The sequence below is a fragment of the Rhinoderma darwinii genome, chromosome 1 (genome assembly GCF_050947455.1).
Source record: "Rhinoderma darwinii isolate aRhiDar2 chromosome 1, aRhiDar2.hap1, whole genome shotgun sequence".
Taxonomy (NCBI): Eukaryota; Metazoa; Chordata; class Amphibia; order Anura; family Rhinodermatidae; genus Rhinoderma; species Rhinoderma darwinii.
The window spans coordinates 635,379,338-635,667,695 of record NC_134687.1 but is presented as its reverse complement, the minus strand read 5'-3'; the positions used below and the strand labels follow the sequence as shown (position 1 = coordinate 635,667,695).

The following is a 288,358-nucleotide window of genomic DNA, read 5'->3' as shown; positions in this document are numbered from 1 at the left end:
TTACAAGACTAGTGCATACAGAAAGGAGGGTCCAAACATTATGCCATGGTGGTGCAATGCACCTATCTGGGGAATACTCTGTTTACTGATATAAAAAGAATACCCAATATCAACAATGAGGGTACACTGTGTAGAGATTAAATAGGAAGCTGTGTGAAGGCATGTGATATCGCAGGGCCAATCATAGCATGGGTCAACGGTGCATGCGCGTGATTTAACGACATGTCGTGAGAACCCGTCCCAGACCATCAAGAGTCTCCGCGCATGCGCCGCTCCCAGGACGCGTCACCAGGGAAACGGCGCAGGTGTAGAGCATCAAAGAGACAGCCCAGAGCGGGGACTCCGCAAATCGATTAATCGCGCATGCGCACCCCCAGGGAAAGAGATGGATATAATGGAAGACACAAGAGGTAAGTGATGTATGTCATTTGAATAGTATGTTATTACTCTGCACTCAGTGAATGCCCCCCAAAAATAGTTCCCACGAAAAAGACTCATCCCTTCTTCCGTGAACAAGTTATTTCAACAAAGAATGTGATTACAGGGATAGAAATACAAATGCTTGTCATTAACAATATCATGTTTCTCATAGATTGTAAGCTCTTGCGAGCAGGGTTCTCAACCCTCCTGTCTGAATTGTAAATTAGCTTTGTCACTATGTAATTTCTGATATTGTCTGTTTATGTTCCCTCTAAATGGTAAAGTGCTGTGTAATATGTTGGTGCTATATAAATAAAGATTATTATTATTATAATCTCGAGAACGGGGGTCCCCCGACCTCATCGCCACTTGGTGAGACTGAATGGAGAGGTGGTGGGACTTACGGAAATAAAGTAGAGCGCTGTTTGACGGGCGTTCCAGAAATAGCGTAGCTACTGTTGCAGTAAGCGCGGGCGCCTCTCCACAGTCTCCATCTAGAAGCAGCTGCCATCTCACCAAGTGTAGACGGGAGACCCCCGTCTTGATAGGTTTGTTTCCCAGAGCTGGGACCTGCATTCAGATGTGGAGATGCAAAAAAGTGTCATATTTGTGGATATGCTATTAATTTAAGAAGGGAATACACCTTTAAAAGCTATTGTGATAGGCTGATCACTTTTATGCATCTATTTAAAAAACGGTAGACGGAGGAAACAGAGCGGCAGTCTTTAACACTGCTCTGCTCAGTGATCTCTCCTGCATGATGTCTATGACATCCACGCAGGAGGAAGAGAGGACACGGCGGATGTCAAATTTGTCTCATGTTCTTTGGGGAATCCCGTAGTCTACCGGCATCGTCTGATCTACCTGTAGCCCCACACAAGCCTAAGATCAGCATGCACAATGCCAAGTGGTGGCTGGAGCAGTGTAAAGTGCGCCACCACTGGACCCTGGAGCGCCATATTCTCTGGAGTGATGAATCCTGGCTTAATATCTGGCAATGATAGAGAAATCTGGGGTGGGTGGACAATGGTGCCTACAGTAGTCACTATGAATTCTGGTAATATGTGGTGGAGGAGGGGTAATGGTCTGGGGCTGTTTTCAGGTTTGGGACAAGGCCACTTTAGCTCCAGTGAAGGCTAATGCTTTTGCTATAGAAGATAATGACCTTATTTTTAGTTATAGATAATAAATTGATTTGCTTTTTCACCCTTTGGATCAAGCTTTCGCATACATAGGTGCTCTTATTTTAGTATAAAGGTTCCCAAATAACTACACTGATCCCTAGTATAGCTGCATAGGGAGACAAAAGCATGCAGGTCTTAAAGGGGTCTGCCCATCATGGACATTTATGGCATATCCACAGGATATGCCATAAATGTCAGATAGAGGCGGGTCCCAGCTATCTCTAGAAAGGGGCCTCCTAAAACCTGTTCTACCTTTCTCGGCTCCCGCTGCCTCCCGACCACTTCCTGATTTAGATGGTTGGGAGGGAATAGCAGTTACGGAAACAGTGGAGCTCGCGTGCTATGCTTCTTCCGTAACTGCCTTTGACTTCTATGTTATCATAACTCCCGATCATATATTCAGGAAGTGACTGGGGGGCAGCAGGAGCCGAGAAAGCTAGAACAGGGTTTAAGGGGGCCACGTTCTAGAGATAAAAGCGTGTCTGGCTATGCTGCACTCATTTCACTGTTAACCTCAATGCAACACGTCAGTGTTAAGTTACAATGGGGTTGTTAGTCCATTGGGAAGGTTATTTGGCATTGCTGACCGTTGTTAAGTTGGCCATACATGCGCCAGACTGTTGGCCAAATGGGTCGAGCCCGTGTATGGCCAGTGCCAACATCCGGCGGCGGCAGAGTGCCAAAACATACGTGATCGCCAAAGTTAAATTTTTCCTAGCCAAACATATTTGCATAAGCGGTGCCAGAGGTTTCTGCCACCGCACCTTCAGCCAAGTGTAACAAACTCACGCATTGAGCTAAGAAACAACTTATCACCTCCCATGGAAACCCACTTCCATTTAGGATGCCCACGTTAAATTAAAAAAAATAGTCAGTTGATGGTCAATTCCATTTTTACACAGATACTTGATTTCTTAGGTAGTGACCGTTTCTTCTTTTCTCCATGGTCTTCACTTCCATGATCTATTGCAGATGTTGCGTGGTCACTTTGTATTATCTTGGTATCGGTGCCCATCACTAAATGTATAGTAAATAGAGGGATATAAAGGAGGATCGGATACAGACATCACAGTAGTATATACAGTAGTGTCAGAACTTCATCATATTGGACTCTCCTCAGGTAGTTGGTCCCTCATTTGTACAATTAGGCTAAAAAACCACAGTGACTTTTCTTCACCAGAGCCCTCCGTACAGGAACGCATGGTAACGTGATCTTGTGTGAGGAGACGTACCCCCGGCGTAGTTTAGGGTGGAGCTTCTTACTGTGAGGAGAGATACCCCCGGCGTAGTTTAGGGTGGACCTTCTTACTGCGAGGAGAGATACCCCCGGCGTAGTTTAGGGTGGACATTCTTACTGCGAGGAGAGGTATTCTTGCCGTTGTTTAGGGTGGACCGTCTTACTGTGAGGAGAGGTATCCCCGGCGTTATTTAGGGTGGACTTTCTTACTGCGAGAAGAGGTAGCCCTGGTGATCTTTAGGCTGGACCTTCGTGTGAGGAGAGGTATTCCCGCCGTTTAGGGTGGACCTTCTTGGGTGAGGACAGGTACTCCCGCTGTTTTTTATACCAACAAGCACACCATAGCCCTCACTAGTCCAGGGCCCTGCACAGAACTACAACAAGCACTGCAGAGGACCGTGCAGAGCACTACAAGTACCACTACAGAACCCTCTCTCGTCCAGGACCCTGCAGAGCACTACAACAAGCACTGCAGAACCCTCATTCGTCCAGGACCCTGCAAATCACTACAAAGAGCACTGCAGAACACTCACTGGTCGATAACCCTACAGAGCAAAACAACAAGCACAGCAGAACCCTTACTAGTCCAAGACCCTGCAGAGCACTAGAACGAGCACTGCAGAGGACTATGCAAAGCACTACAAGGACAACTGCAGAACCCTCACTCGTCCAGGACCCTGCAGCGCATTACGACAAGCACTGCAGAACCCTCACTAGTCCAGGACTCTGCAAAGCACTACAACAAGCACTGCAGAACCCTCACTAGTTGATAACCCTACAGAGCACTACAATAAGCATGGCAGAGGACAATGCAGAGCACTACAAGGTCTACTGCAGAACCCTCGCACGTCCAGGACCCTGCAGAGCACTACAACAAGCACTGCAAAACCCCCACTCATCCAGGACCGTGCAGAAAACAACTATAAGCACTGCAGAACCCCCACTCATCAATAACCCTACAGAGCACTACAACAAGCACTGCAGACACCTAGCTAGTCCAGGACCTAGCAGAGCAGTACAAGAACAGCAAAATCCCCACTCATTCAGAACCCTGCAGAACAATTCAAGGACCACTGCAGAACGCTCACTAGTCCATAACCCTACCAAGCACTACAATTAGGGATGTCACGATACCAGAATTTGGACTTCGATACCGATACTTTGTTTAGTATTGCGATTTCAAATCCAACAGTAATAAAAAAAAAAAGTTCTTCCGTTTTCTGATGTGAGGCGCGCGGTGTGATGATTAATTTAACCTCCATGTGTATGTGTATGTGTATTTATTTTATTTTGTATTACTTTGTTTTTACTTTATTTTTAATCTTTAATGTACTGGCATATATCTATATTACAGTACATTATCTATATTACAGTACATTATCTATATGCCAGTTTTTAGCCTGTGTACTGATAGTACACAGTACACAGGCAGTTGTTAGGACATACCTAAGTATGCCCTAACAGGAAATATGGTCAGACAGCCCTGGGGTCCTTCAATGGACCCTGGGCTGTTTGCCCATATATGGTATGTCCCTCAACTGCATCACAGGAATTCCCTGTGACGCGATCCAGGGGCATCCCCCCTTCTCATTTTCCCCTGAATGCTGCAGTCAGATTTGATCGCAGCATTCAGGGGAGTAACGGCGGAGATGAGCGGTTTCTCTAATCTCCGCCATTATAGAGCGGGGCTGCGGCTGTGTAATACAGCCATTGCCCCGCTCCTGACATTAAGTGCATGCACGGTCAGCATGAGGTAATGTGGCCGGCACTGCACTAATGAGCAACGGTTCAGGCACTAAGGACAGAACATGTGGATGTTTTGCAGCGCGCCCGCCATGTTCTGTCTTCAGTGCCACCGCTCATTAGTGCAGCGCCGGCCGCATCACATCATCCTGACAGCACGCACTTGTCAGGACTCAGGAACAGGGCAGTGACTATCACACAGCCGCAGCCTCGCTCATACATTCATGTGTTAGGGTTTGTTCACACGATTAATTAAATACATCTGAAAATACGGAGCTGTTTTCAAGGGAAAACATCTCCTGATTTTCAGACGTATTTTGAACAACTCGCGTTTTTCGCTGTGTTTTTTTACGGACGTTTTTGGAGCTGTTTTCAATAGTCTATGAGAAAACGGCTCCAAAAACGTCCCAAGAAGTGTCCTGCACTTCTTTTGACAAGCCGTCATTTACGCGCCGTATTTTGACAGCGACGCGTAAAATGACAGCTCGATTGCACAGAACATTGTAAGACACATTGCAAGCAATGGGCAGATTTTTGCCGACGTATTGGAGCCGTCTTTTCAGGCGTAATTCGAGGCGTAAAATGCCTCCATTACATCTGAAAAGAGGTCATGTGAACCACCCAGTCTCAGTATACTGAGCTGTGCGGCCGCCCAGCTTAGTATCGAAATACATGAAATAACGGTATCAAACCGTTTGGGGATGCACGGTATCGAAGTTACGATGCATCGTGCATCCCTAACTACAATAAGCACTGCAGAATTGTCACTCGTCCAGGACCCTGCAGAGCACTATAAGGACCACTGCAGAACCCTCACTCATCCAGGACTCGGCAGAAAACTAAAACCAGCACTGCAGAACCCTCACTCTACAACCAGCACTGCAGAACCCTCACTCTACAACCAGCACTGCAGAACCCTCAGGCTGGGTTCACACGACCTATTTTCAGACGTAAACGAGGCGTATTATGCCTCGTTTTACGTCTGAAAATAGGGCTACAATACGTCGGCAAAGATCTGCCCATTCATTTGAATGGGTTTGCCGACGTACTGTGCAGACAACCTGTAATTTACGCGTCGTCGTTTTTACCGCTGTCAAACGACGACGCGTAAATGGACTGCCTCGGCAAAGAAGTGCAGGACACTTCTTTGCCACGTAATTTGAGCTGTTCTTCATTGAACTCAGATGCCTCGCAAAATGCGAGGAGGAGCATTTACGTCTGAAACGAGGCAGCTGTTTTCTCTTGAAAAGTCTGTCTTTTCACACGTAAATAACAGCTAGCGTGTGAACATACCCTCACTCTACAACCAGCACTGCAGAACCCTCACTCATCCAGGACCCAGCAGAGAACTACAACGAGCACTGCAGAACCCTTACTCTACAACCAGCACTGCAGAACCCTCACTCTACAACCAGCACTGCAGAATCCTCACTCTACAACCAGCACTGCAGAACCCTCACTCTACAACCAACACTGCAGAACCCTCACTCTACAACCAGCACTGCAGAACCCTCACTCTACAACCAACACTGCAGGACCCTCACTCTACAACCAGCACTGCAGAACCCTCACTCGTCCAGGACTCGGCAGAAAACTACAACCAGCACTGCAGAACCCTCACTCGTCCAGAACTCGGCAGAAAACTACAACCAGCACTGCAGAACCTCACTCTACAACCAGCACTGCAGAACCTCACTCTACAACCAGCACTGCAGAACCCTCACTCATCCAGGACCCGGCAGAGAACTACAACCAGCACTGCAGAACCCTCACTCTACAACCAGCACTGCAGAGCCCTCGCTCATCCAGGACCCGGCAGAGAACTACAACCAACACTGCAGAACCCTCACTCGTTGACAACCCTTCAGAGCACTACAACAAGCACTGAAGACAACTCACTAGTCCAGGACCTAGCAGAGCAGTACAACAAGGACAGCAGAGGAACCTGCAGAGCACTACAAGGACCATTGCGGAACCCTCACTAGTCCATAGCCCTACCAAGCACTACACTAAGCACTGCAGAACCCTCACTCGTCCATAACCTTACAGAGCACTTCAAAAAGCACAGCAGAGCACCACAAGGACCACTGCAGAACCCTCACTCGCCTAGGACCCTGCATGGCGCTACAAGCACTGCAGAACCCTCACTAGTCCTGGACACTGCACAATTTTACCCTCACTGCTCAGAACATTGCATCCTTGTGCACCCAGAGTCCCAAGAGTAGAGTGCAGCCAAAGTCCCCAGTCCTGACAGAGCAGTTCATGCCCAGAAAGACAGTGCAGCCAGAGTCCCCAGTCCAGGCAGAGCATTGTCTCCCAATTCACCAGTCCCTACAATACATTGCCTCTCTAGGGAGACAGGGCACGCAGTCAGTCCCTGCAGAGCATCGCAGCTGTGACTTCCCTTCCTCTGGTGGTATTTCATGTATAAAATCCAGTGTACAGGGCGGAAGTGCAGCAGCCCCCCACACAAGAGTCTGGTCACATGAGCATGACGTCATCAAAGGTCCTTTATCTCTCTAGGAAATAGCAGCTACCAAGAGAGCAGCGCTGGTCGGGTATTCTCTCTGTTATCAGCCATGATGCAGTGGTAAGGTAAGCATGTTATAGAGCAGGAGCAATCGGGTGTTCTCTCTGTGATGAACCATGATGCAGTTGTAAGTTAAGCATATTATAGGGCAGGAGCAGGCAGGTGTTCTCTCTATTATCAGCCATGATGCAGTGGTAAGGTAAGCATATTATAGGGCAAGAGCAGGCGGGTGTTCTCTCTGTTGTCAGCCATGATGCAGTGGTAAAGTAAGCATATTATAGGGCAGGCGGGTGTTCTCTCTGTTATCAGCCATGATGCAGTGGTAAGGTAAGCATACTATAGGGCAGGCGGGTGTTCTCTCTGTTATCAGCCATGATGCAGTCGTAAGGTAAGCATATTATAGGGCAAGAGCAGGTGGGTGTTCTCTCCGTTATCAGCCACAATGGCGGTGGTGATACGGTAATACAAGCCGCTGATCTCCCCTGAAGACTCCACTATAGGTGGCGGTTGATTTATACATTTATTGTTATATTATTCCATGTAGACAATCAGAAGGTATTTAGTAGGGTACAGAGGGTGCAGGCGTGGAGCTCCGCTCGGGGTGTGAATGCCTCCAGTCATTAGTCCACAGTTTCTTCACCCTTCAGTATGGCCAAGCTCTGCATTTATAGTGGAATATTTATCCCTCTGCTCCAGCTACCAACACTGTAATATTATTATTAATAATAGTGGCTGTCCGTGGGCACTTCTTAACTCACATTTCTATGTCCTATGTGTGGTTAATACAGTAACCAAATATTCTGCACTATTTATGTCATTGTAATTTAGTTTAATTTTAGTTTTAATAAATATAATCACACAGTTGGGGAAATCCTTGACGTTACACAATCCTGTTGTTTGAGAAAATTATGATATAGTGTACTCCCCTGTGTGTTATAAGAGACCGAACCAAACGAACGTCATAGTACCTTATATACACACTGCACTGCCAGGATCTTATATACACACACTGCACTGCCAGGACCTTCCATACACACTGCACTGCCAGAACCTTATATACACACACACTGCACTGCCAGGACCTTATATACACACACTGCACTGCCAGGACCTTATGTACACACACTGCACTGCCAGGACCTTATATACACACACTGCACTGCCAGGACCTTATGTACACACACTGCACTGCCAGGACCTTATGTACACACACTGCACTGCCAGGGCCTTATGTACACACACTGCACTGCCAGGACCTTATATACACACACTGCCCTGCCAGAACCTTCCATACACACTGCACTGCCAGGACCTTAAATACACACACTGCACTGCCAGAACCTTCCATACACACTGCACTGCCAGGACCTTATATACACACACTGCACTGCCAGGACCTTCCATACACACTGCACTGCCAGAACCTTCCATACACACTGCACTGCCAGGACCTTATATACACACACTGCACTGCCAGGACCTTATGTACACACACTGCACTGCCAGGACCTTATGTACACACACTGCACTGCCAGGACCTTATGTACACACACTGCACTGCCAGGACCTTATGTACACACACTGCACTGCCAGGACCTTATGTACACACACTGCACTGCCAGGACCTTATGTACACACACACTGCACTGCCAGGACCTTATGTACACACACTGCACTGCCAGGACCTTATATACACACTGCACTGCCAGGACCTTACATATACACACTGCACTGCCAGGACCTTATATACACACTGCACTGCCAGGACCTTATGTACACACACTGCACTGCCAGGACCTTATGTACACACACTGCACTGCCAGGACCTTATGTACACACACTGCACTGCCAGGACCTTATATACACACACTGCACTGCCAGGACCTTATATACACACACTGCACTGCCAGGACCTTATATACACACACTGCACTGCCAGGACCTTACATATACACACTGCACTGCCAGGACCTTACATATACACACTGCACTGCCAAGACCTTACAGTGAAGGAAATAAGTATTTGATCCCTTGCTGATTTTGTAAGTTTGCCCACTGTCAAAGACATGAACAGTCTAGAATTTTTAGGCTAGGTCAATTTTACCAGTGAGAGATAGATTATATAAAAAAAAAAACCTGAAAATAACATTGTCAAAATTATATATATTTATTTGCATTGTGCACAGAGAAATAAGTATTTGATCCCCTACCAACCATTAAGAGTTCAGCCTCCTCCAGACCAGTTACACGCTCCAAATCAACTTGGTGCCTGCATTAAAGACAGCTGTCTTACATGGTCACCTGTATAAAAGACTCCTGTCCACAGACTCAATTCATCAGTCTGACTCTAACTTCTACAACATGGGCAAGACCAAAGAGCTTTCTAAGGATGTCAGGGACAAGATCATAGACCTGCACAAGGCTGGAATGGGCTACAAAACCATAAGTAAGATGCTGGGTGAGAAGGAGACAACTGTTGGTGCAATAGTAAGAAAATGGAAGACATACAAAATGACTGTCAATCGACATCGATCTGGGGCTGCATGCAAAATCTCACCTCATGGGGTAACCTTGATCCTGAGAAAGGTGAGAGCTCAGCCGAAAACTACACAGGGGGAACTTGTTAATGATCTCAAGGCAGCTGGGACCACAGTCACCAAGAAAACCATTGGTAACACATTACGCCGTAATGGATTAAAATCCTGCAGTGCCCGCAAGGTCCCCCTGCTCAAGAAGGCACATGTACAGGCCCATCTGAAGTTTGCAAATGAACATCAGGATGATTCTGAGAGTGATTGGGAGAAGGTGCTGTGGTCAGATGAGACTAAAATTGAGCTCTTTGGCATTAACTCAACTCGCTGTGTTTGGAGGAAGAGAAATGCTGCCTATGACCCAAAGAACACCGTCCTCACTGTCAAGCATGGAGGTGGAAACATTATGTTTTGGGGGTGTTTCTCTGCTAAGGGCACAGGACTACTTCACCGCATCAATGGGAGAATGGATGGAGCCATGTACCGTCAAATCCTGAGTGACAACCTCCTTCCCTCCACCAGGACATTAAAATTGGCTCGTGGCTGGGTCTTCCAGCACGACAATGACCCGAAACATACAGCCAAGGCAACAAATGAGTGGCTCAAAAAGAAGCACATTAAGGTCATGGAGTGGCCTAGCCAGTCTCCAGACCCTAATCCCATCGAAAACTTATGGAGGGAGCTGAAGATCCAAGTTGCCAAGCGACAGCCTCGAAATCTTAATGATTTACAGATGATCTGCAAAGAGGAGTGGGCCAAAATTCGATCTAACATGTGTGCAAACCTCACCATCAACTACAAAAAACGTCTGACTGCTGTGCTTGCCAACAAGGGTTTTGCCACCAAGTATTAAGTCTTGTTTGCCAAAGGGATCAAATACTTATTTCTCTGTGCACAATGCAAATAAATATATATAATTTTGACAAAGTGATTTTATGTTGTTTTTTTTTCATATAATCTATCTCTCACTGGTAAAATTAACCTACCCTAAAAATTCTAGACTGTTCATGTCTTTGACAGTGGGCAAACTTACAAAATCAGCAAGGGATCAAATACTTATTTCCATCACTGTATATACACGCACTGCCAAGGCCTTACATATACACACACTGCACAGCCAGGACCTTATATACACACTGCACTGGCAAGACCTTATATGCGCACACACACACTGCACTGTCAGAACCTTGTATACACACTAGATTGCCAGGGCCTTGTATATACACTGCACTGCCAGGACTTTGTATATACACACACTGCACTGCCAGGACCTTATACACACTGCACTGCCAAGACCTTATATGCACACACACACTGCACTGCCAGGACCTTATATACACACACTGCACTGCCAAGACCTTATATGCACACACACACTGCACTGCCAGGACCTTATATACACACACACACTGCTCTGCCAGGACCTTATATACACACACACACTGCTCTGCCAGGACCTTATATATATACACACACACACACACACACACACACACACACACACACACACACACACACACACACACACACACACACTGCACTGCCAGGACCTTGTATGCACACTGCACTGCCAGGATCTTGTATGCACACTGCACTGCCAGGACCTTATTTATATATATATATATATATATATATATACACACACACACACACACACACTGCACTGCCAGGACCTTGTATGCACACTGCACTGCCAGGACCTTATATACACACACACACACACACACACACACACACACACACACACACACACACACACACACTGCACTGCCAGGACTTTGTATATACACACACTGCACTGCCAGGACCTTGTATACACACACACACACTGCACTGCCAGGACCTGGTGTATACACTGCACTGCCAGAACCGTATATACAGACAGTGCACTGCCAGGACCTTATATATACACACACAGTGCACTGCCAGGACCTTATATATACACACAGTGCACTGCCAGGACCTTATATATACACACAGTGCACTGCCAGGACCTTATATACACACAGTGCACTGCCAGGATCTTATATACACACAGTGCACTGCCAGGACATTCCATACACACACTGCACTGCCACGAACTTCCATACACACACCGCACTGCCAGGACCTTATATATACACTGCACTGCCAGGACCTTCTATACACACTGCACTGCCGGGACCTTATATATACTGCCCTGCCAGGACCTTACATACACCCACTGCACAGCCAGAACCTTATATACACACACTGCACTGCCAGGACCTTACATGCACATGCTGCACTGCCAGGACCTTACATTTACTCGCTGCTCTGCTAGGCCCTGACATGCACACGCTGCCAGTAACTTGCATGCACTCCCTTCACAGCCAGGACCCTACATACATATGATGCACTGCCAGGACCTTACATACACAGGGAGATCAGAGTCTCCTACTTCCACACACTACACTGCTGGGATCTTACATACACACGAGTCTACTGCTTCTATGCATTGCATTGCCAGGACCTTACACATACATACACTGCACTGCTAGGACCATACATACACACACTGCGCTGCCAGGACCTTACATATACATACGCTGCGCAGCCAGGACCTTACATATACATACGCTGCGCTGCCAGGACCATACATCGACCTAAGGGTATGTTCACACGGCCTATTTACGGACGTAATTCGGGCGTTTTTGCCCCGAATTACGTCTGAAAATAGCGCCTCAATAGCGCTGACAAACATCTGCCCATTGAAAGCAATGGGCAGACGTTTGTCTGTTCACACGAGGCGTATATTTACGCGCCGCTGTCAAATGACGGCGCGTAAATAGACGCCCGCGTAGAAGAAGTGACCTGTCACTTCTTTGGCCGTATTTGTAGCCGCTATTCATTGACTCCAATGAATAGCAGCGCTAATTACGGCCGTAATTGACGCGGCGTTCAAGCGCCTGCACATGCCGGTACGGCTGAATTTACGGGGATGTTTTCAGGCTGAAACATCCCCGTAATTTCAGCCGTTACGGACCCCCGCCGTGTGAACATACCCTAAGAGTCTTCTGCATCCAAACACTACATTAATAGAATCTTACATGCACATGATGCTCAGTCTCCAGCTTCCACACACTGACAGGACCTTACACGCACTGCCCTGCCAGGACCTTATATACACACACACTGCACTGCCAGGACCTTATATACACAAACTGCACTGCCAGGACCTTACATACACACACACTGCACTGCCAGGACTTTATACACACACGCTGCACTGTCAGGACTTTACATACATACACTTCACTACCAGGACCTTACACGCACCGCCCTGCCAGGACCTTATATACACACGCTGCACTGCCAGGACTTTATACACACACACACACACACACACACACACACACACACACACACACGCTGCACTGCCAGGACTTTACATACACACACTGCACTGCCAGGACCACACATACACTTCACTACCAGGACCTTACATGCACACGCTGCACTGCTAGGATCTTGCAAATTCACGGAGCACAGTCTGTTAGTCAGTCTCAGTCTTCTGCATATAAACACTGCACTAAAATAATCTAAGGGTATGTTCACACGGCGGGGGTCCGTAACGGCTGAAATTACGGGGATGTTTCAGCCTGAAAACATCCCCGTAATTTCAGCCGTACCGGCATGTGCGGGCGCTTGAACGCCGCGTTAATTACGGCCGTAATTAGCGCTGCTATTCATTGGAGTCAATGAATAGCGGCTCCAATTACGGCCAAAGAAGTGACAGGTCACTTCTTTGACGCGGGCGTCTATTTGCGCGCCGTCATTTGACAGCGGCGCGTAAATATACGCCTCGTGTGAACAGACAAACGTCTGCCCATTGCTTTCAATGGGCAGATGTTTGTCAGCGCTATTGAGGCGCTATTTTCAGACGTAATTCGGGGCAAAAACGCCCGAATTACGTCCGTAAATAGGCCGTGTGAACATACCCTTACATACATGATGCTCAGTCTCTAGCTCCCACACACTGCATTGCCTATTGTGTACACACTGCACTGCCAGGACCTTACATACACAGGGAGCCCAGAGTCTTGTGCTTCTACACACACTTTGCTGCCGGGACCTTACATACATATTAAGCTCCGCTACTTTTACATGCACCACCTTTGCGCTTTTCATGTCGCTTTGCAGGACGTACATCCCACCAGCGCTGTAAAGATATGTGCAGGAAGGGGTTAAATGAGTAAATTACAAAATTATACTGAATCTTATCCCACAGAACAATAAATCAAACTGCTCCGCTCCTCATGTGATATAACATAATGCATACAGATCACACTGCATGTTCTACATGATAGTTTCCCTTCATAGATCATGTAATCTAAGCTGCTGCAGAACCTCACGGTTTATATCAAGCACTGACTGCATAGTGTGTCCAATGTCTTGTGAGATGTCGGCAATGTCTCCCCAGTATGCGCTATGAATGCACGATGCATCAAAACTTCGATACTGTTTCGATACCGTGCACTCTCAAACGGTTTAATACAGTTCTTTTATGTATTTCGATACTAAGCTGGGCGGCTGCACCGCTTAGCATTGTACACATGAATGTATGAGAGCGGGGCTGCAGCTGTGTAATATAGTCATTGCCCCGCTCCAGAGTCCTGACAAGTGCGCGGGGTCAGCATGAGGTGATGCGACCAGCGCTGCACTAATGATTGCTGACACTGAAAACAGAACATGGCGGGCGCACCGCAAAACACCCCCGTGTTCTGTCTTCAGTGCCTGCGCTCATTAGTGCAACGCCAGCCGCATCACCTGAACTCGTGCGCACTTGTTGTCAGGAGCGGGGCAATGACTGTATTACACAGCCGCAGCCCTGCTGGTGGAGATCAGGGAAACCTCTCATCTCCACCCCTTTTCCCCTGAATGCTGCGATCAAAGCTGACTGCAGCATTCAGGGTAAAATGAGAAGGGGATGCCCTTTGGATCGTGTCAAAGGGAATTCCTGTGGCTCTTCCCTGTGACACGATTGAGGGACATACCATATATGGGCAGACAGCCCAGGGTCCATTGAGGGACCCCAGGGTTGTCTGACCATATTTCCTGTTGTTAGGGCATACTGAGGTATATCCTAACAACTGCCTGTGTACTATCATTATATAGATATATGCCAGTACATTAAAAGTTAAAAATAAAAAAGTAAAAACATAAAGTAATGTTAAATAAAAAAAATAGACCTACATTTTTTATAATAAACATTAAAATAAGTCTCAATACATAAAATACACATATTTGATATTGGCGCGGCCGTAATAACCTGCACAACAATTTTTTTTGCGTCATTTATGATGTGTGCGCTGTAAAAAATAAAATTAAAACATGCTTTCTTTAACTTATTAATGTGAGGCACGAGGTGTGATGAATCTAATCTTCATGTGGCTTACATCAATAGTAATTAACCCCATCATGTACTTTACACATTAACCCAATATTGTCCATTATGACTGAGAAACATAATGGGGTTAATTACTATTAATGTGAGGCACATTCAAAATTCATCACACCTCGCGCCTCACATCAGAAAATGGAAGAACTTTTTTTTTTTTTGTTACTGTTGGCAAAGTATCGTTTTGGTATCGAAAATCGCAATACTACACGAAGTATCGGTATCGAAGTCCAAATTCTGGTATCGTGACAACCCTAGTATCCACCATGTGTCAGGTTGTTAGGAGTCAGGTCTTCATTGTCTGGGGGGAAATGTCTTCATTTTACTCTTCTCACCTGAGAGATATACCATAAATGTCTGATATGTGGGGATCCCACCTCTATGTGGAGAACGGAGGTCCCCGACACGCCTGGTGAGGTGATGACTACATCCAGGTGGAGAATGAATGGAGAGGTGACCACACATGTGCACGACTCTCTCCATTCACATGTATAGGAGTTCCAGAAACAGCCGAGCACGGCCAGAGGTGGAGCCGCATCTATCAGACATTTCTGGCGCATCCTGGGGAGAAATGTCCGTGTTGGGAATACCCCTTTATTCCATGTGGTGACGGCTCTGAGAAGATATTTCTCTCAATGATCAATAAGTGAGGTTCTGTATGTCACACATGATGTTGTCCCCTGTATGATTTGCATCTTCTCCTTCCTTCATAAAGACGTCTGCAGTACTAGATCCTCCAGTTCCTCCTGTTTTCTCATCTTCTCCTCCACAACGTTCCTTCTCCTGAATGACCCACCAAGGATGGACAAGGACAGGAATGAGATGAGCAGAAGAATATTAGACTTCACCTTGGAGATCATCTACCTATTGAGCGGAGAGGTAAACTTTTCTACATTATAGAACAAGTCACATATAGGGAAGGGACAATACATAATAGGAAGTAATAGGAAAAAACCAGTGTCCTGTATAACAGCGTCCAGACCTTCCAAGAAGGATTCAACATACAGTATGAGGAGTTCTTTACTGTAAGAGCAGTCACACTATGGGACTCTCTGCATGAGGAAGTTGTCACGGTGTATTCACTGAAATGGTCCTTAAGGTCCCTAGCTGTCTTTCTTGAGTGTAATAATATTACAGATATTTGTACTAGATTTCTGGGGATGGGTTGTTGATCCCGGGTTTTATTTTGATCGCCAGATTTGGAGTCAGGAAGGAATTCTTTCCGCTAAATGTCTTTCTCCATACACAGGAGTACACAACAGTGAAGAAGACATCGGGTGACTGTGCGACTCCCATCATCCATGAGTCAGGAGGCTGGAGCAGTAGTCAGAGCCCCATCACAGAGCCTCCCCCTCACTCCCGGATACATGAGAAGAACAATAATAAGATCTTAGAACTGATCTACAAGATGATGGAGCTGCTGACTGGAGAGGTGACACTGCTGGGAAATTCTACAGTAACAGCACTGGAAGTGTCTGGGTGATGACTGTATCATTGTGTGTATCCAAAGAAGTAGTAGGACAACAGCACACGTCTTCAAATCATCAAAGTGGTTTTATTGTCAAGACATCCACAAACGACAAGCAACGTTTCGACCCATAGTGAGTGAAGGGTCTTTGTCAAGCCTAACATTATGTCTAAAAACATCGTTATAAATGGGTGAATACAAATGATCACATGGCCCATTCCAACCAGTGAACATCGTGAATCTGGTCTCCCAGGTGAAGCATACATTAGTCTTAATGACATACATCAAATAGTTATATAATCTTCAAAAACGTGCAAAACTACAATGTGTAATACATCTTTAATACATCATCATCAATAATATATCAATCATTGTTATTACAATAGAAAAGTGAAGGAGGAAAGTTCACCACACTCCAGGTTCCAGCTACGATCACAGAGCTCTACTGTGCATGCTCAGCAATCAATCATCTCTGCTGTGCAAAAAATAAATAAAGACCAGCGTTCGATCAAAAATGGTAATCAAAGTATGTATAAATGTAAGACATCCTCAGTCATAACAGGAATCCATCATACTGCAGCTCCATATCTGTATATTTTGAGGCAAAATTAATTCAATAATTAAAAACGTCTTCACTCTGTATAAGTCACATGTGAACAGGGCAGACGGAGGGAGAAGGGATCAGGTTCATATTACTTCATGATATCAATCACTAGAAGTTAAATATAAGACATCCTCAGTCATAAACAAGAATCCATCATACTGCAGCTCCAAATCTGTATATTTTTGAGGCAAAATTAATTCGATAATTAAAAACGCCTTCACTCTGTTTAAGTCACATGTGAACAGGGCAGACGGAGGGAGAAGGGATCAGGTTCATATTGCTACATGATATCAATCCCTAGGAGTTAATGTCATCAAATACTGTTTAGTGTTAAACCGCCTACATAAATCGGATCACCGAAGTGATTCAAAAACTTTCTAGGGAATGCTTGTAACTTCTGTCCGACAAATCATGTTGGACAATTATATCGCACAAAACACGAGATTTATATAATGATGAAAAAACGCCTTCATTCCGTGATGTTAAGTCACATGTGAACAGGGCAGACGGAAGGAAAAGGGATCAGGTTCATATTACTACATGATATCAATCACTAAAAGTTAGTGTCATCAAATACTCTTTAGTGTTAATTAGCCTACATAAATCGAATCACTCAAAGTGATTAAAAGACTTTCTAGGAAATGCTCGTAATAACTGTCCAACAAATCATGTCGGACACCTATACCGCACAGAACACGGGATTTATATAATGATGATAGAGCATCAACCATAGCCCACCCAATCAAAAAATCACTATACTCAAAAACATTGCATAAAAAATACAGATGGATGCCAACATGAAAGGAACCGCTATAATCTTCGTTCTGATCATAAATCCGCTGGCGTGTGGTGAATAAACCTCCATCACGAACATGCTCAAATCTGTAAGAAATATTCCAAAAATATCAAGACCCTCAGGAATACAAGACGATGCAAAAAATAGATGCTACACAATGTGTCAGAAATCACCCATCAAGTGTACAATATTAAAATTAAAAAAATGTTAAAAACAGCAATGGGATTTCAGAGTCCAGGAATTATCTTGTATTCTAGATTCAAACCTTTGGGGTATAGGGAATCTAACTCAAAGATCCAACGTAATTCTTTCTTTTTCAATAGCTTCTGTCTATCCCCTCCCCTCCTGAGTATCGGGACACAATCTATTACCCTAAATCTCAATTGATTTAACTGATGATTCTTTTCAATAAAATGCCTTGGTAATGGAAGTTCCATCATTTTCTTTCTGATTGTACTTTTATGCTTATTAATTCTCAATTTAATAGGCATAGTTGTCTCTCCTATGTAAATCAATGAACAAGGACATGTAATCATATATACAACGAAATCTGAATTGCATGTAAATCTGTGTCTGATATTAAAGACCCTCCCCGTATGTGGATGCTGAAAACTATTCCCTTTCACAATATTATTGCAATTGCAGCAATTCAGACAGGGAAAATTACCATTTTTGGGGGGGCAAAGTAGTAATTGTGTATTTTTCTTTCTACTACCCACGTCTGACTTAACCAGAGTGTCTCTGATATTCTTAGTCCTCCGATATGACATAATGGGTGGTATTCTCAACGTGTCAATCTCATTATGTCCCTTGGACACTATAGGCCAATTCTTTCGCAGAATGTTACCTATGCGACCACTCAAATTGCCAAAAGTTGATATAAATGGTATACGTTCAACTTGTACACACTTAATATTGGATTCCAAACTATTGTCTAGTCTATCCTTATGTTTCTGTACAAGTTTCCTAGGATAACCTCTCTTCTTAAATTTATTACACATCTGAGTCAACCTAATTTGTTTCTGTGTAGTATCTGACACAATCCTATCTACCCTCAATAATTGACTCCATGGTAACGACTCAATCATGTGTCTAGGATGGTTACTACTATATAAAAGGAGATTATTTCTGTCTGTGGGTTTCACAAATAAATCTGTGGAAAATACTCCGTCTTTCCATTGTACCAAAGTGTCCAAAAATTGTAATTTCTGAAGGTGGAGGAACCAATTACTCCGATATTATATACACTACCTAAGATTCACAAAAATCTCCATGCCCCCCCAGGCAGACCAATTGTGTCGGGGAGGGGTTCAATTTTTAATAATATTGCAATCTTCCTTGACAAAATCCTGAGAGAACATGTTTTGAAGGCCTCGTCTTACATTAAAGATACAACAGATTTTTTACATAAATTACAACTGATTGAGGCCAGTGGTCCTGTATTACTTGTATCATTTGATATTGTATCTCTATATACTAGCATTGAACACAATAGAGGTTTAAGGGCAATAGAGAAATGTCTCGCCAGCACCGGATGTGACCCAGGGTGTAGACGCTTCATCCTCCAGCTGTTGGAGCTGGTACTAAGGAAGAATTATTTTCTCTTTGGTGACCAGTTCTATTTACAGCTAAGGGGGACGGCGATGGGGTCCAACGTGGCCCCAACGTACGCGAACATCTTCATGTCCACCTTTGAGGAGGAGTATGTCTACACCTCCCCCCATATGGGTCACATCCGCTGCTGGTGGAGATTTATTGATGACATTTTTGTCATATGGGAAGGTGATAGGTTGGGTCTTGATCAGTTTTTGTTAGAACTTAACACTCATATTCCAGCTCTTCAATTTACCATGGTTTGTTCTGATCGAGAATTACAATTTTTGGACACTTTGGTACAATGGAAAGACGGAGTATTTTCCACAGATTTATTTGTGAAACCCACAGACAGAAATAATCTCCTTTTATATAGTAGTAACCATCCTAGACACATGATTGAGTCGTTACCATGGAGTCAATTATTGAGGGTAGATAGGTTTGTGTCAGATACTACACAGAAACAAATTAGGTTGACTCAGATGTGTAATAAATTTAAGAAGAGAGGTTATCCTAGGAAACTTGTACAGAAACATAAGGATAGACTAGACAATAGTTTGGAATCCAATATTAAGGGTGTACAAGTTGAACGTATACCATTTATATCAACTTTTGGCAATTTGAGTGGTCGCATAGGTAACATTCTGCGAAAGAATTGGCCTATAGTGTCCAAGGGACATAATGAGATTGACACGTTGAGAATACCACCCATTATGTCATATCGGAGGACTAAGAATATCAGAGACACTCTGGTTAAGTCAGACGTGGGTAGTAGAAAGAAAAATACACAATTACTACTTTGCCCCCCCAAAAATGGTAATTTTCCCTGTCTGAATTGCTGCAATTGCAATAATATTGTGAAAGGGAATAGTTTTCAGCATCCACATACGGGGAGGGTCTTTAATATCAGACACAGATTTACATGCAATTCAGATTTCGTTGTATATATGATTACATGTCCTTGTTCATTGATTTACATAGGAGAGACAACTATGCCTATTAAATTGAGAATTAATAAGCATAAAAGTACAATCAGAAAGAAAATGATGGAACTTCCATTACCAAGGCATTTTATTGAAAAGAATCATCAGTTAAATCAATTGAGATTTAGGGTAATAGATTGTGTCCCGATACTCAGGAGGGGAGGGGATAGACAGAAGCTATTGAAAAAGAAAGAATTACGTTGGATCTTTGAGTTAGATTCCCTATACCCCAAAGGTTTGAATCTAGAATACAAGATAATTCCTGGACTCTGAAATCCCATTGCTGTTTTTAACATTTTTTTAATTTTAATATTGTACACTTGATGGGTGATTTCTGACACATTGTGTAGCATCTATTTTTTGCATCGTCTTGTATTCCTGAGGGTCTTGATATTTTTGGAATATTTCTTACAGATTTGAGCATGTTCGTGATGGAGGTTTATTCACCACACGCCAGCGGATTTATGATCAGAACGAAGATTATAGCGGTTCCTTTCATGTTGGCATCCATCTGTATTTTTTATGCAATGTTTTTGAGTATAGTGATTTTTTGATTGGGTGGGCTATGGTTGATGCTCTATCATCATTATATAAATCTCGTGTTCTGTGCGGTATAGGTGTCCGACATGATTTGTTGGACAGTTATTACGAGCATTTCCTAGAAAGTCTTTTAATCACTTTGAGTGATTCGATTTATGTAGGCTAATTAACACTAAAGAGTATTTGATGACACTAACTTTTAGTGATTGATATCATGTAGTAATATGAACCTGATCCCTTTTCCTTCCGTCTGCCCTGTTCACATGTGACTTAACATCACGGAATGAAGGCGTTTTTTCATCATTATATAAATCTCGTGTTTTGTGCGATATAATTGTCCAACATGATTTGTCGGACAGAAGTTACAAGCATTCCCTAGAAAGTTTTTGAATCACTTCGGTGATCCGATTTATGTAGGCGGTTTAACACTAAACAGTATTTGATGACATTAACTCCTAGGGATTGATATCATGTAGCAATATGAACCTGATCCCTTCTCCCTCCGTCTGCCCTGTTCACATGTGACTTAAACAGAGTGAAGGCGTTTTTAATTATCGAATTAATTTTGCCTCAAAAATATACAGATTTGGAGCTGCAGTATGATGGATTCTTGTTTATGACTGAGGATGTCTTATATTTAACTTCTAGTGATTGATATCATGAAGTAATATGAACCTGATCCCTTCTCCCTCCGTCTGCCCTGTTCACATGTGACTTATACAGAGTGAAGACGTTTTTAATTATTGAATTAATTTTGCCTCAAAATATACAGATATGGAGCTGCAGTATGATGGATTCCTGTTATGACTGAGGATGTCTTACATTTATACATACTTTGATTACCATTTTTGATCGAACGCTGGTCTTTATTTATTTTTTGCACAGCAGAGATGATTGATTGCTGAGCATGCACAGTAGAGCTCTGTGATCGTAGCTGGAACCTGGAGTGTGGTGAACTTTCCTCCTTCACTTTTCTATTGTAATAACAATGATTGATATATTATTGATGATGATGTATTAAAGATGTATTACACATTGTAGTTTTGCACGTTTTTGAAGATTATATAACTATTTGATGTATGTCATTAAGACTAATGTATGCTTCACCTGGGAGACCAGATTCACGATGTTCACTGGTTGGAATGGGCCATGTGATCATTTGTATTCACCCATTTATAACGATGTTTTTAGACATAATGTTAGGCTTGACAAAGACCCTTCACTCACTATGGGTCGAAACGTTGCTTGTCGTTTGTGGATGTCTTGACAATAAAACCACTTTGATGATTTGAAGACGTGTGCTGTTGTCCTACTACTTCTTTGGATATACATTGTGCTGGAGTGGGTTTGCTTGGCTTGACAGCGTGCACCGCACCATACTCGGGACTAGTGCTGCTTCAAAAATCTCCTTTTTTCTGATATCAAACCACAGAGGCGTGCACTTTTGGAGAATGAATCCGAATCCGCCCAGTGCTATGGGCTTGATTTCCCGAGATACTACCGCACTTTCTAGTGCATCAACTTTACAAGGTATGTCAAAGACATTCGCATACAGCAATGAGGATGCGTTAAGGATTGTACAGAGTGCAACTTATGATTCAGCGTTTTTAAGTACTCCATCAATGGATGCCTTGAAGAGGCAATATGAAAGTGAAGCTAAAAGAAAGATTTCACTGGAGTTACATCTATCCACATTATTGGAGTACTACAAGGCACAGAGAATCCCCAGAGGCTTAAGATCACATTTACGCCCGAATCTGTTTCCTAATAATGAGTACTTCTGTACGAAGTTTGAACACATATCTAATAAATATGCCTTCGATTTAATACTTCTCAATGTGGAATATCTACAATCAGAAATTGCATTGATTGAAAATAAATTGAAGGAAGTTGAAGTGTCAATTGTCCAATCTTCCAATGAGCTAATTTTTGGTTCTCTAAAGGAGAAAATCTCCATGAATTTGGATAGAGTGAAGACCGAGATAGAGAGAACGAAAAGAGATAAATGGCATCGGGATTTGGAGGACTATCGCAATGGTAAAATCTACAATTGGCAAAATATGAATTCATATGGTCCTTCCCAGAGGCGGAGAAAACCGAGGAAATTGGGGAGTGGCAACCTGTTATACACTACCGGTGATTCTGATTCAACCGATGACGCCAATCATGCACCTTTTTTAGACAAAGGTCCACTTGGAAGTATGGACGGTCTAGGAGGGGTGGACGGAAACACCAACGGCAACGCAAGAGGCCGATTTCGTTCGAGATCGAGACCCCCAATGAGGAGGAACCCTCCAAGAACGAAAATATAGTGGTAAATATCTCATCTATAGACCTCACGAATGACCAACTTCAGGTGTTACAGAAGGGTCTTTCATTTTGTCTTGATACTGATGTTGATTGGTTCCAATTGGATCTTGATCTTAAAAGTTTTTTTAGACGTCTGAACCTTAAAGTAATGTTTTCCAAAGATAATGTTACTGTCTGTGAGAAAAGTGATTCTGATTGTATGTTTCAGTCTAGCAAATTGGGTCTTAGACCAACTAGCTCATATATGCCTCCCTCTAGCCCGATTATTGATACGTTTTCAAAGATTGTGTTAGATGAGATTAAATCATTAAAAGAGAGTACTATACATGATACAAGGGGTAATTTGAATCTTACAAATAAGGAAAGGAAGGCTTTAAAGGAACTTATGAATAATAAGGAGATTACCATAAAGCAGGCCGATAAAGGTGGAGCCACGGTCATTTTGGACAGTAGTAAATATGAGTCAGAGATTTATAGTCAATTGGCAGATAGTGAGATATATCAATTGTTACCTAGAGACCCCAAGTTAGAGCTATTGAAAGAGATCAAAGGTATTATTGATGTTGCAGTGGAACAGGGTATTATTGACCAACAATTGGGGAAGTTTCTGAAGGTGGAGGAACCAATTACTCCGATATTATATACACTACCTAAGATTCACAAAAATCTCCATGCCCCCCCAGGCAGACCAATTGTGTCGGGGAGGGGTTCAATTTTTAATAATATTGCAATCTTCCTTGACAAAATCCTGAGAGAACATGTTTTGAAGGCCTCGTCTTACATTAAAGATACAACAGATTTTTTACATAAATTACAACTGATTGAGGCCAGTGGTCCTGTATTACTTGTATCATTTGATATTGTATCTCTATATACTAGCATTGAACACAATAGAGGTTTAAGGGCAATAGAGAAATGTCTCGCCAACACCGGATGTGACCCAGGGTGTAGACGCTTCATCCTCCAGCTGTTGGAGCTGGTACTAAGGAAGAATTATTTTCTCTTTGGTGACCAGTTCTATTTACAGCTAAGGGGGACGGCGATGGGGTCCAACGTGGCCCCAACGTACGCGAACATCTTCATGTCCACCTTTGAGGAGGAGTATGTCTACACCTCCCCCCATATGGGTCACATCCGCTGCTGGTGGAGATTTATTGATGACATTTTTGTCATATGGGAAGGTGATAGGTTGGGTCTTGATCAGTTTTTGTTAGAACTTAACACTCATATTCCAGCTCTTCAATTTACCATGGTTTGTTCTGATCGAGAATTACAATTTTTGGACACTTTGGTACAATGGAAAGACGGAGTATTTTCCACAGATTTATTTGTGAAACCCACAGACAGAAATAATCTCCTTTTATATAGTAGTAACCATCCTAGACACATGATTGAGTCGTTACCATGGAGTCAATTATTGAGGGTAGATAGGATTGTGTCAGATACTACACAGAAACAAATTAGGTTGACTCAGATGTGTAATAAATTTAAGAAGAGAGGTTATCCTAGGAAACTTGTACAGAAACATAAGGATAGACTAGACAATAGTTTGGAATCCAATATTAAGGGTGTACAAGTTGAACGTATACCATTTATATCAACTTTTGGCAATTTGAGTGGTCGCATAGGTAACATTCTGCGAAAGAATTGGCCTATAGTGTCCAAGGGACATAATGAGATTGACACGTTGAGAATACCACCCATTATGTCATATCGGAGGACTAAGAATATCAGAGACACTCTGGTTAAGTCAGACGTGGGTAGTAGAAAGAAAAATACACAATTACTACTTTGCCCCCCCAAAAATGGTAATTTTCCCTGTCTGAATTGCTGCAATTGCAATAATATTGTGAAAGGGAATAGTTTTCAGCATCCACATACGGGGAGGGTCTTTAATATCAGACACAGATTTACATGCAATTCAGATTTCGTTGTATATATGATTACATGTCCTTGTTCATTGATTTACATAGGAGAGACAACTATGCCTATTAAATTGAGAATTAATAAGCATAAAAGTACAATCAGAAAGAAAATGATGGAACTTCCATTACCAAGGCATTTTATTGAAAAGAATCATCAGTTAAATCAATTGAGATTTAGGGTAATAGATTGTGTCCCGATACTCAGGAGGGGAGGGGATAGACAGAAGCTATTGAAAAAGAAAGAATTACGTTGGATCTTTGAGTTAGATTCCCTATACCCCAAAGGTTTGAATCTAGAATACAAGATAATTCCTGGACTCTGAAATCCCATTGCTGTTTTTAACATTTTTTTAATTTTAATATTGTACACTTGATGGGTGATTTCTGACACATTGTGTAGCATCTATTTTTTGCATCGTCTTGTATTCCTGAGGGTCTTGATATTTTTGGAATATTTCTTACAGATTTGAGCATGTTCGTGATGGAGGTTTATTCACCACACGCCAGCGGATTTATGATCAGAACGAAGATTATAGCGGTTCCTTTCATGTTGGCATCCATCTGTATTTTTTATGCAATGTTTTTGAGTATAGTGATTTTTTGATTGGGTGGGCTATGGTTGATGCTCTATCATCATTATATAAATCTCGTGTTCTGTGCGGTATAGGTGTCCGACATGATTTGTTGGACAGTTATTACGAGCATTTCCTAGAAAGTCTTTTAATCACTTTGAGTGATTCGATTTATGTAGGCTAATTAACACTAAAGAGTATTTGATGACACTAACTTTTAGTGATTGATATCATGTAGTAATATGAACCTGATCCCTTTTCCTTCCGTCTGCCCTGTTCACATGTGACTTAACATCACGGAATGAAGGCGTTTTTTCATCATTATATAAATCTCGTGTTTTGTGCGATATAATTGTCCAACATGATTTGTCGGACAGAAGTTACAAGCATTCCCTAGAAAGTTTTTGAATCACTTCGGTGATCCGATTTATGTAGGCGGTTTAACACTAAACAGTATTTGATGACATTAACTCCTAGGGATTGATATCATGTAGCAATATGAACCTGATCCCTTCTCCCTCCGTCTGCCCTGTTCACATGTGACTTAAACAGAGTGAAGGCGTTTTTAATTATCGAATTAATTTTGCCTCAAAAATATACAGATTTGGAGCTGCAGTATGATGGATTCTTGTTTATGACTGAGGATGTCTTATATTTAACTTCTAGTGATTGATATCATGAAGTAATATGAACCTGATCCCTTCTCCCTCCGTCTGCCCTGTTCACATGTGACTTATACAGAGTGAAGACGTTTTTAATTATTGAATTAATTTTGCCTCAAAATATACAGATATGGAGCTGCAGTATGATGGATTCCTGTTATGACTGAGGATGTCTTACATTTATACATACTTTGATTACCATTTTTGATCGAACGCTGGTCTTTATTTATTTTTTGCACAGCAGAGATGATTGATTGCTGAGCATGCACAGTAGAGCTCTGTGATCGTAGCTGGAACCTGGAGTGTGGTGAACTTTCCTCCTTCACTTTTCTATTGTAATAACAATGATTGATATATTATTGATGATGATGTATTAAAGATGTATTACACATTGTAGTTTTGCACGTTTTTGAAGATTATATAACTATTTGATGTATGTCATTAAGACTAATGTATGCTTCACCTGGGAGACCAGATTCACGATGTTCACTGGTTGGAATGGGCCATGTGATCATTTGTATTCACCCATTTATAACGATGTTTTTAGACATAATGTTAGGCTTGACAAAGACCCTTCACTCACTATGGGTCGAAACGTTGCTTGTCGTTTGTGGATGTCTTGACAATAAAACCACTTTGATGATTTGAAGACGTGTGCTGTTGTCCTACTACTTCTTTGGATATACATTGTGCTGGAGTGGGTTTGCCTGGCTTGACAGCGTGCACCGCACCATACTCGGGACTAGTGCTGCTTCAAAAATCTCCTTTTTTCTGTATCATTGTGTGTGTCAGGTTCCTATAAGGTGTCAGGATGTCACTGTCTATTTCTCCATGGAGGAGTGGGAGTATCTAGAAGGACACAAGGATCTGTACGAGGAGGTCATGATGGAAAACTACCGGCCGTGCACATCACAAGGTAAAAAGAGTGTTGTTGGCCATTACTGTGGGCACTGGCGGCCATGTTGAAGTCTTAATACCGTCACGTGCAATGACATGTAATGTAGGAGTTTCACAATTTGGGATTTTTTTCACATATCGTTAGAGCCCTACATTTCCTGTATCTGTCCAACAAATACAAGGATCCATTCACAAGACGTATGCCAAAATGGGGAGGTCAGAGGGGAACTTTCCTAATAGTTTTAAGAATTGGTAACCAGGCCTTAATATTTGGGAATCTGGAATGTCATAGCCCATCTGCAGGAAGCGAGGGTGCCCATATTCTACCAGGACAACACTTTGCTAGGAAAGATTCCTAAACTACAAAGAAGGAAAGGTCCCAAAAAAGGTGCAGAGTGTTCTGAAAGGGGGATAAAAAAGGACATCATCCATCAGTGCGACGTTGGGCTGTGCATAAAGGATTCCTTAACAAACACCCATGGATAATTGTATTATTTACCCCATTACTATACCACCGTATTATGCCCTGATGTACTCTGCCCAGCTTACATATGCACACACATTATAAACTGGTAGACCAGTAATACCCCAAACAAAATTACAACCAAGCAAAATCTGTGTTCCAAATGGTGCTCCCTCCCTTCTATGCCCTACACTGTGCCCAAAAAGCAGTTTATGACCACATATCGGGAGAACCTGCTTAACAGTTTATGGGGTGTGTCTCCAGTGGCAATAATTGGGCACAGATTTGGGCACTAAAAATTAACCCCTTAACGCTCCATGACCTACTATTAGGTCATGCTAACTGTAGCGTTCGCGCTCAGTGACCTAATAGTAGGTCATGGAGTAAACACGGCGCCGTTCGCGCGGGGCGCGTTCATGAGCTGTGATAGCTGCTGTTTCCGACAGCAGACTATCACTGCTCAATGTGCCGGGACCGATCGCGGAGCTCCCCGCCGATTAACCCCTCAGAAGCCGCGTTCAATAGCGATCGCGGCTTCTTAGGGGTTAATCCGCCATCGCCGGCCTGCTACACGATAGCGGCCGGCGATGGTGACTATGGCAACCGGACACCAAATAATGGCGTCCGGCTATGCCATAGACGGAAGCCTAGTGGGTCCTGACAACGTCAGGACCCACTATGCTTGCTGTCAGTGAGTAGCTGACAGTTCTAATACACTGCACTACGCATGTAGTGCAGTGTATTAGAATAGCGATCAGGGCCTCCTGCCCTCAAGTCCCCTAGTGGGACAAAGTAAAAAAGTTAAAAAAAGATGTGTAAAAATAAGAAAATAAAAGTTTTAAAAGTAATAAAAGTAAAAGTCCCACTTTTTACCTTATCAGTCCTTTATTATTAATAAAAATATATAAACAAACAAATAAACTATACATAATTGGTATCGCCGCGTCCGTAACGGCCTGAACTACAAAATTATTTTGTTATTTATCCCGCCGTAAAAAAAAATATTAATAAACCGTACCACAATCACAATTGTTTGGTCACTTCACCTCCCAAAAAATGGAATAAAAAGAGATGAAAAAGTCGCATGTACCGAAAAATGGTCCTGATCGAAATTACAGTTCGTTACGCAAAAAATAAGTCCTCGCACGGCTTTATTGATTGAAAAATAAAAACGTTATGGCTCTTAGAATAAGGTAACACAAAAAGTAAATGATTGTTTACAAAACGTATTTTATTGTGCAAACGCCATAAGACATAAAAAAAAACTATAAACAGCTGGTATCGCCGTAATCGTATAGCCCTGCAGAATAAAGTGAATATGTCATTTATAGCGCATGGTGCACGCTGTAAAAAAAATAGAATAAAAAAGCAATAGTAGAATTGCTGTTTTTTAGTCACCACGCCACCTAAAAATAGAATAAAAACTGATCAAAAAGCCGCATGCACCCCAAGAAAACTACAATGCATTCCTCAAGGGGTCTAGTTTCCAAATTGGGGTCACTTTTGGGGGGTTTCCAATGTTTTGGCACCACAAGACCTCTTCAAACCGGACATGGTGCCTAATAAAAAAGAGGGCTCAAAATCCACTAGGTGCTCCTTTGCTTCGGAGGCCGGCGCTTCAGTCCATTACCGCACTAGGGCCACATGTGGGATATTTCTCTAAACTGCAGAATCTGGGCAATACGTATTAAGTTGCGTTTCACTGATAAATCCTTTTGTGTTATAAAAAAAATGGTATAAAGAGGATTTTCTGACAAAAAAAAAAAGTTAATTTCACCTCTACTTTGCTCTAAATTTCTGTGAAACACCTAAAGGGTTCATAAACTTTCTAAATGCTGTTGTGAATACTTTGAGGGGTCTAGTTTCTAAAATGGGGTGTTTGATAGGGGTTTCTAATATATGGGCCCCTCAAAGCAACTTCAGAACTGAACTGGAACCTAAAAAAATTAATAAATGAGGCAATACTTCGCTTCTTACATTATACTGATAATGAGTCGTGCCCACCCCGAGATTACCCCAGTTTTGACCGTTTGTATAAACGGAGACCCCTATTAGACCGTTCCAGTGCCCGGTTTTCCCAAGCATACACCCCCGAGAAGTGTATTTCTATTGATGAGTCCTTGGTACATTTTAAAGGGAGGGTTCAATTCCGCCAGTACCTGCCGGGTAAGAGGGCAAGGTATGGCGTGAAGATGTATAAGCTGTGCAAGACTGCATCAGGGTATACCTACAGATTTAGGATATATGAAGGAAATGCCACCCCCAAACCAGACTGCATCCTGGACTACAATAGGTACATGGGAGGGATGGACTTGTCAAATCAAGCCCTGAAGCCCTACAGCGCCATGCGGTGTGGTATAAGAAGCTGGCCGGGCACATCATACAGATGGCTTTGTACAATGCGTACGTGCTACGTCGATGTGCAGGCCAGAGGGGAACTTTCCTGGAATTTCAAGATCTAATCTTTAGGGACCAGGAAGGGGGGGGGGGCACCCAGTACTTCTGGAAGCGAGGCCACACGCATCGTACCAGGGCAACACTTTCCAGGACAAGTTCCCCAAACCGGTGGAAAGGGAAAGAGTCAAAAGAGGCGCAGAGTCTGCTATAAGAGGGGGATAAGGAAGAACACAATATACCAATGTGACACGTGTCCCGAAAAACCAGGGCTCTGTATAAAAGATTGTTTTAAAATGTATCATACATCCCTTGATTTTTAATTTACCCTGATGCACTCCGCACAGCTTACCCCCCTCATCTTTCCCTTCTGAGCCCTGCCGTATGCCCAGGCAGCTGATAACAGCCACATGTAGGGTATTGCCGTACCCAGGAGAACACACATTACAATTTAAGGGGTGTATAGCTCCAGTGGCGCATGCTGGGCACACTATATCGGACACTGACATGCCATATATATATATAAAATTGCAAATCTCACTCTGCACCATCTGCTGCGCATTATCTTTTACACAGTACCTGTGGGGTCAAAATGCTCACTACACCTCTAGATGAATGTCTTAAGGGGTGTAGTTTTTAAAATGGGGTCACTTCTCGGGGGTTTCAACTCTACTGGTACCTCAGGGGCTTCTGCATACATGACTTAGCACCAGAAAAGCTCCAGTAGGCCAAATGGTGGTCCTTTCCTTCTGAGCCCTCCCACGGGCCCAAACGGCAGTTTATCACCACAAATGGGGTATTGCCGCACTAAGGACAAATTGGGCAACAAAATGGGGTATGTTGTTCCTTGTGAAAATAAGTTTTGATAAAAAATGACATCTTATTGGAAAAAATATCATTTTTTTCATTTCACAGCCCAATTCAAATAGGTGCTGTGAAAAAACTGTGCAGTCAAAATGATAACAAAAACCATAAATGAATTCCTTGAGGGGTGTAATTTCCAAAATGGGGTCTTTTCTGGTGGGTTTCCATTGTTTTGATACCTCAACACCTCTTCAAACCTGGCATGCTGCCTAAATATATTCTAATAAAAAAAGAGGCCTCAAAATGCACTAGGTGCTTCTTTGCTTCTGGGGCTTGTGTTTTAGTCCACGAGCGCAGTAGAGCCACATGTGGGACATTTCTAAAAACTGCAGAATCTGGACAATACATATTTAGTAGTATTTCTCTGGTAAAACCTTCTCTGTTACAGAAAAAAATTGAATAAAATTGAAATTCAGCAGAAAAAATGAAATTTGCAAATTTCATTTCCACTTTGCTTTAATTCCTGTGAAATGCCTGAAGGGTTAAAAAACTTTCTATATGCTGTTTTGAATACTTTGAGGGGTCTAGTTTTTAAAATGGGGTGTTTTATGGGGGTTTCTAATACATAGGCCCCTCAAATCCACTTCAGAACTGAACTGGTACCTTCAAAAAAAGGCTTTTGAAATTGCTGTTTATGTTCTAAGCCTTGTAACGTCCAAGAAAAATAAAATAATGTTCAAAAAACGATGACAATCTAAAGTAGACATATGGGAAATGTGAACTAGTAACTATTTTGGGTGGTATAACCATCTGTTTTACAAGCAGATGCATTTAAATTCTAAAAAATGCTATTTTTTGTAAATTTTCTCTAAATTTTGCAATTTTTCACAAATAAAGACTGAATATATCGACAAAATTTTACCACGAACATGAAGCCCAAAGTGTCACGAGAAAACAATCTCAGAATCGCTTGGATAGGTTTAAGCATTCCGACGTTATTACCACATAAAGTGAAATATGTCAGATTTGAAAAATGGGCTCTGAGCCTTAAGGCCCAAACTAGGCTGCGTCCTTAAGGGGTTAATAATTGTGGATAACATGCAATTTTTACTCTGCACTAATATCTGGAAAATACCCATGGGGTCAAAATTCTCGCTACATCCTTGGATAAATTCCTTAAGAGTTTTAGTTTAAAAGATTAGGGAACTTCTCAAGCATTTCATTGTGCTGGTGCCCCAGGGGCTCTAAAAAAAATTCATGTGCCCGTAAAATCATTCCAGAAAAGTCTATACTCTAAAATCCAAATTCTCTTTAGTTCTGCCACCTGTGGGGTCAAAATGCTCACTTACACCCCTTGATTAATTTCTTTAGGGGTGTCATTTTTAAAATGTGGCCACTTCTGTGGGATTTATTTTATTATTTCACATCAGAACCTCTGCAATTGTGAACAATGCTGTGGAAATCACCAAATTAGGCCTCAAATGCGCATGATGCTATTCACTCCTGAGCCCTGTCATATGTCCAGGCAAAATTAGGGCCACATGTCGGGTTTCTAAAACCGGGAAACACGGTATAATATTTGGAGAGTTGTATTTTCATGGTGGCACAAGCTGGGCACAACATATTGAACACTGAACTTTCATATCTTTGGAAAATTTTACATTTTCTCTCTGCAACATCCACTGCACACTTATTTACACCCGTGGGGTCAACTTGCTCACTGCACCCCTGGATCAATGACTTGCGTTGTTTCGTTTCTAAAATGGGGTATTTTTGTGGGTGTTTCTTATGTTTTGGCATCTCAAGTCCTGTGTAAACCTATAAAGGTGACTAGAAAACATCCTAATAAATAGGAGGCCTCGAAATCCACGAGGTGCTCCTTCATTTCCCAGAAGCTCCTTTGTTTCGGTCACGTAGTACGCTAGAGCAACATGGGGGATTTTTCTAAAAACTTCAGAATCAGGAGGAATAACTATTGAGGTGTGTTTATCTGTTATCACCTGCTGTGTTACTGAAATAAATGGATTATAATAGATTATCTGCTAAAACCGGAAGTGTTTACATTTTACCATCACTTTCCTTTACTGTGAAACGCCTAAAGGATCAGCAAACTTCCTAAATGCTGTTTTGAATACTTTGAGGAGAGTGATTTTTAACCTCTTACCCCCGCTCCCAGCTATGGCCTTGTGAATACAACGCATTTTTTCATGTCACTTTTATGTGGTAATACCTTTTGGAATGCTTTTACTTATCCAAGTGATTCGGAGACTGTTTTCTTGTGACACATTCTACTTTACGTTAGCGGTAAAGTTTGGTCGATACATTCATTGTTTATTTGTGGAAAAACATGATTTTTATTTTTTTTCTTAATTAGCATTTTTCTAAATTTTAATATATCTGCTGGTAAGACTGAGAGTAATACCACACAAAATAGTTACTAGTTCACATTTCCCGTATGTCGACTTTTGTTTGCATCATTTTGTGAACACATTTTTATGTTTCTAGTGCAGTGGTTTCCAAACTTTCTGAGGTCGGTGTAACGTCCATGGCCGCGGGCCGTCGGGTTTACTCACCCCCTGACGCCCGCAGCCATGGATCCATGAGCGCTGGTCCCTGTCTCCTTCCTAGGAGACACCAGCGCTCACTTCCGCTCCGTCCTGCTGTGTCCCATAGGGTGCACGCGCTCGCGCGCGCACGCCCTTAAAGGGCCAGCGCGCGCACTAGAGGATCGTCATTATCATCAACTGCCCTGATTTCCTGGACTATAAGAAGGCCCCAGCCCTTCTGATCCTTGCCTGAGCATTGTTAGTCTATCCTAGTCTATCTCGCAAATGGTCCCTTAGTGTTTCCTCGTTCCAGCTGTTAGCCATGCCCTGTTACCCGTTCTTGTATTCCGTATTGTTCCAGTTCCTGTGCCTACCAGCGTTGGAGTCGTGTCTTCTGTCACGTCCAGTGTCGTCTGCCTCGTCCAGTGTCGTCTGCCTCGTCCAGTGTCGTCTGCCTCGTCCAGTGTCGTCTGCCTCGTCCAGTGTCTTCTGCCACGTCCAGCGTCTTCTGCCACGTCCAGCGTCTTCTGCCACGTCCAGCGTCTTCTGCCACGTCCAGCGTCTTCTGCCACGTCCAGCGTCTTCTGCTTCATCGGATACTGCCCGCCACGTCTGTCGCCACCTGCCGCACCAGCCTCCATCCGTGCTGAAGCCACAGCCACCGTCCGGACTATTTCAGGTACCCAAGCGTTACTGTCTGCCATTGACTTTCGCATAGACTGTGACCTGGTCAGCTGCCTCCCCGCTACGGCGGAGCGGCCTAGTGGGTCCACATACCCTGTGTCTGTGACAGTACGCTCAGGCCAGTACGCTGGCCAGCCCAAGACCGCAGTCCAGAAGATACAGACAGAAATGCATGACCTACGCACACGTCAGGATCAACTCCTTGAGGCGGTGAATTCTATCCTGGTCCGCCTGGATCTACTCGCTGTTCCACCTCCGGTTCTTCCTCCTGAAGCTGTTGCTGTGCCACTGCCCGTTGCTCCTCCTGTTTGTTCCGGATCCACAGTTCCTCTGCCTCTTCCTCCTCGCTACGAAGGTGACCCCAGAGCATGTAGAGGATTTCTCAATCAATGCACGATGCATTTTAGGCTACGGCCTCATCTCTTCCCTTCCAAGGAGGCCAAAGTGGCATTTATTATCTCCCTCCTCACTGGCAAGGCCCTCGCATGGGCGAACCCAATCTTGGAGCAACAAGGACCTGTATCCGCGGACCTAGCCTTGTTCCTGCAGTCCTTTCGTGCCGTGTTCGAGGAGCCGGGTCGAACATCCTCTGCCGCAGCCACTCTGTTGACCCTCAAGCAAGAAAGCTCCACAGTAGGGGAGTATGCTATCTCCTTCCGTACCCTAGCAGCCGAGCTGGCATGGAACAATGAGGCACTGGTGGCGACCTTCTGGCAGGAACTGTCCTCTCACATCAAGGACGAACTGGCAGCCCGCGACCTTCCTTCTACCTTGGATGCCCTGATCCTGTTAGCCACCCGGGTTGATATGAGAATCCGGGAGCGCTCTCAAGAGGTTCGACAGGAGAGCCGGGTCCACAGACCAGCACCATCAGTCCAGAGACCACTATTGTCCACTCCTAGTGCGCTACCTGAAGAACCCATGCAGGTAGACAGAGTCCAGTTATCTGAACAGGAGAACCAGCGCAGACGCTCCTCTGGACTTTGTATGTATTGTGGCCTCAAGGGTCATTTTGTGCGCCAATGCCCACAGAAACACGGAAACTCCAGTACCTAGGGTTGATTGGAGAGGCAACTCTAGGTGGAACGTCTCTAAACGTTAAAACCTCTTCCAGATTATCGATTCCTGTGGCCATCGTCACCGGAGAGACATCACATCCTTCCTCCGCCTATCTTGACTCTGCGGCTGCTAATTTCATCCAGCAGGATCTAGTGGATCGTTTTCGTCTACCCACAGTACGTCTGGAGAGACCCCTGGCTGTTGCCTCTGTGAATGGTCTACCATTGCCTGATCCGATCATGCTCATCACAGAGCCGTTGACACTACGGGTCGGAGCTCTTCACTCAGAACAGATCACCTTCCTGATACTACCCAAGGCTATCAATCCTATCCTGCTGGGTCTGCCATGGCTCCGTCTACACGCCCCGACACTTGACTGGAATTCTGGAGAGGTTCTTCAATGGGGTTCCAGATGCCATAGCCATTGCCTGTCACAAGTCCGTCCTGTTGTGCCCCCTCTTCCTCAGTCCCTTTCCGGTCTACCATCTCAGTATGCCAGTTTTGAGGATGTCTTTTGCAAACGAGAGGCTGAGACGTTGCCTCCACATTGGAATTATGACTGTCCCATTGAACTGGTTCACAATGCTTCTCTTCCCCGTGGACGAGTATATCCTCTCTCCTTGCCAGAGACTTTATTGATGTCAGCCTATATCAAGGAGATCCTGGACTGCAAGAGGGTAGAAGGAAGGACTTTCTATTTGGTGGACTGGAGAGGGTTTGGTCCTGAGGAGAGGTCCTGGGAGCCAGAAGAGAACCTCAGTGCTCCTGCTCTCATTAAAAAGTTCCTCTTTCGCTCTGGTCCCAAGAAGAGGGGGCGTAAGAGGGGGGATACTGTAACGTCCATGGCAGCGGGCCGTTTGGGTTTATTCACCCCCCGACGCCCGCAGCCATGGACCCGTGAGCGCTGGTCCCTGTCTCCTTCCTAGGAGACGCCAGCGCTCACTTCCGCTCCGTCCTGCTGTGTCCCGTAGGGTGCGCGCGCTCGCGCGCGCACGGCCTTAAAGGGCCAGCGCGCACACTAAAGGATCGTCATCATCATCATCAACTGCCCTGATTTCCTGGTCTATAAGAAGGCCCCAGGCCCTCTGATCCTTGCCTGAGCGTTGTTAGTCTATCCCAGTCTGTCTCGCAAATGGTCCCTTAGTGTTTCCCCGTTCCAGCTGTTACCCGTACCCTGTTACCCGTTCCTGTATTCCGTATTGTTCCTGTGCCTACCAGCGTTGGAGTCGTGTCTTCTGCCACGTCCAGTGTCTTCTGCCACGTCCAGTGTCGTCTGCCTCGTCCAGTGTCGTTTGCCTCGTCCAGTGTCGTTTGACACGTCCAGCGTCGTTTGCCACGTCCAGCGTCGTTTGCCACGTCCAGCGTCGTTTGCCACATCCAGCGTCGTTTGCCACGTCCAGCGTCTTCTGCCACGTCCAGTGTCTTCTGCCATGTCCAGCGTCTTCTGCTTCATCGGATACTGCCCGCCACGTCTGGCACCAACTGCAGCACGAGCCTCCATCCGTGCTCAAGCCACAGCCACCGTCCGAACTATTTCAGGTACCCAAGCGTTACTGTCTGCCATTGACTTTCACATAGACTGTGACCTGGTCAGCTGCCTCCCCGCTACGGCGGAGCAGCCTAGTGCGTCCACATACCCTGTGTCCGTGACAGTCGGGACCCACTTTTGGTCGAGACTTTTGTTTGGATCCCCCCACTACCGTACTTATCTCCATTTCATCTGACGTATGTCAACATCTTTCGTAGTTAGATGCCGATACTTCGCTCCATTTGAAAAATAAATCCCTGGAACATTAAACACAACCATAATTGTGAGGGCAGGGGATGGAGTGGGCTCAAGGTATCCTGCTGCTACAGTATATTTCCCCATTGCTGCCCCCACACAGTATATTGCCCCATTGCTGCCCCCACACAATATAATGCTCCTATATCTGCCCCATACAGCATATTGCCCCATTGCTGCCCCAGAGGTTTTCACACTACCCCCCCCCCAGGGGTCGCGACCCACAGTTTGAAACTTGTAATTTTAGCAGAAATTTCTCACATTTGTTGTATCTTATCCCTCTCAGCCAGCCAGAGAGGTATAAGATACAACTGGAAAAGTATATTTGCTAATAAACTTTTCTGTGTTCGATGTGACAGGCATGACCAGGGACCACATTGAGTGGTCTCTGGGAGAAGCTCTGTAATACAGCTGTCTCTAAACAGCTGTATCATGCAGCTCCTTACCATCGGCACGCAAACACCGCTGGCAGGAATAATGTGATCGCTGTGACATGGGATGAAACGTCATCCCAGGAGGCAGGACTGCAGAAAGGAGGATGGTTTTATGGGTAAGTATGATTTTTATTTTCCGTAGTTGCGATTTTTGTAGCGGCATAGCTGAGAATACGCCGTAAAAGTCGTAACACTTGGATTTCTGTTGCGAGATTTGCATCCCCATTGATTTCAATGGGGAAAGCCCGCAACGGAAAATCAACAAAAACTAAATTGACATGTTGCGGATTTAAATTCCGCACCGCAGGTCAATTTATTAATGTTTACGCTGTGTGTTTTTTTCCGCAGTGTGGGCATGAGATGTTCAAAATCTCATCCATTTTGCTCAAGAGTTGGTAAGAGAGGTAACTTCCTCTTCAATCTGAATCGATGCATTCAGATGTCAGCTGTGTGGGGGCAATGCTTAAACATTTGCCAACCAATGGTCTCTGATATCCCCATATCCTTGGATAAACATCGTCAAAGAAGGATACCAGACAGAGTTTGAGTCCTTTCTCCCCTCAAAGATTCTCCCTCACAGATCTCTCTTCTACACAACCACAACTACTGGAAGGCGTTCAAGGCCTGATTTAGTCTGGGTGCAGTTCAAGCTGTTCTCCCTAAATGAACAATTAATGGGTTACTATTCCAGATTGTTCCTGGTAAGTCAACCGAATGGGAAATAGAGGATGACACCCACTCGGACAGCTCATCGGCACCCCCACAATGCTATTGTGTGGCACTGATGCTTGTAATGGCAGTCCAGGGGCCTAATAAAGGCCCCCAGGACTGCCTTCACTCTGCCTCTGTTAACTGAAGCCTGTAAAAATGACTATACATTGCAATACATTAGTATTGCAGTGTATTGTACCAGCGATCGAATCGCTGGTTCAAGTCCCCTAGAGGGACTAAAAGACTGTGTACAAAAAGTTGAAAAGTTTTTAGTAGTGGAGAAAAAAACAAAAACTATATTAAAAGTTAAAAAAAAAAACCTTTTCCCATTTTTCCTCTAAAGTTATGTAAAAAGTTAACAAAATTTATGTTGCTGAGTCCGTAAAAGTCTGAACTATTACAATATACACTTAACGCGCACGGTGAATGCCGTGAGAAATGTCAAAATCGCTGTTTTTTTTGGGTCAACTTAGCTCTAAAAAAAAAAAAAAAGTTAAGCAAACAGCTGATCAAGAAGTTGTATGTACAAAAAATGGTACCAATAAAAACTACAGCTCGTCCCGCAAAAAATAACCCGTTACACTGCTCAATCCACTGAAAAATGAAGTTATGGCTCTAAGGGTATGTGCACACGACAGCGCAAAATACGTCTGAAATTACGGAGCTGTTTTCAGGCGAAAACAGCTCCTGAATTTTAGACGTAATTGCTTTTACTCGCGTTTTTCGTGGCGTCCATTACGGACGTAATTGGAGCTGTTTTTCAATGGAGATAATGAAAAAGGCTCCAATTACATCCCAAGAAGTGTCCTGCACTTCTTTTGACGAGCCGTCTTTTTTTACGCTCCGTCTTTTGACAGCAACGCGTAAAATGAAAGGTCGTTGGCACAGTACATCGTAAAACCCATTGAAAGTAATGGGCAGATGTTTGTCAGCGTAATGGAGACGTTTTTTCATATGTAATTCGGGCGTAAAACGTCCGAATTACGTCTGAAACTTGGTCGTGTAAACATACCCTAAGAATGTGGTGAAACAAAACTAAAAAAAAAGCTTTGTAAAAAAAATTAAATTAAGTAGTAAAATCTAAAAAAAAAACAATATAAATTTGGTATCCCCGTAATCGTATTGAATCTCATAATAAAGTTAAGTTGTCGTTTTTACCGCACAGTGAAGCCGTAAAAACGAAACCCAATAAACGGAGGAATCGCAGTTTTTTTTTTTCCCGATTTCAGCCTGCAAAGAATTGTTTTTCAGTTTATTTTATGTTACTTTTTAAATGATACCATTAGACACTGCAACTCATCCTGTAAAAAATAAACCCTCAAACCGCTCTATTGACGGAAAAATAAAAAAGTTATGACCCTTGGAAGGCGGGGAATGAGAAATCAAAAAATGGCAGTATCCTAAAGGGGTTAAGGTACCATCATAATAGAAACACCCCCTTCCCCAAAAGACTGTTTTGGAAACTAGGGTTATAGTGAACATTCTGACACTTCAGGTTTTTTGCAGAATTTATTGGAATTAGGCCATGAGAATGAAAATTTTTTTTTTTTTTTCCATTTAAATCTAGTTTTAACTTAAATGTTTTTATTTCCATAAGAGATTGGTGTAATTTAAGCCTCCCTTTTTAAGTATACAGAGGACTCCTCTACAGAAATGTTATTTTCAGGGGTGTAAGCTTAGTACAGTTATTAATCATTTGTGGGGTCATCACGGGGTGTGCACTCAGTATTCTCATTATAATTCAAAAACTTTATTTGCTTTAAAGAGTGTCCGGGTCATGGCCATGCGGTAAAGACCACCCCGATTGAAGAAAAAACTAAACAAACTTCAGGACTAAAGATTCGTAAACTAACGCTAAAACTTTAACACTATAAATTACAAAAAAATTGGAGTATAACATTTTTTTTACAGTAAATTTAGACTAAAACTGTAAATCTACAGTATCAAAAATTTACTACTTAAACTTAGTAAAAAAATTAACATGTCACTGACGCTAGCGCTATAAGAGAAAATAAAAGTAGTAAAGAAAAATGAATACAGTAAATTTAGACTAGCACAGTAGAAAGCTAAAACTTACAAAATGCTATATAATTTACATTTTTTTTTTACAAAAAGGAACGTCGGTTAACCCACATAGAATTGAAGGTGTTGAGAGAAGTGTCTGACATATATACGATAGTCATTTTATTCAGTCAGTGTGTGTTTCCTACAGATGTATCCAGTAGGAGAAATCCACCAGAGAGATGTCCCAGTCCTCTGTATTCCCAGGACTGTCCAGAGGAAAATCACAATGTCCCAGAGAATCATCAGGTAGATGGCGCTAAAGTCTCATTTAAAATATGTAATTGTACCCAAGTTAATTAAACTTTTGTTTTTCTTGTCGGTTTAGGGTGAAAATCTGATTGAGGTTAAGGATGTATCAGAAGAGGAGACAAACTTAAGGGATAATCAGCAGTGTAAGGAGACTTTCATTGCTTGTAACAGAAAAATCTATTTTAGATGATACTATTCCCATCATCTGCTCATCACCTGTAAACAATCTATCTAAGTGTCTGATATATAGGCAGATATACAGTAGTCATGTATTCAGTCACTGTGTGTTTCCTACAGATGGATCCAGTAGGAGAAATCCACCAGAGAGATGTCCCAGTCCTCTGTATTCCCAGGACTGTCCAGAGGAAAATCACAATGTCCCAGAGAATCATCAGGTAGATGAAGCTGAGCCCTATACCAGATCTATATACGGGGGTGTGGAGCTTTTTAGTCCTGCGGTCACAGATGTGGTCATAGATTTTGGTGTTTCTTATGTTGATCTGTTAGATTCTTCGCACTCTCTGCTGTACTGTACTGAATTGTTACATATGTGAAATTAGGGGGAAGATCTGACTAATATTAAAGTGGAGGATGAAGAAGAACAAGTGCGGGTGAGGGATGATCAACCGTGTAAGAGTGAAGTGGAGGAGGAAATTCCAGGAGGTGTTACCACAGGTAAGTAATAATGGATTTAGAAAGTGAACCACAGGATAGATAACATGATGATCGGGTGGGGGTTCAACCGCTGGACCCCCACCAATCATGAGAACGGGGGTACTGATCCTCCAAATGAATGGTGCAGCAAGTTCTCGCATGCTCACTGATGGAGATAGTCGAGCGCTGTACTCTGCAAACTCTTGCAGTCCCATAGACCGTGAATAGAGCAGGAGTGTGCATGCACAACATGCTGCTCCATTCGTTCGGAGGAACGGTACCCCTGTTCTTGTGAATACTGGGGTTTCCAGTGGTCGGACGTCCATCGATCAGCATGTTATCTATCCTGTGGTTAGGTGATAACGTTTCATCTCGGGACAACTCCTTTTTAAGGTGAGGTTCCTCCTTGGTTCTAATTACAGTAACACTTCAGGCAATGTGTTATACATAGTGCAGGACCTGAGGAAGCTGTGACCGCACATAGAACACTTTGTAGAGTACTTCTATCAATCCGGTTATGCACTAGGCTTAGCGTCAGTTTCTGGGGGGCACCAGCTGCGATTACCATCTGCACTAAGGACTGGGATCGGACAAAACTCAGTTAATCCACTCAATCACAATCAATGGTGATAGGGGGCTCGATTTGACACTTCCAGCCTTGACAATGCAAGGATGGTTTTACACTGCACATTTTTTGTAGCGTTTTTCCTGTTTTTTGTTTGTTTTGTTTTCTGCCTTTGAAAGCTGCGGCCACATGTTACATTAACGTCTATAGTAAAATCTAAAAATCATTACAAACGATGCTTTTTTTTGTGGGGGGGGGGGGGGGGGGCTATGGCATCTATCTTAAAATGCAGCATGCTCGGAGTATTGCGTGTTGTTTTTCTTTTTTTACACTGGTGTTTTGTGTCTAATAAAGGAGGCCTAAGGGGGAATTCACACGCGGCAGATATTTCTGTGATTGTCCCACTCATATGAATGAGGCTTTGAGAAATCCATGCACATAAACAACTGATTTCACATGTATGTAACTGATTTTTAGGGCTGATTCAGACGAACATGCCATTTTTGCGCACGCAAAAACCGCTGCGTTTTGCGTGCGCAAAAGGCACTTGACAGCTCCGTGTGCCCTGTTCATATGGATGCGCGGCTGCGCATCTTTATGACACTCCGTTTGGATGTTTGTAAACAGAAAAGCACGTGGTGCTTTTCTGTTTACATTCATTCTTTTACTGTTATTGCGCAAATAACGCTTGTCCCACGGAAGTGCTCCCGTGGGGCATGCGTGATTTTCACGCACCCATTGACTTCAATGGGTGCGTGATGCGCGAAAAACGCTACACATAGAACATGAAGCGAGTTTTACGCAGCGAACTAACGCTGCGCAAAACTCACGGAGTGTCTGCACTGCCCCATAGACTTCTCTAGGTCCACGCGAGCCGCGTGAAAACCACGCGGCCGGCACGGACGCCAAACACACTCGTCTGAATCCGCCCTTAGTCTCAGAAATTTCTTTAAAAAATTGGCCACATGTGAATTCATCCTAAATACCAGTACATGTGTCATTGTGCAGGAACTACATACCGCCAGTGATCTACATGTAAGTCATTGTGCAGGAAAGGGTTAAGCATTATTTTAGGATAGTCAATAGAAATAAAAAAATATATATAGGTGATTTCCATTTTTACTTTGCAGAGGTTATCCTTAGTAATCAGCTGGGTAAGTGCTCTCAGGGTTGGCTATTGTAGCGTCCATGGCCGCGGGCAGTCGGATTTACTCACCTCCCAACGACCGCAGCCATGGATCCGTGAGCGCTGGTCCCCATCTCCTTCCTAGGAGACGCCAGCGCTCACTTACGCTCCGTTCGGCTGTGTCCCGTAGGGTGCGCGCGCACGCTCGTGCCCGGCCTTAAAGGGCCAGTGCGCGCACAAAGGAACTCCTCATGATCAACTGCCATGATTTCCTGGTCTATAAGAAGGCCCAAGGCCTTCTAATCCTTGCCTGAGCATTGTTATTCTATCCCAGTCTGTCTTGCAAATGGTCCCTTAGTGTTTCCCCTTTCCAGTTGTTACCCGTGCCCTGCTACCCGTTCCTGTATCCCGTATTGTTCTTGTTCCTGTGCCTACCCATGTTGGTGTTACGTCTACTGCACCTGCTGTCGTTTGCCACGTCCAGTGTCGTTTGCCACGTCCAGTGTCGTTTGCCATGTCGGATACTGCCCGCCATGTCTGGCTCTACCTGCCGCACCGGCCTCCATCCATGCTGAAGCCACAGCCACCGTCTGGACTAGTTCAGGTACCCTAGCGTTGCTATCTGCTATTGACTTTCGTGTAGACTGTGACCTGTTCAGCTGCTTCCCTGCTACGGCGGAGCGGCCCAGTGGGTCCACATACCCTGTGACCGTGACAGCTATTCTGCATTTAAATAGTGGTCTGACCCAGTCGAACGCTACTCCTGGACGAAGCAAGGGCGAAACGCACGTTTGGGTGTGGTGTATCTTCTGGTCTATATATTCTAGTCACATTATTATGACCACCTTATACTTTCGGCGTTTGCAGTGCGTATCCCATGAAGGAAGTGATGTGTCGTGGGCTGGCTTGATGGGTAAGGTGTGCGATAGGCTCAACACATATCACTCATTCATAAATCACTCTTTTTACTCATGGCAACAGAGTTGCAAAAAGGGATGATTATTGGCTTTCAGGCAAAGGGTGGATGTATAACTCAACAGCGCAGTTTGTGAACTGTTCGCGTGCTGCTGTGGTAAATGTGTATCATGAATGGACAAATGGCACTATTGGGAATAACCGACTGTAACGGCTGCCATGCCGTTCCCCGCCGTCCCCACGGCCTCTGCTCCGGTTCCGGCGCCCTCCATTACCAGCTGCTCATCCCGAGCTCCACTTACCCCATCCGGACGCTTTGCTAGCCCTGGACGGCGTCAGGTAAGTGCATCCCTTACCTCCCTCCCCACCTGTCATCCTTGATGTGCGGCTGCAGTCACTAGAGGGCGTGCGCGCTGACTCGTCCGGTCTTAAAGGGCCAGACGTGGCGATACCAATTATGTTTATTTATTTCATTTTTTACTATGCTCTCGGGGGAAAATGGGAAAAGGGGTTGTTTTTTTAACTTTTAATTAAAAATAATTTTTTACACAAAAATAAAACTTGATTTAATTCATTTTTTTTATTAGTCCCCCTAGGGGACTTCAACCAGCGATCGTTAGATCGCTTGCACGATATACTGCAATACTAATGTATTGCAGTATATCGTGATTCTGACAGTCTCCTATGAAGCCCTGCCGGAGGTGTACCAAGATGACGGACCTGGGGGACTTCGTCAGGTCCACAGGTAGCCGTGCGAACCAACGACTCCCCCCGATCTCGCCGCGGGGGGGCCATTGAGACGTTACAGGGAGTCGCCCCCCTGTTTTTGTAATTTAAATGCCGCAATCTCTATTGAACGCAGCATTTAACGGGTTAAACAAGCGGGATCGCGCTAAAACGCAATCCCGCTCGTAACCCGGAAGTGTCGGCTGTAACACACAGCCAACACACTTGCTCTATAGAGCGGACTCAGCCCGTGAGCCCGCTCCATATTCCCCCACCCGGCGTGCGCCGTATATATATGGCAGATGTCGGGAATGGGTTAAGGTTCCTCCTTCCTTGCATCCATGCTTGTTCAACCACGTTCCCCGTGAGTTTCCCTGTGCCCTGGTTCTCCGTTTCCATCCCTTCTGCCTATTGTCTGGATTTCCTGTTACTGACCTCTGCCTGAACTTGACTGTCCTTGCTTGCCTTGACCTATTGCTGCCATACCCGTTACGACGTCTTCTGCCTGGCCTGACTTCTGCCTATCCTTCCGACCGCCTCTACCCGCTGTGCCAAGCGTTGCCTGGGTTCCAAGCACCATCTCCCAGACGACACCGAGGATCCATGAACAAACCGGTGAGAACCGTTATAGGGACGTGGCAACTGCTGAGCACCACGTGCGATAGATGTCGTCTAAGAAGGTGTGCGAGGGCCGAACGACACTCTACAGTAGAAAACGACCAGGGGGTTACCAGACATATCTAAAACAACAGTTCAGCAAATCCTACTGCGTATGGGGCTCCGAAGCAGATGGATGGTCACTGCTCCTATTATAACAAAGGTGCATAGGAAAAAAAGGCTTCAATTTGTACGGCAGTATCGGATTTGGATCACCGATGATTGGCAAAGGGTTGCCTTCTCCAATGAGTCACATTTTCTGCTTCATCGGATGGACGTTGGCGAGTCAGATAAGAAACATCGGAGAACACCCTGCAACCATTGCTGGAAGAACACAGGCTGGTCCATCGTTGCAGATCACGTCCACCCACGCATGCTTTTTGTCTTCCCTGGGGCAGATGGAATCTTCCATCAAGACAATGCGACATGTCACTTGGCTTGAAATATCAGACAGTGGTTGGAGGACTACGACCAAGACTTCCAAGTACTTTCTGGGCCCCCTAATTCGCCAGACTTGAACCCAATTGAGCACCTGTGGGACCTCCTCGATCTTCTTGTTTGCTCTATGGATCCTCCCCCACGCACCCTCCAGAAAATACGGGATGCACTGCAGTCAGCATGGCCCCAGATACCAGAGACAACCTACCAGCATACGGCGGTTACTCTGGATATTAGCTGGTAGTCATAATAATGTGACTCGACTGTGTACTTGTTACTTTATGTGCTATTTTCTGTATTGACTTCCATTTTATGTCATGTGATTTCTTATGGATACTTGGAAGGGTTTTTTCTGCACATTACTAGCCGTATGTTTATAGGTTTTTATCATTCTGTATACATCTCCTAAGCAGGTATGACTTCTAGTGTACAGGCCAGGGAACACCACTTTGTGTATCCCCACTCATATAGGGTTTTTCCAACCCCATTGATGAAGTTGTCGCTATTGACCGCCACATCTAAGCAGTTAACTGCGATCCTGTCCATTTATCTCCAATCCTAGTCATTTGAGCAGGGTGTCAGCAGTAATATACAGCTGACACCTGCTGCGTATCTCCTTAACCCGCTTTATACTTCCCCTTCCGACTTTCACTGTACATATATAATGGATGTTGGGAAGGGGCTGAGATGCTTTTAATTGGGTTTAAAGACTTTTTTTGTTTAACTTTCGGGGTAATCCAGGTTTTGTGTCCCATAATTATTAAGAAGCACGTATTTCACATGTAATTATAGTACATACAAAGACATTTAAATGATTACCTGCACTCAGAGGCCACTTCACTAGGTCCGCCTAATTAGTACTTGATAGGACCCTCTTTCCCCTTAGAATAGCCTGAATTCTTAGTGGAATGATTGATATAACAAGGTGCTGGAAACCTTCATTACAGATTCTGATTGATAACCTCACTATGTCTATTCCACTAAGTCCTTAAGGTCAACCAGAGGGTTACATTGAGATCTGGTGTCTGTTCAGCCATTGGGATATACAGACCTTATTGTCATGTCCGTGAATTCAGCCTGAGATGTGTGCTTTTGTTATATGGCATGTTATCTTGTTAAATGTCGACTCTGGCCAAGATTAGATTGTCATTAAAATTGTATTAAAGCGATGCCAAACTGGTATTGAGGGGCCAAATATGTTGACCGAGGACAGGCTTGATTGCCAAACAAGGGTACGTAGCTGATAAGATTGAAAAAAGACACAGCTCCACCAGTCCAACCTAAAATTCTACCGTGTTGATCCAAAGGAAGGCAAAATCCCCAATGAGGCAGATTCCACTTGCCTTTATTAAGAGAACAATTCCTCACCGACTTCAAATATGGCAATCAAAATAAATCGCTGGGTCAACGTCCCATTTCCAGAATCTAGTACTCATAACTTGTAATGTTATATTTTTCAAGAAAGACATCAAGGTCCTTCCTAAACTTGCTCAACGAACCAACCATCACTACCTCCTGTGGCAGAAAGTTATAGTCTCACTGCTCTCACAGTAAAGAATCCCCATGTGTGTTGATGTTGAAACCTTTACTCCTGTAGACGTATAGGATTGCCCTTGTCCTTGTTACAGGCCTAGGTGTAAAAAGATCATTAGAAAGATCTGTATTGTTCAGGTTTTTTATAAACTGAATAACCCCAAGTTTGTTAACCTTTTTTTTGTACTGGAATCTACTCGTTCCCTTAATTTATCTTGGTTGCATTCTTCTGCGCCCGTTTTAGTTCAGCCATGTCATTCTTATACACAGGTGCCCAAAAATGTACACAATAGTGATTTCTGCAGAGGAAAATGATGTTCTTGTCATGAGCATCTATGCCTCTTTTGCTGCATCCCATTGTTTTACTATTTAATGCATAATTAAAAAAATTGTTTCCTTGTGCCTTTCAATTTGTTTTATTAAGTCAAGGTTTATGTAATAAATGCGGTGACTGAGTGTAGATAAGAATCCGGAACTTTGGCAATAAAGCATTTTAAAGTGTTTTTATAAGGCTGGAATCAGACATAATATTTTTGTGGCAGTTCTTGGTGCTGTTTTTTAGCCAAAGCCAGGGATGGACTAAATGGAGATGGATTATAAGTCTCAATGTCTGATCCACTTCTGACTTTGGCTCAACAAAACTGAGCAAAAAACTACTTTAAAAACTACATGTGTGTATGATAAATTTATAACATATCTGTCTGCTTTGGTTTGAAAAAAAATAAAATTACAAAATACATTTTTAATCCTAACAGAAAATCCCAGTAAGAACTCTGAGGAAAACATCATGTTCTCACTAAATTGTAAAGTAGAAGATAAAAAATATCCTGCCGCAATCTTCAGGAGAAAAACTCATTGCCCTTAATGTACACCCAGGACTTCATCATACAGATCTATCATATAATACCCCTAATTATGAGGAACCTTCTCCTGACCAATCACAAATTACCATCAGTACCGGACAAAGAGTGGGTAAAAGGTTTCAATGTGGTGAACAGTATACAAATAGCTCAGGACATTTTACGCAACAAATAATTTACACAGGGAAGAAGTCTTACTCCTGTTCAGAATGTGGGAAGTGCTTTACAGATAAATCACATCTTGTTAAGCATCAGAGAATTCACACAGGAGAGACGCCCTATTCATGTTTAGATTGTGAGAAATGTTTTAAATATAAATCAAGTCTTGTCAAACATCAGAGGATTCACACAAGAAATGAACCATATTCATGTACAATATGTGGGAAATGTTTTAAAAATAAATCACATCTTCTTAAACATGAGAGATGTCATACAGGAGAGAAACCATATCCATGTTCAGAATGTGGGAAGTGCTTTAAAGATAAATCAAGTCTTTCTATACACGAGAGAAGTCACACAGGAGAGAAACCATATTCATGTTCACTATGTGGGAAATGTTTTACAGATAAATCAAGTCTTGTTAAACATGAGAGAATTCACGCAGTAGAGAAACCATATCCATGTTCTGAATGTGGGAAGTGCTTTAAAGATAAATCAAGTCTCATTAAACATCAGAAAATTCACACAGGAGAGAATCCATTTTCATGTTCAGAATGTGGTAAATGTTTTAAAGATAAATCAAGTCTTGATATACATAAGAGAGGTCACACAGGGGAGAAGCCATATTCATGTTCTTTTTGTGGGAAATGTTTTACACAAAAATCAAGTCTTGTTAAACATCAGAGAATTCACACAGGGGAGAAGCCATACTCCTGTTTAGAATGTGGGAAATGTTTTTCAGATAAATCAAACCTTGTTATACATGAGAGAATTCACACAGGAGAGAAACCATATTCATGTTCAGAATGTGGGAAATGTTTTAAAAATAAATCAAGTCTTGATATACATAAGAGAAGTCACACAGGAGAGAAGCCGTATTCATGTTTAGATTGTGGGAAATGTTTTACACAAAAATCAAATATGGTTATACATGGGAGAATTCACACGTTGAAGAAGCCATATTCATGTTCTCTGTGTGGGAAATATTTTACACAAAAATCAAATCTTGTTTTACATGAGAGAATTCACACTGGAGAGAAGCCGTATTCCTGTTCAGAATGTGGGAAATGTTTTACAGATAAATCAAATCTTCTTAAACATCAGAGAATTCACAAGGGAGAAGCCATAATTTATATTCAGAATGTGGGAAATGAAATTATCTCCTAGTCCCCCTAACCTCTCACAGTTCCTCTTGTTCACTTTCAGCATTTGACCTAATTTCAGTGAGATCCTCTCTTTTGGCCCTGCTACCTGCATTAGCGATCCTATTCTCTCGCACCCAGTCCTGTCTGTCTCCCCAGTTGTCACTCACTACTCACCTAGCTAAACTATTTAGACCCTCTTTTCTGGGATCTTCCCCTCCTATATTAACCCCTTAAGTACCAAACATTTTTTTGTTTTGTTTTTCCCTCTGCGCCTTCCAGGAGTTATAAAAAAAACTGCTTACTTTTTTTTTTGCCGTCAACCTAGACGTAATAAGGCTTGTTTTCTTTTTTTGTTTTTTTTTTAAGTTGGATTTTCTAATAGCACCATTTAAAGTGCCATATAACTATTTTAAATTGGGACAGTATCAGGTATTTGAGATGCAGAAGGAAATGGCATATTTTTGAATTTTTTATGTTTAACAAATAATTTTAAGCTCCATCTTGTTTTTTTTTATCAATTCTGTTCTCTTTTTATATAGTGCTCAAATAAAGATCAAATCTTGATACATATGTTAAAAATAAAAGTTTACATGGTTTGCTTCTATATATTTTTTTACCCTTTCACCTATGACAGCACCCCTGGAGAGACATCCCATTCGCTGGACAGGAAGCCTGATGATATAAAAAAGGACACTCTTCTCCACACACCCAGTCAGGTTTCCTGTCCTCCGGATGGGATTGTCCTGTGGATCAAGACACTCTCTCTAGGATTGCAGACCCTCCAGCAGACACCCACCTGTGTTCCTGGAGGTATTCTGAAGGTATAAGTCTCTGGGAGCAATCAGTCTGGAGCTGGTATCCCTGTCCTCTCCCAGTCAGTGCTTCATCTACGGAGGTGGTAAGCTCTTGCCGCAGGGAGGGTCTCCTTTGGTGGAAGAGGCTTCTCCTGGGTTCCGGCCTGGCTCCAGTTTACAGAGAGGGAGCCAGGACTCATGTCCCAGCGTTCGGCCGCTTACGGCTCACTACAGTGACCACTTCCGGTTGCAGTGCACGTCACTACCGGCGGAGGTGATGCGCGGACTTCCCAGGAAGTGGTATTCCAGTGGCACAGTTAGGGAGTAGGGGCTACAGCACGCCATGGCCTCTGAGCCTCCCCAGCCAATCCTAGGCCTATTTTAGGCCTGAACCAAGATAGCTCCTTCTCCAACCAAGCAACCAGTATGGAAGCTCAAGGAGAAGCAGCATATTACATCTTTCTTAGGCCAGAGAGTGTCCCAGGAAAAAGTTGGACAAGACTCGCAACTGCTATGTTTTGTAGGACGCTAGCAGCTTCTTATCAGAAATGTTTATGCCAGTTATGTTTAGATATGATCCTGGCAGAAGAATCCACCAGCCTTGCCACAAGCATAAAAGATATTTTGCAAACAGAGGTTAAGAATTCCCTTCGAAAGAAGTATGACCTTCCTAGCACCTCGTCTGGTAAGACAAGACAGGGCCTAGGGATTTTTAACTCTTCTAGTGAAGAGATATCTTAGGGGGAGCTAGGCTGCTCTGAATACTCTGACGAAGATGGAGGGGGAAAAAAACTATTTCCAGCTCAGGATGTGGACCAACTTCAAGCATTCTGGGGCACTATGAATATTGATGATGCCAAGGACATTATGCTTGAGGGCCTGGGTCCCAGGAAACAGTTGACTACCTATTCACAAAAATGTGGCCAGCCTCATTAGAAGGGAATGAAATAACCCTGATAAAAAGTTAGGCATCAAAAATTTTGAAAAGAAAGTATCCCTTTGAGGATAAATTAAGCAAGGACTGAGATAGTCTTCCCAGACTGGATGCCCCAGTAGCTAAGATATCCAGGAAAAATGCCTTACCTTTTGAAGATCTGGGTTCCCTCCCCAATCCTATGGATAGGAAGGCGGACTATTACTTAAAGAGTACCTGGGAAACCTCTGCAGGGGCCTTTAAACCCGGTATTGTGGCCACATGTGTAGCCAGGTAACTTAGAATCCGGATAGCTCAACTGGAGCTGCATCTCAGAGACAAAACTCCTAGGGATCAGATACTGTCTTCACTCCCGGTTTTGTCTAAAGCCCCAGACATTTTGGCTGATGCATCAGTGGACTCGATCCGTCTGTCAACTAGATCTGCAGCCCTATCCAACTCAGCCAGAAGAGCTATATGGCTGAAAACATGGAAGAGAGATGTGGGCTCAAAAGGGAAACTCTGATCTATCCCTTGTTCAGGAGACTTTGTTTGGACCTCCGCTGGATGATCTGGAAAAAGCATCTGATGGGAGGAAAGGGTTACCTACACGGAACAAACCAGATTCCTTTTGTCCCAGGAAGTTTAATAAAAAACCTAATCCCAAGGGACAGGAATTTAGATCCTCTAAATTCCCTAAGAAGAACAGGGGCTTCTTGTTTAGACCTCCGAACGATCCCAAGAATAAAGATCACCAACAATGATGCCAGAAGTAGTGGGGTAGGAGGTCGTTTATCCCCAAACTTCCAAGAATGCGAAAAGATCTCATCAAACCAGTGGGTTCTAGATATTATAAAGACAGGATGCAAACTAGAATTCATGACCCCTCCTCCAGACAGATACCTCCCCACAAAGAAGCAGAAAAATTCAGAGAAATCGCTATCTCTAGAGTCAGAGGTTATTTCCCTTATCAGCAAGGGGGTTCTAGTACCAGTACCGAAAGCAGAGATATGGAAGGGCTACTATTCCCCCTTTTTTGAGTAAAGAACCGGAAGGCAGATTCAGGGTTATAATAAACCTAAAACCACTAAACTCCTTCCTAATTTACAAAAGATTTCAGATGGTGAGTATCCCCTCTACTGTAAATCTTCTCTTCAGGAATTGTATGATGGAATCAATAGATCTGGAGGATGCATATTACCATGTCCCTGTCTGCATCACTCACCAGGAGTATCTGAGTGTGGCAGTAGTTTTGAACAACTCCCTAATCCACCTCCAATACAGGGCCCTCCCGTTTGCAACCTCTCATGCTCTGAGAGTCTTTACCAAACTTATAGCAGAAATGACCTCATACATAAGAGCGAAGGACATTCTTATCATTCCCTACCTAGACAACTTTTTAACAGTGGCAGACACATTCCAGACTTTGAGACTCCATCTACAGTCAGTACAAGCAATTTGTACTGATCTGGGATGGAATATAAATGTAAACAAGTCGAATTTAACACCGTCCAACAGATGCATTTTTTGTTAAATCCTCTTAGACTCATCCAAACAAATGTATTTTCTCCCTCAAGAAAAGATCCAGCCTTTGATAGCGAGGGTCTCGGGCCTCATTTTGGATCACTTGATTTCTTTCAGAAGGGCTATGTCCATCCTGGGTCTTCTAACCTCCTTTATCCCCGCCATAATGTTGGCACAGTTCAGGTCCAGACCTCTACAGAGGGACATATTGGAGAAGTGGGACAAGAGCAAGTTCTCCATACATCACTCCCTACACCTTTCCTCAGTAGCCAGACTCTCAGGTGGTGGATATAGGTAGAAACATCTCAGGAAGGGAGCTTCATGGGAAATGTCTCCAACCCTGAACATTACAACAGATGCCAGTCATTGAGGATAGGGAGCCTATGGCGAATCCTTCTGCCTTCAGGGTCAGTGGTATCCTCAAACCTCCATAAAATCTTCAAACTACAGGGAGCTGGAGGCAGTACTTCAGGCTATAAAAGGCACCATTCCTATGCTTTCAGGAAAGTGGGTAAAGATTCTTTCAGACAACACGACTACAGTGGTGTACATAAATCATCAGGGAGGTACAAGATCAGGACTTCTGATGAATTTAGCCACAGATTTTGTTCCCATAGCTGAGCTGCATCTATTGTCCCTTTCAGCTGTCCATCTAAGGGGAAGGGATAATCGGGTAGGTAGGAGACATTTTGAGCAGAAGACAGTTGCTACAATCAGAATGGTCCCTAAAGCAGGAAGTCTTCCAGATGATTGTGGCCAGGTGGGGGAATCCTTCCATAGATCTGTTCGCTACCAGGGAGAACAGGAAAGTGCCCAGATTGTTCTCATTGGACCCCAGGGAATATATCCGGTAGCTGTAAATGCTGTCTCCCAGTGTTGGAGTCAGGAACAGGATTATGCCTCCGCCCCCCCCCCCTTTGCCTATTAGTCCTCAATTAATTAGAATATCATCAAAAAGTTAATTTATTTCAGTAATTCAATTAAAAAAGTGAAACTCATATATTATATAGATTCATTACACACAGAGTGATCTATTTCCAGCTTTTTTCTCTTTTAATGTTGATGATTATGGCTAACAGTTAATGAAAACCCAAAAATTAGTCTCTCAGAAAATTTGAATATTGGGTAAAAGTTCCAGATTGTTGACTCATGGTGTCACACTATAATCAGCTAAGCAACACAAAACACCTGCAAAGGTTTCGTAAGCCTTCAAATGGTCCAACAGTCTGGTTCAGTAGGCTACACAATCATGGGAAAGACTGCTGACTTGACAGTTGTCCAGAAGACTGTCATTGACACCCTGCAAAAGGAGGGGACGCCACAAATGGACATTGCTAAAGAAGCCGGCTGTTCACAGAGTGCTGTATCCAAGCATATTAATGGGAAGTTGAAAGGAAGGAAAAAGTGTGGTAGAAAAAGGTGCTCAAGCAACAGGGATAACCGCAGCCTTGAAAGGATTGTCAAGAAAAGGCCATTCAAGAATCTGGGGGAAATTCACAAGGAGTGGACTGCGGCTGGAGTCAGTGCTTCAAGAGCCACCACACACAGACATATCCCGGACATGGGCTACAACTTTCACATTCCTTGAGAATGTCAGAAGCGTCTTACCTGGGCTAAGGAGAAAAAGGACTGGTCTGCTGCTCAGTGGTCCAAAGTCCTATTTTCAGATGAAAGTAAATTTTACATTTCATTTGGAAATCAAGGTCCCAGAGTATGGAGGAAGTGTGGAGAGGCACTCAATCCAAGTTGCTTGCGGTCCAGTGTGAAGTTTCCACAGTCAGCGATGGTTTGGCGGGCCATGTCATCTGCTGGTGTTGGTCCACTGTGTTATATCAAGTCCAGAGTCAACGCAGCCGTCTACCAAGAAGTTTTAGAGCACTTCATTCTTCCCCATGCTGACAAGCTTTATGGAGATGCTGATTTAATTTTCCAGCAGGACTTAGCACCTGCCCACACTGCCAAAAGCATTAATACCTGGGTACATAACCACACTATCAGTGTGCTTGATGGACCAGCAAACTCGCCTGACCTAAACCCCATAGGGAATCTATGGGGTATTGTCAAGAGGAAGATGAGAGACACCAGACCCAACAATGCAGATGAGCTGAAGGCTGCTATCAAAGCAATCTGGGTTTTCATAACACCTCAGCAGTGCCACAGTCTGAACACCTACATGCTACGCTGCTTTGATGTAGTAATTCATTCAAAAAGGAGCCCCAACTAAGTATTGAGTGCATATACTGTACAACATTTTGGTATTAAAAATAATTTTTGAAATTGGGCTTATATAATATTCTAATTTTCTGAGAGACTAAATTTGGGGTTTTCATTAACTGTTAGCCATAATCATCAACATTAAAAGAAAAAAATGCTGGAAATAGATCACTCTGTGTGTAATGAATCTATATTATGAGTTTCACTTTTTGAATTGAATTACTGAAATAAATAATTTTTTTGATGATATTCTAATTCATTGAGAAGGACTAGCACTTCTGAGAGTTTTAAAAAAAGATCAGGGAAGACAGGGCCTCGGTAATCTTGATCACTCGAGGAAGCTGTCCTTAGCCCAACCATGGATTCTTCCGGACAGACCAGATCTCCGGGCTTAGTTGTTCATCCCGACATCACCAGGCTGCATCTTACAGCATGGAAATTGAGAGGATGATCTTCAGAAAAAGAGGTATTTCAGAATCTGTCATCTCTACTTTATTGGCAAGTAGGAAACAGGTTACCTCCAAAATATATTTACGGGTCTGGAAAGCCTTTTTTACTGTTACAGGAATTGATATAGATACATTAACAGATCCAGATATACCCCTGATATTAGACTTTCTCCAGGCAGGGCTAGACAAGAACCTCAAGCCTAGTACATTTAAGGTACAGATTTCTGCTCTAAGCTCCTTCCATGATTCTTGGTTAGCAGAACACCCCTGGATTAGAAGATTCCCGATTGTGGCCTCCAGGACAAGATCTCAAATAAGATCTTCAGTCCCAGGCCACTCCTAAACTTAGTCCTTACTGCCATGATGGGTTCATCCTTTGAACCTTTAGACTCCCTGTCCAAAAAATTTCTCACTCTAAAGATGACATTTTTTACTAGCAGTTACTACTGCCTGGAGAGCAAGCAAAATTCACGCCCCCTCGGCCTTCCCCCCCCCCCTTACATTTTGGTGCTGGATGATAGGGTAATTATGAAGACCTTACCAGGTTTCTTGCCAAAGTTTATTTCCCCAATTCATCAAGACCAGGAAATTATTCTTCCCTCCTTCTGTGACTCCCCAAAAAATATAAAGGAGCTGGAATTTAATTGTTTAGATGTGAGGAGGTGTATATTAAGCTACCTAGAGGTCACAAAGGACTGGAGGTCTTCAGAGAATCTCTTTATTCAGTTCCAGGGGCCAAAAAAACAACAACTAATACCCCATGTTTTCTCATGGTTACTTACATTGTACATACTTTTTTTCAGGACGCGCCCGGGTCTTATGATGCTGGGATAGCCTGGTGTGCGGATGTTTGGCACTGCATGCAGGGCAGCCCGCTCTCTTACAATATGGGCGTTATAAATAGGCTGCTATTCGGCGATATATGCTGTGCCTCACTATCCAAACACTATGCCTCCATGTTTTACACACTACTCACGTTTTTGTTTCACTCACAGCCCTGATCTCTACACACTACACTTAGTCATGTCCCCTATACCTCACATGTGCACTATACACAGTACTTTATTATTTATTTATTATTATTACACATTTACTTTCATGCCCAACACACCACTCCCCTCAAGGTTAGTGGGAGTGGCTATCATTATTTAAACACACCTGGGCACTTCCCATCAACAGCATTCTCTGACCTGGTTGCGTCCTGTTTGGAACGGGTATTTTACCCACCACCTAATCTGTGAGTATGGCCTTTTCTGTGGTTTTAATTACATTCTATGTCCCATTTTTTTGTATATCTTAGATTTTGGAACGAAAAGTTCTAGGTAGGGACTCGCAAGTGTGGGGATCCGTGACGTGGATTGCGAGCTTGCGTTTTTTTTGGCCAAAAAAACAACAACTAATACCCCATGTTTTCTCATGGTTACTTACATTGTACATACTTTTTTTCAGGACGCGCCCGGGTCTTATGATGCTGGGATAGCCTGGTGTGCGGATGTTTGGCACTGCATGCAGGGCAGCCCGCTCTCTTACAATATGGGCGTTATAAATAGGCTGCTATTCGGCGATATATGCTGTGCCTCACTATCCAAACACTATGCCTCCATGTTTTACACACTACTCACGTTTTTGTTTCACTCACAGCCCTGATCTCTACACACTACACTTAGTCATGTCCCCTATACCTCACATGTGCACTATACACAGTACTTTATTATTTATTTATTATTATTACACATTTACTTTCATGCCCAACACACCACTCCCCTCAAGGTTAGTGGGAGTGGCTATCATTATTTAAACACACCTGGGCACTTCCCATCAACAGCATTCTCTGACCTGGTTGCGTCCTGTTTGGAACGGGTATTTTACCCACCACCTAATCTGTGAGTATGGCCTTTTCTGTGGTTTTAATTACATTCTATGTCCCATTTTTTTGTATATCTTAGATTTTGGAACGAAAAGTTCTAGGTAGGGACTCGCAAGTGTGGGGATCCGTGACGTGGATTGCGAGCTTGCGTTTTTTTTGGCCAAAAAAACAACAACTAATACCCCATGTTTTCTCATGGTTACTTACATTGTACATACTTTTTTTCAGGACGCGCCCGGGTCTTATGATGCTGGGATAGCCTGGTGTGCGGATGTTTGGCACTGCATGCAGGGCAGCCCCCTCTCTTACAATATGGGCGTTATAAATAGGCTGCTATTCGGCGATATATGCTGTGCCTCACTATCCAAACACTATGCCTCCATGTTTTACACACTACTCACGTTTTTGTTTCACTCACAGCCCTGATCTCTACACACTACACTTAGTCATGTCCCCTATACCTCACATGTGCACTATACACAGTACTTTATTATTTATTTATTATTATTACACATTTACTTTCATGCCCAACACACCACTCCCCTCAAGGTTAGTGGGAGTGGCTATCATTATTTAAACACACCTGGGCACTTCCCATCAACAGCATTCTCTGACCTGGTTGCGTCCTGTTTGGAACGGGTATTTTACCCACCACCTAATCTGTGAGTATGGCCTTTTCTGTGGTTTTAATTACATTCTATGTCCCATTTTTTTGTATATCTTAGATTTTGGAACGAAAAGTTCTAGGTAGGGACTCGCAAGTGTGGGGATCCGTGACGTGGATTGCGAGCTTGCGTTTTTTTTGGCCAAAAAAACAACAACTAATACCCCATGTTTTCTCATGGTTACTTACATTGTACATACTTTTTTTAGGACGCGCCCGGGTCTTATGATGCTGGGATAGCCTGGTGTGCGGATGTTTGGCACTGCATGCAGGGCAGCCCCCTCTCTTACAATATGGGCGTTATAAATAGGCTGCTATTCGGCGATATATGCTGTGCCTCACTATCCAAACACTATGCCTCCATGTTTTACACACTACTCACGTTTTTGTTTCACTCACAGCCCTGATCTCTACACACTACACTTAGTCATGTCCCCTATACCTCACATGTGCACTATACACAGTACTTTATTATTTATTTATTATTATTACACATTTACTTTCATGCCCAACACACCACTCCCCTCAAGGTTAGTGGGAGTGGCTATCATTATTTAAACACACCTGGGCACTTCCCATCAACAGCATTCTCTGACCTGGTTGCGTCCTGTTTGGAACGGGTATTTTACCCACCACCTAATCTGTGAGTATGGCCTTTTCTGTGGTTTTAATTACATTCTATGTCCCATTTTTTTGTATATCTTAGATTTTGGAACGAAAAGTTCTAGGTAGGGACTCGCAAGTGTGGGGATCCGTGACGTGGATTGCGAGCTTGCGTTTTTTTTGGCCAAAAAAAAAAAAAACAACAACTAATACCCCATGTTTTCTCATGGTTACTTACATTGTACATACTTTTTTTCAGGACGCGCCCGGGTCTTATGATGCTGGGATAGCCTGGTGTGCGGATGTTTGGCACTGCATGCAGGGCAGCCCGCTCTCTTACAATATGGGCGTTATAAATAGGCTGCTATTCGGCGATATATGCTGTGCCTCACTATCCAAACACTATGCCTCCATGTTTTACACACTACTCACGTTTTTGTTTCACTCACAGCCCTGATCTCTACACACTACACTTAGTCATGTCCCCTATACCTCACATGTGCACTATACACAGTACTTTATTATTTATTTATTATTATTACACATTTACTTTCATGCCCAACACACCACTCCCCTCAAGGTTAGTGGGAGTGGCTATCATTATTTAAACACACCTGGGCACTTCCCATGAACAGCATTCTCTGACCTGGTTGCGTCCTGTTTGGAACGGGTATTTTACCCACCACCTAATCTGTGAGTATGGCCTTTTCTGTGGTTTTAATTACATTCTATGTCCCATTTTTTTGTATATCTTAGATTTTGGAACGAAAAGTTCTAGGTAGGGACTCGCAAGTGTGGGGATCCGTGACGTGGATTGCGAGCTTGCGTTTTTTTTGGCCAAAAACACAACAACTAATACCCCATGTTTTCTCATGGTTACTTACATTGTACATACTTTTTTTCAGGACGCGCCCGGGTCTTATGATGCTGGGATAGCCTGGTGTGCGGATGTTTGGCACTGCATGCAGGGCAGCCCCCTCTCTTACAATATGGGCGTTATAAATAGGCTGCTATTCGGCGATATATGCTGTGCCTCACTATCCAAACACTATGCCTCCATGTTTTACACACTACTCACGTTTTTGTTTCACTCACAGCCCTGATCTCTACACACTACACTTAGTCATGTCCCCTATACCTCACATGTGCACTATACACAGTACTTTATTATTTATTTATTATTATTACACATTTACTTTCATGCCCAACACACCACTCCCCTCAAGGTTAGTGGGAGTGGCTATCATTATTTAAACACACCTGGGCACTTCCCATCAACAGCATTCTCTGACCTGGTTGCGTCCTGTTTGGAACGGGTATTTTACCCACCACCTAATCTGTGAGTATGGCCTTTTCTGTGGTTTTAATTACATTCTATGTCCCATTTTTTTGTATATCTTAGATTTTGGAACGAAAAGTTCTAGGTAGGGACTCGCAAGTGTGGGGATCCGTGACGTGGATTGCGAGCTTGCGTTTTTTTTGGCCAAAAAAACAACAACTAATACCCCATGTTTTCTCATGGTTACTTACATTGTACATACTTTTTTTCAGGACGCGCCCGGGTCTTATGATGCTGGGATAGCCTGGTGTGCGGATGTTTGGCACTGCATGCAGGGCAGCCCGCTCTCTTACAATATGGGCGTTATAAATAGGCTGCTATTCGGCGATATATGCTGTGCCTCACTATCCAAACACTATGCCTCCATGTTTTACACACTACTCACGTTTTTGTTTCACTCACAGCCCTGATCTCTACACACTACACTTAGTCATGTCCCCTATACCTCACATGTGCACTATACACAGTACTTTATTATTTATTTATTATTATTACACATTTACTTTCATGCCCAACACACCACTCCCCTCAAGGTTAGTGGGAGTGGCTATAATTATTTAAACACACCTGGGCACTTCCCATCAACAGCATTCTCTGACCTGGTTGCGTCCTGTTTGGAACGGGTATTTTACCCACCACCTAATCTGTGAGTATGGCCTTTTCTGTGGTTTTAATTACATTCTATGTCCCATTTTTTTGTATATTCCAAATAGAGGTTCGTTAGCTAGCAGACCGACAATAGCCTAGTGGATTAAACAGGCCATGCACTTAGCCTATGTCACGATCTCGGGATAAATGGACCTACTAGGCCGCTCCGCCGTAGCGGAGTGGCAGCTGGCCAAATCACAGTCTATGCAAAGTCCTTAGCACAAGGGCACCTGTAAGAGTCCAGACAGTAACAGAGGCTTTGGCACAATGGAGCTTGACGTGGCAGGTGGTGCCAGACGTGGCGGATGATACCAGGAGTGGCAGATGACACCAGACATGGTGTATGACAGCAGGCGGGGCAGATGGCACCAAACATGGTGTATGACAGCAGGCATGCCAGATGGCACAACACGACTCCAACACTAGATAAGACTCAGGAACAAACAGCACGGGATACAGGAAGCAGGGCAAGGGAAGACTAGGGTCAGGATACAACTAAAGGACCTTTTCCAATACGAACATGGGTAGACAACAACAACGCTCAGGAAAGAGTGAAAGGGTGGAGCCCTTTTTATAGTCCAGGGTGATCTGGTGATAGGTTAGGGAACTTTAACATGTGCGCGCGCTGGCCTTTTAAGGCCGGGACCGAGCGCATGCGCACCATGACGTTCAGAGCAGGGCCAGACGGCCGCAAGTGCTGGCGTCTCCTAGGAGGGAGACGCTGGCAGGATGCCAATGGTCTTTGGTCATGGTTCGTGACAGCCTATGTGGGCCAGAACATTAATCCCCCAGAATTCTTTGGAGCTCAATCCACTAGAGCTGTATCTACTTCTTAGGTAGAAAGAGCAAACGCATTTCTAGACCAGATTTGCAGGGCAGCTACATAGAGTTCACCCCACACCTTTTATTAGGCATTATAGGTTACAGTTGCATTCAACCACTGACCTGGCTTTTGGTAGGATAGTTCTATTTTACATCTCCAGGGGTGCTGTCGTAGGTGAAAGGGTAAAAGATTGATTACTTACCGGTAATCAGTTTTTCATGAACCTATGACAGCAATCCCCTAGTTCCCCCCCCCCTTCAGTAACTTCCTTAGAATCCCTTGTATATAGTATATATGTGACTATAAATATATATTTATGGTGTGTGGTAGCTTTTTTCTAAGATGTTGCAAAAATACATAAATCTATATATGTGTATATATACACATATGTGTATATATAAATAAAAGATAACGAATTCTCATCCTGAGTTCTTTCTGAAGACTGGGTGTGTGGAGAGGTGTGTCCCTTTTTATATCCTCAGGTTTCCTGTCCAGCGGATGGGACATCTCTCCAGGGGTGCTGTCATAGGTTCATGAAAAACCGATTACCTGTAAGTAATCAATCTTTTTTTTCTTTATGTGACTGGAGTTGGAGACTTAGACACTTGAAGCTCCATAAACATGTAATTTTGAATGAGTGATTGTAAGTAAACCTAAAACGACAGTGGTGTTCTTACTTTACGCATGAAAAAAACCGAAACATAGTTGTGTTACCATCCGCAGAACAGGTCTGTATTTTTTTTTTCAATTAGATAATTTTTATGAAAAATGACATTTTTTTAAAGACAAAGAATAAAAGACAACCCCAATATCCCCTCTCTTAATGCATAGTATTCTGGTAGTATATTCAGGAAAAATTCTTTTTTTTGCTTTGCCAAAAGTGTACACCACTTACAAATAAGTATCATTTATAAGAAAGCTTGTTTGTATTTATATTGTATAAGTTCACTGCACACACTGTATCCACTCTTTTACTCTGAATGCACTCTGCAGTGTTTGTGACCTCACACCATGCAGGGAACATACAGAGTGTTTCACAGGGGGCCCGTGATTTATTCTTTGGGCTTCCTCTTTTAGGTATCTAAATCTCTGCACGCGAACTAAACTTCAGAGATAACAGTGAACAAAATGTAAACAGTGTTTGGCTACATAGTAGCAGCCTGACTGTTCTTTCACAGCATGGATATTGTGCTTTCTGCCGTTCAGAAAGAAAACTGCCTGCTACAGTTAGGTCCAGAATTATTTGGACAGTGACACAAGTTTTGGCATTTTAGCTGTTTACCAAAACATATTGAATATACAGTTATATCATCAATATGGTCTTAAAGTGCAGACTCTCAGCTTTAATTTGAGGGTATTCACATCCTAATTTGAGGAAGGGTTTTAGAAATTACAGCTCTTTAATATGTAGCTGCCTCTTTTTCAAGGTAACCAAAGGTAATTGGGCAATTATCTCAAAAGCTACTTAATGGGCTGCCTGGGCTATTCCCTCGTTAATCCATCACCAATTAAGCAGGTAAAAGGTCTGGAGTTGATTCCAGGTGTGGCATTTGCAAGCTGTTGCTATGAACCCACAACATGAGGTCAAAAGAGCTCTCAATGCAAGTGAAACAGACAGTCTGAAACAAATGAAGAAATCCATCAGAGAGATAGCACAAATGTTAGGAGTGGCCAAATCAACAGTTTGGTACATTCTTGAAAAAAAAAAGAGCGCACTGGCGATCTCGTGAACTCCAAAAGGCCTGGACGTCCTTGGAAGACAACAGTGGTGAATGATCGCAGAATCCTTTCCATGGTAAAGAAAGACCCCTTCACAACATCTACCCAAGTGAAGAACACTCTCCTGTAAGTAGGTGTATCAGTATCTAAGTCTACCATAAAGAGAAGACTTCATGAGAGCAAATACAGAGGGTTCACCCAAGGTGCATCATTAATCAGCTTCAAAAATAGAAAGACCAGATTAGACTTTGCCAAACAACATCTAAAGAAGCCGCGCAGTTCTGGAACAGCATTAAACTAAGATCAACCTGTAGCAGAATGATGGGAGGAAGAAAGTATGGAGGGTTGGAACAGCTCATGATCCATAGCACACCACATCCTCTGTAACACATGGTGGAGGCAGTGTGATGCATGGCTGCCAAAGGCACTGGGTCACTAGTGTTTATTGATGATGTGACTGAAGACAGAAGCAGCCGGATGAATTCTAAAGTGTTCAGGGATTTACTTTCTGCTCAGATTCAACCAAATGCAGCAAGGCTGCTTGGACGTCACTTCACAGTACAGATGGACAATGACCCAAAACAAACTACGAAAGCAACCCAGGAGTTTATAAGGCATAGAAGTGGAATATTCTGCAATGGCCAAGTGTTACAATTGAATATTGTTCCCATCCAGACACTCTGTCTTATGACCACATAAAATATACCTGGTAAATAGATATAGTATATACTGATATTATTCAGTGGTGTTCACCCATTGAGGTGGCAGTACGCTCAGAAGCCATTTGGTCATAGATTCTTATCTACTGCCTTATTAGCATTACAATGGACCTCAGTACAGGAAGGAGCCATTGTAAACTGGATGTAGAGATGGCTGAGCATACTGGGATTAGATTTACCTATACTGTAGAGATGCACATTGGTAGGTATATGGGTGGTCTTAAGGCGGAGTCAATGGAATGGGTGGATTCAACTCAGGGATAGGAACATATAGGCCATGTGAAGCTCTTGGTCTCTCTCTCTCTTTCCCTGCCAGCCCTGGACGATCAGCACTTAACATCAGGAGCAAGCTAAGTTATATCATATGTGTGCTTTCTGTGTATGTATATAAGTATAATAACATTACAGCAGACTTTATATATGTACATAGAGATATTCTAAGCATGAGTCTCTATATGTACATGTACTAATGGTCAGGCGCTGTATGTGGCCTTGGTTATAGTTGTAGTACCAGGAGACCGTATAAGGTTGGTACCTGGATTTATATTATATATATATATATATATATATATACATACATGTGGTGTTCTAGGTAATATCATCAAAAGTAGGTTATTAAGAGGTCAGTTCATAACTCCTTCTGACACAGAAGATACATCTGATTTACCTAAGAAATGCATATCTTTGGCCATCAAAGGACGTCCACTGTCTGATAAATGTTTAATTGGCCCTTTCCTCACCAAGGTGCGAGATGTGTTGATTAAGAATTTGTCACCAGGGCCTGTATCTAGCCTTAGATAGCATTCTCACCCAGGGTTAGAGGTAATTGCCCACACATCCTGACCAAACATCTAAAGCTATGCAAATGGAGGCCTATGGTGTGTCTGCCATGTGGACAAGGTAAGCATAGGCCATTGTCACATGTTTCAAAGAAAATATGATACATCAAGGCAAACCCCATCATAATTGATATTTGTAGTGACCCACATAGCTTGTTATGATCAGGGGAAATAGCCCTTATATATATACAGTGAAGGAAATAAGTATTTGATCCCTTGCTGATTTTGTAAGTTTGCCCACTGTCAAAGACATGAACAGTCTAGAATTTTTAGGCTAGGTTAATTTTACCAGTGAGAGATAGATTATATAAAAAAAAAAAACAGAAAATCACATAGTCAAAATTATATATATTTATTTGCATTGTGCACAGAGAAATAAGTATTTGATCCCCTACCAACCATTAAGATTTCAGCCTCCTCCAGACCAGTTACACGCTCCAAATCAACTTGGTGCCTGCATTAAAGACAGCTGTCTTACATGGTCACCTGTATAAAAGACTCCTATCCACAGACTCAATTAATCAGTCTGACTCTAACCTCTACAACATGGGCAAGACCAAAGAGCTTGCTAAGGATGTCAGGGACAAGATCATAGACCTGCACAAGGCTGGAATGGGCTACAAAACCATAAGTAAGACGCTGGGAGAGAAGGAGACAACTGTTGGTGCAATAGTAAGAAAATGGAAGACATACAAAATGACTGTCAATCGACATCGATCTGGGGCTCCATGCAAAATCTCACCTCGTGGGGTATCCTTGATCCTGAGGAAGGTGAGAGCTCAGCCGAAAACTACACGGGGGGAACTTGTTAATGATCTCAAGGCAGCTGGGACCACAGTCACCAAGAAAACCATTGGTAACACATTACGCCGTAATGGATTAAAATCCTGCAGTGCCCGCAAGGTCCCCCTGCTCAAGAAGGCACATGTACAGGCCCGTCTGAAGTTTGCAAATGAACATCTGGATGATTCTGAGAGTGATTGGGAGAAGGTGCTGTGGTCAGATGAGACTAAAATTTAGCTCTTTGGCATTAACTCAACTCGCCGTGTTATGGAGGAAGAGAAATGCTGCCTTTGACCCAAAGAACACCGTCCCCACTGTCAAGCATGGAGGTGGAAACATTATGTTTTGGGGGTGTTTCTCTGCCAAGGGCACAGGACTACTTCACCGCATCAATGGGAGAATGGATGGAGCCATGTACCGTCAAATCCTGAGTGACAACCTCCTTCCCTCCACCAGGACATTAAAAATGGCTCGTGGCTGGGTCTTCCAGCACGACAATGACCCGAAACATACAGCCAAGGCAACAAAGGAGTGGCTCAAAAAGAAGCACATTAAGGTCATGGTGTGGCCTAGCCAGTCTCCAGACCTTAATCCCATCGAAAACTTATGGAGGGAGCTGAAGATCCGAGTTGCCAAGCGACAGCCTCGAAATCGTAATGATTTACAGATGATCTGCAAAGAGGAGTGGGCCAAAATTCCATTTAACATGTGTGCAAACCTCATCATCAACTACAAAAACGTCTGACTGCTGTGCTTGCCAACAAGGGTTTTGCCACCAAGTATTAAGTCTTGTTTGCCAAAGGGATCAAATACTTATTTCTCTGTGCACAATGCAAATAAATATATACAATTTTGACTATGTGATATTCTGTTTCTTTTATATATATATATATATATATATATATATATATATATAACCTATCTCTCACTGGTAAAATTAACCTTGCCTAAAAATTCTAGACTGTTCATGTCTTTGACAGTGGGCAAACTTACAAAATCAGCAAGGGATACTCATTTCCTTCACTGTATATATATATATATATATATATATATATATATATATATATACATACAGCACCAGAACAAAGCACAGTACATATGTACAGCACCAGAACAAATACAGTTCAATACAGAGATCATTTGCAAATTCAGTTTAACCCCTGCTGTATAAATTTGTACGACATAAAACGACAAATCCCAGTATAGCCTGAACAATGGTTAGAATATGCTGGGAATTGCTGTTTAACAAAAAAGAATGCTACCATCCGTCATCTCGCTGCAGATCATACAGTGCCTACAGTACTGATCAGTCACAGGGAGAATAAACATTTACATTGAGTGACTCACAGGTGATGTCTCAGATTCTTTTTCGTTCTTTTTCTCTTTTCTTCTCCATCCGGTCCAGACCTCTATGATGACTTCTCTCGGGCAAGGCCCATTTATGCAGTTCACAGCTCAGATGTCTTCGGCTCCTCACTTTTCCGCACCTGTAAACGAAGATAAAATTCTCATGATGCCACACTCTATGCTTCTAAATATAATAGTATCATACAATGAATATAATAGTACTATACAGTGTACTCCTGAATATAATAGTATTATACACTGCGCCCCTGAATATAACAGTACTATACACTATACTCCTGAATATAATACTATACACTGTGCTCCTGAATATAATAGCACTATACACTGTGCTCCTGAATTTAATAGTACTATACACTGTACTCCTGAATGTAATAGTACTATACACTGCGCTCCTGAAAATAATCGTACTATACACTGTACTCCTGAATATAATAGTACTATACACTACTCTCCTGAATATAATAGTACTATACACTGTACTCCTGAATATAATAGTACTATACACTGTGCTCCTGAATATAATAGTACTATACACTGTGCCCCTGAATATAATAGTACTATACACTGCGCCCCTGAATATATATATATATATATGTATATATATGTGTGTGCGTGTGTGTGTCTACGTATATGTGTGTATAGGAGACAGAATATCTATAGCACTACGACCCTATAAACTATGGATAGGATTAGATACAGTGGCTCAGCACAGTATCACACATGATAGGATTAGATACAGTAGCTCAACAGACAGTATCACACATGATAGGAGTAGATACAGTAGCTCAACAGACAGTATCACACATGATAGGATTAGATATAAGGACCAGCTCGCTGACATTGCGGTTCCAGCGCTGGACCCAGAAAAGGTAAGTATAAGAATTGTTTTGCTTTTTTATGTGTTACTAATTATTTTTGTGTGTTTGTGTTATTTTACAGTTTCCGTTGTTGGTCTACGTCGGATTCAAGGACTACTTCAATGACAGAGTTTTTTTTATTCTCAATAAAATGGTTAAATGTAATGTGTCGCTAGCAAATTTTTTTATTTTTTTTAGTTAAACGGTTAGTATATAAATGATTACACATGGTCTTAAATTTTCTTCACAAGTCAGGAAATATTATAAATTAGATTCTAATTTATAACATTTCCATGTGCTGGTCACTAGACGGAGCAATTCCCAAAATTGCAGCATTGGCATGTGGTAAAGCAACCTCATTGCTTTATGCTGCAAAATTTAGCACACTAGAGCGAGTGTGTCTTCTCCAAACAATGCCCCCTCCTTTATCCTGGCTAGTGCCAGGAGAAAGGAGGGGGGTCGAATGTTCAAACCTCCTACACTGTGTGCCGCCATTTTTTGAGCGAATGCACAGTGTAGGAGGATTAGATATAGTGGTTATAACACAAACATGACTTACCTGCTCCTGCCACCACCGCTGCCTCCACTCCCTTCGTTCCTAGTCCTTGCTTCGGAACATATGGATGGAAGCCGCGACCGGAAGTAGTCATCTTACTGTCCGGCCACGGCTTCCGGTCCACATGAAAATGGCGCCGGATGTCGCACTGCAGAAGACCTTCCATTTGGACTGTGTGGGAGCGGCGCATGCGCCGTTCCCACACAGATGGCGTACACTATAGTGAATTGAACGGCTCCCGTTCGCATTCACTATCGGGATGTATGTGCCGTATTCCATCTCTGTATGTGTCGTTAATCGACACAGAGATGAAAAAAAAAATGGCAGCCCCCATAGAGAAGTAAAAGTCAGAAAAAAGTAAAACAAAAACACAAATAAATAAAATTTATTTGAATAACATATTAAAATCAAAAACATATAAAAAACATTTTTTTCGTGACACCTTCCCTTTAATGAGGGTTGTGTTTGTTTTTTTATTTCAATGAAATATTTTTTCTATGTCCTTGTATTTTTTTAAACTTTATTATTACCGCCTTATTAATAGCTGCTGGCTGATTGACAACATCCATTACTAAGGCGAGGATTAATGTTAGCAGGCGCAGAGGCTAACACTAACCCCCATTACCCCGGTACCCACCGTCACCAGTGGTACTGGGAAGAGCCGTGTACGAACCAGTGCCCGACCATCTGTAGTGATGGTCAGGTACTGGGTCAGCCACAAGCTGGTAATATCAGGCCAAAAACAGTGACCCTTCCCCCCTGGAAATGCTAGGCTGCTGCTGTTGTATCTGGCGGGGTCATCCACATTTTTCATAACCAGCCAGATACAAGAAAGCAGCAGCAGGTTAACATTACCAGGGGGGAAGGGCCACAGTTCTTGGGCCTTTCGCAGCCTAATAATACCAGCCTGCGGCCGCCCCATTACCCGTCCATCACTACAGATGGTCAGGTACTGGATCGTACATGGCTTTTCCCGACACCCCTGGTGGCGGTGGGTACCGGGGTAATAATGGGGGTTAGTGATAGCCTCTGCACCGGCTAACACTAAGCCTTGCCTTAGTATGGACGCTGTCAATCAGCCAGCGGCCATTACTAAGGCGATAGTAATAAAGTTTAAAAAACAAACAAAGACATAGAAAAAATATTTTATTGAAATAAAAACCACCCAGACAACCCTCATTAACCATTTTATTGATAATAAAAACGCTGTCATCGAAGTAGTCCTCGAATCCGACGTAGTCCAACGACCGAACCTGTAAAAAAACACCGACACAACACAAAAACGATTTGTAACACATGTGGTAGGCTTAGGTACAGGGCCCATGTGTGATACTGTCTGTCAAGGCAGGCTTAGATACAGGGTCCAGCAGACAGTAATCTTATACAGTACATGTGGTAGGCTTATATACAGGGCCCATCAGACAGGATCACACATGGGCCATGTATCTAAGCCTACCATGTGCTTATGTAAGATGCTTAGATACAGGGCCCAGCAGACAGGATCACACAATCTGTGATCCGGTCTCATGGGCCCTCTAAGCCTGCAAAATCGGGATTGTCCAGTCCCTAAACATTGATGGCCTATGGGTCGTGGTCCATCTCCTGGGACCCGCCAATCATCTGTTTTGAAGTGGCCGCAGCGCTGGTACGACAGCTGCTGACCTTTCATTTCCCTTACTGGCTCACACTGTGAATCGCCGACACGGATTCACAATGTGAGCAAGTGACCGGAATGAAGGGGAAGCACCAGCTCTCGTACGAGCGCTGCGGCCCCTTCAAAACTGGGAGTCGGACCCCGCCAATCAGCTTCAAGCAGACAGGGATATTAAACTTACCCTCCTCTTCAGCCGAAGCGGATGTCCTGACTCAATCCAGGATCAGGATGCTGTGCGGAAACCGGAAGGTAAGTACTGTAGTTACTATAGTAACGTGCCCGCGGCTCCAGTTACTATAGTAACTTTTTATTGATGTAGTGCGGCCACTATAGGTACGCCACTGGTTGGGTGAGAGGTCTCGCTTCACCCCGGTTCGCTGAACCGGCTGTAAGCGGGGTGAACTGGGCCCCCTTCCAGCCTCAGGCCCCAGGCACTTGCCCAGATTGCCCTCATTATAATCCGCCCCTGGGTACCGGTACCCCTTGTGTGCAATGCCCACTTCACCAGGGATCTTGAGACTCGTCAGACAACAGCACAGGAATCCATATCCAAAGGAAAAGAGACAATCGTCTGGTGCAATCCTCCTCTGGAGGAAAACACTTGTAGAATTTAAAACTTTATAGGATCTTTAAAGAAAACGTCACATTTCGGGGTACTTTGCACCCCTTCTTCAGGTCGAACACATAAAACACAAACGTGTCCACATGGGCCAAAATATATTCCCACAGATTTTGTGGTAAATCCGCATTAAGCTGAACCTGTGTGACATGCGGATTCACTGCGGATTTCACGTCTTCTACATTGAAATCTGCATGAGCAATGAGCATGTTTCAGTTTTTTAAAACCTTCAGCATGCTTATATTTCCACATGGAAAAAGTCTGCAGCATGTGGAGAAGATTTGTAAAATCGGCTGAACAAATCTGCGGGTAAAATCTGCAACAATTCTGTCCCATATGGATTTATCTCTTAACCCTTTAAGGACGCAGCCTAGTTTGGGCCTTAAAGGGTTATTCCCAAGTTGATAAATGTAGCTATGAAGCTCCCCCATGTAAAAATAAGAAGTTTTTTAATTACCTGTACGTCGCCCAGCGTTTGTGAACTTATGTTTGTGTGTATATGTGTATATGTGTGTTTTTTTGGTGTGTTTATGTATAAATGGGTGTGTTTGTGTATATGTGTGTGTTTGTGTATATATGGGTGTGTTTGTATATATGTGTGTTTGTGTATATATGGGTGTGTTTGTGTATATGTTTGTGTGTATATGTGTGTGTTTGTGTATATGTGTGTTTATGTGTGTGTGTGTATATATATGGGTGTGTTTTTGCATATGTGTATATATGTTTGTGTGTTTTTGTATATGTATATGTGTGTGTTTGTGTATATGTGTTTGTTTGTGTATATATGGGTGTGTTTGTGCATATGTGTATGTTTGTGTGTTTTTGTATATGTATATGTGTGTGTTTGTGTATATGTGTGTGTGTATATATGGGTGTTTGTGTATATATGGGTGTGTTTGTGTGTATATGTTTGTGTGTGTGTTTTTGTATATATGTGTGTTTGTATATGTGTTTGTGTATATGTGTGTTTTTTGGTGTTTATGTGTGTGTGTTTGTGTATATATGGGTGTGTTTGTGCATGTGTATATGTTTATGTGTATATGTTTGTGTGTGTTTTTGTATATGTGTGTGTTTGTGTATATATGGGTGTGTTTGTGTATATGTGGGTGTGTATATGTTTGTGTGTGTGTGTGTGTGTGTGTTTGTGTATATATGGGTGTTTGTGTATATGTTTGTGTGTATATGTGTGTGTTTGTGTATATGTTTGTGTGTGGTTGTTTGTGTGTGTGTAGGTGAGTATAAGTATCGGTATTGTTCACATTGATAACTTTTTTTATGTTGTTGCAGATTTTGATGTACCGATTGGAGTACATCTTCGATTCGTTGGACTACTGCGTAGATCTATGTTTTTTGCAAATTTTAATAAAATGGTTAACGAGGGTTTTGTTGGGGAATTCTTATTTCAATAAAAAAAAATTGTATTTGTGTTCTTTTTTCAAACTTTATTAGTGCCTAGATAATGGCAGTTGGCTGATTGACAGCGTCCATTATTAAGGCGGTACTTAGTGTTAGTTGGTGCAGAGGCTAGCACTAACCACCCATTATCGGGCTGGTTATAAAAATGGGGGGGACCCCCACGTCGTTTTTTTTTTAAATTTAACAATAGACGTTGGGTCCCCAACATTTTTAATAACCAGCCATATACAAGGCCGCAGCAGCCTGGCATTACACGGGTGGGAGGGGCCACTGGTTTAGTACATTCCCAGGCTAATAACACTGTGTTGTTTGTGGCTGGTTATGATAAATTGGGTGGAACCCCATGTCTTTTTAATAAAAATAATAAATAAATAATAAGAAAAAAATGACGTGGGGTCCCCCCCACTTTTATAACCAGCCTTTTATAACACAGCAGCAGCAGCCTAGCATTACAAGGGTGGGAAGGTCCACTGTTTTTGGCCCTTCCCAGCCTCATGATACCAGCCTGCGGCCGCCCCAGAGCCCGACCATCACAACAGATGGTTGGGTACTGGATCGTACCTGGCTTTTCCCGGCACCCCTGGTGGTGGTGGGTACCGGGGTAATAATGGTGGTTAGTGTTAGCCTCTGCACCGGCTAACACTAAGCCTCCCCTTAGTAATGGACGTTGTCACTCAGACCGCGGCCATTACTAAAGTGGTAGTAATAAAACTTGAAAAGAAAAGACAAAGAAATAGATAAAATATTTTATTGAAATAAAGCACCCCCAACACAACCCTCATTAACCATTTTATTGTAGAAAAAAAAAACGTCATCTAAGTAGTCCTCGAAACCGACGTAGTCCAAACACCAAACCTGTAAAAAAATATATATATAAAAAAAATACAAAAAAACATGTGGAAGGCTTAGTTTCAGTTTCATGTGTGGTACTGACTGTTATACCATGTATAGAAGCCTGCCTCCAAGTTGACTTAGATACAGGGCGCCAGCAGACAGTATCATACATGGCCATACAGACATATATACAAACAAGCATACATACATATATACAAGCATGCACATATATACATGCAAACATACATACATGCAAACATACATACAAACATGCACATATATACATACATGACAATATACATACATGACAACATACATACATACATACAAACATACATGCAAACATACATAATAACATGCACATATATACATACATGACAACATACATACATACATGACAACATACATACATGCAAACATACATACATGCAAACATAAATACTAACATGCACATATATACAGTGAAGGAAATAAGTATCTGATCCCTTGCTGATTTTGTAAGTTTGCCCACTGTCAAAGACATGACCAGTCTAGAATTTTTAGGTTAGGTTAATTTTACCAGTGAGAGATAGATTATATTTTAAAAAAAACAGAAAATCACATTGTCAAAATTATATATATTTATTTGCATTGTGCACAGAGAAATAAGTATTTGATCCCTTTGGCAAACAAGACTTAATACTTGGTGGCAAAACCCTTGTTGGCAATCACAGCAGTCAGACGTTTTTGTAGTTGATGATTCGGTTTGCACACATGTTAGATGGAATTTTGGCCCACTCCTCTTTGCAGACCATCTGTAAATCATTACGATTTCGAGGCTGTCGCTTGGCAACTCAGATCTTCAGCTCCCTCCATACGTTTTCGATGGGATTAAGGTCTGGAGACTGGCTAGGCCACTCCATGACTTTAATGTGCTTCTTTTTGAGCCACTCATTTGTTGCCTTGGCTGTATGTTTCGGGTCATTGTCGTGCTGGAAGACCCAGCCACGAGCCATTTTTAATGTCCTGGTGGAGGGAAGGAGGTTGTCACTCAGGATTTGACGGTACATGGATCCAAAACACCCCCAAAACATAATGTTTACACCTCCATGCTTGACAGTGGGGACGGTGTTCTTTGGGTCATAGGCAGCATTTCTCTTCCTCCAAACACAGCGAGTTGAGTTAATGCCAAAGAGCTCAATTTTAGTCTCATCTAACCACAGCACCTTCTCCCAATCACTCTCAGAATCATCCAGATGTTCATTTGCAAACTTCAGACGGGCCTGTACATGTGCCTTCTTGAGCAGGAGGACCTTGCGGGCACTGCAGGATTTTAATCCATTACGGCGTAATGTGTTACCAATGGTTTTCTTGGTGACTGTGGTCCCAGCTGCCTTGAGATCATTAACAAGTTCCCCCCGTGTAGTTTTCGGCTGAGCTCTCACCTTCCTCAGGATCAAGGATACCCCACAAGGTGAGATTTTGCATGGAGCCCCAGATCGATGTCGATTGACAGTCATTTTGTATGTCTTCCATTTTCTTACTATTGCACCAACAGTTGTCTCCTTCTCACCCAGCGTCTTAGGCCTCATGCACACGACCGTAAAAACTCCCGTTATTACGGGTCGTAATCACGACCCGTAATAACGGGCTCATAGACTTCTATTGGCGACGGGTGCCTTCCCGTTTTCTCACGGGAAGGTGCCCGTTCCGTTAAAAAAGATAGAACATGTCCTATTTCTGGCCGTAATAACGGCACGGACAGTCCATAGAAGTCTATGGAGCTCTCGTAATAACGGGTGGCTACATGTGTGCACCCGTCATTACGGCAGCGTTGCTAAGCGACGTCAGTAAATAGTCACTGTCCAGGGAGCTGAAAGAGTTAACTGATCGGCAGTAACTCTTTCAGCACCCTGGACAGTGACTACCGATCAGTAACCTGTAAAAAATAAAAATAAAAGACGTTCATACTTACCGGCAACTTCCTGCTTCCTCCAGTCCGCTCTCCCGCCCGTTGCCTTGGTGACGCGTCCCTCTCGACATCCGGCCCGACGTCCTGGATGACGTTACAGGCAATGTGATCGCTGCAGCCAATCACAGGTCAATCACAGGCTGCAGCGGTCACATGGACTGCCGCGTCATCCAGGGATGTCGGGCTGGATGTGAAGAGAGGGACGCGTCACCAAGACAACGGCCGGGTAAGTATGAATTTCTTTAACTTTTATTACAGAAAGGGCTGTCCCTTCTCTCTATCCTGCACTGATAGAGAGAAGGGGCTGCCGATTAGTGCAATGCTATTTTGCCGCCAAAAACGTGCTCGTAAATACGGGTGGAATACGTGTGACACCGGACCCATATTTACGAGCACGGGTTCGTAAATACTGGTGCAAAACGGGTGGAATACGTGTGACACCGGACCCGTATTTACGCCAGTATTTACGGGTGGGAAAAAATACGGTCGTGTGCATGAGGCCTTACTTATGGTTTTGTAGCCCATTCCAGCCTTGTACAGGTCTATGATCTTGTCCCCGACATCCTTAGAAAGCTCTTTGGTCTTGCCCATGTTGTAGAGGTTAGAGTCAGACTGATTAATTGAGTCTGTGGACAGGCGTCTTTTATACAGGTGACCATGTAGGACAGCTGTCTATAATGCAGGCACCAAGTTGATTTGGAGCGTGTAACTGGTCTCGAGGAGGCTGAACTCTTAATGGTTGGTAGGGGATCAAATACTTATTTCTCTGTGCACAATGCAAATAAATATATATCATTTTGACTATGTGATTTTTTATTTTTTTTTATATATATAATCTATCTCTCACTGGTAAAATTAACCTAGCCTAAAAATTCTAGACTGTTCATGACTTTGACAGTGGGTAAACTTACAAAATCAGCAAGGGATCAAATACTTATTTCCTCCACTGTACATACATGACAACATACATACCTGACAACATACATACATACATGCATACATGACAACATACATACATACATGCAAACATACATACAAGCAACCATACATACAAACATACATGCCCACATATACATACATGCCAATATACATGCCAACATACATACATGCAAACATACATGCACATATACACATACATACATGACAACATACATACATGCACATATACACATACACATATACACATACATGACAACACACATACATACATGACAACATACATACCAACATACATGCACATATACACATACATACATGCAAACATACATACATGCAAACATACATGCATGCACATATACACATACATACATGACAACATACATACATGTAAACATACTTACTAACATGCACATATATACTAACATGCACATATATACATACATGCATGTCAACATACATACATACATACATAGATACATACATACACGACAACATACATACATGGCAACATGCATACATGACAACATACATACATACATGCCAATATACATACATGCAAACATACATACATGCAAACATACATACTAACATGCACATATATACTAACATGCCAACATACATACATGCACATATACACATACATACATACATACATGACAACATACATACATGGCAACATGCATACATACATGCACATATACACATACATGACAACATACATACATGACAACATACATACATACATACATGACAACATACAATCATGGCAACATGCATACATACATGCATACATGCACATATACACATACATGACAACATACATACATGCATGCAAACATACACACATGCACATATACACATACATACATGCCAACATACATACATGCAAACATACATACATGCACATATACACATACATACATAAATAAACTCACCTAAGACGTTCCCACGAAGATCTGAACGGTACCGTCACTTTTCTTCTAATGCTCCCATTCACAATAACAGAGCGGTGGGCGCAGATGACGTAATCACGTGTGCCTGATATGATTACGTCATCTGCGCCACAACGCATTGTTACTATGAATGCGAGCGGCGCCAAGAAGTAGAAAGATGGCAAGTGAAGGGACCGTTCAGAGCTCCGTAGGAACGTCTTAGGTGAGTTTATTTTTTTTATATATTTTTTGTTGTTCGCCGGATGCTGATGCAGCACCGGTGCGGCGGCTACAAACATTACATGTAGTGACAGGGTGGGGGAGGGAAAAGTTGGTTGCCGCAACGGGGTGAATGTAGTGTAGTGTAGTGAAGTGTAGTGTAGTTGACATTCACGGTAAGTTCGTCTCAATCGGGCTTACCATGCGAGACGAACATTCTCCCGATGTTGCTAGAACTACAGTATCTAGCAACGTCGGGAGCGCGCACACTGCAGAGCGGCTTGATTGACATCGAGCCGCTCACGCAACTTTTTTAGAAAAGATAACCAGCACTTGCTGAGTTATCAAGTGTAAAAAAAAGGTACTTCGGGAATGAATTTTTAAAACATTTTAACAGCAAATGTTTTAAAATTAATTTCCTGCTTAGAATGTCTAAAAAAAAAAATTGGAGTCAACTTGGGAATAACCCTTTAAGGCTCAGAGCCCATATTTCAAATCTGACATATTTTACTTTATGTGGTAATAAATTCGGAATGCTTTTACCTATCCAAGCGATTCTGAGATTGCTTTCTCATGACACATTGGGCTTTATGTTAGTGGTAAAATTTGGTCGATACATTGAGTGTTTATTTGTGAAAAATAGCAAAATCTAGGGAAATATTTTAAAACTTAGCATATTTTTTAAGTTAAATGTATCTGCTTATAAGGCAGATGGTTATACCGCACAAAATAGTTACTAATTAACATTTCCCATATGTCTACTTTACATTGGCATAATTTTGTGAACATTATTTTATTTTTCTCGGACATTACAAGGCTTAGAACATAACCAGCAATTTCTCATATTTTGATGCAAATTTCAAAAGCTTTTGTTTTAGGTACCAGTTCAGTTCTGAAGTGGCTTTGAGGGGCCTCTGTATTATAAATCCCCAAAAAACACCCCATTTTAAAAACTAGACCCCTCAAAGTATTCAAAATAGCATTTAGAAAGGTTCTTAACTCTTTAGGCGTTTCACAGGAGTTAAAGTAAAGTGCAGGTGAAATTTGCAAATTTCATTTTTCTTGCAGAAATTAAATTTTAATCCATTTGATTCTGTAACACAGAAGGTTTTACTAGAGAAACACTACTAAATATGTATTTGCCAGATTCTGCAGTTTTTATAAATGTCCCACATGTGGCCCTATTGTGGTAATGGACTGAAAGATTGGCCTCAGAAGCAAAGGAGCACCTAGTGCATTTTAGGGCCTCTTTTTTATTAGAATATATTTTAGGCAGAATGCCAGGTTTGAAGAGGTCTTGTGGCAAAATTGTAGAAATCTCCCAAAAGTGACCCCGTTTTGGAAACTACACTCCTCAAGAAATTAATTTATGTGTGTTCTAGCTATTTTGACCCGACAGTTTTTTCACAGCACTTATTTGTATTGGGCTGTGAATTTAAAAAAAATAAAAAATTTTTTCCCAATAATATGTAGTTTTGGCTCAAAATTTCTTATTTTCACAAGGAATAAAATACCCCATTTTGTTGCCCAATTTGTTCTGCCTGCGGCAATACCCCATTTGTGGTAATAAACTGCAGTTTGGGCCCATGGGAGGGCTCAGAAGGGAAGGAGTGCTATGCGTTCTTTGGAGTCCAGATTTTGGATTGGTTTTCGGGTGCCATGTCACATTTGCAAAGCCCCAGAGGTACCAGTACAGTTGAAACCCTCGAGAAGTGACCCCATTTTAAAAACTACACCCCTTAAGACATTCATCTAGAGGTGTAGTTAGCATTTTGACCCCAAAGGTACTGTGTAAATGATAATGCGCAGCAGATGGTGCAGAGTGAGATTTGCAATTTCCTATACATATATGCCATTTCAGTATCCGATATAGTGTGCCCAGCATGTGCTACCGGAGACATACACCCCATAAACTGTAATGTGGGTTCTCCCGGGTACACCAAAATCCTACATGTGGCTGTTATTAGCTGCCTGTGCACATGGCAGGGCTCAGAAGGAAAGGACCACCATTTGGCCTACTGGAGCTTTTCTGGTGCTAAGTCATGTATGCAGAAGCCCCTGAGGTACCAGTACAGTTGAAACCCCCAAGAAGTGACCTAGTTTTAAAAACTACACCCCTTAAAGAGGCTCTGTCACCAGATTTTGCAACCCCTATCTGCTATTGCAGCAGATAGGCGCTGCAATGTAGATTACAGTAACGTTTTTATTTTTAAAAAACGAGCATTTTTGGCCAAGTTATGACCATTTTTGTATTTATGCAAAAGAGGCTTGCAAAAGTACAACTGGGCGTGTTGAAAAGTAAAAGTCCAAGTGGGCGTGTATTATGTGCGTACATCGGGGCGTGTTTACTACTTTTACTAGCTGGGCGTTGTGTATAGAAGTATCATCCACTTCTCTTCAGAACGCCCAGCTTCTGGCAGTGCAGACACAGCCGTGTTCTCGAGAGATCACGCTGTGACGTCACTTCCCCAGGTCCTGCATCGTGTCAGACGAGCGAGGACACATCGGCACCAGAGGCTACAGATGATTCTGCAGCAGCATCGGCGTTTGCAGGTAAATCGATGTAGCTACTTACCTGCAAACGCTGATGCTGCTGCAGAATCAACTGTAGCCTCTGGTGCCGACACGATGCAGGACCTGTGAGTGACGTCACAGATCTGCACTGCCAGAAGCTGGGCGTTCTGAAGAGAAGTGGATGATACTTCTCATCAGAACGCCCAGCTAGTAAAAGTAGTAAACACGCCCCGATGTACGCACATAATACACGCCCACTTGGACTTTTACTTTTCAACACGCCCAGTTGTACTTTTGCAAGCCTCATTTGCATAAATACAAAAATGGCCATAACTTGGCCAAAAATGCTCGTTTTTTAAAAATAAAAATGTTACTGTAATCTACATTGCAGCGCCTATCTGCTGCAATAGCAGATAGGGGTTGCAAAATCTGGTGACAGAGCCTCTTTAACCCCTTCCCGCCGGATCACGTATATATACGTCATTAAAATCGGTGGCTTACCGCCTTTTCACGTAAATATACGTCATGGAGATGAAGCTGGCTCAGGAGCTGAGCCAGCGACATCACCACCGGGTGACAGCTGTATGTTACAGCTGGCACCCTAAGGTATCGGCCAGGACCGGAGCTAGCCTCCGATCCGACCGATTAACCCCTCACATGCTGCGTTCAATAGAGATCGCAGCATGTGAGGAGTTTATAGCCACCGGCACCCCAGCAACGTGATCGCTGGGTTGCCGGTGGCTGCAAAGGCGATCGGAGGGCTAATGCTTACCTCCCGATCAGCCTGTAACGGAATCCTCCTATGCCCCGTCGTCGGCGGGGCCCAGGAGGCTTCCGGTAACATCGGCAAGATGGCGCCGGCTCAGCTTCCGGCTCAGAAGCTGAGCCGGCGTCATCAGCAGTGGGTGTCCGCTGTATGTTACAGCGGACACCCCGATCTATCGCCAGGAACCGGAGCTAGCTCCGATTCCTGGCATTAACCCCTTCGATGCAGCGATCCATTGTGATCGCTGCATCCTAGAGGTTTGTAGAAAATCGGCAGCCTTGCCATGCGATGGCAAGGCTGGCGACTGCTACCATGGCAACAGGAGCCCTAACAATGGACTCCTGTCTGCCATTACGTAAGCTGATTAGGCCCCGCCCAGAGGCGGAGCCTAATCGGCTTGCTGTCAGTGAACAACTGACAGTTCCAATACATTGCACTACATAGGTAGTGCAATGTATTAGAACATCAAACAAATAGTTGGACATTCAAGTCCCCTAGTGGGACTAAAGAAAAGTGTAAAAAAAAGTGTAAAAAAAGTAAAAATAAAAGTTGGAAAACATACAATAAAAGTTTCAAATAATAACACAAAACACAATCGCCCTTTTTCCCTTATAAGTCATTTATTATTGAAAAAAATAATAAAGCCATACATATTTGGTATCGCAGCGATCGTAACGACCTGAACTATAAAAATATTATGTTATTTATTCCGCACAGTGAACGCCGTAAAAAAAAACCTCAAAAACACTGCCATAATTACTGTTTTTTTGGTCACTGTCTTCCAAAAATTGAAATAAAAAGTGATCAAAAAGTCGCATGTATCCAAAAATGGTACCGATAAAATCTATACCTTGTCTCGCAAAAAAAACAAGCCCTCACACAGCTCCATCGACGAAAAAATGTAAAAGTTATGGCTCTCACAACTTGGCGACAGAAAAAATACATTCTCTTTCCAAAAGTAATTTTATTGTGCAAAAAGTTATAAAAAAGTTCTATAAATTTGGTATCGCCGGAATCGTACTGACCCGCAGAATAAAGGTAACATGTAGTTTATAACGTACGGTGAACGGTGTATATAAAAAAAAAAGTGGCACAAGCTGGGCATGACATTTGACACTGAATTGGCATATCTAGGGAAACTATTTAATTTGTACCTTCTGCAGCGCAATCATTTATGGAAAAGACACGTGGGGTGAAAATGCTCACTACACCTCTTAATAAATGCCTTGAGGGGTGCAGTTTCCAAAATGGGGTCACTTCTCAGGGGTTTCTTTTATTATTTCACATCAAAGCCTCTGCAATTGTGAACCAATACTTTATAAGTCGCCAAATTAGGCCTCAATTTTACATGGTACTCTTTCACTCCTGAGCCCTGTCGAATGTCCAGGCAAAAGATTAGGGCCACATGTAGGGTGATTCTAAAACAGGGAAACACCGCATAATAATTGAGAGCTGTCTTGTTATGGTGGCACAAGCCGGGCACCACATATTGGCGTATCTAAGGAAAAATTCCCATTTTCATTCTCCCACATCGTGTGCACACGAATTTCTGCAAAACACCTGTGGGGTTAACATGCTCACTACACCCCTAGGTGAATACCTTGAGGGTGTTGTTTCCAAAATGGCGTCACTTCTGGGGGGGATCCACTGTTTTGGTCCCACATGGACTTTGCAAATGCAACATAGCGACCAGAAACCAAATGCAGCAAAATCTGTACACCAAAAGCAAATGGCGCTCCTTCCCTTCTGAGCCCTGCCGTGTGCCCAAACAGCATTTTACGACCACGTGTGGGGTATTGCCGTACTCCAGAGAAGTTGCTTTACAAGCGTTGGGGTTCTTTTTTTCCTTTATTTGTTGAGAAAATTAAAAATTTGGAGCTAAAGCTACGTCTTATTGAAGAAAAAGGATTTTTTTTATTTTCACTGCCCAATTCTAATAAAATCTATGAAACACCTGTGGGGGCAAAATGCTCACTACACCCCTAGATGGATTCCTCAAGGGGTGTAGTTTTCTCAATGGAGTCACTTTTTTGGCGTTTTCACTGTTTTGGTACCTCAGGGGCTTTGCAAATGCGACATGGCCTCCGCAAACCATTCCTGCTAAATTTGAGCTCCAAAAGCCACATGGCGCTCTTTCCCTTCTAAGCTCCGCCGTGTGTCCAAACATCCGTTTATAACCACATGTGGGGTATTGTTTTACTCGGGAGAAATTGCTTTACAAATGTTGTGGTACTTTTTCTCCTTTAGTCCTCGTGGAAATGAGAAAAAATTAGCTAAACCTACATAATCTTTGAAAGAATGACGATTTTTATTTTCACGGCCTACTTCCAATAATTTCTGCAAAAAACCTGCGGGGTCAAAATGCTCACTATACCCCTAGATAATTTCCTCAAGGGGTGTAGTTTCCAAAATGGGGTCACTTTTGGTGGATTTCCACTGTTTTGGCACCGAAAGAGCCCTTGAAACCTGACATGTAGCCTAAAATATTTTCTAATAAAAAGGAGGCCCAAAATCCACAAGGTGCTCCTTTGCTTCCGAGGCCGGTGCTTCAGTCCATTACCACACTAGGGCCACATGTGGGATATTTCTAAAAACTGCAGAATCTGGGCAATAAATATTGAGTTGCATTTCTCTGGTAAAAACTTCTGTGTTACAAAAAAAATAGAATAAAAATGAATTTCTGCAAAAAAAAAATGAAATTTGAAAATTTCACCTCTACGTTGCTTTAATTCCTGTGAAACGTTTAAAGGGTTAAGAAACTTTCTAAATGCTGTTTTGAATACTTTGAGGGGTGAAGATTTTAAAATGGGGTGACTTTTTGGCGGTTTCTAATATATAAGGCCCTAAAAGCCGCTTCACAACTGAACTGGCCCCTGTAAAAATAGCCTTTTGAAATTTTCTTGAAAATGTGAGAAATTGCTGCTAAAGTTCTAAGCCTTGTAACGTCCTAGAAAAATAAAAGGATGTTCAAAAAACGATGCCAATCTAAAGTAGACATATGGGGGATGTTAATTAGCAACAATTTTGTGTGGTATAACTGCCTGTCTTACAAGCAGATACATTTACATTTAGAAAAATGCAAATTTTTGCAATTTTTCACCAAATTTTGGTGTTTTTCACTGGTAAATATTGAATTTATCGACCACATTTTTCCACTATCATAAAGTCCAATGTGTCACGAGAAAACAATCTCAGAATCACTTTGATAGGTAAAAGCGTTCCGGAGTTATTACCACATAAAGTGAAATATGTCAGATTTGAAAAAATGGGTCTGGTCCTGAAGGCCAAAATGAGCTTGGTCCTGAAGGGGTTAAGGAATACATCTAGAGGTGTAGTGAGCATTTTGACCCCACAGGTATTGTCTGAAAGGTAATGCGCAGCAGATGGTTCAGAGTGAGATTTGCAATTTTCTATACATATATGCCATTTCAATGTCCGATATATTGTGCCCAGCATGCGCCACCGGAGACATACACCCCATAAACTGTAATGTAATGTAAACTGTAATGTGGGTTCTCCTGGGTATGGCAATACCCTACATGTGGCTGTTATCTGCTGCCTGGGCACATGGCAGGGTTTAGAAGGGAAAAATGAGGGGGATAAGCAGTGCGGAGTGCATCAGAGTAGGTAAAACTGGGGTAGATTGAAAATCAAGGGATGTATGATAAATTTTAAAACACTTTCATACAGAGCCCTGTTTTTTCGGGACATGTGTCACATTGATATATTGTGTCCTGCCTTATCTCCCTCTTATAGCAGACTTTGAACTTCTTTTGACTTTTTCTGTTCTTGTCAGATTGGGGAACTTCTCCTGGAAAGTGTTGCCCTGGTATGATGCGTGTGGCCTCGCTTCCAGAAGTACTGGGTGCCCCCCCTTCCTGGTCCCCAAATATTAGTTTCTTGATAACCACCTCTTGAAATTCATGGAAAGTTCCCATCTGGCCTGTACATCGAGGTAGCACGTACACATTGCACAATGCCATCTGTATAATGTGAACGGCCAGCCTCTTATACCACACCGCATGGCGCTGTATGGCTTCAGGAGTTGATCTGACAAGTCCACCCCTCCCATATACCTATTGTAGTCCAGGATGCAGTCTGGTTTGGGGGTCTCTGTACTGGTACATGGGTACTGGTGTGGCCATGTATTGTTGTCAATACAAGGACATCTCTCTTGTCTTGTACTTGACACACAATATGTTGCTGCTAGAATGTGCCCTGCTCTCACCAATTCTTGTTTGCCCAAGCAGAGTCCTAGGGAGGCCTCTCAGACTTCTTCTAGCAGTGCCGCATGCCGCAGGACTTCTGGAAGCGAAGCATGTGAAGAGTGGGATGCTGGTATAGAAATGATCCAGGAAGAGGTGGTAACCCTGGTCCAGCAGTGGGTGCACCAAATCCCACAAATTTTTTGCGTTAACTCCCAGTAATGGGGGGGGGGGGGATTCTGGGGGCTGAATACTGATGTCCTTCCCTTCATATATCCTAAATTTGTACGTATACCCTGATGCACTCTCGCACAGCTTATACATCTTCACACCATACCTTGCCCTCTTACTCGGCAGGTACTGGCGGAATTGAAGCCTCCCTTTATAATGTACCAGGGACCCATCAATAGAAATACACTTCTCGTGGGTGCATGCTTGGGCAAACTGGGCACTGAAATGGTCTAATAGGGGTCTCAGTTTATACAAATGGTCAAAACTGGGGTCATCTCGGGGTGGGCACTGCTCATTATCAGCATAACGTAATAAGCGAAGTATTGCCTCATAACGCATCCTGGACATGACCATGCGGTACATCGGGGTGTGGTATAAGATGTCTGTACTCCAGTAGGTCCTAATGGATGGCTTTTTCAGAAGCCCCATGTTCAAGTGTAGTCCCCAGAACTTGCCCAACTCTGCTGCCTCTACAGGAGTCCACCTGTGGGATTGGGCATAAAATTATGTGGGGTTCTTTATTATATACTTTTGGGCATGTAAATTTGTCTGGGAGACCATAAGCTCTATAAATTCATCCGTGAAAAAGAACTTGAAAAAGTCCATCTCACTGAGCCCTGTGTTAAATTTCATCCCTGGGCTGCCCGTGTACTCAGGGGTTTAGGGCTCATAATTGTCTGGTGTGGTGGTCCAAATGGGGTCACTTCGCTCAGGGGTTTCAACTGTTGCGGGGTCACTTCTCTCAGGGGTTTCAACTGTGGTGGTGGTCCTGGGGCATCTCCTAGGGGGTCCCTCCTTTTCGTCACTGGATGAGGAGGTTGACAAATAAAACAGAGTCTCGCCATCCTACGAGTCTATGTCAGAGGCAAGAAACGCATAGGCCTCTTTGGCAGAAAATGACCTTTGGGACATCTTTATTATTTATGTGCTTAGACACGTGTATTGTGTATACAGCAAAAAAAACTTTCGAAAACTTCACAAGAACAAAATAAAAGTATACTTCCCTAATTAGAATCTGTACACTGCTACCTAAAACTTTTTTTTTGTTTTTATGGAACGAGTGGGCTTCCCTGACACTAAACCTAACTAGGGCGAGAGTTCCGAATACTAAACCTAACTAAATTTTATGCTGCATCTATTGTGCGTCCATGTGCTGTCCGTGACTTTCACGCACCCATTGCTTCAATAGGTGCGTGATGCGCAAAAAACGCACAAGTATAGGACATGCAGTGAGTTTCACACAGCGGACACACGCTGCGTGAAAAACACTGAATGTCTGAATGGCCCCATTGAATTGCATAGATCCGTGTGACGTGCGTTATTTTAACGCGCGTAACACGGACGTGAAATACGCTCGTGTGAATAAGGCCTAAAGCTAACTAGGGCGAGGGTTCCTAACACTAAACCTAACTAGATTTTATGTGAACTTCCATGACACTAAACCAAACTACTGCGACGATTCCCTGACACTAAACCTAACTAGATTATTCCGAGCATTCCTGACGCTAAACCTAACTACAGTGACGGATTCCTGACACTAAATTCCCTGACGCTATCCCTAACGATTCCCTGTCAACTGATTTTATGTGAACTCTACAGTTATGGATCCCTAACTCTAAACCTAACTACGGTGACGGATTCCTGACCCTAAATTTCCTGACGCTGTACCTAACTACGCTTTTTGACGGTTCCCTCACACTAACTAACCCTAATACTAAACTAACAAGCTGCTAACTTTCTAAACAAAACTTTTTAAAAAAAATTGTTTTTATTATATTGTACAAAGAAAATAAAATAAAATATAATAATCCCCAGGGACCAAGAAATGTGTCCCTGAAGACTCAAAAGTGGTCAGTGATGGAGATCACTGACCAAAAACGTGGGTGACAAGGGGAACACAAGGACAGAAGTGGGAAGTGGCTAGAAGAAACAACTAATATATCGTTTTTTTCTAACTACCCTGCGCTGACTCTCTCCACAACCGCTCTCTACGACTAACTCCAACAGAGAGCCGGTGCGGCAGGATCTGAGGTCAGAGCAGGAAATAATGAATGCGATCGCTGCTATTGGTCGGTCGTCACTGACTAACCAATAGCAGCGATCGCGGAGGCAGGACCACTACGATTGGTCCTGGCACACTAAGAAGTGATAGCCTGCTGTCGGAAACAGCAGGCATCACAGCTCGATGAAACGCCGGGGGAAAATGGCGATGCATTTTCCCCAGGATGTAGTATTCCGTGACTGAGCGCTAACGATGTGACGGAATAGTACGTCGTGGAGCGTGAAGGGGTTAATGGCAAGTGTTGAAAAGCTAAGTCATGGTTGGGTGCTAGTTCTCACAACGTGACATATTTTTTGTCATGCTGATCCTGACAGATTTTACCCCTCAGATGCCAAAGTCAATAGAGACCGCAACATTTATGGTGTTTGACAGATGGAATGGGCTTCTCTGTCACTCTTTTGGTGCCTCAGCAATTGCACTGGGGAGGGGAGGGGGCGCGATAGGCTACCATGACAGCCGTGAGAAATAACAAAGGCCACCATCTTGCCATCAACGTCTTCCTATTAGCCCATGTCAGAGTGTAACACTGACAGGCAGTAATGGTAAGGAATACTATGTACTCCAGAGCATGATGTAAGCAATCAAATGATCGCCGCTTCAAATCCCCTAGAGGGACAAAAAAAAAGTTTAATTAAGTTTAATAAAGTTTTACAAAAAAAAAAGGCCTTTTTTCCTAATTTATTTACATTTATTTTTCAGAAATAGTTTACCATAAAAAAACAAAATGCAAAACAAATCCATCGATGGAAAAGTAAAAAAGTTATGGCTCCTGGAATGTGAAGATGAAAAAACAAAAAATACTTGGTCCTTAAAGGGGGTTTCCCATAATTATTATTTCTTATCAATCCTGAGACAAGAGATAAATATCTGATCGGTGGGGGTCCGACCATTGAAACATCAAGCTTAGCCCGTTCTCATGATCGGTGGGTTCCCAGCAATTGCACCCCCACCGATCAGATATTTATTACCTATCCTGAGACAAGAGATAAATATCTGATCGGTGGGGGTCCGACCATTGAAACATTAAGCTTAGCCCGTTCTCATGATCGGTGGGGTTCCCAGCAATTGCACCCCCACCGATCAGATATTTATTACCTATCCTGAGACAAGAGATAAATATCTGATCGGTGGGGGTCCGACCATTGAAACATCAAGCTTAGCCCGTTCTCATGATCGGTGGGTTCCCAGCGACCGCACCCCCACCGATCAGATATTTATTACCTATCTTGTGGATAGGTAATAAAAAAAATGAACTGCATGTCAAATGCCAAAAAGATTTGAAAATCTACTTCCCAGGCTGTCTGTTCCCTAAATCAGCCTTGTATTTTTCTGCCAGAAAATAAGTAATGTGAACACGCCCAAAGAATGGTCGTGTCCAGCTGCTATGGCAATTGGGATATACGTATATATGTGTGCAGGCTGTAGAGCTACTGATTGGCCAGGTCTAGGTTACATGACCCATTATCTCTATTTATACCCAGGGAATTGACCACCTGGTCATCATCTATTGAACCGGCACCTTCCATCCACGTAACCCTCATACAACTACATGGATGGAAAAATAAAAAATATTAAGGCTCTAATAAGGTGGGGATAAAATAACATCCAGATGTGCCGGCCAGAGGAGAACAGTCCTTCAGCTTCAACAAATGGTTATCAAGGCCCTAATATTAGGGAACCGGGGATGGGAGGGCCTCTTCGCATCTGCTGGAAGCGAGGGCGCCCGTATTATACCAGGGAAACACTTTCCCAACAAAGTTTCCTAATCAGCAGCTTACGTCCACATATGGGGCGTTACTGTACTCCGGACACGTGGGGGGGTTTCTCTTATAGTCTTTGTAAAAATAAAAATATAGAGGTCATTACAGAAAGGAGTATAAGAGGAGAGGACTACAACTCCCAGCATGTCCAGGCTGTTATTATGAGATATCAGAAGACATTACAGGGAGGAAATATAAGAAGAGAGAACTACAACTCCCAGCATGTCCAGACTGTTATGTGATATCAGGGGACATTACAGTAAGGCCTTATTTACACGAGCGTGTCAACGTCCGTGGGACGGCCATTAAAACATTGGCCGTCCCACGGACCTTTGTAATTCAATGTGGCCGTTCACACAGACGTTGTTTCAATGGACCGTGTGAAGTGTCCGTGGGAAATAGGACATGTCCGCTCTTTTCACGCATCACGCATCCCCCCAGACTCTCCTCTATGGGGGATGCGTGACATCGCGTCCCGCAGCTCTGAGCACGGATGCACCTCGGCCGTGAAAAACTGCAGTTTTTCACATCCGAGGTGGGCAACGCTCGTGTAAATAAGGCCTAAGGATTATAGGAGGAGAGGACTACAACTCCCAGCAAGTCCAGACTGTTAGGGTATGTTCACACGGACTATTTTCGGGCCGAAAACGCCCCCAAAAATGGCAAAAAAATTGGAAGCAGAACGCCCCCAAACCTCTGCCCATTGATTGCAATGGAAAAACGGCGTTCCGTTCCGACGGACCGTTTTTTTATACGGCCGTTTTTAAAAAATACGGCCGTAAAAAGAAGAGCAGGTCACTTCTTGGGACGTTTTTGGAGACGTTTTTCATTGACTATATTGAAAACAGCTCCAAAAACGGCCATAAAAACCGCCGCGAAAAACGAAGTGAAATTCGCGAGGGGCTTAAAAAAAACGTCTGAACATCAGGAGCTGTTTTCCCATGAAAACAGCTCCGTATTTTCAGCCGTTTTTTGCTAAGCGTGTGAACATACCCTTAGGCTGTGTTCACACAGAGTTTTTTGCAGGAGGAAAATTCCTCCTGCAAAAACTGCTGCAGACGTTTTTTGCACAGTGGTTTGACAAAAACTTGTCACAACACTCGTCGAGGAGTTTTTCCCGTTTCTGACTGGGGTTTTTGAGGTGGAAACCGCCTCAAGATAGGTCATGTCGCTTCTTTTTTACCGCGACGCAGTTTTTCCGCTCGCGGTAAAAAAAACTCGTCCGCCTCCCATTGAAATCAATGGGAGGCATTTTCGGGCGGTTTTTCATGAGTTTTGCGGAGCGGTTTCCGCCCCAAAAAACTCTGTGTGAACAGGGCCTAGGGTGTGTTCACACACAAACTCAAAAACGTCTGAAAATACGGAGCTGTTTTCAAGGGAAAACAGCTCCTGATTTTCAGACTTTTTTTTAACAACTCGCGTTTTTCGCTGCGTTTTTTACGGCTGTTTTTGGAGCTGTTTTTCAATGGAGTCAAAGAAAAACGCCTCCAAAAACGTCCCAAGAAATGTCCTGCACTTCTTTTGACGCAGCGTCATTTTACACGCCGTATTTTGTCAGCGACACGTAAAATAAAGGCTCATGGGAACAGAACGTCGTAATTCCCATTGAAAGCAATGAGCAGATGTTTGTAGGCGTATTAGGGGCGTTTTTTCAGGAGTAATTCGAGGCGTAAAACGCCCGAATTACATGTGAAACCACTGCATGTGAACATACCCTGATTATGTGATATCAGAGGAGATTACAGGGAGCAGGTATAAGAGGAGAGGACTACAACTCCCAGCATGTCCAGACTGTTATTATGGGATATCAGAGGAGATTACAGGGAGAGGTATTAGAATAGAGGAGAGAACTACAACTCCCAGCATGTCCAGCCTGTTATTATGTGATATCAGAGGACATTACAGGGAGAAGGTATAAGAGGGGACGACTACAACTCCCAGCATGTCCAGGCTGTTATTATGGGATATCAGAGGACATTACAGGGCGGAGATATATGAGGAGAGAACTACAACTCCCAGCATGTCCAGCCTGTTATTATGTGATATCAGAGGAGATTACAGGGAGCAGGTATAAGAGGAGAGAACTACAACTCCCAGCATGTCCAGGCTGTTATTATGTGATATCAGAGGACATTACAGGGAGGAGGTATAAGAGGAGTGAACTACAACTCCCAGCATGTCCAGGCTGTTATTATGGGATATCAGAGGACATTACAGGGAGAGGTATAAGAGGAGAGGACTACAACTCCCAGCATGTCCAGACTGTTATTATGGAATATCAGAGGACATTACAGGGGGGGGGGAGAGTATAAGAGGAGAGGACTACAACTCCCAGCATGTCCAGACTGTTATTATGTGATATCAGAGGACATTACAGGGAGGAGGTATAAGAGGAGAGGACTACAACTCCCAGCATGTCCAGGCTGTTATTATGAGATATCAGAGGAGATTACAGGGAGCAGGTATAAGAGGAGAGAACTACAACTCCCAGCATGTCCAGGCTGTTATTATGTGATATCAGAGGAGATTACAGGGAGGAATATAAGAGGAGAGAACTACAACTCCCAGCATGTCCAGGCTGTTATTATGTGATATCAGAGGACATTACAGGGGGGGGGGAGTATAAGAGGAGAGAACTACAACTCCCAGCATGTCCAGACTGTTATTATGGGATATCAGAGATTACAGCGAGAAGGTATGAGGCGAGAACTACAACTCCCAGCATGTCCAGCCTGTTATTATGAGATATCAGAGGACAGTACAGGGAGGAGTATAAGAAAAGAGAACTACAACTCCCAGCATCTCTATGCTGTTATTATGGGATATCAGAGGACATTATAGGGAGGAGGTATTAGAGTAGAGGACTGCAACTCCCAGCATGTCCGGGCTGACATTACAGGGAGAGGTATAAGAGAGGACTACAACTCCCAGCATGTCCAGCCTGTTATTATGTGATATCAGAAGACATTACAGGGAGGAGGTATTAGAGTAGAGGACTACAACTCCCAGCATGTCCAGGCTGTTATTATGGGATATCAGAGGACATTACAGGGAGAGGTATAAGAGGACAGGACTACAACTCCCAGCATTCCCCTGGCTCCAGCTCTCACATAATTGCTGACAACCTATAGGAGAAGAAAACACTGAATCCAACACTCAACACACAGGACAGGAGCCCCGCCCTCTCACAAAGCTCCGCCCTCATGTCACGTGAGTATTACTTACCGGCACAGCACATGAGGCCCGCCCCTTCACAGAGCTCCTCCCCTCATCTCACGTAATCATCATCACAGGTCCTTCATCCGCCTCTTCTCTCCACTGATAAGCCCCGCGCCTCCCGCCTGGTAACACGGGGGTGACGTAGTCACTTTTCCCTCTCCATTGATAACTCCGCCTCTCCCACCCGTCACATGGTGGTGACGTCATCACAGAGTCTTCTGCCAACACTTCCCCTCTCCGCTGATAAGCTCCGCCCCTCGGCTCGGTCACATGGCAGTGACGTCATCACAGGGCCTTCCGCTGTTGCAGTGAATGAGGTGGGGAGCCCGTTCTTGTGTGTTCTCTCTGTTATCAGCTATGATGGCGGTGGTGACATGAGGAGATGATTACTGGTGAGATGACATGTTATATGAACACGTTTTCTGTTACAGGGTTTGTACCGGAAAGAAATTTATCACTGGGGGCCCCCGATCACTAGTACAGGGCCAGTCAAGGTGTGGGGGCGGGGCACTGTTGTCCAGTCACGGTGTGGGGGCGGGGTGGTGTTGTCCAGTCACGGTGTGGGGGCGGGGCTGTCCAGTCACGGTGTGGGGGCGGGGCGGTGTTGTCCAGTCAAGGTGTGGGGGCGGGGCGCTGTTGTCCAGTCACGGTGTGGGGGCGGGGTGGTGTTGTCCAGTCACGGTGTGGGGGCGGGGCTGTCCAGTCACGGTGTGGGGGCGGGGCTGTGTTGTGGTCCAGTCACGGTGTGGCGGAGGGCGGCGTCGTTGTCCAGTCACGGTGCGGGGGAGGGCGGCGTCGTTGTCCAGTCACGGTGCGGGGGAGGGCGGCGTCGTTGTCCAGTCACGGTGCGGGGCAGGGCGGCGTCGTTGTCCAGTAACGGTGCGGGGGAGGGCGGCGTTGTGGTCCGGTCACGGTGCGGAGGAGGGCGGAGTTGTCCGGTCACTGTGCGGGGGAGGGAGGCGTTGTCCGGTCACTGTGCGTGGGAGGGAGGCGTTGTCCGGTCACTGTGCGGGGGAGGGAGGCGTTGTCCGGTCACTGTGCGGGGGAGGGAGGCGTTGTCCGGTCACTGTGTGGGGGAGGGCGGCGTTGTCCGGTCACTGTGTGGGGGAGGGCGGCGTAGTCCGGTCATGGTGTGGGGGAGGGCGGTGTTGTTGTCCGATCACGGTTTGTGGGGGAGGGCGGTGTTGTTGTCCGGCCACGGTGTGTGGGGGAGGGCGTTGTTGTCCGGCCACGGTGTTTGGGGGAGGGCGTTGTTGTTGTCCGGTCACGGTGTGTGGGGGGAGGGCGGCGCTGTCGTCCGGTCACTGTGTGTGGGGGGAGGGCGGCGCTGTCGTCCGGTCACGGTGCGTGGGGGAGGGTGGCGTTGTCCGGTCACGGTGCGTGGGGGAGGGCGGAGTTGTCCGGTCACGGTGCGTGGGGGAGGGCGGAGTTGTCCGGTCACGGTGTGGGGGAGGGCGGCGGCGTCCGGTCACGGTGCGTGGGGGAGGGCGGAGTTGTCCGGTCACGGTGTGGGGGAGGGCGGCGGCGTCCGGTCACGGTGTGTGGGGGGAGGGCGGCGTTGTCCAGTCCCAATCCTGAGCGTTTCAGAAGTCCGATAATACAGGACGCCCTATCTTTTCTTATAGGGGTTCTGAATATAGGTCATTAAAGGGGTATTCCCATCTTATAAAGGGATGATGTATCGCGAGGATATTCACAGTAAGTGGCTGGGGCGTGTTAGTAATGTGCAAGGAAAAATCGTAAAGTGGCTGCAAAAAACAACCAATCCTTGGAAAAATAAAAAGTTATGGCTCTTGAAATGCGACCATGAAACAAATAACCTTTGCGTCCTGAAGGCCAAAATAGCCGGGTCTTTAAAGAGGCTCTGTCACCAGATTATCAAATCCCGATCTCCTATTGCAGCAGATCGGCGCTGCAATGTAGATAAGAGTAACGTTTTTGTTTTTTTATAAACGAGCATTTTTGGCCAAGTTATGACCATTTTTATATTTATGTAAATGAGGCTTTCTAAAGTCCAACTGGGCGTGTATTATGTGCGTACATCGGGGCGTTTTTACTACTTTTACTAGCTGGGCGTTCTGACGAGAAGTATCATCCACTTCTCTTCAGAACGCCCAGCTTCTGGCAGTGCAGACACAGAGCGTGTTCTCGAGAGATCACGCTGTGTCGTCACTCACAGGTCCTGCGTCGTGTCGGACGAGCGAGGACACATCGGCACCAGAGGCTACAGTTGATTCTGCAGCAGCATCGGCGTTTGCAGGTAAGTCGATGTAGCTTCTGTCGCCTGGTGCCGATGTGTCCTCGCTCGTCCGACAAGATGCAGGACCTGGGGCAGGAAGTGACGTCACAGCGTGATCTCTCGAGAACACGCTGTGTCTTTGCACTGCCAGAAGCTGGGTGGTAACGAAGAGAAGTGGATGATGCTGATTCGTCAGCATCATACACTTCTATTCACAACGCCCAGCTAGTAAAAGAAGTAAAAACGCCCAGATGTACTTTAGAAGGCGTCATTTACATAAATATAAAAATGGTCATAACTTGGCCAAAAATGCTCGTTTTTAAAAAAAAACACGTTACTGTTCTCTACATTGCAGCGCCGATCACATGCAATAGGAGATAAGGGTTGCAAAATCTGGTGACAGAGCCTCTTTAAGGAAGGGGGGGGGGGGGGGTTGTTAATAGTAACCTCTAGCAGCCAGTCCATAGAGGAAGAATGTATTTTATAAAGTAAGGATTCTGATGCTTAGAAACCTTGTCGCGGAGGGCCCTGTGTTAGTTGTGGGGGTCAGGGGGCCCCATCATAGATGATCTGCTCCGTACTGTAGGCGGCCACATCCGGCCCTGGTGAACATTCTCTTATATAACCAGTGACTGATCTGCGCTGCTCTTATAATCTTTATAACACGAGGAGTGTAAAGTTCTACCATGTGGGGGCAGCGGACATGACAATCGTGTGGAAAGATGTTCTGCAGGTTTATAATACTGGAGTCTTCTCTTCTGCACATGGAGAAGCCGTTCTGCTAGTAGACACTCCAACAATTCTGCACTTCTAAGTGTAAGGAAAAATAACTACTGTTCATATATCCTATAATTAAAGGGAATGTGTTGCCAGAAAAACATGTTTTTTTAAAAAAAATTAAACATTTAGTGTGTAGGTGATTAAACATTGTTCAAATTTTTTTTATTTTTTTCAGGAGTCAGGAAATATTATAAATTAATTCTAATTTATAATATTACCCATTTTTGGTCACTAGATGGAGCTATTCCCAAAATTGCAGCATTGCAAAATTGGGTAAAAAGCCCTCGCTCTAGTGAGCTCTCAGCATCCCCCCCTCCTTTATCCTGGCTAGTGCCGGGATAAACGAGGGGTTTGAACGGTGTAACCTCCTACACTGTGTGTCGCCATTTTTTGAGCTAACACACAGTGTAGTAGGTTTACATACAGTAGTAAACACACACAAACACGAACATACATTGAAATCTCTTACCTGCTCCTGCCGCCGCGGCTCCCTCCGGCCCGTCCGCTCCGTTTGCTGCCGCTGGTCCAAGTGCACAAATCCGGAAGCCGCGACCGGAAGTAGTAATATTACTGTCCGGCCGCGACTTCCGGTCCACAGGAAAATGGCGCCGGACGCCGCCAATTTCGAATTGGACTGTGTGGGGGCGGCGCATGCGCAGTTCCCACATAGACGCCGTACACTGAAGTCAATGGGACGGGAGCCGTTCGCAGTCCCTATGGGACTGTGGCTGCCGTATTCCATGTCTGTATGTGTCGTTAATCGACACATACAGAAATGGAACAAAAAATGGCAGCCCCCATAGGGAAGAAAAAGTGTAAAAATAAGAAAAAGTAAAACACAAACACACAAATGAATATAAACGTTTTTAATAAAGCACTAACATCTTTAACATATAAAAAAATAATTTGTGATGACACTGTTCCTTTAAATATTACTGACATACAGGGGGTCCCTGGCTTGAAACCCCTCCCTTAGTCAAAGCAGAGGCTTCTTCACCCCCTAAGGGTATGTGCACACACACTAATTACGTCCGTAATTGCCGGACGTATTTCGGCCGCAAGTAGTGGACCGAACACACTGCAGGGAGCCGGGCTCCTAGCATCATAGTTATGTACTACGCTAGGAGTCCCTGCCTCTCCGTGGAACTACTGTCCCGTACTGAAAACATGATTACAGTACGGGACAGTTGTCCTGCAGCGAGGCAGGGACTCCTAGCATCGTGCATAACTATGATGCTAGGAGCCCGGCTCCCTGCACTGTGTTCGGTCCGGGACTTGCGGCCGAAATACGTCCGTCAATTACGGACGTAATTAGTGTGTGTGCACATACCCTAACAGTCACATTAAAATTGGAAAAATCTGTCCTGGAAGTGTCACCTTTTTATTGTAGCCTTGTTTTGGCCTTAAAGGGGTTGTCCGAGATACCAAAATTTTTTCAAAAACGGTGTCATACATTACCCCTTATACAGACAACCTAAATAAAGCATTATTTAAAAAAAAAATTCTACTTACCACATTTCTTCTTTGAGTTTAGCACGGTTTGTTTACATGCAGTTCAGCTCTGGTTTGTTGATCTTTCCTTGTTATGAAACTTTTTTCCCGTGCACGCTCATTGCAGGCTGCAATGAGCGTGCACGTGCCTTCCAAGAGTTCATGTGAGCTGTCCCTGCTCCTCCCCGCTAACCTCCTTCACTGGACTTGTCTTCTTGCTGACATTCTTGAAGGATGGTGACCGTTCTCCCCCCATTATGTTTTTCACATTTATGTTTTCTTTCTCTTTTCAGGTCTATAAACCTCTTCGTGTCTCCCTCACCCTCGTCCACCCTCTTCTATCTCATGTCTCTCTCCACTAAGGCCATGTTCACACAGAGTTTTTTTGCAGGAGGAATATCTGCCTCAACATTCCGTCTTGAAGTTTGCGGCAGATTTACCTCTCCCTGCACGTTGATTTTTGCGTCGTTTTTCACGCGCGGTTTGCAGCTTTGTTTGCGTTTTTGTTTGCCGCTTTGTTCGGGCCGTTTTTAGCTTCGTTTATCTTGGCGTTTTTTGCTTGTTTGTTTGCGTCTTTTTTTGCGATGTTTTTCGCTGTGTTTTCCGGTGCGTTTATTGTAGCCTTTTTCGCGTCGTTTATCGTTTCTTTTTTTTTCGTCGTTGTTTGCGGCTATTTTTGCTGCGTTTTTAGTTGCGTCTTTCGTGGCGTTTTCCCTGTTGTTTTTCGCGGCGTTCTTTGCCTCTTTGTTTGCGGCTTTTTTCGCGATGTTTTTCGTAGCCTTTTTTAGCGACGTTTATCGTAGCCTTTTTTTCGTCGTTTTTCGCGTCTTTTTTTTGCATCGTTGTTTGCAGGTTTTTTTGCTGCGTTTTTCGTGGGGTTTTCCCTGTTGTTTTTTCGCGGCGTTCTTTGCCTCTTTGTTTGCGGCTTTTTTCGCGATGTTTTTCGTAGCTTTTTTCGCAACGTTTATCGTAGCCTTTTTTTCGTCGTTTTTCGCATCTTTTTTTTGCATCGTTGTTTGCAGGTTTTTTTGCTGCGTTTTTCGTTGCGTCTTTCGCGGCATTTTCCCTGTCGTTTCTCGTGGCGTTCTTTGCCTCTTTGCTTGCAGATTTTTTTGCAATGTTTTTTTCCGGCTTTTATCATAGCCTTTTTGGCGTTGTTTTTTTGCGTCTGTTTTGCACAACAGCTGTCAAAAAGATGAATGTAAACAGAAAAGCACCACGTGCTTTTCTGTTTACAAACATCCAAATGGCTTGTCATAATGATGGCGGCTGCGCAAAAACCACGCAGCGGCCCATCATATGATGCTGCCTCACGGAGCAGGTAAGTGGCTTTTGCGCAGGCAAAACGCCGCGTGTTTTGCCTGCGCAAAAATGCCACATTCGTCTGAATCAGGCCTTCTACACATTTTTAGGCAAGTTAGTTCAGACATTGATGGGAACTCCGCTGCGGACGATAGGCAGCGGTGCAGAAATTTCAGGCCGCAGCATGCACTGTCTGTTGCGGAGAAGTGGAATGGCACAAAGTATTTCAGCCTTTGTAATGCAAAAACTGAAATATGTGGCAAGTCCGCTGTGTTTTCTGCAACGTCTGAATTACTTGTCAAAACTGCAAATATTGGTGCAGATTCGTTGCGTACTTTCCCCTAAATCTGCAACAACATTTGAAGCATAAAAACTCTGCCACGTCTGAACGTGCCCTAATAATAACAGCCAGCGCTGTGGCCACCACAGTATTAGCGATGGTCCGCTACTGGATGTTACCCAGGTATGCTATTCCCAGTTTCCCTGGTGGCGGAGGGTACCAGGGTCATAGTGATGGTTAGTGTTCGTCCAGCCCCGTCTTATGCCTCATGCACACTTGCGTGTAAGATTGACGCCCGTGAGAAACGCGTATGAATCGGGTCAGTTTGTGTGCGTTCTGCATCAGTGTGCTTAGCAAGTGGCATGCGTTATTCACGCACTCAGGCCTCATGCACACGACCGTGCCCGCAATCACGGCCCGCGATTGCGGGCACGGCCGGCCGCTGCCTGACAGCCGCATTTTCGGGCCGTGCTCCCATACAAAGTATGGGAGCACGGCCCGCAAATTGCGAAAGAACTGACATGTTCCATAATTTCCGGAACATTTCCACGGCACTGACACCCTCCGTAGTGCTACGGAAAGGTGTCAGTGTTCAATGAAAGTGAATGGCTCCATTTTTGCGGACCGCAATTGCGGTCCGCAAAAACGGAGGTTTTTTGCTGTCGTGTGCATGGGGCCTTAGAAAGGCCATTTTTTTGTTGCAACAAATTGCAGCATAAATCACGCACCAAACACGCTTGTTTGGTTCATGGTTTTCACGCATGCATTGACTTCAATGTGAGTGTAGGTGCATGATGACGCACCAATAGAGGACATGCAGTATGTTTCACGCAGCGGACTCTCGCTGCGTGAAAACGGCCCCATTGAAACAAATGGGTCGTGTGTGCTGTGCGTGGTTTCGACAATCAGCACACGGACGAGATTCACCCTGGTGTGAATGGGGCCTTAGGCACGATTTACACAAGCGTGAATCAAGTCTGTGTGCTGTGCTTTGAAAAAACGCACAACACACGCGACCCATTTATTTCAATTGGGCCGTTGACACGTGTGACTTTTCATGCAGCGAGAGTCCGCTGCGTGAAACATACTGCATGTCCTCTATTGGTGCGTTATCATGCACCTACACTCACATTGAAGTCAATGCATGCGTGAAAACCACGCACCACACACGTGTTTGGTGCGTGATTTACACAGCAATTTGTTGGAAAAAAGAAGAAAAATATGGGCTGGCTTTGTGAGTGCGTGAATAACACATGACAATCGAAAAGCACACTGAATCAGAAGAAGAAGGGCGGATTTACACGAGCGTGTGCGTTTTGCGCACACAAATAGCTCTGTGTGTCATGTTCATACGGATGCGCGTAAATCAATGAAGAGCAGCACAAGATTTACTAGCGTCAGACGCCTCGCATAATACGAGGAGAAGCTTTTACGTCTGAAACGAGGCAGCTGTTTTCTCCTGAAAACAGTCTGTCTTTTCAGATGTAAAAGCCTGCTACCGTGTGCACATACCCTGATACTGTTAGACCATGTATCTAAGCCTACCACATGTTAGGCTTAGATACAGGGCCCCAAAACACTAATCTTAGGGTATGTTCACACGGCAGCGTCCATAACGGCCAAAATTACGGGGCTGTTTTCAGGAGAAAACGGCCCCGTCATTTCAGCCGTAACGGCATGTGCAGGCCCTTGAACGCCGCGTCCATTACGGACGTAACTGGAGCTGGTTCTCCATGGAGTCCATGGAAAACAGCTCCATTTATGCCTGAAGAAGTGACATGACACTTCTTTGGCGCGGGCGTCTATTTACGCGCCGTCTTTTGACAGCGACGCGTAAACATACGCCTCGTGTGAACAGACAAACGTCAGCCCATTGCTTTCAACGGATGTAATTCTGGGGTTAATACGCCCGAATTACGTCCGTAAATAGGCCGTGTGAACATACCCTTATACAGGAATAAAAAGAATGTCATCTGGGGTCCTGTATCTAAGCCTACATTGTGTTAGGCTTAGGTACAGGCTCCATGTGTGACACTGTTTGTTAGACCCTGTATCTAAGCCTAACAATGTAGGCTTAGATACAGGACCCCAGAAGATCTTATCCAGTTCAGGACCGGGCTATTTTGCGCCTTCAGGACCAGACACCGTTTAGCCCTTTTTAGCACGCGTTAGTTAAATGGCTATAACTTTTTTTTATTTGTTGGGCTAACGACGTGATTTTTGCGACGTTTTTTCCGTAGACAATGCAGGTTTCTTTTTTTAGCGTTTTTATACACATCCTTTTTTGCCATTTTAGAATTTTTATTCATAAAGTTTGAAAATAATAGTAAAAAAATAAGCTTTTTTACGTTTCAGCTATTTTTTTGGGGGTAATAACATAGTTTTACCCTGAAATAGACCTTTTATTTGTGATCGCCATTGTGTACCGTAAATTTTAATATATTACATGTCTATATTAGGGTAATTGGGTCAGCACTAGCGTTACAACAATGATTGGCGGGGGGGACGGTATTTTTTTGGGGTGGGTATTTTATGTGTATTTATTATTTAATTTTTTTTTGTACTTTATTATTTTTTTATTACTGTGGTCTGTCCCCCAAAGGTCAAAAAAGACCTTTGGGGAACATTATATATTTTTTCTCTCTTTTACACCATCTTTTCGACTGTAACTGGGGCTGCACAGCAGCCCCAGTTACAGGGGAAATCAGCCCTCTCATAGTGACGATTGTCACTAATAGGGCTGTGCTGGGTCTAGTAAGACCCAGCAGCAGCCTGCCACTAACGGCACCCGGTGATCATGTGACCAGTCACATGATCACCGGGAGGAATAGAGACAGCGGCGCGGCCGCTGCCTCTATTCCTATACACAGCGTTCATTGAGCGCTGTGTAAGAAGACATCGGAGAAGACAGAAGCAGCGAAAGCTGCTTCTATCTTCTCAGGGTCCCCGGCAGTCACTGACAGCCGGAGACCCGACATTCAGCTGCCCGATCGCGCGGGCAGCAAGTTAAAACCTGAGCCGTAGAAAGTCTATAGCTCGGGTTTTAAGGACCCGTCCCTGACCGCTGGCCGTAAAAATACAGCCAGCGGTCGGGAACCAGTTGTTAAACAGTGTACGGTGTCCCGCGGGCCGCAGATAACAGCCTCAAGGGCTGCATGCGACCCGTGTGCTGCATCGTGAAGTATGATCCCCTATCAAAGCCTACTATGTATAGGCTTTGATAGGGTAAGAACTAAACGTACAGATGCCACTGTACCTCTCTAGTCCGCAGGTGCCGTCCCTCTTCACTTTTTTCACTGTGAACACGCATAGGCGCGCTCACAGTGAAAAAAAGCTGCATAGGCTGGGCGGGCACCCGCAGAAACGACACGTCTCCAGTGACGTGTCGTGTCCCATCCGAGGTCTCGCTGGGGCGAGACCATGTGATCGGGATACGACACGACAGTGGAGGAGGAAGAAAACGTGACGTCAGAAGACAGGTGATCGGAAGAAAAGAGCTGCCAGAACGGAGAACAGAAGCAAGATTGCACAGGTAAGTATATTATTCAATAGTTAATGTGTGCATTGTGTGTTTACATTTTAAATAAAAATATATCTCGGACAACCCCTTTAAGGCTCAGAGCCCATTTTTCAAATCTGACATATTTCACTTTATGTGGTAATAACCTATCCAAGCGATTCTTAGATTGTTTTCTCGTGACACATTGGGCTTCATGTTCGTTGTAAAATTTGGTCGATAAATTCAGTGTTTATTGGTGAAAAATTGCAAAATTTAGAGAAAATTTTGAAAAAATAGTCTTTTTCAGAATTTAAATGCATATGCTTTTAAAACAGACGGTTATACCACCCAAAATAGTTACTAGTTCACATTTCCCTTATGTCTACTTTAGATTGGCATCGTTTTTTGACCATTCTTTTATTTTTCTTGGACGTTACAAGGCTTAGAACATAAAGAGCAATTTCTCATAATTTCAAAAGCCTTTTTTTTAAGGTACCTCTTCAGTTCTGAAGTGGTTTTTAGGGGCCTATGTATTAGAAACCCCAATAAAAAAAAACACATTTTAAAATTAGACCCCTCAAAGTATTCAAAACAGCATTTAGAAAGTTTTTTTTTAACCCTTCAGGCATTTCACAGGAATTAATGCAAAGTGGAGGTGAAATTTGCAAATTTCATTTTTCTTGCTGAATTTCAATTTTATTCAATTTTTTTCTGTAGCACAGAAGGTTTTATCAGAGAAATACTACTAAATATGTATTGTCCAGATTCTGCAGTTTTTAGAAATGTCCCACATGTGGCTCTATTGTTCTCGTGGACTAAAACACAAGCTCCAGAAGCAATGGAGCACCTAGTGCATTTTGAGGCCTCTTTTTTATTAGAATATATTTTAGGCAGCATGCCAGGTTTGAAGAGGTGTTGAGGTGCCAAAACAGTAGGAATCCCCCTATAGTGACCCCTTTTTGGAAACTACACCCCTCAAGGAATTAATTTATGGTTGTTGTTACCATTTTGACCGCACAGTTTTTTCACAGCACCTATTTGAATTGGGCTGTGGAATTAAAAAAAATTAATTTTTTCCAATAAGATGTCATTTTTTTATCAAAATTTCTTATTTTCGCAGGGAACAAAATACCCCATTTTGTTGCCCAATTTGTCCTTCGTGCGGCAATACCCCATTTGTGGTGGTAAACTGCCGTTTGGGCCCATGGGAGGGCTCAGAAGGAAAGGACCACCATTTGGCCTACTGGAGCTTTTCTGGTGCTAAGTCATGTATGCAGAAGCCCCTGAGGTACCAGTACAGTTGAAACCCCCTAGAAGTGACCCCATTTTAAAAATTACACCCCTTAAGACATTCATATAGAGGTGTAGTGAGCATTTTGACCCCAAAGGTATTGTGTAAAAGATAATGCGCCCGCAGATGGTGCAGAGTGAGATTTGCAATTTTCTATATATATATGCCATGTCAGTGTCCGATATATTGTGCCCAGCATGTGCCACCGTAGATATACACCCCATAAGGTGTAATGTGGGTTCTCCCGGGTACGGCAATACCCTACATGTGGCTGTTATCAGCTGCCTTGGCACACGGCAGGGCTCAGAAGGGAAAGATGAGGGGGATAAGCTGTGCGGAGTGTATCAGGGTAAATTAAAAATTAAGAGATGTATGATAAATTCTAAAACTGTAAAGGATCTGCCAGGCACTGCGGGGTTAACTCCCAGAACTAATCAGTCAGCACCTGAGAATACTTCCCTGAGACTGACTCCTGCTTCCACCATTCAGGCTGGCAGGCTTAGGAGTGGGAGAGCCTATCGTAACCTGGCCAGACTCAGCTAGCTCCCGCCCTCGGTCTATTTAAGCCTGCACTTCCTGTCCCTCGGTGCTTGTTATTGCTTTGGTTTCCTTCCTTGTGGTTCCTGGCCCAGCTACAGCTCCTGCTATTTTTGATCCTGCTCCATACCGACCCTGGCTTACCGACTACTCTTCTGCTTTTCGTTTTGTACCTCGCACACTCCTGGCTTGACTCGGCTCGTTCACCACTCTGGTTGCTCACGGTGTTGCCGTGGGCAACGGCCCCTTTTCCTTGCTTGTGTTCCTTGTATGTTTGTCGTGTTTGTCGTGCACTTACTGAGCGCAGGGACCGCCGCCCAGTTGTACCCCGTCGCCTAGGGCGGGTCGTTGCAAGTAGGCAGGGACAGAGTGGCGGGTAGATTAGGGCTCACTTGTCCGTCTCCCTACCCCCTGCCGTTACATAATAACAATCCCATACCTAGTCTACCCCTGGTCCCTGACACCACTATGGATCCCCGTGAGACCCTGGCTCAGCAAATGCAGGGTCTCTCCCTACAGGTCCAGGCCCTGGCTCAGAGGGTCAACCAGCCTGATGCTACCCTGGTAGTTCCCCGCACCGCACCTCTTGAACCCCACCTCAAGTTGCCCGACCGGTTCTCAGGGGACCGGAGGACTTTTCTCTCCTTTCGGGAGAGTTGTAGGCTTTACTTTCGTTTAAAGCCTCATTCCTCAGGTTCTGAGAGCCAGCGGGTGGGTATAATTATGTCCCGGCTCCAGGAAGGGCCCCAAGAGTGGGCCTTCTCCTTGGCTCCTGACGCCCCTGAACTTTCCTCCGTTGATTGTTTCTTTTCTGCTCTCGGACTTATTTATGACGAGACTGACAGGACTGCCTTTGCCGAGAGTCAGCTGGTGACCTTAAGTCAGGGTAAGAGACCTGTTGAGGAGTATTGCTCTGACTTTCGGAAGTGGTGCGTAGCTTCTCGGTGGAATGACCCTGCCTTAAGGTGCCAGTTTAGGTTGGGTCTGTCGAATGCCCTGAAAGACCTGCTAGTTAGCTATCCCTCTTGTGACTCCCTAGACCAGGTTATGGCTTTAGCGATACGACTTGACCGACGTCTCAGGGAACGACAACGTGAACGTTTATGTGTTTTCTCCTCCGACTCCCCCATGATGCCTCCCGAAGCTCCGTTGCTTCGTTCCTCCCCGAAAGATTCAGAGATACCTATGCAACTCGGGGCCTCCGTGTCCCCCCAACAACGTAGAGAATTCCGCAGGAAGAATGGTCTCTGCTTCTACTGTGGGGACGACAAGCATCAAGTGAACAACTGTCCTAAGCGTAAGGTTGCAGCCAGAGAACTTCCGCGTCTAAGTGATCATCGGGGAGGTCACTTGGGCGCACAGGTATTTCCCGTAAATATGAAACGTACTAAGATCTTGCTTCCCTTTCAGGTCTCTTTTGGTGGTAGGTCTGCTACCGGCAGTGCTTTCGTGGATTCAGGGTCCTCTACTAATATCATGTCTGTGGAATTTGCTATGTCCCTTGCTATGCCTCTTATTGATTTGCCTAAACCTGTCCCGGTAGTGGGTATCGACGCCACTCCTCTTGCTAATGGTTATTTTACACAGCATACCCCTGTTTTTGAACTCCTTGTTGGCTCCATGCATTTGGAGCAATGCTCTGTACTGTTGATGCAGGGATTATCGTACGATTTGGTGCTAGGTCTTCCCTGGTTGCAGTTGCATAATCCTACGTTTGACTGGAATACTGGGGAGCTAACCAAATGGGGTAATGAATGTTGTACGTCATGTTTTTCTGTTAATTCTATTTCTCCCCCTAAGGAGGCGAATACGCTACCCGAGTTTGTTCAGGACTTCGCTGATGTTTTCTCTAGGGAGGCCTCCGAAGTGTTACCTCCTCATAGAGAATACGATTGCGCTATCGAATTGGTACCAGGAGCTAAGCTTCCTAAGGGTAGGATATTTAATCTTTCTTGTCCCGAACGTGAAGCTATGAGAGTGTATATCCAGGAATCCCTGGCCAAGGGTTACATTCGTCCCTCTTCTTCTCCGGTAGGTGCTGGCTTCTTCTTCGTGGGGAAGAAGGATGGTGGTCTTAGGCCATGCATTGACTACCGTAGCCTGAATAAGGTCACGGTAAGGAACCAGTATCCCCTTCCTTTGATTCCTGATCTCTTTAATCAGGTTCAGGGGGCCCAATGGTTTTCTAAATTGGATCTACGGGGGGCGTATAACCTTATTCGCATCAAAGAGGGGGATGAGTGGAAGACTGCGTTTAACACGCCCGAAGGCCATTTCGAATACCTCGTCATGCCCTTTGGGTTGTGTAATGCCCCTGCGGTCTTCCAGAATTTCATAAATGAGATTTTGAGAAATTACCTGGGGATTTTTCTGGTAGTGTACCTTGATGACATACTGGTGTTTTCCAAGGACTGGTCCTCCCACGTGGAGCATGTCAGGAAGGTGCTCCAGGTCCTTCGGGAAAATAAACTGTTTGCCAAAACCGAAAAATGTGTGTTTGGGGTACAGGAGATTCCATTTTTGGGTCAAATCCTCACTCCTCATGAATTCCGCATGGACCCCGCCAAGGTTCAGGCTGTGGCGGAATGGGTCCAACCTGCCTCCCTGAAGGCGTTACAGTGTTTTTTGGGGTTTGCTAATTATTACAGGAGATTTATTGCTAACTTCTCGGTCATCGCTAAGCCCCTTACGGACCTCACTCGCAAAGGTGCTGATCTCCTCCACTGGCCTCCTGAGGCTGTCCAGGCTTTTGAGGTCCTTAAGAAGTGCTTTGTCTCGGCCCCGGTGCTGGTTCAGCCCAACCAAATGGAGCCATTTATTGTGGAAGTTGACGCATCTGAGGTGGGAGTGGGGGCTGTCTTGTCCCAGGGTACCAGGTCCCTCACCCATCTCCGCCCCTGTGCCTACTTCTCCAGGAAGTTTTCGCCAACTGAAAGTAACTATGTTATTGGCAACCGCGAACTCTTAGCCATTAAATTGGCATTTGAAGAGTGGCGCCACTTCCTGGAGGGGGCTAGGCACCAGGTAACGGTCCTTACCGACCACAAGAATCTGGTGTTCCTAGAATCTGCCCGGAGGCTAAACCCGAGACAAGCTCGATGGGCGTTATTTTTTACCAGATTCAATTTTTTGGTTACCTATAGGGCTGGGTCTAAAAATATTAAGGCTGATGCACTGTCGCGTAGCTTCATGGCCAGCCCTCCTTCGGAGGAAGATCCTGCTTGTATTTTGCCTCCAGGTATAATCATTTCCTCGATCGATTCTGATTTAGTCTCTGAAATTGCTGCTGATCAAGGTGCAGCTCCCGGGAACCTTCCTGAGAACAAGCTGTTTGTTCCCCTGCAATTCCGGCTAAGGGTACTTAGGGAAAATCATGACTCCGCACTATCTGGCCATCCAGGCATCCTGGGTACCAAACACCTCATTACCAGAAATTATTGGTGGCCTGGGTTGCCTAAAGACGTTAAGGCCTACGTCGCCGCTTGTGAGGTTTGTGCTAGGTCCAAGACTCCCAGGTCCCGACCAGCGGGCTTACTGCATTCGTTGCCCATTCCCCAGAGACCTTGGACACATATCTCCATGGATTTTATCACCGATTTGCCTCCATCCCAAGGCAAGTCGGTGGTGTGGGTGGTGGTGGACCGCTTCAGTAAGATGTGCCACTTTGTGCCCCTCAAGAAACTACCCAACGCCAAAACGTTGGCTACCTTGTTTGTCAAACACATCCTGCGTCTCCATGGGGTCCCTGTCAATATTGTTTCGGACAGAGGGGTACAATTTGTTTCATTGTTTTGGAGAGCCTTCTGTATGAAGTTGGGGATTGATCTGTCCTTCTCCTCTGCCTTCCATCCTGAAACCAATGGCCAAACGGAGAGGACTAATCAGTCTCTAGAACAATACTTAAGGTGTTTTGTCTCTGACTGTCAATTTGATTGGGTCTCTTTCATTCCCCTCGCCGAATTTTCCCTTAATAACCGGGTCAGTAACTCGTCTGGGGTCTCTCCTTTTTTTTGTAATTTTGGGTTTAATCCACGGTTCTCCTCCGTTTCACCTGGTAGTTCCAACAATCCTGAGGTAGAGGTCGTTCATCGGGAACTGTGCACAGTCTGGGCCCAGGTTCAGAAAAACCTAGAGGTGTCCCAGAGCGTACAAAAAACTCAGGCTGATAAAAAACGTTCTGCTAACCCCCTGTTTATGGTCGGGGATCTGGTGTGGTTGTCGTCTAGGAACTTGCGTCTCAAGGTTCCGTCCAAGAAGTTTGCTCCCCGGTTTATTGGGCCGTATAAGGTCATTGAGGTCCTCAATCCTGTCTCCTTCCGGCTGGAGTTACCCCCGTCTTTTCGGATACACGACGTGTTTCATGCCTCCCTCCTCAAACGCTGCTCCCCGTCCTTGGCTCCCTCGAGGAGACCTCCTGTTCCCATCCTCACCCCGGAGGGGGTGGAATTCGAGGTGGCCAGGATTGTGGACAGCAAGATGGTCCAAGGCTCCCTCCAGTACCTGGTCCATTGGAGAGGATACGGGCCCGAGGAGAGGACTTGGGTACCCGCCCGGGATGTTCACGCTGGGGTATTGGTCAGGAGGTTCCACCTGCGTTTCCCCAGTAAGCCAGGTCCACTTAGAAAGGGTCCGGTGGCCCCTCATAAAAGGGGGGGTACTGTAAAGGATCTGCCAGGCACTGCGGGGTTAACTCCCAGAACTAATCAGTCAGCACCTGAGAATACTTCCCTGAGACTGACTCCTGCTTCCACCATTCAGGCTGGCAGGCTTAGGAGTGGGAGAGCCTATCGTAACCTGGCCAGACTCAGCTAGCTCCCGCCCTCGGTCTATTTAAGCCTGCACTTCCTGTCCCTCGGTGCTTGTTATTGCTTTGGTTTCCTTCCTTGTGGTTCCTGGCCCAGCTACAGCTCCTGCTATTTTTGATCCTGCTCCATACCGACCCTGGCTTACCGACTACTCTTCTGCTTTTCGTTTTGTACCTCGCACACTCCTGGCTTGACTCGGCTCGTTCACCACTCTGGTTGCTCACGGTGTTGCCGTGGGCAACGGCCCCTTTTCCTTGCTTGTGTTCCTTGTATGTTTGTCGTGTTTGTCGTGCACTTACTGAGCGCAGGGACCGCCGCCCAGTTGTACCCCGTCGCCTAGGGCGGGTCGTTGCAAGTAGGCAGGGACAGAGTGGCGGGTAGATTAGGGCTCACTTGTCCGTCTCCCTACCCCCTGCCGTTACAAAAACACTCTTTCATACAGAGCCCTGGTTTTTCGGGACACGTGTCGCATTGGTATGTTGTGTCCTTCATTATCCCCCTCTTTGAGCAGACTCTGCACCTATTTTGACTTTTGGCCTTCTTGCCAGTTTGGGGAACTTCTCCTCGAAAGTGTTGCCCTGGTACGATGCATGTGGCCTCGCTTCCAGAAGTACTGGGTGCTCCCTCTTCTTGGTCCCTAAAGATTAGGTTCTTGATAATGATGTGCACGACCAGCTTCTTATGCCACACCGCATGGCGCTGTAGGGGTTCAGGACTTGATCTGACAAGTCAACCCCTCCCATATACCTATTGTAGTCCAGGATGCATTCTGGTTTGGGGGTCTCTGCACTGGTACCACGTACAGGTACATGTTTTCAATACAAGGACATCTCTTGTACTTGACACACAATATGTTTCTGCTAGACTGTGCCCTGCTCTCACAACTTCTGAGTGTTTGCCCAAGCAGAGTCTTAGGGAGGCCTCTCAGATTATTTCTAGCAGTGCCGCATGCCGCAGGACTTCTGCAAACGAGGCACTTGAAGAGTGGGACGCTGGTATAAAAATTATCCAGGTAGAGGCGGTAACCCTGGTCCAGCAGTGGGTGCATCAAATCCCACACAATTTTTGCATTAATTCCCAGTAAGGGGGCATTCTGGGGGCTGAATACTGCTGTCCTTCACTTCATATATCCTATATTTGTAAGTATATCCTGATGCACTCTCGCACAGCTTATACATTTTCACGCCATATCTGGCCCTCTTACTCGGCAGGTACTTGCGGAATTGAAGCCTCCCTTTAAAATGTACCAGGGACTCATCAATAGAAATACACTTCTCGGGGTGTATGCTTGGGCAAACCGGGCACTGAAATGGTCTAATAGGGGTCTCAGTTTATACAAATGGTCAAAACTGGGGTCATCTCGGGGTGGGCACGGCTAATTATCAGTATAATGTAAGAAGCGAAGTATTGCCTCATAACGCATCCTGGACGTGGCCATACGGTACATCGGGGTATGGTATAAGATGTCCATACTCCAGTAGGTCCTAATGGACGGCTTTTTCAGAAGCCCCATGTTCAAGTGAAGTCCCCAGAACTTGCCCAACTCTGCTGCATCTACAGGGGTCCACCTGTGGGATTGGGCATAAAATGATGTGGGGTTCTTAGTAATATACCGTTGGGCATATAAATTCGTCTGGGAGACCATAAGATCTATAAAGTCATCAGTGAAGAAGAACTTGAAAAAGTCGATTTCACTGAGCCCTGCCGTATTAAATTTTATCCCTGAGCTGCCCGTGTACTCTGGGATTTGGGGCTCATAAATGTCTGGTGTGGGGGTCCAAATGGGGTCACTTCGCTCGGGGGTTTGATCTGCGGCGGGGTTATTTCGCTCGGGGGCTTCAACTGCAGTGGTGGTCCTGGGGCGTCTCACCATCCAACGAGTCTGTGTCGGAGGCAAGAAATGAATATGCCTCTTCGGCACTAAATGTCCGTTGGGGCATGTTTGATTCCTTCCCTAACTAGGAGCAATAGGCTGCTACCTATACCAGCCAAAAAATTGGTGTTTTAATAGAACGAGTGGGCTTACCTGAGACTAAACTCCTAACACTAAACCTAACTAGATTTTATTTGAACTTCCCTGAGACTAAATCTAACTACGGCGAGTATTCCCTGACACTAAACCTATCTAGATTATGCCGAGCTTCCCTGACGCTAGATCTAACTACGGTGATTCCTGACGCTACATTTTGTGACGCTATACCTAACTACGCTTTTTGACGGTTCCCTGACACTAACTAACCCTAATGCTAAACTAACCAGTTAAATTGTCTAAATTAAGTTTTTTTTTTTGTTTTTTTTTACATTTTTATATATTTTTTTGTTCTATATGTTTTATAAAGAAAAAAATAATCCCCAGGGACCAAGAAATTGGTCCTGAAGACTAAGTGGTCAGTGATAGGAGATCACTGACCAAAAACGTGGGGGGAACAGAAGGAGGAAGGGTACAGGACTGGGTAGGGGATGGGAGAGGTGGGATGCCGAAAAAAGTTGTTTTTTAGACTTTTTTTAACTTTTTTTTTTTTTTTTACTTGCTCTTCTCTCTCTCTTTCTCACAACCGCTCTGAACGCCTCGCTATCTCCAACAGAGGCGTTCAGGGCGGGTGCGGCAGGATGTGATGTCAGGGAGAAGAAGTTTAGACGTCGATCGCTGCTATTGAACAGTTACTCACTGACTGACCAATAGTGGCGATCGTGGAGGCGGGACCATCGGGACAGGTCCCGGCATATTGAGCTGTGATAGCCTGCTGTCAGAAACAGCAGCTGTCACAGCTCGTGCACACGTCGGTGGAAAATGGCGATGCATCTTCCCTGTGACGTACTATTCCGTCGCTGAGCGTGAACGGGGCGGCCAGCACGACGGAATAGTACGACGCTGAGCGTTAAGGGGTTAATTTATGTCTGTTATAGTTGGTGTAGAATTCGATCTCTTTACTACATGTTAACCCCTTAATGATGTCACAGATTTTTGGCTTAAAACCAGTAAAATTATTTGCCCCCTCCATCGGTTGGACAGAAATGTTATTTTTCATGATTGTAGTCGTGTGAGGTCTTTTTTTATGCAGCACGAGCTGTAGATTTTTTTAAGAACCATCCTCAAGGAAATGTATGTAGCGTTCAATTTATTTTTCGGGCAAAATGCATAAAATCACAAAATAACCACCAGAGGTTTTTTTTTTCTGTCACCAATTAAAGGGAAGCTGTCACGAAAAAAATAATATTTATATAATATTGCTTTTAGTATGATATTAAAATAAATTTAATTTATTTGTGTTTTTGTGTTGTACTTTTTACTTCTCTATGGGGGCTGTTATTTATTTTTTCATCTCTGTATGTGTCGATTAATGACACATACAGAGATGGAATACAGCACATACATCCCCATAGAGAACGGGAACCATTCCATTCACTATAGCGTACGCCATCTGTGTGGGAGCGGCACATGCGCCGCTCCCACATAGACCAAAAGGAAGGTCTTTGGCAGAGTGAAATCCGGTGCCATTTTCATGTGGACCGGAAGCCACAACCGGACAGTAAGATGACGACTTCCGGTCTCGGCTTCCGGCCATATGTAGACGCGAGGAGTAGGGGCGGAGGCAGCAGCTGTGGCAGGAGCAGGTAAGTTATGTTTGTGTGTGGGGGGCGTGGCTTGCTGAGGACCCGAGCGCACGCATCCCTGTAGAGCTCCTGACTCCACCGAGTGCAGCCTGGGGCATCCGTCCTGCTGATCCACAACATCGACCTACCGGTAGGAGCATCTCTTCCCCCCGCACCGCCACGCACAGAGCCCTCTCTGGCCTCACTAGGCCTCCGGAAAGCTTGCGGCCTAGCGGTGCGTGTGAAGCCGCGACCCAGATTACAACAGGAGCGGCGGCCGCACATCAGAGTCCCGCTCCCAACGTACTCACCGGAGCTTCCCTCGGTCTTCCTTCAAGCCCTCCATCCTCACCCGGGGGTGGGAGCACAGAGAGGGCTGCTCTGCCACCTCTATCTTGGCCATTGACCTGTCTCTGACTTATGGCCTACCGAGAGAGGAGGAGCCGCGGCCTCAATTTTAGAACTCCCCACTCGTTGACGCGGCCTTCCCAGCTACCGGACACCACGCTGGAGTCCTCACAAGGGGGATCCTGCACATCTGATCCTGTGCTTCTGTGGCTGTGCTACCGCTCTAGCCTGGAGGTGGGAGGGAGAGGGGGCCAGAACCAGACAAGCCACCACCTTGCCTACCTACTAGTACCCTGCACCTGGTTGGTGGGGCCAGTTGCTGCAGCCCGTGTGCCCACATTGATTGGGTCCTTGACCCTTCGCCCTAGGCCTATCCTGGAATCACAAAGGGCCTCCTACGCACCTGTACCTCTCTCCACCTATATAGCATCGGAATACCCCTGCAGTTCCTCATCACATTGCCATCTTGAACCATACTGCTATTGTCACCCTACTACTATATGGGCGAGCCTGGCTCTAATTTTTGAGGAGAACCTATTTCCAACAGATTTGCATCTCTTGTGTTGGGGACAAACCTCCGCACCTATGTTGCATTAACTTTGTCACGCTTCTCGGATCGACATCCAAAAGTTTTGTCTTCAGCAATGAACTTTCCATAACCTTACACATGGTCTAACTACCTGATTCTACTTACCCGCAGACCTAGCTGCTTGTATGATGGTCAAAATTGGGCAACAAAAAGCAAGAGACGTCACTGTGCAGTCTAAAGCCACTAGCTTGGATAACTTAGTTAAAAAAATCTCAACCCTCGTGCGTCAGGGATCACCTTTCTACTACTACCGGACACGAGAAAGAAATGTCTGCTAAAGCCCAAGCTGCGCCTGTCGCGGATGCTGACAGTGACAAGGATGATACCACATCTACCAGAGACTTGCCCGTTTCCAGATCCTTTATTAGCAGGGTTCTAAATAAAGCACTAGAACCGGTCGTCCAAGAGCTAGGTGACATCAAACAAGAAGTCCGCCAGATTGGCAACAGAGTTGAGCAGCTGGAGTCTACCCAAAACCATATCATCACTTCTGCTGAGGCTTCTACGTCCTCTTTTCTTGCCTGTCAGGCCCACCTGAACTCGGTCATCGACTGGTTGGAGGACCAAGATAACAGAGGGCGCCGCAATAACTTGCGCTTGAAAGGCGTATCTGAATCGATTCCTGACGAATCCTTGTATACCTCGATCAAGCAAATTTTCACTCAAATACTTGGAGATAACTAGCGGGACAAAATCAGCATGGAGAGGGTCCACAGGGCTCTGCGAGCCAAACCTAAGCCCCAAGAACCTCCACGCGACGTTATTTGCCGCCTCTTCAGCTTCCTTTTCATTAAGGGGACTATTGCTGGCTCACCCATGTCCTTTGCTAATTTATATGCTCCAAATCAGGGACAGCCTCAATGGTTAATTAAAACTTTAAATTTATTTAGAGAATTTGCAGAGGGACTTTTAGTCGTGGGGGAGATTTTAATGTTTCACTAGATCCCCTGCTAAATACGTCCTCCACCAGGCCACCTATTGCGCATTCCTCCCTCAAAAGAATTAGGAGCTGCCTTCAACACCTAAACCTGATGTCTGGCGACTTCATTTCCCCACAACTAAAGATTACTCCTTTTATTCCCATGCCCAGGGGACCCACCATAGGATTGATTATCTTTTTATTTCCAGTAGACCTCTACCCATGGCGACTGTCCCTCGCATAGGCTCGATAACCCTATCCGACCACGCCCCCATTTCTCTTAACCTCAATATGGAAAACCTGCCCCCCAGGGCGTGGACTTGGTCCTTGAATGAAACCCTATTAGATGATCCCCGCAATGTAACTTCTCTATCTGCCCATCTTGTCGACTTCTTTCAGAGAAACGAAACTCCTGATATCTCAACGCCTATTGTGTGGGAAACACACAAAGTCTTCATCAGGGGTGAGCTTATTGCACTTGGTGCTTATTGCAAAAAACAAAGGGAGAAAGAGCTCAACTCCATACTCTCACAGATTTCTGCTCTTGAGAGATTTGGTAAACGCTCACGAACGCTTGAGATACAGGGGGATTTGAGTGACTTACGGAAGAAGTTGAAGGATTTGCTTAATATTAAGTCAGCTAAAATTTATCAACGTAGCTCTTTCAAATTTTATGCGCACGGGGATAGAGGTTCCAAAGTCATGACCAAACTTCTTAAAAAAACGTGCAGAACAATCCTTTTATCAAGGAGATAAAGACCACCTCAGGTTCTCTGTCTTCTGATATTGGAGATATAACAAGGGAGTTCTTGCAATACTATACATCACAATACAACTTACCCGAACCTTCGGACTCGCACACTCTTACTGATCAATTTCTGCAACATATAAATCTCCCCTCCCTCACGGACGCAGATAGAGACACTCTCACTCAGCCCTTTACACTAGACGAATTGTCCAAAGTCCTCTCATCGATACCTAATAGTAAAAGTCCTGGACCGGATGGCTTCCCCATTAGCTACTATAAAAAAATTTAAACAGGTATTGTTACCCAAATTCCTGACGGTATGCAATAGTATTTTGGAGGGCTCTACTCTACCTCCGCAGGCTTTGGAAGCACACATTACCCTGTTAGATAAAGAGGGTAAAGATAGTGCAGAATGTGGAAGCTACCGGCCCATCTCCCTTCTTAACACGGATCTTAAATGGTGGGCCAAACTTCTGGCCAACAGACTCAACCCTCTCCTCTCCCACTTGATCAATCCTGAACAAGTGGGGTTTGTGCCCGAGAGAGAAGGCAAGCATAACACCACCAGACTTCTTAACATTCATCATGCCACACAGAAGGGGATCCCTTTAGTCTTACTAGGGACCGACGCCAAGAAGGCTTTTGATAGGGTCAGGTGGTCCTTTATGCTTGCCACGCTACATAAATTTGGTTTCCCTGACAGGTTTATATCTGCAGTTTTCTCTCTCTACACTACGCCCAAGGCTAGCTTACGCTTGAACGGCACAATCTCACCCGCCTTTAGAATAAATAATGGTACATGACAGGGCTGCCCCCTCTCCCCAGCCTTATTCATCCTCACCTTAGAAACACTTATTCAGAAACTCATACAGACTACTGATATCTCAGGCATACAACTGGGGAACCACAACCACAAAACAGCTGTTTTTGCAGATTACCTCCTGCTGTTGATCACTAACCCTAAGCAAGCATTCCCCCTGATACTACAAGCTTTTAATTCCTTCGGTTATGTGTCAAACTTCAAAATTAATTATTTTAAATATAAATTATTTAGTCAGAAGTCCTTAATGTTTCTGCGCCGCTAGCGGATATACGCGACATACAACAACTGGCCCCGTTCCAATGGCCACAACATAACTTCAAATATCTGGGCGTCAAGCTTACTAAAAAATCCTCACAACTTTATGCTGCCAATTTCGTCCCCTTACTAAACAATATTAAAAAGCAGTTAAATTCCCTGCGGATCCCCTTCCTATCCTGGGTGGGGAGGAAAAACTACCTGAAGACTTACATTCTCCCTCAAATCTTATACGTGCTTCAAACCATACCCATTCATCTGCCTAATACATTCTTTAACTCCATCAAATCTCTATTCTCCAAATTTCTCTGGAACTCTAAAAAGCCACGACTAGCACATAGACACCTGATTCTCAAACCCAACTCCGGGGGTATGGGCCTCCCGGATATTTTAACCTATTATAAAGCCATACACCTTGGTAGATGGGTTTCCTTGAATAGAATCAGGGACACATCCCCGACCCTAGCTGCGGAGAGAGCGCTGCTTTCTCCAAGATTACAAGCTCGACTCTGGTGCCCTTCTTTAAAGATTGGTCTTGCAAACTCCATAAGCCCTATGATTAAAGGCACCATTTTAGTATCTCAGAAATTTTTCTGAGATTGCACCCCAGTGACAAAAACACTACCGTTTACACCTCTTCACCTCTTCCCGATACTCACAAACTGCACGACTGACCCTGATGCTTTCTGGCCTTCTTTAAAATACAATACTGTAGTTGATACTTTTAGAGATGGCCAAGTTCCCACATTTACAATCCCTTTTGCCTACAGATACACACCCGACCATCCCTTTCTTACACTCCTTGGGTTTCAAAGAAACAAGCAACCTCTTTCTGAAGATGTTCCCGGATATCTCAGAGCCCTGCTGGTTGGAGACATATTTGTTATTACCTACTATTCCTAAGGGCCTAGTCTCTAAAATATACTCTGGCCTGGTCTTAGATGGCTCTCCTGCCAAGCCTAGTTTTCTTCTGGCCTGGGAGAAGGAACTAGAAGTCACCTTCAGTAGGGAAGATACGTCTTTTATTCTAAAGCACGTATTTGGCTTCTCTAGATGTGTTAAAATTCAGGAGAACTCCTTTAAGACCACAACCAGGTGGTACAGAACTCCAGATTTCTTGTACAAAATTAATTTGATCCTATCCAACCAGTATTGGAGATGTAATGCTGACGTAGGTAACATATCCCATATCTGGTGGGACTGCCCCTTGATCAGGCCCTTTTGGGATAAACTGTCTGACACAATTCAGAGAGTTACGAAACAAACACTCCCCCTTGGGGCTCCTCTTGTTCTCCTCTGGGCTCCATTACAAAGCGTAATGATCTGATAACTCAAATGATTACAGTGGCTAAACTACTGATTCCACTCCACTGGAAATCGACCGCACCCCCGACTTTCCGTGAGTGGTTAGATAAGATGGACTCTATGGCAGGATGGAGGAGCTCCTGAGCTGGGAACTCAGAAAACATGATGGCTATCTGAAGGTATGGACTTTCCGTGCCTCTCATCCCTCCCCAACCTGAGTTTCCCCTTACCCCTCAGGATCTCTGGGGGGTGGCTAGAGCTGTTCCTCTTCAGATTGCACAGAACCCCAACGCATGTGGAGACCCTAACGCTACTCCTTTCCTCTCAAACCCTGCATGACATTGGACTTCTCTTTTGTATCTCCCTCTTATCTTAATTTTCTCACGATATGACATGGGTACCCAGTTTACCGTTACTAACGTTTCTACTTTATTGTTTATTATTTCTCATCCTGCATAATCATTATTGAACAGAACTTCGGCCTGCGTGCCGTAAGCTTTCTCTGCGGTTCCCCAGGATCTATGTATGGATGTTCGTTTGTCGTATATCTTGTTGTATATTTTCAATAAAACAAAGATTTGATCAAAAAAAGTTATGTTTGTGTATGTGATGTGTGTATTATGTTCGTGTTATACTGTCTGATTACCACTGTATCTAATCCTCCTACACTGTGCATTCGCTCAGAAAATGGCGGCACACAGTGTAGGAGGTTTGAATATTCAACCCCATCCTTCTCCTGGCTCTAGCCAGGATAAGGGAGGGGGGATTGTGTGAGGACACTAGAGCAAGTGTGTCTACCCCAAATTTGCAGCATAAAGCAATGAGGTTGCTTTACCACATTGCAATGCTGCAATTTTGGGAATTGCTCCCTCAAGTGACCAGCACATGGAAATGTTATAAATTAGAATCTAATTTATAATATTTCCTGACTTGTGAAAAAAATTTAAGACCATGTGTAATCATTTATATACTAACTGTTTAACTGAAAATGTTTTTTTAATAATTTCTAGCGACACATTCCCTTTTAATGGTTATGTTTTTTATGGAGGGGATATTTTGGATTTGGGGATAATACGAGTTATGGGAGACATGTCATGAAGAAACGTCATGAAAACTAAATGTATTTCCCTTACAGAAGAGGAGGCTGAGGGGGAGGCGATATCTTTATATAAATATGGAAATGTCCCTATAAAAACAAAGCAACTTTTTTTTTTTTTTTTACAGGCCCAGCAGAGAACACCGGGTCACTGCTAACAATAAAAGGAAGTGCAATTTCATCACAAAGTCCTAAAGCCGCACATCACTGTCCGAACCGTAACGTTATGGAACCTGCTCCCACCGGATTTGGTAATGGTAAATAAAGTGTGGAGAGATATATAAGGAAGGGTTAAATAATTTCCTTGTAAGACACAATATACAGGGTCACTGGTAGTAATGTAGAATGTGGATCCAGGGACCTGTCCGGTTGTCAGCCGCGGCAGGAAGGAATTTTCCACTTTATGTAGTTCTCTGACATTTAAAGATTGATTTACCTTCCTCTGGATCTACTGGGGTTTGTAAATATAAAAAGGTTGAACTTGATGAACTTAGGGCTTTTTTTTTCAACCCACTCATTCTATCTATGTGAAAGATGTACAGTACTGTGCAAAAGTTTTTGGCAGTTGTGGAAAAATGCTGCAAAGTATTAATAGTTTTTTTTTTTTTTTAATCAATTAACAAAATACAAAGTGAATGAACAGAAGGGAAATCTAAATCAAGTCAATATTTGGTGTGACCACCCTTTGCCTTCAAAACTGCATAAATTCTTCTAGGTGCTTGCACACGGTTTTGGAAGGAACTCAACACGGAGGTTGTTCCAAACATCTTGGAGAACTAAGCACAGATCTTCTGTGAATGTAGGCCTCCTCAAATCCTTCCGTCTCTTCATGTAATACCAGACAGACTCGATAATGTTGAGATCAGGGCTCTGTGGTGGCCTTATCATCACTTCCAGGGCTCCTTGTTCTTTTTTAAGCTGAAGATAGTTCTTAATGACATTGGCTGTATGTTTGGGTTCGTTGTCCTACTGCAGAATAAATTTGGAGCCAATCAGAAGTCTCCCTGATAGTATTTCATGATTAATAAGTATCTGCCTGTATTTCTCAGCATTGAGGACACCATTAAGCGTAACCAAATCCTCAGCTCCTTTTGCAGAAATGCAGCCGTAAACTTGCAAGGAACCTTCACCATGCTTCACTGTTGCCTGCAGACATTCATTATTGTACCGCTCTCCAGCCTTTCGGTGAACAAACTTCCTTCTATTACAGCCAAATATTTCACATTTTGACTCATCGGTCCCAAGCACCTGCTGGGATTTTTCTGCACCCCCAGTTCCTATGTTTTTGTGCATAATTGAGTCGCTTGGCCTTGTTACCACATCGAAGGTATGGCTTTTCGACCAAAATTCTTCTATGAAGACAACTTCTGGCCAGACTTCTCAGAACAGTACATGGGTGAACCTGGGTCTCACTGGTTTCTGCCAGTTCTGAGCTGATGGCACTGCGGAACAACTTCTTCCGATTTCAAAGGGAAGTAAACCTGATGTGTCCATAATCTGCTGAGCTAAGTTTTCTTGGACGACCACTGCATCTACTGTTCTTAATATTGCCTGTTTCTTTGTTCTTCTTCAAAAGAGCATGAACAACACATCTTGAAACCCCAGTCTGCTTTGAATTCTTTGCCTGTGAGAGACGTTGCTGATGCAGTATAGCTACCTTGTTGCTGTGCTCTGTCTTGCCATGGTGGACCTGTGACATGAAACAGTCTTCCACAACCTCACCTTTGTAGCAGAGTTTGTTCCTTACCCAGTTTCAAGCCTCCTATCCAGCTGTTTCTGTTAATGTCTGTGTTTCAACCTACATATGAAAATGATGATCATTATTACATGTTTGGTATAATTGGTTTATCATACACCTGACTAATCCTACAAAATCCATGACATTGTGCAAGTGTTCCTAGAAGAATTGATGCTGTACTGAAGGCAAAGGGTGGTCACACCAAATATTGATTAGATTTAGATTTCCAGTACATCCCTCATGACAGCACCACAGGAGGTTGCCCTATTGACCTCTGTAGGGACAGGAAGACAGAGAGGTTAAAAGGCCCCTCCCACCACCCACTTGCCAGTGTTCTTCCTGTCCCTACAGGGTCAGGAGCAGAAAGACGTCGCTACTGTGTTGCTGCAGGGGGAAATAAACTCGGGCAGGGGGCAAGATCGGGGGGTCCGTGCACTCCCCCTTCTCTTCCCCCCTAAAGCCTAGGCTAACACCCCTCTAACGAGAGGTCCCTTAGCTCCCAACCTAAGAAACCTACCGGAGGAATCCTAGGCAGGGTTCTGATGGGGTTCGGGATTCCTAAGCAGGCTTCGGCCGGGCCGCGTGACCAGGCGGGGACCGGCAGCTCCATAGGTCTGGACGCATCGGCAGGGTATCCTCGCTGCGCCACATAGCAAGCCTCAGTCGCCGGCTATAAGCGGCTGCACCTCAACGAATAGCCGCGACCGGAAATGACTTCTGGCTACTTCCGGCCCGTGGCCATCTTGGAAGGCAGGAAATTCAAAACGCCTGCATTTAAAGGGACACGCACCGGTATGTAGTTAGAGCTGATACCTCTAACTTGGATTGATTTTGTGGATTGCATATTTCATTGCCTGTTACCTGTCGCGGTATGGAACTTCCTCGTCCTGACGGAACTCCAGATATGTCCCAGGGTCACGTTAGTCTCACCCTTGGGGTAAGGGTTATGACTTCTTATGTATGCACACCATACTTTACCTACCTTCTGTTTTCTCTAGGATAAAGATTCCTCTCAGAGACAAACTGATAAAAAGGTTAAAAAATGTGCGACCTCTGCCAAAAAATTGCCAGAGTCACATAGGAAACAATTGTGTCAGGATTGTATTGCAAAAATACTAAGAGGAACAACCAACGTTTATGTCTGAACTTAGGGCTATGATTCGTGAAGAAGTAAGTCAGTCAGTAGCCTCCCTCGCCCCGCCTCAAGAAACTCCCTCACACTCCCGGGCAAAAAGACCACGGATTGAAGTGGATCAAAAATATTGTCCTCCTTCTCAGGGGTCTGACTTGGAGCAGGAGTGTTATTACCTATCGGAGGGTGAGTTAGAAGAAGGAGAGGAACTCTTGCCTTCAACTTCATCCACTCAAGCGAAAAAAAAATTCTTCTCTTCCGAGATGTCTGATACCTTAATCCAGGCAATACGTGAAACCATGGATATTCCCGAAGAAGACCAACCACATACCATCCAGGATGAGATGTTTGGAGGTCTAACGGAAAAGAAAACAAAGGTTTTTCCGGTAAACGAAAATCTCAAAAGAATGGTGACAACTGAATGGGAAGATTCAGAAAAAAGGCTCTTCATTTCAAGAGATTTTAAAAACGGACTTCTCTTTGATCTAGAAGACACTAAACCTTGGGATGAGATCCCAAAAGTAGATGTCCCAGTAGCCAGGGTTGCTAAAACAAAACGCAATCCCATTTGAAGATTCCTCTCAGTTGAAGGACGCCATGGACCGAAAGGCAGACGGGCTACTGAAAAGAGCATGGAAATCTTCCTCTGCTTTGATTTCGACTAATATCGCGGCCACATCAGTAGCAAGAGCAATGTTTATATGGTTAAACAAGCTGGAGTCCCATTTGATGATGAAGACATCACGACAAGACCTATTAGAATCTCTACCCTTACTAAAGATGGCAACCGGATTCTTGGTAGACGCTTCAGCAGAATCTATTAGATTTGCTGCCAGGAATGGGGGGCTCTCAAATGCTGCTAGAAGAGCATTATGGCTCAAAATGTGGTCAGGAGATACGAAGTCCAAGAACAAATTATGTTCTATCCCGTTTACAGGGTCTCTGATGTTCGGTCCTCTCCTGGATAACATGCTGGAGAATGCAGCAGATAGGAAAAAGGGGTTTCCTGAAGAGAAACCAAAAAAAAAAACCCTCAGTTTGGGAGGTTTCGCCAACAGAGGGAACCTACCTTACAGAACTACAGCGGGAAAGGGATGTCCGGTCGCTGGAGTTACCCCAACGGAAGAAGGGGTTGAGGATATCACCTTAACCCCAATAATTAATTTCAGCCCTCAAAGCAATGACGCCAAGAGCGTGGGGGGAAGACTCCTACAATTTTATCCCAAATGGATGGGAATAACCCAGAACCCCTGGGTTCTAAAGATCATAGAAGAAGGGTACAAAATAGAATTTTCCTCCATTCCTCCAGAGAAATTTCTAATAACCCAGTACCAAGCAAAAGACCTTCATCAGATCCTTATCCGGGACGTCCAGAAACTACTCAAATTGAGAGCCATTACTCCAGTTCCCCACAACGAAAAATTCAAAGGCCACTATTCAAAAATCTTCTTAGTCAAAAAACCAAACGGTTCCTACAGGACAATAATCAACCTGAAGGTCCTGAACAAGTGGGTGAAATATCGAAAATACAAGATGGAGTCTATCGGATCGACTATTCCTCTAATAAGGGAAGAGGCATCAATGTGTACGATCGATTTAAAGGATGCGTATTATCACGTTCCTATCCACTCCGTTTACCAGAGATTCCTCAGATTCGCGATTCAGAACGGTCCTTCCATTCTCCACTTCCAGTTTGTCTGCCTCCCTTTCGGCATTTCCTCCGCCCCCAGAATTTTTACAAAAATTATGGCAGAGTTCATGGCATTCGTAAGAAGTCAGGGCATAGTAATTATCCCATATCTAGACGACTTCTTGTTGACAGCAGATACTCCGTCTATCTTAGACAGTCATCGGTCACAGGTTCTTTCCCTACTACAGGAATTGGGATGGATAATCAACTTTCAGAAGTCGAGTCTTCCTCCCCAAAAACAGAAGGTCTTCTTAGGAGTACTACTAGACTCCTCCCTTCAACATTCCTTCCTCCCAAGAGAGAAACAAATACTCCTACTTACAGAAGTAAGGAAATTTTGTGGGAAAGACGCCTGTTCCATAAGGGAATGTATGCGGATGTTGGGAATGATGACATCTTGCATCCAATCTATTCCATGGAGCCAATTTCACTCCAGACCCTTACAGAATCTGATCTTGTCCCAGTGGGATCGAAAACGGAACTCCCTGAATTCAAGAATTCAAATTTCCGTGACCGTGAAATCATCCCTCCTGTGGTGGCTCTGCACAAACAACATAGACAAGGGAGTCCCCTGGAGAACTTCTCCTTATGTGGTGATTACCACAGATGCCAGCAAACACGGCTGGGGGTCGGTAATCCAAGACAAGCACTTTCAGGGCACATGGCCTGTTCAAATGAAGATGATGTCCTCAAACTTTAGAGAACTAAAAGCCGTATGGGAGACACTTATAAGAGCTTCACCCATTATAAAAGGGAAGCATATAAGAATTTTATTGGACAACACGACAGCGGTGTCCTTTCTTCGCCATCAAGGGGGAACAAGACCCACTCTTCTTCAGGCCCTCTCTACACAAATTTTCAGTTGGGCAGAAGAAAATGTCCTATCAGTCTCTGCAATCCACCTAAAAGGCTCAGAGAACCGATCAGCAGATTTCCTCAGTCGGGAAATAGTAGACCCTGGAGAATGGTCCCTAAACGGGGAAGTCTTTCTGTCCTTAACCCGAAGATGGGGTTATCCACAAATAGACCTGTTTGCCACAAGGAATAACTCCCAAGTAGAGACATTCTTCTCCATAAATCTCAGAGACAACCCATTGGGAGAAGATGCATTGTCCCAACCTTGGGACATGGATCTGGCCTATGCCTTTCCTCCGTTTCCTCTAATACCAATGGTACTAAGAAAAATCCAGGAAGATTTGACAAAGCTCATCATTATTCTTCTCTATTGGCCAAAAAGAAGTTGGTTTCCAATCGTAAAATACCTAGTGTTGGAAGACCCTATCATTCTCCCAGTCAAGGAGAATCTTCTCTCCCAGGGTCCCTTATTCTTTCAGGGAATAGAAACTCTGAAGTTGTCAGCCTGGATCCTGAAAGGCAGATCTTGAGAAACCACGGTCTGTCAGATGAGGTAATTTCGACTATCTTATCAAGTCATTAAGAAGTTTACCTCAAAAATCTATCAAAAAATTTGGAAGAAATTCTGTTCCTGGTATGGAGACCCAGGACCAGACCCCTTTTCTCCCAACATCGCGAAAATCCTAGATTTTTTTTACAATCGGAATTCAAAAAAGGGCTTAGCCCTAGTACCTTAAAAGTACAGATTTCAGCCTTAGGTAATTTTTTTAACACACCCCTGGCTGAACATCGGTGGATTAGAAGATTCACTCAGCAGTCTCTAAACTGAAAACTTCGCTAAAGAAATCCGTTCCTACCTGGGATTTGAATGTAGTGTTAACGACTCTTTGTGATCCCCCCTTTGAGCCGCTCGACACGATTAGTATGCATTTTTTAACTCTAAAAACTGCATTCTTAGTCGCTATTACTTCAGCAAGAAGTATTGGAGAAATCCAATCTCTGTCGGTCATAGAACCCTACCTAAAAGTACAAGAAAATAAGATCATTCTAAAGCTGGATCCTTCCTTTATTCCAAAGGTATCTACTGCTTTCCATCGAGAAAAATAAATAATTCTACCTTCCTTTTATCCATATCCAAAAAACCAACAAGAAGAAAAATTCCATTGCCTGGATGTCAGGCGAACAATTCTTCAGTATCTGGATAGAACCTCCTCCTGGAGACGAGATAAAAATCTATTAGTCCTGTTTGGGGGAAAGAATAGAGGAAAGAAAGCCTCAAAAGGCTCTCTAGCGAGATGGGTAAAAACTACCATACAAGAAGCCTATAAGTCCCAAGGACTATGTGCCCCACAAGGCATCAGAGCCCATTCAACTAGGGCAGTTTCGGCATCCTGGGCAGAAAGAAGAGAAGCCTCTATGGACCAAATCTGCAGAGCTGCCACTTGGTCAAGCTATCATACGTTTTGCAAACATTATAGGCTCGATGTTCTGTCCGATACGGATTTAAGTTTTGGACGAGAAGCCCTCCAATCCGTAGTCCCGCCCTGAGCATTATAATTTGGTATTGCTCCTGTGGTGCTGTCATGAGGGATGTACTGGAAAATAGGAATTAGACCTACCGGTAATTGTATTTCCAGGAATCCATCATGACAGCACCCTTACATTCCCTCCCTTATTGAAATTCTGATTTGTGCAATTAACATGTCCGTTATTATCCCTAAAAATAAAATAGGGTTGCATCCATCCTGGTGTAGTAATTGAAAAACACTGGCAAGTGGGTGGTGAGAGGGGCCTTTTAACCTCTCTGTCTTCCTGTCCCAACAGAGGTCAATAGGGCAACCTCCTGTGGTGCTGTCATGATGGATTCCTGGAAATACAATTACCGGTAGGTCTAATTCCTATTTTCTTTTCTGTTCATTCACTTTTTATATTTTTGTTAAATGATTAAAAAAAACTATTAACAGCATTCTTACTTTGCAGCATTTTTCCACAACTGCCTAAAACTTTTGCACAGTACTGTATGTATATTGTGTGCTAGATCATATATCTATAGAAAAATATGTAAAAACAAAAACTACTCTTACCGGATATTATTTCCCTGGGGCCCATGACCGCACCCATGCGAGGACCACCCATCTCAGGACAGGAAACCTGAGGAGATTAAATGCTTCACAACCCCTCCAATCCCTTTACGACTTCCCTTAACCCCTTAAAGAGGCTCTGTCACCAGATTTTGCAACCCCTATCTGCTAATGCAGCAGATAGGCGCTGCAATGTAGATTACAGTAACGTTTTTATTTTTTAAAAACGAGCATTTTTGGCCAAGTTATGACCATTTTCGTATTTATGCAAATGAGGCTTGCAAAAGTACAACTGGGCGTGTTGAAAAGTAAAAGTACAACTGGGCGTGTATTATGTGCGTACATCGGGGTGTGTTTACTACTTTTACTAGCTGGGCGTTGTGTATAGAAGTATCATCCACTTCTCTTCACAACGCCCAGCTTCTGGCAGTGCAGCACTGTGACGTCACTCACAGGTCCTGCATCGTGTCGGCACCAGAGGCTACAGATGATTCTGCAGCAGCATCGGCGTTTGCAGGTAAGTCGATGTAGCTACTTACCTGCAAATGCTGATGCTGCTGCAGAATCAAGTGTAGCCTCTGGTGCCGACACGATGCAGGACCTGTGAGTGACGTCACAGTGCTGCACTGCCAGAAGCTGGGCGTTGTGAAGAGAAGTGGATGACACTTCTATACACAACGCCCAGCTAGTAAAAGTAGTAAACACACCCCGATGTACGCACATAATACACGCCCAGTTGTACTTTTACTTTTCAACACGCCCAGTTGTACTTTTGCAAGCCTCATTTGCATAAATACGAAAATGGTCATAACTTGGCCAAAAATGCTCGTTTTTAAAAAATAAAAACGTTACTGTAATCTACATTGCAGCGCCTATCTGCTGCATTAGCAGATAAGGGCTGCAAAATCTGGTGACAGAGCCTCTTTAAGGACGCAGCCTAGTTTTGGCCTTAAGGCTCAGAGCCCATTTTTGAAATCTGACATATTTCACTTTATGTGGTAATAACGTCGGAATGCTTAAACCTATCCAAGCGATTCTGAGATTGTTTTCTCGTGACACTTTGGGCTTCATGTTCGTGGTAAAATTTGGTCGATATATTCAGTCTTTATTTGTGAAAAATTGCAAAATTTAGAAAAAATATCATTTTTCAGAATTTAAATTCATCTGCTTGAAAAACAGACGGTTATACCACCCAAAATAGTTACTAGTTCACATTTCCCATATGTCTACTTTAGATTGGCATCGTTTTTTGAACATTCTTTTATTTTTCTTGGACGTTACAAGGCTTAGAACATAAACAGCAATTTCTCATATTTTTAAGAAAATTTCAAATGCCTTTTTTTTAAGGTACCTCTTGAGTTCTGAAGTGGCTTTGTGGGGCCTATGTATTAGAAACCCCCATAAAACACCCCATTTTAAAAACTAGACCCCTCAAAGTATTCAAAACAGCATTTAGAAAGTTTTTTTTAACCCTTCAGGCATTTCACAGGAATTAAAGCAAAGTGGAGGTGAAATTTGCAAATTTCATTTTTCTTTCTGAATTTAAATTTTATTAATTTTTTTTTCTGTAACACAGAAGGTTTTACCAGAGAAACACTACTAAATATGTATTGTCCAGATTCTGCAGTTTTTAGAAATGTCCCACATGTGGCTCTAGTGCGCTCGTGGACTAAAACACAAGCCCTAGAAGCAAAGAAGCACCTAGTGCATTTTGAGGCCTCTTTTTTCTTAGAATATATTTTAGGCAGCATGCCAGGTTTGAAGAGGTGTTGAGGTGCCAAAACAGTAGGAATCCCCCAATAGTGACCCCATTTTGGAAACTACACCCCTCAAGGAATTCATTTATGGTTGTTGTTACCATTTTGACTGCACAGTTTTTTCACAGCACGTATTTGAATAGGGCTGTGAAATGAAAAAAAATTCATTTTTTCCAATAAAATGTCATTTGTGATCAAAATTTCTTATTTTCACAGGGAACAAAATACCCCATTTTGTTGCCCAATTTGTCCTTAGTGTGGCAATACCCCATTTGTGGTGATAAACTGCCGTTTGGGCCCATGGGAGGCCTCAGAAGGGAAGGAGCGCTGTGTGTTCTTTGGAGTGCAGATTTTGCTCGTTTGGTTTTCGGGTGCCATGTCGCATTTGCAGAGCCCCAGAGGTATCAAAGCAATGGAAACCCACCAGAAGTGACCCCATTTTGGAAACTACACCCCTCAAGGAATTCATTTATGGGTAATGTGACCATTTAGACCCCATAGTTTCTTCACAGAACTTATTTGAATTGGGCTGGGAATTAAAAAAATATATATTTTTTTCCAATAATATGTCATTTTAGCTCAAAAATTCTTATTTTCACAAGAAATAAAATACTCCATTTTCTTGACCAATTTGTCCTGAGTGCGGCAATACCCCATTTGTGGTGATAAACTGCTGTTTGGGCCCATGGGAGGGCTCAGAAGGAAAGGACCACCATTTGGCATACTTGGGATTTTCTAGTGCGAAGTCATGTATGCAGAAGCACCTGAGGTACCAGTACAGTTGAAACCCGCAAGAAGTGACCCCGTTTTAAAAACTACACCCTTAAGGCATTCCTCTAGAGGTGTAGTGAGCATTTTGACTGGAGACCTACACCCCATAAACTGTAATGTGGGTTCTCCTGGGTATGGCAATACCCTACATGTGGCTGTTATCAGCTGCCTGGGCACATGGCAGGGCTCAGAAGGGAAAGATGAGGGGGATAAGCTGTGCGGAGTGCATCAGGGTAAGTAAAATTGGGGTAAATTATAAACCAAGGGATGTATGATAAATTTTAAAACACTCTTTCATACAGAGCTCTGGTTATTCGGGACACGAGTCACATTGATATATTGTGTCATCCCTTATCGCCCTCTTATAACAGACTTTGCACCTCTTTTGACTTTTTCCCTTCTTGCCAGTTTGGGGAACTTCTCCTGGAAAGTGTTGCCGCCCTGGTACGATGCGTGTGGCCTCGCTTCCAGAAGTACTGGGTGCCCCCCTTCTTGGTCCCTAAAGATTAGGTTCTTGATAATCACCTCTTGAAATTCCAGGAAAGTTCCCGTCTGGCCTGCACATCGATGTAGCACGTACACATTGTACAATGCCATCTGTATGATGTGCCCGGCCAGCTTCTTATACCACACCGCATGGCGCTGTAGGGCTTCAGGATTTGATCTGACAAGTCCATCCCTCCCATGTACCTATTGTAGTCCAGGATGCAGTCTGGTTTGGGGGTGGCCTTTCCTTCATATATCCTAAATCTGTAGATATACCCTGATGCACTCTCGCACAGCTTAGACATCTTCACGCCATACCTTGCCCTCTTACCCGGCAGGTACTCACGGAATTGAACCCTCCCTTTAAAATGTACCAGGGACTCATCAATAGAAATACACTTCTCGGGGGTGTATGCTTGGGAAAACCGAGCTCTGAAACGGTCTAATAGGGGTCTCCGTTTATACAAACGGTCAAAACTGGGGTCATCTCGGGGTGGGCATGGCTCATTATAAGTATAATGTAAGAAGCAAAGTATTGCCTCATTTATTTATTTTTTTAGGTTACAGTTCAGTTCTGAAGTTGCTTTGAGGGGCCCATATATTAGAAACCCCTATCAAACACCCCATTTTAGAAACTAGACCTCTCAAAGTATTCACAACAGCATGTAGAAAGTTTATGAACCCTTTAGGTGTTTCACAGAAATTTAGAGCAAAGTAGAGGTGAAGTTTACATTTTTTTTTGTCAGAAAATCCTCTTTATTCCATTTTTTTTACAACACAATTGGATTTATCAGAGAAACGCAACTTAATACGTATTGCCCAGATTCTGCAGTTTTGAGAAATATCCCACATGTGGCCCTAGTGCGGTAATGGACTGAAGCGCCGGCCTCCGAAGCAAAGGAGCACCTAGGGGATTTTGAGGCCTCTTTTTTATTAGGCACCATGTCCGGTTTGAAGAGGTCTTGTGGTGCCAAAACATTGGAAACCCCCCAAAAGTGACCCCAATTTGGAAACTAGACCCCTTGAGGAATCCATTGTAGTTTTCTTTGATCCGTTTTTATTCTATTTTTAGGTGGTGTGGTGACTAAAAAACAGCAATTCTACTATTGTTTTTTAATTCAATTTTTTTTACAGCGTTCACCGTGCGCTATAAATGACATATTCACTTTATTCTGCGGGGCCATACGATTACGGCGATACCAGATGTTTAGAGGTTTTTTTTATGTCTTATGGCGTTTGCACAATAAAATACGTTTTGTAAACAATCATTCACTTTTTGTGTTACCTTATTCTAAGCGCCAGAACTTTTTATTTTTCAATCAATAAAGGCGTGCGAGGACTTATTTTTTGCGTAACGAACTGTAGTTTCGATCAGGACCATTTTTCGGTACATGCGACTTTTTGATCTCTTTTTATTCCATTTTTTGGGAGGGGAAGTGACCAAACAATTGTGATTGTGGTACGGTTTATTATTATTTTCTTTTACGGCGTTCACCGTGCGGGATAAATAACGAAATAGTTTTGTAGTTCAGGTCGTTACGGACGCGGCGATACCAATTATGTATAGTTTATTTGTTTGTTTATATATTTTTATTAGTAATAAATGACTGATAAGGTAAAAAGGGGGATTTTTACTTTTAATACTTTTTAAACTTTTATTTTCTTATTTTTACACATCTTTTTTTTTTACTGTATTACTTTGTCCCACTAGGGGACTTGAGGGCAGGAGGCCCTGATCGCTATTCTAATACACTGCACTACATGCGTAGTGCAGTGTATTAGAACTATCAGCTAGTCACTGACAGCAAGCATAGTGGGTCCTGACGTTGTCAGGACCCACTAGGCTTCCATCTATGGCATAGCCGGACGCCATTGTTTCGTGTCCGGTTGCCATAGTCACCATCGCCGGCCGCTATCGTGTAGCAGGCCGGCGATGGCAGCTTAACCCCTAAAAAGCCGCGATCTCTATAGAACGCGGCTTTTAAGGGGTTAATCAGCGGGGACACAGCGATCGGTCCCCGCTGTAGGAGCTGCGGCAGCTGTCACAGCTCCTGTATGTGTCGGGAAGACGGCCGAAACGGCCGTTACTCCCGAGACGTACTATTCCGTCATGGAGCGCGAACGATACAGCTGCCATGACGTAATAGTACGTCCAGGAGCGGGAAGGGGTTAAACTATAGTAAAAGGTTTTCTTCCAATCTGAATTAGCTCTTAGGTAGAAAATCAAACATCTAAACAGTGGAACTCCTTTCAGTATCATTTCTCTGTACGGAAGGAATGTAACACAATCTCCTGCTTCCTAAGGAAAGCTTACAGCAAAAGTTAAGGCTAACATAAACGTGATTTTTAGGGTCAACATACTGATGGAAATCTCCTCTGAAGGTTTTTCGGGAGCTTGTGACATAGCCGGAGGAGAGTTTTCAAGTGCCGAGGAGGAACTACTGATCTCACAGGGCAACGTCTCGTTGAGGCATTAATAAATAGTTATACCCAAGGATGGTCTGCCAACCTGTAGTCAAAGAAGTTACTGAGAGCTGCAATCTGGAATGTCAAATTAACAGGCCTAAGGTTCCTATCCAATCTAGCCTGGAGAGTATTTAAGATCAGGACGTTGGGGACCTCCCAGGGATCTGGATAATCTCCAACAAATCTAGTAAAAGTTTTCCAGACCTTTTAAAGTAGATATTAGACGTGACCTTTTCCTTGATTGCTACGAGAGTAGAAACTACACTGTCAGACAGGCCTCACCTAGATAAGATTGACCTTTCATACTGCAGGCCATTAGGTGTAACTGCTGCAGATGAGGTCGCCAAACAGCTCTGTCTCTGAACGAACGCCACAAGACCTCTGAAGCTTCCTGGGCTATCTGGCACCAAATCCTTTAAGTTCTGTAAGTTGGGAAGTGCGGCCTACATGGATCGGACTTTTGTTTTCACTATTTCCATGACAGCCCCCTGAGAGACCAGCTCCAATACACGACAGGAAACTGGAAACCTCCAGAAATGCTTTCAAAGGAGAAACACCCCTAACCAGCTTTAGTTTCTGTTTCCTTTCCTTTGGACATCAGGAAAGGCTTGACTTCTGAAATGCAACATTTTAGACTGCATGACGTCTGAACCCTGTAACGAATCTTGGGGTAATAGGAGGTACTCTGTAGAGTCTGAGCTTTTCTCACTTCCTTATCCCCTAATGGTCTGAGAAGAGAAAAAAGTACACTGCACCACATGGTGCAAGATAAACCTTGATAGGTAAAATAGTGGATAGCAATGGTAAGTTGTTACACTCACCGTAACAGCTTGTACTGGCAGGTACAGCTTGGAGATGTAGGCAATATTGTAACAAAGTTGCAGCGTCCAATATCCAGGTACCGGCAACAATTGTATTGTGCCGCGAGTAAATAACAATTAAAAGATGTATATGTTTTAAAAAAAAAACATATATGTTAAAAACTGGATGTTTAGAAAGCGCTACACAAATGGAATGATAACCAGGGTGATGATAATGGTGGATTTATTTGTACAAAGAGAAGGCAACGCGTTTCAATGCTGAACCTGCGTCTTCATCAGGCCAAGATCAAGTGAAAACAGAACTGAATACACAACTTAAATACACATGTGGATGAGGGGGAGGGGATCAAAGGAAACAAACACCAAATGCAATCAATCAGATACACAGGTAAAAACAGATGTGAATGACTTCATCAAGAGATCAGTCACAGAGCTTGCTAGTAAACATGAAGTACAGAAATAAACACTTGCACAGGGAAATACAAAGATATGTGAACGTAAAATAATTGTAGTTAAAACATAATAAAAGCTGTTTAGCGGAGTTCAGAAGAATTGTGGTAGACAGATGCAGTGGTAATGCTGCAGCAAGGAGCAGCAACGAAAGGAGGAACGGAAGTACAGCCAGCCGGAGTCAGCGTAGACAAGATAACCTGAAGGGCTGTGTTCAGAGGGTAAAGGTGGAGAAGGTTACAACGATGCAGTCAGCGGGGAGGCTGGAGCGGAACCAAGGAAGAAAACAGCCAGCCGGCGTCAGCGTAGTCAAGGTAACCTGGAGAGCTACGGTGGCCGTGGAGGGAAGAAAAGGTGGCAAAAGCAAAGTTGATGCCGCAGGAGAAAGAAATACGTGAGAGGGAGACATGGAAAGGTTAAAGTAAATAGTTAATTATGAAACATGTCGATTATAAGTATATTTGTTATGTAAGTAAAAAAGTAGGTAAAGGAAAACATTTTTATCCTTATTGGAGAGGGAGTGGGCTGAGTATGAAAAAAGTTAAATAAATTATTTTTTGAAGAGAATAAATCCTGTAAATAGAGCGGTATTTGGGGTAAGACTGTAGAAATATATTGGAGTCGTTTAATACGCAGGAAATATATGATTTTACAGACACAATTTGAATTCACAGAAATACATATGAACATAACACATAAGGGGGCCACATATTAATTAGATTGACACATATTTTTGGACCGGTTTCATCATGTCAGTCTAGTGCAGATTCAGAAATGTCATTAAGACCACCGGGTTGCAGGCAGGACAGTTTAAAAATCCAATAGTTTTCCCTCTGTTTAAGCTTATTAAACTTATCGTGATCAGTTGCTGCGATGGATTAGATGGGAGTAACCAGAATTTATAGTTTCTGATCTCCTATAGGTTATTTTAGGTTTTTCAGGTAGTATATCCTTGAGATAGGGATCACTCTTCAGTATGTGCCAATGTTTATTGATAATTTTTTTGCATGCATTACTGCCAGAGTTAAATGTGGTAATAAAATTATGGTTAAATTTTCTGTCAAGGTCAGGTTCAACCTTATTGTGGTTAGATGAGATGCAGGCATCTTGTGTCAATAGGGTGGCTTTTGTAATGGCTCCCTGGATGAGACTTGTAGGAAAATGTTTATCCTTAAAAACGTTTCTTTAAAACATTGCATTCAGACTTAAATTGCTCATTATTTGAACAATTTTTTCTGATGCGCCTGAACTGCCCAGAAGGTATGTTTTTGAGCCATGAGGGGTGGTGTGTGCTTTTAAAATCCAAGTAGCTGTTAACGTTTACAGTCTTAAAATGTGTGTGCGTACTAAAAATACCTTTGTTATCTTTTATTAATCGTAAGGTCCAAAAAATCTATTGATGTAGCAGAGAAATTGTGTGTGAAAGTGAGGCCAAAATCATTTTGATTTAAAAAGTTAATAAAAGAAGAAGAGGCATCGGTTACATTGCCCTTCCAAATAAAAAACAAGTCGTCAATATAACGGCGATAGAAGACAATATTCTCACTGAAAAAATGGTCACTAGATATGTAGGAGTCCTCAAATTGTCCCATGTAGAGTTTAGCATATGAGGGTGCAAATCTTGATCCCATTGCACATCCTCTGATTTGTCTAAAAAATTGGGAGTTGAATGAAAAAATGTTGTGTTGTAAGAGAAGTCAATGCAATCTAAAAGAAAAAGAGATTGGGCACGGGGTATGTGCATGTCTGACATTAATATGGTCTCTATGGACAGCAGGCCTTTGTCATGAGGGATGTTTGTGTAGAGTGCTGATACATCTGCCGTTAGGAAATTATAGTCAGTAGAGTGGTGTGTTTTGTTCAAGGCCATAAGATCCCTGATAAGTTGTGTTGAATCTTTGAGATATGATGGAAGTTTCAGAACTTTAGACTGGAGGTGTAGGTCTATGATATGTAATAAGTTGCTTGTGAGTGAGCCTATACCAGATATAATTGGACGGCCAGGTGGATTGGTAGGAGACTTGTGGATATTGGAGAGGTGATATAGGAAAGGTAAGTTGGGGTGAGAGATATTTAGAAAATGATATTCTTTTTAAGATAAAAGACCTTCACTGTGACCACGATTTTTCAGTGAGAATATTGTCTTCTATCGCTGTTATATTGTCGACTTGTTTTTTATTTGGAAGGGCAATGTAACAGATGCCTCTTCTTCTTTTATTAACTTTTTAAATCAAAATGATTTTGGCCTCACTTTCACACACAATTTCTCTGCTACATCAATAGATTTTTTTGGACCTTACGATTAATAAAGATAACAAAGGTATTTTTAGTACGCACACACATTTTAAGACTGTAAACGTTAACAGCTACTTGGATTTTAGAAGCGCACACCACCCCTCATGGCTCAAAAACATACCTTTTGGGCAGTTCAGGCGCATCAGAAAAAATTGTTCAAATAATGAGCAATTTAAGTCTGAATGCAATGTTTTAAAGAAACGTTTTTAACCCCTTCCCGACATGCGCCGTACATGTACGGCGCTGTCGGGAGGTGGTTCCCGCAAAGCGCCGTACATGTACGGCGCAGTGATTGTGCGGGCTCAGAAGCAGAGCCGGCACCATCACCGCGGGGTGACAGCTGTATTATACAGCTGGCACCCTCCTGTAACTGCCAGGACCGGAGCTACTCTCCGATCCGGCAGATTAACCCCTCAGATGCTGCTCTCAATCGGCAACCCAGTGATGCAATCGCTGGGTTGCTGTGGCAATCGGACGCCAGAAAATGGCGTCCGAGTCTGCCTTGTACAGGAGCCGATGAGGACCCGCCTGCGGCGTGTCCTCATAGGCTTGCTGTCAGTGAATAACTGACAGCGCTAATACACTGCACTACGTATGTAGTGCAGTGTATTAGAGTAGCGATCGGGGCATCAGGCCCTCATGTCCCCTAGTGGGACAAGTCAGAAAAGTAAAAAAAAGATAATAAAAATGTGGTAAAACAATAAAAACACACACATTTCAAATAAAAATAAAGCCAAACTGACTTTTTTCCCATAGTAAGTCTTTTATTATGGGAAAAACCGTAAAAACTAAAAAAAAATATACATAATTGGTATCGCCGCGTCCGTAACGACCCAAACTACAAAACTATTATGTAATTTATCCAGCACGGTGAACGCCGTAAAAAAAAACCATGAAAAACAACGCCAGAATCTTTGTTTTTAGGTCACATCTCCTTCCAAAAAATGCTATAAAAAGTGATCAAAAAGTCACATTTACTCCAAAATAGTACTAATAAAAACGACAATCCGTCCCGCAAAAAATAATCCCTGACACCGCTTTGTGCACGCAAAAATAAAAAAGTTATGGGTTTTAGAATATGGCAACACAGAAAACAAATGATTTTATAAAAAAAGTCATTTTATTGTGCAAAAGCTGCAATACATAAAAAAAAGTATATAAATTTGGTATCACCGTAATCGTATCGACCCGCAGAATAAAGCTAACATGTAATTTAGGGCGCACTGTGGATGCCGATAAAAAAAACAATAAAAAACGATTCCAGAATTGCTTGTTTTTGGTAATTTCCTTTACCAAAAAATTTAATAAAAAGTGATCAAAAAGTCGTAGGTGTTCTAAAATGGTACCAATAAAATCTACAGCCCGTCTCGCAAAAAACAAGCCCGCACACCGCTCAATCAACTGAAAAACAAAAAAGTTACGGCACTAGTAATGCGGTGATGAAAAACATCTCAATGCCCAGGCCGGAGGGGAACATTCCTTCAGTTTCAGGGCCCTAGTATTTAGGAACTAGGAAAGGGAAGGGACATCCGCTGGAAGCGAGGGCGCCCGTATTATACCAGCGCAAAACTTTCCCAGTAATATTTCCCAAACTATGAAGGAGAAAAAGTCCCCAAAAGGTGCAGAGCGTTACAGAAGGGGGATAAGAAAGAAACCGTTTATCAGTGTGACGGATCGCTTCACAGCGTAACACACATCTATGGATAATTGTATTATTTACCCCATTATTATACCCTCTTATTATGCCCTGATGTACTCCGCACAGATTACATATACCCTGATGGACTCCGCACAGATTACATATGCCACCACATTATAAACGGAAATACCAGCAAAACTCAAACAAAACTACCAAGCAAAATCCATGCTCAAAATGGCGGTCTATTCCTTCTTAGCCCTACAGCGTGCCCAAACAGCAATTTATGGCCACAAGTAAGGCATTACCATACCCGGGAGAACCCGCTTAACAATTTATGGGGTAAGATTCTCTAGGGGCACAACATATTGTGCGGTGAATGGGCATATCAGTGGAAGAATTGCAATTTTCACTTTGCACCATCCACTGCGTATTCATTTCTGAAAAACACCTGTGATGTCTAAATTCTCACTACACCCCTTGATAAATGCCTTTAGGGGTGTAGTTTCTAAAACGGGGTCACTTTTGTTTGGTACATCAGGGGTTTTGCAAATGCAACATGGCGTCCGCAAACCATTCCAGCAAAATCTACGCTCCAAAAGATAAATACCGCTCCTTTTCTTCTGAATGCTCCCATATACGTAAACAGCCTATTATAACCACATATGGGGTGTTACCGTACTCGGGAGAAATTACTTTATAAATGTTGGGGTGCTTTTTCTTCTCTATTCCTTGTAAAAATGAAAAATGTTGATCTAAAACTACATCTTGTTGGAAAAAAATAATTATTTTTCATTTTCATAGCTTAATTCTAATTAATTCAGCAAAAAACCTTTGGGATCAAAATTTTCACTATACCCCTAGATGATTCCTCAGGGGGTGCAGTTTCCCAAATGGAGTCAGTTTTGGGGTGTTTCCACTGTACTAGTACTACAGGGGTTCAGCAAATGTGACATGGCGCCCAGACACTATCCAAAATCCAAATGGTGCTAGTTCCATTCTGAGCCCTACCGTGTGTCCAAACAGCCGTTTATGACCACATGTGGGGTATTGTTTTACTCGGGAGAAGTTGCTTTACTAATTTTATGGTGCTTTTTCTCCTTCAGTCCTTGTGGAAATGAAAAAAAAAAAATACCTAAACCTACATTTTATTTGAAAAAATTTAGATTTTCATTTTTACGGCCTACTTCCAATAAGTTCTGTAAAACACCTGTGGGGTCAAACTGCTCACTGTACTCCTAGATAATTTCCTCATGGGGTGTAGTTTCCAAAATGGGGTCACTTGTTGGGGGTTTCCACTGTTTTGTCCCCTCAGGGGCTTTGCAAATGCGACATGGCCTCCGCAAACCATTCCTGCTAAATTTGAGCTCCAAGAGCCAAATGGCGCTCTTTCCATTCTAAGCCCTGCTGTGTGTCCAAATAACCGTTTATTACCACATGTGGGGTATTGTTTTACTCGGGAGAAATTGCTCTACAAATGTTGTGGTGCTTTTTCTACTTTAGTTCTTTTGGAAATGAAAAAAAATTAGCTAAACCTACATTTTATTTGAAAAAATGTAGATTTTCATTTTCATGGCCTAGTTCCAAAAATTTTTGCAAAAAAACTGGCCGGTCAAAATGCTTGCTACACCCCTAGATAAATTCCTCGAGGGGTGTAGTTTCCCAAATGGGGTCACTTTTGGGGGGTTTCCACTGTTTTAGTTCCACAAGACCTGTTCAAACCTGACATGGTGCCTAAAATATATTCTAATAAAAAGGAGACCCAAAATCCACCAGGTGCTCCTTTGCTTCTGAGCCCGGTGCTTCAGTCCAGTAGCACACTAGAGCCACATGTGGGATATTTCCTAAAACTGCAGAACCTGGGCAATAAATATTGAGTTGCATTTCTTGTGTAAAACATTCTGTGGTACAAAAAAAATGGATTAAAAATGAATTTCAGGAAAAAAATAATGAACTTTGTAAATTTCACCTCTACTTTGCCTTAATTCCTGCGCAATGTCTAAAGGGTTAAGAAACTTTCTAAATGCTGTTTTGAATACTTTGAGGGGTGCAGTTTTTAAAATGGGGTGACTTATTGGGGGTTTCTAATATCTAAGGACCTCAAAGCCACTTCACAACTGAACTGGCCCCTGTAAAAATAGCCTTTTGAAATTTTCTTGAAAATGTGAGAAATTGCTGCTAAAGTTCTAAGCCTTGTAACGTCCTAGAAAAATAAAATGATGTTCAAAAAACGATGCCAATCTAAAGTAGACATATGGGGGATGTTAGTTAGCAACATTTTTGTGTGGTATAACTGCCTGTCTTACAAGCAGATACATTTAAATTGAGAAAAATGTTTGCAATTTTTCGCTAAACTTTGGTGTTTTTCACAATTAAATACTGAATGTATCGGGCAAATTTTGCCAGTAACATAAAGTCCAATGTGTCACGAGAAAACAATCTCAGAATCACTTGGCTAGGTAAAAGCATTCCGGAGTTATTACCACATAAAGTGAAACATGTCAGATTTGAAAAATGAGGCTCTGTCAGGAAGGTCAAAAGCGGCCAAAGAGGGAAGGGGTTAAGGATAAACATTTTCCTACAAGTCTCATCCAGGGAGCCATTACAAAAGCCACCCTATTGACACAAGATGCCTGCATCTCATCTAACCACAATAAGGTTGAACCTGACCTTGACAGAAAATGTAACCATAATTTTATTACCACATTTAACTCTGGCAGTAATGCATGCATGAAAATTATCAATAAACATTGGCACATACTGAAGAGTGATCCCTATCTCACGGATATACTACCTGAAAAACCTAAAATAACCTATAGGAGGTCGGAAACTATAAATTCTGGTTACTCCCATCGAATCCATCGCAGCAACTGATAACGATAGGTTTAATAAGCTTAAACAGAGGGAAAACTATTGGATTTTTAAACTGTCCTGCCTGCAACCCGGTGGTCTTAATGACATTTCTGAATCTGCACTAGACTGACATGATGAAACCGGTCCAAAAATATATGTGTCAATCTAATTAATATGTGGCCCCCTTATGTGTTATGTTCATATGTATTTCTGTGAATTCACATTGTGTCTGTAAAATCATATATTTCCTGCGTATTAAACGACTCCAATATATTTCTACAGTCTTACCCCAAATACCGCTCTATTTACATGATTTATTCTCTTCAAAAAATAATTTATTTAACTTTTTTCATACTCAGCCCACTCCCTCTCCAATAAGGATAAAAATGTTTTCCTTTACCTCCTTTTTTACTTACATGACAAATATACTTATAATCGACTTGTTTCATAATTAACTATTTACTTTAACCTTTCCATGTCTCCCTCTCACGTATTTCTTTCTCCTGCGGCATCAACTTTGCTTTTGCCACCTTTTTTTCCCTCCACGGCCACCGTAGCTCTCCAGGTTACCTTGACTACGCTGACGCCGGCTGGCTGTTTTGTCTGTTTTCTTCCTTGGTTCCGCTCCAGCCTCCCCGCTGACTGCATCGTTGTAACCTTCTCCACCTTTACCCTCTGAACACAGCCCTTCAGGTTATCTTGTCTACGCTGACTCCGGCTGGCTGTACTTCCGTTCCTCCTTTCGTTGCTGCTCCTTGCTGCAGCATTACCACTGCATCTGTCTACCACAATTCTTCTGAACTCCGCTAAACAGCTTTTATTATGTTTTAACTACAATTACTTTACGTTCACATATCTTTGTATTTCCCTGTGCAAGTGTTTATTTCTGTACTTCATGTTTACTAGCAAGCTCTGTGACTGATCAATTGATGAAGTCATTCACATCTGTTTTTACCTGTGTATCTGATTGATTGCATTTGGCGTTTTTTCCCTTTGATCCCCTCCCCCTCATCCACATGTGTATTTAAGTTGTGTATTCAGTTCTGTTTTCACTTGATCTTGGCCTGATGAAGACGCAGGTTCTGCATTGAAACGCGTTGCCTTCTCTTTGTACAAATAAATCCACCATTATCATCACCCTGGTTATTATTCCATTTGTGTAGCGCTTTCTAAACCTCCAGTTTTTAACATATATGATTTTTTGAAAACCTATATATCTTTTAATTATTATCCCCTAATGGGAGTAGATCCCCCAAGTATTCCTCCTTACCATGCTGAGCAAGAATTACCTGTAATGCGGCATTCATGCCGGGAGCTTTCTGACATGCAATAGGTCCCAGGGCCTGGCATTGTCCTCCACATTGCTACCGCCTTTTTATTTCACCGCTTTCTGTTGTCTTAGGTAAATCCTGATGACCTGAGGGGGGTGGACTGGAAGTGGGACAGCTTTGGTGCTCGTTCTGGAAGTGGGGCCGGGCTCAGACACATCAGCATGGCAGTGTTAAATCTGAACCGGAAGTGGAACAAGGCGTGCCTAGAGCATGCACTGCATTCCAATCACATGGGGCAGTAGGAGGATACCCTAAAGGGATGATAATTTTAAAAACCATGGCGCTTGGAGGAAGCGGGTTTCTGACGGTCTTTGGTTCATGTCATGAGACTTGTCTTAGTTCCTTCTCCTCAACTATGCAAAATGAGAAGGAAGGCTAGCCATCCGGAATCCGGACAAGATGGAAGATTATTAGTCTCTAGAAGGGGGTAAAAGGGTAAATACCTTGTTTGGTTATGTCCTGTTCCTATTGATGTACAGTGATTTTTGAAGGGATTGAAGAAGCTCCCCAAAAAAAGCTGCCCACAAGCAGGAAAATAGGGGTTGTTCCATCTGTAAAAATAATCTGCTTTCATTAAACCAAAAAAAGAAAAATCTTGATATAATATTATTTTATCAAAATATTTTATTTATTATAATCAATAGTTTATTACACATAAATACAACAATAAAGATACAAAAAGTAACCCCCCTCCCAAGTATATACTATAGACAAAATATCATAAAATATATGCCAGGTGTAATCTATTAGTATTCAAAGAGATGGTAAGTATGATAGTATCAATAAGAGGTCCTCATACAGAAAAACATGTATCCTAAAGGTAAATAGGAAAATAGGAAAGCGATGGTGTGCTGCCAGAAAAACACTCCCACCATAGTCATCAACGTCGCGCCGTCAATACCTAATGACGGCGCGACGGTATTGACGGCGCGACGTTGATGACTATGGTGGGAGTGTTTTTCTGGCAGCACACCATTGGCCAGTCGCCTCCGTGTACATGGTATTTAAACTTAGGCTGTTAAAGTGGTAGCACACCTCCTGACGAAGGTTGCGAAACGCGCGTCGAGGTACTCGGTGTCCAGGTGTACATTTTCCTTCACTATGTCCTCTGCAGGTATAGTCTAATTTGAATACTTTTTGTAGTCGATTTTCTTCTACTGACTTAGTGCTCCATGCTTTATCCACATCATTGCACTTTTGGTGTTCTGATGCTACTATTGCATGTATATACATACATTGTTTTCCTATTTACCTTTAGGATACATGTTTTTCTGTATGAGGACCTCTTATTGATACTATCATACTTACCATCTTTTTGAATACTCCTAGATTGCACCTGGCATATATTTTATGATATTTTAATTGTCTATAGTATATACTTGGGAGGGGGGTTACTTTTTGTATCTTTATTGTTGTATTTATGTGTAATAAACTATTGATTATAATAAATAAAATATTTTGATAAAATAATATTATATCAAGATTTTTCTTTTTTTGGTTTAATGAATATGGATATATGATATCTTGAGTATGATATATTGGCGAAGTAAATATATATATATAGGTTATAATCTGCCTTCATCCCTGGTTAGGCCCCTATATAAGCTATACTTACAAATGGACACAGCCAGGTCAGAAACGCTGATGAAAGGGTGAGCACCTGCTCACCCTTTCATCAGCGTTTCTGACCTGGCTGTGTCCATTTGTAAGTATGGCCTTTTTCGGTGTTTTTGTATATGTCCCCTTGTTTTTATCGGTTCTGTTTGTGCATCAGGAACGTTCTGTTCCAGTTTAGGAGTTAGGGACTCGCAAGTCTGGGGATCCTTGTCGTGGATTGCGAGCTTGCGTCCTTTTGGCCAAAATGATTACCAATACCCAAGGTATTTTTCATTATTATGTATATTCGCTTCTCTTGGACACAGCCGGGTCTTTGATGCTGGGAGAGCATGGTGTGTTGTTGTTTGGCATAGCAAGCAGGGTAGCCCGCTCTATGAATTACCAAGGCGTCACAAATAGGCTTCTACCTGGCTATACACGTTGTGCCTCATGACGTACACACTATCCCTCCATGTTTCACTCACTTGCACCCCATTATCCATTTATTTCTATTGAGGCACTTCACTCATTACTGCCCCCTATATTTCACTTATAGTATTACACTTGCACACACACTATTCGTTTATTATTTCTTACTACACATCCCATGCACCACACACCACTCCCCTCAAGACTAGTGGGAGTGGCTATTATTATTTAAAGCACCTGCTCACCCTTTCATCAGCGTTTCTGACCTGGCTGTGTCCATTTGTAAGTATGGCCTTTTTCGGTGTTTTCCCTATATAAGCTATGTTTAGACAAGTTGTTGAAGGAGGAACCGTCCTATTTGATCCAAAATATTAAGGACATTATAAAATAGAAGGCTTTAATAGGAATCGTCCTAGTACATCTATGGGGAAGGGTATGGTTTCTGACTCTACTAGGGATATTGCATTTTGTGAGGAGGGTGAAGAGGTGTCGGTAGATTCTGACGCTATTAGGAAAACTTCTCTTCCCTCCTGAGGGCAGATCTCTTATTAAGGGCTATTAGATCCACTATGAACTTTTTATATTCAGGATCAGATGTTTGAGGATCTGCGTCCAAGAAAGTGTTTCCCATTCATAAGAACATTAGAATGATGTTTCAATCGGGAGGTGTTTTGGAAGATTTCTTATCAATGGGGGGGAACCACGGTTAGATCTGTTTGCCACCAGGAAAAACAAAGTGCAGGAGGGTCTACTCTGTTATTCCCAGAATCCTTAATTTTCCCCAAGAAAGTCTTAATAAAAACTTGAGGCCTAGCACAATGAAAGTGCACATCTCGTCTCTTACTTTTCCCTGTTTATTTATCTCTTTGTAAAAATCCCTGGATGAAACTATTTTGTAGAGCTGGAATTAGACCGAACCATCTTTAAAATGTAGTTCGCCCCCTTGGGATTTAACGTTTGTATTATCTAGATTTGCTGAATCTCCGTTTGAGTCTATTGACCATATTCCTGGCAATCTGTTGGCATATAAATCAGGCTTTGTGGGAACGATTTCCTCCAGGGGGGTGGGTTTCATTGCTGTCTTTCAGACTAGTCTTACATGAACGTCTTGGATGAAAGGATAAGTATCAGACCTGGCATAGTTGTTTTTTTTTCGCTCCCAAGAAATACTGTAGTTCTTCCCTCCTATCAAAACCCCAAAAATCCAGCAGGGAAGAATCCTCCTTCGGAGTTTGGGGTGCACTCGTGCGAGTTCTACTTCATGGGCAGAAAGGGCTAATTCCTCCATAGACCACATCTGAAGGGTACCTACTTAGTTCTCCTAATATACCTTTTTCAGGCACTTCAGATTGGACCTTCAATCTAACGATCAACTGGCTTTTGGCAGAAAAGTCCTCTGGGCTGTGGTCCCTCCTAATCTATCTGGTCTATCTTCTCAGGGTGCTGTCATGGGCGGAGGGGAAAGATAAGATTACATTTACTGGTAATTGGTTTTCCATTAGCTTATGACCATTCTGATGCTCACATATCTGTTCTAGGCCTTTTTGCCAGTAGACGGGGGTAAGCATAGGCATTCCAACCAGTCTTTAGCAACGCATCCCCATATATAGCAAGCTGGGGTGCGCTGCGTGTTTTGACACCTTTCTATCATAGCCAGCATTAACGTTTTCAGTAATTTGTGCTACAGTAGCTATTCTGTTAAATCGGACTACAACTTTCAATAGTATGTAAATCCTCAGGAAGCAAAAACAAGTTAAACCCATTGCAGAGCAGGGAGCCGTTGGCTCCCCGTCCTGCCATTCGTTCTTGTAGGCCCTTGGCTTAGGAAGCGCTGGACCCTTCGCCCAGGTTCTGAGGAGCACAAAATGTACATTTTTACTCTGCTAAATATTAGAATTAAAGGTCTTGAGAGAAGTGTCTGATATATAGACAAATATACAGTAGTCATGTATCCAGTCACTGTGTGTGTCTTACAGATGGATCCAGTAGGAGAAATCCACCAGAGAGAAGTCCCAGTCCTCTGAATTCCCAGGACTGTTCAGATGAAAATCACAATGTCCCAGAGAATCATCAGGTAGATGGCGCTGAAGTCTCATCAAAATATGACCATAAAGTAACTGAACCCAATTTAATTTTACGTTTTTTTTTCTTGTTTGTTTAGAGTGAAAATCTGATTGATATTAAGGTTGAGGTTAAAGATGAAGCAGAAGAGGAGACGGATTTAATGGCTGCTCAGCAGTGTAAGGAGGGGGAGACTTTCATTGGTTGTAAGAGGAAAAACTGTCTTGCGGGTCACGTAGATACTACTCCCATCATATCATCACATGTAAACAATCTATTCCGTCACTGTGTGTTTTCTACAGATGGATCCAGCAGGAGAAATCCACCAGAGAGATGTCCCAGTCCTCTGTATTCCCAGGACTTTCCAGAGGAAAATCACAATGTCCCCGAGAATCATCCGGTAGATGAAGCTGAGCCCTATATCAGATCTATATAGGGGGGGGGTGGGGTGGAGCTTTTTGGTCCTGCGGTCATAGATGGGGGTCATAGATTTTGTGGTTTCTTATGTTGATCTGTTAGATTCTTCGCACTCTGCTGCATTGTACTGAATGTTACATATGTGAAATCAGGGGGAAGATCTGACTAGTATTAAAGTGGAGGATGAAGCAGAAGAAGAGCGGGTGAGGGGCGATCAACCGTGTAAGAGTGAAGTGGAGGAGGAAATTCCAGGAGGTGTTACCACAGGTAAGTAATAATGGATTTAGAAAGTGAATTGGGAGGTTTGTTAAGGTGAGGTTCCTCCTTAGTTCTACATTACAGTAACACTTCAGACAATGTGTTATACATAGTGCAGGACCTGAGGGAGCTGTGACTGCACATAGAAGTTCTCTATGAATCTGGTCATGCACTAGGCTTAGTATCAGTTTTTTGGGGGGAACCAGCTACTATTAACAGCTGCACTAACAGCCGGGATCGGAGAAAAAAAAACCACACTGATTTCAGTGGTTAAGTGTTTTTTTTTTTTTTTAAAATACTATAATTCTTTATTGTTTTCATCATATATATATATATATAAATAAACTTATATAATATAGATATCATGCATATAGTATAAAGTACATGCTTAGATGGCGCCCCGTGCGAAATTATCTTTTCGTGCCCCACCCCCATCATTCCATAAGCATATAAAAAAATTATAATGCCCCTTTAGTGCCCCCATACAGTATAATAATAATATTTAATAATATATTACAACCCCCTTCAAGGAAACAGTATTTTTGTCCTCTAATTGTGCCCACAATATTATGCCCCCTTTAGTACCCCTACACAGTATAATGTCCGCTTTGTGGCCCCCACACAGTATAGTGCCCCTCAGTAGATTTTGCCATACAGCCTCCCTGTAGTCTGTGCCATAATCCCCCACCTCCTGCTTGTAGATAGTGCCATACAGCCCCCCATCTCCCTTTTGTAGACAGTGCCATACATCCCCCCCCACCTCCCCCTTGTAGACAGTGCCCCCAAACAAAAACAAAAATTGTACTCAGCCAGGCCCCGTTCCCACAGCGAACTGAGCTGCTCCACGACGGGATCCTTGCGTAGGCCGGCATGATCCTGTAGCCTAGTACAGAGTTTCCCAACCTTTTCGGACTCTGGGCACCACTGGAAAAATAAAATTTCCTTAGGGCGCCCCTACCAAAAATTGTTTTGAGAAAGACAGAAAATGGCTAAAAACAAGCACTGCACTCGTAGGGTATGTTCACACACGTTTTTTTGTAAGGCAAAAAAAATCTGCCTCAAAATTCCTTCAGGAATTTTGAAGCAGATTTTGTATTGACAGCTTTGTTTGACTTTTTTTTTTTGCGTTTTTTCTTAAGCCGTTGAAGCTAATGCAAAAGATGCAGGCAAAAAAGCTCAAAACGGGTGCCCCAGGTATAGTCTGCCTTCTATTAATTTTAATTGGAGGTCAGAGGCGGAAACCACTTGAAGACCGTCAGCCCCCCACTCACAGTAAAATGACCATTATCCCACCACACGATTCCCACTGTAGGTAGCGCCACACAGCCCCTTATAGGTAGCGCCACACAGTCCCCTTGTAGATAGCACCACACGGCCCCCTTGTAGAAAGCGCCACACAGGGATTCGGCTCCTTCAGTGGGCTACAATGGTGCTAGTAGATCGCAGAGCAGGGAGATACTTCCCTGCTCTCTGCTATAGTGCCGTCGCTAGCGGCGCCCCCGGGCATGAAGGTGCCCGTGCCGCCCATCGGAATGCCCCCCCCCCTGTTGCCGACTCTGACCTAGAATTTCACTCCAGGAGAAATTCTCTTATTATCCTATCTAAGGTTATAAACACTTTATTAGAAATCCAAACCGGTGAATTCTGCAAATAATACCGTATTTGTGGAAGCCAGATCATCTTTACCAATGAGATTTTAGCCGCCATTGAAATGGGCAATTTACTCCATATCTTGGCCTTATTTCTCATTCTTTTTAACAGAGGGATCACGTTTAATATCTCAAACTCCTCCACTCGTCCCGATATCTCTATACCCAGATATTCAAATGAGGTAGAGCAAGGCATGGGGAGATTTGCCAGTGTAGCAGATTTCCCCCAATTCACCCTTACTCCCCAAAATCTTTTATAATCTTAATCCCCTTATTCAGCGAGTCCTTTGCATCACCCAACGATAACAGAATATCATCAGCATATAACAATTTTTTTATCCTCTAGAGACCCATACGTTATACCTTTTTAATGTCCGATCTAGTTCTCATAACATGAGCCATTGGCACCATTATCAGGGAAAACAAAAAGGGTGAGATAGGACATCCTGTAGCGTCCATGGCCACGGGCCGTCGGGTTTACTCCCCTCCCGACGCCCGCAGCCATGGATCCATAAGCGCTGGTCCCCATCTCCTTCCTAGGAGATGCCAGCGCTCACTTCCGCTCCGGTCTGCTGTGTCCCGTAGGGTGCACGGGCACGCTCGTGCCCGCTCTTAAAGGGCCAGCGGGCGCACCTGTAAAACAATCATAATTATCAACCACATAATTTCCTGGTCTATAAGAAGGCCCCAGCCCTTCTGATCCTTGCCTAAGCGTTGTTAGTATGTCCCAAGTGTCTCTTACAAATGGTCCCTTAGTGTTTCCCATTCCAGTTGTTACCCGTTACCTGTTCCTGTATCCCATGCTGTGTTCTTGTTCCTGTGTCTACTAGTTGTAGTCGTGTCTACTGCACCTGCTGTTGCTTTGCCACGTCATGTGTAACCTGCCTCGTCCTGAGGGTTCGCCACGTCTGGCCCAACCTGCGGCACCTGCTGTCATCCGCCATGTCTGGCGTTACTTGCTGCACCCACCTCCATCCCTGCCAGAGCTGCGGCCACTGTCTGGACTATTCAGGTACCCTTGTGCAGGACTTTGTATTTCTGGCGTTCCTGTTTGGCCAGCTGCCTCCCTGCTACGGCGGTGTGGCCTAGTGTGTCCACACACCCACAAACCATGACAGTACGCTCAGGCCATGGAACCCGCTGGTCAACCTGAGACCTTGATGACACAAGCCATGCTGGCCGAGATGGAGGATCTCCAGTCACGGCAAGACCAACTGCTCCTGTCGGTGAACGCCATTTCCCATCGGCTGCTTGCTCCAACCACAGTCGTCACCGTACCCAGTCCTGCTACACTTCCTGTCTCTACCAGTACCAACCCCCTGTGCTTCTTGCCGCTACCCTCACGCTATGACAGAGACCCGAGGTCCTGCAGTAGATTTTTGAATCCGTGCCTGATCCACTTCAGACTTCATGTCAGGTCCGTCTCTTCGGATGACGTCAGGATCGCCTTCATCATCTCTCTCCTTACTGGCAAAGCACTGGCATGGGCTAATTCTCTGTAGGAACATCAGAGACCCGTGACTTGCAGTGCTTCTTACGGACCTTCCGCTCGATTTTTGAGGAACCTGGGAGAGTTTCTTCGGCTGCTGATCCTACACCAGGGAGACCTCTCTGTGGGCGAGTATGCCATTCAGTTCCGTATCCTGGCTGCTGAGTTAACCTGGAACAACGAGGCTTTGGTGGTCACATTCTGGCAGGGACTGTCTTCAGGGATTAAGGACGAGCTGGCTGCTCGCGATCTGCCATCTACCCTGGACGATCTTATCCTACTCGCCACCTGGGTTGACATGAGGATCCGGGAGCGTTCCCAAGAGGTTCTCCGGGAGAGAGAACTTCCTAGGCTGGATTCTACTTTCCAGCAATCCTCCTCAGTCGTCCCATCAGAGGATCCTGTGCAGAGTAACCAAGCCAAATTGTCTATCCGGGAGAAACCACGCAGACGCACTTCTGGACTTTGTCTGTATTGTGCGTCTGTGTCCCCAGAGGCCAGAGAGACCCCATTGCCTAGGGTTGGTTGGATAGACAACTCTAGGTGGAACGGTACCTAATAAAGCATTCTGTTCCAAGCTGACTATTCCTGTGACCCTAGTATCCGGCGAGAGGACGCATCAGGTTTCTGCCTATTTTGACTTCATTCAAAAGGAGCTGGTGGATCATCTTCAGTTCCCCTGGAGACATCTTTGGCTGTTGCCTCAGTGAATGGACTGCCTCTGCCTTCATTCTGAACTGATTTATTTTCTTGTTTTGCCCAAGGCCATCAATCCTGTTCTGCTGGGCCTGCCTTGGCTTCGACTACATGCCCCAGTCCTGGACTGGAATTCTGGAGACGTTCTCCAATGGGGCTCCAAGTGCCTTGGTCGTTGTCAATGCAGATCCATCCTGTCCAGCCTCCTCAGCCTCAGTCATTGGCGGGACTGCCCCCCGGTTTGCTCAGTTTGCAGATGTTTTCAGCAAAAGGGAGGCTGAGATGCTGCCTCCACATCGGACTTACAACTGCCCCATTGAACTGTTTCCTAATGCCTCTTTCCCTCGTGGCCGAGTATATCCTCTCTCCTTGCCAGAGTCTCTATCCATGTCGGCCTATATAAAGGAGAATTTGGAGAGGGGTTTCATACGAAAGTCTTCCTCCGTGGCCGGGGCTGGATTCTTCTTCGTTAAAAAGTACTGATCCCTTCGACCCTGCATTGACTACTGTGGTCTCAACCAGATCACGGTCAAGAACAAATACCCGTTGCCACTTATATCCGAGCTGTTTGATCGCATACGAGGAGCCAACATTTTTTCTAAGCTAGACCTGCGAGGGACTTATAACCTAATCCGGATTCGCCGGGGTGATGATTGGAAGACGGCATTTAACACCCGGGACGGGTAGTACGAATGCCTATTGATTCCCTTCGGACTGTGTAACGCTCCCGCAGTGTTTCAGGAGTTTCTTAATGATATCTTCCGAGATCTCTTCTATGTCTGCGTTGTTGTTTATCTCGATGATATTTTGATTTTCTCCCCAGATCCAACGACTCATCGGAGGCATGTCTGTCAAGTTCTACTACGATTAAGGGAGAATCGTTTAAATGCCAAGCTGGAGAAGTGCGTCTTTGAGAGTTCTCTGCCCTTCCTGGGCTACATCATCACAGACCTTCCCCCCCCCCCCTGAGCAGGATGCAACACTGTATGGGTGGTGGTGGACCGGTTGTCGAAGATGGCACATTTTATCCCGCTGACCGGCCTACCTTCTGCTCCCCGACTGGCGAGTCTCTTCATTCAACACATCTTTTGCTTGCATGGCTTGTTTCTTCACATTGTGTCCGACCGGGGTTTTCAGTTTACTTCAAAGTTCTGGAGAGCCCACTGTAAACTCCTGGATGTGAGATTGGACTTTTCCTCAGCCTATCACGCCCAGTCCAATGGGCAAGTTGTGAGGATCAACCAGATCATGGAGAATTATCTCCGCCACTTCATCTCTTTACAGCACGATAACTGGGTACAGCTTCTTCCATGGGCCGAGTTCTCGTACAACAACCACACAAGTGAGTCCACCACTTCCACTCCATTTCACATTGTGTACAGTCAACCTCCTAGAGTCCCTCTTCCAGTGTCGACTACATCTCAGGTACCCGTTGCTGACTCTGCATTTGGAGACTTTCTGCAGATCTGGCAACAGACCCGGTCCTCTATTTTGCTGGCAGTCGATCGCATAAAGCGAAAAGCATATACAAGGAGAAGAGAGCCTCCTCAGTATCTTCCGGGTACCAAAGTCTGGCTATCCTCTCGGAATATTCGTTTGAAGGTTCCTTCATACAAGTTTGCTCCCAGGTTCCTTGGGCCTTTCAAAATTCTGCAACAAATAAACCCTGTCTCCTATAAGCTGCGCCTGCCTCCTACCTTCAGAATCCCCATTCCTTTCATGCGTCCCTCCTAAAACCAGTGGTCCTGAACCGCTACAGCAAGACTTCTAGTTCCACAGTTGCTCCCAGCGGTTCTTCTGATGTGTTCGAGGTGAGGGAGATCCTGGATTGCAAAAGGGTAGAAGGAAGGACTTTCTATTTGGTGGACTGGAGAGGGTTTGGTCCTGAGGAGAGGTCCTGGGAGTCAGAAGACAACCTCAGTGCTCCTGCTCTCATTAAGAAATTCCTCTCTCGCTCTGGCCCCACGAAAATGGGATACTGTAGCGTCCATGGCCACGGGCCGTCGGGTTTACTCACCTCCCGATGCCCGCAGCCATGGATCCGTGAGCGCTGGGCCCCATCTCCTTCCTAGGAGATGCCAGCACTAACTTCCGCTCCTGTCTTCTGTGTCCCGAAGGGTGCGCGCGCACACACACACACACGCTCGTGCCCGGCCTTAAAGGGCCAGCGCACGCACCTGTAAAACAATCATCATTATTAACCACATGATTTCCTGGTCTATAAGAAGGGCCCCAGGCCTTCTGATCCTTGCCTGAGCGTTGTTAGTGTATCCCAAGTCTATTTTGCAAATGGTCCCTTAGTGTTTCCTGTTCCAGTTGTTACCCGTTACCTGTTCCTGTATCCCGTGCTGTGTTCTTGTTCCTGTGCCTACTAGTTGGAGTCATGTCTACTGCACCTGCTGTTGCTTTGCCACGTCCTGTGTCATCTGCCACGTCCTGAGGGATTTGCCACGTCTGGCGCAACCTGCGGCACCTACTGTCATCCACCACGTCAGGCGTTACTTGCTGCACCCACCTCCATCCGTGCCAGAGCTGTGGCCATTGCCTGGACTATCCAGGTACCCTTGTGCGGGACTTTGTATTTCTAGGGTTCCTGTTGTTTGGATGGCTGCCTCCCTGCTACGGCGGCAGCAAACCGTGACACATCCCTGTCTTGTCCCTCTATGTAGATTGAATCGCTCAGATGGCAACTCATTTATCCCTATCCTTGCTCCAGCCCCTCATACAACACCCTAATCCATGAATGAAAATTCCGACCAAAACCGACATATAGGTCCACTCGACACGGTTAAAGCTTTTGACTGGATCAAGCGAAACCACAGCCCGACCTCCCACCTCTTCCGCATGACACTGCAAATTCCAATATATCTATGCAAATTCCAAGATGTGGTCCTACCGGGCATAAAGCCCATCTGATCAGGGCGAATCAATGAACCATAAACCCCAGCCAATCTATCAGCCTATAGACTAGCAATTCACTTATAATTGGCATTGAGAAGTGACATGGGCCTATAAGAACTCATATCCAAAGGATCTTTATTTGTCTTAAGAATCAGGATCCTTCATACTATCTGGCAATTCACCCCAATCAAACATCGAGCATAAATATCCACCAGTATTGGAAACAAGACTTCTAAAAACTGGAGTAGTACCTCTATTGGTAGGCCATCTGGTCCAGGGATCTTCTTTCTCGCCATTCTCCCCGCAACTCTCTATCTCCTAAAATATCTATCGGGACCTCCAAACGTTCTACCTGCTCCGCACTCAACACAACTCTCCATAGTTTTCGTTGAGTCAACGGTATAAACTTCACTTAATAATTGACAAATTCTTTCATCATTTCCTCAGTATCACTCATAATTGAGCCATCTACCCTCCTAATTGCCTCCAACAATGAGTTACCCGAATTTCCAAGTGCCAACTTAGCCAACCATTTTGGAGATATATCCCCAACCTGAAAACGGGTTTGTTTTTGAAAATTTTATTGACTTTTTGCTTTTTCGCACATAAACAGATCAAGTTTTTCTTGTGCCTCAACCCACCTCCTTCTATTAACCTCCGTTGGTGACCCCAAAAACATTGACTCCACCTCCCCTACTTCCTTATTTTGCTTATTAATCTTTTCTCAATATATTTTTTTTTTTAAATAGCTATTTTTTTTCTACAACAAACCTCGTATCAAAGCTTTGACAGTACCCCATACCATATAAATATCAGAGGAAAACCAGAATGATCTAAAAAAAAAGGAGGCAATCTCCGGTAGAAAATCACTACTCTCTATCAACGGCTGCCAATAAGGATTAATTTACAAGAACCAAAGCCACACTTGCATCCCAGTCTCTATACATAAGGGCACATGATCTGATGAGCCCCTAGAGCCATACTTCACCCATCTAACCTGAGAAATAGATATTTGATTGCATAATGCAAGATCAATTCTAGACATTGCCCTATACGATCTCGAAAAATAAGAATACTTTCTCACCCCTGGATTCCTCAATTTAACTTTTCAATATTGCGCTTAAATTGAGTACTACCAACCCCCAAAGGGGATGCCGCCATAGACCATCTATCCAGGCCTTCCAATATTCAATTGAAATCTCGAAGTATGAATGCAGGGGTTGTAAGTAGGAAAGAGGGGGGTGGAGATCCTCCAGCTCACCATTAGTTGCGTCTGTAAACAGACAGCGCCCGTATTCCCACACGACCAGCGGCAAACAACAGGAGAAGAAGCAGAGCCAAGATCCAGCGCTGAGGGTAAGTAAAAGGGACTCCTGTTCCAATTTTATTATTGATATAACAAATTTAAAAGAAGTTGACAGAATAGTTCGGTAGCATAGCAGAGTACAGAGATCGGTGGAGGGTGAAGGATCAAAAATTGCCTTGGTTAATTGTGCCTACGCGTTTCTGACACGTCTCATGTCCTTATTCATGGCATGCATGGAGACTCTGTATCCACTCCTGGCTTTTATTTCCGGTTTGTATCTTCAGGAGGAAGATTACTCATCAGCTGTGTCCCAAAAGGTCAAAGCATCAGCCCGTCCGGTATGTATGCTCTCAATTACGTAAGAGTTTATTGTGTATAACGGTAAAAGTTTAAAGATAAATGACTTTGTTATATTAAAGAATATAAAAATGATATTTATAGGAACGAACGTACCTTCACACTTTATAATTTGTATATGTACAAGGATTATTGTCTTTGGAGCGGGATCGCAACTAGACAGGAAGATCATGGTGATTTAGGAAGTAATTAACCTGAGGGGAGAATTTTGACTCCCTTGACTTTTAGGTCAAAGAAGGTCTTTGTTAATTTGGGAACAAATGATTTAGGAATGTAAACCATAAAAAGCACTAGGATGTGGAATTAGAGTACATGCTAGATGGGCTAGAAAAATTAACACTCAGGAGAAGAATAACACATATTGTGAAATTAATACATATAAAAACATGAAGTTTGTTGCGGAGAACATAAAATAAATTAAATAAACTCCTTCAACAAACATTCTGAGGTAAAATGTTCATGCACAATTATGTCTAAATGACTTCGTAAAGAGCAATATTGCTCATGTTACATACGGAAATATGGTATAGAGTGGCGTATTGACATTAGTAATGAATGCAGGGCATAGCGGTTTACCTAAAACATAATCTTGGAGGTTAAAGGGGTTGACCGGGATTTAATGACTGTGTTAATGCTTGCAATTTATAAATGTAAATACATTTGTTATATACTTATGTTTTCCAAAGTGGCCCCGTTTCCAGATCCTGCCGTGGGGAACTTGACAGGTGAGGTCACTCTCTGCTCTGGCCAGTTCCCCACGGCAGGATCTGGAAACGGGGCCACTTTGGAAAACATAAGTATATTACAAATGTATTTACATTTATAAATTGCAAGCATTAACACAAAGTCATTAAATCTCGGACAACGCCTTTAACTAAGTGGCGGGAGATACACTGTCATTATAATACACCTCAGCCCTTCCAACAACCCATATAAGCAAATAGATCTACCTTGATCATCAATTCTCGTATCTATAATCTGAAATCTGGTTTTATCATGCACTAGAATCGAAACCCCCCTAACATAATTCGAATAACATGAGTGATATGCCTTACCCAGCCAACCTTTACAAATCAACTGGATGGAATCTACTGTCAAATGAGTTTCTTGTAATATTATTATCGCTGGAAGATACATTGTAATCACACTAAAAACTGTCAACCGTTTTACTGGATCTTTTCTACCCCTAATATTCCACCAAAAAATCATGTCATTAAAAAACAAACAAACAAAAAAAACAAACCTCCTCCAGGGAAAAATGTAAAGCCCAGTTGTATTTAAGTTCAGGACTTTAACTATAGAAAGGTCCCATGTTGAAAGTGGAGAATGAAACGCCGGGCTGAGATTTTTAGCCCCTTTAGACACTTAACGTACATGTATGTAATGGTTTGGGAAGGGGGCGGGATATGGAGTGGGCTCACAGACTCAACTCCTGATGCTGCGGTAGTCAGCTGTGTATTACAGCTGATGCCTCGTTTCAATGGCTAGGATCAGAGATAACTGATGCCGTTAAAAACAAAACTCATAATGCAAAAAATAAGCCCTCGTGTCGGCGGACAAATAAAAAAAGATATGTCTCCTGGAAAGCGGGGAGGAGGAAATAAGAAAATGAAAAGACTAATAATATATATATATATATATATATATATATATATATATATATATATATACCACTGATAGGTGAAGGGAATAACTGTTATCTCGTCACAATGGCGTCTGACCGGGGGGAGGGATAAATTAAAAAGCAAGTGACCAGTGAGTTCCTGAAGTAGATTTGTTGGAAGTAGTAAAACTGGAGAAGTGTAAGGATCTCCGCGAGTGACCAGGGACAAATGGACGACTGGTTCAGAGCATCGCCAAAATGGTATTGTGGGGTGTTCCCGGGATGCAGTGTCTAGTACCTACCAAAAGTGGGGATTGAAGGTATTGAGAGAAGTGTCTGATATATAGGCAGATATACAGTAGTCATGTATTCAGTCACTGTGTGTTTCCTACAGATGGATCCAGTAGGAAAAATCCACCAGAGAGATGTCCCAGTCCTCTGTATTCCCAGGACTGTCCAGAGGAATATTACAATGTCCCAGGGAATCATCAGGTAGATGAAGCTGAGCCCTATACCAGATCTATATAGGGGGGTGTGGCGGTTTTTGGTCCTGCGGTCATAGATTTTGGTTTCTTATGTTGATCTGTTAGATTCTTCGCACTCTCAGCTGCACTGTACTGAATTGTTACATTTGTGAAATCAGGGGGAAGATCTGACTAATATTAAAGTGGAGGATGAAGAAGAGCGGGTGAGGGGCGATCTACCGTGTAAGAGTGAAGTGGAGGATGATGTAGAAGAGCGGGTGAAGGATGATCAACCGTGTAAGAGTGAAGTGGAGGAGGAAATTCCAGGAGGTGTTACCACAGGTAAGTAATACTGAATTTAGAAAGTGAATTGGGAGGTTTGTTAAGGTGAGGTTCCATCTTAGTTCTACATTACAGTAACACTTCAGACAATATGTTATGCATAGTGCAGGACCTGAGGGAGCTGTGACTGCACATAGGTGTTCTATGAATCTGGTCATGCTCTAGGCTTAGGCCTGATTCACACGAACGTGTTAAACGTCCGTGGGGCGGCCGTTGAAACAGCGGGCGTCCCACGGACCTATGTAATTCAATGTGGCCGTTCACACATCCGTTGTTTCAATGGACCGTGTGAAGGGTCCGTGGGAAAATAGGACATGTCCTATCTTTTCACGCATCCCTTCATAGTCTCAACTATGGGGGATGCGTGACATCGCGTCCCGCAGTGCTGAGCACGGATGCATCTCGGACATGAAAAACTGCGCTCGTGTGAATCAGGCCTTCGTGTCCGTTTTTTGGGGGGTACCAGCTGCGATTAACAGCTGCACTAATGGCCGAGATCTATGAAAACTCAGTTTAACCACTTAACTACTAAAATTATCGCTGATAGGAGGCTCACCTTGACACTTGTCTTCCAGCCTTGGCACTAATAGGTTGCCTGTCTGTGTGACACTGACAGGCAATAATGCTTTGGAATACTATGTCTTCCAAAGCATCATGTAAGTGATCACTTGATCGCTGCTACGAGTCCCGTAGTCGGACAGAAAACTAAAATTAGGTTTATTAAAAATAAATTAAGATCCTTTTTTCATTAACAATGTACTGATGTAGCGGTCTTTATCTTGACTTCTTCAATGGCTTTTGTTATGTGATATCACGCTGCAGCAAGTTATCAGTCAAGATAAAGATGGCTACATCCGTATCTACTTTCTTTTTTTAAAAACGGTTTCACATAAAATAAAAATTCTTATTTGGTATCACCGTAATTAGAACAACCCGTAGAATAAATTTACTTATTTTACCTTCTAAAAAATAAATTATATGTACCAATAAAAACTACAGCTTATCCTGCAAAAAAAAGCCAGATTATTGTCACGCCGACAGAAAAATAAAGTTGTGGGTCTCGGAATGTGTTAAGTTATAAAATGTTTATAAAGGTTTTTTTGTGCAAAAGTATTAAAATATAAAAAAAATTACAGATTTAGTATCGACAATAGACCTACCCACTTATAAAATGAAATTAACGTTATTAATTTGCTGGGAATAAAATACCGAAAATGAAGTTTTGATGCATTTTTTTGGCTCAGTTTTTTTAGCCAAGGCCAGAAATGGATTAAATAAGAAGGAAAATATAGGGAAAAGCTTGTCGCATTAAATTCTTGTGTTTTGGCTTGAAATAATGTGACCAACTGTATCATAACTGCATGTATAATCGTGGCCTAAAGATGTTTTAAAAAAATTGAGATCTGGTGATGTGTGCCTGAGGTGTATGCTTTGCCTTATAGCACATTTATCTTGTTAAAGGCAGACTGTGGCCAAGATTAGATTGTCTTTAAAGCTGTGCTCACAAATAGAGGCCATGGTGTGACTGATGCGGACGAAAACTGTGCCGACAACTGCGGCTATTTCACCCCAAAAATTTTTTTTTATTTTGCTTGAAAAACAGCTGTGGAAAAAACCGCACAGCCAGTAACAATCAATTTGAAATCTGTTCCGTTTTGTGGTAAACCACTTTTCATAAGTCTGATGCCTAATTAGAATTAAAGGGCCCAATGTGTTGGCAGAGGACAGGCTTGATTGCCAGATGGGGTTGTGCTTTTCAGATTTATTATTTTTGATCAAGTCTAGGTTTATGTAATAAAAGAGGTCACTGAATATGGTCACCAGAATCCTGATAAAATATATCAAGGACAGAGATTTATAAGGCTGGAATCACTCATGCAGTTTTTGATGTGTTTTTTTTTAAGCTAAAACCATTCGCAAATTCAAAAGGGATGGGAAACATAAAGGTTCTACTTATTTCTTCTTATTGCTGGATCCACTTCTGGCTTTGGCTAAAAAAGAAAATAGTCTAAAAAATGGCTTGTGTGTTTCCTCATGTTATAAATTTATCAACATTGTAGTTTTAAATAAAAAAAAAAAAAGCACAAAATTCAATTTAATCCAACAGACAATCCCAGTAAGAACTCTGAGAGAAACTTGATGTTATCGGTGAATTATAAAGAAGAAGATGAAGATTTTATGCAGCAGTCCACAGGAGAAAACCTCAATACCAATACTGTACATCCGGAACTTCACAGTACAGATCTATCATATAATTCCCCAAATCAGGATCCTTCTCCTGACCAATCGCAAATTGTTACGACAAGTCCAAGTCAGAAAGAGGGAAAAAAGTTTCAATGTGGTGAACAGTTTACAAAAAGCCCAGGTTGTTTTACGCAAAGAAGCTTTCGCATAAGGGAGAAGCCGTACTCCTGTTCAGAATGTGGGAAGTGCTTTATAGGAAAATCAAGTCTTGTTAGACATCAGAAGATTCACACAGGAGAGAAGCCATATTCCTGTTCAGAATGTGGAAAATGTTTTATGGATAAGTCACGTCTTGTTACACATCATAGTATTCACACTGGGGAAAAGCCATACTCCTGTTCAAAATGTGGGAAAGGCTTTATAGATAAATCGCATCTTCTTACACATGAGAGAATTCACACAGGAGAGAAGCCATATTCATGTTCAGAATGTGGGAAATGTTATATAGATAAGTCAGGTCTTGATGCACATAAGAGAAGTCACACAGGAGAGAGGCCTTTTTCGTGTTCAATATGTGGCAAGTGTTTTATACATAAATCAAATCTTGTTACACATCAAAGACTTCACACAGGGGAGAAGTTGAGTTCATGTTCAGAATGTGGGAAGTATTTTATACATAAATCAGATCTAGTTGCACATGAGAGAATTCACACAGGAGAGAAACCGTATTCCTGTTCAGAATGTGGGAAATGTTTTACACATAAACCAAATCTTGTTCGACATGTGAGAAGTCACACAGGAGAGAAGCCATATTCATGTTCAGAATGTGGAAAATATTTTCAAAATAAATCCTATCTAGTTTTACATCAGAGAATTCACACAGGAGAGAAACCATATTCATGTTTAGAATGTGGGAAATGTTTTACACAAAAATCACATCTTGTCAAACATCATAGAAGTCACACAGGAGAGAAGCCATATTCATGTTCAGAAGGTGAGAAACGTTTTATTACTAAAGCTGTACTTCAGGATCATCAGAGAAGTCACATAGGAGAGAAGCCATATTCATGTTCAGAATGTGGAAAGTATTTTAAACATAAATGCTATCTAGTTTTGCATCAGAGATGTCACACAGGGGTGAAACCATATTCATGTTCAGAATGTGGGAAATGTTTTACAAATAAATCCTGTCTTGTTCGACATGAGAAAAGTCACACAGGAGTGAAGCCGTATTCATGTTCAGAATGTGGAAATTATTTTAAACATAAATCCAATCTAGTTTTGCATCAGAGATGTCACACAGGGGTGAAACCATATTCATGTTCAGAATGTGGGAAATGTTTTACAGTTAAATCCGGTCTTGTTCGACATGAGAGAAGTCACACAGGAGAGAAGCCGTATTCATGTTCAGAATGTGGAAAGTATTTTAAACAAAAATCCCATCTAGTTTTGCATCAGAGAAGTCACACAGGAGAGAAGCCATATTCCTGTTCAGAATGTGGGAAGTGCTTCATAGATAAAGCAAATCTTGTTACACATCATCGGATTCACACAGGAGAGAAGCCATATTCATGTTCAGAGTGTGGGAAGTGTTATATTACTAAAGCCAGGCTAAGGGTTCATCAGAGAAGTCACACAGTAAAGAAGCCATATTGATTTTATGTGTAACCTCTTTTACAAGCAGATACAATTTTGAATTTTAGCACAGAATTCACAGTGAAGAAACCATATTCTTGCTTGGAATGTGAGAGATGCCATAAGGGCAAAACAAGATTAATACATCAGGTTATTCACAGAAATTATACAGCCAATAAGAGTGTTCATTTTTTGGGTGGAATTAGTCTGGATCCGCCAAGCACCCAAATTATATTTACTTGAAGTCGTCTGTGACTGGGATTCATGGAGGAAAAGTATTGTGTGTATATATAACAAAAGAGAAGAGCCTTGTTTAATGTCAAACTAGAGAAGCTGAATTGTCACCATGGACCTTGCTTCCTATTACTGTATTCATAAAGTCATCCACTCTGCAGGAGAATCCGGAGTGACATAGTTCATGAGGAATTTGTCATTCAGAAAAAAGGTTTTCTTCTAGGACACACAATGTAGTTTTTATTTGTGCAGCAAATTTGCAATGGTAGACAGCAATAGTGGTGGAAGCTACCTGAAGGTTTTAGGAAGAATTTCTTGGGTTTTTGGAAACTTTTCTCTCAGCATCTTGCATTCTACTCTGACTAATCTTTCTGACACAGACTGGTTGGGGCCAGTTGGCGGTTGACTGAAATTTCCAATGGTAGATGGTTTTCTGGACTGTGGAAGGATTGACATCAAATAGTTTGGCCATTCTCCGTTTCCCTTATAGGCATCCACAACTTTTCTGAAGGCATCTGAAATTTGGGCACGGTGCTACTACACATTTCTCTTTAAACCTCTAAGGAAATATTCACATACACCAGATTTGCTGCAGAAATGTCTGCGACTGTCCCCTTCATCTGAATGGGACTTGCAGAATCTATGTGCATACTGCAGAAACAACCCCACTCAGATGTATGGAACAGATTTTCAGTTGCAGAAATTTCTGCTACAAATCTGCCACACGTAAATATATTCTAACAATGTTTTAACCGATAAGAAACATGGACCTTCTTCCTTGCTTCCTTTGCTGATGCAACAATTTCTAGTAGGCTGGGACAGGGATGGGATGTCCACTGGACTTTCTCATTGTCCTGGTCCTTCACTCCTTTATTTGACAATCCTCAATTCCTATCGGGGCTAGGGACAGACTCCTTTCTACTGTGGCATAAACAAGACCATGACAGACTATGTTCTACACTCACGGACACACAGGACTTACCTTCTCTTTCAACGTTACGAACATCATGTTCTGATAAGCATTTGTCTTGGTTGGAATATCTCCAACTTACAGCATTTGTGCCGCCATTTTCTGATCGTGCAGCTTTTGCTCTGGACAAAACTGAAATTGAGACCTTTCTCCTGTTGACTTCTACACCTTCTAAACTCCTGTCAACTTTCCACACTGACTCGCTCTTCCTCCAGTCTCTCGCAAGTTGGTTATCTACAGGCATGGGATCGAGAATTGGGGTTTCATATCCCAGAGGTTGATTGGCACAAAGCCCTTTTACGGACGCATAAGTTACCTACAGCTTGTTATGCTCAGGAAAAACAATCCTAAGATTTTTACTCGATGGTATCTTTATCCGGTACTTTTACACAGGGCATTTCCCTCTGTGTCTGATCGTTGTTGGAGATGTCTCACTGCTCCTGGAACTATCCTGCTCGTTTGGTGGGATTGTCCCATCGTACTTCCTTTTTGGCATAGTATCTTTTCTCTTTACAATGAGATTTAAAGTTCTCAACTTCCTATAGTACCAACTATAGGTCTCTTTTCAATCATTCCTGGTCATGTGGCAGCATTGAAAAAATGTTTTCCGAAATTTTCTATCAGCTGCAAGATGTGTCATACCTCGACATTGGAAATCTACACAGTGCCCCTCTCTTTTGGAATGGGTTTCGGAATTATTATGAGAATGGAGAGTCTGTTGGCGAACGATATGGGTTGTAATAATTCCTCCGCACGTGGACAGGCTGGATTACATTCAAAGACAGTGAGGCTCTTCCTCGCTGGTTGAATGATAATGCCTGCTGTCTTCGCCTCTTCACTTTTACACGTTTTTTCTCTGCAATGTCGCCCCCCCCCCATTTTTTTTTCTTTGCCTCCCTTCTTCTTTTCCTTCTTCCACTTCTCTCTCGGGTCTCTTGTTGCTCTCTTTCTCTCTCTCTCTCTCTCTCTCTCTCTCTCTCTCTCTTTCTCTCTCTCTCTCTCTCTATATATATATATATATATATATATATATTTATATACATGTATATATAAATTTGTATGTATCATTTTGCGTACTTATGTCATTGTTTCTGTAATTTGGGTATACATGATATTTTAGTTCTTATTAATTTTCTTCCTTTTTTTGTATATGCTTCTAGATCTTGTCAGTTGGTACATCATGCATATTACATGTTACTGTTGTCCTCTTACCACTTGCATACTGTTGTATGTGATTACATTTCTACTGTACTTTTGTTTATTGCAATACGAATAAAACTTGATAATGAAAAAAACAATGTATTCACCATTTGTACCAAATCTAAAGTAGCGGATTCTAATTTTAGGTCTTTAAGGTAGTGATAAATATACTTATAACATTTCTATCTGTGGAGAAAAGATCTGTGAATTTGTCTTTTAATAAATTATTGCAAAGTCAATTTGTTGGAGTTTTTTTTGTTGAATTCCATCATCGTTATCTTTTTATACTGTGTGAATAAAATCAAATATTGATATATCCCTATATGTTTAAAGAACAAAAAATGATACTAGGGACGAATTTACGAGACTATAGTCGGAGACTTAGACACTGCAGGCTCTATAAGGCTGGAAATACACGCGCAGTATTTGGTTTAACCCGTTAGTGACCGCCAATACGCTTTTTCACGGCGGCCACTAAAGGACATTAAATCTCCCTGCTCTCAGCTGCCAGAGGTAGCTGGGGGCATCCCTGCTCGAACGGGTGAGATCAGTATCGATCTCACCCGTTTAACCCCTCAGATGCGGCGCTCAATAGCAATCACCACATCTGAGTTGTTTTGGAGAGAGGGAGGGAGCTCCCTCTCCTACCGATACCCAGCGATAAGATCGCCGAGTGTCTGTGTCTCCGATAGCAGCCGGGGGCCTAATAAAAGCCCCCAGGTCTGCCTGTAGTAAATGCCTGACAGATGCTGTTTTAAACGGACAGGCACTAATACACTGCAATACAAAAGTATTGCAGTGTATTATAAAAGCGATCGGATGATCGCATATTAAAGTCCCCTAGTGGGACTAGTAAAAGAGTTAAAAAAAAGTTTAATAAAGTTAATAAACAAAATTTTTTTAAAATAAATGAAAAACCCACTTTTTCCCGTTTACAAAATGCTTTATTATTAAAAATACAAAATTAAAGCAAAAAAGTTACATATTTGGTATCGCCGCGTCCGTAACGACCCCAAATATAAAGTTATTATATCATTTAACCCGCACAGTGAACGCCGTAAAAAATAAAATAAAAACAATAGAAAGATTGCTGTTTTCTGTGAATCCTGCCTTAAATTTTTTTTATAAAAAGTGATTAAAAAGTTGAATCTACTCCAAAATGGTACCAATATAAACTACAAGTCATACCGCAAAAAAAAAAAAAAGCCCACATACAACTGCATCGCCGGAAAAATAAAAAAGTTAAGGCTCTTCAAATATGGAGACACAAAAACAAATATTTTCTAAAACAAAGTGTTTTTACTGTGTAAAAGTAGTAGAACATACAAAATCTATCTTTGGTATCATAGCAACCCGCTAAATAAAGTTATTGTGTTATTAATACCACATGGTAAACGGCGTAGATTTAGGACGCAAAGAAGAGTGTCAAAATTTCTGTTTTTTTCTGTCCCCCCCCCCCAAAAAAATTAATAAAAGTTCATCAACAAGTTCTATGTACCCAAAAATGGTGCTATTAAAAATGCAACTTGTCCCGTAAAAAAACAAGTCCTTATACAACTATGTCGACGCAAAAATAAAAAAGTTATAGCTCTTGGAATGCGACGATAGAAAAACGTAAAAAATAGCTTGGTCATTAAGGTTTAAAATAGGCTGGTGATTAAAGGGTTAAGGTTTTTTGAAGCCGTTGTTTGTTTTTTTTACCAAAGCCAGGAGTGGAAAAATATTAAGGAACAACTTCTACTTCTCATTCCTGCTGGATCCACTTCTGGCTTTGGCTCAAGAAATTGCATAAAATGCTGCACCTCAAACTAGTAAATGTAACTTCATTATGATCCCGACTGTTGCAGCAGGAGCCTTATAGTTAGTCACAGAAAAACTCCCACAGGGATCACGTGATCACCATCGTCTACATGCACGTCAAGATGCGGGAAGGGGACCTTTCCAATGCTCTGCAATTAGTTTAGCCGACTGCAGCAATACAATTAATCCGCATGTGGCTATTCTGTGTCCTGATATCGTACATTGCTGCTGGCCGAGGTTCCATCCCGCTGGAGCAAAAATCCCTGTCCCCCTGCGGCGACATACCAGTACTAGGAGGAGAAAAAAGCTGTTCACAATGAAATCCAGGCATCAAAAAGCAGACCGGTCCAATGTGAATGTATAGCAGGAGGATGTGTATATATATGCGTTAGTCAGTATATGTGCGGTGTGTATGTGTAAATCTGTGTGTGTGCACTGTGGCAGTAATTGATTTTTATTGCTGCACCTTCTCAAAGAAGATGGGCAGTATACATAGTATATGGCGGAACAGAAAATCTAGTCTGCAAAGAGGGATTCCACTATGTTTTTATGTTCCTTCGCTTTTTGTTTACTATTACGTTTGGACATGTCTGCCGTTGACTTTCATTAGGGAAAAAATAATTTCTTAACATTTGTTAGCATAAGCAATAGTGTAAAGACCTGTGATATTGCCTGGTGTGGTGTCTGCTATGTGCTTACTGATCTGAGGTCTGTTAAGAAGGTGAGTAAGTTCTGCTCTGCGGTCCTATCTTATGATGTCTCACCTACTCACCGATACGGTGGGGTCTCAGATGATCCTGAGGTCTCATGTCTGGCTTTTCCGTGTTCCATGAGTCCCCCTAGGAGGGTTGCAATTTGTAATTTTATTATGCGTGTGTTTTTACTAGACTGGGCTCTCTGTCTTTCTCTGTCTCTCATCCCCTTCCAAGAAGTGTGCAATCTGTTCTAAAAAGTTAACTGTGTCTTATAAAAAGAAAAACAACCCCCTCAACCTGCATTGCTAAAGTTTTTAAAGATGAACAACCTTCTTTTTTTGGAGGATTTACGCTCTATGATTAGAGAGAAGGTCCAATCTTCCTTATCGTTTATACAATCATTAAACCCTGCAGCTATGTCCTTGTAAGAAGCCAAAAATTCCGGACGGGCTTCTTAGGTGTCAAGGCACGGGGTGTGGACCCACTGGGCCATACCACGTAGCGGGATAGCAGCTGGCCAAACAGGTACAGTACAAAGTCTATAGTCCAGAAAGGGTACCTGAGGCAATGTAGACAGTAGCGGTGATTCAGGTTCAAGATAAGGCTCTGGTAGTAGGCGGACAAGTAGATGCAGCGGAAGACACAACTCGGCTTCGACTCTAGACGGCACAGAGGCACGGTAGCACGGGATACAGGGTGCAGGCAGCAGGAACGGGTAACACTGGGAACTGGAAAACACTAGGAGCCTATTTGCAAGACAAACTTTAGGTACACAACAACGCACAGGCATAGATCAAGAGGGCAGAGCCCTTTTTATAGTCCAGCAGCATTCTGGACTGATTGCAGACTTCCTGCAATTGTGCACGCACAGGGACTCCTCAATAGAAATACACTTCTCGGGGTGTATGCTTGGGCAAACCGGGCACTGAAACGGTCTAATAGGGGTCTCTGTTTATACAAACGGTCAAAACTGGGGTCATCTCGGGCTGGGCACTGCTCATTATCCGTATAATGTAAGAAGCAAAGTATTGCCTCATAACGCATCCTGGACATCGCCATACGGTACATCGGGGTGTGGTATAAGATGTCCGTACTCCAATAGGTCCTAATGGACGGCTTTTTCAGAAGCCCCATGTTCAAGTGAAGTCCCCAGAACTTGCCCAACTTCAACCTTGGCGTCGGATGAGAGAAGATACATGGGCTCCAGCCGTCACTTCCTCCCACAGGTCCTTCACCCCGTAGGACGAGAGAAGACACATCGGCTCCAGGCGTCAGAGGGTACAGTTGAATCTGCAGCAGCATGACCGTGTGCAGGTAAGCATAGTAAACTCCCTAGAGACGAGCATATTACCCACTCGGAGGTCTGGAGCCCATGTATCTTCTCTGTCCGATGCCAAGGTTGAAGGACCTGTGGGTGACGTCACGCTGTGTGTCTGCAGTGAAAGAAGCTGGGTGGGAACAATAAGAAGTGTATGATGCTGATTTGTCATCGTCATACACTTCTATTCACAATGTCCAGTTGGTAAAAATACAATTACACGCCCAGTTGGTAAAATGAGAAAACACGCCCAGATGTCGATTGAAAAGCTCATTTGCATAAATATAAAATTGCTCATAACTTGGGCAAAAATGATCATTTTTCAAAAAAAAAAACAACTTTGCTGTTATCTACATTGCAGCGCCGATCATATTCAATAGGATATAGGGATTTGATAATCTGGTGACAGAGCCTCTTTAAATTGTCTATATTAAATGTTTTTGTTTATGTTTTATAAAGAAAAAAATTATCCCCATTGACAAAGAAATTGATCCTGAAGACTAAGAATTGGTCAGTGATAGGTGATCACTGACCAAAAACGTTGGGGGAACACAAGGATGAAGGGTACAGGACTGGGTAGTGGATTGGAGAGGTGGGATGCCGAAAAAAGTTGTTTTTTAGACTTTTTTTTTTACTTGCTTTTCTCTCTCTCACAACCGCTCTGAACTCCTCGCTATCTCCAACAGAGGCGTTCACGGCGGGTGAGGCAGGATGTGATGTCAGGGAAAGGAAGTTTAGATGTCGATCGCCACTATTGGACAGTTACTCACTGACTGACCAATAGTGGCGATCGTGGAGGCGGGACCATCTCAGCGCGAACGGGGCGGTCAGCACGACGGAATAGTACGTCACTGAGCGTTAAGGGGTTAATTTATGTCTCAGTTATAGTTGGTGTAGATTTCTATCCCTTTACTACATGTTAACCCCTTAATGATCTCACAGATTTTTGGCTTAAAACCAGTAAAATTGTTTGCCCCCTCCATCGGTTGGACATAAATTTTATTTTTCATGATTGTAGTCGTGTGAGGTCTTATTTTATGCAGGACGAGCTGTAGATTTTTTAAGAACCATCCTCAAGGAAATGTATGTAGCGTTCAATTAATTTTTCGGGCAAAATGCATAAAATCACAAAATAACCACCAGAGGTTTTTTTTTTTCTGTCACCAATTAAAGGGGAGGTGTCATGGAAAAAATAATTTTTATATAATATTGCTTTTAGTATGATATTAAAATGTATTTTATTTATTTGTGTTTTTGTGTTGTACTTTTTTCTTACTTTTACTTCTCTACGGGGGCTGCCATTTTTTTTTTCATCTCTTTGTGTGTCGATTAACGACACATACAGAGATGGAATATGGCACATACATCCCCATAGAGAATGTGAACGGGAGCCGTTCCATTCACTATAGCGTACGCCGTCTGTGTGGGAACGGCGCATGCGCCGCTCCCGCACAGACCAAAAGGAAGGTCTTTGGCAGAGCGAAATCCGGTGCCATTTTCATGTGGACCGGAAGCCGCGGCCGGACAGTAAGATGAAGACTTCCGGTCGTAGCTTCCTTCCATATGTAGACGCGAGGAGTAGGAGCGGAGGCGGCAGCGGCGGCAGGAGCAGGTAAGTTATGTTTGTGTATGTGATGTTTGTGTATGTTCATGTTATACTGTCTGATTATCACTGTATCTAATCCTCTAGATTCAAAGCCATCCTTCTAGCTCTAGCCAGAATAAGGGAGGGGGGATTGTGTGAGGACACTAGAGAGAGTGTGTCTACCCCAAATTTCAGCATAAAGCAATGAGGTTGCTTTACCACATTGCAATGCTGCAATTTTGGGAATTGCTCCCTCTAGTGACCAGCACATGGAAATGTTATAAATTAGAATCTAATTTATAATATTTCCTGACTTGTGAAAAAATTAAAACAATGTTTAATCACTTATATACTAACTGTTTAACTGAAAAAAAATAACAAAATTTCTAGCGAAACATTCCCTTTAATGGTCATGTTATTTGTGGAAGGGGATATTTTGGATGTGGGGATAATACCAGTTATGGGAGACATGTTATGAAGAAAGGTCATCAAAACTAAATGTATTTCCCTTACAGAAGAGGAGGCTGAGGGGAGGGGATATCTTTTATATAAATATGGAAATGTCCCTATAAAAACAAAGCAACTTTTTTTTTTTTTACAGGCCCAGCAGAGAACACGGGGTCACTGCTAACAATAAAAGGAAGTGCAATTTCATCACAAAGTCCTAAAGCCGCACATCACTGTACGAACCGTAACGTTATGGAACCTGCTCCCACCGTATTTGGTAATGGTAAGTAAAGTGTGGAGAGATATATAAGGAAGGGTTAAATAATTTCCTTGTAAGACACAATATACAGGGTCACTGGTAGTAATGTAGAATGTGGATCCAGGGACCTGTCCAGTTGTCAGCCGCGGCAGGAAGGAATTTTCCACTTTATGTAGTTCTCTGACATTTAAAGATTGATTTACCTTCCTTTGGATCTACTGGGGTTTGTAAATATAAAAAGGTTGAACTTGATGAACTTAGGGCTTTTTTTTTCAACCCACTCATTCTATCTATGTGAAAGATGTACAGTACTGTGCAAAAGTTTTTGGCAGTTGTGGAAAAATGCTGCAAAGTATTAATAGTTTTTTTTTTAAAATCAATTAACAAAATACAAAGTGAATGAACAGAAGGGAAATCTAAATCAAGTCAATATTTGGTGTGACCACCTTTTGCCTTCAAAACTGCATAAATTCTTCTAGGTACTTGCACACGGTTTTGGAAGGAACTCGACACGGAGGTTGTTCCAAACATCTTGGAGAACTAAGCACAGATCTTCTGTGAATGTAGGCCTCCTCAAATCCTTCCGTCTCTTCATGTAATACCAGACAGACTCGATGATGTTGAGATCAGGGCTCTGTGGTGGCCATATCATCACTTCCAGGGCTCCTTGTTCTTCTTTACACTGAAGATAGTTCTTAATGACATTGGCTGTATGCTTGGGGTCGTTGTCCTACTGCAGAATAAATTTGGAGCCAATCAGAAGTCTCCCTGATAGTATTTCATGATTAATAAGTATCTGCCTGTATTTCTCAGCATTAAGGACACCATTAAGCGTAACCAAATCCTAAACTCCTTTTGCTGAAATGCAGTCCTAAACTTGCAAGGAACCTCAACCATTCTTCACTGTTGCCTGCAGACATTCATTATTGTACCGCTCTCCAGCCTTTCGGTGAACAAACTTCCTTCTATTACAGCCAAATATTTCACATTTTGACTCATCGGTCCCGAGCACCTGCTGGGATTTTTCTGCACCCCCAGTTCCTATGTTTTTGTGCATAATTGAGTCGCTTGGCCTTGTTACCACATCGAAGGTATGGCTTTTCGGCCAAAATTCTTCTATGAAGACAACTTCTGGCCAGACTTCTCAGAACAGTAGATGGGTGGACCTGGGTTTCACTGGTTTCTGCCACTTCTGAGCTGATGGCACTCCTGGACGACCTCTTCAGATTTCAAAGGGCAGTAAGCATGATTTGTCTATGATCTGCTGCGCTAAGTTTTCTTGGCCGACCACTGCATCTACTGTTCTCAATATTGCCCGTTTCTTTGTTCTTCTTCAAAAGAGCTTGAACAGCACATCTTGAAACCCCAGTCATTGTTTCCCTGGGAGAGACGATGCGGATGCAGTATAACTACCTTGTTGCTGTGTTCTGTCTTGCCACGGTGGACCTGTGACATGAAACCGTCTTCCACAACCTCTTCTTTGTAGCAGAGTTTGTTCCTTACCCAGTTTCAAGCCTCCTATCCAGCTGTTTCTGTTAATGTCTGTGTTTCAACCTACATATGAAAATGATGATCATTATTACATGTTTGGTATAATTGGTTAATCATACACCTGACTATAATCCTACAAAATCCATGACATTGTGCAAGTGTTCCTAGAAGAATTGATGCTGTACTGAAGGCAAAGGGTGGTCACACCAAATATTGATTTGATTTAGATTTCTCTTCTGTTCATTCACTTTTTATATTTTGTTAAATGATTAAAAAAAACTATTAACAGCATTCTTACTTTTGCAGCATTTTTCCACAACTGCCTAAAACTTTTGCACAGTACTGTATGTATATTGTGTGCTAGATCCATATATCTATAGAAAAATATGTAAAAACAAAAACTACTCTTACCGGATATTGTTTTCCTGGAGCCCATGACCGCAACCATGCGAGGACCACCCATCTCAGGACAGGAAACCCGGAGGAGATTAAATGCTTCACAACCCCTCCAATCCCTTACGACTTTCCTTAAACTATAGTAAAAGGTTTTCCTCCAATCTGAATAAGCTCTCAGGTAGAAAATCAAACATCTAAACAGTGGTACTCCTTTCAGTATCATTTCTCCGGTCAGTACGGAAGGAATGTAACACAATATCCTGCTTCCTAAGGAAAGCTTATAGCAAAAGTTATGGCTAACAAACGTGATTTTTAGTGTCAACATACTGATGGAAATCTCCCCTGAAGGTTTTTTGGGAGCTTGTGACATAGCCGGAGAAGAGTTTTCAAGTGCCGAGGAGGAACTACTGATCTTACAGGGCACCGTCTCATTGAGGCATTAATAAATAGTTATACCCAAGGATGGTCTGCCAACCTGTAGTCAAAGAAGTTACTGAGAGCTGCAATCTGGAATGTCAAATTAACAGGCCTAGGGTTCCTACCCAATCTAGCCTGAAGAGTATTTAAGATAAGGACATTGGGGACCTCCCAGGGATCTGAATAATCTCCAACAAATCTAGTAAAAGTTTTCCAGACCTTTTAAAGTAGATATTAGACGTGACCTTTTTCGTGATTTCTACGAGAGTAGAAACTACACTGTCAGACAGGCCTCACCTAGGTAAGATTGATCTTTCATACTCCAGGCCATTAGGTGTAACTGCTGCAGATGAGATCGCCAAACAGCTCTGTCTCTGAACGAACGCCACAAGACCTCTGAAGCTTCCTGGGGTATCTGGCACCAAATCCTTTAAGTCCTGTAAGTTGGAAAGTTCGGCCTCCATGGATCGGACTTTTGTTTTCACTATTTCCATGACATCCCCCTGAGAGACCAGCTCCAATCCACGACTGGAAAACTCCAGAAATGCTTTCAAAGGAGAAAAACCCCTAACCAGCTTAGTTTCTGTTTCTTTTCCTTTGGCCATCAGGAAAGGCTTGACCTCTGAAATGCAACATTCTAGACTGCATGACGTCTGAACCCTGTAACAAATGTTGGGGTAATAGGAGGTACTCTGTAGAGTCTGAGCCTTTCTCCCTTCCTTATCCCCTAATGGGAGTAGATCCCCCAAGTATTCCTCCTTACCATGCTGAGCAAGCATTACCTGTAATGCGGCAGGCATGCCGGGAGCTTTCTGACATGCAATAGGTCCCAGGGCCTGGCATTGTCCTCCACATTGCTACCGCCTTTTTATTTTACCGCCTTCTGTTGTCTTATTTAAATACTGATGACCTGAGGGAGGAGAGTGGGGTGGACTGGGAGTGGGACAACTTTGGTGCTCGTTCCGGAAGTGGGGCCGGGCTCGGACACATCAGCATGGCAGTGTTAAATCTGGACCAGGAAGTGGAACAAGGCGTGCCTAGAGCATGCACTGCGTTCCAATCACATGGGGCAGTAGGAGGATACCCTAAAGGGATGGTAGTTTTAAAAACCATGGCGCTTGGAGGAAGCGGTTTTCTGCCAGTCTTTGGCTCCTTCACCCAAGGCAGGTCATGAGACTTGTGTCCTCAGTTACTTCTCCTCAACTATGCAAAATGAGAAGGAAGGCTGGCCATCCGGAATCCGGACATGATGGGAAATTATTAGTCTCTGGAAGGGGGTAAAAGGGTAAATACCTTGTTTGGTTATGTTCTGTTCCTATTGATGTGCCGTGATTTTTGAAGGGATCGAAGAAGCTCCCCAAAAAAAGATGCCCATCTGTAAAAATAATCTGCCTTCATCTCTGGTTAAGCCCCTATATAAGCTATGTTTAGACAAGTTGTTGAAGGAGGAACCGTCTTATTTTATCCAATATATTAAGGACATTGTAAAATAAAAGGCTTTAATAGGAATCTTCCTAGTACATCTATAGGGAAGGGTGTGGTGTCTGACTCTTCTAGGGATATTGCGTTTTGTGAGGAGGGTGAAGAAGTGTCGGTAGATTCTGACGCTATTAGGAAAACTTCTCTTCCCTCCTGAGGGCAGATCTCTTATTAAGGGCCATTAGATCCACTATGAACTTTTTATATTCAGGATCAGATGTTTGAGGGTCTGCGTCCAAGAAAGTTCTTCCCATTCATAAGAACATTAGAATGATGTTTAAATCGGGAGGTGTTTTGGAATATTACTTCTCAATGGGGGGAAAACCACGGTTAGATCTTTTTGCCACCAGGAAAAACAAAGTGCAGGAGGGTCTACTCTGTTATTCCCAGAATCCTTAATTTTCCCCAAGAAAGTCTTAATAAAAACTTGAGGCCTAGCACCATGAAAGTGCACATCTCGTCTCTTACGTTTCCCTGTTTATTTATCTCTTTGTAAAAATCCCTGGATGAAACAATTTTTTAGAGCTGGAATTAGACCGAACCATCTTTAAAATGTAGATCGCCCCCTTGTGATTTAACGTTTGTATTATCTAGATTCGCTGAATCTCCATTTTAGTCTATTGACCATATTCCTGGCAATCTGTTGGCATATAAAACAGGCTTTGTGGGAGCGATTTCCTCCAGGGGGGTGGGTTACGTTGCTGTCTTTCAGACTGGTCTTACATGAACGTCTTGGATGAAAGGATAAGTATCAGACCTGGCATAGTTTTTTTTTGTTTTTTTTATTTTACCCGAGAGTAGATTTCACCGATCGCTCCCAAGAAATACTGTAGTTCTTCCCTCCTTCTATCAAAACCCCAAAAATCCTATGGAGGAGAAACTTTCACAGTTTTCAGTTTCAGGGCTCAGAAAAGGGATACGGTTCTCAGAAAAACCCCAGCTAGGTGGACTTTTACAGCTATTCATCTAGCCTACGCTTCAACAGGAAAGAATCCTCCTTCCGAGTTTGGGGTGCACTCTACTCGTGCGAGTTCTACTTCATGGGCAGAAAGGGCTAATCCCTCCATAGACCAGATCTGAAGGGTACCTACTTAGTTCTCCTAATACCTTTTTCAGGCACTTCAGATTGGACCTTCAATCTAACGATCAACTGTCTTTTGACAGAAAAGTCCTCTGGGCTGTGGTCCATCCTAATCTATCTGGTCTATCTTCTCAGGGTGCTGTCATGGGCGGAGGAGAAAGATAAGATTACATTTACTGGTAATTGGTTTTCCATTAGCTTATGACCATTCTGATGCTCACATATCTGTTCTAGGCCTTTTTGCCAGTAGACGGGGGTAAGCATGGGCATTCCAACCAGTCTTTAGCAACGCATCCCCATATATAGGAAGCTGGGGATTATCTGCGTGTTCTGACACCTTTCTATCACAGCCAGCATTAACTTTTTAAGTAATTTGTGCTACAGTAGCTATTCTGTTAAATCGAACTACGACTTTCAACAGTATGTAAATCCTCAGGAAGCAAAAACAAGTTAAACCCATGGCGGAGCAGGGAGCCGTTGACTCCCCGTCCTGCGATTCCCTCTTGTAGGCCCTTGGCTTAGGAAGCGCTGGACCCTTCGCCCAGGTTCTGAAGAGCACAAAATTTTAATTCTTACTCTGCTAAATATTAGAATTAAAGGTCTTGAGAGAAGTGTCTGATATATAGACAAATATACAGTAGTCATGTATTCAGTCACTGTGTGTGTCTTACAGATGGATCCAGTAGGAGAAATCGACCAGAGAGATGTCACAGTCCTCTGTATTCCCAGGACTGTCCAGAGGAAAATCACAATGTCCCAGAGAATCAACCGGTAGATGGCGCTGAAGTCTCACCAAAATATAACCATAAAGTAACTGAACCCAATTTCATTTTAAATTTTTTTTCTTGTTTGTTTAGAGTGAAAATCTGATTGATATTAAGGTTGAGGTTAAAGATGAAGCAGAAGAGGAGACGGATTTAATGGCTGCTCAGCAGTGTAAGGAGGGAGAGACTTTCATTGGTTGTAAGAGAAAAACCTATTTTGCGGGTCACCTAGATACTACTCCCATCATCTCCTCATCATCACATGTAAACAATCTATTCCGTCACTGTGTGTTTCCTACAGATGGATCCAGTAGGAGAAATCCACCAGAGAGATGTCCCAGTCCTCTGTATTCCCAGGACTGTCCAGAGGAAAATCACAATGTCCCAGGGAATTATCAGGTAGATGAAGCTGAGCCCTATACCAGGTCTATATATATATATATATATATATATATATATATATATATATATATATATGGGGGGGGGGGTGGAGCATTTTGGTCCTGCAGTTATAGATGTGCTCATAGATTTTGGTGGTTTCTTATGTTGATCTGTTAGATTCTTCGCACTATCTGCTGTATTGTACTGAATTGTTACATATGTGAAATCAGGGGGAAGATCTGACTAATATTAAAGTGGAGGATGAAGTAGAAGAAGAGCGGGTGAGGGGCGATAAACCATGTAAGAGTGAAGTGGAGGAGGAAATTCCAGGAGGTGTTACCACAGGTCAGTAATAATGGATTTAGAAAGTGAATTTGAAGGTTTCTTAAGGTGAGGTTCCACAGTAGTGCTACATTAACCCCTTCCTGCAATTGGGCGTACAGTTATGCCCATAAGATTAAGTGGGCACTGGAGATGTGCCCGCACAATTAGCACCGGATGCTAACTGTAAGGTACATCTGACATTCCGTCACAACGGCAGAGATTAGAGTTGCCTCTGATCCTGGCAGTTTAACCCCCTTACATGCCGCAGTCAATCGTGACCACAGCATTTAAGTAATTTACAGAGGGAAGGGGCTCTACCTGCGTCGCATCGGCCCCCTGTGAGCGATCATGGGGTGCTGGTGGTTGGTGCAGATGGTTGGTATGGCATCCAGGAAGCCTAACCATGAGCTGGTCTGCCATGTAGGCTGCCGGTCAGTGGAAAAATGAGTTACATTATACTGCCAAGTAGTGCAGTGTATTGTACCTGCGATATCAGCCATTCAAGGTCCCTAAGTAAAAGAAAAATGTTTTAGAAAAGTAAATTTTATGTAATAGAAACAAGAATCGCATATTTCCCAGATCAAATCCTTCATAATTTGAAAAAAACAAAACTACACATAATTGATATGGCCGCATTTCTAATGGCCTGACCTTTAAAACTTTCCTCTTATTTATCCCACATGGTTAAAACAAAAAAAGGCAGAATTGCTTATTTTTGGTCATCTTGGCTTAAAAAATGGATTCAAGTGATCGAAATATCACATTTACTCCAAAGTGGTACCAATAAAAACGACACCTCACCCTGCAGAAAACAGCCCCCACGCAGCTCCGTAGATGAAAAAACAACAAAGTTATGAGACTGGGAACACAATGATGCAAAATGATGGCCATGACTATTTACATGTCCAACAGTCTTTTGCCCAATATCCCACATCGTTTGCTAGACCCCACAGGTGGACCCCGTAGATGCAGCCGAGATGTTGATGATATTTGATGGCCTTTTGCTGCATATGGCGCTGCTGAAGAAGTCAAATATTATGGTTATACTGGAGCACAGATATTTTGTACGATACCCCGATTCACCATATAGACGTCCTATGGTACAAAAAGCTGGCTGTGCACATTGTATAGATGACATTGCATAACACTTACGTGCTCCCCCAGATGGGAACATTCCTTCGCTTTCAAGAGGTGGTTCCCAAGGCCCTAATATTTGGGAACCAGGAAGGAGATGGCCCAAGCACATCTGCCCCAAAACTTCATCCTCGCCACTGGAAGCGAGGCCGTCGTGTTATACCAGGGCAACACTTTCTACGTGAAGTTCTCCAAACTGCAAACAAGGGTAGTACTCAAAAAAGTTGCAAAGTGTGTTCCAAAAGAGAGATAAGGAAGGACACCATCTATCAGTGCGACACTGGTCTGGGCATAAAGGATTGCTTCACAGCGTAACACACATCTATGGATTATTGTATTATTTACCACATTATTACACCCTCTTATTATGCCCTGATGTTCTCCGCACAGGTTACATATGCCCCCACATTATAAACTGAAACACCAGTAATACCCCAAACAAAACAACTACCAAGCAAAACCCACAATCCAAGAATTTGGCAATGTGCCCAAACGGCAGTTTATGACCATAAATTGGGTATTGCAGTACTCGGGAGAGCCCGCTATTAACTATTTATGGGGTGTGTGTCTGTAGGGGCACACACTGGGCACAACATATTTGGCACTGAAATGGCATATCTGGGGAAAAAGTTCAACATCCAAATGGGGTGACTCTGGGGTTTCTCTAATTATTTCACCCGAGAGCCTCTACAATTGTAAGTTGTCAAATTAGGCCTCAAATATGCATGTGCTCTTTCACTCCTGAGCCCTGTCATGTGTCCAGGCAAAAGAACCAGAAAGCACTGTATGATAAGAGAGCTGACTCTTCACAGTGGCACAAGCTGGGCACAACATACTGGGTACAGAAATGGCATATCTATGGAAAAATTTGAATTTTCGCGGCAACGTCCACTGCACACTAATTTCTGCAGATCACCTGTGGGGTCAAAATGCTCACCAGGCCCCTAGATAAATTCCTTTAGGGGTGCAGATTCCAAAAGGGGTCGTTTTCATGGCGTTTCTAATATTTTGGCACCTCAAGGCCCCTGCCACATATTAAATGGTGCCTGGAAAACGTCCTAATGAAAAGGAGACCAAAACCCACAAGATGCTCCTTCAGTTCTGAGGCCGGTGCTTGTCGAGTAGCACACTGGGGTCACATATGTGATACTTTCTAAAAACTGCAGAACCAGGGGGATAAATAGTGAGTGGTGTTTCTCTGTTATCACCTGCTGTTATTAAAATAAATGTATTTAAAATTTAAATATCTGCAAAACAAAAATGAAATTTGTACATTTCCCCTTCACTTGGCTTTAATTCTTGCAAAACACCTAAAGGGTTAACACATTTCCTAAATGCTGTTTTTAAATGTTGATGGGTGCAGTTTTTTTTAAATGGAGTGATTTATGGGGGGTCTCTAATATATGAGCCCCTCAAAGCCGCTACAAAATTTAAGTGGTGCCTAAATAAATATATTTGTGTGGTATCATTATCCATTTTCGAATCAGATGATTAAAAATAAAAAAATAGCATTTTCCTACAAACTTTTTGGCCCAAATTTTTTACTAAGATAATAACACTTCAGAAAATGTGTTATACATAGTGCAGGGCCTGAGGGAGCTGTGAGTGCACACAGAAATGCTCTTTTTTTTTTTTCCTTGGTTGGCAGGACCCTCTTAACCCCTTCCCATTATCTGCCATATATATACGGCACTGTCGGGCAGGGCATACCGCAAAGCGCAGTACCATTACGTCGCGGCGATAGTGCGGGCTCAGGAGCTGAGCCCGCACCATCACCGCCGGGTGCCAGCTGTATGTTACAGCTGACACCCTGATGTAACGGCCAGGACCGGAGCTAGCCTCCGATCAGGCTGATTAACCCCTCAGATGCAGCGTTCAATACAGATCGCAGCATCTGAGGGGTTTATAGCCACCGGCACCCCAGCAACGTGATCGCTGGGTTGCCGGTTGCTGCAATGGCAACCGGAGGCCTAATACTGGCCTCCCGGTCTGCCAGAAACGGAAGCCTCCTATGCCACGCTTGGCTACGGGACCTAAAAGTCTTCCGGTACCAACGGCAAGGTGGAGCCAGCTTCCGGCTCAAACACCCCGCTGTAACACCGTGCAGACATCTCGCTGTAACGACAGGAACCGGAGCGATCCCTGCCATTAAATCCTTAGATGCAGCGATTGAAAGTGATCGCTGTATCTTAGTGGTTTGTAGCAAATCAGGAGTCCTGCCATGCTACTATGGCAACAGGAGGCCTAACAATGGCCTCCTGATCTGCCATTACTGAAGCTGATTAGGCCCCGCCCAGAGGTGGAGCCTGATCGGCTTGCTGTCAGTGAGCAACTGACCGTTCCAATACATTGCACTACATAGGTAGTGCAATGTATTAGAACATCAATCAAACAGTTGGACCTTCGAGTCCCCTAGTGGGACTAAAAAAAATGTGTAAAAAAAAAAGTTGTAAAAAATTAAATAAAAGTTTCAAGTAATAACATAAAACACAATAGACCCTTTTCCCATTATCAAGTCATTTATTATTGAAAAAAATAAATAAACCATACACATTTGGTATCGCCGCGTCCGTAACGACCTGAACTATAAAAATATTATGTTATTTGCCCCGCGCAGTGTACTCCGTAAAAAAAAAACAACAATAAATTCCTGCCAGATTTGCTGTATTTTTGGTCACTTTGTCTTCCAAAAATTGAAATAAAAAGTGATTCAAAAGTTGCATGCATCCAAAAATGGTACCTATATAAACTATAGCTCGTCTCATAAAAAACAAGCCCTCATACAGCTGCGTCGACGAAAAAATAAAAAAGTCACTGCTCTTACAACATGGCGACAAAAAAATACATTCTTTTTACAAAAGTAATGTTATTGTGCAAAAGGTTGTAAAACATAAAAAAGTGCTATAAAGTTGGTATCGCCGGAATCGTACTGACCCGCAGAATAAAGTTAACATGTAATTTATGACGCGTGGTTAACGCTATATAAAAAATAAAAACGAAAACATCTACAGTGAAGGAAATAAGTATTTGATCCCTTGCTGATTTTGTAAGTTTGCCCACTGTCAAAGACATGAACAGTCTAGAATTTTTAGGCTAGGTTAATTTTACCAGTGAGAGATAGATTATATAAAAAAATAAACAGAAAATCACATAGTCAAAATTATATATATTTATTTGCATTGTGCACAGAGAAATAAGTATTTGATCCCCTACCAACCATTAAGAGTTCAGCCTCCTCCAGACCAGTTACACGCTCCACATCAACTTGGTGCCTGCATTAAAGACAGCTGTCTTAAATGGTCACCTGTATAAAAGACTCCTGTCCACAGACTCAATTAATCAGTCTGACTCTAACCTCTACAACATGGGCAAGACCAAAGAGCTTTCTAAGGATGTCAGGGACAAGATCATAGACCTGCACAAGGCTGAAATGGGCTACAAAACCATAAGTAAGACGCTGGGTGAGAAGGAGACAACTGTTGGTGCAATAGTAAGAAAATGGAAGACATACAAAATGACTGTCAATCGACATCGACTTGGGGGCTCCATGCAAAATCTCACCTCGTGGGGTATCCTTGATCCTGAGGAAGGTGAGAGCAGCCGAAAACTACACGGGGGGAACTTGTTAATGATCTCAAGGTAGCTGGGACCACAGTCACCAAGAAAACCATTGGTAACACATTACGCCGTAATGGATTAAAATCCTGCAGTGCCCGCAAGGTCCCCCTGTTCAAGAAGGCACATGTACAGGCCCATCTGAAGCTTGCAAATTAACATCTGGATGATTCTGAAAGTGATTGGGAGAAGGTGCTGTGGTCAGATGAGACTAAAATTGAGCTCCTTGGCATTAACTCAACTCGCCGTGTTTGGAGGAAGAGAAATGCTGCCTATGACTCAAAGAACGCCGTTCCCACTGTCAAGCATGGAGGTAGAAACATTATGTTTTGGGGGTGTTTCTCTACTAAGGGCACAGGACTACTTCACCGCATCAATGGGAGAATGGATGGAGCCATGTACTGTCAAATGCTGAGTGACAACCTCCTTCCCTCCACCAGGACATTAAAAATGGCTCGTGGCTGGGTCTTCCAGCACGACAATGACCCGAAACATACAGCCAAGGCAACAAAGAAGCACATTAAGGCCATGGAGTGGCCTAGCCAGTCTCCAGACCTTAATCCCATCGAAAACTTATGGAGGGAGCTGAAGATCCGAGTTGCCAAGTGAAATCTTAATGATTTACAGATGATCTGCAAAGAGGAGTGGGCCAAAATTCCATCTAACGTGTGCAAACCTCATCATCAACTACAAAAACGTCTGACTGCTGTGCTTGCCAACAAGGGTTTTGCCACCAAGTATTAATTCTTGTTTGCCAAAGGGATCAAATACTTATTTCTCTGTGCACAATGCAAATAAATATATATAATTGTGACAATGTGATTTTCTTTTTTTTTTTTTTTTAATATAATCTATCTCTCACTAGTAAAATTAACCTAGCCTAAAAATTCTAGACTGTTCATGTCTTTGACAGTGGGCAAACTTACAACATCAGCAAGGGATCAAATACTTATTTCCTTCACTGTATATCAGGATTGCTGTTTTACACTTTTCACCTATGACAGCACCCCTGGAGAGGAGACATATCCGCTGGACTGGAAACCTGAGGATATAAAAAGGGACACACCTCTCCACACACCCAGTCAGGTTTCCTGTCCTCCGGATGGATTGTCCTGTAGGAAAAGCACTTCTCCCTGGGTTGCAAACCCCCCTAGCAAGGTTCCTACCTTATTTCCCTAGGGGTGCTCTGGAATTTATAAGTCTCCTTTAGAGGGAGCAACTTTAAGCCTGTTACAGGTACTCCCTCCTCTCCTGGTCCATCGCCTCCCCCCCCCTGGAGGTGGCTCAAGGTCCACAGGGTGAGTCCTTCCTCAGGCAGGGGAGCGGTCTCCCAGGGTCATACTCGGCTCCCTGGTGGGGCGGGACGATGCCCAGCGTTGGAAGCTTCTGGCGCACTCAGTGCAGAACTTCCGGTCGCTATGACGCATCACTTCGCATCACATCGCGTCCAACGCTCCAGGAGGCGCTGGTTCCGGCGACCCTAACCGGGAGGAGGTTCTCCAGGCGTCCGGAGCAGAGGGCCTCCCAGCCAATCCGAGGCCTATTTAGGCCTGAACAACACGGAGCCTCAGTCTCCAGCTTCTTCCTCCATTATGGAAACGCCAGCAGAAGCATCAGGACGCACTGACCGCTCAGATGCCACCAAATCCTCCAGTCCGGGACTTGAGGAAAAGTCAGGACTATGGGGTAAGATAAAAAAAAAAACCTCTTCCTTACTAAATGCTGTCCCCCTTTTCTTGCATATGTTTAGGCCAGGGATTGTCCTAGGAAAATACCCACAACAAGGAATGTGCTGTTTGTAAAAAGAAACTAGCATCCTCCTATATTAAGAGACTTTGTCAAAAATGTTTAGACAACATTATCTCAGAAGAATCTTCAAACTTGGCCTGAAGTATTAAAGATATTGTGAGGGCAGAAATTAGGAACTCCCATTAAAAGAAAGAGTAGGATTTACCCACCTACCTCTTTTAGCCGGATAGATCTCTCCGAATCCTCAGCTGAAGAGGACTTTCAGCTAGAGGAAGAAGGAGCTCCTTAGACAATTCCTCGGACGAAGACGAGGGAGGGAGAAATTTATTCCCAACGGAAGACATAGATCAGCTTCTCAAGACCATAAGGGCAACTATGAACATTGATGATCCCAAAGATCCTCGGTCCTTCCCGGACATAATGTTTCAAGGTCTAGGGCCTAGAAAAAACAGAACCTTTCCAATTCATAGGAATATAACCAGCCTCATTAAAAGGGCATGGAAAAATCTTGATAGGAAAGCGGGTATTCCCAAATTCCTCAAGAGGAAATATCCCTTTGAGGATGATATTGTAAAGGATCTGCCAGGCACAACTTCTGTGGATACGCCCATAGGTAATCAGTTTGCACCTGAGTCTATGTCTCTGAGACTGACTCCATCTTCCACCACTCAGGATGGCAGGCTTAGGAGTGGGAGAGCCTAGACGGAGCTAGCTCCCGCCCTCTGTCTATTTATACCTGCCTTTCCTGTTCCTCCTTTGCTTGTGATTCTTCTCGTGTGGTTTCCTGGCCCAGCTACAGCTTCTACTATTTGATCCTGCTCCATACTGACCCTGGCTTACTGACTACTCTCCTGCTCTGCGTTTGGTACCTCGTACACTCCTGGTTTGACTCGGCTCGTTTACCTCTCTTGTTGCTCACGGTGTTGCCGTGGGCAACTGCCCCATTTCCCTTAGCTTTGTGTACCCTTGTCTGTTTGTCTCGTGCACTTACTGAGTGTAGGGACCGCCGCCCAGTTGTACCCCGTCGCCTAGGGCGGGTCGTTGCAAGTAGGCAGGGACAGAGTGGCTGGTAGATTATGGTTCACTTGTCCGTTTCCCTACCCCCATCATTACATAATCACAAGCCCATATACCTAGGCTACCCTGGTCCCTCACTCTATTATGGACCCCCTTGAGACCCTGGCTCAGCAAATGCAGGGTCTCTCCCTACAGGTTCAGGCCCTGGCTCAGAGGGTCAACCAGCCTGACGCTACCATGGTAGTGCCCCTCACCTCACCTCTTGAACCCCACCTCAAGTTGCCTGACCGGTTTTCAGGGGACCGGAGGACTTTTCTCTCCTTTCGGGCGAGTTGTAGGCTTTACTTTCGCTTAAAGCCTCACTCCTCAGGTTCTGAGAGCCAGCGGGTGGGTATAATTATGTCCCGGCTCCAGGAAGGGCCTCAAGAGTGGACCTTCTCCTTGGTTCTTGACGCCCCTGAACTTTCCTCCGTTGATCGTTTATTTTCTGCTCCCGGACTCATTTATGACGAGACTGACAGGCCTGCCTTTGCCGAGAGTCAGCTGGTGACCTTACGTCAGGGTAAGAGACCTGTTGAGGAGTATTGTTCTGACTTTAGGAAGTGGTGCGTAGCTTCTCGGTGGAATGACCCTGCCTTAAGGTGCCAGTTTAGGTTGGGTCTGTCGAACGCCCTGAAAGACCTGCTAGTTAGCTATCCCTCTTCTGACTCCCTAGACCAGGTTATGGCTTTAGCGGTACGACTTGACCGACGTCTCAGGGAACGACAACTTGAACGTTTTTGTGTTTTCACCTCTGACTCCCCCATGATGCCTCCCGAGGTCCCGTTGCTTCGCTCTTCCACGGAAGACTCGGAGGTACCTATGCAACTCGGGGCCTCTGTGTCCCCCCGACAACGTAGAGAGTTCCGCAGGAAGAATGGTCTCTGCTTCTATTGTGGGGATGACAAGCATCAAGTGAACACCTGTCCTAGGCGTAGGAATAAGCAGCCGGAAAACTTCCGCGCCTAAGTGATCATCGGGGAGGTCACTTGGGCGCACAGGTATTTCCCGTAAATATCAAACGTAATAAAATCTTGCTTCCCTTTCAGGTCTCTTTTGGTGGTAGGTCTGCTACCGGCAGTGCCTTCATGGATTCAGGGTCTTCTGCTAATATCATGTCTGTGGAATTTGCTATGTCTCTAGCTATGCCTTTGATTGATTTGCCTAAACCTGTCCCGGTAGTGGGTATCGACTCCACTCCTCTTGCTAATGGTTATTTTACACAGCATACCCCTGTTTTTGAACTCCTTGTTGGCTCCATGCATTTGGAGCAGTGCTCTGTACTGTTAATGCAGGGACTATCGTCCGATTTGGTTTTAGGCCTTCCCTGGTTGCAGTTGCATAATCCCACGTTTGACTGGAATACTGGGGAGCTTACCAAATGGGGTAATGAATGCTTGACGTCATGTTTTTCTGTTAATTCTATTTCTCCCCCTGAGGAGGTGAACACGCTACCTGAGTTTGTTCAGGACTTCACTGATGTTTTCTCTAGGGAGGCCTCCGAACTGTTACCTCCTCATAGAGAATACGATTGCTCTATCGAATTGGTACCAGGAGCTAAGCTCCCTAAAGGTAGGATATTTAATCTTTCTTGTCCGGAACGTGAAGCCATGAGAGAGTATATCCAGGAATGCCTGGCCAAGGGTTACATTCACCCCTCTACTTTTCCGGTAGGTGCTGGCTTCTTCTTCGTAGGGAAGAAGGATGGTGGTCTTAGGCCATGCATTGACTACCGTAACTTGAATAAGGTCACTGTAAGAAACCAGTATCCCCTTCCTTTGATTCCAGATCTCTTTAATCAGGTTCAGGGGGCCCAATGGTTCTCTAAGTTTGATCTACGGGGGGCGTATAACCTTATCCGCATCAAAGAGGGGGATGAGTGGAAGACTGCGTTTAACACGCCCGAAGGTAATTTCGAATACCTCGTCATGCCCTTTGGGTTGTGTAATGCTCCTGCGGTCTTCCAGAATTTCATAAATGAGATTTTAAGAGATTACATGGGGGTATTTCTTGTAGTGTACCTTGATGACATACTGGCGTTTTCCAAGGACTTGTCCTCCCACATTGAGCATGTCAGGAAGGTGCTCCAGGTCCTTCGGGAAAACAAACTGTTTGCGAAAACCGAAAAATGTGTGTTTGGGGTACAGGAGATACCATTTTTGGGTCAAATTCTCACTCCTCATTAATTCCGCATGGACCCCGCCAAGGTCCAGGCTGTGGCGGAATGGGTCCAACCTGCCTCCCTGAAGGCGTTAGTGTTTCTTGGGGTTCGCTAATTATTACAGGAGATTTATTGCTAACTTCTCGGTCATCGCTAAGCCTCTTACAGACCTCACTCGCAAAGGTGCTGATCTCCTCCACTGACCTCCTGAGGCTGTCCAGGCTTTTGAGGTCTTTAAGAAGTGCTTTATCTCGGCCCCGGTGCTGGTTCAGCCTAACCAAATGGAGCCATTTATCGTGGAAGTTGACGCATCCGAGGTGGGATCTCACCCATCTCCGTCCCTGTGCCTACTTCTCCAGGAAGTTTTCGCCCACTGAGAGTAACTATGATATTGGCAACCGCGAACTATTAGCCATTAAATGGGCATTTGAAGAGTGGTGCCACTTCCTGGAGGGGGCTAGGCACCAGGTAACGGTCCTTACCGACCACAAGAATCTGGTTTTCCTAGAATCTGCCCGGAGGCTAAACCCGAGACAAGCTCGATGGGCGCTATTTTTTACCAGATTCAACTTTTTGGTTACCTATAGGGCTGGGTCTAAAAATATTAAGGCTGATGCACTGTCGCGTAGCTTCATGGCCAGCCCTCCTTCGGAGGAAGATCCTGCTTATATTTTGCCTCCTGGTATAATCATTTCTTCTATTGATTCTGATTTAGTCTCTGAAATTGCGGCTGATCAAGGTTCAGCTCCCGGGAACCTTCCTGAGGACAAGCTGTTAGTTCCCCAGCAATTCCGGCTAAGGGTACTTAGGGAAAATCATGACTCCGCACTATGTGGTCATCCAGGCGTCCTGGGTACCAAACACCTCATTGCCAGAAACTATTGGTGGCCTGGGTTGCCTAAAGACGTTAAGGCCTACGTCGCAGCTTGTGAGGTTTGTGCTAGGTCCAAGACTCCCAGGTCCCGACCAGCGGGCTTACTACGTTCTTTGCCCATTCCCCAGAGACCTTGGACCCATATCTCCATGGATTTTATCACCGATTTGCCTCCATCTCAAGGCAAGTCGGTGGTGTGGGTTGTAGTAGACCGCTTCAGTAAGATGTGCCACTTTGTGCCCCTCAAGAAACTACCCAATGCCAAGACGTTAGCTACCTTGTTTGTCAAACACATCCTGCGTCTCCATGGGGTCCCTGTCAATATTGTTTCGGACAGAGGGGTACAATTTGTTTCATTGTTTTGGAGAGCCTTCTGTAAAAAGTTGGAGATTGATCTGTCCTTCTCCTCTGCCTTCCATCCTGAAACTAATGGCCAAACTGAGAGGACTAATCAATCTTTAGAACAATATTTAAGGTGTTTTATCTCTGACTATCAATATGATTGGGTCTCATTCATTCCCCTCGCCGAATTTTCCCTTAATAACCGGGTCAGTAACTCGTCAGGGGTCTCCCCCTTTTTCTGTAATTTTGGGTTTAATCCACGGTTCTCCTCCGTTTCACCTGGTAGTTCCAACAATCCCGAGGTAGAGGTCGTTCATCGGGAACTGTGCACAGTCTGGGCCCAGGTTCAGAAGTACCTAGAGGCGTCCCAGAGCGTACAAAAAACTCAGGCAGATAGAAGACGTTCTGCTAACCCCTTGTTTATGGTCGGGGATCAGGTGTGGTTATCGTCTAGGAACTTGCGCCTTAAGGTCCCGTCCAAGAACTTTGCTCCCCGGTTTATTGGGCCGTATAAGGTCATTGAAGTCCTCAATCCTGTCTCCTTCCGACTGGAGTTGCCCCTATCTTTTCGAATACACGACGTGTTTCATGCCTCCCTCCTTAAACACTGCTCCCCGTCCTTGGCTCCCTCGAGGAAACCTCCTGTTCCCGTTCTCACCCCTGAGGGGGTGGAATTCGAGGTGGCCAAGATTGTGGACAGCAAGATGGTCCAAGGCTCCCTCCAGTACCTGGTTCATTGGAGAGGATATGGGCCTGAGGAGAGGACTTGGGTACCCGCCCGGGATGTTCACGCTGGGGTATTGGTCAGGAAGTTCCACCTTCGTTTCCCCAATAAACCAGGTCCACTTAGAAAGGGTCCGGTGGCCCCTTATAAAAGGGGGGGTACTGTAAAGGATCTGCCAGGCACAACTTCTGTGGATACGCCCATAGGTAATAAGTCTGCACCTGAGTCTATGTCTCTGAGACTGACTCCATCTTCCACCACTCAGGATGGCAGGCTTAGGAGTGGGAGAGCCTATCGCAGCCTGGCCAGACGGAGCTAGCTCCCGCCCTCTGTCTATTTATACCTGCCTTTCCTGTTCCTCCTTTGCTTGTGATTCTTCTCGTGTGGTTTCCTGGCCCAGCTACAGCTTCTACTATTTGATCCTGCTCTATACTGACCCTGGCTTACTGACTACTCTCCTGCTCTGCGTTTGGTACCTCGTACACTCCTGGTTTGACTCGGCTCGTTTACCTCTCTTGTTGCTCACGGTGTTGCCGTGGGCAACTGCCCCATTTTCCTTAGCTTTGTGTACCCTTGTCTGTTTGTCTCATGCACTTACTGAGCGTAGGGACCGCCGCCCAGTTGTACCCCGTCGCCTAGGGCGGGTCGTTTCAAGTAGGCAGGGACAGAGTGGCGGGTAGATTAGGGCTCACTTGTCCGTTTCCCTACCCCCATCATTACAGATATATGTAAAGACTGGGATAACCCACCTAGACTTGACGCCCCAGTGGTAAAAGTTTCAAGGAAACATTCCCTTCGAGGATCTAGGCTCCTTGCCTGATCCCATGGATAGAAAGGCCGAATTCTATCTAAAAAAGGCCTGGGAAGCTTCTACAGGGGCCTTTAATCCGGGCATTGCAGCCACCTGTGTGGACAGGTCTCTAAAAATATGGCTCCCACTATTAGAGCTTCATCTCAAAGACGACCTCTAGGGATCAAATCCTATCCTCCCTTAGAATGCTTTCCAAGGAGGCAGACTTTTTGGCGAATGCCTCAGTAAATTATGTACGCCTTTCCGCCAGATCAGCAGCCCTGTCAAATTCCGCTAGACGAGCTATCTGGCTAAAAACCTGGAAGGGAAACACTGGGTCAAACGGGAAGCTGTGCGCTATTCCCTGCTCCGTAGATGATCTATTTGGGTCCCCGCTAGACGACCTACTAGAAAAAGCGTCCGATATCAAAAAAAGGGTTCCCTACACAGGCAAGACCAACGAAATATTCCTTTAGTCCCAAAAGGCCTAATAACAAAGGACCTAACCCTAGGGGAAAGGATTTTAGAGCCTCAAAATTCACAGGGAAAAATAAGGGCTTCCTCTTCAGGCCTCAAAACGACCCTAAAAACAGAAACCAACAATGACGCCAAAAGTTCCATGGTGGGGGGTCATCTATCCCTGTTTTTCAAGGATTGGCCTGAAGGCTCTGCACCTAAGTAGGGAATGTGGCTTCCTGTGTAAGGGACACTGTCTGCTCGGGTCTTTGGGTTTGTCTCCTTGACGGGAGCTGAACTCTTTATGGACTGAACCTGTGGAGGAAACGTTAATTTTGTAGACCTCCACCATTGCTCTACGAGGTTTACTAACAGGGGTGGCGGCACATGACAGCGTGAAATCAAAGCTAGGATCATTTCTAATTTTAGCTTGTTCAGAGACAAAATCTACAAACACATTCAATGGAGGAAATAGTACATTGTAAGTCTGTTTATATCTAGAACCATGCATAACCCATTTCTCTTGCAGGTTGTATGGGAGCCTCTGAACTATGGGGTTCACACCTCTTGCAGTGTCAAGGAATGTCAATCCTACCAGATCCCCTTCTGCCTTTGCGACACACAACTCCATTAACAGATCAGTTAACTCCCTAAGCTTTGTATAGCCTTTGTTTGCTATTTTAGGAAAGTCCTCAATTCTCTTGAATAAGGCACTTTCTATGACTTCGGCCGAGCCATAGCACTCTTCAAGTCTCTCCCAGACCCTTTTAAGACCAACATCTGGATAATTGACATTGATATCTCTGATTCTTTTAGCGTGTTCGGCGGACTCACTTCCTAGCCACTTTACCAGGAGATCCAGTTCCTCACTACATGATAGATCTAAGTCTCTGGTGGCATTTTGAAAGGAAGCTCGCCAAGCTCTGTAGTTTTCAGCGCGATCGCTGAACTTTACAAGTCCCTTGGTGACCAGCTCACGTCGAACAAGGAATCTGGCGAAGTCCATTGTGGCTTGATTAATGTTAGATCCGACTACTGGTGTGTGGTCAGAGTGCATGTGTGGTGTGCGACCATACTTGTTGGGAGTCTCTGGTTTAGTACAACCTGCATAGTACCGTTCTGAAGCGAAGGGCGTCAGCGGCTTTTTGATCTTCTGTTCTGAAGAGAAGTTGTTGTAGCCGGTTTCCCTTTGATGTGTATTGTCTTGTTTGCAACTTTCTGGCGGTCTGAATAATCAGGGTGGCTTGGCTTGTTAATAAAACCCTTTGTGTTGAGTTGGAAGTCGGTATCGTATTCTGACTTGGAATGTTGATAGACGTATTGTAAGGTACGCTGTTCTGGATCTTGGTGTTCAAGTTCCGGCTGGAGAACGCCGCGACGATTCTCGATTTCTGGAAGTTCTACCGCTTCTAGAAATTCTGCTTCTGCTATGGCAGCCGCTGTCTCTTTCTCAACAGTGAGTTTCTCTAGAGTTGCTTCAAGACGCTCTTTCTCTAGCTTTATCTGTATTTCCTGTTCTGCGAAGCTGGCTTTCGCTTTTGCCGCTTCAGCTTTTGCACGGGCAATGGCGGCAACTTCTCTGATCGATGTCATGTTAGAGCCACTTGTCAGGGACCTTGTCTTGACCGAAGATGCTCGACTTTGAGACATGATGCGACCGTTAGGAGGTTGCTGCGATATCCGTATGCAGGCTCTGCGTGGATAATGGCGGGCACCCTATGGTCTGATCTTCTGAGCTTGTTCTCAGTAGTCGTTTCACTATTCTGTCCTCATACACGTTCGCACGGTGTGTAATCTGACATGTAGCTAAACCCCCTGTCTTCTTAAGAAAAGGCTGTGAAACTGTGAAATCTTTCTCTTTATTGCTGGTAGACAGGAAAGGGTGAAACTATAGGATGAAATAACAGCAGTATTCAGAATATATCAACTGTTTCAGTGCATAGGATACAAATAATCTGCTATACATACACAATATAACATGAGGTAATACTGCAAGCTGACAATGTGATATCTGATACAGCAAAACATACAGTGAACCACAGGGTTATAACATATAGATATTGATCTTACCGACTATGCTTAGAACAGGCTGTTGGCACTGAACTTGAGGTAGAATTGGCATGATGAGGAAAATGGCTGCTACTCATACACAAACAGGAACAGGAAATAACCCACAATGCCTCAGGAGCGTTCCCATAATACATAGAGAACTACAATCTAGGAATACACAAAACCTCCAGTAGATGGTGCTATAACCATACAATACAATATAGATGGGGTACAAGAATAGGCAATTGCAATATCTGTACTGGTAATCATACACAAAAAAAGAGGTATTATTACGTAAATAACTGAACTAGCTGGCGAGGACAGAACACTCCTCATCCCATACCTGGACGATTCTTTAATAGTCGCAGAAACATCTCAGGACCTGATCGAACAAATAGAGATAATTCGCGCTATACTAACGAGGTTAGGATGGAACATAAATCGAAAAAAGTCAAACTTAAACCCATCAAACAGATGTGTATTCCTAGGAACTCTGCTAGACTCCTCCAAGCAGTTGTCCTTCCATCCAGAAGGGAAAATCAATCCCTTGATAGACAGAGTCTCAGAACTATACTTAGACCATACAACTTCTTTCAGGAAGGCCATGTCAGTCCTGGGCCTCATGACGTCATGCATCCCAGCTGTACTATGGGCTCACTTCAGATCCAGGGCTCTAGAGTGGGACATTCTAAATCAGTGGGACAGGAGCAGTCTCTCCCTAGACCAATCCCTACACATCTCATCCGCAGCCAGGCTGTCTCAGATGGTGTTTGAACAGGGAGAACCTCATGCTGTGCATGCCATGGAAATCAACCCTTACTCTCAATATTACCACAGACGTGAGTCCTTGGGGGTGGGGAGCTCATTATGTCTCCTCTTTTCTTCAGGGTCAGTGGGATCAACAGACCGTACAGAGATCCTCCAACTTCAGGGAACTGGCAGCTGTTCTTCAGGCCATGAAGAAATCCATACCAAAAATTTCAGGTCGGAACTTAAAAATCTATTCCGACAACACAATCACAGTGTCTTATATAAATCGTCCGGGGGTTACAAGATCGGCCTTGCTGATGGACTTATCTTCCCAGATATTTTCTCTGGCAGAGCACCACCTGTTGACCCTATCAGCTGTCCATCTGAAGGGAAGAGTCAACCAGGTGGCAGACTAAGCCGAGAAAGGCTACGCCAGTCAGAAGGGTCTCTGAATACGACAGGATTTCAGAAGATCGTCCTCAAATGGGGGACCCCCTCAATAGGTCTATTTGCATCCAGGGAAGACAGAAAGACCAAAAGATTAATCTCCCTAGACCCCTTGGAACACCCAACAGCTATAGATGCATTCTCCCAATGTTGGAGTCAAGAGAGAGGCTGTGCCTCTCCCCCCCCCCCCTAAACCTTCTAAGAGTAATCAGAAAGGTCCGTGAAGGCCAGGCCAGTGTGATAGTAATAGCCCCCTTCTGGCCAAAGAGTCCATGGTTCACGTGGTTAAGAAAAATGTCCTCAGACCAACCGTGGATCCTCCCGAACATACCAAATCTCCTTTTCCAGAGCCCAGTAATGCACCCCGAGATTCAGAAACTCCATCTGACAGCCTGGAAACTGAACGGATAATCCTTAGACAGAGAGGATTCTCAGAGTTTGTCATTTCCACCCTGCTAGCTAGTAGGAAACAGGTTACCTCAAAAATATATCTGAGAGCCTGAAAAGCATTTATGAATTTTGCAGGCAGGGATATTAATTCTCTAACCAAACCAGATATCCCTCTAATATTGGATTTTCTCCAGGCAGGATTAAATAAAAACCTTAGGCCTAGCAGGTTAAAGGTTCAGATATCCGCACTAAATTCCTTTTTAAATTACAGAACACCCCTGGATTAAGAGATTCCTAACCGCCTCCTGCAGACTTAAAGGCTCTGTCACCACATTATAGGTGCCCTATCTCTTAAATAAGGAGATCGGTGCTATAATGTAGGTGACAGCAGTGCTCTTTATTTAGAAATGGATGTGAATGAATGGAGAGAGAAGTGCATGACGCTGATTGGTCAGCGTCACACACTCCTCTGTACAACGCCCACTTGGTCTAAAGTAAAAACACGCCCACTTGGGCATTAGGAAACTAATTAGCATAAAGCTAAAATCGCTCCTAACGTGGTGAAAATAGATCGTTTTTCTAAATAAAAAGCACTGCTGTCACCTACATTACAGCGCCGATCTCCTTATGTAGGAGATAGGGCACTTATAATGTGGTGACAGTCTCTTTAAGCCCCAGATAAGATCCCCACTTCCTCCATGGGACTTAAACATTGTTCTCCAGGCTATGACAAATTCACCGTTCGAACCACTAGACTCTATATCCATAAAAATGCTGACACTCAAAATGACATTCTTGTTAGCCATTACATCAGCCCGTAGAGTGAGTGAGATTCAGGCCCTTTCTGCCTTTCTTCCACATACTCTACTATTAGAGGATAGAGTCATCCTAAATACCTAACCAGGATTTCTTCCTAAAGTGGACTCTCCCTTTTATTTAGACCAAGAGATTATTCTTCCCTCCTTTTGCGACTCCCCAAAAAATCCAAAGGAACAACCGTTTAACTGCCTAGACATAAGGTGATGCCTAGTCCAGTACCTAAAGATCACCAAGGATCTAAGATCCTCAGAAAGTTTGTTTGTCCAGTTTCAGGGTCCTAGCATAGGTTCGGCAGCCAGTAGAGCCACTATAGCGAGATGGATTAAACAGGCCATACAGCTAGCCTATGTAAATCAGAAACTCCAACCTCCAGAGTTCTTCGGAGCTCACTCCACCAGAGCTGTGTCCACTTCCTGGGCTGAGGGAGCAGAGGCATCCTTAGATCAGATATGAAAGGCTGCTACATGGAGTTCTCCTCACACCTTTCTCAAGCATTACCGATTACAACTGCATACCGCCCCTAATTTGGCCTTTGGTAGAAAGGTACTACAAGCTATGGTCCCACCATAAATACTGAATTCTATTGTACATTTCCAGGGGTGATGTCATAGGTGAAAGGGTAAAAGATAGATTACTTACCGGTAATCCATTTTTCAAGAACCTATGACAGCACCCCTCTGTTACCCTCCCTTGTTCTTGTAGCATATAGAGCCCTTATAAGGTAGATTGCCAACATGAATACAAAGGGATTTTTTGTAAATATTGTATATATGAAGGTGTGAGGTAATTAAACTAATTCTCATCCTGAGTTCTTCCTAAAGACTGGGTGTGTGGAGAGGTGTGTCCCTTTTGATTTCTTCAGGCTTCCTGTCCAGCGGATGGGATGTCTCTCCACAGATTAGCGGTAAGTAATCTATCTTTTTTGGTCATGTTGCCATTTTCCCCCCAAAAAAAGCATAAAAAGTCGCATGTAGCCCAAAATGGAACCAATAATAATTACAGCTCATCCAGCAATAAAACAGCCCTCATACCACTACATCTATGAAATAATAAAGTAAGTTAAGGCTCCAATATGTCAGGGAGGAAAAATATGCAGTTGTGCAGGCCCGAGGGGTACATTTCTTCTGTTTCAAGCGTCAGTTTATCAAGGCGCTAAAATTAGGGAACCAGGAAGGGTAGAGCCCAAACATATCTGCTGGAAGCTGTGGTGCCCATATTATACCAGGACAACACTTCACAGCAAAATTCCCCAAACTGCAAAGGTGCGGAGTGTGGACCAAAAGGGGGATAAGGAAGGCATTTATCAGTGCGACATCGGCCTGTGCATAAAGGATTGCTTCACAGCGTACCGCACATCTATGAATTATTTTATCCCATTTTTATACCACCTGAATATGCCCCTGATGTACTCTGCCCAGCTTACAAATGCTCCCACATCATAAACTAAAATACCAGTAAAACTCCAAACAAAACTACTACCAATGAAAATCCACGCTCCAAAAGCTAAATGGCGCTCCCTCGCTTCTGAACCCTACAGTGTGCCCAAACATATATGGCATCGCCAAACCAGGGAGAACCCTTTTAACAATTTTTTGGGGTGTGTGTGTCTCCAGTGGTTCAAGCTGGGCACAACATATTTGTCACTGAAATGGCATATTTGGGAAAAATTGCTATTTTTTACTTTGCACCATCCGCAGCGCATTCATTTATGGAAAAGATCTGTGGAGTGAAAATGCTCACTAAACCCCTTAATAAATGCCTTGAGGGGTGCAGTTTCCAAAATGGGGTCACTTCTCAGGGGGTTTCTTTTATTATTTCACATCAGAGCCTCTGCAATTGTGAACCAATACTTTCGCCAAATTAGGCCTCAATTTTGCATTGTACTCTTTCACTCCTGAGCCCTGTCGATCGTCCAGGGAAAAGATTAGGGCCACGTGTAGGGTGTTTCGAAACCCGGGAAAAACAGCATAATAATTAGAGAGCTGTCTTATGGTGGCACAAGCTGGGCACCACATATTGGCATATCTATGGAAAAATTCCCATTCTCACTCTGCAACATCTAGTGCACACTAATTTCTGCAAAACACCTGCGGGGTTAACATGCTCACTACACCCCTAGGTGTATACCTTGAGGGGTGTAGTTTCCAAAATAGAGTCAGTTCTGGGGGGTTTCCACTGTTTTGGTCCCACAGGGGCTCTGCAAATGGGACATAGCGCCCTGAAACCAATCCAGCAAAATCTTCACTCCAAATGGTGCTCCTTCCCTTCTCAGCTCTACTGTGTGTCCAAACAGCAGTTTATGACCACATATGGGGTATTGCCGTACTCGGGAGAAATTGCTTTACAAATATTGGAGTTATTTTTTTCCTTTTATTTTTGAGAAAATTAGAAATTTTTATCTAAAGCTACATTTTATTGAAAAAAAAAGTTTTCTATTTTCACTGCCCAATTCTAATAAAAACCATGAAACACCTGTGAGGTGAAAATGCTCACTACAACCTTAGATTAACTCCTCAGGGGTGTAGTTTCCCAAATTGAGTAATTTTGGGGTAGTTTCCACTGTACTGGTAACTCAGGGGCTTTGCAAATGCGACATGGTTCCCGAGAAATCAATCCAGCAAAATCTGCGCTCCAAAAGCTAAATGGCGCTCCTTCCCTTCTAAGCCCTGCCGTGTGCCCAAACAGCAGTTTATGACCATATATGGGGTATTTACATACTCTGGAGAAGTTACTTTACAAAGGTTGGGGGGCTTTTTTTTTATTCCTTGTGGAAATTATTTTTTTTGTTTAGCTAAAACGTCTTCTTGGAGAGAGAGAATTATTTTCACGTCCAAATTCTAATAAAATCTATGAAACATCTGTGGGTTTAAAATGCTGGTCTTTTTTGGGCACGTTCCCTTTCTTCAATCCTGACATGGTGCCATAATATAAAGAAGGCCCCAAAATCCACTAAGTGCTCCTTTGCTTCTGAGGCCTATGTTTCAGTCCATTAGGACACTAGGGCCACTTGTCGGATATTTCTAAAAACTGCAGAGTCTGGTCACTAAATATTGAGTTGCGTTTCTCTTGTAAAACCTTCTGTGTTACAGGAAAATTTAATTAAAAATTAATTTCTGCAAAAATAAATGAAAATAGTAAATTTCATCTCTACTTTGCTTTAATACTTGTGAAATGCCTAAAGGGTTCAGAAACGTTCTAAATGCTGTTTTGAATACTTTGAGGGGTGCAATTTTTAAAATGGGGTGATTTATGGGGGTTCTCTAATATATAGGGCCCTCAGTCACTTCAGAACTGAACTGGTTCATGAAAAAAAGCCTTTTGAAATTTTCTTGATGTGAGAAATTGCTGCTAAAGGTGTAAGCCATGTAACGTCCTAGAAAAATAAAATGTTAACTAGTAACTATTTTGTGTGGTATTACTATTAACTTTAGAAGCAGATACATTTAATTTTAGAAAAATGCTAGTTTTTGCACATTTTCTCACAAATAAATATTGAATTTATCAACTAACTTTTTTCACTAACATAAAGTCCAATATGTCACGAGAAAAGAATCGCTTGGATAATTAAAAGTATTCCAAAGCTATTACCACAGTGACATTTCCGATTTGAAAAATACGGCTCTGTCAGGAAGGTCAAAAGTGGCCACAGCGGGAAGGGGTGAAAGGGAATCGGTCACATTGGACATGTTCGTTGTAGGTAATGTATTCTGTCACTGTGTGTTTCCTACAGATGTATCTTGTAGGAGAAATTCACCAGAGAGATGTCACAGTCATCTGTATTCCCAGGACTTTCCAGAGGAAAATCACAATGTCCCCGAGAATTGTCAGGTAGATGGCGCCAAAGTCTCATCAAAATATGACCCTAAAGTAATTGACCCCAAGATCATTTCACTTTTTTTTTTTTCTTGTCTGTTTCGGGTGACAATCTGATTGATATTAAGGTTGAAGAAGTTAACCCCTTAAGGACGCAGCCTTGTTTTGGCCTTAAGGCTCAGAGCCCATTTTTTAAATCTGACATATTTCAGTTTATGTGGTAATAACGTCGGAATGCTTAAACCTATCCAAGCGATTCTGAGACTGTTTTCTCGTGACACATTGGGCTTTATGTTAGTGGTAAAATTTGGACGATATATTCAGTGTTTATTGGTGAAAAATTGCAAAATTTAGAGAAAATGTATAAAAAATTAAATGCATCTACTTGTAAAACAGATGATTATACCACCCAAAATAGTTACTAGTTCACATTTCCCATATGTCTACTTTAGATTGGTATCGTTTTTTGAACATTCTTTTATTTTTCTTGGACGTTACAAGGCTTAGAACATAAACAGCAATTTCTCATATTTTTAAGAAAATTTCAAAAGCCTTTTTTTTAAGGTACCTGTTCAGATCCGAAGTGGCTTTGAGGGGCCTATCTATTAGAAACCCCAATAAAACACCCAATTTTGAAAACTAGACCCCTCAAAGTATTCAAAACAGCATTTAGAAAGTTTATTTAACCCTTCAGGCTTTTCACAGAAATGAAAGCAAAGTAGAGGTGAAATTTGCAAATTTTAATTTTTCTTGCTGAATTTCAATTGTATTCCATTTTTTTCTGTAACACAGAAGGTTTTACCAGAGAAACACTACTAAATATGTATTGTCCAGATTCTGCAGTTTTTATAAATGTCCCATATGTGGCTCTAGTGCGATCGTGGACTAATACACAAGACCCAGAAGCACCTAGTACATTTTGAGGCCTCTTTTTTTATTAGAATATATTTTAGGCAGCATGCCAGGTTTGAAGAGGTGTTGAGGTGCCAAAGCAGTAGAAATTCTACAAAAGTGACCCCATTTCAGAAACTACACCCCTCAAGGAATTAATTTATGGTTGTTGTTACCATTTTGACCCCACAGTTTTTACACAGCACGTATTTGAATTGGGCTGTGAAATTAAAAAAATTTAATTTTTTTCCAATAAGATGTCATTTTTGAGCAAAATTTCTTATTTTCACAGGGAACAAAATACCCTATTTTGTTGCCCAATTTGTCCTGAGTGCAGCAATAACCCATTTGTGGCGATAAACTGCCGTTTGGGCCCATGGGTGGCCTCAGAAGGGAAGGAGCGCTGTGTGTTCTTTGGAGTGCAGATTTTGCTGGATTGGTTTTCGGGTGCCATGTCGCATTTGCAGAGCCCCAGATGTATCAAAGCAATGGAAACCCACCAGAAGTGACCCCATATTGGAAACTACACCCCTCAAGGAATTAATTGATGGGTAATGTGACCATTTAGACCCCATGGTTTCTTCACAGAACTTATTTGAATTGGGCTGGGAATTCAAACAAAATTAATTTTTTCCAATAATATGTAGTTTTGGCTGAAAATTTCTTATTTTCACAAGAAATAAAATACCCCATTTTGTTGCCCAATTTGTCCTGAGTGCAGCAATACCCCATTTGTGGTGATAAACGGCCGTTTGGGCCCATGGGAGGGCTCAGAAGGAAAGGAGCGCTATTTGTTCTTTGGAGTCCAGATTTTGCTGGATTGGTTTTCGGGTGAAGGACCACCATTTGGCCTACTGGGGATTTTCTGGTGCTAAGTCATGTATTTAGAAGCCCCTGAGGTACCAGTATAGTTGAAACCCCCAAGAAGTGACCCCGTTTTAAAAACTACACCCCTTAAGGCATTCATCTAGAGGTGTAGTGAGCATTTTTACCAGAGACATACACCCCATAAACTGTAATGTGGGTTCTCACGGGTATGGCAATACCCTCAATGTGGCTGTTATCAGCTGCCTGGGCACATGGTAGGGCTCGGAAGGCAAAGATGAGGGGGATAAGATGTGCGGAGTGCATCAGGGTAAGTAAAACTGGGGTAGATTACAAATCAAGGGATGTATGATACATTTTGAAACACTCCTTCATACGGAGCATTAGTTTTTCAGGATACGTGTCACATTGATATGTTGTGTCCTCCCTTATCCCCCTCTTATAGCAGACTTTGTACCTCTTTTGACTTTTTTCCTTACCAGTTTGGGGAACTTCTCCTGGAAAGTGTTGCCCTGGTACGATGCGTGTGGCCTCGCTTCCAGAAGTACTGGATGCCCCCTTTCTTGGTCCCTAAAAATTAGTTTCTGATAACTACCTCTTGAAATTCCAGGAAAGTTCCCGTCTGGCCTGCACATCGACGTAGCACGTACGCATTGTACAATGCCATCTGTATGATGTGCACGGCCAGTTTCTTATACCACACCGCATGGCGCTGTAGGGCTTCAGGGCTTGATCTGACAAGTCCACCCCTCCCATGTACCTATTGTAGTCCAGGATGCAGTCAGGTTTGGGGGTCTCTGTACTGGTACGTCGTACAGGTACGTGGGTACTGGTGTGGCCATGTATTGTTGTCAATACAAGGACATCTCTCGTCTTGTACTTGACACACAATATGTTGCTGCTAGATTGTGCCCTGCTCTCACCCCTTTTGAGCGTTTGCCCAAGCAGAGTCTTGGGGAGGTCTCTCAGATTTCTTCTAGCTGTGCCGCATGCCGCAGTACTTCTGGAATCGAGGCACTTGAAGATTGGGACGCTGGTATAAAAATTATCCAGGTAGAGTTGGTAACCCTGGTCCAGCAGTGGGTGCACCAAATCCCACACAATTTTTGCATTAAAGGAAGGGTGTCGTGAAAAAAAAAATAATTGAAATTCAATTTGCTTTTAGTGTTTTATTAAAAAAAATATATATTTATTTCTGTGTTTTTTACTTTTTTTTTTTTCTAACTTTTTCTTCACTATGGGGGCTGCCATTTTTTTTTTCATCTCTGTATGTGTAGATTAACGACACATACAGAGATGGAATACGGCACATACATCCCCATAGAGAATGCGAACGGGAGCCGTTCGCATTCACTATGGTGTACGCCGTCTGTGTGGGAACGGCGCATGCGCCGCTTCCACACAGTCCAAATGGAAGGTCTTCGGCCGAGCGACATCCGGCGCCATTTTCTTGTGGACCGGAAGCCGCGGCCGGACAGTAAGATGACTACTTCCGGTCGCGGCTTCCGGACATGTGTTCTGAAGCAAGCACTAGGAGCGGAGGGAGCGGACGGACCAGAGGGAGCGGCGGCGGCAGGAGCAGGTAAGTTATGTCTGTGTATGTTCGTATTTTAGTGTGTGATTACCACTGTATGTAAGCCTACTACACTGTGTATTCGCTCAAAAAATGGCGGCACACAGTGTAGGAGGCTTGAACATTCAATCCCCTCCTTTCTCCTGGCACTAGCCAGGATAAGGGAGGGGGGATTCTGTGAGCTCACTAGAGCGTGTGTGTTTACAGCAAATTTGCAGCATAAAGCAATGTGGTTGCTTTACCACATGCCAATGCTGCAATTTTGAGAATTGCTCCCTCTAGTGACCAGCACAGGGAAATGTTATAAATGATAATCTAATTTATAATATTTCCTGACTTGTGAAAAAATTATAACAATGTCTAATCATGTATACACTAACTGTTTAACTAAAAAATATAAAAAATTCTAGCAACACATTCCCTTTAACTCCCAGTAAGGGGGGGCATTCTGGGGGCTGAACACTGGTGTCCTTGCCTTCATATATCCTAAATTTGTAGGTATACCCTTATGCACTCTCGCACAGCTTATACATCTTCACGCCATACCTTGCCCTCCTACCCGGCAGGTACTGGCGGAATTGAAGCCTCCCTTTAAAATGTACCAAGGACTCATCAATAGAAATACACTTCTCGGGGGTGTATGCTTGGGAAAACGGGCACTGAAACGGTCTAATAGGGGTCTCCGTTTATACAAACGGTCAAAACTGGGGTCATCTTGGAGTAGGTGCTGCTCATTAGGAGAAGCGAAGTATTGCCTCCATTTTTATTTTTTTTTAGGTTCCAGTTCAGTTCTGAAGTTGCTTTGAGGGGCCTATATATTAGACACCCCCATCAAACACCCCATTTTAGAAACTAGACCCCTCAAAGTATTCACAACAGCATTTAGAATCTAGATGTGAAATTTACATATTTATTTTTGTCAGAAAATCCTTTTTATACCATGTTTTTCTAAAACACAAAAGGTTTTACCAGAGAAACGCAACTTAATACTTATTGCCCAGATTCTGCAGTTTAGAGAAATATCCCACATGTGGCCCTAGTGCGATAATGGACTGAAGCACCGGCCTCCGAAGCAAAGGACCACCTAGTGGATTTTGAGGCCTCTTTTTTATTAGGCACCATGTCCGGTTTGAAGAGGTCTTGTGGTGCCAAAACAGTGGAAACCCCGCAAAAGTGACCCCATTTTGGAAACTAGACCCCTTGAGGAATCCATTGTAGTTTTCTTGGGGTGCATGCGGCTTTTTGATCAGTTTTTATTCTATTATTAGGTGGTGTGGTGACTAAAAAACAGCAATTCTACTATTGTGTTTTTATTCTATTTTTTTTACAGCGTTCACCGTGCGCTATAAATGACATATTCACTTTATTCTGCGGGGCGATACGATTACGGCGATACCAGATGTTTATAGTATTTTTATGTCTTATGGCGTTTGCACAATAAAATACGTTTTGTAAAAAATCATTCACTTTTTGTGTTACCTTATTCTAAGAGCCAGAACTTTTTTATTTTTCCATCAATAAAGCCGTGCGAGGACTTCTTTTTTGCGTAAGGAACTGTAGTTTCAATCAGGACCATATTTAGATACATGCGACTTTTTGATCTCTTTTTATTCCATTTTTTGGGACGTGAAGTGACCAAACAATTGTGATTGTGGTACGGTTTATTATTTTCTTTTACGGCGTTCACCGCGCGGTATAAATAATGAAATAATTTTGTAGTTCAGGCCCTTACGGATGCAGCGATACCAATTATGTATAGTTTATTTGTTTATCTATTTTTATTAATAATAAAGGACTGATAGGGGAAAAAGGGGGATTTTTATTACTTTTAAAACTTTTATTTTCTTATTTTTACACATCTTTTGTTAACTTTTTTTTTACTTTATTACTTTGTCCCACCAGGGGACTTGAGGGCAGGAGGCCCTGATCGCTATTCTAATACACTGTACTACATGAGTAGTGCAGTGTATTAGAGCTGTCAGCTACTCACTGACAGCAAGCATAGTGGGTCCTGACGTTGTCAGAACCCACTAGGCTTCCGTAGATGGCATAGCCGGACGCCATTGTTTGGTGTCCGGTTGCCATAGTAACCATCGCCGGCCGCTATCGTGTAGCAGGCCGGCAATGGTAACTTAACCCCTAAAAAGCCGCGATCTCTATTGAACGCGGCTTTTAAGGGGTTAATCAGCGGGGACACAGCAATCGGTCCCTGCTGTAGAAGCTGCGGCAGCTGCTGTACGAGACAGCAGCTGCCACAGCTCCTATATGTATCGGGAGGACGGCCGAAACAGCTGTTACTCCCGAGACGTACTATTAGGTCATGGAGCGCGAACGATACAGCTACCATGACCTAATAGTATGTCCAGGAGCGGGAAGGGGTTAAAAATGAACTAGAAGAGGAGACAGAATTAATGACTGATCAGCAGTGTAAGGAGGGGGAGACTTTCATTAGTTGTAAAGAGATCCTGTTTTGCGGGTCACCAAGATACTACTCCCATCATTTCAACATCACATGTAAACAATTTATTCTGTCTCTGTGTTTCCTACAGATGGATCCAGTCGGAGAAATCCACCAGAGAGATGTCCCAGTCCTCTGTATTCCCAGGACTGTCCAGAGGAAAATCACAATGTCGCAGAGAATCATCAGGTAGATGTAGCTGAGCCCTATACCAGATCTATATAGGAGGGTGTGAAGCTTTTTGGTCCTGTGGTCATAGATTTTGGTGGTTTCTTATGTTGATCTGTTACATTCTTTGCACTCTCAGCTGTATTGTACTGAATTGTTACTTATGTGAAATCAGGGGGAAGATCTGACTAATATTAAAGTGGAGGATGAAGCAGAAGAGCGGGTCAGGGGCGATCAACCATGTAAGAGTGAAGTGGAGGAAGAAATTCCAGGAGGTGTTACCACAAGTAAGTAATTATGAATTCAGAAAGTGAATTCCGAGGTTTGTTAAGGGGAGGTTCCTCCTTAGTGCTATTTAAGTATAGAGTATGAGCACCACACGCAGGAAATACACGCACTTGCACGCCTTGGTATGCTATAAATTATTATTAATGGTTGTCTGAGGAATATTATGTCACGTTGAATGAATTTGGGCATGCAAATCATCAACATTGGCTGCTGGCAGTTCACTCTGCACAGTGGAATGGGCAACATGGGGCCTGGCGTTGTCCTATTAAAAAAACGGCTTCTGAGACGCTATGGAGAAATGGCAGTACCACTGGTTCCACAACCAAATGAATGTAACGCCGAGCTGTTAGTTTATTTATAATGAAGACAAGAGGGGTCCCGCTACTGTACATAATGCCTCCCCACCTCATAATCCCGGGAGTAGGAACTGTGTGACTTTCTTTTGTGAAGGCCTCTTCATGGCGTTGCCCACGTGGTCTCCAGACCAATTTCCGGCTATCATTGTGTCCGAGACAAAAGCGGGACTGTTTCCTGAAGAGGATCGACCTCCACTCCAGCCTCTATTGCTGTGCACCATCATAGCCTTTGAGTGGTGACGTGTAGTCAATGGAACGCCTTCTGATGGTTTGTGTCGAAACTAGGCTTGGGATGTGTCCAATTTAACTTGCAGTACAGAATGGATCACTACGAGCCATTCTTTCAATCAGATGGTCCGTCTGGGCAGAGATTCACCTCCGCGCACCTCTTGCCGTCAGTCCTGTTCGTTGTTCTCACAACCTCCGGGACTCGCAACGTTAAACAGTGCTGACACCTCGGCCTAGGCGCGTAGCGATCTGCCGGAGTGATAAACCAAGTTCTCTCCGTTCAAGAATTTAGTCCCTCTCCTTTTGCGACAAGTGGCGATAACTGGCACGTCAACGAACAGGAGGCATCGCACAATCATCCTACACCACTTGATTTTTGAGGTCTCATGAGGCTAAAACTCTTTGCTTTTAATCTGGCCCCCCCACACACACGCCTCAAAATGTGATAATTTGCAGATCTTAGCGACACCTGCTACTTCCTCGATTTGCAAAACCTTACGGCTTGTCCTTGTAATTTCATTGTTGAGGAATGTATTTACACTCTCTGATACTGACAGCCTATGTGATTTGCCCTCTCCTCTACTCTCTCAGATCTGCAGTGTACAACCTCCCCCCCCCCCTACCTGTGTGTCTCTAAGGCTGGGTAGACACTGAGTTTTTTTACAAGTTTTTTTGACGCGGAAACCGTGGCAAAAAACGGTCGAAAATTCCTCCCAATGATTTCAGGCGGAGCGAAATGACCTATCATGAGGCAGTTTCCGCCTCCAAAAACCCATTGGACTCAATGGGAGACGTAAAAACAGCATCTCGAGCTGGCGTGGCGTTATTTTACGCGTGATTTTGTCACATAAAGTTTTTCGGTATTTTCCCCCTGCAAAGCACAGCAGGCCCAGCGCAAAAAAGGGGCTGGCATTTCTGATCCTAGCTGGAGGCAGCCATTTTCCAGTTGCAGAAAACGAGGAAGAACTCCCATGAGGAAAAGAGCTGCCATTTTCTCCAGACCTCCATCAAAATGTTAAAAAAGTAAGTACATTACTGCTCACATCTGCCATACATGTAGACAGATATGCTTATTGTTTTTTTTGTTTTTTTTTTATTTAGAATTTTTTTTTTGTTGCTGCAGTTCATTTGACTACTTTTTTTTTGTAATTTACATTTCAGGAACAGAAATGTCAGAAGAGGCGTACCATCGCATGCACTTAATGGTTGGAAAACTGATTCAAGAAGTGAGTATTCAATGATTTTTTCATGTGGGCCTGTTCACATTAGCGTTGTGTTTCCGTCGACTACGCTATTGCTTCCGGCAAATGACTGATCCGATGCACAAAAGAGACAAACGGAAACCAGGGGCACTGGCTCCGTCACCATTGAAATCAATGGTGATGGAGACGGAAACCTCTGGTTTCCATCGGTGTCAGTTTTTGTGTCTGCTCGGGGTCCCATTCTGACGGAAACCTCAGACGGAACGTCAGAACGAGGCCCCAACGCAGATGGGAACAGAGCCTTACGCTGCAGTTTTCCTCACCATTTAACTGTATGGTTTTGGAATCCTAGCTGTAGGTTTTCGTCACCTAATCTGGCCCTTATCGGCAGCGTATTAGTCCTGTGTGAACATACGTTATTAGTGGATTTTATGCATCATGTGGATGAGATTTTAAATCTCATCCACTTTGTTTCTACTGTACGCTGCAGGTTTTCCACTATGAAATACCTTTCATCTGAACATACGCAGTGGCAGATGATAACTTGTGTGTGCAGGACAATGTTAATTTAGTTAATAAACTGACATTTCAATTGTATTTTATTACAGCTCAAGTCACATCCCTGCCTATGGGACAAAGGCGCGGCCGGGTACAGTGACCGTAATGTCCGTGAAGATGCATGGCTTGACATATGTAAGGCACTGTACCCGGCTTGGACTAGTCTCTCACCTGCTTAAAAAAAGGCGTAACGGTGAGTATGTCTTTGTTTTTTAAAATTGCACTTTTTTTCAAGTTTTTTTCTTTTTTTTTTTAAAGGATTTTAAAAACTAACTTCAATTTTGTCTTTGCAGGGGAAGATGTGAAAAAAAGGTGGAAGAGTGTGTGCGGGACCGCTTCATGAAGGTGGTGCGGAAGGCCAAGAGGAGTGGGGGCTCTCCATTGAAAAGACCAAAGGTCCCTCATCATGATGACATCTTGCCTAGCAGGGGACAACGGCCGTAAGTATTGATTCCTATGTTTTAATTTTCCAAAACAATTTTCCTAGGTACTTAATGTTTTTTTTATGTTTCACAGAACTGAAGGCAATTTTCAAGAGCCAGAGGCCCCTGCCACCCAAGATGAACAGCAGCAGATGGAGAGGGAACCCACTCCTTCAACATCGACCCAGCATGAAGCAGAGGGGGAAGAGCAACTGGCGGGAGACTTGGTGGCCACAGACATGCCACTGGGGGAGGAAACACCTGTCTGCTCACCCCTGCCGGTCTCCCATCTTGATGCCCCCCCTGTGGCCACCCAGGTCAGTGATCCCGCCCCCCATACCTGCAACTCTTCCAGGCGGGGGCGTAGAAGGACCCGCCAGGTAAGGAACATGGTACGCGTTGGCATCTTCCTGCCGCCAGATGCCAACGGAAAGGCAAGACCACTTTATTGCCTTTTGTCACGCCGTGGCGGCAGTCTTCCCTAATGCCCTCCTGGAACTGAGTGTACTTCTCATCCATTTCCGGCAGGCTGTACAGCTCCATCAGGCCCAACTTTCTGGCGCGGTCTCCACCACAACCCAGAGCCAACCCCTTACCGCTCCTGCCCCTTACCTCGCTCCTCCCCTGCCCACTGCTAGTGGCCAATTTTTCCATTCCTATTACCCATACCACCCTACCAGCGGTGGGCCACAGCCTTCTTGCTCAAACCCCCCCACCCACCCTCGTTACTACAATTTATAGTTTAGCTGTTGGAGGTGGTGGACATGTTTTTGGTTTGCTGACATATGTGAAATAGGGGTAAATTATGGTGGGTGGGTAATAAGGGATCCGTTGATTTCTGTTTTTTTTTTGGGGTTTTGTAATAAATTATATTTTAATTACTTCAGAACATTGTGTGTGTCTATTTCTTTTTTCGTTAATTTTGTTGGGGTTTTCACACGAGAGACATTTATGATACATCCACGGGATATCAGAAAAAAGGAGATTTTTGAAGCAGCACTAGTCCCGAGTATGGTGCGGTGCACGCTGTCAAGCCAGGCAAACCCACTCCAGCACGATGTATATCCAAAGAAGTAGTAGGACAACAGCACACGTCTTCAAATCATCAAAGTGGTTTTATTGTCAAGACAATAAATGTCTTGACAATAAAACCACTTTGATGATTTGAAGACGTGTGCTGTTGTCCTACTACTTCTTTGGATATACATCCACGGGATATGTCATAAATGTAAGCTGGCGTCCCAGAGCTGGGACTCGCATCTATCTGTCTCCACAACGGGACCCGCTAAACCCCGTTCAGCCGCTGTGTGTTGCTGCTGAATGAGGTTAATTTTCGTCCATGAAAAAGGTTATATGGTCGTGAGTTACGTAAGCAACGTAACTCCCTGAGCTATGCTGTTTACGTAAGTCTCATCAAAGGTAATGGTAGTTACGTAAACAGCGTAACTCACATGCTATGCTGCTTCTCCAACTGCCATTCACTACTATTGGAGTTAAGGAAACTGCGTAGCTCAGCGAGTTACGCTGTTTACATAACGCACGACCAGAAAACCTTTTGAAAGTTTGGAAAATACCTCATTCAGCGGCTGAACGGTATTTAAGGGCCCCGTTCTGGAGATAGATGCGGGTCCCAGAGGTGAGACCCGCATCTATCTAACATTCATGACATATCTAGCGGATAGGTCATAAATGTCCCTCATGGGAAAACACCTTTAAGGGATACATATCTCATTAGGGTTAATCCACTCTATTTAGGGTTCGTTCACATCTGCGTTGGGGTCCCGTTCTGTGGGAGGTTTCCGTCAGAACGGGACCCTAAGTAGACACAAACTGACACCGTCGTAAAACTGAGGTTTCCGTCTCCATCACCATTGATTTCAATGGTGACGGAGCCGGTGCCCGTGGTTTACGTTTGACTCTTTTGTGCACCGAACGTGTCGTTTGGCCGGAAGCAATAGCGTAGTTGACTACGCTTTTGCTTCCGCCCAAACGACTGATCCAGTGCAGAAAAGAGTCAAACGTAAACCACAGGCACCGGCTCCATCACGATTGAAATCAATTGTGATGGAGACGGAAACCTCTGTTTTCCGACGGTGTCAGTTTGTGTCTGCTCAGATGTGAACGAAGTATGAGGTATATTTCCGCAACCACATAACTATAGAGTGTCCTGGTCAGACATAAAAGAATTGGGTTGACCATGACACTATACCTTATAACCTTATATGGCTGCATTAATGGACCTGTTTTATCAAGGCCTAATCCCTAGTTTAATTTGTAATGAACAGTGTAGTGAACAGCTAGGTGACTATTTGTTCATAACATTTCAGATTACAAATTTAAACATAAAAGTGGAGCTAAACTTTTACAAGCTTCTGACATGTGGTAGTGTCATGTGTAAAGTTTTGATTGGTGGGGTCCGAGCACGGAGAACCCCTCCAATCGCTTAGACAAAGAATTTGAAGTACTCATGTGAGCACTCATCCGCTTCTTGTGTTTGGCTTTTCCTGGAAATACAATGTATTTGAGTACGGGCTCATAGACTGTTTATTGAGCCCGTCCTCCGATACATTGATTTACGTAAAAAGCCAAACACACACGAAGCGGCTGAGCGCTGAGTGCTCGGACCCCCACTAATCAAAACTTCACCGATGTCACTATGACATGTCAGAAGCTTGTTAAATGTCTAGCTACACTTAAATATGGATTATCCAACCACATGAAATTCACACATAGCCACAGGATCGGTTACAAGCACTTCATAGTTTGTCCGCACGTAGCGTAATTGCTGCGTATTTTCCTGCCAGAATTGTGGGTGGAAACTGCGCAGCTGAATACAGTAGCAACAAAGTGGATGAGATTTAACAAATCTCATCCACACACTGCACAAAAATTCAAAGCAGAACTTGACCTGCAGTGTCTATATTTTGGCCCGCAGCACATCAATTCCTGCTGTGGAAAGTGTATTGAATTTGAGCGTTCTTTGAGCAGAGGAAAGTCTGCTACAATTGCTGATTAAATTCCGTTACGTGTGGACAAGGCCTTCATTCAAACTTATAGGAAAAAAAAAACACAACACATTTTTTGCAACAGAAATTTTATTTTTTTAAAGTATACAAGGTCTTTAAATTAAAGGCAAAATAACAATCGACATGACACAAAGCCAGCAGATGAAAGTTGCTAGCAGGCTGTCTGATGAGAGGTTGGATGGGACCCATGAGGAGAACCATCAGTCCTGGACAGGCTGCTCTTCGCTGAGACTTTCAAATTGCCGGGGCACGGCACCTTCGGGTCTCATAAAGTAGTCCGCAAAGGCATCTCTCACCTGTACAGCACGGTTGGATGCACGGCCAAAAACACAATTGCCAGGTAGGTTGCTAAAAGCTTCCTGTTGCTCCACGGCCATGTCCAAACTGTCATAGTCCCGAGCATAGTTGTGGAGCACACAGGCATCTTTAATGACCATGTCAACTGTGTCTGGATCCAACAGCATTGCACATCAAATTGCCTCATCTTACTACTCATGATCCCGAAGGTGCACTCCACGAAGCGTCGTGCCCAACTCAGCCTCATGTTGAAGACTCTCTTCCGGGCATCCAGTCCCCTTCGTGGGTATGGGCGCAGCAGGTTGTTCATCAGCGGAAAAGCCTCATCCCCTACCATGACTAAAGGGAATGGATGCGTGGTTCCCGGAAGAGGTCTTGGAGGGGACAGAGTCCCCTGATCTACCAGCACTCGCTGGCCGAATGTCGATGTCAGTAGCGCCCGGGAGTCCCCAGTACTGCCATAGGCGCCGACTTCAATAGCAACAAACTTATACGAGGCATCAGCCACCGCCATCAGGACCACAGAAAAGTAGTACTTGTAATTTGGAGTAATGTGATCCTGAGTGCGGTGGCTGCTGCACACGTATGTGCTTACTGTCGACGGCGCCTATGCAGTTTGGTAAATGGGCTGTAAGTGCTGCCAGATCACGTGGCATGTACTCCTCACAATTTCGGAGATGGTAGATTTACCAACCCGGAATTGGAGGTGCAGAGATGCGTAACTCTCCCCAGTTGCCAAAAATCTGAAAAAGAGAGCGAGAAAGAGAATAAAATTAGTACAAGGAGCAATCACGTATATACAAGCCTATCTTCACCATACCCACTAATATCATACAAATTTAATCGATGGTCAAGAAGCAAACGTTTTTGATTTGTTTGTTTTTTAAAAACTCACCGCAATGTGATAAGCAGCCTATCCGTTGGAGAGATGGCCCTACTCATGGTGGTGTCCTGGCGCATCAGATGGCACTGCAGGGTCTCATCCAGTCGAGCAAATGCGCTCATAGGCGATCAAATGAAATCTAAAAACTTCTCAGGATAGCTGTAAAGAAAAAATCACAATGGATTAAGCATTTTTAAGTTTCAATTAAGTTTTTCCATTCACCACTATCAAACAGCCATAACAGTCCCCCCCTGTAGACAGTGTCACAACCCACTTGTGGATAGCGAACCCCACCTACCCCTTGTAAATAGCGCCATACAGACCCCACTGTAGATAGCGCCATACAGCCACACCACCCAAATAAAACAAAAAAAACATTATACTCACCTAGGCGATGAACGAAGCTGATCCACAACATCAACTACAACGGGATCCTTGCATAGACCGGCGTGATGCATTGATGGCATCACGCTGGCCGGCGCAGGGATTCTGTTTCTGCGCATGATAAAGAATACATTCCAAACATGGCCTCTAGCCTATGGCAGAGCAGGGAGATTCCTCCATGCTATACCATACTGTTCAATAGTATCTGCGTCCAAGGACGCAGATACTATTCAATGTAGTGTGGCCATATCCGATGCTAGCGGCGTCTCCGGGCATGGGGGGGCCTGTGCTGGAGGACGGCACTGGCACCCTCATGCCGTGTGCCCCGTAGCAGCTGATATGGTTGCTACAGTGCTAGTCACAACCCTGCTAACGGCCTGGATGCCGTGGATGCTATAAATCATGCCATCTAGTGGTTAAATGGACAGGATCAGATTCTCCCTGTTCACATTTTTGTACCGCTGCAACTGCAAAAAATAGAAAAACTCAGCATCGTAGTTCTGCGTATAGATGTCCAATGTGTCCCCTCTGTGGCCGCAGTTCATTAATGGGGTGTACCCAATAACGACGGTGCCGTTCTCTCCGTTGTTCTTCCTCCTGTGAAAAATAAAGTGTTGAACAGGAATGAATGCTTTGTCTAAATTTTGCTAATAGAGGTGTTGGTCAAAGCTTACCTGACGCAACCTACGCCGACGCACAACGTGGATCATCACCTACATGAGGAGGCGCATCTCACGCCTCCTCACCTTTATTCGTGGCTGTGGTAAGGCCACACTGCTGCGCTGTTCAGGATTTTGGTCCAAAGTAGCAGTTTTTCCTTTCTATAGCAGTACTATGTATAAAATGGCACCTAGGAGAAGACTGGGTGGAGTTTTAGCCCTCTTGGGAAGTTCAGCCTTCCTGAGTGATGTCTTAAAAACCGCGTCTCAAAACCCTGTCAAAATCCGCGTCCCCTGTAAAAAAAACGCTCAGGAAAAAACGGAACTGATTTTACAGGCGGAATCTCCCCCTGCAAAAAAACTCTGTGTGAACCCAGCCTAACACTGAAAGAAGGAAGGGGGAGAGTAGATTACATTAGCCTGTCAAGAAAAGATGACTGACTATTTTCAGTTAGGAGCAGCGGCACAGCCAGTTATCTACAGGAGCTGCACAGACTCTACAGCAGAAAAATGATAGGACATGTTTAATGCAGTCTATTTCTTTTCTTTTTTTTTCCCCCGAGGGAATCCGTGATGAAATATTTTTATTTTAATGCCATTTTTTTCAAAAGGGTGTGGTCACACGTAGCAGATTTTGTTGCAGAAATTTCTGCGACTGAAAATCTGAATGTGATTGTTTCTCCAGCAGGTGCATTAATTTCTGCAAGTTTCATTCAGATGAATGGAACCTGTTTTTTAAATGCAGAACATTTTTGCAACAAAATCTACCGCGTGTGACTGCATCCAAATGCAGCATGCTCTTGGTGGTGTTGTTTTTTCTGGCATTTTCCCACTTTGGGACATGTGAATGTAAAAAACACATTAAATGTATTGTTTTTTGTGTGTGAAGAAAACCTAAGGCTATAGGCTAAGGCTAGCACCACAGTGCCCACTGTAGCTAGCCCCCTGCACAATGCCCATGTAGCTAGCATCCTGCACAGTGCCCATGTAGCTAGCACCCCACACCCCTCACCTGCCATGGATTCCACTCTGTGAGGAGCCCCTTTCATCACTGTCAATATATCAGGTCAATATAAGATCCTCATTATAGTTCTATATTTAATATGAGGCTGGAGACAATAATTGAGAAACTTTTTTTAATGCACCATTTAATTTACCATATAATGTACTGAAAAAAAATCCTTTATGGCTTTTACAGCACTTGGGAGAGACCGCCTCCTTCCGGACAGGAAACCAGAAATTGCTTTAAAATGGGTAACACTCCCATTTACCTCAGTTTCTGTTTCTTGTCCATAGGACACATTGAGGCATATGGGGTTTCTTTGGAATTGCAAAACTTGCATGCCCCTTAGCTTCAACAGTGGTATTTCCCATGTGTATGGAGCTTACATTTCTGGCAAAAGACTCCACCAGCAACCACTGAGTGCATGGAGTCACTCTCCTTTTTCTCCCTACTGCCGATTGTAGCATCCCTTTCCAGGTGATTGGTTCCAGGCAATCCTGAATGGCATCTGAAGATCACTGGAGAGTGTTCCTAGCGTGCACTAGTCCCGTGGGCTGCATGTATTCCAGTAGGCCTGGTCTGAAGGAAGAGGCAGACATCTGGCCCTATTTTCAAGACCGGCAAGTACTAGAAATGCCGGATCACTATAAAGCATAAGACACATGTGCCAGAAGTGTCTGTGCACGCCACAATTGTCAAGGAGGAAGAAAGTATCCATTGGTTTTTGGGTTTTGATTTTAAGGTGTTCACATTGCGTTACAAAAGAAATGTTAACTTTTTATTCTGCGGGTCAACATTATGGCGATACCAAATATAGATATATTGTTTTGTTGTTGTTTTTTTCTTGACCACTTTTACAAAAGAAAAACACTATGTTAAAAGAAAATGGTATTGTCGCCGTATTCTGAGACCCAATAACTTATTTATTTTCTGTAGATGTAGCTATGTGAGGGAGTTTTTTTGTTGGTACCATTTTGGGGTCTATACGACTTTTGGTTCCCTCTTTTTCTATGTTTTTGGAGGCAGTGTGACCAAAAAATTGGGATTTTTTTTTTTTTTTTTTTACTGTGTTCACTGTGCAGCATGCATAATGTTCATTTACTTAGCCTGGATTATTATGGGCGCGGCGATACCAATTATGTTTATTTTTTTTTGTTTTGTATATTGTGATTAATGGGAGGTTTGTTTTTTTTTCTTCAATTTTAATGTCTTCTGTTATTAATATTTTTTTAAATGTTATTAACTTTTTATTTTTTTTAGTCTAATCCCACTAGGGCAGGGGTCTCAAACACACGGCCCCTGAGGCTTACATCAGCGGCCCGCGGGACACACAGCCGCTAGTATAGGCTCTTCTCCAGGACTCTGGGGAATCCCCTGACATCGCTGTCCATATATGGACAGAGATGTCATGGGCTTCCCCAGAGCCGGAGTCCAAAAGCAGAGTGAGTAGTGCTCTGCCCGGGACTCCCGGCTTTGGGGTTGCCCCTGACATCACTGTCCATATATTGACACTGGTGTCAGTGGCTTCCCCAGAGTTCCAGAGCAGAGCCTATACTAGTGCTCTGCTCTGGGACACCAGTTCTGGGGTTGCCCCTGACATTACAGTCCAGTCCAGGAGGATCCCCTGATGTCACTGTCTATGGACAGTGACATCAGAGGCTCCTCCAGCAGAGGAATCCCCGGCCAAAGTGTCGGCAACGCTCTGGCTGGGGATTCCACTCCTAGAGGGAGCCCCAATGGAGCTATCTGCTGGAGGGGGGGGGTGTGGCAGCATCTACAGAGGGCACTTTGAGCAGCATCGACAGAGGACACTGTGGTAGCATCTACAGAGGGCTCTGTGGCACTATCTAAAAAGGGGCTGTAGCAGGGTGACATGGCGGCAAAGGGGACATTATGTGTTCTTACCTGAGGGTGACGATGAGCCGTTCCTCCAGAGAGATGCACTGTTGCATGTTGGTGTCTTGGAAGGTGATTCTAGGACGGAGGTCCAGCAGCAGACGGTCAAAGCTGGAGATCGACATGCAGCAGAGGTTGTGAAACTTGTCCGGGTGCTGCCACAGGTCAGCGTAGAGGGCGTAGAAATGCCCCTTCCTCGGCTGTTGGGAGACAGTGGGGTGAACTCAGTACCACCTCCTCAGGTTCTTCTTCCAATAAAAATACCGCCAGAAACCAAAGCTAGATCAGCCGAGGAATCCAACAGAGCTCTTACAAAGCTCAAGCGCCAGTTGAGGTATGTTGGCTACATCATTTGCAGCCTCCCTCTTCTTTTTTTTTTTTTTTTTTGCGGATCCATAAATTCGGATACCACTATGGACCCTATTCTCGGACACCATGCTGTATATGCGAATAACTTGCGGGTGACTACGGATCCGTGTTTGCGGACAGCAAAAACCATTACAGTCGTGTTCATAAGGTCTTAGATAGGAAATAAATAATCTCTTCAGCAGCACTATATGCATGGGGTGACGTACAGGGGAACAAGGAGGGTGGTAGGGGTCTCAGAGATGCCAGGAGGGATTTGATTGGTGGTGATGTAACCCTGTAGGTCATAGGAAGTCAGTCTCACAGGGAAGAGTGACCCTCCATCGACACATGAGAGCATGGTCTATTTTGGTAGTCAGACTGAGATCACATGACACAGCTGCCCATAATGACAGGGTTCTAAATGTATGGATGCAACTGAGGTGGGAAAAAACAAATAACACTGCTAGAATATTGCTGGTGAGTTAGCATGATATGTGCAAAAACAAAATTGCCGAAGTGCTTCTTTAAGTGGCCAGAATAATAGTTATCTCGATCCCGGCTGTTAGAGAAGGGTGTCAGCTGTTTTATACAGCTGACGCCCACTGTATATAGAGAGGGCTCATCTCCTGAGCCCGATTCACACTTCCCCATCCGACTTCCGCCATGCAATTGTGGCAGATGTCGGAAAGGGGTTGAGAAGCTTTTAAAGTGGATTTATAGATATGCTTTTGTTTGTTTGTTTTTTTACTTTTTAAGTGTAATCCAATCTTCCAGATCCATAATTATTAGGAAGCATCTATTTTACATTTAATTGTTGTACATACAAAGACATTTCAGTGATGATCAACTGCACTCAGAGGTCACTTCATTAGGTCCAACTTTTCAGTTCTTGATAGGACCCTCTTTCCCTTTAGTGCAGCCTGAATTCCTAGTGGACTGGATACAACAAGGTGCTGGAAACCTTTATTACAGATTCTGATTGATAACCTCACTCTGTTTATTCCACTACATCCTGAAAGGTGTTCTATAAAATTGAGATTTGGTGACTGTTCAGACATTAGGATATACAGACCTCATTGTCATGTACGTGAATTCAGCCTAAGATGTGTTTTGGCTCATGACACAATATAATATTAAATGTAGACTGTGGCCATGATTGGGCTTCATTCACATCTGCGTCAGGGCTCCGTTCAGGCGTTCCGTCAGAGCTTTCTGTCATGGTTCTTCCTGTTCATGGGTTCCCCTGACGGAAAGCTCTGATGAAACGCCTGAATGGAGCTCTGACGCAGATGTGAACGAAGCCTAAGATTGTCAATAACAATTTTATGTTAAGTTGTTGTGTTAAAGTGATTCCCAATTGGTAGTGAAGGGCCAAATGTGTTGGCAGAGGACAGGCTCCATTGCCCAGATAAGGTTATGCTTTTAATATTTTTGAGTTTTATTAAGTCAAGTTTTGTTATAAAAGTGGTGACTGGATGTAGATCAAATCTGTGCTTAATTATGTTTTAAAGTATTCTACTGGGCTTCATGAGGCAGGAATCGCACATGCAATATTTGTGGCACTTTTCCTTGCAGTTTTTTTTAACCAAAGCCAGCGATGGATTCAATCAGAATGGCTTATACTTCTCTTTCCTGCTGCATCCACATCTAAAAAAAAAATGCACCGAAAACTGCATGTGTGTTTCCAGCCTGATAGGAATGCTATAGCGTTTGCTTATGGTTTGAAAAATAAAATTATGAAATCCATTTTTAATCCTAACAGAAAATTCCTGTAAGAACTGTGAGGAAAACTTCATGTCATTTCTAAAGTATAAGGTCAAAGATGAAGATGTCATGCAGCAGTCTTCAGGAGAAAACCTCACTACCTTTACCGTACATCCAGGACATCACAGTACAGATCTATCATATAATTCTCCTAATCATGAGGAACCTTCTCCTGACCAATCACAGATTGTTACCACAACTACAGCTCAGAAAGGAGGTAAAAGTTTTCAATGTGGTAAACCGTTCACAAAAAGCGCAGGTCATTTTACGTGCCGAGTAACTCACACAGGGGAAAAGCTATATTCATGTTCAGAATGTGGGAAATGTTTTAAATATAAATCAAGCCTTGTCAAACATCATAGAATTCACACAGGATTGAAACCATATTTATGTTTGAAATGTGGGAAATGTTTTAAAGATAAATCAAGTCTTCTTAGACATGAGAGAATTCACACAGGGGAGAAACCATATTCATGTTCAGAATGTGGGAAATGTTTTACAAATAAATCAGATCTTGTTAAACATGGGAGAAGTCACACAGGAGAGAAACCATATTCATGTTTAGAATGTGGGAAATGTTTTACTGATAAATCAAGCCTTATTAAACATCAGAGAATTCACACCGGAGAGAAACCATATTCATGTTCAGAATGTGGGAAATGTTTTACAGATAAATCAAGTCTTGTTAAACATCAGAAAACTCACACAGGAGGTAATCCATTTTCATGTTCAGAATGTGGGAAATATTTTAAAGATAAATTGAGTTTTGATATACATGAAAGAAGTCACACCGGGGAGAAGCCGTATTTATGTTCAGAATGTGGGAAATGTTTTATTAAAAAATCAAATCTTATTACACATCAGAGAATTCACACCGGAGAGAAACCATATACATGTTCAGAATGTGGGAAATGTTTTACAGAGAAGTCAAATCTGGTTATACATGAGAGAATTCACACAGGAGAGAAGCCGTATTCATGTTCAGAATGTGGGAAATGTTTTACGGATAAATCAAATCTTGTTAAACATGAAAGAAGTCACACAGAAAAGAAACCGTATTCATGTCCAGAATGTGAGAAATGTTTTAAAGATAAATCAAGTCTTGTTAGACATGTGAGAAGTCACACAGGAGAGAAGCCGTATTCATGTTCTGAATGTGGGAAATGCTTTACAGATAAAACAGGTCTTGTTAAACATCAGAGAAGTCACACTGGAGAGAAACCATATCCATGTTCAGAATGTGGGAAGTGCTTTAAAGATAAATCAAGTCTTGTTATACACGAGAGAAGTCACACAGGAGAGAAGCCATATTCATGTTCAAAATGTGGGAAAAGTTTTACACAAAAAACAAGTCTTATTAAACACGTGAGAAGTCACACAGAAGAGAAGCCATATTAATGTTCAGAATGTTGGACATTAATTCATCTCCAAGTAGCAACAACCCCCTTCCCTTCCACACTTCCTCTACTTCACTTTCAGCATTTGACCTAATAACAAGTGAAATCTTGGCTCCTCTCCTTCTCGACCTACTACCTGCATTAGTGACTCTATTCTCTTGCACCTTGTCCAGCCTATTTTCCCAGCCGTCCATGCTCACCTTGCTAACATTTTTAGCTCCTCTCTTCTAGGATCTTTCCCTCTTTTTTTAATCCCTTAAAAATCAATCATTTATTTTTTTTGTTGACATAGCTGTGTGAGGGCTTTTATATTGCGGGGCCAGCTGTTGTTTTTATTGGCACCAATTTGGGGTACATGCAACTTTTCAATCACTTTTTATTCTATGTTTTTTGGAGGTGAGGTGACCAAAAAACAGCAATTCTGACATTTATTAAGGTGTACACTGGGGGATAAAGAATGCTATAATAGTTCAGACTTTTACAGATGCGGCGATGGGCAGACAGAGTGGGTTTCCTCATCTAAAGGCTTAGATGACACGGTCGCTACAGATTGTGGCATCTAATTGGTTAAACTGAGATTGGAGTGTATGGAGCCGGTTCAGCCTGGAGGTCCTACTTTTGCGTAATCGGCTATTTCTCTGCTTACTTTCTTTTGGACTCCTTACAATCTTGTTTTCGCACTGTACAGAAGTTGTCCTTACCAAAGTCTGAAATTATTTCTTGATGGTTAAATCTAACTAACTACTTTCTATTGATTCCTCTGGATCTCTGTATGGTTTGACACTGTAGACCACCATCTCCTACTGAGTATAATCCACTCTTGCTTTAAATGAAGTTGTTACCACAGATATTCATGGCATATCCACAAGACCCACATCTTTTTCCTAAAACTGGGGGTTCCGTGGAACATAAACAGAAAAAAAGTATAATGGAAAGGTTTGCATGTCTTCCATGTTTTGGACCTTCTAGTTCTGTCTTACAAATACTGATGCAAAATACGATGCAAAATACTTACCAAACTACACAAGTGTGAATGAGGTTGTTTTTGCCAAAGGGGAAGTGTCAGGTATTTAAACCACAAAAGGAAATAGTAGATCTGTACATTTATTTATTTTTTAAACAAAATATTGCAATTACAATTTGTCTTTTTTTATTTTTTTATTTTCTTTTCACTTTTGTTGTTTTAATTCCATTATCTTTATATACTGTTAAAATTAAAATCAAATATTGATCCGTATGACCACAGATGTTAAAAAAAAAAAAAAGCTTACACCGGGTCCTATTTCTTTTAGACTGATCAGAGCCCTAGACACTACAGGCACCATAAATATGTAATTTTGATTTAATCTAAAATTACTTTGATGTTCTAGTTTACACATTATAAACAGTGTTACCATTTTAATGAGATAATTTTTGTTGACCTATGTACATGGTTGTTTCAGTTCATATGGTCCATCCAAGGTATATACATGAGATGTCTGAAGGTGCCTAGGAATCAAACTATTTTTTTTAAATGCCCCCTTTTCGAGCTGTATCAAGTGATTGACTTTCTGTTCACTGCTGTTTGTTATGTGAAATCCGTCAGAAAGCGGTTGGGCGGGTCTCAATGTGCTGTCATACAACAGTTGTAATAAAATGTAAGTGAACCATTTGGCATAACCTGGATTTTTGCATTGATTACTAATAAAATGTGACCTGATTGTTAGTGAGGTCACAATTATAGACAAACACAATCTAACTAATATAATAACACAAACAGTTGTAGTGTTTGTCTTTTAGTGTGGGGAGAAAAAGTAAGTGTACTTGTGAGTTTTATAACCTGTTGGTTCCCCATTATTAGCAATCACCTCCACTAAATGTTTCTTGTAGCTGTAAATTAGATTTCCACAACGTTGAAGAGGAATTTTGGACCACTGCGCCCTGCAAATATGTTTCAGTTCATTAATATTTCTGGGATGCCTTGCATGCACAGCCCTCTTCAGGTCATACCACAGCATCTCGACATGGTTAAGGTCAGGACAAAGGATTGCCCTTTGAACTTTAGCAATGCTTTTTTATCCTTTTCCAAAGTCATGCCTCTCTATAACGCATATTTTAAAAGTTGTTTTGCCTTGAGGCATGGTTCACACTAACAAATCTTTCTTGCGAAGAACAGATTAGTCAGTGATCAGGCTTTGTGTGCCTTTGAACAGAAAGTGGGGGCGGGTCTTAGGCTGTTCAGGCACACTCCAGTGCACAGCATTGCCAGAGAAGATTGTGAGTCTGTAAGCCTTTCTGTCCTCTAGTCAGAGTTTCCCTGTATGCAAATTTAATATATGATCCCACAGCAAAAAATCAAGTAAGCAAGTTTTCTTAGATGTTTCCGTATGAATCCACTTTAGAATGGCAAAATCAAACGATCTGAGCGAATTCGAACGAGGCATGGTTATCAATGCCAGACTAGATGGGACTAGTATTTTAAAAAATTTCCAACCTTGTGTTTTTTTCGTGCAATTTTTATACCAGCGTTCCACTCTTCAAGTGCCTCGCTTCCAGAAGTACTGCGGCATGCGGCACTGCTAGAAGAAATCTGAGAGGCCTCCCTAAGACTCTGCTTGGGAAAACACTCAGAAGGGGTGAGAGCAGGGCACATTCTAGCAGCAACATATTGTGTGTCACGTACAAGGACAAGAGAGATGTCCTTGTGTTGACAACAATACATGGCCACACCAGTACCCATGTACCTGTACGAGGTACCAGTACAGAGACCCCCAAACCAGACTGCATCCTGGGCTACAATAGGTACATGGGAGGGGTGGACTTGTCAGATCAAGCCCTGAAGCCCTACAGCGCCATGCGGTGTGGTATAAGAAGCTAGCCGTGCACATCATAACGATGGCATTGTACAATGTGTACGTGCTACGTTGATGTGCAGGCCAGATGGGAACTTTCCTGGAATTTCAAGAGGTGGTTATCAAGAAACTAATTTTTAGGGACCAGGAAGGGGGGGCTCCCAGTACTTCTGGAAGCGAGGCCACACGCATCACACCAGGGCAACACTTTCCAGGAGAAGTTCCCCAAACTGGCAAGAAGGGAAAAAGTCAAAAGAGGTGCAAAGTCTGTTATAAGAGGCTCTGTATGAAACCCTGTGAGAACCCACATTACAGTTTATGGGGTGTATGTCTCCGGTCAAAATGCTCACTACACCTCTAGATGAATGCCTTAAAGGGTGTAGTTTTAAAACGGGGTCACTTCTCGGGGGTTTCAACTGTACTGGTACCTCAGGGGCTTCTGCTAACATGACTTCACACCAGAAAATCTCCAGTAGGCCAAATGGTGGTCCTTTCCTTTGGAGCCCTCCCATGGGCTCAAATGGCAGTTTATCACCACAAATGGGGTATTGCCGCACTCAGGACAAATTGGCCAACAAAATGGGGTATTTTGTTCCCTGTGAAAATAAGAAATTTTGATTAAAAAAATGACATCTTATTGGAAAAAATGACTTTTTTCATTTCACAGCCCAATTCAAATAGGTGCTGTGAAAAAAACCTTGTGGTCAAAATGGTAAAAACAACCATAAATTAATTCCTTGAGGGGTGTAGTTTCCAAAATGGGGTCACTTCTGGTGGGTTTCCATTGCTTTGATACCTCTGGGGCTCTGCAAATGCGACATGGCACCCGAAAACCAATCCAGCAAAATCTGGACTCCAAAGAACAAATAGCGCTCCTTTCCTTCTGAGCCCTTCCATGGGCCCAAACGGCAGTTTATCGCCACAAATTGGGCAACAAAATGGAGTATCTTATTTCTTGTGAAAATAAGAAATTTTGAGGTAAAACTACATATTTTTGAAAAATTGTTTTTTTTCTTAATTCCCAGCCCAATTCAAATAAGTTCTGTGAAGAAACTATGGGGGTCTAAATGGTCACATTACCCATAAATGAATTCCTTGAGGGGTGTAGTTTCCAAAATGGGGCCACTTCTGGTGGGTTTCCCTTGCTTGGATACCTCTGGGGCTCTGCAAATGCGACATGGCACCCAACGTCAGTTTATCGCCTCAAATGGGGTATTGCTGCATTCAGGAGAAATTGGGCAACAAAATGGGTTCTTTTGTTCCCTGTGAAAATAAGAAATTTTGATGAAAAATGACATTTTATTGGAAAAAATTTCATTTTTTACATTTCACAGCCCAATTCAAATACGTGCCGTGTAAAAACTGTAGGGTCAAAATGGTAACAACAACCATAAATTAATTTCTTGAGGGGTGTAGTTTCCGAAATGGGGTCACTTTTGGGGGATTCCTACTGTTTTGGCACCTCAACACCTCTTCAAACCTGGCATGCTGCCTAAAATATATTCTAATAAAAAAGAGGCCTCAAAATCCACTAGGTGCTTCTTTTCTTCTGGGGCTTGTGTTTTAGTCCACGAGCACACTAGAGACATATGTGGGACATTTCTAAAAACTGAAGAATCTGGACAATACATATTTAGTAGTGTTTCTCTGGTTAAATCTTCTGTGTTACAGAAAAAAAATTAATACAATTGAAATTCAGCAAGAAAAATGAAATTTGCAAATTTCACCTCCACTTTGCTTTAATTCCTGTGAAATGCCTAAAGAGTTAAATAAACTTTCTAAATGCTGTTTTGAATACTTTGAGGGGTCTAGTTTTCAAAATGGGGTGCTTATGGGGGATCCAAATAAATAGGCCCCTCAAAGCCACTTCGAAACTGAACAGGTACCTTAAAAAAAAGACTTTTGACATTTTCTTAAAAATATGAGAAATTGCTGTTTATGTTCTAAGCCTTGTAACGTCCAAGAAAAATAAAAGAATGTTCAAAAAACAATGCCAATCTAAAGTAGACATATGGGAAATGTGAACTAGTAACTATTTTGGGTGGTATAACCATCTGTTTTACAAGCAGATGCATTTAAATTCTGAAAAATGCTATTTTTTATAAATGTTCTCTACATTTTGCAATTTTTCACCAATAAACACTGAATATATCGTCCAAATTTCACCACTATCATAAAGCCCAATGTCTCACGAGAAACCAATCTCAGAATCGCTTGGATAGGTAAAAGCATTCCGACATTATTACCACAAAGGGAAATATGTCAGATTTCAAAAATGGGCTCTGAGCCTTAAGGCCCAAACTAGGCTGCGTCCTTAAGGGGTTAATATCAGAATTTCTCATTTTGTTTGTGCCAGAGGTAGTGTTGTGGTCAGATATCGTCTGACAGAAAGGGATAATAAAAGGCTCCTGCTTGACGATGTTGTACATATGGCATTGGCAATGATATTCTTCTGCCTAGTATGCATGATAGCATTGAGTGTATTCTTTTTTTCTGTGGGGGGGTGATGTTGCTTGCCAAGGTCAGGAATTGTTATGTTCTATTACCTGTTCACCACTAGGCGGTGGTTTGGCAGTGGTTTACATTTAAAGTGTATCGGTCAGATATTTATGCTGCCCTGTCTGAGGGCAGCATTAAGAATTCAGAGACATGCCAGTTTAAGCTTATTAGTTAATGTAAAGTTGTTTAGGAGTATTTAGATCTAATTGTGGAATGTGGACAATATGAGTCCAAGTATATTTATATAGTCACACTACCTCCAACACCTGGCCCCTGACTAACACTTTTCTCTCTACGCACAGTAATAGGGATTAATGTGGAAATCACTGGCTGGAGGGTGTGGGGAGGATGAATATATAAATACTTGGATTCATACCTGCAGAGCTGGCTTTGAGTTCTAAAAACTCCTAAACTACTTAACATTAACTAATGCCTTGTCTGTGGGAAGCATAGATATCTGAAACATGCGCTGTAATTGGGTTGTTATACTGCCCTCTTTATAGAAAGTTCATTTAACGACTTTGCAAGATTGGGGGCCATCAGGTCAGTTGTATTAGTTGTAAGGGGGCAGCCCACGGGATCTCTGTCTCCTGGGGTAGACGGGCACTTTTGGCACAGTAAGAACAGACTACAGTCCAGTCACAGTGTGGTACTACTGGCCTCAGCCAGTTTTATTAGGTAGAAAAGCCGTAGCAGGAAACAAATAAATACATAAAGTAAATCCTAAGCCATCTGGCCACTAGCTAAACATGCAGTTCCTAACTACAAAGAGCTGAGCCTGGAGCTCCAACTCCCAAACACAAAACCACTGTTGCTTTACTCACATCCAGCTTTCCCAGGAACAGAGAGACTGAACTCTATTTAAAGCACACCTCAGCTGTGCAGGTAATCAGCCGCAATGCAATACCTGAAGTGGCTAGTGGAATAGGGACAGGAACCTGGGTGAGATGTACACTCCGTCCACTACTTTCCCCCTGTTCCTGTCACATAGTATTATGTTAGAAACCACACCCAGGTCGCAGGAAGCCTTCTTCAGCTGGGTTGGCACCATGACATCCCTGATGACTTGTCTCTGCAGTTTGCTTCCCAGACATCTTTGGCTCCGAGCTTTTCTGGCACCCTCCCTAGCTATTCCCCACCTTCTACTCAAACTTTCTATCCTGCTGTGTAGTAAAATGAAATACTTTACTTAATAAATACTGGTCTCGTAACTATAGTTACCCCCCAAAATAATACTGACAAACAGATAGTGCCCCAGACGGTATTAGTTCACCACATAGTAATGTGTCTGTCTTTGTGCCCCAAACAGTAATAGTGCTCCCCTAGTAGCATCAACACCATAATAGTTCTCCTCTTTGTGTCCCAGCACAGTCAGGCTGGGTTCACACGACCTATTTTCAGACGTAAACGAGGCGTATTATGCCTCGTTTTACGTCTGAAAATAGGGCTGCAATACGTCGGCAAACATCTGCCCATTCATTTGAATGGGTTTGGCGACGTACTGTGCAGACAACCTGTAATTTACGCGTCGTCGTTTGACAGCTGTCAAACGACGACGCGTAAATGGACTGCCCCGGCAAAGAAGTGCAGGGCACTTCTTTGCCACGTAATTTGAGCTGTTCTTCATTGAACTCAATGAAGCACAGCTCAAGATATACGAGCGTCTCAGACGAGGAGGAGCATTTACGTGTGAAACGAGGCAGCTGTTAACAGTCTGTCTTTTCACACGTAAATGCCTCTCATCGTGTGAACATACCCTAATAGTTCTCCTCCTTGTGCCCCAGCACAGTAATGGTTTTCCTCTTTTTGCCCCAGCACAGTAATAGTGCTCGTCTTTGTGCCCCAGCACAGTAATGGTGTTCTTCTTTTTGCCCCAGCACAGTAATAGTGCTCCTCTTTGTGCCCCAGCACAGTAATAGTGTTCCTCTTTGTGCCCCAGCACAGTATTAGTGAATAGTGCCCCTTTACAGTAATCATACTCCCTAACTAAATCTATAACCTAATAGTACCCTTTTACTGACCTTCACAGTAATAGTGCCCATTAGGTTCCCACCACTTATTAAAAGAGCCCTTATAACTCCCTCCACAAAGTAATAGTGCTACCTATGTAACCCTCAACAAAGTAATAAAATGAATAGCTCACCCTTTTCCCACGATGAATGGATCAGCTCAGGCTTCATGCCTCCTCCAGCCTGTAGCCACACTGTCATCAACACAGCTTATCCAGGTTCGATGCCATCACTGCATCTCTCTAGCTTGCGCCAAGGTCCCAGAGTCTTGTAGGCCACAGGCCTGAACGGTCTATGGCATATGAGAGCAAATGGTGGGTGAGGCAGCCTAGGGGAGCTCTTTTAAAAATACCCTGCTGTGCTCTGGCAGCCAAAAAGATTGCACCCATGACACCGACACATAACGACTTCAGCCAATCACTGACCACAGTGGTCATGTCCGTATGTATGGCAAGTTACCACTATAGATAGTTATTAGCTAGAACAGTTACCAGTATAGCATGTCATCGCTACAGCAAGGTACACACTGGCGGTAGACCACTGGACTGGTGGCACTGGAGCGTAGGGGATTTAAAACATAAGCGTGGGTTTTTTATTGATGTTATATTAATTTGCCTGATTTTGTGTTTATAGCCCATAAACCCCTTTTGAGCAACATTCTTGAAGAATAAAAGGTGATTATGAAGGCGAGCACCCATGCAACTCATTAACAATTTCTATAACAAAGAAAGGCAATCCCACCAACAAAATTGATTACATTTGTTTTAGTATTCAAAAACTTCATTGATGTTTGGCAATGGCTTTCTTGACATCACAAGGTCACATGATACCACAACATTCCATGACGTCACAAGACCACATGATATCTGAACATTCATGTATACTGGATGATATGTATACTGGGTTATATATATGTATACTGGATGTTATGTACACTGAATAATATGGATGTTGGGTGATATGTATGCTGGGTAATATGTATACCGGGTAATATGTATACCGGATGATATGTATACCGTGTGGTGTGTGTATGCCGGGTGATATGTATGCTGGGTGATGCGTATGCTGGGTGATGCGTATGTTGGGTGATGCGTATGCTGAGTGATGCGTATGCTGGGTGATACGTATGCTGGGTGATACGTATGCTGGGTGATACGTATGCTGGGTGATACGTATGCTGGGTGTTATGTACACTGGGTGATATGTATACTGGATGATATAAATAATGGAGGATCTCCAAGTTGCTCCATTTATTGTCTGAACTGTGACAGAGCCAAGGTGCTCACTTCACAGTCAAGGGGACAGAGGGAGCAGGGCTAAGTCTCCCCATTCACTGTCTTTGGGACAGTTAATGGAGCAGTGGTCACTCCTGCGAACTCTCGCTGGGTTGCCGGTGGCTGCAAAGGCGATCGGAGGCCTAATACTTACCTCCCGGTCTGCCTGCAACGAAGGCCTCCTATGCCCCGCTCGTCGGCGGGGCCTAAAAGGCTTCCGACACCGTCGGTGTCATCAGCAGTGGGTGTCCGCTGTATGTTACAGAGGACACCCCAATGTATCAGCAGGAACCAGAGCTAGCTCCGATTCCTGCCAATAACCCCATCGATGCAGCGATCCAATGCGATTGCTGCATCTTAGCGGTATGTAGCATATCAGCAGGCTGCCATGCGATGGCAAGGATAGCGACTGCTACTATGGCAACAGGTGGCCTAACAATGGCTTCCTGTCTACCATTACGGAAGCTGATTAGGCCCCACCCGGAGGCAGAGCCTGATCGGCTTGCTGTCAGTGAACAACTGACCGTTCTAATACATTGCACTACCTAGGTAGTGCAATGTATTAGAACATCAAACAAACAGTTGGAGCTTCAAGTCCCCTAGTGGGACTAAAGAAAAGTGTAAAGAAAAGTAAAAATAAAAGTTGTAAAAAATACAATAAAAGTTTCAAGTAAAAACATAAAACACTATCGCCCCTTTTTCCCTCATCAAGTCATTTATTATTGAAAAAAATAATAAAGCCATACATATTTGGTATCGCTGCGACCTGAACTATAAAAATATTATGTTATTTATCCCGCACAGTGAACGCCGTAAAAAACAATACTGCCATAATTGCTGTTTTTTTGGTCACTTTGTCTTCCAAAAATTGAAATAAAAAGTGATCAAAAAGTCGCATTTATCCAAAAATGGTGCCTATAAAAACTATAGCTCGTCTCGCAAAAAACAAGCCCTCATACAGCTCCGTCGACTAAAAATGTTTAAACTTATGGCTCTTACAACTTGGCGACAGAAAAAAAGACATTCCCTTTACAAAAGTAATTTTATTGTGCAAAAAGTTGTAAAATATAAAAAAAGTGCTATAAATTAGGTGTCGCCAGAATCGGACTGAACCGCAGAATAAAGTTAACATGTAATTTATAATGTATGGTGAACGCTGTATAAAAAAAAACCCTAAAATAACTATGCCAGAATTGCTGTTTTTTTGTCACCTTGCCTCCCAAAAAAAAAGCTCGTCCCGCAAAAAAACAGCCCTCATACCACTACGTCTATGAAAAAATAAAATTTTTCATATGTACCTGAGGAAGGGACCTGTCTGGTCCTGAAACGCGTAGTATCTATTACTAATAAAGCCTACTATATCATACTCTGTTTTGAATATCTACCTGTCAGGCGCCGTGCTCCAAATACTGCATTTTTTCCCCCTTCACATCCTTTGTTCGTTTTCCCCGGGAACAGAACTTTTTCTCGTGGGATAGCAGCGGGTGGCAGCCGACTTCCACAACAATCTTCATGTTATTCTACTTTCCATGCTCAGCAATAGTGTTGTGTCTATCCTAGCACAACACTGCCAGGTGAGTACATCAGCTCGCCTTTTGCTCACATTGTCCCCCGTTCCTTACATTATTACCTTAAAGGAGCGCCGTGTCCTCCTCTCTTCGTTTTTCTTTATCCTGCTTCACAGCGTAACACACAGCTATGAATTATTTTATTCTTTTTTTTACCCTATTATTATACCACCTGAACTCTGCCCGGCTTACATGTACCCCCACATTATAAACGGAAACACCAGTAAAACTCCAAACAAAACTACTACCAAGCATAATCTGCACTCCAAAAGCCAAATGGCGCTACCTCCCTTCTGAAACCTACAGCGTGCCAAAATAGCAGTTTACTTCCACATATACGGCATCGCCATACCCGGCAGAACCCTTTTAACAATTTTTGGGGTGTGTGTCTCCAGTGGCATAAGCTGGGCACGACATATTTGCCACTGAAATGGAATATTTAGAGAAAAATTTAAATTTTTACTTTGCACCATCCTCAGCGCAATCATTCATGGAAAAGACCTGTGGGGTGAAAATGCTCGCTACACCTCTTAATAAATGCCTTGACGGGTGCAGTTTCCAAAATGGGGTCACTTTCATGGAGTTTCTTTCATTATTTCACATCAGAGCCCTGCAACTGTGAACCAATACTTTGTAAATTGCCAAATTAGGCCTCAATTTCGCATGGTACTCTTTCACCCCTGAGCCTGGTCGAATGTCCAGGAAAAAGATTAGGGCCACACGTAGGGAGTTTCTAAAACCAGGAAACACAGCATAATAATAAGAGAGCGGTCTTGTTATGGTGGCACAAGCTGGGCACCACATATTGGCATATGTATGGAAAAAATCCCATTTTCACTCTGCAACATCGAGTGCACACCAATTTCTGACAATCACCTGCGGGGTTAATATGCTCACTACACCCCTAGGTGAATACCTTGAGGGGTGTTGTTTCTAAAATGGGGTCTCTTCTGTGGGGTTTCCACTGTTTTGGTCCCACTGGGAATTTGCATATGCGACATAACGCCCAGAAACCAATCCAGCACAATCTGCACTCCAAAAGCAAATGGCGCTCCTTTTTTCCTTTATTTGTTGAGAAAATGAAATTTTTTTAGCTAAAGTTAAGTCTTATTGGAAAAAAATGTTGTTTTTTTTTTAATCTTCACTGCCCAATTCTAATAAAATCTGTGGGGTGAAAATGCGTTTTCACTGTTTTGGTCCCCATGGGCTTTGCAAATGCGACGTGGCCTCCTCAAACCATTCCTGCTAAATTTCAGCTCCAAAAGCCATATGGCGCTCTTTCCCTTCTGAGCCCTGCCGTGTGTCCAAACAGCCGTTTATGACCACATGTGGGGTATTGTTGTACTCGGGAGAAATTGCTTTACAAATGTTGTGGTGCTTTTTCTCCTTTAGTCCTTGTGGAAATTATAAAAAATTAGCTAAACCTACATTTTCTTTGAAAGAATGTAGATTTTCATTTTCACAGCCTACTTCCAACCATTTCTGAAAAAAAACCTACGGGGTCAAAATGCTCACTATACCCCTAGATAATTTCCTGAAGGGGTGTAGTTTCCAAAATGGGGTCACTTTTGGGGGATTTCAATTGTTTTGGCACCGTAAGAGCCCTTCAAACCTGACATGGTGGCTAAAATATTTTCTAATAAAAAGGAGGCCCCAAAATCCTCTAGGTGCTCCTTTGCTAATTTTTGCAATTTTTTACTACATTTTGGTGTTTTTCACAATTAAATACTGAATGTACCGAGCAAATTTTTCCAGAAACATAAGAGGGAAGGGGTTAAAGTTTATCTCCAGTTATGGCGCCTTCAAGGAGCTGGGAACAAACACTTCTTATCAGAAGTGCCTGTCATCACTCCAAGGAGGTTTCCTATGTAAACTACATCTCTATGACATTGAATTGATTATTCTGCATCCTTTCCTTATCTATTCCTCCAGGGGCATAGCTTTAGGGGGCGAAGAGAGTCCCCTGATGTCTAAGGGGGGCCTTACTTCAGGACCTTAGAATGATAATTGTTCTTTATGACAATTGCTGGATTCTTAATGACTGTCACAAGCAGTTTACACTCTCCAGGTCCTGAATTAAGAGTCACAACTCTCATTATTTATTAAAGTAAAAAAAGTCATTATTTTGTTACTCTTCTGCTTATTGCTAAAAACCACCATCTCTCGTGTGATTATTCTCTGTAATTCTTCCATAACACAGGTATAATATAATAGAGAACAGAGGGGCAGAGTTGGGAAAGCAAAGCATAGATTTTCTCTACAATTTGCACCATTTTATGGAGTAAGAATTGGTAAATCCAATGGTGGCCCCAACCCTTTTACAATTAACTTTGCCTAAGATTCAAAAGCAGTGAGAGATGAGTAAAGTTAAAATTTTTAGCACAAATATGGTGTGCACTAACATTTGTCTCATTTGCACCATATCTTGGAATTTAGAATATCTATCCAAGAATTGCCACGTTTCTTCCCCAAAAAAAAACGACCAGGGTAAATAAGGGCTGTGGTTTTCAGGGCGTGGCTTAACACAGAGTGTGATTTTACAGCTGGAGCCACAGGGGAATGGATGTGAAGTGGGGGGGGGGGTGATTGTTTTTTAAAATGTTTATACAATAAACCTAGAGAATAATAAATACACACTGAAACTCTGGGGTACTACGAGTCCCAGTATAAGCTAGAAAATAATAAATGCACACAGGAACTTTGAGGTACTACAAGTCTCTGCATAACCTAGAAAAGAGTAAATATATACTGGAACATTAGGGCACTACAAGTCCCAGCATAGCCTAAAAATAATGGCTTCGCTAGCAACGGGCATCTTGGGAATAACCCATAGATATTTGTCCCGGTACTATGATGCACGGAACTGTCAGCTCCCTGCTCCGCCATTCACTCTCGTAGGCTACAGGTCACTTAAGGCCTGCAACCTATCAAACGCCGGGACAGGACCCCTTTGCAGGCCGGCATAATTTGCTTGGTGCAGGTGGATGCAATGAGTGACTGGATGTAATTATACTGTAATCAATTATATAAAGGTCTACAGCATGAATATACACTGCAGAATCTGTATCTATAGATTATTGTGTTTTTCAAGCCCCAAAAAAACGCTGGGAAAAAAAGTATTTGTCAGGGAAGCCTCATGGAAAGATTCTTTTGACCACTGCCTTCTTCATTAATGCATTAACTATTAAAGAATTAAATAAACACTTAATAAACTCAAATCACCAAAAGATAAACTCCAGTCTTACAGCAAAAATATATTTTTGGACAATAAATGTTTGGAGATATTCCACACTATACTAAAAAAGTTGGTGCGTGAGGAACCTAAGTTGTGCATCTTGTACCAGAAGTTTGGTGTCACGGAGAAGTAGCAGCTGAACCTAGACATAAATTTACCACTTTATTATGACGTTGTACCTAAAACTGAGCACAACTCCTATAACTGTTGTGAAATTACAACTCCCAGTATACCCCAACAGGCTTCAGATGTCAGAGCACGCTAGAAGTTGTATCTTTACAACAGCTGGAAGACCGCAGGTTGCACACCACTGCTTATACACCGCGTTCCAAATTATTATGCAAATGTTGTTTTTCGCTGATTTTCCCAAATAGTCGATGCAAATGACAGTCAGTATAATCTTCAAGCCATCAACCATTGGAGCATAATGCAAATTTTATTGAACAAATCTCCTAATGATAACAGATTTTTTTTTAGAAGTAAAAAACTCAAAATGCACTGTTTCAAATTCTTATGCACAACAGAGATCAAAACATTTTAAAGGTTGTAAAGAGAACTAAAATGGTAATTTGTTGAATTTGCAGCATCAGGAGGTCATATTTACAGAAATCAAAAGCTCTTTCAATCAAAAAAAACTTAACAGGCCAAGTTACATGTTAACATAGGACCCCTTCTTTGATATCACCTTCACAATTCTTGCATCCATTGAATTTGTGAGTATTTGGACCGTTTCTGCTTGAATATCTTTGCAGGATGTCAGAATAGCCTCCCAGAGCTTCTGTTTTGATGTGAACTGCCTCCCACCCTCATAGATAATTTGCTTGAGGATGCTCCAAAGGTTCTCAATAGGGTTGAGGTCAGGGGAACATGGGGCCACACCATGAGTTTCTCTCCTTTTATGCCCATAGCAGCCAATGACACAGAGGTATTCTTTTCAGCATGAGATGGTGTATTGTCATGCATGAAGATAATTTTGCTACGGAAGGCACGGTTCTTCTTTTTGTACCACGGAAGAAAGTGGTCAGTCATAAACTCTACGTACTTTGCAGAGGTCATTTTCACACCGTCAGGGACCCTAAAGGGGCCTACCTGCTCTCTCCCCATGTTTCCAGCCCAAAACATGACTCCGCCACCTCCTTGCTGACGTCGCAGCCTTGTTGGGGCATGGTGGCCATTCACCAACCATTCACTACTCCATCCATCTGGATCATCCAGGGTTGCACGGCACTCATCTGTAAACAACACGGTTTGAAAATTAGTCTTCATGTATTTCTGAGCCCACTGCAACCGTTCCTGCTTATGAGCATTGTTAAGGGGTGGCCAAATAATAGCTTTATGCACACTTGCAAACCTCTGGAGGATCCTACACCTTGAGGTTTGTGGGACTCCAGAGGCACCAGCGGCTTCAAATGCCTGTTTGCTGCTTTGCAATGGCATTTTAGCAGCTGCTCTCCTAATCCTATTAATTTGTCTGGCAGAAACCTTCCTGATTATGCCTTTATCGGAACGAACCCGTCTGTGCTCTGAATCAGCCACAAATCTTTTCACAGTACGATGATCACGCTTAAGTTTTCTTGAAATATCCAATGTTTTCATACCTTGTCCAAGGTATGCACTATTTCACGCCTTTCGGCAGCAGAGAGATCCTTTTTCTTTCCCATATTGCTTGAAACCTGTGGCCTGCTTAATAATGTGGAACGTCCTTCTTAAGTAGTTTTCCTTTGATTGGGCACACCTGGAAAACTAATTATCACAGGTGTCTGAGATTGATTACAATGATCCAAAGAGCCCTTAGGGCCTGTTCACATCACCGTTCATTTCCGTTCCGGGGTTCCGTCGGGTGAACCCCGCAACGGAAAGTGAAACTGACAGCACAGCTTCCGTTTCAGTCACCATTGATCTCAATGGTGACGGAAACATCGCTAATGCTGTCCGTTCATCACCATTCCGGCTGGTTTCCGGTTTTCCGACGGAATCAATAGCGGAGTCTACTACGCTATTGATTCTGTCGGAAAACCGGAAACCAGCCGGAATGGTGACGAACGGAAAGCATTAGCGATGTTTCCGTCACTATTGAGATCAATGGTGACTGAAACGGAAGCTGCGCTGTCAGTTTCACTTTCCGTTGCTGGGTTCACCCGACGAAACCCCGGAACGGAAATTAACGGTGATGTGAACAGGCCCTAAGGCACAATACCATCCATGAGTTTAATTGAAAAGCTAATAATTAAATGTTTATGACACTTAAATCCAATGTGCATAATAATTTGGAACACGGTGTATTGTACAAAGGGATCTAAACCCCACAGACTAATATTTGAAGTACAATGCCATGCCAAACTAAAATTCCATGTGTGTCCCCAGCATGAATAGGGGTACATTAACATGTCGCTGTTTTGTCATAATTTTGCTGCAATTTTCACAAAAGAGTTTAAAAAACACAGTGGCAAAACCACAATGTGTAAATGTACCGTAAGCAGAGTAATAGAGGACAAATGCAGCTCAACTACAATATTTCTTTATACACATTGATATTGCAACACCAAGAAGGAAAAGTTTGGGAATTGTGGAAGTCAAAGGAGCGATAGACATGTTAATGATATGCAAATTATAAAACAAATGGAAACAAGATATTCCAAACATCTTGATTTATTCAGTATCGAATATGAGTGCCACGCGCAGAAATACACGTGCTGACACGCCTTGGCATGCGATCAATGGGGTTATTAATGGTTGTCTGAGGAATGTTATGCCATGCTGAATGCACTTGGGCACACAAATCATCACTACTGATAGCTCCCTTTCAATTGCCGACCAATGACGTTCCAGATGTTCTCGATGGACGACAAGTCCCGAGACGTTGCAGGCCATGGTAGCACATTTAGGCCATGCAGTCTGCTCACAGTGGCATGAGCAACAGGCGTCCTGGAGTTGTCCTGTTGAAAAACGGCTTCTGGTAAACTCTGGAGAAATGGCCGTACCTCTGGTTCTAAGACCAAATCAATGTAACGCCGAGCTGTTAGTGTACCTGAAATGAAGACTAGAGGGGTCTGGCTACCTTACATTATACCACCCCACACCATAATCCCAGGAGTAGGACTGTATGAGGTTACCCTGTGAAAGCATCGTCATGGCGTTGTCCACGTGGTCTCCAGACCGATCAACGGCTATCATTGCATCACCTGTAGCTGGACATCTGGCTCGTAGCCCAATGTCGTGCAAACTCCTAATGGTTTATGTCGGAACTGTTTGCTGCCATAGGCTTGAAGTGTGATATCACTTGCATCACAGATTGGATTACTACACGCTATTCTTCCAATCAGACGACCCGTCCGTGCAGAGGTTTGCCTCCGCGCACCTCTTGCTATCATTCCTGTTCGTTGTTGTTCTCCCAAAATTGAAGAGTGCTGACCTCTCAGCCTAGGCACGTAGCGAGTGATAAACCAAGGTCTCTCAGTTATAGGTTTCTGTCGCTCTCAGTTTTCGACAAGTGGTGATAACTGGCACATTGATGGACAGGAGACATCGTACAATCATCCCACACCACTTAAGCTGATTTTTGAGATTTCATGAGGCTAAAAAGCTTTGCTTTTCATGCTGGCTTTTATGTCCTCCCACATGCCAGTGTTTGTCGTTAGGTGCTTGAAATTGTGATTATTTGCAGATCTTAGCGACATCCACTCCTTCCCTAATTTCCATAATCTTACAGCTTGCCCTTCTTGGTGTTGCAATTTCAATGTTGAGAAGCATATGTCAAGAAATCACCACCAGGGCATTGCAGCTATATCTAAGGCCTCATTTACATGAGCGTTTGCGTTTTGCGCGCGGAAAAAACTCAGCGTTTTGCGCTCGTTGGTATTGCGTTTGCACCTCGTATACGCAGCGTTGTTGCGTTTAAAACGCGCGCGCGACTAGCGTTTGCATCGCGCGTAAAAACCGCTGAGGGGATTAATGCGAGGCCAGCCTACAAATAGCCCAGCTGGCCCAACCCCTGCTTGCTGGGAGAAGCCTGTTTTGCACCTTATTTCCGCCTCTGCAGAAACCAGAGTGCGTGTTTCTCCATTGAGGTTGGAATAGCCTTTGCACAGCACAATTATGCCTTCTCAGTCGCTGGCACGTGTGCTTCTTGCCTGGATGATCTCAAGTCGTTTTGGGGTGCGTCGACCCATGCTGCAGCACCAGACGCCTGTAAGATGTCGCATTTGGGTTCATCCACTTGTGGCCCAACGTACGACGAAAGGCCATTTCCATAGCCTGTATGAGGACTTACGACGGCATCCTGAAAAATTTAGAGCCTTCTGCCGCATGTCTGTGGCCACATTTGACCTTCTGCTTGAGCAGATTCGCTCTGGTCTCACCTACAAGAATACCAACATGAGACGCTGCATTTCGCCCGAGGAACGGCTGCTTATGACCTTGAGGTATGTGTGCAGCTACTATTACTTAGTCAATGACGCTGTCTGCTTTACCAGCCCCCCCCCCCCTAACATGTGTTGTGGCTTTCTTTTTCTTTCTCTTTGTTTTCTAGATTTCTGGCCAAAGGCAATAGTTATCATTCGTTACATTTTGAATTTCTTTTGGGAGTGACCACCATTTCGTTCATTGTCACATCCACCTGTGTCATGTTGTGGCAGAGGTTAAAGACCACGGTCATGCCTCAGCCCACGACAGAACAGTGGCTAAGTATTTCAGAGGGATTTCTTAGAGCAAGTGAATTTCCAAATTGCATTGGTGCCCTAGACGGCAAACACATTCGTGTGAGAAAGCCCCCACGCAGTGGCTCGCAATACTATAACTACAAGCAGTATTTTTCTATGGTATTGTTAGCCTTGGCAGACACGAATTATTGTTTTACTATTGTTGACATCGGCTCGTATGGAAGCTCGGCAGATGCCCGCATATTCCGTTCATCAAGAATGGGGAAGCGACTCGTGAATAATCGACTGGCTGTGCCGGAACCTTCCATCCTCCCGGGCTCCAGCGGCCCCCCAATCCCGTATGTCATCGTGGCGGATGAGGGGTTTGCACTGACAAGGCAAGTCATGCGTCCTTTTGCAAGAAGGGGCTTGGATGACCGTCGTCGCATGTTCAATCTCCGCCTAGGCCGAGCTCGTCGATGTGTGGAATGTGCCTTTGGCATTATGTCGAACAGGTGGCGTGTCTTTCTGACGACAATGCAATTGTCCATGCAGAATGTGACACGTGTTATACAAGCGTGTGTCGTTCTGCATAACTTCTGCCGCATTAATGATGCTACCTTTGATGCAGAATATATCCTAACACATGCAGGCACCAGCCACACTGTCCCGGTTATTCCTCTCGGCCGATCTCTCTCTTCTGGCCTTCGATTGCGGGATACTTTGGCGGCATATTTTGAGTGCCCATCAGGAGCCGCACCGTGGCGGCGTGATGACCTTTGAAGGGTTGTGTGTTGTTTGGCGTCTTCACCACACACGTCACATGGGACCAGTTATTTTTTATTTTTTTGAGGGTTCGTGTTGGGTTAGGGACTCACAAAACATGAGGACCCTTGACGCGGGTTGCGAGCTTACATCTGTCGGGGTTTGAGCAGGACTTTTGACAGTTGGCAACCTTCTTTCTGGAGATAGAATGTTGTGCGGCCTAAAGTTAGGAAAGTCCAATTGCAAGTGTACTTACTTTGCTTCGGGGCCCATGACAGCACCTAAACGTTCGCACCTCTTGCAAACCATGTCAAACCCCGAGCGATTAACTAAAACCTCATATCACGTGTGTATGCATTGTGCCCAAAGGCCAGAAGCATGAGAGGGTATAGCCAAAGGAAATGTGGGTCAAACATTGTGTTGAGGGGTATCAAGTAAAAACAACACGCAATAGAAACAATAAACATCCATGTTTTTAATGTGTTTGGAATGCACACAACGGAAACATGGTGTGGTCCGGAAAACACACAAACATATGGTATAACCAAACAAACACCAACATGGTGTAATATACATATAAAATCAAGACGACGGCGAGTTGCCATCCCTGCATTAAAATCAAAGATGATGGAAAAATATAACGCCTCCAACACACTCAAAGGTGTTGGTACTGGTGGCCCGGGGACGAATACGCCGGCATTTCAGCACCACTATGCTGGACCTGGAGCTGTGGAGGTTGTCCCTCGCCAGCATAGTCGTGCTGATGTTGCCCGTGGTATGTTGGGGCAGGGAAGTGGGGAGCCATAGGGCGCATATAGGGATGCGGACGTGGCATCTGGGGGGCTGGATAAAATGGGCCCGGCATCTGGGGCGTGGTGGCCGGCATGGCTAAACTGCGCCACTGCTCAATGGCCGTGAAACACTGGTTGGGATTGTGGGGCGGTCTGGAGGCGTCGATCAACGTTACGATCGACGCTTGCAGACGGCCCATACGGTCCATGGGGACCAGCCGGAGTAGGGGAACGATGCTGCGCCCAAAGGCGTCGTTCCCGTCCTCATCTGCGGCTCGCCTCAGATATTCCAGGACCCGGCTATCGACTTGCCCAGCTGCGGAGGCCTGTTGAGCACGGCGCCGGCGAGTGAGGGCACGCACGGGGCGCTCCTCAGCCGAAGAGGCGACGGCCCGTGCAGACTGGCCAGGGGCAGGGTCCAGGGGTGTCAGCTAGGGGGCAGGACATGGGCAGCAGGAGGTTCCGGCAGAGACTCTCCAACGTCCGTCTCCTCTGTCGTATCCTCCAAATTGTCGGTGGTTCTATAATGTGAAAATTACGTTAGAACAGAATATAGAACAATGCCCACAACAACACGATGGCAAACAGGACATGGGCGAACACACATTAGACACATGCAAAAGCAGAATCTCTTACGTGCGCATCTCCATTATGTCCTTCAGGAACATCAGCTGTTTCGTGTACATATAAGAGCGCTTACGAGATCCGCCATCTCCGCTGCGTCCTTTTTTGGGGGAAAAGGGACGCAGCGGAGATGGCGGATCTCGTAAGAAATTGGCGAAATTGGTCACGGCAGCTCCGCCACCATGTTTTGATGTCTTGGACTGTTGGAGTAAAAACAAATATCACGCCATAAGAACTATGCCCTCTCACTTAAATGAGGGGCCCTGCACTGCCAATTACGTGGTACACGGTGATGCGCCTGCTCCACAAAAGGTCATCGGGCAAATGCTCGGAAGACACATACAGGGCCCCAGTTCTTCAATAGGGATGACATTGCATTGACAGAAAAAGCATGGTACTCACCCAACCGACTGCGGTCCCGGGTTCGGCCACTCTCCCACTCCTGGCCAAAAAGCTCCCTCGCGACCTCCCAGGCATCCTCCTTGACCGTGCGGTCGTGGTACGCCTCCGCACGAGTGTCCCAAATTGCATTATGGCCCTGGACCAGGGCGATGAGGCGCTCCACGTCCATCCCACGCGGCATGGCAGCAGATGACAGTGGAAGCTAACTTCTGTCTCCAGTCAATAGCCTTGCCCACTCGCAGTCAAAAACGTAAGCACTTCCTGGTTTTTGTTTGCTTTGTCCAGCTTTATAAACTCTTTTTCATGGACATAACAAGTGATGCGTGATTTTCGCGCATGCAACGCAGGAGCGTCCGTGTGTCATGCGTGGTTTTCACGCACCCATTGACTTCAATGGGTGCGTGATGCGCGAAAAACGCACGATTCTAGAACATGTCGTGAGTTTTACGCCACGCACTCGCGCAGCGCAAAATTCACGCATCGTCTGCACTGCCCCATAGACACGCGTGAAAAGCACGCGCGTCGCACGCGCGTATATTACGCTCATGTAAATGAGGCCTAAGGTGCTTGAACAGTCACTTTATTCACAAAATAGTAAAAACTTTTTCTGGTCTCTTACCTTGTACTTACCTGTAATTACTTACTGTAGAAATATTCTTCTTTATTATCATATATTCAAGCACAAATCCCTTCCTTCAGTCATTGCTGGAAGCCAAACTATATGTGTGCCCTGTGCAGCTCTACAGAGGACCTGTAAAGTAGGGGTCCCGCTGCCACCCTAAAAGCAGCTCCCAACTGTCTATTACATTGCATCTAATCTTAATCATAATTTTTATATAGCACCAACATTTTCCGCAGAACTTTACAATTCAGAGAGAACATGTGCAGACAATATCAGACAATTCATAGGGACAAAACTAGTTAACAATTCAAACAAGAGGAGTAAGGGTCTTTCTCACTAGAGTTTACAATCTATGAGGAAATGTACGCAGAATGTAAAAAATACTTGTTTGGAAAAATGGTGTGGCATCTTTTAAACGCAATAGGGTTTGAGCCATTTACCCAGCCAGTATCTGTGTGTGACATATAAAGAGCATTAGAGTGCAACTAGTGAGGGGGATACTGTGGAATAACGGGATCAGGTTCTAAGAGCTAATGTAGTGGGGTAATAAGTTTAAATTGTATTTTAAAGTGAATTGGCAACCAGTGCAGTGATTGGCACAGGGTAGGCATTGGTGTAGTGGTCCAGTGCAGTGATAGGCACAGGGTAGAGGCATTGGTGTAGTGATCCAATGTAGTGACTGGCACAGGGTATCGGCAATGCTGCAAAAGAAGATAGTCTGGAATCAGCGCTTAATAATAAAAAGAAAAAAATCTTCCAACTTTATTTCATTCCTTTAAAAATTCCAACTGCAAATACATGTAGCGGTGGTTGCAAAACAGTTAGTGCAGGCAGTTGGAATTTTTAAAGGAATGAAATAAAGTTGGAAGACTTCTTTTTATTACCAAGCACTGGTTCCAGACTTCCTTCTTTTGCTTTAATTACAACGTGTACCGCCACGAGGATCCATGCGCATCCGATTTTGATTAAACTGGATCGGTGAGCTGGAGGATCCCCCCTTTCCCATTATCCCTAACTCTTTAGAGGCTCTGGTGTAGTGGTCCAATGCAGTAACTGGCACAGTGAGGAGGCATTGGTATAGCGATTGTTCAGAAAGATGAGCCTTGCTGCTGCATTCAGGATAGATTGAAAAGGAGAGCGTTTAGATAGGGGAGGACCGATTAGTAATGGGTTACAGTAGTCAAGACGAGAATGAATCAGAGCAACAGCAAGAGTTTTGGCCGTTTCCACAGTGAGAAAAGGGGCGGATTATGAAGATAGTTTTAAAGTGAAGGTGATAGGAGCGGGCAAATGATTGTATATAAGGAATAAAGGAAAGATACGATTCCAACATAACCCCAAGACAGTGTGTGTGCTGCTTAGGAGTTATGGTAGTATGACACACTGAGATGGAGACATTAAGTTTAGTGAAGGTCAGTAGATAATGGAAACACAAGGGGCTAAGTTTTTTAAAAGAAAGATTTTGTTTCTGAATGAGAGGACATGATGTTAGAGACAGCTGACAGACCATCACTAGAGGACATAATGTTAGAGACAGCGGAAAGACAATCACTAGTATTTTGTATTAGAGCAGGGTTAATGGGGTTTTCCGAGATAAAATGACTTTGTTAATGCTTGTAATTTATTAATGTAAATACAATTGTAATATACTTACATTTTCCAAATTGGCCCTGTTTCCAGATGCTGCCATTGGGTACTTGATGGGTGATGTCACTCTCTGGCCGCTGTGTTGATCTTCAATTCTTTTCTGGGTATACGACACATGCACTTGTTCTGTTCTACCGCCCGTAACGTGCATGCGCAGTCCCTGCTGTTATCTCGAGAACAGCAGGGACCGCGCATTACAGGCTGTAAAACAGAACAGCCCATACACAGCACGTCACAAGTGACGTGTCGTACACCCGGAATAGAATTGAAGATTAACACAGCGGCCAGTGAGTGACATCACCCGTCAAGTACCCCACTGCAGCATCTGGAAACGGGGCCAATTTGGAAAATTTAAGTATATTACAAATGTATTTACATTAATAAATTACAAGCATTAATACATAGTCATTTTATCTTGGAAAACCACTTTAATGTCATAGGAAGAGGTATATAATTTGGAGTCATCCGTGTAGAGATGGTACTAGAAGCCAAATCTGCTGATAGTTTGTCTGATAGGGGCTGTGTAAAGAGAAAAAAGGAGAGGACCTAGGACTGAGCCCTGATGAACCTCAACAGCATGGGGAAGAGTAGAGAAGTAGTAGTACAAGCAAATGATACACTGAACGAGCGGTCATAGAGATGTGAAGAAAACCAAGAAAGAGTGAGCAGTGTGCTAAACACCAATAAAGTGGGGCATATTGAGTAAGAGTTGGTGGTCTACAGTGTCACAGGCTGCAGAGAGATCCAGAAGAATCAGTAGTTGCCATAAGATATCCGGAGATCATTTGAGACCTCAGTAAGGGCAGTTTCTGTGGAGTGTAGAGTGCGTAAACCAGATTTTAAGGGATCAAGAGGAGAGTTAGGATAGATAGCAGATTAGAAGAGATTAGACCCAAGCGTTCCACGAGTTTGGAGATGAAGGGAAGATTTGAAACAGGTCGGTAGTTAGCAGTGCAGGACGGGTCAAAAGATATTTTTTTTTCAGTAATGGGGTTATAACGGCATGTTTAAAGAAGGTAACTGGTGACGGCCGGGGAGAGAGGCTGGACAAGGTGTGAGGGAATAGGACTACTAATGCAGGTAGTAGGACGAGAAGAAGCCTGCTGCTGTAAGTGAAGAAGAGGGAGTGCGGGAGGGAAGGGGATTGATAGTACTAGGGGACTGGGAGATAATATCATGTCAGATGTTGTCAATTTTAACTGTAAAACAAGTGGCCAGGTCTTCAGCACTGAGATCTGTGATAGGCGTCTGCACTTTAGGACTAAGTAGGGATTGAAAAGTATCACAGAGGCGTTTTAGATTAGATAATGCGGAGAGGAGACAGGTGATCTAAACCTGTTAGGCACGGTGAAGGGCAGAGTTGTAAGTTTGAGGAGTGTGCCAAGGTTGTCGCCATCTGTGTCAGGAGGTTTGGACAGCTGCTTCATCAAAGACATTTATGAGAGTTTCATTGTAGTGTTTACCAGTCAGATTGGGATAAGACCGGGAAGAGAGAGAGGACAATGTGGACTGCAGACTGTCTATGGGTTTTGATGGCACGCAGATTTCTGTATGTCTGATGTTTAAGCAAGTCTTGAGGAGAAAGAGAATATTTGATAGTATAGGAGAGAACGTTGTGGTCAGAGAGAGGGAGAGGAGAGCTAATAAAGTCAGAAATTGAGCAGAGCCAAGAGAAGACCAGAACAAGTGAAGTCCCGTCTCCATGTGTAGCTGAATTAGTAAGCTGTGAAAGGCCTAGGGAGGAGGTTACAGATAGAAACTGGGAGGCAGATGAGAAGATTGTGTTATCAATAGGGATGTTAAAGTCACCCATAAAGAGAGTGGGTATTTCAGGGGATAGGAAATGTGTGAGCCAGGCATCAAAGTGATCCAGTAACTGGCGGGGTGAGCCTGGGGGTATCCGGTAGACAACCGTCACTCTGAGAATTGTCTGAAGAGTCTGAGGATGTGAAACTTAAAGCAGGGGGAATATGAGTAAGGGTACCGCAGGAGTGACCTGGAAAGAGCAGTGTGGGGATAAAAAATATGCCTACTCCTCCACTCTGCCTGTTCTCAGGTCTGGGGGCAGGAGAGAAGTGGAAACCATCATAAGATAAAGCAGCAGGGAGAGCGGTGTCAGACTGGTGAAGTGCAGATTTCTAACGTTAATCTGTTTTCCTTAAGTCCTAAAAGCAGCACAATAATGGGGTATTTCTGTCCCTGTGGAATAGTTGGACAGATGAAATTTTTAATTTAATTAAATGCTAATTAACTAGAGCCCCCTCCGACCATGTGTTTATTATAAAGTAGTAGCATTAATTAGGACGGGAGGCTTGTGCTGCTGTTAGGACTAAGGGAAAACAGATTAACATTAGAAATCTACACTTCCCTTACAGCCTACCAGCAGCACAATAATGGGGATTTAGCAAGAAGTAACCCAATAGGGAGGGCCCTCTTGTCTGGTGGAACTCAAAATTGACCGCTCGGAGAACCAAAAATTCAGCCTATAACATTTGGTAAATATTAAGTGTGAGCACCAAGCTGCATACAAATCTGATCTTGCTGGATCAGACTTTATTCAGTCCAAGCTGTGGACACTGCTCTAGTAGAGGGGGCTCTAGAAAAATTAGGTGGATCAGAGCTCTAATAGTGTAAACCAGTCTACTGGCCTCTACACTCCATCTACCCAGGTGAGGTTTGAGTATATTTTTAGCCTTTGGTTCTTTCAGGAAACCATTCATAAATTCTCTACCTTCCTGATCTCTTACTCCAACCTAAATAGATCTCAAGCCAACAGGACCGATGTAGGACTGGAGATTATATTCCTAATGAGAGTAAGGCTGGTGACAGAACACTGGAAGGCGGAATCTGATGTACTGATCCAATGATAAGGCATGAAGCTACTCTATTCTCTTGACAGATGTTATGGCCAGGGGCGGAAATACCACATGTGCAAACCGTGCAGCTGCATAGGGGCCCAGTACATTGCATGCAACGGAAAGAGACATTGGCTTACAGTTACTGGTGTATTGTTGGAGAGACACAATGTGGTGTGCCATGATAAACTATTGTAGGGCATGGGAGCCATATACCCATTTTTCACGGGGGCTCTCCATCGCCCATGTCCACCCGAATATGACCAGGAGGAAATAACCTTTTAGGATAGGTAATTATGTGGGACATCTTCCAGAGGTTCAGAGGTAGATGAGCATAAACCTTGTTGGACTAAAGCAAAGTGTAATTTTGCCACAGGTCTGAGGATGGTAGTTCTCATTCTAGTAGACCATTTCAGGAACCTTTTCACCAAGGGCTTTTGTGAAAAGGACCTTGGACTAAATTTGGACCTTTAAGGTTGATAGACTCATTTGTGTACAACCTTCCACCATGAAGTCTAGGATGTTGTTAATCCGGGGGTTAGAACTATGCACTCCTTGAGTGGAATTCCAAGCTGAAAAGATCCATTCGACCGTTGTGTAAGTCTTCTTGGTGGATTCTCATTAGCGAGCCCTTTGGATTATAAAAGGGGCTGGTCAAACTTCAGGTTGTAACTCCTTAGGTCTTGGTAGAGTTGAGTGCTCTGACACACCAAGTCCTGCACTGGGGGAAGTCTTCAGTAACATCCTCGACTCATCTGAATGAATTTGGTAACCATAACCTCTGTGGCCAAAACGGTACGATGGCTTTTACCATGGCCTGGTTTTGCATGATTTTCATCAATACCCTGGGTATCAGGGAAATCACATGGAAAGTGTACACATGGATAGATAGGGCATCCACTGCCAAAGGAATGTCACCCTAATAAAGGGAAATAAATGTTTCCACCTTGGCGTTGAACCTGTTCGCCGTGAGATTGTTCTCTGGCACTCCCCACATCTAGATTTGGAGATATTTCTCCGGATCTGCTAGACCTCGGCAATAATGTTGAGGGAGTCTTAAATATCTAAAACAGACAGATGGGTGGGTATGTTCAACTCTTTCCATGTCAAGATCTTTTACACTTCCCTTAAAAGGGATAGAGTGCCAACCTGTCTGATGTTATGATGACTGACTTTACATGGACTGCTTTCCCCTGGACTTGCAGAGTAAAGTAAGAGAGCGCATATAATATGGCTTTGAATTTCGTTAGGACTCCTCCATCAGTACTCTCAACCTAGTTGAGATGCATGCATTCGTGCCACAAGCAGCTAAAACATTCAATAGCAGGCCGAAGCAGCAGCTTCACAGATTGCATAGGGTTTAGAAACACCCTTGTACACCCCCCAGATCAATTTAGGAAATCCAGCATAATAAATTGAAACCAAAATATAATGCAAAGCAAATAAGCAGAGCAATCCATCTATCCAAGTCCACACGACAGAAAAAGACACATGGTGGAAGGGGCAGGGGGCTTTGTTCATTTAGTGTTTCATTTGATTAAAATTAAAAATTCCATCTGTCCTACTAGTACACAGGGGCAGAATTACCCTATTATTGTGCAGTTGGTAGGAATTAAGGGAAGCCATGTTTCTGTAAGAGCCAGCAAATTGAGAGATTTAAAAAGTCATAAATAAAGGTACATTTATGGCAAACGAACCGAGAGTTCCAGAGCGCACAGTTAAGAGACCGGAGAAGACATACAATGAATGTTAAGACGATTAGCAGGCTTTCTTTGTGTGGCAGGTAAGAGGTTGAACTCCGCAGTATAATAGGGAGGACCAGAGTTAGGAAAGATGTCCGCTGCAGCTAATAGCAGCAGAATGGATAGAGACAGCAGATGGATCAGTGATTTATGGAATCAACTTTTGTTTTGCTCAGTGGAATGAGATGGTTCCAGGTGATTGAGGTTTAGTGAATAGTGCGTGTGAGAAGTATATAGGTGAGGGAAGGAGAAAGGGACTGATGTGCATTGAATCCACAAAATACATAAATGGTTGGTAGTATTGAAAGCAACCAACAGCTAAAATGAAAACAGGCAGTGAACATGGTGAGGGTTCTTTGAGGAAAAGAGACAAAAAATAACTATAACTATAATAATTGTAACAAAACAAGGATGATTTATTCTCTTTGTGAAATCTCTGATGAGTTTAACAATTGTATTTATTTGTAAAAAAATAAATCACATACAGAAACATCAAAACAGCTTCTCCCCTGTGTGACTGCTCTGATAATCCCCAAGTCCGGCTTTATTAATAATACATTTCCCACATTCTGAACATGAATATGGCTTCTCTCCTTTGTGAATTCTCTGATAATCCCGAAGTCTGGATTTAGTAATAAAACACTTCTCACATTCTGAATATGGCATCACTTAAATACAACTTAACACTATTATTAAAAATCTAATCTTGTCCACAGTCTCCAATTAACAAGATAATGCGCCATGGGACAAAGGACACATCTCAGGCTGAATTCATGGACATGACAATGAGGTCTGTATATCCTATTGGCTGCACAGTCACCAGATCTCAATTTTATAGAACATGTTTAGGATGTAGTGGAATAGGCAGAGTGAGGTTATCAATCACAATTTGTAATAAAGGTTTCCAGTATCTTGTTATATCATTCCAGTAAGAATTCAAGATCTTCTAAGAGGAAAAAGGGCCCTACCTACCAAATCTTTAAACCCACTTTAAAAGTTTCTTAAAGGACCCTTAACGTAAACCTACCATGTTCCGAAAGAGCTATTTAGTGTACAGTAGATTATAGCAGTGATCTGATTGCTTGATATTGCAGCCTAAGGTTGTACTATGGAAATATCCTGAAGACAACATGTCCCCCTGTGACTTGTGTGCAGAGTTGTCATGGGGACCTTTCTAATAGTTCCTCAATTCTTGTCCCAGCCTCATATTAAATATCGAACTATAACGAGGATTTTGCTTCTCAGCTGTTATTATTAGAGGATTTGTAATGGAAGAACCAAATAATTAGAGTAGAAAAGAAGTCACCAAATGTAGTTATTTTTTTCTATTTCTTTTTGCTGACTGTCCCAAAATGATGTTTAACCTTTTCCCGTGAAATTACATACATGTAGAACACGTGCAGTATGCAGTCACTAAACAATGCCATACATGTACTTCATCAAGATTGCACAGCCATAAAAGCTGTGCCCGCGGAATCACCAGTGGGTATGTGGCTGTGATTGATGGTACTGCAGTAACTGCCGAAATCAGAGAAGAATCAGATCAAAATAGCTGCCATCTGAATAAGGGGTCTGACACACGGCTCAATGATATATTTTATTTTGTAATGAAGGACATCTCCAATAAAAGAGCCGTGCAGCAACAAGATAAGGTACCAACGGAAAAATGTGAATTTTATAAATTGAGTTTTCTGCTGAAAGCACCCTGCTGTAGCGCTAGAAACACTGATGAACATAAAGGAAAAGTATCCAAAAAATATATACAGTACTAGTCCTTCTCAATGAATTAGAATATCATCAAAAAGTTAATTTATTTCAGTAATTGAATTCAAAAACGGAAACTTATATATTATATAGATTCATTACACACAGAGTGATCTATTTCCAGCTTTTTTTTACTTTTAATGTTGATGATTATGGTAACAGTTAATGAAAAGCCATAATTTAGTGTCTCAGAAAACTAGGTTATATAAGCCCAATTTCAAAAATGATTTTTAATACCGAAATGTTGGCCTACTGAAAAGTATGTACAGTGTATACGTGCTCAATACTTAGTCGGGGCTCCTTTTACATGAATAACTGCATCAAGGAAGCTCCACACCCGCCTATATAGATCTACACCCCCCTATATAGATCTGGTATAGGGCTCAGCTTCACCTACCTGATGATTCTCTGGGACATTGTGACTTTCCTCTGGACAGTCCTGGGAATACGGAGGACTGGGACATCTCTCTGGTGGATTTCTCCTACTGGATCCATCTGTAGGAAACGCAGTGACAGAATAGCTAACTATATATATATATATATATATATATATATATATATATATATATATATATATATAGTACAAAAATAAGGCAGCACTCCGTTCAAATATAGGTGAAAAAGAGGGTATTTTATTGTCCCATAAACTTTATGGGACAATAAAGTACCCTCTTTTTCACCTATATTTGAACGGAGTGCTGCCTTATTTTTGTACTATATACAATTGGGATCTTGGTCTGCTCTCATTGGCGTGCACCCACATTATACCGGTGCTGCTATATCTTTTTGTCTACCTATATATATATATATATATATATATATATATATATATATATATATCTATATATATATTTTGTATCATTTAGTTGGAATGTGCTGTTCAATTTTTGTTGTGTTTATGGGATCCATATATGTGGGGTTAGTGACTGCCTCCACTTGTTGTTCTTGCACTCCTCCCACTCTGCCCTGGGTGATTTTAATCAGTTCAATGCTGGATCCTACCATCCCCAGGTATATATGTAGGCTTAGTCCCAGTTCTGGGTGTATGTGCAGTGTAGGTTCCCACCTTACAGAGGTCGCCTTGTCGTGGCAGGTGGGCTAACACTTTTTGATCAAAATGTGCACTAAGAACCTCCCTATTTGTAGGTAGATTTAGCATTAGTGCATATCTATTTATATTTAGTGGTTTAGGTGGCATTAGTGTTGCAGGGTGCTGTCGCCATTTTTTTATATCTGCTATATATATATATAGAGTAATCTATTCTGTCACTGTGTTTCCTACAGATGGATCCAGTAGGAGAAATCCATACACAGAGAAAACCCTGGGAAATGGGCTACTCAATGTTTAAAAAAAAATATAAGAATATATTCACACATACATACATACATACATACATACATTAGAAAATAACAAAAATGCAGCATTATAGGTGATCCTGCATCAACATAAGGAAGTCACATACCTGGCCGGTGGAGTAATGACAGTATCAGAACCAAAGGAAAAATGGTGCATATGGACCCAGTTGAAGAGGTACATATCATGAAATTTCAGTAATGTACAAACAACAAGTATGATAGTATAAGTATAAACACACAATGCAATTAATGTGTGTACATCCAAGAGTATTGCTCATAGTAATTAGTGAGACATAAGCACATAATGGTTAGCTGAGAAAATAAATTAATTTAGCAGGTCCATGAGCTCAAGATTGTGAATCGCCACTATATGATATGAGCAGCTACATGGCATGGAAGCAAAAACATTAGCCCTATAGACGTAAGTGCGGAGATGAAAATGAATGCTGAAATTTCAGCTGTTTTGAATAGTCAGTCAGTTTAACCAACTTCAGGAGGAATCCACTCGAGATGTGTTTGGTCTCTTTAAAACCCATTGAATATTTAGATATTTAGTCATTTACTTATAAAGTGGGACATAAAAAGTATTGATACATATTTGAACTCTGACCTAGTCCCGAGGGGATTACGTCGACTAATGTTTCCGGATAATCATTCCCGTAATAATATTTCTATGAAAAGGTGGGATAATGAAAGTTTCACCAACATAAAGCACCTTATGTTCTTAACCCCTTCAGGACACAGCCTGTCTTGGCCTTGTGGACAATTGATTTTTTCAAATCTGACGTGTTACTTTATGTGGTAAATCCTTTGTAATGCTTTTACCTTTCCAAGCGATTCCGAGATTGTTTTCTCATGACTTATTGTACTTTATGGTAGTGAAAAAATTTGGTAGATAAATTCAATATTTATTTGAGAAAAATGTCACATTTTAGCAAAAAATTTGCAAAAATCAGCATTATTTTATTTTTCTAGGACGTTACCAGGCTTAGAACTTTACAGATAAAAACAAAGGGACATATAACACAAAAACACCGAAAAAGGCCATGGACACAGACAGGTCAGAAACGCTGATGAAGGAGAGTGAACAGGTGCATTTAAATAATAATAGCCACTTCCACTAGTCTTGAGGAGAGTGGCGTGTGGTGCATAATATGTGTAGTAAAAAAATAATAAATTAATAGTGTATGTGCAAGTGATAATAATATAAGTGAAATATAGGGGGCAGTAGTGAGTAAAGTGCCTAAATGAAAAATAAATGAATAATGGGGTGCAAGTGTGTGAAACATGGAGGGATAGTGTGTGAGTCATGAGGCGCAATGTGTATAGCCAATTCATATAATTTCATTTAGGCACTTTACTCACTACTGCCCCCTATATTTCACTTATATTATTATCAGTTGCACATACACTATTCATTTATTATTTTTTTACTACACATATTATGCACCACACGCCACTCCCCTCAAGACTAGTGGGAGTGGCTATTATTATTTAAATGCACCTGTTCAATCTCCTTCATCAGCGTTTCTGACCTGTCTGTGTCCATTTGTAAGTATGGCCTTTTTTGGTGTTTTTAAGGCTTAGAACTTTAGCAGCAATTTCTCACATTTTCAAGAAAATTTCAAAAGGCTATTTTTCAAGGACCAGTTCAGTTCTGAAGTGGCTTTGAGGGCCTTATGCACTAGATAGACCCCATAAATCACCCCATTTTAAAAACTGCATCCCTCAAAGTTTTCAAAACAGATTAAAAAAGTTTACTAACCCTTTAGGCGTTTCACATGAAATAAAGCAAAGTAGAGGGGAAATGTAAAATTTTTTTTTTTTTACCGAAATTCATTTGTAATACATTTTTTTCTGTAACACAGAAGGCTTTACCAGAGAAACACAACTCAATATTTATTGCCCAGAGTCTGCAATTTTAAGAAATATCCCACATGTGGCCCTAGTGTGGTAATGGACTGAAGCACAGACCTCCGAAGCAAAGGAGCACCTTGTGGATTTTGGGGGCTCCTTTTTTTTAGTATATATTTTAGGCACTATGTCAGGTTTGAAGAGGTCTTGTGGTGCCAAAACAGTGGAAACTCCCCAAAAGTGGTTTTGGAACTACACACCTCAAGGAATTTATCTAGGGGTATAGTTAGCATCTTGACCCGACAGGTCTTTTGCTATATTTATTGGAGTTTGTCTGTGAAAATGAAAATCTACTTTTTTTCTGAAAAAATATAAACATTTTTTTTTTTACAAGAAATAAAGAATAAAAAGCACCCCAAAACTTGTAAAGCTATTTCTCCCGATTACAGCAATACCCCATATGTGGTAATACACTGTTGTTTAGACCCACGGCAGAGCTCAGAAGGCAGGGAGTGCCATTTGGCTTTCGGAGCGCAGATTTTGCTTGGTAGTTGTTCTGTTTGGGGTTTTGCTGGTAATTCAGTTTATAATGTTGGGGGATATATAAGCTGTGCGGAGTAGATCAGGGTATATGTAAGCTGGGCAGAGAACATCAGGGTATATGTAAGCTGTGCGGAGGACATCAGGGCATATGTAAGCTGTACGGAGGACATCAGGGCATAATAAGAGGGTATAATAATGCGGTAAATAAATAATAATACATAGATATGTGGCCGGTGTCGCACTGATAAATGGCGCCCGATCTTATCCGATTTTTGAACGCTCTGCACAATTTCTGTCGCTATATTCTGAGCGCCAGAAGTTTTTTTATTTTTTCTCCATCGGAGCCATGCGAGGGCTTATTTGTTACGTTACAATCTGTAGTTTTCATTGGTACCATTTTAGGGTACATGTGATTTTTTTGATCACTTTTTATTTGATTTTTTTGGCAACCGAAGTGACAAAAATAACCATACGTTTTGACAATGTTTTTTGTCTTTTTTTTTTACAGTGTTCACCGTGTGCTATAAATGACATTTTACTTTATTTTGCGGGTCGGTATGATTACAGCGATACCATATTTATATAGTTTTTTTACGTTTTGTGTCGTTTGCGCAATAAAATCACTTTTCTATAAAATTATTTATTTATTGCGTCACCATATTCTGAGAGCCATAATTTTTTTTCTTTTTCAGTCAAAAAAGCTGTGTAAGGGCTTGTTTTTTACAAGACGGGTTGTAGTTTTTATTGGTATTATTTTGGGGTACATGGGACTTTTTGATCACTTTTTATTCTATATTTTGGGAGGGATGATGACCAAAAAAATAGTGACGCTAGCATTGTTTTTTAATTATTTTTTGCAGTGTTCACAATGCGGGAAAAATAATATTATAGTTTTATAGTTTGGGTCGGTTCGAACGCGGTGATACCAAATATGTGTACTTTTAACGGTTTCATTTTTTTCCTATAATAGACTCATTATAGGGAAAAAGCATTTTTTGTTTTTGTAACTTATAAATATATATTGTTTTTACACTTTTATAAAACATTTGTATTATCTTTTATTTTTACTTGCAGACCTGCAGCACTGATGGCTGCTATAACACATTACACTACCTAGGTAGTATAACGTGTTATAAACTGTCAGTGTGACGTTGACAGTCACACTGGCAGGAAGCCTATGAAGACTAGCTGGTCCTCATAGGATTCCGTGAATGGCAGACCCGGAAGCAGTTGTATGGCCTCTGGTTTTGCCATGCAACCGACGGCAGCACCCGCAATCGGTCCCCGGGATAGTTTGTTGTAGCAACAAACTTTCCAGTTTGTTGCTACAACAAACTTTCCCTGCGATCACATGATCGGGACCTGAACCAATCAGGACCCGATCATGTCTCTAGGACCAGAGGCAAGGGTTGACAGCGCGATCCGGGTGTCACCGCTACTCCGAGACACCCGGATCGTGCTTTTAACAACCACTGTGAATTCACGTCGGCGCTGCACAGAGCCCAGCAAGTGACAACGTGAATTTAGTGTGGGCGGTCAGGAAGCAGTTAATAACGGTGATCATATTCTCTGTAGCCGAACTAATCGGTTCAGCTATCAGAGAACAAGTTGCTGGGGAGCCGGGGACACTGACACCGCCGTCGTCAGAGTAATCTCCCCAGCGCTATGCCGGCAGAAGCAGAGGTCTGCAGATTCACGTCCTTGCTGCACAGGGTATATGCGGATAGGACGCGAATCTACAGAATGTCGGCATGAAGGGGTTAATGAACTACGTGAAGCCAAAGGGATTGTCATAAAACCAAGTGACAAAAGGTGGCAACGTGGTACTTCTCAAAGAGGATTACTATACTGGGGAAACAGTGAGACAGCTAGGTACTTCTAGTTATAGATGGGTATTTGATAACCCTTCACTTGATAGTACACATAAATTGAAATCGGAAATTTCAATTTTCCTTTGATGAAGGCTTAATTAACAAAAACAAGTTTCAATATATCCTAGATTGCCAACTTTATGTTTTACCTAAGGTTCACAAGAATAGATAGTTACCACCTGGATGCCCTATCACTTCGGCTGCTGATGGCCCTACTGATAGACTTGGACGATTTGTGGACCAAATATGTAAGTCCTTTGTTTACTCATTATCGTCATTTCTGCTGTATACGTGACGTGCTACCCAAATTAAATGATCTAACTATACCCCCTAATTGTTTACTGGTAGGATTGGATGTGGAGTCTTTGGACACTTTCATCAATCATTGGGCTGATCTGAGAGCGGTAATGTAAAGGATTTGCCAGACACAGCTTCTGTGTCGACGCCCGTGGGCAATCAGTCTGAACCTGCTCCTATGTCTGTGAGACTGACTCCATCTTCCACGACTCAGGATGGCAGGCTTAGGAGTGGGAGAGCCTATCACAGCCTGGCCAGACGGAGCTAGCTCCCGCCCACTGTCTATTTATACCTGCCTTTCCTGTTCATCCTTTGCCTGTGATTCTATTATGCTTGTTTCCTGGCTTGCTGCTGCTGCTGCTTGTACTAAAATTAAAACCACAGAAAAGGCCATACTCACAGATTAGGTGGTGGGTAAAAAACCCCGTTCCAAACAGGACGCAACCAGGTCAGAGAATGCTGTTGAAGGGAAGTGCCCAGGTGTGTTTAAATAATGATAGCCACTCCCACTAACCTTGAGGGGAGTGGTGTGTTGGGCATGGAAGTAAATGTGTAATAATAATAAATGTAATGATAGGGGTGGGGAAACGGACAAGTGAGCCCTAATCTACCCGCCACTCTGTCCCTGCCTACTTGCAACGACCCGCCCTAGGCGACGGGGTACAACTGGGCGGCGGTCCCTACGCTCAGTAAGTGCACGAGACAAACATACAAGGGAATATAAAGCAAAGGGAAAGGGGCAGTTGCCCACGGCAACACCGTGAGCAACAGAGTGGTGAACGAGCCAAGTCAAACCAGGAGAGCACGAGGTACCAAACGCAGAGCAGAAGAGTAGTCAGAAAGCCAGGGTCAGTATGGAGCAGGATCAAATAGTTAGGAGCTGTAGCTGGGCCAGGAAACCACACGGAAAGAATCACAAGCAAGGAGGAACAGGAAAGACAGGTATAAATAGACAGAGGGCGGGAGCTAGCTGAGTCTGGCCAGGCTGCGATAGGCTCTCCCACTCCTAAGCCTGCCAGCCTGAGTGGTGGAAGCAGGAGTCAGTCTCAGAGAGATAGACTCAGGTGAAGACTGATTACCTATGGAAGTTAACCCCGAAGCTGTGCCTGGCAGATCCTTTACAGTACCCCCCCTTTTATGACGGGCCACCGGACCCTTTCTAAGTGGACCTGGTTTACTGGGGAAACGAAGGTGGAACTTCCTGACCAATACCCCAGCGTGAACATCCCGGGCGGGTACCCAAGTCCTCTCCTCAGGCCCGTATCCTCTCCAATGGACCAGGTACTGGAGGGAGCCTTGGACCATCTTGCTGTCCACAATCTTGGCCACCTCGAATTCCACCCCCTCAGGGGTGAGAACGGGAACAGGAGGTTTCCTCGAGGGAGCCAAGGACGGGGAGCAGTATTTAAGGAGGGAGACATGAAACACGTCGTGTATACGAAAAGATGGGGGTAACTCCAGCCGGAAGGAGACAGGATTGAGGACTTCAATGACCTTATACGGCCCAATAAACCGGGGAGCAAACTTCTTGGACGGGACCTTAAGACGCAAGTTCCTAGACGATAACCACACCAGATCCCCGACCATAAACAAGGGGTTAGCAGAACGTTTTCTATCAGCCTGAGTTTTTTGTACGCTCTGGAACGCCTCTAGGTTCTTCTGAACCTGGGCCCAGACTGTGCACAGTTCCCGATAAACGACCTCTACCTCGGGATTGTTGGAACTACCAGGTGAAACGGAGAAGAACCGTGGATTAAACCCAAAATTACAGAAAAAGGGGGAGACCCCTGACGAGTTATTGACCCGGTTATTAAGGGAAAATTCAGCGAGGGGAATGAATGAGACCCAATCATATTGACAGTCAGAGATAAAACACCTTAAATATTGTTCTAGAGATTGATTAGTCCTCTCAGTTTGGCCATTGGTTTCAGGATGGAAAGCAGAGGAGAAGGACAGATCAATCTCCAACTTCTTACAGAAGGCTCTCCAAAACAAAGAAACAAATTGTACCCATCTGTCCGAAACAATATTGACAGGGACCCCATGGAGACGCAGGATGTGTTTGACAAACAAGGTAGCTAACGTCTTGGCATTGGGTAGTTTCTTGAGGGGCACAAAGTGGCACATCTTACTGAAGCGGTCTACTACCACCCACACCACCGACTTGCCTTGGGATGGAGGCAAATCGGTGATAAAATCCATGGAGATATGGGTCCAAGGTCTCTGGGGAATGGGCAACGAACGTAGTAAGCCCGCTGGTCGGGACCTGGGAGTCTTGGACCTAGCACAAACCTCACAAGCGGCGACGTAGGCCTTAACGTCTTTAGGCAACCCAAGCCACCAATAGTTTCTGGCAATGAGGTGTTTGGTACCCAGGATGCCTGGATGACCAGATAGTGCGGAGTCATGATTTTCCCTAAGTACCCTTAGCCGGTATTGCAGGGGAACAAACAGCTTGTCCTCAGGAAGGTTCCCGGGAGCTGAACCTTGATCAGCTGCAATTTCAGAGACTAAATCAGAATCAATAGAAGAAATGATTATACCGGGAGGCAAAATACAAGCAGGATCTTCCTCCGAAGGAGGGCTGGCCATGAAGCTACGCGACAGTGCATCGGCCTTAATATTTTTAGACCCAGCCCTATAGGTAACCAAAAAGTTGAATCTGGTAAAAAATAGCGCCCATCGAGCTTGTCTCGGGTTTAGCCTCCGGGCAGATTCTAGGAAAACCAGATTCTTGTGGTCGGTAAGGACCGTTACCTGGTGCCTAGCCCCCTCCAGGAAGTGGCGCCACTCTTCAAATGCCCATTTAATGGCTAAGAGTTCGCGGTTGCCAATATCATAGTTACTCTCAGTGGGCGAAAACTTCCAGGAGAAGTAGGCACAGGGGCGGAGATGGGTGAGGGACCTGGTACCCTGGGACAAGACAGCCCCCACTCCCACCTCGGATGCATCAACTTCCACGATAAATGGCTCCATTTGGTTGGGCTGAACCAGCACCGGCGCCGAGATAAAGCACTTCTTAAGGACCTCAAAAGCCTGGACAGCCTCTGGAGACCAGTGGAGGAGATCAGCACCTTTGCGAGTGAGGTCCGTAAGAGGCTTAGCGATGACTGAGAAGTTAGCAATGAATCTCCTGTAATAATTAGCGAACCCCAAAAAACACTGTAACGCCTTCAGGGAGGCAGGTTTGACCCATTCCGCCACAGCCTGAACCTTGGCGGGGTCCATGCGGAATTCATGAGGAGTCAGGATTTGACCCAAAAATGGTATCTCAGATAGACTCAGGTGAAGACTGATTACCTATGGAAGTTTACCCCGAAGCTGTGCCTGGCAGATCCTTTACAATAAATAAATAAATAATGAAGTACTGTGTATAGTGTACATGTGAGGTATAGGGGACATGACTAAGTGTAGTGTGTAGAAATCAGGGCTGTGAGTGAAACAAAAACGTGAGTGTAGTGTGTAAAACATGGAGGTATAGTGTTTGGATAGTAAGGCACAGCATATATCGCCGAATAGCAGCCTATTTAGAACGCCCATACCGTAAGAGAGCGGGCTGCCCTGCATGCAGTGCCAAACATCCGCACACAAATGCTGTGCTTCACTATCCAAACACTATGGCTCCATGTTTTACACACTACACTCACGTTTTTGTTTCACTCACAGCCCTGATTTCTACACACTACACTTAGTCATGTCCCCTATACCTCACATGTACACTATACACAGTACTTCATTATTTATTTATTTATTTATTATTATTACACATTTACTTCCATGCCCAACACACCACTCCCCTCAAGGTTAGTGGGAGTGGCTATCATTATTTAAACACACCTGGGCACTTCCCTTCAACAGCATTCTCTGACCTGGTTGCGTCCTGTTTGGAACGGGGTTTTTTTTACCCACCACCTAATCTGTGAGTATGGCCTTTTCTGTGGTTTTAATTACATTCTATGTCCCATTTTTTTGGCATGTCTTAGATTTTGGAACGAAAAGTTCTAGGTAGGGACTCGCAAGTGTGGGGATCCATGACGTGGATTGCGAGCTTGCGTTTTTTTGGCCAAAACAACAACTAATACCCCATGTTTTTTCATGGTTACTCACATTGTCCATACTTTTTTTCAGGACGCGCCCGGGTCTTATAATGCTGGGATAGCCTGGTGTGCGGATGTTTGGCACTGCATTCAGGGCAGCCCGCTCTCTTACGGTATGGGCGTTCTAAATAGGCTGCTATTCGGCGATATATGCTGTGCCTCACTATCCAAACACTATGCCTTTGAGCGAAAAGCGAAAAGGAAGAACATATCTAACCACCTGCGGGACAAAAAACCAAGGAGCAATCTGGAGGTAATCAACCTTTCCACACATGCCCTCTCTGATGCCCAACGTGATTTTCTGGGGAAGGGCCTGACATTTTCACCAACCAATTCTTTTAACTTCACAGCTTTGAAAGATTTACATCTATTCTCGAGAAAATTGGTTCTCAAGAAATTACATAGTAACACATCTAATAAACAAGAGAAAAAAAGAGTCCATACATATCAACATATGAAGGAATAAAACATCTTTATTGATAACATAAAATACATTAAATGACATAGACAGAGAATCTAAAATAAATTCTTGTACGGATCACATATGTATACATTGAGTATATGTATATATATATATATATATATATATTTAATACACTGATGGTATGCACAATTACTGTGGCTCAATGTAGCTCCAACATAGGGTGCATCAAAATAGGAGTAATTTTGAAATGTAAGCTGTGTAAAGAAGGACAATATGCCTAACTCAAAGAGGCCTGTAGTAACTCAAAAATAATTGGTGCCTTGAAAAAATGGCATAAAGCCAAGTTTAAGTCCGATATATGCACTTACCCATGTATGGGAGATTGAGTGTGACCCAGCGGTATAGAAGAGTGCCCCGACGCGCGTTTCGCCTGTGGCTTTCTCAAGAGACCCCTTGAGTTTTTAAAGCAGCTGACAAGGGGGGAAACATAGTGATCTGGCCAACGGCCAAATACGAAAAAGAAGTTTTCAGACAACTGCGTGATAGGCAGACCTATTTGAAATTGTCTTCAAGCCCCCTTCTTCGCTTTTCACAGGAGCTACAGATAATCCTAGATGTAGCCCTCGAACGAGGAATTATTCCAAAAAAGATCTATGATGGTTTGATGACTACTGACCCAAAAATCCCTACACTATATCTATATACTATTTGAAAATCAGTCTAAGGATCTAAAAATTAGATTCAGGGAGAGAGGGTACAGCAATAGAGTAATTAAAACAGGATATGGGAGAGCAAGAAATACACCACGGAACGAGCTCCTGAGACCTAAATTGCATCAACCCAATGACTCAGAAATACGGTTTATATCTACGTACAATAGACAGTGGAATCACATGAGGGCTATTTTGGAGAAACATTGGCCGATTTTAAGATCTGAGCCACAACTAGCTCAGAGCTTGTCAGAAAGGCCAATGATGACGGCAAGAAGGGCCAAGAATTTGAGGGATTTTTTGGTCAAGAGCCATTGCATACCCCGTCAGGTCTGTCCATTTGGCTCCCGTGGACCCAAAAAGGGCTGCTATCCCTGCGGGGATTGTAAGGCTTGTAGTAATATATGTCGGGCGACTAATTTCTCATCAGCTGATGGGCTGAAACAATTTGAGATTAGGGACTATATTTCATGTAGCAGTACACATGTGGTATATTATGCCACATGTGGTTGCCAGAAAATCTACATTGGACTTACATCTAGGGAACTAAGAACCCGTACCAGGGAGCATGCGCGAGACATTGTTAAAGCAAATGAAGCTGATGATCCCTTGAGCCTCAAAACTTTACCCAGACATTTCAAAAAATATCACAATTGTAATCCAAAAACTCTGTCAATACGTGGTATCGACAAAATACATTGTGGCATCAGAGGGGCAATGTGAAGAAAATTCTGTCACAAAGGGAATGTAAATGGATCGTGTTGATCGGATCCATGAAACCTCATGGCCTTAACGAAAACTTGAGCTTCGTCCCATTTTTATGATCTCTGCCATTTTTGATTATTTTAACTTTGTTTCTGTATTTTTGTAATTGTTCGTTTTTATTTAGGTTTCCAAATAGTGTTCCTGTATTCTTGTTGCCCGAAGATTTTGAGTGATGTTTCTACTTTCTTTCCCACCATCTAGAACATCAGAAAAACAAGAATTTCTGACCCACTGTATTGCATAATCTGAATATGTAATATAGTGATGTTTTTTGCGGCCAGTTCTCTCTAGCGTATATGCCAGACTGACTACTTACCAACATATATGGCGAGAATGTGGGGAAGTGTTAGATATGTGCTTTCCTATTTTGATTCTTGTCCTAAGAAATAGTTTATATTTTTTAAACCTTTACTGCTTCTACTATTTGATGAATGTATTAAGTTATATGCGATGGTCCCTTGATTATTGTAACTGTATTATATATCGATCTGTGTTTTTACCTCTATATATACTATATATCACTTTTTTATTTAGTTTTATTTTTTCAGGTATCTAGCACTATGTATATGATCGATACATCTGCTTAGTAGTATGTGTTTTGTCTTTTCTCTTAGTATTAGACATTGTCATAATATAGCATTGTCACTTTTTACATCAATAGTTTGCGCTATTGTCTTATTCTGCACTTGTATATGATATTATTCTGTTTGAGTATTTGTCATCTCTGTATATTTTTTTGTTTTAATCACTGTTGATGGTGTTCAGTCTGTGAGTGTTTTAGACAATAGACTCTCCGCCTAAACTAAGTACTAAAATTCTTTAGATTATACTTATTTTATTTGTATTTAATATATACAAAAAAAAATTTTCTTTTACACATGCATACACCTCACTTATTATAATAATAATTTTTTTCGAGTATGGTTTGTTACATGCTCCGTTCTAATTGCTGTTCAGAATTACACTGTCACACCTTTTAATTTATTCCGTGAAATAAACTACGGTATTTTGAAAAATGTCCGCATATACATACACATGATACATGACACTCAAATAAACATCATTTTATTTACCTGACTTATAAGTCTTTCAGTACGATGTGTGCGCATGCCCGGACCCGACCTTGGTCGCGACGCTGTCCCCGCTCCGTCTCTCTTGATGCACAGCGCATGCCCGGAACTCCCGCTACGCGTCGGGAATCCGGATGTGCGCTCTAGCATGTGGAGGCAGAAGTGGGGCAGTCCTCGCTTCCGGCCGTGTCTTTGGGCATAAGCATTGGCTGTTTCTTGTTGAGGCACACAATATAAAAGGGCTGTAAGATACAGGACACAGACACACATCTCCCCCTGAGGAAGCAATATAATAGCGAAACGCGCGTTGGGGCTTTTGTGCTGGAGCACCTATCGGACTGCAACTCTAACAAATTATGGGTAAGCCTTTGTCCAATGTATCCTCTCACCAATAACCTGATTAAGATAACTGGAATCCCCTTGTTTGTGTGTTATACTTAATAATGGAGTCTATGTAACTCTGTTACTTTTTATTGAGTTCATATAACTCTACTACTTTCTATATGAGGGATCTCCTTAGTATACCTAATAGGATTTGTCTTTGTGACAATATAGCCAACCCAGCTTGTACACCAATAATGCCGGTATCTGCTCCTTGAACCTTTTTACTAGAGTCTTGTCCTTACATTATATTGTATTATATACATATATTTTTATATGACTGTTTGTCTGTATATGTTAATAAAATTTGTACGTTTGATATATATTCCTGGCTATAAGCTCTCTTCTTTCTGTGTTTTGATATACTTAAATGGAGTTGCCTATTTGATCATATATGGGAGGTCGGTCTTTGATTTAGACATAGCCCGCAGTACTAATGCGTTTTGGAGTGCATATATTAATCATTATTTAAACACACCTGGGCACTTCCCTTCAACAGCATTCTCTGACCTGGTTGCGTCCTGTTTGGAACGGGTTTTTTTTACCCACCACCTAATCTGTGAGAATGGCCTTTTCTGTGGTTTTAATTACATTCTATGTCCCATTTTTTTGCATATGCTGCTTGTACTACTCACCCTCTGCTTTTTATTGACCTTGGCTTTCTGACCACTCTCCTGCTCAGCGTTTTGTACCTCGTTCTCTCCTGGTTTGACTCGGCTCGTTCACTTCTCTTTTTGCTCACAGTGTCTCCGTGGGCAGCTGCCCCGTTTCCCTAGCTTCTGTGTACCCTTGTCTGTTTGTCTGTCTTGCACTTACTGAGCGTAGGGACCGTCGCCCAGTTGTATCCCGTCGCTTAGGACGGGTCGTTGCAAGTAGGCAGGGACTGAGTGGCGGGTAGATTAGGGCTCACCTGTCTGTCCCCCTACCCTGTCATTACATAATCACAGGCCCATATACCTAGTCTACCCTGGTCCCTGACACATCTATGGACCCCCTTGAGACCCTGGCTCAGCAGATGCAGAGCCTCTCCCTACAGGTCCAGGCCCTGGCTCAGAGGGACAACCTGCGTGATGCTTCCCTGGTAGTGCCCCCCACCTCACCTCTTGAACCCCACCTCAAGTTGCCTGACTGGTTCTCAGGGGACCGGAAGACTTTTTTTCTCCTTTTGGGAGAGTTGTAGGCTCTATTTTCGCTTAAAGCCCCACTCCTCAGGTTCTGAGAGCCAGCGGGTGGGTATAATTATGTCCCGGCTCCAGGACGGGCTCCAATAACGGGCCTTTTCCTTGGCTCCTGACGCCCCTGAACTTTCCTCCGTTGATCTTTTCCGCTCTCTGGCTCATTCATGACGAGACTGACAAGACTGCCTTTGCCGAGAGTCAACTGGTGACCTTACGTCAGGGTAAGAGACCTGTAGAGGACTATTGTTCTGACTTTAGGAAGTGGTGTGTAGCTTCTCGGTGGAATGACCCTGCCTTGAGGTGCCAGTTTAGATTGGGTCTGTCGAATGCCCTGAAAGACCTGCTAGTTAGCTATCCCTCTGCTGACTCCATAGATCAGGTTATGGCTTTAGCGGTACGACTTGACCGACGTCTCAGGGAACGACGACTTGAACATTTTTGTGCCTTCTCCTCTGACTCCCCCATGATGCCTCCCGAGGTTCCGTTGCTTCGTTCTTCCACGGAAGACTCGGATGTACCTATGCAACTCGGGGCCTCTGTGTCCCCCCCAACAACATAGAGAGTTCCGCAGGAAGAATGGTCTCTGCTTCTACTGTGGGGATGACAAGCATCAAGTGAACAACTGTCCTAGGCGTAAGAATAAGCAGCCGGAAAACATCGGCGCCTAAGTGATCATCGGGGAGGTCACTTGGGCGCACATGTATTTCCCGTAAAGATGAAACCTAATAAAATCTTGCTTCCCTTTCAGGTCTCTTTTGGTGGTAGGTCTGCTACCGGCAGTGCCTTCGTGGATTCAGGGTCTTCTGCTAATATTATGTCTGTGGAATTTGCTATGTCTCTAGCTGTGCCATTGATTGATTTGCCTAAACCTGTCCCGGTAGTGGGTATCGACTCCACTCCTCTTGCTAATGGTTATTTTACACAGCATACCCCTGTTTTCTAACTCCTTGTTGGCTCCATGCATTTGGAGCAGTGCTCTGTACTGGTGATGCAGGGATTATCGTCCGATTTGGTTTTAGGCCTTCCCTGGTTGCAGTTGCATAATCGCACGTTTAACTGGAATACTGGGGATCTTACCAAATGGGGTAATGAATGCATGACGTCATGTTTTTCTGTTAATTCTATTTCTCTCCCTGAGGAGGTGAACACTCTACCTGAGTTTGTTCAAGACTTGGCTGATGTTTTCTCTAAAGAGGCCTCCGAAGTGTTACCTCCTCATAGGGAATACGATTGCGCTATCGATTTGGTACCAGGAGCTAAGCTCCCTAAGGGTAGGATATTCAATCTCTCTTGTCCCGAACGTGAAGCCATGAGAGAGTAGATCCAGGAATGCCTGGCCAAGGGCTACATTCGCCCCTCTACTTCTCCGGTAGGTGCTGGCTTCTTCTTCGTAGGGAAGAAGGATGGGGGTCTTAGGCCGTGCATTGACTACCGTAACTTGAATAAGGTCACTGTAAGGAACCAGTACCCCCTTCCTTTGATTCCTGATCTCTTCATCAGGTTCAGGGGGCCCAATGGTTCTCTAAGTTTGATTTACGGGGGGCTTATAACCTTATCCGCATCAAAGAGGGGGATGAGTGGAAGACTGCGTTTAACACGCCCGAAGGTAATTTCGAATACCTCGTCATGCTCTTTGGGTTGTGTAATGCTCCCGCCGTCTTCCAAAATTTCATAAATTAGATTTTAAGAGACTACCTGGGGGTATTTCTTGTAGTGTACCTTGATGACATACTTGTGTTTTCCAAGGACTGGTTCTCCCACATTGAGCATGTCAGGAAGGTGCTCCACGTCCTTCGGGAAAACAAACTGTTTGCTAAGACCGAAAAATGTGGGTGCAAGTGATACCATTTTTCGGTCAAATCCTCACTCCTCATGAATTCCGCATGGACCCCGCCAAGGTCCAGGCTATGGCGGAATGGGTCCAACCTGCCTCCCTGAAGGCGTTACAGTGCTTCCTGGGATTCGCTAATTATTACAGGAGATTTATTGCTAACTTCTCGGTCATCGCTAAGCCTCTTACGGATCTCACTCGCAAAGGTGCTGATCTCCTCCACTGGCCTCCTGAGGCTGTCCAGGCTTTTGAGGTCCTTAAGAAGTGCTTTATCTCGGCCCCAGTGCTGGTTCAGCCCAACCAAATGGAGCCATTCATCGTGGAGGTTGACGCCTCCGAGGTGGGAGTGGGTGCTGTCTTGTCCCAGGGTACCAGGTCCCTCACCCATCTCCGTCCCTGTGCCTACTTCTCCAGGAAGTTTTCGCCCACTGAGAGTAACTATGATATTGGCAACCGCGAACTCTTAGCCATTAAATGGGCATTTGAAGAGTGGCGCAACTTCCTGGAGGGGGCTAGGCACCATGTAACGGTACTTACCGACCACAAGAATCTGGTTTTCTTAGAATCTGCCTGGAGGCTAAACCCGAGACAAGCTCGATGGGCGTTATTTTTTACCAGATTCAACTTTTTGGTCACCTATAGGGCTGGGTCTAAAAATATTAAGGCTGACGCACTGTCGCATAGCTTCATGGCCATCCCACCTTCGGAGGAAGATCCTGCTTGTATTTTGCCTCCCGGTATAATCATTTCCTCTATTGATTCTGATTTAGTCTCCGAAATTGCGGCTGATCAAGGTTCAGCTCCCGGGAACCTTCCTGAGAACAAGCTGTTTGTTCCCCTGCAACTCCGGCTAAGGGTACTTAGGGAAAATCATGACTCTACACTATCTGGCCATCCAGGCATCCTGGGTACCAAGCACCTCATTGCCAGAAACTACTGGTGGCCTGGGTTGCTTAAAGACATTAAGTATAAGGAAGAAAAAGAGGGAAAAGATTTAGTGTGATCTATTAATATTTAACTTTTATTAATATGCATTAAAATGAGTAATAAACTAAAAGTCCATTGGTGCAATCTGGTATGTGTGAGTGACCCCCAAACTCACATACCTATTGGTCAGAAATTGGATGGTAAAACAATGCTGTAAGTTGCATAAATAATTATGCTGTCCGTTATACTCAAGTTGGAAACACAAAGGTTTCTGTGCTGTTTAGGTGGCAAAATACGCAGCAAGTCAGATGAATAATTCACATCAGCAAAACCGGTAAACTCTACGGTGAAGCTGACATCACCAAATGAACTGTTAACAGCAACAGTTGAACTGTGAGTTCACATATAGTAAATGTGCTGTATGGCAGAAAAACATGAGTTTCTGCGCCTATTGTATTGGCAGGCAGCGCAGCTGGGGTGATTTTGACTTGCAGTGCCGTGAGATATATTGTCAAATTATGTGCAATAAATCAGGGCAAACTGTGCGAATTGCACTGCTATGCGATATTGCTGCGGCACAGTGTGATCATGTGGCTAATGACTATACCCTCACGCTGGTGTCCCTGTATGTCAGGGCAGCAGCGTGGAGAGAAGCCGCAATGTACTGCTGTCGCCGCTGTCAGCTGAGAAGCGGTGTCAAGGAGCCATCCCGCAGTTCGACTCTGCGATAAGCAGAGTCTGACCCAGCATGTGCAGTGAGTCTCAAAGCGGAACGGCAACGGCTCTGTCGCTGAGATGTAAGAGCCACCCCGCAGGACAACCAGTCCTGCAAGGCAGAAGCCGCACTCTACTCCCGCAGTTGAGCGGGGTAGCAACATTAAGGCGACCGCACAGAAAGTTCACCGGCAGTCGAGATGGAACGTAGTAGCTGGGTGGAGAGAGCACACCCAGCTGTTAGATAAGACAGAGCGATGCGCGCTGCCAACAATGCTAGCTAGACAGCTGACGGCTGTAAGCCGAACAGTAGAGGATCGTAGTTAAATTAACAGCAGGTTAGCCTGAGTATGACAGCTAGGGCCATGTGTTACACCAGGGAACATTAAGAAAGTGCTAAGCACCCGACGCGCGTTTCGCCAACATTCTGGCTTCTTCTAGGGGGGACCGCCATAAAACTGCCCTATAAATAGGGCAGAAAATGATTGACATCCAGGCCAGCCAATCCTAGGCCTGGAAGAAAATGCAATGGTCAAATTGAATGAATGACCAGTTAAATAAAGAGAATCAATCTGTAAATACTCATGGCTAATTGAACAGTAGTAATAACATTCAGATATATAATTAATGGTTATCTGAACCAAGGAAAACCAGGGAGATTACACAAGGAGAAGAAAAAATAATAAAATAAACAATTAGATAAATAAAGAAATATTGTTTTCCAATTTTTTTCTCTGTATAGTATCGAAAGAAATTATATAATAGGTTATGAACACCAATCTTCGTTGTGAATACTTAAAGTTTTAATGAAACTTCATGAAAATTTATGTCACAGATCATAAGAAGGTCCCAGATGGAACTCGCATGTTCAAAACAAGATCCAGTGTTAAAGAAAACTACCGAACTCAAAATTCTCATTCAATCCAAATGGATTGACTGTGTTGAGGTTAAAAATCCACTCACTCTCCTTTTTAAGGAGTGCCAGATCCAAATCTCCCCTTCTAATGCCCAATCGTATTTGGCAAATAGCCCAGCCTTTAAGTGTAGTCCAGTTCAAATAATGCTTGATTTTAAAGTGTGTGGCTATTGAGGTCGGGCAGAATGGTTTGTTTTTGGACTGACATTCTCTTAGATTTTTGTCATAATTGATGATGGAATTAATGTGTTCTCTGATACGGATGCGTAGCTCTCTCACTGTTTTGCCAATATATCTAAGGCCACATGGGCATTCAAGACAATAAACCACACCAGGTGTATCACACCTGATGTGATCCCTGATGCAGTGCCTGATTCCATATTCATCTATGAAATGTCTTTTTTGTACCAAGATTCTACATGTCCTGCACATTTTGCAGGGATAAAATCCGGGGTTCAGAGTGGTCTTGGTTCTATTCACTCTTGAGAAATGGCTCCGTACTAACATGTTCGAAATGGTCTTGCCCTTTCTGTATCCCATGGACACTCTGTTTCCCAGAAGGTTCCTCAGTGTAGGGTCACTAAGCAGAATGTTCCAATGACGATTGAGGATGTTATTCATTTCATCCCAGTTTTCATGAAAATCTGTAATGAAACGTGGTTGTTCTCGTCCCGTGTCTACTTTCACCTTTGGGATTAACAGCGTCTGACGTTTGGTTCTCAATGCCCAATTATATGCTTTTTTAATGCTTTTTTTTAGAGTAATTTCTCACTGACCGTCTGTTCTTCAATTCAGCTGCCCTTGTTTTAAAAAGCTGAAAAGTTGAGCAATTTCGTCTAAGACGCAGAAATTCCCCCTTAGGGATTCCTTTAATGGTGTTTATTGAGTGAGCACTAGTGGCATCTAAAAGGCTATTTGTAGCCGTGTCCTTGCGAAACAAGTCAGTCTCAATTATTCCGTGTTCATTTACAAAAATCTTCACATCCAAAAAAGGGATTGAATGTGTAAAGGATCTGCCAGGCACTACGTCTGTGGATACTCCCAGGATTAATCAGTCGACACCTGAGGCCAGACCTCTTAGACTGACACCGGCTCCCACCAATCAGGGTGGCAGGCTCAGGAGTGGGAGAGCCTATCGCGGCCTGGTCAGTCGGAGTTAGCTCCGCCCCCTGTCCATTTATACCTGCCGTTTTCTCTTCCTCATTGCTTGTTATTCTTCTTGGATTCCAGGCCCCACTGCTGCCTTGCTCCAGCCTGCTTCTGCCGTGCTTCTGCCTTGCTTCAGTTCCCGCTTATCCTTCTTCGCTCTGCCCCTGGCTTGCTTCCTGCTCCGTGCTCTGCGTTGGTATACTCCACTACAACCTGATCCTGACTGGCTCGTTCACCACTCCGTTTCCTCACGGTGTTCCGTGGGCTACTGCCCCTTCCCTTGCTTGTTCCCTGTTTGTATCCCTTTGCACTTAGTCAGCGTATGGACCGCCGCCAAGTTGTACCCCGTCGCCTAGGGCGGGTCGTTGCAAGTAGGCAGGGACAGGGCAGTGGGTAGATTAGGGCTCACTTGTTCCCTTCACCTCCTTCCTGCCACAACATAATAACAAGCCCATACCTAGTCTACCATTTCTCCTACGCTGACGCTATCATGGACCCCCTTGAGACCCTGACCCAGCAGGTCCAGGCCCTGGCTCAGAAGGTCAACCAGTCTGACGCTGCCATAGTAGTACCCCTCACCTCACCTCTAGAACCCGACCTCAAGTTACCTGACCGGTTCTCAGGGGACCGTAAGACTTTTCTCTCCTTCCGGGAGAGTTGCAGACTTTACTTCCGTCTAAAACCTCACTCCTCAGGTTCCGAGAACCAGCGGGTGGGTATCATTATATCCCGACTCCAGGAAGGGCCCCAAGAGTGGGCCTTCTCCTTGGCTCCTGACGCCCCTGAACTTTCCTCCGTCGATCGTTTTTTCTCTGCCCTCGGACTCATTTACGACGAGACTGACAGGACTGCCTTAGCCGAGAGTCAGCTGGTGACCTTACGTCAGGGTAGGAGACCTGTTGAGGAATACTGTTCTGATTTTAGAAAGTGGTGCGTAGCTTCTCGGTGGAACGACCCGGCCCTAAGGTGCCAGTTTAGGTTAGGATTATCTGACGCCCTGAAGGATCTGCTTGTTAGCTACCCCTCTTCTGACTCCCTAGACCACGTTATGGCCCTAGCAGTACGACTTGACCGACGTCTCAGGGAACGTCAGCTTGAACGTTTCAATGTTTTCCCCTCTGACTTCCCTGCTATTCCCCCCGAGGTCCCGTCTCCTCGCTCTTCCACGGAAGACTCGGAGGTACCTATGCAACTCGGGGCCTCCATGTCCCCTCGACAACGTAGAGAGTTCCGCAGGAAGAATGGTCTCTGCTTCTATTGTGGGGGTGACAAGCATCTACTGAACACCTGTCCCAGGCGCAAGAATAAGCAGCCTCAAAACTTCCGCGCCTAAGTGATCATCGGGGAGGTCACTTGGGCGCACAGGTATTTCCCGTTAATATGAAACGCAATAAAATTTTGCTTCCCTTTCAGGTCTCGTTTGCTGGCCGGTCTGCCACTAGCAGTGCCTTCGTGGATTCTGGCTCATCTGCTAATATCATGTCTGTGGAATTTGCTATGTCTCTAAAAATGCCTTTTATTGATTTGCCTTATCCTGTCCCGGTAGTGGGTATCGACTCCACTCCTCTTGCTAATGGTTATTTTACTCAGCATACTCCTGTTTTTGAACTCCTTGTTGGTTCCATGCATTTGGAGCAGTGCTCTGTACTGGTGATGCAGGGATTATCGTCCGATCTGGTATTAGGTCTTCCCTGGTTGCAGCTGCATAATCCCAAGTTTGATTGGAATACTGGGGATCTCACCAAATGGGGTAGTGAATGGCTGACGTCATGTCTTTCGGTTAACTATATTTCTCCCCGTGAGGAGGTAAACACGCTACCTGAGTTTGTTCAGGACTTCGCTGATGTGTTTTCTAAGGAGGCCTCCGAGGTGTTGCCCCCTCATAGAGATTACGATTGCGCCATCGATTTGGTACCTGGTGCTAAGCTTCCTAAGGGTAGGATATTTAATCTTTCATGTCCTGAACGTGAAGTTATGAGGGAGTATATCCAAGAATGCCTGGCCAAGGGTTTCATTCGCCCCTCGACTTCTCCTGTAGGTGCTGGCTTCTTCTTCGTGGGGAAGAAGGATGGTGGTCTTAGGCCGTGCATTGACTATCGGAACTTGAATAAGGTCACAGTAAGGAACCAGTATCCCCTTCCTTTGATTCCGGATCTTTTTAATCAGGTTCAGGGGGCCCAATGGTTCTCTAAGTTCGATCTATGGGGGGCATATAACCTTATCCGCATCAAAGAGGGGGATGAGTGGAAGACTGCGTTCAACACGCCCGAAGGTCATTTCGAATACCTGGTCATGCCCTTTGGGTTGTGTAATGCCCCTGCCGTCTTCCAGAATTTTATTAATGAAATTCTGAGAGATTACCTGGGAAATTTTCTTGTAGTGTACCTTGATGACATACTGGTGTTTTCCAAGGACTGGTCCTCCCACGTGGAGCATGTCAGGAAGGTCCTCCAGGTCCTCCGGGAAAATCTGTTTGCGAAAACCGAAAAATGTGTGTTTGGGGTACAGGAGATACCATTTTTGGGTCAAATCCACACTCCTCATGAATTCCGCATGGACCCTGCCAAGGTTCAGGCTGTGGCGGAATGGGTCCAACCTGCCTCCCTGAAGGCGCTACAGTGTTTTTTGGGGTTCGCTAACTATTACAGGAGATTTATTGCCAACTTCTCGGTCGTCGCTAAGCCTCTTACGGACCTCACTCGCAAGGGTGCTGATGTCCTCCACTGGCCTCCTGAGGCCGTCCAGGCTTTTGAGACCCTCAAGAAGTGCTTTATCTCGGCCCCCGTGCTGGTTCAGCCCAACCAAAGGGAGCCATTTATTGTGGAGGTTGACGCGTCCGAGGTGGGAGTGGGGGCCGTCTTGTCCCAGGGTACCAGCTCCCTCACCCATCTCCGCCCCTGTGCTTACTTCTCTAGGAAGTTTTCGCCCACGGAGAGTAACTATGATATTGGCAACCGCAAACTTTTAGCCATTAAATGGGCTTTTGAAGAGTGGCGTCACTTCCTGGAGGGGGCCAGACACCAGGTAACGGTCCTTACTGACCACAAGAATCTGGTTTTCCTAGAATCTGCCTGGAGGCTTAATCCTAGACAAGCTCGATGGGCGCTATTCTTTACCAGATTTAACTTCTTGGTTACCTATAGGGCTGGGTCCAAAAATATTAAGGCTGATGCACTGTCACGTAGTTTCATGGCCAATCCTCCTTCTGAGGAGGATCCTGCTTGTTTTTTACCCCCTGGTATAATCGTTTCTGCCACTGATTCTGATTTAGCCTCTGACATTGCGGCTGATCAAGGTTCAGCTCCCGGGAACCTCCCTGGGGACAAGCTGTTTGTCCCCCTGCAATACCGGCTAAGGGTACTCAAGGAAAACCATGACTCCGCACTATCTGGTCATCCTGGCATCTTGGGTACCAAACACCTCATTACCAGAAACTATTGGTGGCCTGGGTTGCCTAAAGACGTTAGGGCTTACGTCGCCGCTTGTGAGGTTTGTGCTAGGTCCAAGACCCCTAGGTCCCGACCTGCGGGCTTACTACGTTCTTTGCCCATTCCCCAGAGACCTTGGACCCATATCTCCATGGATTTTATTACCGATTTGCCTCCATCTCAGGGCAAGTCGGTGGTGTGGGTGGTAGTAGACCGCTTCAGCAAGATGTGCCACTTTGTGCCCCTTAAGAAACTACCTAACGCCAAGACGTTAGCTTCTTTGTTTGTTAAACACATTTTGCGTCTCCCTGGGGCCCCAGTCAATATAGTTTCTGACAGAGGGGTACAATTTGTTTCCTTATTTTGGAGAGCTTTTTGTAAATAGTTGGAGATTGATCTGTCCTTCTCCTCCGCCTTCCATCCCGAAACTAATGGCCAAACGGAAAGGACTAATCAATCTCTGGCACAATATTTAAGGTGTTTCATCTCTGACTGTCAATTTGATTGGGTCTCATTCCTTCCCCTCGCCGAATTTTCCCTGAATAACCGGGTCAGTAACTCGTCAGGGGTCTCCCCGTTTTTCTGTAATTTCGGGTTTAATCCAAGGTTCTCCTCCGTTTCTCCTGGTTTTTCCAACAATCCCAAGGTAGAGGACGTTCATCGGGAACTGTGCACAGTCTGGGCCCAGGTTCAGAAGAACCTAGAGGCGTCCCAGAGCGTACAAAAGATTCAGGCTGATAGAGGACGTTCTGCTAACCCCCGGTTTGTCGTCGGGGATCTGGTGTGGTTGTCGTCTAGGAACTTGCGCCTTAAGGTCCCGTCCAGGAAGTTTGCTCCCCGATTTATTGGGCCTTATAAGGTCATTGAAGTCCTCAACCCTGTATCCTTCCGTCTGGAGCTGCCCCCATCCTTTCGCATACACGACGTCTTTCATGCCTCCCTACTTAAACGCTGCTCCCCGTCCTGGTCCCCCTCGAGGAAACCTTCTGTTCCCGTTCTCACCCCTGAGGGGGTGGAATTTGAAGTGGCCAAGATTGTGGACAGTAGGATGATCCAGGGCTCCCTCCAGTACCTGGTCCATTGGAGAGGATACGGGCCGGAGGAGAGGACTTGGGTACCTGCTCGAGATGTTCACGCTGGGGTATTGGTCAGGAGGTTCCACCTTCTCTTCCCCACTAAACCGGGTCCTCTTAGTAAGGGTCCGGTGGCCCCTCATAAAAGGGGGAGTACTGTAAAGGATCTGCCAGGCACTACGTCTGTGGATACTCCCAGGATTAATCAGTCGACACCTGAGGCCAGACCTCTTAGACTGACACCGGCTCCCACCAATCAGGGTGGCAGGCTCAGGAGTGGGAGAGCCTATCGCGGCCTGGTCAGTCGGAGTTAGCTCCGCCCCCTGTCCATTTCTACCTGCCGTTTTCTCTTCCTCATTACTTGTTATTCTTCTTGGATTCCTGGCCCCACTGCTGCCTTGCTCCAGCCTGCTTCTGCCGTGCTTCTGCTTTGCTTCAGTTCCCGCTTATCCTGCTTCGCTCTGCCCCTGGCTTGCTTCCTGCTCCGTGCTCTGCGTTGGTATACTCCACTACATCCTGATCCTGACTGGCTCGTTCACCACTCCGTTTCCTCACGGTGTTCCGTGGGCTACTGCCCCTTCCCTTGCTTGTTCCCTGTTTGTATCCCTTTGCACTTAGTCAGCGTAGGGACCGCCGCCAAGTTGTACCCCGTCGCCTAGGGCGGGTCGTTGCAAGTAGGCAGGGACAGGGCGGTGGGTAGATTAGGGCTCACTTTGTCCCTTCACCTCCTTACTGCCACAACAGAATGTTTATCATATACCGTGGTCAATTTTAAGTTAAAATTTTTGGTGTTCAGAGTTTTTATAAAATTTTTCAAGTCATTGGCGGGACCATTCCAAATAAACATGATGTCATCAATATATCGCCGTCAAATATTGATGTTAGCTGTAAATTGATCCATTGAGGGACAGAAAATGAATTTTTCCTCCCACCAACCAAGATAGAGATTCGCAAAGGTTGGTGCCACTGCTGCTCCCATCCCCGTTCCACGTACTTGTAAGTAGAACCGTCCATCAAACACAAAATAATTGTGCTTGAGGATGAATCTAAGTGCACGTAAAACAAAGATCCTACGGGTGGGATTATAATCCTCCTTTCTCAATAAAAAGAATTCAACTGCAGTGCAGCCTGTGTCATGGTTAATACTGGTGTATAAGGACTCCACGTCACAGGTAGCTAGTCATTCATTCACCTCCAGGGAACTACCATCCAGATCCTTTAGGATTTGCATAGTGTCCATGGTATGGGAAGGTAACTGGTAGACAAATTCCCGCAACTCTTGATCCAACCAGTGATTACAATTTTCCGTCAGATTTCCCACACCAGAGACAATAGGCCTCCCTGGAGGGTTACTCGAGTTCTTATGAATCTTGGGCAGGAGGTAGAATGTTGCAATGCTAGGATCTTGTACTTTAAGAAAATCTCTCTCAGTAGCAGTGATTGCCCCTCTTTCGAAGCCTTCTAAAACCATATTGTTATATTCGGTAACAAACTGTGACGTGGGGTCACCCCATAATGGGCTATAGCATGCCTTGTCCATCAATTGTCTTTTTGCCTCATGTAGGTACTGATCCTTAGACCATATAACTACATTTCCCCCTTTATCAGAGTTTTTAAAAACCACATCCTCCCATTTTCTCATTTCTTGTAAGGCCCTTTCTTCATCTGGACTGATATTATTAAATGGGCATTTGGCGGGCAGTGATAGTAGATCATTTGTTACTAAATCTATAAAAACTCTGATCGCCGGACAGCTATCAAGTGGGGGCATTACGCGGTTTTTAGATTGAAGTTTCTTCTTGTTTTTATTTTTATTGAGAGTTGGAGATCCAATCTCATTCCCTTCCATTATTGTTGAATTCTCAACAAGTAATTCTTCCAGATCCCTAAGTTTATTCTGTTCTACATCCGAGAGAGGGTCCATGTCCCCTATACTGGTTATATCATAATAGGGATGAGTGATTGGTTTATTATACAGCTTCTGGTAATAGAGTTTTTGTCTGAATAAATGGAGATCTTTAATGGCCGTGAATTTATTTAATCTTGTGGTTAGACAGTAATTGAAACCTTTTTTAACCCCTTAACGCTCCAGGACATACTATTATGTCATGGTAAGTGCATCGTTCGCGCTCCATGACATAATAGTATGTCATGGAGTAAACACGGCGCCGTTCGCGCGGGGCGCGTTCATGAGCTGTGATAGCTGCTGTTTCCGACAGCAGACTATCACTGCTCAATGTGCCGGGACCGATCGCGGAGCTCCCCCGCCGATTAACCCCTCAGAAGCCGCGTTCAATAGCGATCGCGGCTTCTTAGGGGTTAATCCGCCATCGCCGGCCTGCTACACGATAGCGGCCGGCGATGGTGACAATGGCAACCGGACACCAAACAATGGCGTCCGGCTATGCCATAGACGGAAGCCTAGTGGGTCCTGACAACGTCAGGACCCACTATGCTTGCTGTCAGTGAGTAGCTGACAGTTCTAATACACTGCACTACGCATGTAGTGCAGTGTATTAGAATAGCGATCAGAGCCTCCTGCCCTCAAGTCCCCTAGTGGGACAAAGTAATAAAGTTAAAAAAAAGTTTAAAAAAGTTGTGTAAAAATAAGAAAATAAAAGTTTTAAAAGTATTAAAAGTAAAAATCCCCCTTTTTCCCTTATCAGTCATTTATTATTAATAAAAATATATAAACAAACAAATAAACTATACATAATTGGTATCGCCGCGTCCGTAACGGCCTGAACTACAAAATTATTTCGTTATTTATCCCGCACGGTGAACGCCGTAAAAAATAAAAATAATAAACCGTACCACAATAACAATTGTTTGGTCACTTCACCTCCCAAAAAATGGAATAAAAAGAGATCAAAAAGTCGCCTGTACCTAAAAATGGTCCTGATCGAAACTACAGTTCGTTACGCAAAAAATAAGTCCTCGCACGGCTTTATTGATTGAAAAATAAAAACGTTATGGCTCTTAGAATAAGGTAACACAAAAAGTTAATGATTGTTTACAAAATGTATTTTATTGTGCAAACGCCATAAGACATAAAAAAAAACTATAAAAATCTGGTATCGCCATAATCGTATCGCCACGCAGAATAAAGTGAATATGTCATTTATAGCGCACGGTGCACGCTGTAAAAATAATAGAATAAAAAAACAATAGTACAATTGCTGTTTATTAGTCACCACGCCTCTTAAAAATAGAATAAAAACTGATCAAAAAGCCGCATGCACCCCAAGAAAACTACAATGGATTCCTCAAGGGGTCTAGTTTCCAAATTGGGGTCACTTTTGGGGGTTTCCAATGTTTTTGCACCACAAGACCTCTTCAAACCGGACATGGTGCCTAATAAAAAAGAGGCCTCAAAATCCACTAGGTCCTCCTTTGCTTCGGAGGCCGCTCTTTCAGTCCATTACCGCACTAGGGCCACATGTGGGATATTTCTCAAAACTGCAGAATCTGGGCAATACATATTAAGTTGCGTTTCTCTGATAAAACCTTTTGTGTTATAAAAAAAATGGTATAAAAGAGGATTTTCGGACAAAAAAAAAAAAGTAAATTTCACCTCTACTTTGCTCTAAATTTCTGTGAAACACCTAAAGGGTTCATAAACTTTCTAAATGCTGTTGTGAATACTTTGAGGGGTCTAGTTTCTAAAATGGGGTGTTTGATAGGGGTTTCTAATATATGGGCCCCTCAAAGCAACTTCAGAACTGAACTGGAACCTAAAAAAATAAATAAATGAGGCAATACTTCGCTTCTTACATTATACTGATAATGAGCCGTGCCCACCCCGAGATGGCCCCAGTTTTGACCGTTTGTATAAACGGAGACCCCTATTAGACCGTTCCAGTGCCCGGTTTTCCCAAGCATACACCCCCGAGAAGTGTATTTCTATTGAGGAGTCCCTTCCGCCAGTACCTGCCGGGTAAGAGGGCAAGGTATGGTGTGAAGATGTATAAGCTGTGCGAGAGTGCATCAGGGTATACCTACAGATTTAGGATATATGAAGGAAAGGCCACTCCCAAACCAGACTGCATCCTGGACTACAATAGGTACATGGGAGGGATGGACTTGTCAAATCAAGTCCTGAAGCCCTACAGCGCCATGCGGTGTGATATAAGAAGCTGGCCGGGCACATCATACAGATGGCTTTGTACAATGCGTACGTGCTACGTCGATGTGCAGGCCAGAGGGGAACTTTCCTGGAATTTCAAAATCTAATCTTTAGGGACCAGGAAGGGGGGGCACCCAGTACTTCTGGAAGCGAGGCCACACGCATCGTACCAGGGCAACACTTTCCAGGAGAAGTTCCCCAAACTGGTGGAAAGGGAAAGAGTCAAAAGAGGTGCAGAGTCTGCTATAAGAGGGGGATAAGGAAGAACACAATATACCAATGTGACACGTGTCCCGAAAAACCAGGGCTCTGTATAAAAGATTGTTTTAAAATGTATCATACATCCCTTGATTTTTAATTTACCCTGATGCACTCCGCACAGCTTACCCCCCTCATCTTTCCCTTCTGAGCCCTGCCGTATGCCCAGGCAGCTGATAACAGCCACATGTAGGGTATTGCCGTACCCAGGAGAACCCACATTACAATTTAAGGGGTGTATATCTCCGGTGGCGCATGCTGGGCACAATATATTGGACACTGAAATGGCATATATATATAAAATTGCAAATCTCACACTGCACCATCTGCTGCGCATTATCTTTTACACAATACCTGTGGGGTCAAAATGCTCACTACACCTCTAGATGAATGTCTTAAGGGGTGTAGTTTTTAGAATGGGGTCACTTCTCGGGGGTTTCAACTGTACTGGTACCTCAGGGGCTTCTGCATACATGACTTAGCACCAGAAAAGCTCCAGTAGGCCAAATGGTGGTCCTTCCCTACTAAGCCCTGCCGTGTGCCCAGGCAGCTGATAACAGCCACATGTAGGGTATTGCCGTACCCAGAAGAACCCACATTACAATTAAAGGGGTGTATATCTCCGGTGGCGCATGCTGGGCACACTATATCGGACACTGACATGCCATATATATATAAAATTGCAAATCTCACTCTGCACCATCTGCTGCGCATTATCTTTTACACAGTTCCTGTGGGGTCAAAATGCTCACTACACCTCTAGATGAATGTCTTAAGGGGTGTCGTTTTTAAAATGGGGTCACTTCTCGGGGGTTTCAACTGTACTGGTACCTCAGGGGCTTCTGCATACATGACTTAGCACCAGAAAAGCTCCAGTAGGCCAAATGGTGGTCCTTTCCTTCTGAGCCCTCCCATGGGCTCAAACGGCAGTTTATCTCCACAAATGGGGTATTGCCGCACTAAGGACAAATTGGGCAACAAAATGGGGTATGTTGTTCCTTGTGAAAATAAGAAATTTTGATCAAAAATGACATCTTATTGGAAAAAATATCATTTTTTTCATTTCACAGCCCAATTCAAATAGGTGCTGTGAAAAAACTGTGCGGTCAAAATGATAACAAAAACCATAAATTAATTCCTTGAGGGGTGTAGTTTCCAAAATGGGGTCACTTCTGGTGGGTTTCTATTGCTTTGATACCTCTGGGGCTCTGCAAATGCGACATGGCACCCGAAAACCAAACCAGCAAAATCTGGACTCCAACAAACACATAGCGCTCCTTTCCTTCTGAGCCCTCTCATGGGCCCAAACGGCAGTTTATCACCACAAATGGGGTATTGCCGCACTAAGGACAAATTGGGCAACAAAATGGGGTATGTTGTTCCTTGTGAAAATAAGAAATTTTGATCAAAAATGACATCTTATTGGAAAAAATATAATTTTTTTCATTTCACAGCCCAATTCAAATAGGTGCTGTGAAAAAACTGTGCGGTCAAAATGATAACAAAAACCATAAATGAATTCCTTGAGGGGTGTAGTTTCCAAAATGGGGTCACTTCTGGTGGGTTTCTATTGCTTTGATACCTCTGGGGCTCTGCAAATGCGACATGGCACCCGAAAACCAAACCAGCAAAATCTGGACTCCAACAAACACATAGCGCTCCTTTCCTTCTGAGCCCTCCCATGGGCCCAAACGGCAGTTTATCACCACAAATGGGGTATTGCCGCACTAAGGACAAATTGGGCAACAAAATGGGGTATGTTGTTCCTTGTGAAAATAAGAAATTTTGATCAAAAATGACATCTTATTGGAAAAAATATCATTTTTTTCATTTCACAGCCCAATTCAAATAGGTGCTGTGAAAAAACTGTGCGGTCAAAATGATAACAAAAACCATAAATGAATTCCTTGAGGGGTGTAATTTCCAAAATGGGGTCACTTCTGGTGGGTTTCCATTGTTTTGATACCTCAACACCTCTTCAAACCTGGCATGCTGCCTAAAATATATTCTAATAAAAAAGAGGCCTCAAAATGCACTAGGTGCTTCTTTGCTTCTAGGGCTTGTGTTTTAGTCCACGAGCGCAGTAGGACCACATGTGGGTCATTTCTAAAAACTGCAGAATCTGGACAATACATATTTAGTAGTATTTCTCTGGTAAAACCTTCTCTGTTACAGAATTTTTTTTAATAAAATTGAAATTCAGCAGAAAAAATTAAATTTGAAAATTTCATTTCCACTTTGCTTTAATTCCTGTGAAATGCCTGAAGGGTTAAAAAACTTTCTATATGCTGTTTTGAATACTTTGAGGGGTCTAGTTTTTAAAATGGGGTGTTTTATGGGGGTTTCTAATACATAGGCCCCTCAAATCCACTTCAGAACTCAAGAGGTACCTTCAAAAAAAGGCTTTTGAAATTTTCTTAAGAATATGAGAAATTGCTGTTTATGTTCTAAGCCTTGTAACGTCCAAGAAAAATAAAATAATGTTCAAAAAACGATGCCAATCTAAAGTAGACATTTGGTAAATGTGAACTAGTAACTATTTTGGGTGGTATAACCGTCTGTTTTTCAAGCAGATGCATTTAAATTCTGAAAAATGCTATTTTTTGTAAATTTTCTCAAAATTTTGCAATTTTTCACAAATAAAGACTAAATATATCGAATAAATTTTACCACGACCATGAAGCCCAAAGTGTCACGAGAAAACAATCTCAGAATCGCTTGGGTAGGTTTAAGCATTCCGACGTTATTACCACATAAATTGAAATATGTCAGATTTGAAAAATGGGCTCTGAGCCTTAAGGCCCAAACTAGGCTGCGTCCTTAAGGGGTTAAGGACAGAAATTTGCGAGTTGGTCAAAATATGTTTAGAAAGGTTAATAACTCTGAGGCAACTCTCACGTGTATCACTGGTATTAATGTTCATTTCCTGTGGGTTCTCTGATGTCCTCCTCTCCCTTGTTGGGAGCCCCTGAAGCCCCATCTCCCTCTGTCCCGTAAAAAAGGGACCTCGGTATGATTTACAGACTTCTTGGACAGATTTTTATGTCTCACAGGGTATCTGCCCTGGGACTGCTGTGGATCTACATCAGAATCCGAGAGATCCGTACCATCAGTCCCGGTATTAGAGAAATCATGTGAGTCACTGGGTTCAGTATTATTTTGCACCCTATTGTGTTGACTTTTATTAAGCCTTGAGGATTTGGTTTTACCCCAGTCATAGATCTCGCCTCTAGAATAATCTGCCTTATCACGTGAATATTTCTTTCTCTTTCTATTCTTGATCTTGGTCTCTACCTGATCAATATGATCCATTGTTTTCTTAAATGCTTCTGTAAATTGTGCTGAACTCTCATGTCTTTCCAAATTGGGTGTTAGAGCTTCGAGGTCCTTCTCCACAGTAATAAGTATATGTGTCTCATCCTCAATTAGAATGCCCATAAGTGTTCCAGAGCATTCTGACCGTGCTAGTTCCCATCTCTCCTTTAGCCCAGGTTTAGATAATTCATATGAGGGAAAGAGTGGGATACGGAGACCCCTAGATATTAGACCCTTCTCCAGATACTGTTCGAGCGTTGATTTTGTCCATGTTGAGTGGACCTGTCTAATTTGTAGATTTTTAAATTTTTTGAGAAGATCATCTGTGTGCAAATCGACCGGTAATATCCCCTGAATGTGATCCTGATTGCCTGAAAAAACACTTGTGACATCTTCTTTCTGACGTAGCATTCTATGTCTCAACTGGTGCGTAATTTTAGCCATGGCCATGATGTATATGAATTAATTCTGTGGACTTGATGGTCAGAATGTCCAAGCAGGACACGAAATTATTAGGTAATATGTGGAGGACCACCTATCACACAATGGTATGAGCAATAGATCACATTGGTGTACACCACCTGTTAGACTATATAAGTATAAGGAAGGGAAAGAGGGAAAAGATTTAGTGTGATCTATTAATATTTAACTTTTATTAATATGCATTAAAATGAGTAATAAACTAAAAGTCCATTGGTGCAATCTGGTATGTGTGAGTGACCCCCAAACTCACATACCCATTGGTCAGAAATTGGATGGTAAAACAATGCTGTAAGTTGCATAAATAATTATGCTGTCAGTTATACTCAAGTTGGAAACACAAAGGTTTCTGTGCTGTTTAGGTGGCAAAATACGCAGCAAGTCAGATGAATAATTCACATCAGCAAAACCGGTAGACTCTACGGTGAAGCTGACATCACCAAATGATCTGTTAACAGCAACTTATATAGTCTAACAGGTGGTGTACACCAATGTGATCTATTGCTCATACCATTGTGTGATAGGTGGTACAAGGTCATTGAAGTCCTTAACCCTGTCTCCTTCCGACTGGAGCTGCCCCCGTCTTTTCGAGTGCACGACGTCTTTCATGCCTCCCTCCTTAAACGCTGCTCCCCATCCTTGGCTCCCTCGAGGAAACCTCCGGTCCCTGTTCTCACCCCTGAGGGGGTAGAATTCGAGGTGGCCAAGATTGTGGACAGCAGGATGGTCCAAGGCTCCCTCCAGTACCTGGTCCATTGGAGAGGTTACGGACCTGAGGAGAGGACTTGGGTACCTGCCCGGGATGTTCACGCTGAGGTATTGCTCAGGAGGTTCCACCTTCGTTTCCCCAATAAACCAGGTCCACTTAGAAAGGGTCCGGTGGCGCCTCATAAAAGGGGGGGTACTGTAAAGGATTTGCCAGACACAGCTTCTGTGTCGACGCCCGTGGGCAATCAGTCTGCATCTGCTCCTATGTCTGTGAGACTGACTCCATCTTCCACCACTCAGGATGGCAGGCTTAGGAGTGGGAGAGCCTATCACAGCCTGGCCAGACGGAGCTAGCTCCCGCCCACTGTCTATTTATACCTGCCTTTCCTGTTCCTCCTTTGCCTGTGATTCTATTATGCTTGTTTCCTGGCTTGCTGCTGCTGCTTGTACTACTCACCCTCTGCTTGTTATTGACCTTGGCTTTCTGACCACTCTCCTGCTCAGCGTTTTGTACCTCGTTCTCTCCTGGTTTGACTCGGCTCGTTCACTTCTCTTGTTGCTCACGGTGTCTCCATGGGCAGCTGCCCCATTTCCCTAGCTTCTGTGTACCCTTGTCTGTTTGTCTGTCTTGCACTTACTGAGCGTAGGGACCGTCGCCCAGTGTACCCCGTCGCTTAGGAGGAGTCGTTGCAAGTAGGCAGGGACTGAGTGGCGGGTAGATTAGGGCTCACCTGTCTGTCTCCCTACCCTGTCATTACAGGTAACATGATTTTTCTCATCAAAATGAGTTCATTGTTGACGTGCTTGAATTTGTATTAACCCATAACTGTTTTTATTTTCATGACAGGTTCTATTTACAGGTGGAAGGCACTGCCATTGGGTCATCCTGTGCCCCATCATATGCTTGCCTACACTTAGAATATTGGGAGTCATTGGCTGTCTTTTTTTGTAAACTATTTCAGAGATATGTCTCCTGCTGGTTTTGTTATATTGACAATGTTTTTATGGTGTGGAATGGCACACGTGAACAACTTGACACCTTTTGTGTGTCTTCTGAACAGTAATGAATTTAATATTAATCTTACCTATAGTGTCCGTGATGTAGAGCTTAGTTTTCTAGACCTTATGATAAGGAAAAGTGGTAATAGGGTTGAAACCCGCACGTTTGAAAGCCAACTGCTGGTAATACTTTATTACTGGCACAGTCATCATCCAAAATCTTTAATACGTGGCATTTCTGTTGGTCAGTTTCTGTGACTTTGCAAAAAGTACAGTAAAAAATAGTGTAGTACCGTGTTAGCCAGAGACAATATGAAATGTTAAAGGAACAGTGTCACCAACATTTTTTTTTTATATCAGTTTTATGTTAGGGTTTTATTAAAAACGTTTATATTTATTTGTGTGTTTGTGTTTTACTTTTTTCTATTTTTACACTTTTTCTTCCCTATGGGGGCTGCCATTTTTTTTTCCATTTCTGTATTTGTCGATTAACGACACATACATACATGGAATACGTCAGCTCCAGTCCCGTAGGGACTGCGAACGGGGCCCGTTCCATCCACTATGGTGTACGCCGTGTGTGTGGGAACGGCGCATGCGCCGCTCCCACACAGTCCGATTTGAAATGCGCGCCGTCCGGCGCCATTTTCCTGTGGACCGGAAGTCGCGGCCGGGCAGTAAGATTACTACTTCCGGTCGCGGCTTCCGGACTTGTGCACATGGAGCAGCGGCAGCAGACGGAGCGGACGGACCGGAGGGAGCGGCGGCGACTGGAGCAGGTAAGTGATTTCTATGTATGTTCGTGTTTCAGTGTGTTTTACTAGTGTATGTAAACCTTCTACACTGTGTGTTAGCTCAAAAAATGGCGACACACAGTGTAGGAGGTTAGACCATTCAAACCCCTCGTTTCTCCCGGCACTAGCCAGGATAAAGGAGGGGGGGATTCTGAGACCTCACTAGAGCGAGGGATTTTTTCCCAATTTTGCAGCATAAAGCAATGTGGTTGCTTTACCACATGCAATGCTGCAATTTTGGGAATTGCTCCATCTAGTGACCAGTGCTGGGAAATATTATAAATTGAATCCAATTTATAATATTTCCTGACTCGTGAAAAAAATAAAAAAAATTAGAACAATGTTTAATCACCTACACACTAATTGTTTAACTAAAAAAAAAAAAACATGTTTTGCTGGCAACACATTCCCTTTATATACTTTGCAGAAATTGTTAGAATTTTCTGACTTCAAGAAAGAAGCTTATGATTTCGCGGTACGCTTCAAGCAAAGAGGTTACTCTGGTAAATGTATTGTACGGGGATATAATAAAGCCCTACTGACTGATCGAGAGTCTTTACTTTAGATTAAGAAAGCAAGTACAAACAACACTAAAACCCCCACTATGCCTTTGGGTATGCAAAATAAAGTTACATTTATTTCTCGCTTTGGTCAGCATTGGGAAACAGTAAAAGAGGTTCAGATAAAAAAAATTGGCCGCATCTGACTTTATGTGGGGCTATACGTGACATGATAGATGACTATCCAACTATGACCTCAAGAACGGGCTCCAAATTGACGTGATTTACTTGTAAGAACTGAATTTAGGAGATCTGACGTGATGACATGGCCCACTCATCCATTTAAGGGAATGTTTTAATGTGGTACGTGTTCACAATGCAAGTATGTCAAGAAATCCAATGTATTCTTTGACTCTACTAATGGGAAAAAAATTATCTGTACGAAGCTTCTTGAATTGCTGCTCTACCATGGTCGTGTATTTGATTTTTTTTTGTCCCTGCAAGAATTGCAATTGCGGATTTCTGAACTTATCCGCGATATTAACATAGGTGATGAGAGGGGTCAACTAACGAGGGATAATAGGGGTGGTAGTCATGATCGTCTGTTGCTCCAAAAGCAAATCATGTGGATATATCATCCTACTGGTGGATCCCTTCACCCCCTTGGTTTGAACAGTGAACTGAAATTACATGTTTCTTTAGGTGCATCCTCAGGTACCGTATGCAGTGTGTGGTCCGACTCCTGGGACCCAGTCTGCACCCCTCATCAGTGTTATTTTTTCGTTTCTCCTTTTCTCTTCTTGTCTATTTTATATTTATTTTACTACTTTTCTTTCCTTTTTGGATGGCACGTAATGGGGCGAGGATCAAAAGCTTAATTAAGCATGTATGATTATTTGTAGCTCATTTTGCCCCTGTACGGGTTAATTGAATGGATGTCTAAAGTAGGCTACTCATTGGCCGCTTGTACACTTAAAGGTTTGCTTGCTCTATGCTTGCCTTGCTATGCAACTCCCTAAAGAAGTCACGTGGTGACGAAACGCGTCAACATACGTAGATCACATTTTGACATCACTCGCCGGGATCCCACGCGTTCGGCAACATGCTGACCTAGATGGTGTCTACAATCTATATGCTGCATGTTTATCCGGACTGCGGATATTTCATGTGCTATTAACAGGCACCAAACGGACTCTACCACTGAGACGGAGGTCCCATTTTGCTTTCCATTGCTGAGACCACCTTTGGAGATAATTTTGCTGGCAGGACATTGATATACCTTGCCAGATTTTCACCCAAGATTTACCACAACCCACCTCGGCAGAGGTGCCTCTATGGCGGATGAGTGTACGGTTCTTTTCAGTACTGCAGATTTGTTATTTGGACTGCTCGACTGTCCTGAATTATACAGTTGGTTCCGAATCATTTGGACTGTCCTGAAATATATGGACTTCTCTGAAATTTATGGTCTGTCTTGATCTATATGGTCTTTTGCAATTTGGTAATCTATGTTGGTTCCTGATACAGCAAGTCACATAATTGCCCTTGGCCGCATTGCTATATTGGGCCTATGGTTTTGCATCTATAGGACTGTTTTTTTTTTTTTTACTTCCATGCCATGTAGCTGCTTATATCAATTAGTGGCGATTCACCATCCTGGGGTCATCGAGCTGCTAAATTAATTTATTTTCTCAGCTAACCATTTGAGTTTTTTAATTCTTTTGACTAATACTTTTGGATGTACACACATTAATTTCATTGTGTGTTTATATGTATACTATCATACTTGTTGTTAGTACATTACTGAAGATTCATGATATGTACCCACTTTAAACTGAGTCTATATGCACCATTTTTCTTTTGGTTATGATGTTGCCATATTTCCACCCGGCTGGGTATGTTACGTCCTTATGGTGATGCAGGATCAGCTATGATGCTGTATTGTTTTTTTTCTCTCTCTCTTCCAGATTCAGCAGCAATGCATATTTAGTGGTTTAGCTGGTATTGGTGTTCACAGCATGTTGTCGCCATTATTTTGTGTGTGCTATATATAATATATATATATATATATATATATATATATATATATATATACCGTGTTCCAAATTATTATGCACATTGGATTTAAGTGTGATAAACATTTAATTATTCACTTTTCAAGTAAACTCATGGATGGTATTGTGTCTTAGGGCTCTTTGGATCATTGTAATCAATCTCAGACACCTGTGATAATTAGTTTGCCAGGTGTGCCCAATCAAAGGAAAACTACTTAAGAAGGACGTTCCACATTATTTAGCAGGCCACAGGTTTCAAGCAATATGGGAAAGAAAAAGGATCTCTCTGCTGCCGAAAAGCGTGAAATAGTGCAATACCTTGGACAAGGTATGAAAACATTGGATATTTCAAGAAAACTTAAGCGTGATCATCGTACTGTGAAAAGGTTTCTGACAGAGAAATTAATAGGATTAGGAGAGCAGCTGCTAAAATGCCATTGCAAAGCAGCAAACAGGTATTTGAAGCCGCTGGTGCCTCTGGAGTCCCGCGAACCTCAAGGTGTAGGATCCTCCAGACATTTGCAAGTGTGCATAAAGCTATTATTTGGCCACCCCTAAACAATGCTCACAAGCAGAAACTGTTGCAGTGGGCTCAGAAATACAAGAAGACTAATTTTCAAACTGTGTTGTTTACTGATGAGTGCCGTGCAACCCTGGATGGTCCAGATGGATGGAGTAGTGAATGGCCACCATGTCCCAACAAGGCTGCGACGTCAGCAAGGAGGTGGCGGAGTCATGTTTTGGGCTGGAATCATGGGGAGAGAGCTGGTAGGCCCCTTTAGGGTCCCTGACGGTGTGAAAATTACCTCTGCAAAGTACGTAGAGTTTATGACTGACCACTTTCTTCCGTGGTACAAAAAGAAGAACCGTGCCTTCCGTAGCAAAATTATCTTCATGCATGACAATACACCATCTTATGCTGCAAAGAATACCTCTGTGTCATTGGCTGCTATGGGCATAAAAGGAGAGAAACTCATGGTGTGGCCCCCATGTTCCCCTGACCTCAACCCTATTGAGAACCTTAGGAGCATCCTCAAGCAAAATATCTATGAGTGTGGGGGGCAGTTCACATCAAAACAGAAGCTCTGGGAGGCTATTCTGACATCCTTCAAAGATATTCAAGCAGAAACTGTCCAAATACTCACAAATTCAATGGATGCAAGAATTGTGAAGGTGATCTCAAAGAAGGGGTCCTATGTTAACATGTGTCATGGACACTGGGTTTGTGGACCCACTAGGCTGCTCCGCCGTAGCCGGGAGGCAGCTGACCAGGTCACAGTCTATGTGAAAACAAGATAGCAGACAGTAATGCTTAGGTACCTGAAATAGTCCGGACGGTGACTGTGGCTTCAGCACGGATGGAGGCAGGTGTGGAAAGTGGCGCCAGACGTGGCGGGCAGTATCGGATGAGCAGATGGCACTTGACGTGGCAGATGGCACTTGATGTGGCAGATGGCACTTGACGTGGTAGATGACACTTGACGTGGCAGATGACACTTGACTTGGCAGATGGCACTTGACGTGGCAGATGACACTTGACGTGGCAGATGGCACTTGACGTGGCAGATGGCACTTGACGTGGCAGATGGCACTTGAACATGGGTAGGCACAGGAACAATGCGGAATACAGGAACGGTAACAGGGCACGGGTAACAGCTGGAACGGGAGACACTAAGGGACCATTTGCGAGATAGACGGAAAGACTAACAACGCTCAGGCAAGGATCAGAAGGGCTGGGGCATTCTTATAGGGCAGGAAATCATGTGGGTTAATGAACATTGTTTTCATGTGCGCGCGCTGGCCCATTAAGAGCGGGCGCGAGCGTGCACGCGCACCCTACGGGACCCGGCCGGACGGAGCGGAAGTGAGCGCTGGCATCTCCTAGGAGGGAGACGGAGGCCAGCGCTCACAGATCCATGGCTGCGGGCGTCGGGAGGTGAGTAGACCCCGCGGCCATGGGCGCTACGGTATCCCCCCTCTTACGCCCCCTCTTCTTGGGACCAGAGTGAGAGAGGAACTTTTTAATAAGAGTAGGGGCGCTGAGGTTCTCTTCTGGCTCCCAGGACCTCTCCTCAGGACCAAACCCTCTCCAGTCCACCAGATAGAAAGTCCTTCCTCCAACCCTCTTGCGGTCCAGGATCTCCTTTACCTCGAATACATCAGAAGGACCGCTGGAAGCAACTGTGGAACTAGAGGTCTTGCTGTAGCGGTTCAGGACCACTGGTTTCAGGAGGGACACATGGAAGGAGTTAGGGATTCTGAGGGTAGGGGGCAGCCGCAGCTTATAGGAAACAGGGTTAATTTGTTGCAGGATCTCGAAGGGACCAAGGAACCTGGGAGCAAACTTGTATGAAGGCACCCTCAAGCGAATGTTTCGAGAGGACAGCCAGACTTTAGTCCCAGGAAGATACTGAGGCGGCACTTTTCTTTTGGTATCTGCCTTACACTTCATGCGATCTACCGCCTGCAAAATAGAGGACCGGGTCTGTTGCCAGATTTGCAGGAAGTCCCCATATGCAGAGTCAGCAGCGGGAACCTGAGATGAAGTCGACACTGGAAGAGGAACTCTGGGATGTTGACTGTACACAATGTGAAACGGAGTGGAGGTGGTGGACTCACTTGTGTGGTTATTATAAGAAAACTCCGCCCATGGTAGAAGCTGTACCCAGTTATCGTGCTGTGAAGAGATGAAATGGCGGAGATAATTTTCCATGATCTGGTTGATCCTCTCAACTTGCCCATTAGACTGGGGGTGATAGGCAGAGGAAAAGTCCAAACTCACATCCAGGAGTTTACAGAGGGCTCTCCAGAACTTGGAGGTAAACTGAACCCCCCGGTCGGACACAATGTGAAGAGGCAAGCCATGCAAGCGGAAGATGTGCTGAATGAAGAAGCTTGCCAGTCGAGGAGCAGAGGGTAGGCCGGTCAGCGGGATAAAATGTGCCATTTTAGAGAACCGGTCCACCACCACCCAGATGGTGTTGCATCCTGCCGAGAGAGGAAGGTCCGTGACCAAGTCCATAGCGATGTGCTGCCAGGGGGCACTGGGTACAGGCAGGGGTTGAAGCAGGCCGGCAGGCATGCTGTGAGCCACCTTGTTAGAGGCACACACCGTGCAAGCAGAAACAAAGTCCAGAACATCCTTAGGTAGCGTGGGCCACCAGAAGTGACGAGCGATCAGGTCTTGGGTCTTACGGACACCGGCGTGCCCAGCTAGTTTAGAACTGTGTCCCCTGCGGAGAATTCTTTTTCTGTCTGCCAACCGAACAAAAGTTCTCCCTGGAGGGATATTTCTAAGCTGCAGAGGATTGGCGGTGACAACGCAGGATGGGTCTATGATCGTCTGAAGGGACTCCACCGTGTCTTCCCTTTCGAATGATCTGGACAGGGCATTCTGTCGTTCTTGTCAGCGGGACGGTAGTGGAGCAGAAATTGGAAACGGGTGAAAAACACTGACCACCTGGCTTGACGAGGATTCAGTCTTTGAGCGGACTGAAGGTAAGTGAGATTCTTGTGGTCGGTGAAGATCAGGATGGGGTGAGCAGCGCCCTCCAGAAGATGTCTCCACTCCTCCAGGGCCAATTTGATAGCCAGTAGCTCCCGATCTCTAATGGAATAATTGCGCTCAGCAGAGGAAAACAGTCTTGAGTAGTAGCCACACACTACTGCCTTTCCTTTGGAGCTCCTCTGGAATAGAAGTGCGCCTGCACCAACAGAGGAAGCTTCCACTTCCAGTGAGAACTGCCGAGATATGTCAGGGTGATGGAGGATCGAAGCTGAAGTGAAGGCTTTCTTGAGGCTAATGAATGCGGACTCTGCCTCCAGAGTCCACACCTTGGCGTTCACACCCTTCTTGGTAAGGGTAGAGATGGGGGCCGTCAGAGAAGAAAAGTTCGGAATAAACTGGCGGTAGAAATTGGCGAAACCAAGGAACTGCTGTATGGCCCTTAGGCCTTGAGGACGTGGCCATTCCAGGGCAGACTTTAACTTCTCAGGGTCCATCTTAAGGCCTTGATCCGAGATGACATAGCCCAGGAAGGGCAGAGACCTATTTTCAAAGGTGCATTTCTCTAACTTGGCATACAAGCGATTCTCTCTTAGTCGCAGAAGAACTTGACGAACGTGCCTCCGATGGGTCATCAGATCAGGGGAGAAGATTAGAATATCATCGAGATAAACTACAACACACGTATAGAGGAGATCTCGGAAGATGTCATTAACGAACTCCTGAAATACTGCGGGAGCGTTACACAGTCCGAAGGGCATCACTCTGTATTCGTAGTGCCCATCGCGGGTATTAAATGCCGTCTTCCATTCGTCACCCCGGCGAATCCGGATTAGATTATAGGCCCCTCGCAGATCTAGATTGGAAAATTTTTTGGCTCCTCGTATGCGATCAAACAGCTCGGAAATGAGTGGCAACGGGTACTTGTTCTTGACCGTAATCTGATTGAGACCACGGTAATCAATGCAGGGTCGGAGAGATCCATCTTTCTTTTTAACGAAGAAGAATCCTGCCCCGGCCGGGGAGGAAGATTTTCGAATAAAACCCCTCTCCAAGTTCTCCTTGATATAGGCTGACATCGATAAAGTCTCTGGCAAGGAGAGAGGATATACTCGTCCACGGGGAAGGGAAGCATTGGGAACCAGTTCAATGGGACAGTCATAATTCCGATGTGGAGGCAACGTCTCAGCCTCTCGTTTGCAGAAGACATCCGCAAAGCTGGCATACTGAGAAGGTAGATTTGAGAGTGACTGCGGCAGAGGGGGCACAACAGGATGGACTTGTGACAGGCAATGGCTATGGCATCTGGAACCACATTGAAGAACTTCTCCAGAACTCCAGTTGAGTGTCGGGGCATGTAGACGGAGCCATGGCAGACCCAGCAGGATAGGATTGATAGCCTTGGGTAGTACCAGGAAGGAGATCTGTTCTGAGTGAAGAGCTCCGACCCGTAATGTCACCGGCTCAGTGATGAGCATGATTGGATCAGGCAGCGGTAGACCATTCACAGAGGCAACAGCCAGGGGTCTCTCCAGACGGACTGTGGGTAGTTGAAACCGATCCACTAGATCTTGGTGGATAAAATTAGCAGCCGCTCCAGAGTCAAGATAGGCGGAGGAAGGATGTGATGTCTGTCCGGTGACGATGGCCACAGGTATCGATAATTTGGAAGAGGTTTTAACGTTTGGAGACGTTCCACCTAGAGTTGCCTCTCCAACCAACCCTAGGTACTGGAGTTTCCCGGTTTCTGTGGGCATTGACGCACAAAATGACCCTTGAGGCCGCAATACATGCAAAGTCCAGAGGAGCGTCTGCGCTGCTTCTCCTGTTCAGATAACCAGACTCTGTCTACCTGCATGGGTTCCTCAGGTAGCGCACTAGGGGTGGACAATTGTGGTCTCTGGGCAGGGGGTGCTGGTCTGTGGGCCCGGCTCTCCTGACGAACCTCTTGAGAGCGCTCCCGGATTCTCATATCAACCCGGGTGGCTAACAGGATGAGGGCATCCAAGGTAGAAGGAAGGTCGCGGGCTGCCAGTTCGTCCTTGATGTGAGAGGACAGTCCCTGCCAGAAGGTCGCCACCAGTGCTTCATTGTTCCATGC

At 43.7% G+C, this 288,358-nt stretch overlaps 3 protein-coding genes across 11 annotated transcripts; all 3 read left to right on the top strand.

Moving 5' to 3' along the window:
• The first annotated feature begins 7,084 nt into the window (after nucleotides 1–7,084).
• On the top strand, nucleotides 7,085–18,818 carry LOC142675278 (oocyte zinc finger protein XlCOF29-like). Of its 2 annotated transcripts, none has more exons than XM_075847226.1 (3): nucleotides 7,085–7,179; nucleotides 15,780–15,943; nucleotides 16,314–18,818. In XM_075847226.1, the coding sequence occupies exons 2-3, from the start codon at nucleotides 15,866–15,868 to the stop codon at nucleotides 16,545–16,547; spliced, it is 312 nt and encodes a 103-aa protein (XP_075703341.1). In that variant the 5' UTR covers nucleotides 7,085–7,179; nucleotides 15,780–15,865; the 3' UTR covers nucleotides 16,548–18,818. The 2 variants fall into 2 exon arrangements, with proteins under 2 accessions (XP_075703341.1, XP_075703343.1); XM_075847228.1 differs by lacking the exon at nucleotides 7,085–7,179 and adding an exon at nucleotides 7,409–7,441.
• A 29,345-nt stretch (nucleotides 18,819–48,163) lies between these two features.
• Nucleotides 48,164–49,739, top strand: LOC142693378 (uncharacterized; the record flags this gene model as incomplete). Its single annotated transcript, XM_075847607.1, has 1 exon — nucleotides 48,164–49,739. A coding segment is annotated over one exon (1,242 nt), but the record flags the coding sequence as incomplete, so codon positions are not given.
• Nucleotides 49,740–91,530: 41,791 nt separating this feature from the next.
• LOC142655545 (uncharacterized) lies at nucleotides 91,531–217,300 on the top strand. Of its 8 annotated transcripts, XM_075830154.1 has the most exons (17): nucleotides 91,531–91,775; nucleotides 117,413–117,541; nucleotides 143,648–143,745; nucleotides 143,833–143,911; nucleotides 144,035–144,132; nucleotides 144,302–144,416; nucleotides 152,733–152,786; nucleotides 154,803–154,900; nucleotides 155,052–155,214; nucleotides 167,437–167,565; nucleotides 173,079–173,176; nucleotides 173,263–173,341; nucleotides 173,471–173,568; nucleotides 173,781–173,895; nucleotides 200,882–200,979; nucleotides 201,134–201,245; nucleotides 214,271–217,300. In XM_075830154.1, exons 1-17 carry the CDS (start codon nucleotides 91,766–91,768, stop codon nucleotides 215,668–215,670), a joined length of 2,973 nt encoding a protein of 990 aa, XP_075686269.1. In that variant the 5' UTR covers nucleotides 91,531–91,765; the 3' UTR covers nucleotides 215,671–217,300. The 8 variants fall into 8 exon arrangements, with proteins under 8 accessions (XP_075686269.1, XP_075686180.1, XP_075686090.1 ...); XM_075830065.1 differs by having other exon boundaries at nucleotides 91,531–91,700; nucleotides 143,833–144,132; XM_075829975.1 differs by having other exon boundaries at nucleotides 117,413–117,535; nucleotides 143,833–144,132.
• Nucleotides 217,301–288,358: the final 71,058 nt, after the last annotated feature.

Excerpts from the sequence above, each read along its gene's own strand:
- LOC142675278 (XM_075847226.1), top strand. The coding sequence starts at position 15,866 with ATGGACAAGGACAGGAATGAGATGAGCAGAAGAATATTAGACTTCACC. Across the intron at positions 15,944-16,313 it reads TCTACCTATTGAGCGGAGAG|GAGTACACAACAGTGAAGAA; the intron begins GTAAACTTTTCT and ends CTCCATACACAG.
- LOC142655545 (XM_075829892.1), top strand. Across the intron at positions 144,133-144,301 it reads ATGTCCCCGAGAATCATCCG|GGGGAAGATCTGACTAGTAT; the intron begins GTAGATGAAGCT and ends ATGTGAAATCAG. Across the intron at positions 201,246-214,270 it reads TCCAGGAGGTGTTACCACAA|AAAATTCCTGTAAGAACTGT; the intron begins GTAAGTAATTAT and ends TAATCCTAACAG.